Source organism: Diorhabda sublineata, chromosome 6, assembly GCF_026230105.1.
Source record: "Diorhabda sublineata isolate icDioSubl1.1 chromosome 6, icDioSubl1.1, whole genome shotgun sequence".
In the NCBI taxonomy this organism is placed as follows: Eukaryota; Metazoa; Arthropoda; class Insecta; order Coleoptera; family Chrysomelidae; genus Diorhabda; species Diorhabda sublineata.
The window spans coordinates 814,496-1,034,327 of NC_079479.1; the positions used below are offsets into that span (position 1 = coordinate 814,496).

Here is a 219,832-nt window from a genome sequence, read left to right on the forward strand (position 1 = left end):
GTTAAAATGAAGTGATAAATCGCAAATATTGGAAAATTTTCAATTATTTTTCATACTACAGCATCTTATATCATTTTAAAAGCAATCCCGCCCAATTTTCTCATAGACATTTATCGATTGAATTATTTTAACAGATCCTGTTGACTGCGCCAGTAAATTTTTAACTGTTTTTTTTTTAAATAATTCATATTTCTAGAAATGGGTTTAAAATATATTTCATATTAGTGAAATGTAGTGGAAAAAGTGAAAATTACGCGTGTTTTATTAAAATTTTGCGAAATTTGGGGACTTTCTTAATATCGTAGTATTATAATTTTATGATTTGAAATTTTGTTTACTGATAAAAATTGATTCTCAATTGGACTTATTCGTTTTTCGCCAATAAATATTTTTAAAGTGCTCATTTTAAGAAATGGGTTTAAAATATATATAAAATTTTTGGTATAAAGTGAAAAAACCCAAATTTTGTGCAATTTCGATGAATTTTTCAATTAATTTCCTGATAAAACATCATTTTTAACTTATCCTACTGACTGCGCCAATTAACTTTATACTACAAAAACGCTCATATTTGGAAAATTAGTTTTGAACAGATTTCAGATTGTTGCAACTAAATGAAAAAGCCCAAATTTTGCATATTTTATCCGAATTGTTCTCAATTAGAAGGTATTTTAATTCATTTTTCACGAAACCCGCGTCAGTCAGTGTAATTGTGAGTGTTGGTGTAGTGGTAGTGTAAACAGTGTGTTCATTACCACAAAATATTTTATTCTAAAAAATGGTTTCTAAATGGATCCCAGATCGTTGATATAATGTGAAAAAAACCCAAAATTTTTCATATTTCTTTAATTTTTTGCAAATTAGAGACATTTTTTCAAATTTCAAATTCTTGTCAGTACAATTTTAACAATCAGAAACTTTTTGTTTGTTTGAATTAAAAATCATTTTCAACCGATCCTACTGACTGCGCCAATTAATTTTTTAAAAATGTCGTATTTTGAAAATTCGATTTAAAACGGATTCTAGCCTGTTGGAATAAAATGAAACAGTTTATATTTTGCGAATTTTATTATTTTTCATTAAAATTTTTAGCATTTTAGAGACATTTTTTCAAATTTCAAATTCTTGACAGTACAATTTTACGAATCAGAAACTTTTTGTTTGAATTAAAAATCATTTTCAACCGATCCTACTGACTGCGCCAATTAATTTTTTACCTCAAATTTCTTTTAAAAATCTCGTATTTTGAAAATTCGATTTAAAACGGATTCTAGCCTGTTGGAATAAAATGAAACAGTTTATATTTTGCGAATTTTATTATTTTTCATTGAAATATTTAGCATTTTAAAGACATTTTTTCAAATTTCAAATTCTTGTCAGTACAATTTTACGAATCAGAAACTTTTTGTTTGAATTAAAAATCATTTTCAACCGATCCTACTGACTGCGCCAATTAATTTTTTACTACAAATTTCTTTTAAAAATCTCGTATTTTGAAAATTCGATTTAAAACGGATTCTAGCCTGTTGGAATAAAATGAAACAGTTTATATTTTGCGAATTTTATTATTTTTCATTAAAATTTTTAGCATTTTAGAGACATTTTTTCAAATTTCAAATTCTTGACAGTACAATTTTACGAATCAGAAACTTTTTGTTTGAATTAAAAATCATTTTCAACCGATCCTACTGACTGCGCCAATTAATTTTTTACCTCAAATTTCTTTTAAAAATCTCGTATTTTGAAAATTCGATTTAAAACGGATTCTAGCCTGTTGGAATAAAATGAAACAGTTTATATTTTGCGAATTTTATTATTTTTCATTGAAATATTTAGCATTTTAAAGACATTTTTTCAAATTTCAAATTCTTGTCAGTACAATTTTACGAATCAGAAACTTTTTGTTTGAATTAAAAATCATTTTCAACCGATCCTACTGACTGCGCCAATTAACTTTTCACGACAAAATAATGTCAAAAAGTATATTTTTTCGGAAAATAGACTCAAATGGAAGAATGCATAAATACGAGTTTCGTCAAAAGGAAAAAAATTTATTGTTTTTTCACAATTAAAATCAAAAGTATTTTTCACAAATTTTATCACAGTAATCCGCTTCTACCAGCAATACGCAAATATTAATAATCGATAACAAATACTCTCTACCCGCCAAATAAAAATATACCAAAACGTATTCAAACGACGTTACCCTTTTTCCCTCTCAAATTTTTCATTCGCGATTGTACATCTTCCAACGTTTTTCCTTTAGTTTCCGGCAGATAGACCGCGAGAAAAATAGTACCGATCAAACTAACAACGGCGAAAGTGTAAAACGGCACCTCCAAACCGAACCCCTTCGACCAACTAAAAAATTGAACGACGCCACTGGACACCACACTAAAACAAACATTTATCAAACAAAAGGCTTTACCTTTAATATGGGAGGGGAAAATTTCGCTACTAACTAAAATAGGAACGCAATTCAGTCCGATACTAAAAGCGGCGACGTAAATTAATATCGATATTATCTGTATATAGTCGAGGCCTCGAACGTCCACGTCCGTGGAACTTTTAATATACAAGAAAGTGGCGTCGGTCAAAAGGGTAACGCATATCATCGAAGTGGAAAATAAAACCAGAGGTTTCCTGCCGAAAATATCGATTACGAATAAAGCGATCGACGTTCCTACAAAATAAATGACGAAGTAAATCAAATTGCCGACGTTCGCCGATAGAATATCGTTGGTTTCGTTAAACAAAATGTCGCAGTAAGACTGTATAGCCAAGATGCCGGTCAGTTGCTGCAACGCCGTCATGGCTAAGGCCAAAATAAGACAATTTCGATTGTGCGGCGTAAAAATGAGTTCGTAGAACGTGCCTTTACCGAGTTTATTTTCTTCTTCTATTCCGTTAGATATGCGTTCTAGTTCTTCGGTTATTTCGCCTTTTCCTCGAAATTTTTGTAGGCTAGATGTCGCTAGCGACATTTCCTTTTTGATTACGTAAAAATAGGGACTTTCCGGTAGGAACGGTAGTATTATCAACATCAGTAGACTTACTGATGCGGATATGTACGCCGACGTCGGGATGGATATAAACATCAGCATGACGTTCGATAACATCATACCGAATACGAGGGTAACGAAATATGTTGTACCTGAAATTGAAAATTTCGTCAATAATATCGAAATGTAAATAAATGTCGATATTTGATATTTTTACGATCTAATTTTTTTTATAATTCATTTAAAAACAATTGAATTACTTAAAAAAATGATATATCACTCGATAAGATCAGTTTAAAGGGGGAAAAAATTTGAAAAAAAAAACTGAAAAATCAAATTTATTAAAAAAAATTAATATCTATGTCAATTTCAACTTTTTTTTCACTGGATTTCGATATTATTGTATTAAATTATTCATTAATAAATAAATAAATGTGGAAATCAAAAATTTGGTACGATCAAATTTTATTTTTTTTAAAATTCAATTAGGAAAAATCGTACTTTTTTTTATTTATAACAATAAAAAAAGTTTTGCCATATAGATGATATTTCGTTAGTATTTTGTAGGCAATTTAATTACCTATAAAATGATATATCACTCGATAGGATCAGATAGTTTCGAGGGGGAGAAAATTTTTAAAAAAACTGAAAAATCAATTTTATTAAAAAAAATTAATATCTATGCAAATTTCATTTTTTTTTTCACTGGATTTCGATATTATTGTATTAAATTATTCAATAATAAACAAATAAATATAGAAATCAAAAATTCGGTAAGATCTAATTTTATTTTCTTAAAATACAATTATAAAAAATCGTATTTTTTTTTTATTTATAACAATAAAAAAGATTTGCAATATAGATTATATTCGTTAGTATTTTGTAGACAATTTAATTACCTATAAAATGATATATCACTCGATAGGATCAGATTGTTTCGAGGGGGAGAAAATTTAAAAAAAAAACTGAAAAATCTATTTTATTAAAAAAATATTAATATCTATGTCAATTTTCATTTTTTTTTCGATATTATTTTATTACATTTTTTATTAATAAACAAATGAATGTTGAAATGAAAAATTTCGTAGGATCTAATTTTTTTTTACAATTAAATTATAATAAATCGTATTTTTTTTGTTTTTTATTTATAACAATAAAAAAGTTTTGCAATATAGATTATATTCGTTAGTATTTTGTAGACAATTTAATTACCTATAAAATGATATATCACTCGATAGGATCAGATTGTTTCGAGGGGGAGAAAATTTAAAAAAAAAACTGAAAAATCTATTTTATTAAAAAAAAATTAATATCTATGTCAATTTTCATTTTTATTCGATATTATTTTATTACATTTTTCATTAATAAACAAATGAATGTTGAAATGAAAAATTTCGTAGGATCTAATTTTTTTTACAATTAAATTATAATAAATCGTATTTTTTTTGTTTTTTATTTATAACAATAAAAAAGTTTTGCAATATAGATGATATTCGTTAGTATTTTGTAGACAATTTAATTACCTATAAAATGATATATTACTCGATAGGATCAGATTGTTTCGAGGGGGAGAAAATTTAAAAAAAAAACTGAAAAATCTATTTTATTAAAAAAAAATTAATATCTATGTCAATTTTCATTTTTATTCGATATTATTTTATTACATTTTTCATTAATAAACAAATGAATGTTGAAATGAAAAATTTCGTAGGATCTAATTTTTTTTTACAATTAAATTATAATAAATCGTATTTTTTTTGTTTTTTATTTATAACAATAAAAAAGTTTTGCAATATAGATTATATTCGTTAGTATTTTGTAGACAATTTAATTACCTATAAAATGATATATCACTCGATAGGATCAGATTGTTTCGAGGGGGAGAAAATTTAAAAAAAAAACTGAAAAATCTATTTTATTAAAAAAAAATTAATATCTATGTCAATTTTCATTTTTATTCGATATTATTTTATTACATTTTTCATTAATAAACAAATGAATGTTGAAATGAAAAATTTCGTAGGATCTAATTTTTTTTACAATTAAATTATAATAAATCGTATTTTTTTTGTTTTTTATTTATAACAATAAAAAAGTTTTGCAATATAGATGATATTCGTTAGTATTTTGTAGACAATTTAATTACCTATAAAATGATATATTACTCGATAGGATCAGATTGTTTCGAGGGGGAGAAAATTTAAAAAAAAAACTGAAAAATCTATTTTATTAAAAAAAAATTAATATCTATGTCAATTTTCATTTTTATTCGATATTATTTTATTACATTTTTCATTAATAAACAAATGAATGTTGAAATGAAAAATTTCGTAGGATCTAATTTTTTTTACAATTAAATTATAATAAATCGTATTTTTTTTGTTTTTTATTTATAACAATAAAAAAGTTTTGCAATATAGATGATATTCGTTAGTATTTTGTAGACAATTTAATTACCTATAAAATGATATATTACTCGATAGGATCAGATTGTTTCGAGGGGGAGAAAATTTAAAAAAAAAACTGAAAAATCTATTTTATTAAAAAAAAATTAATATCTATGTCAATTTTCATTTTTATTCGATATTATTTTATTACATTTTTCATTAATAAACAAATGAATGTTGAAATGAAAAATTTCGTAGGATCTAATTTTTTTTTACAATTAAATTATAATAAATCGTATTTTTTTTGTTTTTTATTTATAACAATAAAAAAGTTTTGCAATATAGATTATATTCGTTAGTATTTTGTAGACAATTTAATTACCTATAAAATGATATATCACTCGATAGGATCAGATTGTTTCGAGGGGGAGAAAATTTAAAAAAAAAACTGAAAAATCTATTTTATTAAAAAAAAATTAATATCTATGTCAATTTTCATTTTTATTCGATATTATTTTATTACATTTTTCATTAATAAACAAATGAATGTTGAAATGAAAAATTTCGTAGGATCTAATTTTTTTTACAATTAAATTATAATAAATCGTATTTTTTTTGTTTTTTATTTATAACAATAAAAAAGTTTTGCAATATAGATGATATTCGTTAGTATTTTGTAGACAATTTAATTACCTATAAAATGATATATTACTCGATAGGATCAGATTGTTTCGAGGGGGAGAAAATTTAAAAAAAAAACTGAAAAATCTATTTTATTAAAAAAAAATTAATATCTATGTCAATTTTCATTTTTATTCGATATTATTTTATTACATTTTTCATTAATAAACAAATGAATGTTGAAATGAAAAATTTCGTAGGATCTAATTTTTTTTTACAATTAAATTATAATAAATCGTATTTTTTTTGTTTTTTATTTATAACAATAAAAAAGTTTTGCAATATAGATTATATTCGTTAGTATTTTGTAGACAATTTAATTACCTATAAAATGATATATCACTCGATAGGATCAGATTGTTTCGAGGGGGAGAAAATTTAAAAAAAAAACTGAAAAATCTATTTTATTAAAAAAAAATTAATATCTATGTCAATTTTCATTTTTATTCGATATTATTTTATTACATTTTTCATTAATAAACAAATGAATGTTGAAATGAAAAATTTCGTAGGATCTAATTTTTTTTACAATTAAATTATAATAAATCGTATTTTTTTTGTTTTTTATTTATAACAATAAAAAAGTTTTGCAATATAGATGATATTCGTTAGTATTTTGTAGACAATTTAATTACCTATAAAATGATATATTACTCGATAGGATCAGATTGTTTCGAGGGGGAGAAAATTTAAAAAAAAAACTGAAAAATCTATTTTATTAAAAAAAAATTAATATCTATGTCAATTTTCATTTTTATTCGATATTATTTTATTACATTTTTCATTAATAAACAAATGAATGTTGAAATGAAAAATTTCGTAGGATCTAATTTTTTTTTACAATTAAATTATAATAAATCGTATTTTTTTTGTTTTTTATTTATAACAATAAAAAAGTTTTGCAATATAGATTATATTCGTTAGTATTTTGTAGACAATTTAATTACCTATAAAATGATATATCACTCGATAGGATCAGATTGTTTCGAGGGGGAGAAAATTTAAAAAAAAAACTGAAAAATCTATTTTATTAAAAAAAAATTAATATCTATGTCAATTTTCATTTTTATTCGATATTATTTTATTACATTTTTCATTAATAAACAAATGAATGTTGAAATGAAAAATTTCGTAGGATCTAATTTTTTTTACAATTAAATTATAATAAATCGTATTTTTTTTGTTTTTTATTTATAACAATAAAAAAGTTTTGCAATATAGATGATATTCGTTAGTATTTTGTAGACAATTTAATTACCTATAAAATGATATATTACTCGATAGGATCAGATTGTTTCGAGGGGGAGAAAATTTAAAAAAAAAACTGAAAAATCTATTTTATTAAAAAAAAATTAATATCTATGTCAATTTTCATTTTTATTCGATATTATTTTATTACATTTTTCATTAATAAACAAATGAATGTTGAAATGAAAAATTTCGTAGGATCTAATTTTTTTTTACAATTAAATTATAATAAATCGTATTTTTTTTGTTTTTTATTTATAACAATAAAAAAGTTTTGCAATATAGATTATATTCGTTAGTATTTTGTAGACAATTTAATTACCTATAAAATGATATATCACTCGATAGGATCAGATTGTTTCGAGGGGGAGAAAATTTAAAAAAAAAACTGAAAAATCTATTTTATTAAAAAAAAATTAATATCTATGTCAATTTTCATTTTTATTCGATATTATTTTATTACATTTTTCATTAATAAACAAATGAATGTTGAAATGAAAAATTTCGTAGGATCTAATTTTTTTTACAATTAAATTATAATAAATCGTATTTTTTTTGTTTTTTATTTATAACAATAAAAAAGTTTTGCAATATAGATGATATTCGTTAGTATTTTGTAGACAATTTAATTACCTATAAAATGATATATCACTCGATAGGATCAGATTGTTTCGAGGGGGAGAAAATTTAAAAAAAAAACTGAAAAATCTATTTTATTAAAAAAAAATTAATATCTATGTCAATTTTCATTTTTATTCGATATTATTTTATTACATTTTTCATTAATAAACAAATGAATGTTGAAATGAAAAATTTCGTAGGATCTAATTTTTTTTACAATTAAATTATAATAAATCGTATTTTTTTTGTTTTTTATTTATAACAATAAAAAAGTTTTGCAATATAGATGATATTCGTTAGTATTTTGTAGACAATTTAATTACCTATAAAATGATATATTACTCGATAGGATCAGATTGTTTCGAGGGGGAGAAAATTTAAAAAAAAAACTGAAAAATCTATTTTATTAAAAAAAAATTAATATCTATGTCAATTTTCATTTTTATTCGATATTATTTTATTACATTTTTCATTAATAAACAAATGAATGTTGAAATGAAAAATTTCGTAGGATCTAATTTTTTTTTACAATTAAATTATAATAAATCGTATTTTTTTTGTTTTTTATTTATAACAATAAAAAAGTTTTGCAATATAGATTATATTCGTTAGTATTTTGTAGACAATTTAATTACCTATAAAATGATATATTACTCGATAGAATCAGATTGTTTCGAGGGGGAGAAAATTTGAAAAAAAAAACTGAAAAATGTATTTTATTAAAAAAAAATTAATATTTATGTGAATTTCCATTTTTTAACTACTAGATTTTGCTTAGAAATAAATTTAATAAAAAATTTATGTTTCAAAATAATAATCGTTGGCGTGATTGCCGTTTTTATAACAATAATCCGAGTTTTTGTGATTCGATTCCAAAATCATTCACTTACCTAAAAATCCTCTTATTTCAGGATCTGATATTTCGGCCAAATATGGCGGAATCGCCGTGAATAAAAATCCATCTATGATACCGGCGAGTATCCTTGCCGCGAATAAATATACAGGGGCGGTTGCTACAGCTATTAATATCCAAGATACTGTTAACGGTATCGAAGAGAACCAAATCATTGTTTTTCTACCGAAAGTATTCAAAGTGAATCCTATAATACGAAAAAAAAAATGCCTAAATTAGTTCTTCATCATTTGCCAAATTTTTCCTAACGCGTGGCAACATCGCGATACGTTTATAATAAATCATCAAGTTTCTCCAATTCTCTGAAATAAAATACTTTTGACAACAGCGCTATTTGGATAATTATCGTAGAGAATACATTCGGCAACGCTGCAAGTTTGATGATTCCGTCAAAAATAGAAAAAACAGTTTGGCAACATTGGAATATATATAGTAATGATGAAAGAAAAATTTGGCAACACCGCAATCTAAATACTCCTGTATAAATTCAACAAATTTTCCATTTCCATGAAGGAAAGACATTAGGCAACACTGCAACCTGAATATTCTTATATAAAACCGTGAAATTTTTGGCAACGTTGCAATATAAACAATTCTGAACATGGCAACACAGAATTCCAGATGTTTCCGATTTGAGTCACTAAATTTGCCCTGTTCTGTGAACAATATACATTTGGCAACACTGTAATTCGAAAATACGTTCAACAACACCGCCATTTAAAAATAGTTATAATAGAAGATAGATTTGACAACGTTGCAATCAAGATTTTCTTATATAGTTCGTCAAATTACCCTAATTCTAAGAAAAAAGTATATTTGGCAACAATGTAATCTAGAAACGTTTCAATACCACCAAATATATTTAGCACCACTGGTATGTTTGTTTATATCATGAAATGTTATCATTATTAGGGAAAAAATATTACGCTTGGCAACACTCTATATTCGTTGTTAACGGTTTTTTCTTCTTCTAATTTTTAATATTCTGCTAGTTTTATATATGTAAAAAATCATCCATTATTTTAAAAACGAAAAAAACCGTCAATTCTTTGTCGGCGATTTTAACGCATGCCTTTAATTCTATGGCTGCTCTCCCTTTTAGTCCGTACAATCACATTATACGGTAATCAATTTATTTTATATTAGGTTATAATTGAATTGCGGCCGTTATTGGACTAGTTATCGATTGTTGTTAATGTTGAGGATAGATAGCAGCTAATTGACTTTAATTTCAGCAGATATACATAATTTCACCCTATATTGTCTCCATAGCAACTACACAAGGAAACATTAAAAAATCTAACGAATATAAACAAAAAAAATCGTCAACGAACATTGTTCGCGAAGTTCAACCCGCTTCGTGCAACTCCGTCGTCCGAACTAAACGTCGTCGTTCATAAACAAATAAAATCTTGACGTTTCGTGACCTACTTAGATCTTTATCAAAATATTATTTGACATTGACGTACGAAACGTCAAGATTTTATCCGCAGTCGAAATATATATAAAAAGGAAAATACTCTTAATGAATGAATAAAAAATACCTGCTGCTACGTCTCCAATTATGGATCCCAAAGGTGTGACAGCTACAATCCATGACGCTTCCGAATCCGTTAAATTAAATGAATATTTACCGCTAGTTAAATCTGGAATAGCTAATGAAGGCCATCCGTAATGTAGACCCATAGAAAACATACCCAAATTAGCTAAAATATTAAAGATGTATGGGACTTTGTTTAAGTAAGCTGTAGCTACTGGATAAAAAAAAGAAGAAGTATCAGTATAACGTTCTCCATCTCTGTTTAATATATTCTGATTGGATTGCAATGACGTGGAAGTTAAGAGAGATGGGAGTGACAAAGAATGAAAATAACTGGTTTTAGTTGTAATAAAATGTAAACAAATAATTGTTTTTGGTATCATGACTAGTGTACGTTGTCAATATATGACATCTGTCATCGATTCTATTATGTTCTATGTCAACCGACTGGGTGGATAACACGCAAAACTGCTACGCTTTAGATTAAAAGCGTTTTTTTCTCTATATTTAATATCAATTCTATGGAAAAATTTCAGTAGATGTATTAAAATTTTAGAATCGGAGGTATTCGGGATTGATCTCGTGCTCTCGAACTACTTTAAACGTTTTTTTTTTATTGAATTTTCATACTAAGTACCAATATAATACAATCAGTATATGTAAATCTGATAGGGAGATCTGATAATACAGATTATTCTTAAATGCGAATTTGCAAAATAAGCAATTTTGTTAGTTAAAATCATAAATTCTACGTATTTTTAATATCTATAATCTGAAAATGGTTTTTTATGATCATTTTGTATTTATTACCTACTTATTATTTTGTGGGTAGTAATTAAAATTGAACATAAATAATAATTACTAAAATCCTATTATTTTTCTACAAGTCGATAAAAATAATGCATTGAAACGAAAAGATTTGTACCTAAAATTTTATAACCTAACTATCACGGTAATGATAGTTACATTTTTGAGGCAAATTATGTAAATTCCAACCGACCTAAACCAGTTTAAACTAGTTGTAGCTGTTCGAACTGAAATATATTACAAAAAGTGTTACAAATATAAAAAGCATTTAGAGATCATAAGATACGGGGTTCGGTTATAAAATATATTAATCTTGTTTATATTTTCAAATAGTTTTCAAGGTCAAAGTCGAAAAAGTATGTTGATATTTGGTTTTTATGATTTCAATATATAAGTAGTGGAGTTATTTCAAAGAAATAACGTTATCAATTAAATAGTATACATATATTTGTTTTCGTTGATAAATCGTCGTGATTTTAGATCTCCTTCAATTGAAAATCGAGACGTTTTTATCCTTTTAGGTCTTTATCGATTTTCCAATTGAAGAAAATTCAAAATCGAGGCTATTTATCAACAAATACATTTGAAAAAGGTCCCTGATTGTTGTAGAATCAAATTTAATACTATAATCAAATCTATTGTACACTAATAATTATTTAAATAGCACGTACTTGAAAATAATGTTAGTTACTGGGTTATTAATTTCGCGTAAAAGCCACTTACCTGCAAGAGCAGCTAAATACTGAAAAATCCTAAACTGAAATTTGGAACAATCAAATAGTTTCATTGTCACGATGATTAAGTATAGTTACTGTTTCCGCGGTATCGTTCGAATAAAAACGATACATAAATTATGATACATATATAAATATGTAAAAGTAGGAGAAACGATTACGTTTGAAATATAACAAATAACATTATCAACAAGTTATTTCTCATCAAAAATATGTGAAAGTAATTAAACAATACCAGAGGTTGAGATAAAGATTTAAATACCATATTATTCCAATATCAAGTAACATAACCTCAAAAAGTGCGTTAATGTCACAAAGATCGAATATTTATTGTGATAATAAGTTTTTTATCGATTCTGCAGTTATTTATAAATACGCAAATTAAATTATACGAAGTAAGCTTATAAAATATACAAGATTTAGAATTATATAATTTTCATTCAACGAAATAATTATAAATTTGGAAACGTTATCTTATGTTCGAGACATATCGTTAAAGATCGTACCTTCAACAGTCGAGTTGGCAATTATGTGAACGACCCACAATTATAACCAATCATCGTTTGCTGTTTACCATAAAAATCGATACAATATCGAATTAGATCGACAGTTACCGAGCACGGGAGAGTACCAAGGTTGGTAGGAGGTTCTCCGATATAAAACAGTCGAGAGGAAGAATTCGTTACGTCACTTGTTAAAAACTACCCGAATAATAAGCGTTTTGTATACATTTTTTTTATTCCAAGGTGTGTTTCTTCATGAGGTTTTAATAAATATTTAATATCGAAAGTAGTTAAATCGATTAAAAGTTTATAATCATTTAATATAATCAATTTAGATAATTTTGGAATGGAGCACCCTGTATATTATTTGATATAAATATGTGCGGTTTTATATTTATCCTCAAAAACGACAAAAACTGAGCCATTCCTATGTTCTCGTCTGATTTGTACTCCAAAAAGTGACGTCACGCGTAGATCGGATAACCTATCCTGTACTAACCTTGATTTAGTACAATAGTGATCGGCCATTATGGATAATAGTGTAGATGACCTTGTATCTTAATTTCAACTAAATTTCTTTTGAATCAAGTATTATTACATGTAAATTATAATAGAAGGGGGAAAATGTATTGAAATTATATGAATTGTCAAGTTAGGATTTCGTTCTAATATATTTAAATCTAGTCGTGTACTAATTGACGTTGACAAGTATATAAAATGGCGTTCTCATCGATTTCAGTTAATCGAGTTTTATTGGTCAAGCAAAATCGATTAATTTTATTTATTCGATCAATAAAAATGGTTTAACTGAAATCGATTAGTGATGATGAAAGTAACGTAAGTAAATTTTGTATTATTCGAATTCGACATTTTCTATGTCTGCATAAATATTTTATTAATTAATTATTGAACAAGAATATTATCGTAAATCGAATTTGCTCAGACGGTTTATCAATTAAAGACAATAGTGTTCTAGAAAGATGATATTTTTAGGTTAAAGATCGTTCGATGACCGATGTTTAAGGAAAAAATAAATAAAATGTCATTTAGCAACAAATATTTATTAAAATAATTATCGAAGTATGCTAAAAAACGATCACAAACTGTTAAGGCATCTGATTAAGTTCTTGAATGGAAAAAAGTAGGGTTATATCACAGAATTACATCGTCAAAATGAATTATTAGGATAAAGTTTGATAAATATTTTCTTAAATTCAATTAAACCAATCACCGTGAATTAATTATATCAAAATATGCAAATTTATAGATTAAAGTTTACTTTTACTATTTTTCTCAGTGTAATCAACAACGTCCTTCCACCATGGTGGACGATTCATGTTATATTTATTTTTAGTCATAGATTCGTACAGATGTTTGTACACCTTAAACAAATAAAAAATAAAACAATAGAGGAGACATAAATACGAGGCAACATCGAATTTTAATACGATTCCAATCGATATTAAATTACCTGTCCATCTGAAGCGCCTAAAACTGATCTCAAGAAACAATCCGGTAACGCTATAGCGTCTACTAATCCAACTGCATCGTCTTTTAAATCTCGACACAATTGTAGTACGGCGTTTTGAATTAAAACAGAAGCTGAAGGTCCAGTAGCGAAACCACCTTTGTACAACGTTGCCATATGCCATTTGTCTATCGCCCATAAACCGTACAAAGAAAATAATCTCGTAAGTACTCGTTTAATGGCAAGATCTTCAGCTTCGTTTATTTTTTTCAACATTATTTGTAGACTGTAATGCTGGAATTAATATATAACTGAGAAATTTGGTTTTTTTGGGGAGATAGGGAGTTATTTATTGCATTTAAGTGTTGATACAACGTCGCAAAAAAATTGATGATAATTAAAAATAAAACTCGAAGTTAATAAGTCGAAAACTATCCATATTACAGGTACTTAATTAATGGTTAATATTATAAAACAGCAATTTTTGAATGTTTTCAGTTTTTTAATCAATTTTGAGACCCTTAAAGTACGAAACTTTCACTAAAAAAAGTTTAATTATGGTTATTAAAGTTCAATGAGTTTAGAGTGTAAAATAAAAATTTACTACTACGTGATTTTCGAGTAACTTCACAGTAGTTAATACAACTACTTCAGGACTAATTATAAATTTTTAAATTTGACTTTTTTGCTTAAATTAGGTCTCAAAATAGTATATTTTGTAGGTATACAGTACCTAAATCGAAAATTAGGTGCAGGAAATATAAATTTGGCACGAGACACGACAATAAAGAATTATGTAAAAAGGTTATCTAAAGGGATGGCTCTCCCTGAATTCGCCCCTGTCTTTAATAATACAACAATTATTAAATCAATTAAATATTTCAACGAAGTTTTTAATTACGTGAAAATGAAATTTTAAGCGTGAAAAATATTCAATAAAAGTAAAGAATATATAAAAACCAACCAATTATATCCAACGGCCATCTTGTAAAATCCTTCTTGATGTTTCGGGAAAGGAATATATACATTTTATAGGCACTCACACATTTTTTTAAATATATTCCACTGCACAAATTAAGAAAATAATTTGATTTTCAAAAAGGCACTAATAACACAAGTACATTACACTAATTATGAATCACAAATAATAACATTTACACACTGAAAAACCACATTCCCCAATGCCCTAACAACGTATAATTTTTTATTTTCGCGTTATTTTTACCAATTTCGCGACTATTTATACCGAAATCTCCATTAAAACGAAAAATAAAATAGGCAAACGACTACGTGAACCGTTTATAAAAGAGGCGATATGTGAACTAACCTTACAATCTCGATAAACGCGCGGCAAAATGACTATCGACGTAAAGCGCGGTAAAATGTCTATTTTATCGACCGCGGAACGCGGTAAAATTTAAATAAATTCTTCACATAAAAACAAAAGAAAAATAATTATTTGGAACATAAATGAAAAATACGATATTAAATATTGAAAAATAATATTAAAAAACTATATGGTGCGTAAAAATTTTGAGATTAATTTTCAAAAAATTACGACAAACACCCGATCAGCTGATTATACGACAGCCATTTTCTTACAAAGATGATGCAGCGTTTATCTCCTGGTAAATTATTATACTGAAAAATTAGTAGAATTTGGTGAAAATTCAACTAATTATATATTCGACTCGAAGCGCTGTTGCCACATTTTTCTCGACACGAATGAAAGTTTTAATTGTATGAAATTTTTACTAACCTGTATAAAGGCAATGGCTAAACTCTTGCCGAAATAAACTTGACTGTTATTTTTCGCAGTAAAAACATTCTCCCCAGATTTAATTTCTTCTTCTACTTTGTCGTGAGTAGATTTTAGTAAAAATAGAACCAACCATTGGAACGTTTTAATAACACCTAAATGTATATATTTTTTTTTTTCATATTACACACATAAATTTTATACAATGAGGAAAAAAAATAATTACTCTCGCGATTAATAGTGGAATACTCACTTTCTGGATGGCAAACTTCATCGAAACCTCTCGCTGTAAACCTAGAATTTTTCAGAATATCTAAACCGTTAGATAAGAAATCCAACGATTGTAAGGGACTGGAAATTTTGCTTCCTTGTAAAACTTGTGGTGCCATTTTTAAAAGCCAATTAATAGTTTGTTGAATAAGGACGTGGTTTTCTCCTTCGTAAGTCAAATTTGGATCCAGTTCGTTTCTGACATCGCCGAGACCGGCAGCTTGAAGGAAACGTTTATTTTGTCATTTTACCACAAATATAGAGGTAGGAAATACAGTTATTCGATGAAATTAAGGGCGAGAAGCAATGAGGATCAACTAAAAAAAGGAATTTCTGAAACTTAGGTTAGGTTTCCATTGGAAACGAACACAAAATTTTGAAAATATGTACAACAGACGATTGATTCATCTATCTACGCAATTTCTTTTCAATATTTACTAAAATTTATCATTATTTTTATATTATAATCAAACACCAGTATATTATCGTTAATAAACAAAACAATTAAGAAAATACAAACTTACTTTATTTAAAAAACACACTTATCTTCAATACCGGCATTAAATTATGTAAAAATTTATAAAAACCATAGCAAAAACCACACAGATAACCCAAAAAACAACCAACTGAAACTATGAAGCACAAAAAAGACTATTTAGTTGATTCTCATTGTTTACTCAGTAATTCAAATGAAAATGTTTCTTCTTTTATATCTACTAATTCTATCTCACTACAGCCACTACTAACTGTATTCTCATTTACTATATGTGAATCATAGAGTACTTCTATCACGTGACTGATACGTTAGCGGCGGCAATAATCGTATGAATAAAAACAAAATTTCTGCGAAATAATGGTTATGACTAAGATTCCATACGTCGGGTTTATACGAATTGGTAATTAAAAACGAAATGCAATTTTTTTAATTGTTTATATTTTATTTATACGATTAAAATCGACGTATTTTCGAAAAAAAATTTATATACTGGGTGAATAAGCTACAAAATCCAAAATTAAACTTTTGAACTAATTTATGTTAGAACGTTTTTTTTTCGTGGGATATGCTTAAGTCTCAAATAGGAGCTTGATAATCGACGTTTCGGCAAATATATTACCATCATCAGGATAACATACAAATATAATGATACTGTGTACCAAAAACCGAAACACAAAGATTTGAAAAAGTTATAGCTGTAACCCAATGCCCTTTATATTTCAAGTAGTACCTGGTACTTTACATTAAGAAACAAAAAAAATGATTTATTGATCGTGAAGTGGTAAAATTGTAATCTTCCCGTCTCGCGGCATTTTAGGTACTATAAAATGTCAAAAGTTAACAGTTAATGATTTATTATATTTTTACTTACCGATGTAAAATTGAATATAAAGTCAAATTAGTTCTTAAAAGAACTGATTTTAACATTAAATAAACGTTCGATAAAAAAATTTGCTATAAATAACACCGTAAACAAAACTAAAATAACGTCAAATTAAAATTTTAATACGGACAGTTATTCACGTTACGTTAATTATATCGTTATCTCTTTTTACCATTATTACTATCAATTTAAAGAAACTATTACGTATGTCTGTGATTGGTTTTGTGAAGAAAACCATCGATCTCATATCTTCACGTATGATTGGTATTGATGGAAGATAAATCGTAAATTGAATCACGTGATGGAAGATCTCCACCGTTTTAACTTTATTCAATAATCCAAATAAAATTGTTTCTTCTTTTATATCTATCATTTTAGTACATATCTGATAAATTGTTTATGTAACGCTTGGTAATACAGCCAAGTATAACTATATTGTTATGGTTATACGTCAATTATATATTTAGTAGTTCAAATGTAACATTATATTATATTTCAAGGTTAGAATAATTACGTGACAATTATGTGGAAAATATTTTCAACTAATATAATGCTGTGAACGTAAAATATTTATTAATTTCTGAAAGAATATGATAGAAAAATGTTATTTTATTAAAAATCATGATGAAACACCCGTTGAAAAGTGATAAAAATAATTATTGATTGTTTATAGGAATATTGAGTAACAAAAGTTTATAAACGAGACTTACCATGAAGATATCCATGTCCAGCACAAGCTTCTCTACTTTCTTGGATGGCTTCCTTCATTATCCATCCGGCTAACGGTTTGCTAGCCGAAGATAAACCGTGAATTTCGATTCCCATTTCAGGTGAGCCTTTACCGGTTATATTATTTATACTGAAATGTATAAATTGTTCGGAAAAGAACGTATTGAAATTTCTGATTACGTAAAGCGCCGCTAAATACGGGATAAGTCGAAATTGCTGAAAGATAAAACAAACCCTCCCAAAAACAAACATATAAGGTAAGAAACGTACAATACGAACCCGAAAATCCGTTTACCTCCAAATATATACGAGGTATATACACAAAAACATTCATATTCCCATGAGAAGACTTCAAGGTGCCCCCAAGAGGAATTGGCTTCACCAGTAAATAAGTTGTTGGTGTTTGTTTGCAATGTTTTTGGAGTATAGTAGTAGTTTCAATTACAAATAACCAAAAAACACGTGTATTAAAGTATAATTTGATAGTTTTATCTAATTTTAAAGGTCATGTATCAAATTTCACAGCTTTTGTGTGCATTTTAAAGACCGGACGTAACTCTTCGTAACTTTTATCTCTTTCCTAGTGGAAAAATGGTAATTTATGATGAAGAAATTGTGGAAACTGAAGGTTGTAACGAAATTGGGAGCTTTGAAAGGTCAAATACCATATTTCAAAGCTTATACAGCCACTGTAAAGTCCAGATGTAGCTTTTCGTAATTTTTATCTCTTTCCTAGTGGAAAAATGCTAGTGTATGATGAAGAAATTGTGGAAACTGAAGGTTGTAACGAAATGGGTGCTTTAAAAGATCACATACCATATTTCAAAGCTTCTACAGCCACTGTAAAGCCCAGATGTAGCTCTTTGTAACTTTAATCTCTTTCCTAGTGGAAAAATGCTACTGTTAGATGAAGAGATGGTGAAAACTGAAGGCTATAACGAAATTGGGTGCTTTGAAAGGTCAAATACCAAATTTCAAAACTTCTATAGCCACTGTAAAGTCCAGATGTAGCTCTTCGTAACTTTTATCTCTTTCCTAGTGGAAAAATGCTACTGTATGATGAAGAAATTGTGGAAACTGAAGGCTGTAACGAAATTGGGTGCTTTAAAGTATCAAATACCATATTTCAAAGCTTCTATAGCCACTGTAAAGTCCAGATGTAGCTCTTTGTAACTTTAATCTCTTTCCTAGTGGAAAAATGCTACTGTATGATGAAGAAATTGTGGAAACTGAAGGCTGTAACGAAATTGGGTGCTTTAAAGTATCAAATACCATATTTCAAAGCTTCTATAGCCACTGTAAAGTCCAGATGTAGTTCTTCGTAACTTTTATCTCTTTCCTAGTGGAAAAATGCTACTGTATGATGAAGAAATTGTGGAAACTGAAGGCTGTAACGAAATTGGGTGCTTTAAAGTATCAAATACCATATTTCAAAGCTTCTATAGCCACTGTAAAGTCCAGATGTAGCTCTTCGTAACTTTTATCTCTTTCCTAGTGGAAAAATGCTAGTGTATGATGAAGAAATTGTGGAAACTGAAGGTTGTAACGAAATGGGTGCTTTAAAAGATTACATACCATATTTCAAAGCTTCTACAGCCACTGTAAAGCCCAGATGTAGCTCTTTGTAACTTTAATCTCTTTCCTAGTGGAAAAATGCTACTGTATGATGAAGAAATTGTGGAAACTGAAGGCTGTAACGAAATTGGGTGCTTTAAAGTATCAAATACCATATTTCAAAGCTTCTATAGCCACTGTAAAGTCCAGATGTAGCTCTTCGTAACTTTTATCTCTTTCCTAGTGGAAAAATGCTAGTGTATGATGAAGAAATTGTGGAAACTGAAGGTTGTAACGAAATGGGTGCTTTAAAAGATTACATACCATATTTCAAAGCTTCTACAGCCACTGTAAAGCCCAGATGTAGCTCTTCGTAACTTTTATCTCTTTCCTAGTGGAAAAATGCTACTGTATGATGAAGAAATTGTGGAAACTGAAGGCTGTAACGAAATTGGGTGCTTTAAAGTATCAAATACCATATTTCAAAGCTTCTATAGCCACTGTAAAGTCCAGATGTAGCTCTTCGTAACTTTTATCTCTTTCCTAGTGGAAAAATGCTAGTGTATGATGAAGAAATTGTGGAAACTGAAGGTTGTAACGAAATGGGTGCTTTAAAAGATTACATACCATATTTCAAAGCTTCTACAGCCACTGTAAAGCCCAGATGTAGCTCTTTGTAACTTTAATCTCTTTCCTAGTGGAAAAATGCTACTGTTAGATGAAGAGATGGTGAAAACTGAAGGCTATAACGAAATTGGGTGCTTTGAAAGGTCAAATACCAAATTTCAAAGCTTATACAGCCACTGTAAAGTCCAGATGTAGCTTTTCGTAACTTTTATCTCTTTCCTAGTGGAAAAATGCTAGTGTATGATGAAGAAATTGTGGAAACTGAAGGTTGTAACGAAATGGGTGCTTTAAAAGATCACATACCATATTTCAAAGCTTCTACAGCCACTGTAAAGCCCAGATGTAGCTCTTTGTAACTTTAATCTCTTTCCTAGTGGAAAAATGCTACTGTTAGATGAAGAGATGGTGAAAACTGAAGGCTATAACGAAATTGGGTACTTTGAAAGGTCAAATACCAAATTTCAAAGCTTATACAGCCACTGTAAAGTCCAGATGTAGCTTTTCGTAACTTTTATCTCTTTCCTAGTGGAAAAATGCTAGTGTATGATGAAGAAATTGTGGAAACTGAAGGTTGTAACGAAATGGGTGCTTTAAAAGGACACATACTAAATTTCAAAGCTTCTATAGCCACTGTAAAGTCCAGATGTAGCTCCCAGTGACATTTATGTCTTCACCATTGATTGAGAGAAGGTGGAAAGGATTTCCAAGATTGCTTTAATGAATGGAAACACCTCTGGGAACGTACTATTTGATCAAATAGGGTCAATTTCACCCACTGGGTCAATAAAATTAACACCAACGGTGAAATATGGAAGTAGGTTAGTTATATTTAGAAAGAGCCCAAAGTTTTACTGTAAAACAAGACGTATCCGGATTTTCGGTTCCTTCTTCTACATCCACTTACATGGCTTTGATATTCCAAAATGGGAATTTCTTCTTTTTCCGGTCCGAATTGTTTACGCACGGCGGCGTATCTGATAGCAATTGTTAAAGCTTTTGCGCCGAGTGCGTCGCACATTCCAGCTATATTGACTCTACCAGCCGATAGAGACCCCAATGCGGCTCCGTGTCTCTTGTTGGGATCTTTAATCGGAGTAACGTAGCGACCGTCTTCGGTAACGTCGGCCACTTTGTTTAACAAATTTTCGCGAGGAATTTCGTAATTCATGAAACGAATAAAACTGTAAATACAATAAAAATTAATTCCGGTACGATTGGGGGAGTTATATGGTGAGGTAACATTAATAAACTCCCCCAAGTACCACCTTAAGAAAATATTTTATATTGTTTACCCGTTATCGATTCCGTTCAATCCTATTTTGGGTCCCATATCGCCCACCTCTATTCCGGGAAACGGAAGTAGAGTTTTGGGATCCCGAATCGGTACTACGAAAGCGTGTAAGCCGTAATGAGTGTTATCGATCACGAGTTGTGCGTAAACGGTTCCATACATTGCGGTTTGTCCCAAACCGCCGGCCCAACATTTAGCTGCTTCGAAATCTGGTGAGTTTATAACGAAAACTTTTTTATTTTTGTCGTATGTAGCGGTGGTACGCATGCCTCTTGCGTTACTACCGTGACCGATTTCAGTTAAACAATAACAACCTAGAATCTATACAAAAAAATAAACATTATAAAATATTGTCATTAATTGACAGTTACGAAGGTTAAGTTTGCCACTGTTAGTTTAAACTATACAGTTACACGAATTGCTATTATTCCGATTCGCCACAGCAAAATGTTAAATTAAGACATTTAGATTCGTTTTCTTAAAAATAGAAATTCAATTTTTCGAAAATATACTCTATCTTTTTCGTATTTCAATTATCAAGAGTTAATATAGACGTTACTTTCTGATTCTTCTTTTTTATGACGTCTTATTCATAGAAATATAGTTTTGACAAAATAGTGTAGGTCTGTGGTTTAAGAATGACAGTTATCACATTTTTAGGTTAAGATTTGTGATTGTAGCAATGGTAAATAAGATTACTTGGTAATCAAATTGAAATTATTTACTTTTTATTAATTTTGGTAAATGAAATGTGTGAAAATGTAACAAAACTGATAATAATTGTGGATTAACAATTAAAGAGAAATAATCTCGAGGTAATGAATATAAATTTAGTTCAATTTATAATAAATAATTAAATGGAAAGTAAATTGTATATTAGATTGTATACAATTGATTCATACAACTATTCAAAAATTTATTTTTTTAACACGTTGACTGACGATTAAATTCAAATTTTCCAAATAGTTTCAAATTTTAATTTTATATTCGTTATTTGTAATGTAATTTCAAAGAATCTTTTTGAAACAATAAAATTATGGTCTAGTTTTGGGACAGAGAAACTATAAAATACTTCAGATTAATTTTAAAGCTTCTTCTATGGTCGATAACATTAGAACTTTAAAGTGGCGAAAGAAAACAACTCTAATGCTAACTAAACATGATAGAAATAAATAAAATGACCACATATCTGTTGATTACTGTTCTTCGTATGACTTAAGAACTACTAGATTCGAAGAAAGTTCCGGTGAACTAAGATGGGAGCCAGTTCAGTCTGAATCAACTGCAAAACATAATTAAATGCAATTCTTTTAACGGCAATAGAAATTCTGCCTGATTTGTGAGAAAAATACATTAATGAGGTTCAATTTGTTCAAAAAATAGAGTAGAATTTATTCATTTAGGAATTAGCTGAAATAAATGATTAAAAAGTTGTGTATAGAAACTTACTTTTCCATTTTCTGCGTCATCCATGAACTTTTCATGTCTAGATGTTCCCATATTCATTATGGAACTAACAAATAGACTATTACCCACGGTGTTTTTGATATAAGAAGCATCAGTCACGACTGTCATTATTCTACATGTAGCTATAAATCGTTTTACATTGTCTAACATGTTTAACAATTTCATCTGAGGTATTGTGCTTTGGTGGCAAGCAGCCATAAATGCAATTTTTCTCTGTTCATCCAGAGATTTTGTTGTTAAATTCTCGACATTATAAATCGGGTTATTTTCGAGAATTTTTATCAATTCGTTCTAAAAAAAATTACGAGATATTGCTACATATTTTACATAAAATATGTCACAACAATAAAAACTTCAAGAGAGAATAATTTAATTAAATTCTGGACACAGAAATCTCGTTTTCTAGGGATACTTACCTGAAATTTTACGACATCTTCTGTTTCAACAAAAACTTTCAATTTCTTCCAGTCAAAGGAAGTTTTTTTTCTATAAACATCTAAAGGTCCTGATGGGAAATTGGGTAGTAGATGCGACATATTTTTTTAAGATTAGAGGTTAACTTATATATGTTACAAGTAAAATTGTGATCACTTAAATTATAGACGTGTCTTTTTAGTTTTAATCAATGGAAGATTTTTTTAATTATTAAACTTTGAACTACTTGAACTTTTATCAAAAGTTATCGCGACATTTGGAGATATAATCAAGTATTAATACATAAGAAGTTTCACTATAATCTCCAGTTATTTAGAAAGTTTCAATTAATAAACATGTTTACGTCAAATTATGTAAAAGCATCTAAAAAACACGTTTTAAATCAACTTAGTTAAATAATTAATATCTACAAATAATGTATACGTAATAAAAAATGAACATACGAATTTTATATAATTAAATTTTGAAATAATTGTTATAATTAACTTACCTCGTATTTGATGATATCTTCTGTATCTAAAAACACTTTTAATTTTTTCCAATTGAAAGAAGTCCTTTTTCTAAACAAGTCCAAAGGTCCTGGTGCAAAATCAGGTATTAATTTAAACATGATTTAACGACTAGCTTTAATAAAAATGTCCACCTTTCGTTTATAATAATCAAAAATTTCTTACGAACATTGAATTAATTCAATTTATTGATAAACTTATATGTAATTTAATTAACTAAGCGTAATCCTTTGAACTTGATCTTTGAACTACTTTGTTTGTTAAGATGAATTTTAAATTTATCTTCTTCTTCTAGTATTTTATCAAAAGACTATAGAAAGGGATCATTTACCCACGTTTGCATTGACGTATTTTATATTAACATAATAATTAAAATTTATAATTTTTAACGTAAACAGTTGAAAATACTTTATCATCTTATCTATGAAATAATTAAAATTCCTTAAAAGTTAGGTCATAGATAAAGTAAAATGTTATTGTCACTGGGTTAGATTGAAGTAAAGCTTTAAAATTATCTATGATACATCAAAATGAACAAAGCATTTATTTGATTTGTATTGGTAACTATGAACTTTTGATAGGTTTGTTCGTGGCTTTGGTTCCGAATTAGTTTCTTTCCTGTCATAATTGTCTTTTTTGTTCGTTTTCTATTTTTATAGTTATAAAATATAACTCACAAGTTAGCAGTTCAGAATTGGTTCGAGTTTAGTATATTTAAAGTCAATTGAAGATTTATACATGTACCAGGTGTCCTCAAAATACATTTTTTTAATAATAAAATTTGTTTCAAGGTTAGGTTGTAATAAAATAGAGTGAATAATCTTTGGATTAGGTTTCAAATATCGAATCACTATAGTTTCCAAATTATCTACGATATATCAAAACGAACGGAGCATGTATTTGATTTTTATTGGTAGTTGAAAGCTTTGTTCGTAGTTTCGATTCCGAATCAGTTCGATTACTGTCAATTCAGATTTTGAACAAATTGTTCCGATAATTAAATCATAGAATTAAAATTAGCTCTATGAATTGAATGCAAGTATAATTTTAAAATAAATTTTAGATTTACGTATACGAGGTGTCCTCGGAAGATTTTTATTTTAAGGATTATTGAAATAAATAAAACGAATAAACAGTAATAATTTATTTTATAACTGAATATATTAATTCTATAAATTTGATACTGGAATATAAATAATTTTTGTGGAATAAATAAAATTTAAATTTTCATTTTCGGTCCTTTCTCTATATATTTCAATTCTAAAGAATTTTCTTCGGGTACTAGAGCAACGTATTTACCGGCACACAAAACTGTAATAGAATATATTAAAATAAATTTATCTATTTTTTTTTATAAATTAACTTACCGAGTAAATCGTTAAAGGCTACAGCGATACTATTAACCCTAATCGGTTTTTCGGCAACGTCTTCAATAGTCGGCGAACTTTCGTCGTAATTCCATTTCGTAAGAATATTTATAATCTTTTGTTGTCTGATAAATAACAGTATATAACACTATACGGTATGTCCTAAATTCGGCGCACTTACCTCACGGTAGCATTATCAGATTCGGTGGTTTTACGAGAACGATGAGCTCGTCGTGCGGTTTTGTCACTTTCTTCGATTACCATCGGAACTTCGGTAGGTTCGTAAGGTAACGATGCTCGTTGTTGTTGTTGTTCGGTAATTATACGTTCGGGCACGTCCACTTCCATCGGAACGAAACTCGCTTTTTGAATATCCGTGGTTCGTATCAAAGATGAGGTGGTTTTTTCTGCTGGTACGTCGATGGTTCTATTGGAAATTTAATTAGGATTTGAGGATTATCGATCGGATATTTTTACCTTATTTCCGTTTCCTGCGACGATCTCGCTTCTCTGATTGCTTCAGTTCCAAATGTGGGGCGTAATTGACCTACCGATGGTAGCGACAAACTCCTTAAATAAATAAACAAATTAATTATTATTTTTTGCGTCGGTATTTAGTTTATAAACTTACTTCGATGCGGTAACTCGCGGTCGAACCTCTAACGAGGTACCGCCGACGCTCGCGGACATACCGAAATATTTGTAGAGATACGAGAAATTCGAATTTTCGTACGAACTTTCCGGAACTGGGGGTTTGCTAACGTATCTACCCCCGTTTTCCTGTAAAAAGGATCAAATATTTTATAATACAAGTCGTGGAATGTTTTGCTTAGTTGCCGAACGTTGCATCTAGTGACTCGTCAAACAAAAATTAATTAATACTCAAATTACACCGTTGCCGGATCTAGTTTATCCTTAGATCTCAAGCAAAAACATATGTGGATTACGATGTTGCCAAACGTAATTTCTTCTTTGGATCTGGGGATTTTCTAAACGAAAACATATTATGTGGATTACGGTGTTGCCGGACGTTTTATTTTTTCTTGAAATATGTAGAATCGAAGGAATTTTCGTACGGAGATGATTAAAATTTGATATTTTTGTACTTACGACGCATCTGTTTATTGTGATGTATCGCCTGACTTGTCTAACGAAAAACAGATCATCCTTCTAAAATGAAACACGAATTAGTCAAAGACGAAGGATTCGAGCACATTTTTGACGAAATTTTTCCGAATCGGCATATGGACTATGCGGTGTTGCCGAACGTATAAGGAAAATACAAACGCTCATAAGGATTACGATGTTGCCAAACCTAGTTATTGTACGTGTATACGCATATGAAAAATGCGTCGTTGCCGAATGTATTATTTATCGAAGCGAGAAAAAAAATTTGTCGTTTCGATGTTGCCACGTCTGTTACTTAAAACTTCGTTTTTTTGCGATAAATTGCGGTGTTCTTTCTCTCTTTATATACGAGTCGCGATTGAAATGTTGCAGAGTCTGACATTGCGGCGTTGCCGTATTTATACGGAGTATGTGAAATGATTGCGATGCTGCCGAACCTAATTTTTCTCTGAAAATATGGAGAAATTTTAAATCTTTCGAGGATTGCGATGTTGCCGAACGTATTGGGAAAATACAAACGTTTATAAGGATTGCGATGTTGCCGAATCAAATTTTTTTCGGAAAATATGGAGAAATTTGAAATTTTTCGAGGATTGCGATGTTGACGAATCAAATTTTTTTCGGAAAATATGGAGAAATTTGAAATTTTTCGAGGATTGCGATGTTGACGAATCAAATTTTTTTCGGAAAATATGGAGAAATTTGAAATTTTTCGAGGATTGCGATGTTGCCGAATCAAATTTTTTTCGGAAAATATGGAGAAATTTGAAATTTTTCGAGGATTGCGATGTTGCCGAATCTAATTTTTTCGGAAAATATGGAGAAATTTGAAATTTTTCGAGGATTGCGATGTTGCCGAATCAATTTTTTTTCGGAAAATATGGAGAAATTTGAAATTTTTCGAGGATTGAGATGTTGCCGAATCAAATTTTTTTCGGAAAATATGGAGAAATTTGAAATTTTTCGAGGATTGCGATGTTGCCGAATCAATTTTTTTTCGGAAAATATGGAGAAATTTGAAATTTTTCGAGGATTGAGATGTTGCCGAATCAAATTTTTTTCGGAAAATACGGAGAAATTTGAAATTTACTCGAATATTTCGTAAAAATGTGCTCGATCGCCCAATCGACTGTAAACGGTTTACTTTGTTTTTTTTCTCCGTTTTTTCGAGTTGTTCGCGTTGCGTAGTGACCGATGAAGATTTGCGAGCGGCGGCGGAAGAGGCGGCATCTTTTTCGACGACGCCGTCCGTAACCCGAACGGGTCTCTGTACTTCTCCGATATTATCTCGTTTTTGAGGTAACGGAATTTCCCGTAGGACTCGCGACACTTCGGCGACGGTGATTGGCTCGATTTCTTGCGGTTGTTTTCCTGTTCCGTCCTTCGAAGTCGCCCTTGTCGGACGTTCGATCGAATCGCCTGAGAAAATAAAAAAAAAAAAACAGAAAATTACGTACAAAAATACGAAAGTTGCGAGGTAAAAACGTTTTTTCACCTTTTTCGGCATGAACTTCGGCTTCGACTTGGACAGTTACAGGGCCGGCGCCGACTGTTGTCGAAGACGAAGACGTTCGTCTCTCTATGTTCCTGAAAATTTCGAAATATCGTACGTTGAAACGAAAATCGGACATTTCATTTCGATTTTCCTCGTATATTTATTCGACCGATGCGGATTCCTCATTAACCCCCTGTATAATAAGCCTCGATATCGAATATTTTTATATATCGTTTTTTTGTTCCATTTTTTCGAAAAAATTTTCACGTTTCCTATTTTTTCGAATTCCCTCGTATATTGTAAGCCGTTTATACGAACACTGAGATCATTTTTCTGATTAAAATTGATTCTAAGCGAAAAAAAATTATAATTGTCCAAAAATCTAAACGCGAAAATTACTTTTTAAACATCCCTCGTATATTTTTTCCGAAAAATATAAAATCTACTTGGAATAAATAATGTGAGTTAAAAATAATAAAATTCCATTTTGAAATTTTCGATTCTCCCCGGTATAAAAATATCGTCATGACAAATCGTATTATGAAATATTTTCAACTTCCCTCGTAGATTTATTCGGTAGAAACCGAAAATCTACTTGAAATTAGGGAATTGGTACGAAACTATAGAAAAATAAAATTGATGATGGCTCCGAAAACCGAAACATATCATTGTAAAATAAAAAATTGAATATCCCTTACTTTTTGAACTTTCCTCGTATATTTTTTGTTAAAAACAACACAATCCGTCTGAAACTAGGAAATTTCTCGGAATTTTTCGACTCCCCCTCGTATTCATATTTTTTTCGTATACGAAAAATTTTGTTTTATATTTTTCGAACTTCCCTCGTATACTTTTTACGTCAATCCAAAAAACCAATCCCCCTGATATTGGGAGTAGATTAAATCCCCCTTTCAACCCCTCAATATATACAAGTCAAAAAAAAAAATAAAATTTTTCTCCTCAACTTTTTGACATTCTCTCGTATAAACATTTTTTTGTCGCACCTCGTACTATTAAAAGTTCGAATAAATACTATTTAGTTTTTTAACTTCCCTCGTATATATTTTGTTAAAAATGTCAATTTTAATCGAATTCCCTTGAAATTAGGGGAAGATGAAGAAACCCCTAACACGCAAAAATTTTATTCAAAATAGGGGAGCAGAAATCCCTAACTCAATTCCCCAAAAAAATTTCCTCACGATTCTACGACTTTCCCTCGTATACATTTTTTTATCGCAACTTGTATCATCAAAGATTCGATTTGGAAAACAATGCTTTTTATTTTTTCAGCTTCCCTCGTATGTTTTTTACTGAAAAAATGTCAATTGCAAAAAAATTGTCCTGATATTAGGGGAAAAATAAAATCCCCCATACATTTCCCCACAATATTAGCTAAAAATTGAAAAAAATATCGACTTCACCTCGTATACATTTCTTTTATTGCAACTCGTATCATTGAATATTCGAACTCGAAAAAAGTTCAACTTCCCTTGTATAGTTTTTTGTAAAGTTCTTCCAATTTATCGACTTCGAATAGAAAAATTTTTTATCGCACCTCGTACTATTAAAAGTTCGAACAAATACTATTTATTTTTTCAACTTCCCTCGTATATATTTTATTAAAAATGTCAATTTTAAACGAATTCCCTTGGAATTAGGGAAAAATGAAAAAACCCCTAACACACAAAAATTGTCCCTCAATTTTACTAAAAAAAAATTTTATTCAAAAATAGGGGAGCACTAATCCCCCCTACATTTCTCCACAATATAAGCTGAAAATTGAAAAAAATATCGACTTCACCTCGTATACACTTTTTTTATCGCACCTCGTACTATTAAAAATTCGAATTCGAAAAAAAACCTTTCAATTGTTCCAATTTCCCTAGTATATTTTTCAAAATACTTCCATAACGAATATTCTTTTTTTCGAAAAAGTTTCTTTTCAAAATTTTGATTGGAAAAATTTAATTATAATAAAAAAACTCACCCTTTAATAATGTGTTCCCAATCTGCAGGTCCACCAAAACCCAGTTCGTCCACAGGTTCAGCCTAACAAATAATCCGCATAATTTCATCAATAAATACTTTCACGACCACCCCGGTAATATCATGTACCGAGTTTAACAAAAATTAAGTGAAAAAAATTCAATTTATTACGTCAATACTTACAATTATCGACACAGGAGGAGCTTCCTTCATCGTTATATCCCCTATAGGTTCTCGTATTAGAACCTCTTCAATTTGTAAATTTTTGAAGGGTTCTAATTCGTCCGAAACCACGGGTGGTGTTTCCACCACCACAGAATGTTTCTTGGCTTTCTTCCTTCGAACTTTTGCGATCGGAGCAGGGGCTGTGAATAATTAATTAATAATATTTAATTTTAATTATTTTATCAATATACTTACCGCTAAAATCGCTATCATATACGTCGCTAGAAAATATTTAATATTAGAAATGGCAAAATACGCGGCAACAATGATAAATTTGTAGGTACAACAAAAATTTCGAGAAATTAATTGTTTAATAAAATTAAAATAAAATATTTATTAAATAAGTATTACCTTGCACCATGAGGTATCTGGATGGTAAGGAATACTTTACAGATATCATCTAAAAATTAAATTCATACTTATTTCATGAATAAAATAGTAAATTACGTCAATATTTATCTCGTATATATCAAACATACCCCGTATATACACCTGTCAACTTATACATCTGCATTTACACAAATATGACAGTATTATTATAACTTTTCATATTTATTACGATTACATTAAAAAAAGAAACAATTATAATAAATTTCCGTTTAGTTTTTATAATAAATTAGATTTTATATACTTGCCATAGAGAATTATTGTTTTTTCTTTAAGAATTCTAGCTGCTCCATCTACCAATATAGAAGTTAGTCTTAGAGAAAATCGTTTTTGTGGACTTTTACTATTAGTTAATAAATATTTTACAATGTTTTCACTAAAAATTAATAAAAGAAATCAGTACAAACGATAATTCTATAAGAAAACTATTGAAACGTAAAAATATAAATGTCTGTTCCTGTGTATTCAACTACTAAGAAATGTACAGTACAACGTTATGATTAAGAATTCAAAACTAAGAAATGAAGTTTTATAAGTTCTACTTACCATAGTTTACACACATCCATTTCATTAAGATCATTTCTGCTAAGTTTCTTAATTCCTAAAGTTGCTGCTAACCAAGCTTTACCGAATTGACCACGATGTTGAGGATTTAACAAAATTAGATCAAAAAACATGTTTTCTTCCAAATATATCACACTATTTTATATAGACACGAGATTAAACTTCTCGGCTTGCTATTCAACAATATGGCGGGATGAACATTTGAAACCTACAATCACTTTGCACACGCGCCTTATTGTCAGTAACGCAGTATTTGCCAACAAAACAAAATATAGAGAACTTGGCAACTAGATGAACGATCAGTAGTTTGAGCTACTCGAAATAATGTAAAATGTCATGATAATAAGAAAAAAATTGAATATTTACTTTGATATCACTTATAATAAAGTCATAATAGTACATAATTTGATATATTTACGAAATTAAACTTAATATTTAACAATATGGCGAAATGAACATTTGAAAGCTAAACATCACCTGCACATGCGCTTTATGGGTGAGAAACATTCAAGAACGCGGTTTTTAACATCATAATTCAGTGTAGAGAACTTTTGCGGGCGACTTGATGAACGGTCAGTAGAGTGAGCTACTCGGTGAATTCAAAACGTGTGAAAGTTTTTAAAAACTTAAATGTTTAATTTTAATAAAGTGATTAAACAGTTTATGATTCTTCAGTATTGCATAAACTTAAGTTCATGTGGATAATTTTCTAGTTTGTGATGTGTTAATTTGTGCATAAATACATCGATTCTGTGAGGTAAGAAGACATATTTGTTTGAAACAAAACTCAAAAATGGCTAAATCTTGGATTGATATCTATTCGTATTAATATAATCGATCTTGAACTGATACTTTCTTAAAGTTAATGATTCTAATTAATTTTTTTGAGTTATTTAAATGTTTTATTCCAATGGTTATATAGAAGGACTTATTAGGATTGGTTGTTGTAGGAAAATAAAAATAATTGATAATTTTCACATTATATTCAATAAAATAAGTATATACAATGTTTATTTAAATATAAAAAAAACTTTATATAAATCACAATATAAGCATATAAAATATAGTACAAAATATTCAACTAGAGTATTGTAGGGGCTGTTACGTTCGTCTATTACAAAAAAATCTAGTAAAACCATAATTTGCAAGTAGTTTGCTTGGTTTTCAAATAACAGTAATGAAATCCATAATTTCTATTACTAATTTTACCTATGGTATGTTATGCTATGAGGGTAATAGTAGGCAAATTGGTTTGGAAAGTAGAAAAAAAATATTTCAAATCGTTTTTCAATGATATTGATCGATTTTTTGGTTTGTGTTGGGATCTATAGATCTTTATATGGAGTATACAGGGAGATAATTGAATATAAACCGATAGTTAGTACATATGATCAAAAATGAGAATAAATTCGCTTTATGTATAGTTTTCAAGTTAAATTAGGAAGAACTAGTAAATAAACATTGAACCAAACTATAAAAAAAGTATTTTCTTCATAGAGAGGTTTTCATAATGTCAGTAAATTTATTTGAAAGTGAAAAAAGGACGTTAAAACTATTTCTGAGTGATATAAATCGATTTTTTATTTCAATTTGTAAACTGTGGGTTAAAATCTGGATTATACAGAGGGAAAATCGATATTTAGTTTTATTATGATTCAAAAATGAAAAAACATCAACTTTTTGTACATTTTTTAAGTTAAATTGATGAATTATTCTCTGTAGCACGAACCAGTACATAAAAATTGAACTGTATAAAAATGGGGGTTTCATTATAGGGATGTTCTGACAAAATTAGATTGATTTGAAAATGAAAAAGGGGCATAAATGACGTATGTAAGTGATATAAATCAAAAATTGGAACGTACAGGGGGAAAATTGAATAGAAATCGATTTTTAGTACAAAAATGAGAATAGATTCACTTTTTAAGCATTTTCATTTATTAAGTTTATGACACATCTCCTGTAACAAAAACTAGTGAAGAAAAATGACATAAAAGTGAAATTTTTGAATCAGATTGTACTAGAAACATTTTTATGAGAGATTTTAGAGGGTTCATTAAATTTCCTTTTTAATTGTAAATGCATCTTCTCATGTAATAGAATTAGAAATTATATTGAATTATTTGAAAAAGCAAAATAAACAAGTTTTCATAATTTAATACAGTTCCCAGTGTTTTTGATCACTTTTTTTGTTTTGTTTTGTAATCTATGCATCAAAATATCGAAGATGCGTTAAAATTTGCTTTGATTTCAATTTTTCTATAATTTGAACAATTATTAATGTATTAGAAGGTCTTTTGTGTGCATCTAAGGGGATTCCTCCTGATAAATAAACATTCAAATCACCAAAATGAAATTTTTGGGAAGATAAGTGCTATTTACACTGAAAAGTGTACACTACCACTACACCAACATACCGAGCTACACTGTTTGACCCTTCAAAACTACCTTAGATCGTTATATGAGGCTCTAAGGACCAGACAATGTAATTGCGAGTGTTGGTGTAGTGGTATTGTATAAATAGCACTAATCTTCCCAGAAATTTCATCTTGGCGATCTTTAAGATAAAAAATATAGTTGAAGCAAACTTTTGCACCAAATTATTATTTATATATAAAATTCCCTCATAACTAACTTTGAGATAATATGGAACGTAACAGTTTCCCTCATTTTTTTTTCTCAAGCTAAATTTCGATTTTTTTTATCAAATACAGGGGAGAACAAAACTAAAGTTAAACCCACAAATTCGGTGACATTCTTGCAGTAAAATTCCTACGTGTAAACTACTGGAAATTGTTCAAGAATTTATTTTTAATAAATGCATTTTTTTATTCGAATCTACATAAAAATATTGATACACAGAGTAGTTGATATATTTTTCTATGTACTCTGTATATTTTCGCGATTTTTTGGTTAAATTTGTCATTTTTAGAGGCTAAAAATATCACTTGAACGTATTATTTGCTAGGAAATTATCTTTTCAGTCTGCAAATACTTAGGCATACATTTTTAAGGCACCGAAAAATTTTTTTTTTTTTTTAATTTTTTGTTTTATTCGCTTTTTAACACATTTTTCAATAATGGTCCAGTAAAATATGTAAATGTGTCCAAAAATTGCAATTAATTAAAAACAATATCGTAAATAAAGATCAATAACAAAAAAAATACGAAAATATATTTTCTATAAATGCATACATCGCGACAATGTATAAACTACTTAATAATAAAGAAAAAAATCTACACTTCCATCTCCTCCAACGTTTTCGATAACCTATTATTATCTATTCTTCTCCTCTGGCTTCTCCTTACGGCGTCTGCCCTTCTGTAGGGTTCGCTTTTCAATCCTAATAATATATCTTCGAGGGCACCGTTGTAAACTTCGTCTTGCTGAAGTAGTTTTTTCTCTTGTACCATCCTCGTTTTTGTTTTAAGTTCATTTATCACAGCCTCCTGTATCAATTCCAGTTTATGAGATATTTTATGGCGTAAAGTATAACTCAAATTTTTATGTTCGTCATTACAGAAACTGATTTTTTTATTTCACTAAATTTTTAAATAAAAAAAAAATGCTAATCAAATATTTTTTTTCCTCAGATATTATTTCCTATCGTCTCTGAAATAAAGTTAAACTTGGCAACATAGTTAATCATTTTATATAATAATGGAGGTTATAACATTTTATATAAAATAATGAGTTGATTAATTTATATTTATATAGTAATTATTCATTTTTAACATATATTTAATTACATCATTTAATGATCATATGAATCCAATAAAAAACTGTTGGTTATAATGTTGTCAAGTTTGAATTTTAATTAAGTAAAATTGTGCTAATTAAAACGTCAATTATGATCAATTAATGTTATTTTTTAATTAAATGAATTTATCAATGGTTTCTTTTGACTTACATAAATTAGAGTTGTACTTTTTTTATGCAATTTTACAAAGCATTTCAACTAAAAAATAATAATTTGTTTCATGATGTTATAAGCACGTAGTCCGACTCTGTTTTCTTATAAAGTAGATCGTTCCGTACAAAATTCTATTTAAAAAAAAAGAAGAAGAAAGTTGACAAGTAACTATTTTAATGTAAACAATGAAAATCAACTAACCCAGAAATGTTCACTATACAAGGTTATGGTTTTGTCTTATTTTTTTTCATAGTTTAAGTTTTATCAAATAATATGTATAAACACATTTTTATATTTCTAATAACGAAATATTAAAAAAAAAACTGTAACGAAAACCATTGGAATACGCATGACGTCACCAACATGACATAGAAATTATGTAGCATTGATTTTCCTTGGTTATTTAAACCTATGATCTTATAAAAAAGAAGAAGAATGACATAACCAAAAATATTGCTATGAACAATGAGAATTATGAATTTTCGTCGTTAAATGAAGAAATTATAATATATAAACAAGGTAACTTTTAAATATTCTTATAATTTATACAGGTCTGTTTAAAAAATGAATTGCAACAATTTTTTACGGGCAGATTCGAGTTGTGTGAAATGTTGAATATTTTATAGAAAAACAGAGTTTAACTAAAAGCATGAATAAACAATGAGTTAAATTCTAGTTATACTGTGATAAAAGATGGTATTTTATTTTCTTTCTAAATATTTTGCTTTTTAATCTTCAAGGATCTTTGCCAAAAAGTTTGGCAATTTTGGTGGCTGAAAATATGAAAATAACAAAAAATAGTGGATGAATCGAAATTTAAACAAAAAAAAACAATTTTCATGCCTAAATACGTATTTTATTAAACAATATATCATAATTAGGACACTGTTAGAAAAAAAATGCAGTTATATTTGATAACATGCAATTCCAAAACCTAATTTACGTAAATAGTTTTGATTAATTAGACAGACAAAAAGAAACAATTATCATTTTGAAAAATAGTACGAAAATTAAAATAAATATGGCAATATGGCACTGAGCTATAAATGGTAGACAATAAAATTCGAAAAACTAATGCCCAACTGTTATTTATAAAAAACAAAATTTCTATCAGAGATAAAACCATTTCATGATAAACAAAAAATGTAGAACAAAAACCTTGTTACAATTATAACCAACAAAAGTTATTTGATATTTTTATATAAAAAACAAATAAATATATTAATACGGGGGCGGGTGAATAAATTCGCGACTATTCTGCTTCCCTACTTCTAAAATCGAAGTGTTAAACTGATCCTGTGAAAATTTGAACGAAATTCGTCAATTAGATCAATTTATCTCTGTAACTATTGATGTGGAACGTTCTGGAATGAAAATTAAGGTTTCTTCAACCTAAATAAATGAAAAACCTCATTCGGCTCAATGATTTTGATTTTAAATGATTATTTGAGAATGGAAAAGCTTTCCACGTTTACTTATAACCTACCCTAAACATAGAAACGCAATAAAGAAGAATTTTAGGGCAGTTTCGCAAGCTTTGACAAAACGTAGAGCTACTGAAACACAGTAGACATTTGAATCGACTCAAAGGCTAATCAGTCACCTTCAAAGGTGCAAAACAAAGAATAGTGAATATTATTGGATAGATATAAAGATGACTTGATCAAGAAAAAAGTGTTTAGATGCAAAAATGCAGTTCCCTCTACAAAAATCCATGAATTGAACTATGTATAATTCCTGCGTCTTCTCTATGGCTCAATTAAGAATGATTTAACTTTTATTTTACATATTCAGATGAATTAAAAGGTTAAAATCATCAAAAAAACTTAAATTAAACATATAGATCCAAATCAGTTTTATTCAAAAGTATTTAGTGACATCCCCTCGTATATATCGTAAGTTTAATGTGACAAAACTACAATTTCATGCTTAAAACGAAGAAAAAATACTTTTTTTGTGAAATAATGATAAAAAAAGCTACAAATCAAGCACAGTATTGGATTTATAGTAAATGTACTGCGAGTTTATCGAGTTTATCGCTGTAACAGTGTCGTAAGTCAAAAAAATTTGAGAATCTCTTGTAACGTACCTCGAAAACTAGAAATTCTTATCTTAAATAATGTCATGTCATAACAGTTTTTGAGTTATCATTCGTAAAGTCGAAAATAAAGTTGGAATTAATTACTTGATTGTTTTTTTGACTTATGACACTATTCGAGCGAAGGTGCGATGTAATCAAAAGTTGATTTAAGTCATTTAAAAAATTGACAGACATCATTTTACGGAAACTTAAGGTAACATCATTTTATTTTCGATGAAATTTTCTTTCAAATTTATCTAAACAGAAGATATTGTTGAAATTGACGAAAAATTTATGATGAAATACGAAAATTCAGTATATTGAATGCTAATTGATTCAAAATTACATATAAGGCAGTAAATTTACTATAATTTTTCAAGATATAATTTTTAACACGTAAACAGCATACTAATACCCAATAAATAGACATACCTGCTGCTTTTTTTGATTCAGTTTATTCCTCTTTTGTACATCCTCGTTAGTTTTGTTAGTAGCATTCTGCGCAGCCAATTCTAATCTTCTCCTTTGTTCATTTTCTTGATCCGCTAACTGAAAAAATAACAAACTCAAACTGTAATTTTCACGCGTACTAAATTTTTGAAATTTGAATCGATTATTTCTCAATTTTTCTTAGTGTACATCTTTTTCCATCGTCAGCCAAGCCCCTCAACTTCTAAAAAAGGCTCCTCGAAATAAAACCTCATAAATCCAATCCAGAAAACCTAACCATAGATCAATCAATCCAGTTAAAAGTAAAATCGAAAATACTGATATCGTAGATCTCGATAAATGGATTCTAAGACGTCGAAAACGCTAAACTAACGTGTTTTATTGTGATCCTTGGATAGATACGTCGTTCAAAAAACCGAATCTTAATTTAATGGATCCAATTATTAACAACAGTGGAAGGACTGACATTTGGAACCTCGATAAATGGATTCTAAGACGTGGAAAACGCTAAACTAACGTGTTTTCTTACCTTGAAAGCTTTGACGAATCGAACTAATAACGAGAAGAAAGTATTGGCATCTGTCGTCCTGGGTGATTCGGCGAAAAATTCCACGCATTCCCTAAAAGCGTCTTGGGCCATTTTGGCGTCGCTTTTTAATCGTCTCAATTTGTCTTCGGCGTTCACTAAGAAATCTCTAACCACCAAACTGTGGTTACCTCTACCTCTTATTTCGGCTTCTTTGCGTACTGCCTCCATACCTTTGTCCAGTTCGTTCACATCCGTATTTATGTTTTCTAATGATACTGGAAAATATATCATATTTGAAGAAAAAAATTCTTGAAAAAAATTCAGTTTTGAATCAGAAATGAATTGAATAAACAAAAAAATGTTTAATATTTGAACGAAATGTTAGTTTAAAGTATCCCCCTGTATATAAGTCAACTTTTCAGAATTATTAGATATATATATATATATATATCCAAAAAAAAATTTTATTATTTGATTATTTTTAATCATTTACTTTTTAAAATAAAAATTCGTCATTATAATTAATATTTGTTTCAAAACAGATGAAGCGATATATTTAATTGTGACATTTGGCAACGCTGTAAGTTCTTCGTCGATATTATACAGATACTTTCCACATAACGCCTACTTCGATGTCATAGATGACGTAACGTCTACTAAATATCAATGAATCATGGCTCTCATTGAAAGGAAACAAATCATTTTTTATAACCACGAAATTGATGTTGCATTAAAAAATAATTCGCCGAAATTCACGTCGAGTTTAATTTTGATTCAGTCTATGCGAGGAATTTATTATACACGTGTAGTTATGTTTACTAGGCCGCCATGTTTTGAAAATTTTAACAATAACTTTCGTTTACGAGAATTTTTTATTGATATGTTGCGGATATTACGTACAAAATAAAAAATAAATTCAACATATTGAGGAATATTTTCAAAAAATTAAACATTTTTGAAAGAAATTCAAATAATTAACACGTAATATTTTTCGATTGAATATTCATTCCTTTATCAACATACTTATTAATGTCGCCATGATGGATGATGTTAAGACAGTTTACACGTTGCCAGATTCAACTTTTCTTTCGAAATAATAAGAATAAAGATTTTTTTGATAAATTTCCATTCGTAATTGAAAATATACGAAATGAACTGTTATATTTTCGAAATAAATATGAAAAATTAAAATTTATTGCAACATTTTCCAACTACGTATTCAATAGTTCATTTTTATATACATAATAAAGTTTTAACTTTATTATTATCGTCATGATGGATGTTCTAAATAGAGTTTACACGTTGCCAGATTTAAATTTACATCCGAGGTAATAGGATAAAAAAAATTTACTAGTTTATGAAAAATTTATACACAAAAAAGTTAAAACTCACTATAATTTGGAGTAAATATTCAGTTGATATGAAATTCCTTTAATATACAGGGGGTGTATGTTGTCACTACCGCTATAATGGTTGGATCTAAGTAGAATTGAAACGTTGCCAGATGTACTTTTACATCCGAGGTAATAGGATAAAAAAAATTTACTAGTTTATGAAAAATTTTTACACAAAAAAGTTAAAACTCACTATAATTTGGAGTAAATATTCAGTTGATATGAAATTCCTTTAATATACAGGGGGTGTATGTTATCACTATCGGTATAATGGTTGGATCTAAGTAGAATTTAAACGTTGCCAGATGTACTTTTACATCCGAGTTAATAGGATAAAAAAAATTTACTAGTTTATGAAAAATTTATACACAAAAAAGTTAAAACTCACTATAATTTGGAGTAAATATTCAGTTGATATGAAATTCCTTTAATATACAGGGGGTGTATGTTATCACTATCGGTATAATGGTTGGATTTAAGTAGAATTTAAACGTTGCCAGATGTACTTTTACATCCGAGGTAATAGGATAAAAAAAATTTACTAGTTTATGAAAAATTTTTACACAAAAAAGTTAAAACTCACTATAATTTGGAGTAAATATTCAGTTGATATGAAATTCCTTTAATATACAGGGGGTGTATGTTATCACTATCGGTATAATGGTTGGATCTAAGTAGAATTTAAACGTTGCCAGATGTACTTTTACATCCGAGTTAATAGGATAAAAAAAATTTACTAGTTTATGAAAAATTTATACACAAAAAAGTTAAAACTCACTATAATTTGGAGTAAATATTCAGTTGATATAAAATTCCTTTTAATATACAGGAGGTGTATGTTGTCACTACCGGTATAATGGTTGGATCTAAGTAGAATTTAAACGTTGCCAGATGTACTTTTACATCCGAGGTAATAGGATAAAAAAATTTACTAGTTTATGAAAAATTTATACACAAAAAAGTTAAAACTCACTATAATTTGGAGTAAATATTCAGTTGATATAAAATTCCTTTTAATATACAGGAGGTGTATGTTGTCACTACCGGTATAATGGTTGGATTTAAGTAGAATTTAAACGTTGCCAGATGTACTTTTACATCCGAGTTAATAGGATAAAAAAAATTTACTAGTTTATGAAAAATTTATTCACAAAAAAGTTAAAACTCACTATAATTTGGAGTAAATATTCAGTTGATATAAAATTACTTTAATATACAGGGGGTGTATGTTATCACTACCGGTATAATGGTTGGATCTAAGTAGAATTTAAACGTTGCCAGATGTACTTTTACATCCGAGTTAATAGGATAAAAAAATTTACTAGTTTATGAAAAATTTATACACAAAAAAGTTAAAACTCACTATAATTTGGAGTAAATATTCAGTTGATATAAAATTACTTTAATATACAGGGGGTGTATGTTATCACTACCGGTATAATGGTTGGATCTAAGTAGAATTTAAACGTTGCCAGATGTACTTTTACATCCGAGGTAATAGGATAAAAAAATTTACTAGTTTATGAAAAATTTATACACAAAAAAGTTAAAACTCACTATAATTTGGAGTAAATATTCAGTTGATATGAAATTCCTTTTAATATACAGGAGGTGTATGTTGTCACTACCGGTATAATGGTTGGATTTAAGTAGAATTGAAACGTTGCCAGATCTACTTTTACATCAGAGATAATAGGATAAAAAAGGTTTACACTCAAAAAAAACAAAAAGTTTATTTTTTCACAATTAATAAAACTTTGATTGAATATTGAGTTGATATATTTTTTTCAATTATACAGTGTGTCTATTTAAATAGGGGCTAATGAAATATTAGAATCGTATTGAAATAGTTATTTTAAAAGGCAAAAAAATCGTATAAATACGAGTGGCGATCGAAAAATTCCCAAATTTTCAAATAACTGTCATTTTAAGTCAAAAATACATACGAAAACCATGAAATTTTCTTGAAAAATTCACAAAAATTTCAAAAACTACTTACCTATAAATGAATTTGAAAAAAAAAATTGAAAAACTTACCTACAGCAGCTTTTTCTATATAATGGAGTTCGCCATCGAAATTCAAAAGTTCTGGGAATTTCTGTCTAATCGTGGCAACGATGTAATGTAAAAGACACAACCGTTTATCCGTCGATTTGGTATCCAACAAAGTGTCCAAAGATTGAAGTTTGAAACCGTAGGCGGGGCCTCGTTTACTGCTGTTCAAATAATTTCCAAACGCCAGGATGATTTCCAATACGGATCGAAGTTTTTTCGAATTTTTCACCGAATTCGAACTGGATATTATGGCGTGGATTTGCTGCAACGGAAAATCGTTTACATATACATAATTTGAATAAATCGATACAATTTATACATACGGGCGTGACTAAATGTATGTTATCGAAGAAATTTCCTATGTAGCTCATAATCGACAATTTCGCCGATATCCTTTCGACTTTGGTCAATTGCAATAAAAATTTATCTTCTTCCGTCAATAAATTGACGTTTTTCTTTTCGAATTGGTATTCTCTGTAGGCTTTAGTTTCTTGTTCGGTCGGTACCATTCTTTGCAGAAGTTCGACGTTTTCCAGTGACAATTGTTTCAAGTCTAATATATTTATGGCGTTTATCACCTTTTCCGGTGTCATTTCGAGTTTCCGTCTAGATATTGCTGTAATAAAACGCGCTCCCTTTGAATTTAGTCGATTTTAAGTTATACTGAATATTTTTTTGTTGAAACCCTCGTATCTTTCGATGTACTCACCACAATTTTTGTAAATCTATTCAATTATCTTAAAAATTACTTATTATTGGAGAGACCCTCGTAACATTTTTAACGAGCTTATCACAGTTCTATTGAAATATTTCATTTGGATATTTTAAAAACGACGATTTTTCTTAAGACCCTCGTAACTTTTTTATGAACTTTCGACAATTATACTGAATCTACCGATTTTGCTAAAAATTATTTCGTATTTTTAGTAGCACCCTCGTATAATTACACGAGGTAGGTTAGCACAGAAAAAAACGGAATATTCCAAAAATTATTTATTTTTATCAAAACCCTCGTATATTTTTTAGTATTTATTTTTAATGGAACCCCTGTATTATTAATGAAATTATCGAAAGTTCTACTGAATTCATTCGATTGACTATTTAAAAAATCATTTACTTTTGTTGAAACCCTCGTATCTTCCGATGTACTCACCACAATTTTTGTAAATCTATTCAATTATCTTAAAAATTACTTATTATTGGAGAGACCCTCGTAACATTTTTAACGAGCTTATCACAGTTCTGTTGAAATATTTCATTTAGATATTTTAAAAACGACGATTTTTCTTAAGACCCTCGTACCTTTTTATGAACTTTCGACAATTATACTGAATCTACCGATTTTGCTAAAAATTATTTCGTATTTTAAGTAACACCCTCGTATCATTACATGAGGTTAACAAATGGAATATTCCAAAAATTATTTATTTTTAACAAAACCCCCGTATTTTTAGTATTTATTTTTAATAGAACCCCTGTATTATTAATGAAATTATCGAAAGTTCTACTGAATTCATTCGATTGACTATTTAAAAAATCATTTACTTTTGTTGAAACCCTCGTATATTTCACCAAATCCTTAGTGAATCTATTCAAAGATATTCGAAATTACTCACTATTGATACAACCCTCGTAGCATTTGATAAGTTCACTATAGTCGGTTTGAAATTTTTCATTCGGATATTTTGAAAATGACATATTTTTGTGAAAACCCTCGTATCTATTTATAAGCTTGCCACAATTCCACTGAATCTATCAAATTTGATGAAAAATGCTCATTTTTGGTATGAACCTCGTAGCTAAGAATTAAGCATTTTTTTTAAAAACCCTCGTATAAGTTCACGAGGTTACTAAAGAGCGAATGAATCTGTTGAATGTCATCTTTTGAAAATTACTTATTTTTGTTAAGACCCTTGTAACCATTCATGAGTTTGCTACTATTCCTTTGAGTCTATTCAAATATGCTAAAAATTTAGTTAATTTTGATACTACCCCTGTATCATTAACTAGGGTTACCACAACTGTTTATTCAAATATTTTAAAAATGAGTTTTGTTAAGCCCCTCGTATCTTTTCATGAAGTTCCAATTCCACTGAATCTATTCAAATAACCTAAAAATCACTAATTTTTTGTAGAACCCTCGTATTATTTAATGAAGTTACTATATATCGATTGAAATTATTAATATTTTTGTTGTGAGGTTTAAAAAAACATTTTTTTTATATGATGACTATTAAAAATGTATGAAAAGTTTTAAATTTATGAAGAAGAAAATAGGCAACGCTGTAATTAATAAAGTCCACTGTTCTTCGAAGGTAAAGATTTGGGGGGAATTAGTAATCACAATGAAAAATATTTAAAAAAATAAAGAAATTAAGGAACGTATGTTAGATTTTGAAAAAAAAATATTTGAAAAATAAACTTTCAAACAATTATTATTTGTAGCTATATAACCACCGCTGTAAAAGACAAATTTAATATAATTTACATGTTGCCAAATATAATTCTATATCCGCGATGATTAGAAATAATACCCGTTGGAATTAAATCATAATTTTTGAGGGTATAAAATATTTTTATTAAAAAAGATATTTTATCGTTATTTCGCTAGTTTTTACACTAAAAAAAATTATTCAATATATTTAAGTATGAATTTTAATATAAATTTGACTTACCAATATTTCGTAATCTAGTATGTTCTAACAAAGTGACTTGTTCTGGTTTTTTGCCTCTCTTGCTTGGGAACGTTTGTAAACCGTCAGTTTCACTTTTACCGTTTGACATAATATTGGCATTTCCAATTTTGAATCTTAAATATAAAATAAAATGGATGAAATCCATTTTTACGACATAATCATACTAATTTCTAGTTGTATAATGCTTCATCTATGTTTTGAAGCGCCGATTTACATCAAAGCATAAATATTTCGAAAAAATATGCGATAAACTACAATTTGCATCGAAGCTTTCTGCACATAACCTCAAAATTTTTACGAAAAACGCAAAAATATGAGTTTTTGAGATTTATTTGAAAATTAATGCGATAATATGGTGTCTATCAGCAGGTATATCCGGTGAAAGTTGTAGAAAATCGAATTATCTTCAATTTGCATCGAAGGTTTCTACACATAACCTCAAAATTTTCGATAAAAGTTCAAAAATCTTGATTTTTGTGATTCATTTCCAAGTTAGAGCGATACTATAGTGTCTATCGTCAGGTATATTAGGTGAAAGTTGTAGAGAATCGAATGGTCTCCAATTTGTATCGAAGGTTTCTGCACATAACCTCAAAATTTTCGAGAAAAAAGCAAAAATCTCGGGTTTTGTGATTTATTTGCATATTATTGCGATATTATAGGTTCTATCTGTAGGTATATCCGGTAAAAGTTGTAGAAAATCGAATTATCTTCAATTTGCATCGTAGGTTTCTGCACATAACCTCAAAATTTTCGAGAAAAAAGCAAAAATCTCGGGTTTTGTGATTTATTTGCATATTATTGCGATATTATAGTTTCTATCTGTAGGTATATCCGGTAAAAGTTGTAGAAAATCGAATTATCTTCAATTTGCATCGAAGGTTTCTGCACATAACCTCAAAATTTTCGAGAAAAAAGCAAAAATCTCGGGTTTTGTGATTCATTTCCAAGTTATAGCGATACTAATAGTGTCTATCGGCACGTATATCCGGTGAAACTAGTAGAGACACGAATGATCTTTAATTTACATCGAAGGTTTCTGTAATTAACCTCAAAATTTTCGAGAAAAAAGCAAAAATCTTGATTTTTCTGATTCATTTGCAAGTTATGGCGATACTATAGTGTCTATTAGCTTGTATATCCGGTGAAAGTTGTAGAGAATCGAATGATTTTCAATTTGCATCGAAGGTTTCTGCGCATAACCTCAAAATTTTCGATAAAAGTTCAAAAATCTTGATTTTTGTGATTCATTTCCAAGTTAGAGCGATACTATAGTGTCTATCGTCAGGTATATTAGGTGAAAGTTGTAGAGAATCGAATGGTCTCCAATTTGTATCGAAGGTTTCTGTACTTAACCTCAAAATTTTCGAGAAATATTTAAAAATATGGGATTTATTTGCAAGTTATAGTGATTCTGTAGTCCCTACGTGAAAATAGTTGAAGTAAAAGTTACAGAGAATTTAAAAACCTTCAATTTACATCGGACAATTTTTTAGTTAACCTCAAAATTTTCGAATAAAAAGCAAAAATTTCGGTTTTTATGATTGAATTTCGAATTTTGATGATAATACCGACATATATATCAGCTAAAAGTTGTGGAAAATTAAAAAAACTTTCAAACCACACAAAAATTTTTGTCTTTAACTGCAGAATTTGCGAATAAAATGCGACAATTTCGATTTTTATCATTTTTCCCGCATAAAAATACAAAAATTATTTGTTATTTTTTTTATTTTTAAAGATATGGATCATTTTCTTTCGTTCCATAATTAAAAAAAAGTTCATAGAAACTACGGACAAAAAATTGAGAAAAAAAAAATTCGACCTAATTTTTTTCCCACTCACCTTTCCTCGAAATCATTAAAATCGATGCACCCGTGCAACTTATCATCGTCGAGCTCATTAAAAATCGTCCCCCTGACTTGATTCGGTTTCAAAGCAATCCAATTAACAGTCGGTAATTTATATTTGGTTTGAACTTTCCTCTTGATGGTCATAGCCCCGTCTGGCGCTTGCATAAAACCAGCTGGAGGCGGGGGAATTATGCAACCGCCAGTCGGTTTCAACGGCGGCGGTGGAGGACAAGGAGGCGGCGGCGGAGCAGCAGGAGCAACAACACTCGGACACGGAGGCGGAACAGGAATATTCGGACAATCTTGCACCGATCGTTTAGGCGATTCCGATTCGGGTTTACTCGAAGCCGGTGCGCTGGGTTCCGATTCCGCCGTTTTGGATTCGAACATCGATTGTCTATTTTTCGATTCTTGTTCGTGGTGTTGCACCACCCTCCTCAATGTCGAAACTTCTTCGTCCGCTTTCTTCTTCACTTCCACCAGTTCGTCTCGTTCTTGTCTCACTTGTATCAATTCCGTTTCGAGACTGGCGATGTTTTCTAAAGCCCTATGTTCGACGTCTTGCAGCCTTTCGTGTAACTGAAAACCAAAAATTTAAAATCGAAATTTAATCCGCGGATGAAAATTCCAATTTACTTGAGCCACTTCGTCTTCTAATTCGGTAACTTTTTCCAAAGCGGCCGTTTTGGTTTCGCTGTCCTCCATGAGGGCGGCCACATCGAATACGTTATCCAGATAAGCGGAAATTTGAACGTGCAAATCTTCGCTTTCGGTAAATCTCAATTTTTCCAAATAACTATCCAGTCCTAACGCGGTGAATTCGTATTGGAGGTGTACCCTGAAATTCATATCTTCAACTGAATGTACTATAATATTTACAAATTGCATACACGCCACCTAAAAAGCGAGATGACAATAAATGTGAAAACAATACAATGGAAAACGAAAACAAAACAAATTAGATCGTGGGGAGAGTACGATTTCTTTGAACAAGTTAAAATAAAACGGAAACGAAGAATAAAATTTTTCGATATCTCGATTCTTTTTCGAGATATCGATACTTGAAATCGTAACCGCGCGTTTGTGTACATAACCTCAAAATTTTTCGAGTCATTTCCAAATTATGGCGATGCTATGGTGTCTATTAGCTTGTATATCCGATAAAAATTGTAGAAAATCGAATGATCTTCAATTTATATCGAAGGTTTGGACACATAACCTCAAAATTTTCGATAAAAGTTCAAAATTCTTAATTTTTGTAATTTATTTGCATATTATGATGATACCATAGTATCTATCGGCAGGTATATTCGGTAAAAGTTGTAGAAAATCGAATAATCTTCAATGTTCATCGAAGGTTTGGACACATAACCTCAAAATTTTCGATAAAAGTTCAAAAATCTTGTTTTTTGTAATTCATTTGCATATTATGATGATACCATAGTATCTATCGGCAGGTATATTCGGTAAAAGTTGTAGAAAATCGAATAATCTTCAATGTTCATCGAAGGTTTGGACACATAACCTCAAAATTTTCGATAAAAGTTCAAAATTCTTAATTTTTGTAATTTATTTGCATATTATGATGATACCATAGTATCTATCGGCAGGTATATTCGGTAAAAGTTGTAGAAAATCGAATAATCTTCAATGTTCATCGAAGGTTTGGACACATAACCTCAAAATTTTCGATAAAAGTTCAAAATTCTTAATTTTTGTAATTTATTTGCATATTATGATGATACCATAGTATCTATCGGCAGGTATATTCGGTAAAAGTTGTAGAAAATCGAATAATCTTCAATGTTCATCGAAGGTTTGGACACATAACCTCAAAATTTTCGATAAAAGTTCAAAATTCTTAATTTTTGTAATTTATTTGCATCTTATGATGATACCATAGTATCTATCGGCAGGTATATTCGGTAAAAGTTGTAGAAAATCGAATAATCTTCAATGTTCATCGAAGGTTTGGACACATAACCTCAAAATTTTCGATAAAAGTTCAAAAATCTTGTTTTTTGTAATTCATTTGCATATTATGATGATACCATAGTATCTATCGGCAGGTATATTCGGTAAAAGTTGTAGAAAATCGAATAATCTTCAATGTTCATCGAAGGTTTGGACACATAACCTCAAAATTTTCGATAAAAGTTCAAAAATCTTGTTTTTTGTAATTCATTTGCATATTATGATGATACCATAGTATCTATCGGCAGGTATATTCGGTAAAAGTTGTAGAAAATCGAATAATCTTCAATGTTCATCGAAGGTTTGGACACATAACCTCAAAATTTTCGATAAAAGTTCAAAATTCTTAATTTTTGTAATTTATTTGCATATTATGATATTACCATAGTATCTATCGGCAGGTATATTCGGTAAAAGTTGTAGAAAATCGAATAATCTTCAATGTTCATCGAAGGTTTAGACACATAACCTCAAAATTTTCGATAAAAGTTCAAAAATCTTGTTTTTTGTAATTCATTTGCATATTATGATGATACCATAGTATCTATCGGCAGGTATATTCGGTAAAAGTTGTAGAAAATCGAATAATCTTCAATGTTCATCGAAGGTTTGGACACATAACCTCAAAATTTTCGATAAAAGTTCAAAAATCTTGTTTTTTGTAATTCATTTGCATATTATGATGATACCATAGTATCTATCGGCAGGTATATTCGGTAAAAGTTGTAGAAAATCGAATAATCTTCAATGTTCATCGAAGGTTTGGACAAATAACCTCAAAATTTTCGATAAAAGTTCAAAAATCTTGTTTTTTGTAATTCATTTGCATATTATGATGATACCATAGTATCTATCGGCAGGTATATTCGGTAAAAGTTGTAGAAAATCGAATAATCTTCAATGTTCATCGAAGGTTTGGACACAACCTCAAAATTTTCGATAAAAGTTCAAAATTCTTAATTTTTGTAATTTATTTGAATATTATGATGATACCATAGTATCTATCGGCAGGTATATTCGGTAAAAGTTGTAGAAAATCGAATAATCTTCAATGTTCATCGAAGGTTTGGACACATAACCTCAGAATTTTCGATAAAAGTTCAAAAATCTTGATTTTTGTGATTCATTTCCAAGTTATAGCGATACTTTAGTGTCTATTAGCTTGTATATCCGATAAAAATTGTAGAGAACCGAATGATCTTCAATTTATATCGAAGGTTTCTGTACTTAACCTCAAAATTTTCGAGAAAAATGCTAAAATCTTGATTTTTCTGATTCATTTGCAAGTTATGGCGATACTATAGTATTTATTAGCTTATATATCCGGTGAAAGTTGTAGAGAATCGAATGATCTTCAATTTATATCGAAGGTTTGTGTACATAACCTCAAAATTTTCGATAAAAGTTCAAAAATCTTTATTTTTGTGATTCATTTCCAAGTTATAGCGATACTTTAGTGTCTATTAGCTTGTATATCCGATAAAAATTGTAGAGAACCGAATGATCTTCAATTTATATCGAAGGTTTCTGTACTTAACCTCAAAATTTTCGAGAAAAATGCTAAAATCTTGATTTTTCTGATTCATTTGCAAGTTATGGCGATACTATAGTGTCTATTAGCTTGTATATCCGATAAAAATTGTAGAGAACCGAATGATCTTCAATTTATATCGAAGGTTTGTGTACATAACCTCAAAATTTTCAATAAAAATTCAAAAATCTTGATTTTTGTAATTCATTTGCATATTATGATGATACCATAGTATTTATCGGCAGGTATATTCGGTGAAAGTTGTAGAGAATCGAATAATTTTCAATTTGCATCGAAGGTTTCTGTACTTAACCTCAAAATTTTCGAGAAAAATGCTAAAATCTTGATTTTTCTGATTCATTTGCAAGTTATGGCGATACTATAGTATCTATTAGCTTGTATATCCGATAAAAATTGTAGAGAACCGAATGATCTTCAATTTATATCGAAGGTTTGTGCACATAACCTCAAAATTTTCGATAGAAATGCAAAAATCTCGGGTTTTCTGATTAATTTGCAAATAAGTCCAACAAAAGTTATAGAATCGAATAATTTTCAACGTACATTGGATGTTTTTGCACTTAATCTTCAAATTAACTAAGTATCGATATCTCGAAAACGAAGCGAGATATTGAAAAATTTCATTCTTAAATTGCATACCCAAATCTCGACGCCATCAAAATCGTACTCATACCCAGATAAATAAACTGTTCATACAATATAAAAATACAAAAAAAAAAACGAAAGTTGAATGTGATCATTAATGAAAATTTCAATTTTATCGCCTTCTATCATCACATTTTTTTCAATTTATATGTGTCCATTGTTGCCTTTCATCGATTCAATTTTGATTTTTTTGTCATTTTTTCATGGTTTTTGGTTTATAAACACTTTCCAATGAACCCCCTCGTCCTGGAAACTTTTCTAATTGATTTTTATACTCAATTTTCTCAACTGAATTCTCCATTGTCGCTTTTTATCGATTAATTCTTGATATTCTTGTTTTTTTTCCGTGATTTTTGGTTTCTAAACACTTTTAGATCAATCTCAACGCCCCGGATGCTTTTTTATAGATTATTTTCGCTTTTTATATACATTTCGATCGTTGACTTACTCGAAATTTCAATTATTTCGAGCAGTATAAAAATTTCTCGCGATAAAATTGAAATTTAATACAAAATACAGACGAAAACGATCGAAATTCCAAAAACTCACCATAAATTCGATGTGAAACGCCTCGAAATTCAAAAAATAATCCATCAACGTCTGAAACCTGAGCCTTTCGTGGCAAACTTCCTTAAAATTATCGAAGGCGGACAAAATAATTTCGTGCCCACCTTTAACTAAACAAATTGCCGCTAAAAGTTCCAATACTAAAGCTTTAGTACGTAAACTTTTATGTATAAGACTCAGCGATATGCAATTAATCGCTTCCCGGTGTTGGATCACCATATTGAAACCGTACTGGAAAGAAAAATTTTGTTTTTCCTCGCCACGAGCGTTTCAATCACAAAATACCGACCTTATTGTTCATTATAGCTCTCATACACATTATACAAACGTGTATATCGTCCTTGGAATCCCCCATGTTTAATTTGGCGACGTGTTTCGACCTCCTTTTCAAACTCGGGCTGTCCTGCATCTCCAGAGGAGCCCTGATGTACCCGTTGCTCTTATCCACTACGGTTTGATTGTGATTCAACGAATTCTGGCCGGTTAATTTTTCTTCGGACGTCGTTCGAGATTCGTTTATCCTTTGCTCGTGCCTCATCATACCCAATCGGAAACTCAGGTAATCAATTAAAACGTCTAAACCGAGATTTTCTTCGTTTAAAAATTCCCGCACCCATCTGAAACGCAAGATAGATAATGAGCGTTTACGTTGTGGGATTGTGGCAAAATCAAACACCCAAATTAGAGTTAGTACATTTCGGTGTTTAATTAGACTACGAAAATATTTTAATGAATCAATGGGACTCACTCTATGTGATTTGTGCGTAAAGATATTTCTAAATCTCGAAGAACTTGCGTCGAAGTCGAGTCCACAACCATTTTTCTTTTCTAAAACAAAAATTGACGCCATAAAAATCGATTTCCTATACAAAAAACATAAAACTGTACAATATAGTTCAATTCAACCACACCAATCACCCGATTTGGTTCCCAAAGACTTTTATTGTGAGATAATTTTTGTTTATTTAACCATTGTATCGGAACGAACTTTGGAAATATTTTTAATTTATTTTAATATAAAAAAAATTTTTTATTGACTTACCCTGTGACTTCGAGATGCCTTAGGATCGAGATAAGTGCGTAATTTGTTTAAATAATAAGAAGGAGGGTCCTTTGCGTGTACCATTTCCTTAAAAAAAAAACGAAAATAATAAAATTACTAGTTTATAAGGAAAAATATTGAAACTGGCAACAACGCTATGTTTAAATAATTGGAATGGAACGCGCCAATTGCTTGCTTACGTCATCGGCGCCGATCGATTGACGTTTATTTTGTATGTACATCGAAGCCTTGATCTATAAAAGTTCTTTATAACTATTGTATGATATAAAAATGTACCAACGCCACAATTTTCAATCAACTTTTTGTCAAACGTCAATTTTCTCCTACACAATCGGCGCAGATGACGTAATACCTATTTAGAATCCTAACAACATTATTCTAGTTCAAAAACAATATATTTTTCATAAATTATTCAAACCCATTTATATAAAGAAAGTTACAATATAAATCTGACAACAATGTAAATATTAATTGTGTTGTATACTTAAAACTCACTCTGTATACTATTTTTTTTCAATTACTATTGAATATGAATAATAATCGATTCTGTATTATTTATTATAAAATTTTTATTGGGTTTAACTGGTATTTTAGAAAACCGACAACACCGCTTCGTACAGAATATTTACGATGATTTTTTTTTTAAATCATTTTCCTATCGCTTCTATGCTTCCGTAATTATTTAATTGATTCTGTACGTGAACGATTTTTTACGTAATTTAAAAATTGAGAGTGAAACGAAAGTCGAGTCTCGGTCAACGAGTCACTCAAAACAGCGGATGACTCATTCAGCAACGACGTAACCGTGCGTTTAACACAGATTTTTATTAGTGAAATGACCGAAAATTGATGGTTTATATCGTTTAATTCGAAATGAGTTTGGATTCTTTTCGATCCGTTTTAAAAACAATCTTATTCCTGACCTGGAATAACATCAATGTCATGGGATTACTACTACAATGACGTACTGATTCGAAATAATATGATAATATACGAGTTATCTTTCATTAATACAAATATCGTATTACTCACAGTAAATAAACAATTTTGAAATAAAGTAAATCATTTGTTTCATTAATTTATACAGCGATATATGGTATTTAGTAAATAACCTCAAAACGTCGGCCATCTTGTTTGATATCGTATTGTAACCAATAAGCGATTCGAAGTTTTGATTATAGCATCAAATAATAAATGCACGCCATTGAAAATAATTCAAAGAAAATAAAATTGAAAAGAAAGTATTCGTTTCCTAAATACTTTTTATTTTATCAGCCTGTCGAGTTTCCAAACATATGTTTAACATTTGTGCCATTACAGACGATGTTAAGACAATAATATTTTTGTGATATGTCTCTAATAACGATTTTCATTGAATATTATGTATAAAAAATGTTTTTGATTGATTAAATATATAATAAAATATATATTTAATGAAATGCGTCATATTGGCAATTATCGGCCAAGTTGTGGATCATTTTTATCGACAAAAAAACTGGCAACTTGAATTTTTCGATTCGTAAACATCTGAATTATTATTTATGAACAATTGACCCTCGTAGAGTTCCCGAGATCAGCTGATTGCGCGCTCACGGTCAAACGGTGGCGGCCATCTTTTATATCAGAGGTTCCCAAACAGTTTATTCTCGTAAATAATATCGACCAGACAATTAAGTGTAGAGAAAATTAGGAAAGATCGTAAAATAAGAATTTTTTTTTTCGAAATCTAATAGCTACGTCATTTTTTTAACTGTAATACTGAAATTTAGAAAAAAGTGGGATTCAAAATGTTTATTATTTATTCGAAAAAACGGTTATCAGTTTATTAAAATTTTTCAATACTTATTTTTTTAAACATTCGTAAAAATTGTGTCAAACGGTGGCGGCCATCCGTTATATCAGAGGTTCCCAAACAGTTTATTCTCGTAAATAATATCGACCAGACAATTAAGTGTAGAGAAAATTAGGAAAGATCGTAAAATAAGAATTTTTTTTTTCGAAATCTAATAGCTACGTCATTTTTTTAACTGTAATACTGAAATTTAGAAAAAAGTGGGATTCAAAATGTTTATTATTTATTCGAAAAAACGGTTATCAGTTTATTAAAATTTTTCAATACTTATTTTTTTAAACATTCGTAAAAATTGTGTCAAACGGTGGCGGCCATCCGTTATATCAGAGGTTCCCAAACAGTTTATTCTCGTAAATAATATCGATCAGACAATTAAGTGTAGAGAAAATTAGGAAAGATCGTAAAATAAGAATTTTTTTTTCGAAATCTAATAGCTACGTCATTTTTTGAACAGCAATACTGAAATTTAGAAAAAAAGTGGTTTTCAAAATGTTTATTATTTATTCGAAAAAACGGTTATCAGTTTATTAAAATTTTTCAATACTTATTTTTTTAAACATTCGTAAAAATTGTGTCAAACGGTGGCGGCCATCCGTTATATCAGAGGTTCCCAAACAGTTTATTCTCGTAAATAATATCGACCAGACAATTAAGTGTAGAGAAAATTAGGAAAGATCGTAAAATAAGAATTTTTTTTTTCGAAATCTAATAGCTACGTCATTTTTTTAACTGTAATACTGAAATTTAGAAAAAAGTGGGATTCAAAATGTTTATTATTTATTCGAAAAAACGGTTATCGGTTTATTAAAATTTTCCAATACTTATTTTTTTAAACATTCAGAAACCCTCGTAAAAATTGCGTCAAACGGTGGCGGCCATTTTTTATGTCAGAGGTTCCCAAACTGTTTATTCTCGTAAATAATATCGATCAGACAATTAAGTGTAGAGAAAATTAGGAAAGATCGTAAAATAAGAATTTTTTTTTCGAAATCTAATAGCTACGTAATTTTTTGCACAGCAATACTGAAATTTAGAAAAAAAGTGGTTTTCAAAATGTTTATTATTTATTCGAAAAAACGGTTATCAGTTTATTAAAATTTTCCAATACTTATTATTTTTAAACATGCAGAAACCCTCGTAGAAATTGCTTCACACGGTGGCGGCCATCTTTTATATCAGAGGTTCCCAAACTTTTTTTATTCTCGTAAATAATATCGATTAGACAATTAAGTGTAGAGAAAATTAGGAAAGATCGTAAAATAAGAATTTTTTTTTTCGAAATCTAATAGCTACGTCATTTTTTTAACTGTAATACTGAAATTTAGAAAAAAGTGGGATTCAAAATGTTTATTATTTATTCGAAAAAACGGTTATCGGTTTATTAAAATTTTCCAATACTCATTTTTTTAAACATTCGTAAAAATTGCGTCAAACGGTTGCTGCCATCCGTTATATCAGAGGTTCCCAAACAGTTTATTCTCATAAATAATATCGACCAGACAATTAAGTGTAGAGAAAATTAGGAAAGATTGTAAAATAAGAATTTTTTTTTCGAAATCTAATAGCTACGTCATTTTTTAAACAGCAATACTGAAATTTAGAATAAAGTGGTTTTCAAAATGTTTATTATTTATCGAAAAAACGGTTATCAGTTTATTAAAATTTTCCAATACTTATTATTTTTAAACATGCAGAAACCCTCGTAGAAATTGCTTCACACGGTGGCGGCCATCTTTTATATCAGAGGTTCCCAAACTTTTTTTATTCTCGTAAATAATATCGATCAGACAATTAAATGTTGAGAAAATTAGAAAAGATCGTAAAATAAGAATTTGTCACAATAACGCAGTTTCGAATTCCTACAGATCGGCCTATTTATAAATATAATAATCTGGAAGTATAAGACAGAATCTATAAATAGACGTAGTTGGATATAAAATAAGAGGCAGATATTTTCGTCCAATAGTAGTAGTGACACAAAAAAAATTGACTTTATTAGTAAGCTAATTCAAGACAAAAAGGTCAATGTTTTCGTACAAAAGATTTTAATTGAACTTTCTAAGAAAAAACTGAGTTACATTGAAGTTTATTATTATAATTTTCCAATCTACAAAGCGTTTCAAGAATGAATTAATATTCAGTTTAATTTTGGATTTATAAGATATAATTAAAGATAGTATCGAAAATTTTTGAAGACCTGGCAACATTGCTAAAACATAAATCGTCATTGTTATGAAATCGTTCACAATTTTAACTTAATTTTAACTATTTTTCCTCGTAATTCTACTAATTGCCCTAGTTTTTTTTTTTCATTTACATCATTTCGAAAAGTTTACCTGATCACAGATAATATCCCATTTTTTATCGTAGTCATAACTTTTCAGTAGTTTTGCCTTGTCTGGAGGTAGGTCCATAGAAGCCTGAAAAAAAAACAAAATTAAATGAAATACACCATATTTTACAATATAAATATCTAAAATATAATCTAAAAACAGTTTTGAACGTGGTATGTTACGACTAATGTCGCACCCTGTATGCAATATGGACCAATAATGCTCTTAATTTACACGAATATGTCATTTAAATACACTAACGCCACTCCCTGTATATAGTAAGGACTAGCTCTTACACTAGGCGATTGAGTCATTTTTTGACTTACCCTGTATGTAATATGGACTAATAATACTCTCAACCTATACGATTATGTCATTGGTTAAACTTTTTCTACTAACGCCCCACCCTGTATGTAGTATGGACTAATAATACCCTTGAAACACTTTAATTCATTTACATTGAAAATAGTTTATTTTTTCGCATCGATGTTAATAGGTCGTTTCAATTAAACAATTTATACAAAACGAGTTGATTTTTTATAGTATAATAAAAATTAAACACATCAAATAGTTTTTCTCCAACGATTTATCTTATTTTATAAATTTAAGTCGTAAAAATAACTTTTTTTTGACAATATTTATATTTAAATATAAATAAACACATTCCGAATAACTTCTGCATGATTTATGAACGTCTGGTTTGACATTTGTAAATTCTGTGACCTACCTAACGGTTTCTTTTATTATAATTGCATAGAAAAACGTATAGCTTAGAGGTTAATTCGTGATAAACATCACAAAAATAGCAAGTAAAATGAATACTCCGCGTGTACTCCGCGAACACAGAACTCATTTTATTACTGTAATGTCAAACTGCGAGAATATTTCGATTGAAAGCTTTATTACAAATAGCGGTGTTGCCGGTTGTTGAGAACTTATTACGTGAATCACCTTAAAAAAAAACATCAATAATAATAATTAATAATGACAGTTGATTGAACCACAATAATAGATGTTACTGTATAAGGTATTAGAAGTGGGTTGAAATTGAATATTTGTTCGTATCTTTCCCGTTAAAAAAAACTGCGAAACCCTACAAAAACCGTTGGAAACAAGATTCGTCGAATGACATGCGTGCTACGACTACACGATGCGTCCAATAATCGTTGGTTCGTGTTGTATCGGTTTTAGACGATGAACTAAATCCGAATTATCATTTTTTTTGACGTGTTAGGCAAAAAAATCTTTTTTTTTACGAATACGATGTCAAATACCTTTGTAGGGCCGCACCTCGTCTAGTCAGCCCCTCGAGACCGGGAACGCCCACTCGTTAAAGTTCCTCTAATGACACTTTACACGCGTATATTTAAGGACATAAAACAACTTTGTAATAAATGGAAAAAAGGTGTGTTTATACGTGTGTGGTATACGTTTTATGTTTGCTTACGATAATTATCAACTAAAAACGAGTGTAGTTATTGAAATGTTGCGTAAAGTGACAAGGTCAAAGTACTTTTTATTAGAAGAAAGGTTATCGTTACTAAATCATTGTTACAAACCGCTTTTTTTCGATAATAGTATTAGTATATCGTGTAAATGTATGAATTTGTGCAAGTCCGAAAACATATTCACGCTTTTTGATTTTAAAACGGAAGCGACGCGACTCCGAACAGGATATAAGGTCGATATAGAATATAAAAAACCTCTGTCTTCTTAAAAAACCACTATGCGTGCCGAATTAGTAAATTATTATTTACATTCGGTGATTCATAGGCAGTGGTAGGTCGTTCGTGAGTAATAGTTTAAAATATTTCACACTAAAAAAAAATGTATTTCTCATATTCAGATCGATTCCGAATAATAATAATAGTATATTATTGAAAGTATAAATAAAAAATAATGTATTTTCCAAAATAAAATTAAATCCGGCAACACAGCATATTTATTATATATATGGGAACGACAGAGAACGATAGTTCGCAGATATATATCTGTCTCACTTATTAAACGTCGTGTCTTATGCGCATGTGATTTTAATTAAATTAGGCTGATCACACACGTTCGTTTTCAATTGATACTTCTGTTAATTATTAGCTTTAGATGTATGGGTATTTCACTTACATAACTAAACTGAAACGAATAAAATTCAAATTTTTTTATTAATTAGTTGTACTTCGTCCAATTTGTAATAATGCAATTAATTGTTTTATACAATAAATATTAATGCGTGTAAATTAGATTTGTTTTTGGAAACACTTTTTTTTAATTTTTTTCTAGTGAAATTATATAAAATAAATCAAACTATCTACTATATAAACTATTATACTTCATACTGGACTATATCGAATAAAACGTGTGTGGTCAGCCTCACGAGTGGGAGGTACCTTAATTTGCCTTACCACTGTCGTAGCGCTTGCGCGTAACGATTCGAATATTATATTACTATCACTAAGGAAGCATTAAATATATCAATTATAATTTATGACTAAGTATGTATATTTAATAATAAGTGACTAAGAATTTTGAAATTTTCGTAAATACTATGAGAAAGTGTCGCGTTTATTATCGATTGAGTTACGGTGTTGCCAAGTTTTGCTAATTTAACGACTATTATTTTTTTCTCGATACATTCTCGTTATTTCAACTCGAAATTTGTTTTCTTTCTTGTTACGTGTACTAAAAACATTGTCGTACGTCTCGTATAGCAGGAAAATACTTGACTTTAGTAAAATAACCCTCAAAGTAAATGTTATTTCTGTAACAAATAGAGTTTCTATATTTGTCACTTAAACGGCGGAAAAACGGGGTTGAAATAAGACACCAGAACTTATTATACGTCTATTTTAATACCAGCCAAGTTAAGAAACTAAACTATAAAGTAAATCTCGACGAAATTTATTTTTCGAACCCTTCAGTTCGACATAACTATCCATATACCAAGCTCATTTATTATTTTTTTTATATATATACAGGGACGAACGGAAAAATTGATTCAATGAAATAAATCTTTTCACAAAATCTTTTTACAACATTTTATGTCGAGAATTGGTTCTAACGTTTTAAATACCCTGTATAACATAGAACATTTAGGTTTATTCACCATCAGGTTCTTTTAGATCAGTAATAATAAACTTTCCAGATAATTCCCGAAATTTCTAGAACATTCTGAATCGATTAAAATAGTTTGCATTCATTTTGAAACTTTCCAGATCGATCCAGAAGTTTCTAGAACATTCTGAATCGATTAAAGTAGTTTGCATTAATTTTGAAACTTTCCAGATCGATCCAGAAGTTTCTAGAACATTCTGAATCGATTAAAATAGTTTAAATTCATTTTGAAACGTTCCAGATCGATCCAGAAGTTTCTAGAACATTCTGAATCGATTAAAATAGTTTAAATTCATTTTGAAACTTTCCAGATCGATCCATAAGTTTCTAGAACATTCTGAATCGATTAAAATAGTTTGCATTCATTTTGAAACGTTCCAGATCGATCCAGAAGTTTCTAGAACATTCTGAATCGATTAAAATAGTTTGCATTCATTTTGAAACTTTCCAGATCAATCCAGAAGTTTCTTGAACATTCTGAATCGATTAAAATAGTTTAAATTCATTTTGAAACTTTCCAGATCGATCCAGAAGTTTCTAGAACATTCTGAATCGATTAAAATAGTTTGCATTCATTTTGAAACGTTCCAGATCGATCCAGAAGTTTCTAGAACATTCTGAATCGATTAAAATAGTTTGCATTCATTTTGAAACTTTCCAGATCAATCCAGAAGTTTCTTGAACATTCTGAATCGATTAAAATAGTTTAAATTCATTTTGAAACTTTCCAGATCGATCCATAAGTTTCTAGAACATTCTGAATCGATTAAAATAGTTTAAATTCATTTTGAAACGTTCCAGATCGATCCAGAAGTTTCTAGAACATTCTGAATCGATTAAAATAGTTTAAATTCATTTTGAAACTTTCCAGATCGATCCATAAGTTTCTAGAACATTCTGAATCGATTAAAATAGTTTGCATTCATTTTGAAACGTTCCAGATCGATCCAGAAGTTTCTAGAACATTCTGAATCGATTAAAATAGTTTGCATTCATTTTGAAACTTTCCAGATCAATCCAGAAGTTTCTTGAACATTCTGAATCGATTAAAATAGTTTAAATTCATTTTGAAACTTTCCAGATCGATCCATAAGTTTCTAGAACATTCTGAATCGATTAAAATAGTTTAAATTCATTTTGAAACGTTCCAGATCGATCCAGAAGTTTCTAGAACATTCTGAATCGATTAAAATAGTTTAAATTCATTTTGAAACTTTCCAGATCAATCCAGAAGTTTCTAGAACATTCTGAATCGATTAAAATAGTTTGCATTCATTTTGAAACGTTCCAGATCGATCCAGAAGTTTCTAGAACATTCTGAATCGATTAAAATAGTTTACACTTATTTTGGAACCTCTCGGACCATTCTAGAAACTTTTAGAACTTTATGGACCATGTGAGATGAAAAACCCTGTATAGACATTTAAATATGTACTCAAATATAATTATCAATACAATTAAAAAAATAATATTCATTACAAACGTATTTAAATTTTAGTAATAAATTTTAACCAGTGCCTTGCTCCGGCCCTGGATCATCCGCGTTTGACTGATTTCTGTGACCGCTAGTTTCAACTTTTATTTTTTAGAAAAATAACTGCATAGTTTAACGAAAAAAAGTCGTTTTATTTCCACTAATTCGAGTAATTATTAGTAATTTTAATAATAAGAAGAAATAATAGTCTATTCTCAACTAATTACGCACTAACAAAAACGAGGAAGTAAATAATTTTCCCACTGTACCTATTTAATAATAATTAGCCCGTGATTTGATCATTTAATATAGAAATAAATTGAAACACTGGTTTTTACGTTTTCTGCGCATCGATTTCACGCATGTATATATATATATATATATAAACAAATAATCGAAACGTTCTTACAAAACTCGCTTTTGTATGAATGAGCAATTCTAGGGAGAAATCTAGTTACTTTTGTTTTAATAACCAAACAAATGTCAATAAAATCAGCTGTGAAACCATTTAGTCTTCCATTGTTAGTTACTTCTAATTTTAAATTGGAAAAGTTGGTAGTCATGATCAATGACAAGGCTTATTATATATCGTCTTCCCATATATCAAGTTACATTGAGAATTTAATTCAAGTTCAATAAATTTATTTAACTTCCATCTTTTTATTAGATTATCTGAGAACTAATATTTACAAAATAATGTAATTGCTGAAGGAATGACAAATATGACGAGAAACTTGAGTGTAATCTGTCATAGTTTTTACAATATAGGTGTGTTATACGGCCAAAGGTAAACGTCCTCTAAATAATAATAAAAATAAAACAAATCGAATTTTTAATAATTCAAACACTTTTCTTGGAATATAAATAACGCATTCAGAATTAGATATACAAAAACAGAATAATGAGTCATTTATTAGTTTGTTAATGAAACTTCTATGACATCATTTTTGTGGTAAATAAATCCGGTATTTTATAAATTTCTACATTAAATCATAACAGAATAATTTATATTAATAAAAAGTGAAATAACTCGAATAGATACACGTTTTTATCGAAATTATAATATAATAAATAATTAAAAAACATACCAAAACTTTCGTAAATCTTTTTTCTAGTTCTGCAGGGTCTGGCATCGGTTGTTTAGCCTTGGCTTTGATAGTACTTTGCCTAATACTAGCCTGTCTACCGTGTAACTTCGACGATATGATACTGTCAGCCTCAGGGGCCGAAGTCTCTTGTTTTGACATCGTTAATCCCATGATTAAAAGATTTTATTACATAATTTAACACTAAACTCAATATAACACATATCGTACTTATAATACAGTTTACATTTCGGATATTTTCAAATGTTTATAATAACAGCAACAGGTTATTGTGGTAAAAAACTTCTTCGACATCTTTTACACCCAACACGACACGACCAACTCGCAAAACTGCTGCACAATTGAAAACTTTTAGGGGACTTTGTTAGTGAGAATGCGCGCATGCGTCAACAAACCAAGTTGTGTTCAAGCCGTTCCTCCCATCTCATTCTATTATAACACAAAAGATTTGGGAATTAATAGTGTATTGTATGTTCACCGATAGATGGTGGTATTTTCGATTTACACAATTAATTACAGGAATCTGTAAATACGGTACGAGAAAATGGAGTAATAATTCATTAAAGCGACAAAATTATTTCTTTTTTCGTATATAACTGCGAGAACAAAAAAAATAAGCGATTTTGAATTAATTTTGATAATATCAGACAAACTAAAATCGTTTGGTTTTATTTATTACGGCAGTGGATACAGGTCCGGATTTCGGTGAGGGGAACATTTAGATATTTTAGAAAATAAAGTAACTCTCATTTGTTTTTATATATATTAAACCGATTCTACTGCATGCACGGATTATTGCATGATTAATATACAGTGTGTCGTAAAATTGTCTTCTAATTTCAAGATATTCCAAGAAATTGATCGATTACGTTCTATTCAATTTGTGGAATCGTTGGTAACACTAGTCAGTGTAATTGTTGGAATAGGTAGATTAAACAGCGTGTTCCATATGTATTGAATGTTTTCAAGGGAAAATAAAAAACTTATTTATAGTTATAGCATTTATTACTCAACCCATATTTACAATAAAACGTTTAATATAAAGTATTCACTAAATAATAGGAATATTTTTCGATAAAATTGGAATTTTTGTTACTAAAAAATCAATTATTATTTCCAATAATGATCACAGTCACAATATTCTTTTTAAATCATCCTATATACATAAAGACTCTGAACATCCGTGATGAAAAATCTCCTAACAGATATTTTCGGAATTCTGGAAACTGAACCAAATTAAAAGTGAAGTTTGGAAACACATATATCGTGGAATTAGTTTTAAATTCAATGTATTTGAAGTAACAAGTCTACCAGAAGACAAAACCAGTCCTCTGAAAAGAAAAAAAAAGCCAAAATGTCTAGAACTTGGGCTCCATGATATACCAGATGATTAGGGAAGTTTAAACCATTCGAATCAATTTACTGTGATGTATGGCAGTAACTATTTGTTGCATCTGGATTAAAAAAACTCACCAGAACCAGAAGATCATTTATATATCTAAACACGTCCAAAAATGAACCCAGTGGTACTCCAAAGAAATTCAAACTTTAAAAAGAATGCACCAAAGTGTCTCTTAACTAGAATCGCATGATACTCTAGATCATTGGGAAAATTGAAACCACTTGGATCAATCTACTGCAATTTACGGCTTGTATATTCAGTTTTATAATCATTGTGGTTACCGGAAGACGAAACTATTCTTTCAGAGAACCGGGAAGGAAACAAGTGTACTAAAATGTCTCTTAATCAGAGTCCCATGATACCTTAGATCAATGGGATTGGTTGTATAAACTGGAATTTAACGCCTCTTGAATTATCTTTTGATCTTACTAATTCTCTTAGGATTCCAAACGTGTTGTTCCCTCTAGCTAATCACAGTCACTTCCAACTATTTGAACTAATGGACTTTATCGAATCCATACTCCCAGTTTTGCACTATTGTCACTTTTATTTGGTCGAAGTTTTTCAAATTCCTTCCCATCTCCATATATTTGTTCATTTATGTTTAGTTCATGCTCTTTTACTTTCTTTTTAAAGGGTACAAACCTTTTTTCTAGTTTCTTTTTAGTACCCAAACATAATTAAACCACAAATAGCTACACGATTGGGATAAATAGAGAGAATAACAGAAAATAGATGGACAAAAGGTGAAGAAGGTAGAAATAAATAAGAAGAAAACCAAAAAAAAATAACTATAGGAAATTAGAAGAAATTTGATAATAGCAAAAGTGGAAAATTAGTAGAATAAGGCCGAAAAGTACCGAAATAACAAAAGATCCTGAAACCAAGGGCCAGACAGCCCCATAGGGCTGATTTATATGCAATGTTGACAAATAATATATTAATTATTATTACTATTGGTCTTTCTAATGCATATTAACTATATAAATATTCCATTTAAATTAAATAATTTATTAATATTGCCTTCCCGTTTTAATTTTAAAACAATAAAGTTAAACACTAAAATATAAAACATCAAAATGATCATTAAAAATCTAATAAAATTGAGCTCGATCAACTTTTATCAGTGTAACTAGTGAATAATTTGTACATTTATTTCTAATAAAATTGCATTCGTTATAAAAATAATATTTTCACTAATTTGTACTTTGGTGATTGATATTTTTTCATCATTTTAATGTTTTATGTAACTTACAATTTTATAACGCTATTACGTTGTTTCATTTTGTTCGCTTGCACTTGATTCTTCGCTCGAATCATTTTCTTCGTCACTAGAACTCGACGAGTCTTTTTTACTGCTATCACTACTACTTATTGTAGTTTTTTCATCATTATTAATCTCCGGTGTTTTATTTTCTTCATTTTTCTTCCCGAAAAATTGTTTTTCCAATTCCTCCCAAGGATTCAAAACACAAGTAGGGTCGTAATATAGAGTCATGTCTCTTTGTCCATCGGCACTCATCATTTTTGGATTAGGTATAGTCTTAAATATGTAGAAACATTAACGATGTAATAACAATATATATATTTACTTACGTGCTTTTTTTCGTACTGGTTTTTCTCCTTCCAAGAAGTATTTGTTTGTTTCTGTTTGTGCCATGAAATATTTTTACAATTAGGGCTATAAAAAGGTTTTTTATGTCCACCGGAATACCTGAAATTATTTCTGTCGTTGAAATTTCTGGGGCTATTGTGAAATTTCGGTGAATATGTGTTGCTTTGTTTGGGGCTATCTTGAAATGCTATAAAATCTGTAGCTTCTTTCTGAGAATTTTGATTGAAATAAACAAATCCTGCAGGGGAATTGGAATTTTTATTCCAAGAACGATTCATTTTATTGATATCTACTAAAGTTTTGTCAAAGTTTTCGATGGTTTAATACCCCTATTTAGAATACGTACAATAAACACACACTACAAGGTATTAAACATGACGTACGCGCATGACAATGACAAGTGACAGTTTAATGACATAGAACATATTTAGATATTAATAAAATAAATTCTATATGATCCCGAATTAAAACAGTTGTTTTTAACAATGGAAGTTTTTTATATATAGTGGTCAATTAAAAAAAAAGGGTATTTATAATGCACGCAATCAACATCACATTGTGTATATAAAAAGTCGTTGTCGATGTGTTAAATACAAGTGGCGCCACATTATTATCAGGATAATAACTATAATATTGACTTTTTTAAATCGGTATATTTAAATTCATATACGATTAGGCAATCTAAGAAAACAGGTGATCTACGTCAAAATGATGGTCGTGGGGTAACCAATCTGGTATGTACATCGTGATTTTTTTTAGAAGTTCGATTTTTTCGTATTGTTTTTTTGTTATATGGTGTTGAAAGGACTTGATAAATACTTTTGAGATCTGATTCAGTGGAATTGATACTTTGGAAACTCGAGTTTTTTTTTTTAAATTAGTAAGCAGCTTTCAAACAAATAAAACCAACTTCACAAACCACACACAAACTTATAGTAAATGATACAAGATGGCGGCTGGTTGTGACGTAATTCCGAAATGATCTACATAGAAACATTAGATCTGTCAAACGTCAACGTTATTGACAGAATCTAAATAATGAAAAATTTTTGATTGAAGGTTCGGAATAAAACACAAAGAATCTATTTTAATGTTTACTGCACAAAATATATAATCGAACATGTCATTGCATACATCACTCGATTTATAGTACAGGTCATGTTGCAGGTCAATTGTGATAAGGCCCAGTGACGTTCAGCAGCCATAATAAATAAAATGTAAATAACACTGTACAATAGTAAACTATAGGTTTTTGTACATACAAGAAATATTCCTTTTTAAATAATATAGTTACTAGTTTTTATGTGAGATTTTGAAGTATGTAAAATATTTCTTGTACATTTCAATTTGACATTTAAACTATTTAAAAATATATTTGATATTAGAACATAAAAAATGAGTTATTTTGACTGATACGATGTCTGATACCTAATAAAACATACAATATATGGCTGTTAAACGTATCCTAACCATCTACGATGGCGTCTTTGTCAAAGGATCACCAACTTTTTTTTTAATTCATAATACTGCCACTCAGTATTCATCTGTATAAAATTAACACATATATTTAATAAATCTTGATATACAGACCTAATAATTAATATATTTATATATATAAAAAAGTAAATTAGTAAAATTTGTACATATTGCACTTTATCAATTATTCTAAAATATAGGTATTCACTCTTCGTAGGAATGAAACTCTATTGTGAAAGCAGGGTTACGTAACGTAAATTTTAATTAAAAGAAAAAACCCAAAATACTTCACGATAATTTTGTAACAAACACAACGTGTCCATTCAATAACATAAAATACGATAAATCTGGCAACGTTGTAAACATCGCTAATAAAAATACGGTAGACAAACGAAAATCCTTTTTTGTCGTTGATATTTGTAAGTGAGTAGAATGATATGGAATTTATTCATTGTAACTTGTAAAAGTAGCAAAATTATCGTAAATAATATTAAATTCCCTGCTTGGACATAAGAGATATTAAATAACAGAACTGAATTATAAATCTGTATGTTATAACAAAGTGACTAAAATCAGTATTACCACGATATATACATTAATATACAAGGACTTTTTAAGAGATCGTTACACTAATATAATTTAAAAACTAATATACAAATTTGGGAAGAATCGTTCTAAAATATAAAATTATCTAAAATCATTTTAATATGCGTATTTTAAAATATACACCAATATACTAGAAAATGATAATAAATCCTCAAATTTATCTCGTTTACCGCCATATTGTAGTGCTGACGTCACACACCGCCATTGTTAAAGTAGGTCAGGGATCACTTTCCAAACAAAATTATAACTGCGTTTGTGCTAAGTAAAAAAATACCTTCTAGCACAAAAAACGTTATCATCTTATACAATAGTAAACACTTTTTTAATAACTTTAAAAAAAAAACACTCTATCTCACAAACTTTGTTTGGAAATGGTAAGTATATGACGGCCGTGACGTTGTCTATTTATATAATTCGTAATGGCGTCGATTTATTACCACTGACCTATATAATAACGTATATTTTATTTATAATACAGGCACGTTTTAAATTAAATTTAAACATCGTTCAAATTTGTAATTATATCAAACAATTACCTAATTTTCTATCACATCAAATTTCACGATATTTAATAGAAAACAAACGATAAAAAAATAAGAACCTTCACTTCCTTACTATCGAAATCGAAGAGAATATTAATACCAATTGATAAAATAAAATTTTTATTTATATCGGTTTAGTGCGAAAAAAGAAATTAGAATATCTGATACGTAATTAATTTGAATACATTTGACAACACTGGAAAGTTGTGTACAATGCACGGAACACAAAAACAAAGACACGGGCCATTCCCATTTTAATATTAGGTGAGGACGCTAACCGAGAATAGGTTATTTCACTAGATAAACAGACTTTGTTATTAGCAGTTTTAACTAGTTTATGGGGGAAAAAATCGGATTTAAATAAAGGTAAGTAAATTTTTTATAATTAAAAGTGGATAATAGAAGTAACCAAACAAAATTGTTACTATAAAATTTCAATATTTTTCTTTATTTTTATTTCAAATAATAATTTCACTGAGAAAATAACTGGTAGATATGAAATGATAGCGTTGGGAAATTTCTAATTTAAATTTGTAACAAATTATATATTACAATAAATGGAATAGTTTGATACCGTATGTAACGATTTCTTAGCATTCGGAGGTTTTAAATGAAATTAACAAAACTAGTATAACCAAACATAATACATAACCTCATTGTCGTTGAATTGGAGTTTATAAATAGAATGTTTCTGTTTTCTAATCTATTTTTAGCTTAGTTCCTGTTGCTAATCTATTTTTGACATCTTCAATTATTTGTTTTATGTGTTGATCAGTTTTTTTTTATTTAATTTTGACAATGAGGTTATCGAATTTTCCATAGCAAGAATCTGATGTTAACTGCAATCTTAATCATTTACAAAACATGATGCAATAGCACGACATTATATTTCACTTTAATAATTTATTTAGCTTACCAAGAAAAAATTTGGTTAACAGTACAGTCGTTTAAAAATTATTTTTTTTTTGTTATTAAATTTAACGATCCATGCAGTCTTTAGCTTATCCTTACATCTATATGACAGACAAACATTTACGAAAAAATCTACAGTTAGCACGATGGCAGTCCAAAAAATTTGGCAGTGTCAAATATACAGGGTGAGATACAAAATCTAAAAGTTTTTAGTATTTCGTTTCATGAAAAGTGTTTTAACGTGAAATTGAGGAAATAGCATAGAAGGAAGGTTTCAAATTAGTCACAAATTTAAAAATTCGTTGTAACTACGAGGGTATGAGGAAAAGATACGAATTCGTCTACGTGACTTTTGAATTTCGTAACAAAGAGCTACTAGAAATAAATTTTAGTAAGGCGGTATACGTAAGGCACAATCTACGCAGTCTATAAGAAAGTGATTTTCGAAAATTAAAAATTACTACAACGAAAATAGTCGATTAACATGAAAGTAATTTGGATTTTTACGATTTTAAACTACTAATATACGATTGGGAAACAATAGAATAGAATCAAAACGTAGAAATTTTCAGTTACGGTGACCATACACTAGTTATAAAGGCGGCCATACTTACTGCGAAGAAATTCATTATGAAAAAATTTTTTTTTCTTATCGAAATTTCACGATATCAGGTATATTATAAACAAATTGAATTATTTTTGAAAAGTTTCCGAATTTTTGGACTACAGTGTATATTAAGCACCATCGTTTCCATAAAGTTTCAAGTCATAATTTTTAAATTAAACAAAAAAGAAAATTCGATAGTTTGGAGTACTGAAAATTGTATTTTGATGCGGATTAAAAATTTTGTATGCTCGATAGTTTTTCAAATAACTCAAAATGTTATAAATAAATAAATCTCTTATCTTAATTACGATCAAATTTAATTGTCCAGAAACTCATTTTGAACCCTTTTGGAGCAAGACACGATTCATTGCCAATTTTGGCATTAAGAAAATACAAAAAAGTTCCCATATAAGATTTTTAACCAACCCTGTATGTTTTTGAATGTAATTTATCAAAGTAAATCGTTACAAAAATGTAATTTTTATGACCCTCTTGTTATCCTCGATTTATTTCAAATTTTCGTTTATTTTTAGAATTTAGTACAAGTTTTTTGGGACATCCTTTATATGTGTATGTGATTTAAACAAATTTATCAACGAAAATCACTCAAAAACTTCGTTTTTATCACCTTTTAATCGTTTTTAAGTTTCCAAAATTTTGTTATTTAATTATAAAATTTTATACAAGTTTTTTTGAACACCCTGTATATGTGTATGTGATTTACTTGGATTTTCCAAAAACTCAAATTTTATAGCCTTTTAATAATCCTCGAGTTTTCTCAATTTTTTATTTAATCAAAAAATTTGATACAAGTTTTTTTTTGGGAAACCCTGTATATGTGTAATTTATTTAGATGGATTAATGAAAATAGTCAGAAAACGTAATTTTTATGACCCTCTTGTTATCCTCGATTTATTTCAAATTTTCGTTTATTTTTAGAATTTAGTACAAGTTTTTTGGGACATCCTTTATATGTGTATGTGATTTAAACAAATTTATCAACGAAAATCACTCAAAAACTTCGTTTTTATCACCTTTTAATCGTTTTTAAGTTTCCAAAATTTTGTTATTTAATTATAAAATTTTATACAAGTTTTTTTGAACACCCTGTATATGTGTATGTGATTTACTTGGATTTTCCAAAAACTCAAATTTTATAGCCTTTTAATAATCCTCGAGTTTTCTCAATTTTTTATTTAATCAAAAAATTTGATACAAGTTTTTTTTTTGGGAAACCCTGTATATGTGTAATTTATTTAGATGGATTAATGAAAATAGTCAGAAAACGTAATTTTTATGACCCTCTTGTTATCCTCGATTTATTTCAAATTTTCGTTTATTTTTAGAATTTAGTACAAGTTTTTTGGGACATCCTTTATATGTGTATGTGATTTAAACAAATTTATCAACGAAAATCACTCAAAAACTTCGTTTTTATCACCTTTTAATCGTTTTTAAGTTTCCAAAATTTTGTTATTTAATTATAAAATTTTATACAAGTTTTTTTGAACACCCTGTATATGTGTATGTGATTTACTTGGATTTTCCAAAAACTCAAATTTTATAGCCTTTTAATAATCCTCGAGTTTTCTCAATTTTTTATTTAATCAAAAAATTTGATACAAGTTTTTTTTTTGGGAAACCCTGTATATGTGTAATTTATTTAGATGGATTAATGAAAATAGTCAGAAAACGTAATTTTTATGACCCTCTTGTTATCCTCGATTTATTTCAAATTTTCGTTTATTTTTAGAATTTAGTACAAGTTTTTTGGGACATCCTTTATATGTGTATGTGATTTAAACAAATTTATCAACTAAAATCACTCAAAAACTTCGTTTTTATCACCTTTTAATCGTTTTTAAGTTTCCAAAATTTTGTTATTTAATTATAACATTTGATACAAGTTTTTTTGAACACCCTGTATATGTGTATGTGATTTACTTGGATTTTCCAAAAACTCAAATTTTATAGCCTTTTAATAATCCTCGAGTTTTCTCAATTTTTTATTTAATCAAAAAATTTGATACAAGTTTTTTTTTTTGGGAAACCCTGTATATGTGTAATTTATTTAGATGGATTAATGAAAATAGTCAGAAAACGTAATTTTTATGACCCTCTTGTTATCCTCGATTTATTTCAAATTTTCGTTTATTTTTAGAATTTAGTACAAGTTTTTTGGGACATCCTTTATATGTGTATGTGATTTAAACAAATTTATCAACGAAAATCACTCAAAAACTTCGTTTTTATCACCTTTTAATCGTTTTTAAGTTTCCAAAATTTTGTTATTTAATTATAAAATTTTATACAAGTTTTTTTGAACACCCTGTATATGTGTATGTGATTTACTTGGATTTTCCAAAAACTCAAATTTTATAGCCTTTTAATAATCCTCGAGTTTTCTCAATTTTTTATTTAATCAAAAAATTTGATACAAGTTTTTTTTTGGGAAACCCTGTATATGTGTAATTTATTTAGATGGATTAATGAAAATAGTCAGAAAACGTAATTTTTATGACCCTCTTGTTATCCTCGATTTATTTCAAATTTTCGTTTATTTTTAGAATTTAGTACAAGTTTTTTTGGGACATCCTTTATATGTGTATGTGATTTAAACAAATTTATCAACTAAAATCACTCAAAAACTTCGTTTTTATCACCTTTTAATCGTTTTTAAGTTTCCAAAATTTTGTTATTTAATTATAACATTTGATACAAGTTTTTTTGAACACCCTGTATATGTGTATGTGATTTACTTGGATTTTCCAAAAACTCAAATTTTATAGCCTTTTAATAATCCTCGAGTTTTCTCAATTTTTTATTTAATCAAAAAATTTGATACAAGTTTTTTTTTTGGGAAACCCTGTATATGTGTAATTTATTTAGATGGATTAATGAAAATAGTCAGAAAACGTAATTTTTATGACCCTCTTGTTATCCTCGATTTATTTCAAATTTTCGTTTATTTTTAGAATTTAGTACAAGTTTTTTGGGACATCCTTTATATGTGTATGTGATTTAAACAAATTTATCAACGAAAATCACTCAAAAACTTCGTTTTTATCACCTTTTAATCGTTTTTAAGTTTCCAAAATTTTGTTATTTAATTATAAAATTTTATACAAGTTTTTTTGAACACCCTGTATATGTGTATGTGATTTACTTGGATTTTCCAAAAACTCAAATTTTATAGCCTTTTAATAATCCTCGAGTTTTCTCAATTTTTTATTTAATCAAAAAATTTGATACAAGTTTTTTTTTGGGAAACCCTGTATATGTGTAATTTATTTAGATGGATTAATGAAAATAGTCAGAAAACGTAATTTTTATGACCCTCTTGTTATCCTCGATTTATTTCAAATTTTCGTTTATTTTTAGAATTTAGTACAAGTTTTTTTGGGACATCCTTTATATGTGTATGTGATTTAAACAAATTTATCAACTAAAATCACTCAAAAACTTTGTTTTTATCATCTTTTAATCGTTTTTAAGTTTCCAAAATTTTGTTATTTAATTATAACATTTGATACAAGTTTTTTTGGGAACACCCTGTATATGTGTAATTATTTATTTAAACGAATTAATGAAAATCGCCCAAATACATAATTTTTATGATACTCTGATCGTTCCCAAATTTTCTAAAAATTTCTTATTCGCTTAATAAACTGGATACAGGATTTTTGGGAAATCAATTTTTTTCCCGTTACTCGGTTGAGGTAAAAACACTTTTTATGAAATAATTTACATCACTCGAATCACAACATTTCGTTTTTTTTTTTTTTATATACGCTAACAATAATGGAATAAATACATTAAAAAAAAAATCGATTTTGTATTCTCCAACTTGTTATTGATATTAAAAAATTTGTGCCGAGCTTAGACTTTTTTTTTTATATATTCACTTAATTTAAATTACAAGTTTTATTATTTATAAAAAGTCACTGATTCAACTTTTTATTACGCAGACTGCATGGATTTTTGGTAGGGACCTTTGACAATAAATTCCAACATTAAACTAATTTCAAAATCTCAATTTTTATTTTGTCCAATGTATAAAATTGTTATTTGTATCGATACGCAAACTCGTTTCTGATGGAAAATTTGAAAATTCTCATACACGACTCGAATGTCGATTTATTATCAAAGGAAACCTACGAACGTACGTACATCAAGTGAAACATGATGATGAAACATGAGTGGTGTGAGACAGAGTCACTGCTGGCAGTGAATACAAATCAATTTGAGTTTATCATCTTCCAAATATGTCGTTCAATAACAAACAATTTTACCATTAAATATACGTTGCTGATTATGTACAGTTTTCTTTAAAAGTATGACTTTAATGTGCGCGGATTACAGATTTACGCAGACCTCAGGAAACGCCCGGTTGATCGCGTGACAAACGCGCGATATCAATATGATCGCGCGACGTACTTGAATCTGACGTCTTCTATTAACTTGTGTCCGTAACCTGTACGCTAACATTTTTTTTCTGATCGCCCGGTATTCGATTATCCCTTTTCTGATCGCTTGTTGTACAATTCTTGTGATTACAAGGCATTGACTGACCTTTTTAGTGATCGCGCGATATATGATGATTTCTTTTTTGATCGCGTCTCGTACACTGCATTTTTTGCCGATCGCGCGCGATATCCTATGACCTCTTTTAAGACCTAGCGATGTATGCTGACCTTTTCAGTGATCGCGCGTTGTCTACCGACCTTTTTTGCGGTCGCGCGATTTCGATTTTTTTATTTCTATTCACGCTTTGTACGATGATACTTTTTTTTCCGATCGCGCGATATCATATGACCATTTTTATGATCTAGCGACAGTCTATGACCTTTTTTATGATCTAGTGATATCCTATAACCTCTTTTATGATCTAACGTTATCCTATGACCTTTTTTTATGAAACGGCGATATCCTATGACCTTTTTTATGATCTAGCGATATCCATGACCTTTTTTTTTATGAAATAGCGATATCCTAGGACATCTTTTATGATCTAACGTTATCCTTTGACCTTTTTTTATGATCTAGCGATATCCTTTGACCTTTTTTTATGATCTAGCGATATCCTATGACCTTTTTTATGATCTAGCGATATCCATGACCTTTTTTATGATCTAGCGATATCCATGACCTTTTTTTTTATGAAATAGCGATATCCTAGGACATCTTTTATGATCTAACGTTATCCTTTGACCTTTTTTTATGATCTAGCGATATCCTTTGACCTTTTTTTATGATCTAGCGATATCCTATGACCTTTTTTATGATCTAGCGATATCCATGACCTTTTTTATGATCTAGCGATATCCATGACCTTTTTTTTTATGAAATAGCGATATCCTAGGACATCTTTTATGATCTAACGTTATCCTTTGACCTTTTTTTATGATCTAGCGATATCCTTGGACATCTTTTATGATCTAACGTTATCCTTTGACCTTTTTTTATGATCTAGCGATATCCTTTGACCTCTTTTATAATCTAGTGATATCCTATGACCTTTTTTATGATCTAGTGTTATCCGATGACCTTTTTTATGATCTAGCGACAGTCTATGACCTTTTTTATGATCTAGTGATATCCTATAACCTCTTTTATGATCTAACGTTATCCTTTGACCTTTTTTTTATGAAATAGCGATATCCTAGGACATCTTTTATGATCTAACGTTATCCTTTGACCTTTTTTTATGATCTAGCGATATCCTATGACCTTTTTTATGATCTAGTGTTATCCTTTGACCTTTTTTTATGATCGAACGTTATCTTATGACCTTTTTTTATGAAACAGCGATATCCTATGACCTTTTTTATGATCTAGTGTTATCCTTTGACCTTTTTTTATGATCGAACGTTATCTTATGACCTTTTTTATGATCTAACGTTATCTTATGACCTTTTTTTATGAAACAGCGATATCCTATGACTTTTTTTATGATCTAACGTTATCCTTTGACCTTTTTTTATGATCTAACGTTATCTTATGACCTTTTTTATGATCTAGCGATATCCTATGACCTCTTTTATGATCTAACGTTATCCTTTGACCTTTTTCTATGATCTAGCGATATCCTGTGATCTCTTTTATAATCTAGTGATATCCTTTGACCTTTTTTTATGATCGAACGTTATCTTATGACCTTTTTTATGATCTAACGTTATCCTACAACCTTTTTTATGATCTAGCGATGTGATTTGGCGTTTTTTTGATCGCGCGTCGTCCGCTGACGATTTTCGAGGTTGCGCGATGATTAAAATGAGAAATTTTTTGGGGTGGAAAGCGTGAAAAAATACATTTTTGAAAGATGACTTGACTCAAAACTATAGACTGAAGGAGTCAACCGACTGCTGAGTGACTAATCGAAAATTTCCATTTTTATGTTCCTGAAATGTTTGTACCATTTTATTATTTTGTACGCTTGCTTTGAATACAGGGCGAGTGTCTTACTAATAGAAAATAGATATTAAATATTTCTCGAACAATTTTTTTTTGTCAGCCAACAACTTTCTTTATATTATGTAAAATTACAGGCAATTTCTTTTTATACAGTATATAAATATTTCCCATAGCATTTTATTTATTTATTTATTTTTTCTAACCTGTTCGAATTATGTATGGGGTTGACTCCTGAGTAAATAAATATGTATTTTTTGCAAGTCCAATTTTTAAAATTACGCTATTCTATAAAAAATTTTGTTTCCAAATTCCGAACAAAAAAAAATTTAATAGTGCATTTCATGCAATAGATTTTTTTTTCTAATTGAATAATAATTTTTTTTTATTTTCGAATCCACACTGAAAAATCGAAATTTTATTATAAAAATATCATTTTTATTATTATTTATTATAGAATAGCTTAATTAAACTTTAAAAGTTTTAAAATTATTTAAATTTAACGTTATATTTTTGCAAAAGGGCGTAAAATTCAATTTCCAAGTGCCGTAATGCCCTTTTGGCAACAATATATTTATAAAATTAATTTTGAAAATGAATAACAATAAATAATTTACAAATAAAACAAAATTATATAAAATTAATAAATATATGTATATATATATATATAAGTATTCTATATATAAAAAAAATTATTTGGACTTTTAAGGCAATAGATGGCGCTGAAATTATGTGTTTCAACAAAATACGTCTGTCTCGTTTTTTTTTATGAAAATATGTTTATCTACAATCGATGAAAAATATGTTTATATGCATTTATTAAATGTTCAAAAAAAAATCAAACCAAACTTTAATATCTCCATCATTTCATTAAATACTTTTGAATACAATTAATTAGTACCCAGGTACCATAAGATACAATTAAAGTAATATTTTATTATATAAATATATAGTTGCAACAATTTTGACAAAAAAAACATAAATGTTATGCTGATTAGATCAAAAAAGATCCAAACCGGTCTGTAATTTAAATAATTCACATTTAGTTTTAAAGCCAAAAGTAAAAATGCAAAATAATAATTTATAAGTCACGAATGAAAATATTTTCGCCATTTGAGTATGAAAAAGCGTTTTTGTCAAACGGGTGTCGCGCTTAAACAAAAATTAATAGTCCCAAACGTTATTTAAAAGACATTAGAAAACATTAATAATAATTTCACTCATTCTTGATAAAAAATAAATATGTTATGCTGACGAGATCAAAAAAGATCAAAACCGGTCCGTAATATGAATAATTCATATTAAATTTTACAAGTGCAAATAAAAATGGCGTGTTTAACAGTTTCCAATTTTTAAAAGAAAGAAAATGAACTGATTTTAATGCGTTTTATATTTCGCTTGGATATTTTAAATAGAAAAATTTTTTTGTTATACTGTCGAGGACCAAAACCGTCCTATAACTCACGCAAATCATTCGTAGCCTAGTATAATCTGATCAAAAACATATAATTCAATATTAGTAGTGGAAATAGCCATTAAAATAGTTGTTTCTCTTATATCAAACCAAGAAATAATGTTTCCAAAATCTTTTCAAATCGACAATAATCCGAAGAAAAAAAATTCTAGTCCATCACGCTGACGAGATCTAAGAAGAACAAAATCGGTCACAACTCTTTTACGTTACGATAGTTTGAATCGACTATTATTTGAAATAAAATATTTAATTCAGTTCATTATTACACTGATGAGACCTAGTAAGTTTAAAAACCGATCTATAACTCATATTAATTTCACTTGAAGATTATTAGAAAATAAATAGCCGAGTTTTTATCGAACTTATTATTATACTGACGAGTCTTCGAAAGCTCGAAACTGGTCTGTAACCCTACGATAATTGATTTAATATTAGAATTAGCAATTTTAACAATTTTTTGTTTCTATTAGTACGGAAAGAAGAAGCCAGTTGTCTATAATCAAATTAAAGGTTTTATATAAAAAAAAAATGTTATACTGATGAGATCTAGAAAAGCTGAAACCGTTAACTCACTAATCGAGGAAAACTTAATATTCGTTCAAGCATATAGCAACGAGTTTAATTAATTTTTTTTTTAAATTTTATACTGACGAGATCTAACAAAACGAAAATCGGTCAAAACTAACGAAAATCGTTTTTAAGATAAACATTTCGTTTTCTATTTAAATCAAAAGTTCAAAATAGATATTTGTTATACTGAAGCGACCTAAAAGGAACACAAATCGGTCCATAATTCATGTAAATTTCCGTAATGGCATATAACTGGGTAATCGAAATGAAGTTACGATAGTTTGATTCGCTTTTTTTTTTGTTCTAATTCAGCTGCGGAAACGTCTAAAATGACAGAAACTATATCGTATAAAAAATGAGTAGACTATTCAACTACACATTCAATTTAAACATCAAATAGTGTTCTTCAAGGCAGGATATAGTCTATCGAAAAGAAGTTATGTCGTTTTTGTTTTAATGCGCACTCTTATTAATTATAAAGACGGCGGTGCCGTGAATATCCGATCGAAAGGTAAAGGAAAAAAAATTATGCGACGGCACGCGTCGAAAATAGCACGCTGTATATATGTCTCTCTCCCTATCAATCTTAATCGGACGGCTGCTGCTAAATTTCGGTTTATAATATCTCTCGAAGCAATTCCGCCCCCATTGCCAGAATACGGTGCTAACAAATTGCACGTTTTCGTTTAATCTTCTTGTTATTTTTTCGTTTTGCACCAGTCCTCAGACTTTTTGTATCCGTGTTAAAGCGGAAAGGCACCTCAAATGGTATTTTTATTTCAGTCCTGTCCAGTCTTACCAATTTAAGTAAGCATTTCGCCAAGAAAGGTTCTTATATAAAAGTTTTTTTTTTCTATTTGGTTTCGTTAAAAAAATCTACGGTATAATTTGATTCTTACGTCTGGTTCTAACGTTTCTCTCTCTCTCTCTCTCTATATATATATATATATATATATATAGGTGCCGTTGTGTTAGTTAATAAAAAAAAAACAAAGAGTAATATAATATTGTTCACAGCCAGCTTGATGGTGCCAACTTCTTACTAATTTCCTGTCCGTTTCTTGTCCTATATACAACGATAATAATAATAATAATAAGGGGACAGTTGAAACTTTGTAGCACCACCCTTTCCGGGTTATCCGGGGAGGTCATGTAGACTATGTTTTCAAATCGACGTCCCATATTTCCGCCAAGAACGGGGGTAACTTTTTGTTTTTCAATTTGAGGCTAAAGCACATTTTCGAATTTTGATTACCCAACGTCCTCAGTTCGGTCAATACGGAAAGTAGTTTCGCGAATACGGTTCCGGGTCTCGGTTTTCTTCTATTGTCCACGTAAGCCCGTAAAGCTTCTAAATAGATCTCTTGGATTTTTTCCACTTTCCAACCCTCGATCAGATCCGGACGTTCTGAAAATTAATTTCGTTTCATAATTCGAACAAAAAAAAAAACTACTTTAAGAAGAAAAAAAAAATAATAATAATAATTACCGGAAAAAATAACGATCGCCGTTAATAATGCGTATTCGGCGTTATCGACTTGCATCGAATACATCGTTCTACAAAAATGCAACAGATCTTCGATAGTTTCTCCCATGCCCGCTAGGTTGTAGCTATCTCTCGAATACGGTTGATTATTGACGAACAATATGGAATCTGTATTGTAATCGTATCGCCTAGCCATCCTGAACATCATTACTTCACTGGAACACGCCTAAAAAATTGATAATTTTTATTTCTTTCGATACGGAATGACGTTCGGATCTTTTTAGAACAAACAAAACTATCAAACAATCTGTTATACTGAAAATATACTGTTGCAAAACATTTATTTATTCACCAAGTTGTCCAGAATTGTTTAAAGGTCAGCAGAGACAATTCGACATTAGTAAAAACATCCAGATAAGGTCAATAGTAACATCCAAAGATGGTTTACGACAAATGGTAAGGTCCAGAGACAGTTTAAGACAAATAGTAACGTTCAAGAGATGGTTTAAGACAAATAGTAACGTCCAGAGATGGTTTAGGTTAATAATACTAACGTCCAGAGTTAGTTTAAGACAAATAGTAACGTCCAGATATGGTTTATGTTAATAATAATAACGTCCAGAGTTAGTTTAAGACAAATAGGAACGTCCAGAGTTAGTTTAAGACTAATAGAAACGTCCAGAGATGATTCATGTTAATAATAATAACGTCCAGAGTTAGTTTAAGACAAATAGGAACGTCCAGAGTTAGTTTAAGACTAATAGAAACGTCCAGAGATGATTCATTATAATAATAATAACGTCCAGAGTTAGTTTAAGACTAATAAAAACGTCCAGAGATGGTTTATGTTAATAATAATAACGTCCAGAGTTAGTTTAAGACAAATAGTAACGTCCAGAGATAGTTTAAGACAAATACTAACGTCCAGAGTTAGTTTAAGACAAATACTAACGTCCAGAGTTAGTTTAAGACTAATAAAAACGTCCAGAGATGGTTTATGTTAATAATAATAACGTCCAGAGTTAGTTTAAGACAAATAGGAACGTCCAGAGTTAGTTTAAGACTAATAGAAACGTTCAGAGATGATTCATGTTAATAATAATAACGTCCAGAGTTAGTTTAAGAAAAATACTAACGTCCAGAGTTAGTTTAAGACTAATAGAAACGTCCAGAGATGATTCATGTTAATAATAATAACGTCCAGAGTTAGTTTAAGACAAATAGTAACGTCCAGAGACAGTTTAAGACAAATAGTAACGTCCAGAGACAGTTTAAGACAAATAGTAACGTCCAGTGATAGTTTAAGACAAATAGTAACGTCCAGAGACAGTTTAAGACAAATAGTAAGGTCCAGAGTTAATTTAAGACTAATAGAAACGTCCAGAGATGATTTATGTTAATAATAATAACGTCCAGAGTTAGTTTAAGAAAAATACTAACGTCCAGAGTTAGTTTAAGACTAATAGAAACGTCCAGAGATGATTCATGTTAATAATAATAACGTCCAGAGTTAGTTTAAGACAAATAGTAACGTCCAGAGACAGTTTAAGACAAATAGTAACGTCCAGAGACAGTTTAAGACAAATAGTAACGTCCAGAGACAGTTTAAGACAAATAGTAACGTCCAGTGATAGTTTAAGACAAATAGTAACGTCCAGAGATAGTTTAAGACAAATAGTAACGTCCAGAGACAGTTTAAGACAAATAGTAACGTCCAGTGATAGTTTAAGACAAATAGTAACGTCCAGAGACAGTTTAAGACAAATAGTAACGTCCAGTGATAGTTTAAGACAAATAGGAACGTCCAGAGTTAGTTTAAGACTAATAGAAACGTCCAGAGATGATTCATGTTAATAATAATAACGTCCAGAGTTAGTTTAAGACAAATAGGAACGTCCAGAGTTAGTTTAAGACTAATAGAAACGTCCAGAGATGATTCATGTTAATAATAATAACGTCCAGAGTTAGTTTAAGACTAATAAAAACGTCCAGAGATGGTTTATGTTAATAATAATAACGTCCAGAGTTAGTTTAAGACAAATAGTAACGTCCAGAGATAGTTTAAGACAAATACTAACGTCCAGAGTTAGTTTAAGACAAATACTAACGTCCAGAGTTAGTTTAAGACTAATAAAAACGTCCAGAGATGGTTTATGTTAATAATAATAACGTCCAGAGTTAGTTTAAGACAAATAGGAACGTCCAGAGTTAGTTTAAGACTAATAGAAACGTTCAGAGATGATTCATGTTAATAATAATAACGTCCAGAGTTAGTTTAAGAAAAATACTAACGTCCAGAGTTAGTTTAAGACTAATAGAAACGTCCAGAGATGATTCATGTTAATAATAATAACGTCCAGAGTTAGTTTAAGACAAATAGTAACGTCCAGAGACAGTTTAAGACAAATAGTAACGTCCAGAGACAGTTTAAGACAAATAGTAACGTCCAGTGATAGTTTAAGACAAATAGTAACGTCCAGAGACAGTTTAAGACAAATAGTAAGGTCCAGAGTTAATTTAAGACTAATAGAAACGTCCAGAGATGATTTATGTTAATAATAATAACGTCCAGAGTTAGTTTAAGAAAAATACTAACGTCCAGAGTTAGTTTAAGACTAATAGAAACGTCCAGAGATGATTCATGTTAATAATAATAACGTCCAGAGTTAGTTTAAGACAAATAGTAACGTCCAGAGACAGTTTAAGACAAATAGTAACGTCCAGAGACAGTTTAAGACAAATAGTAACGTCCAGAGACAGTTTAAGACAAATAGTAACGTCCAGTGATAGTTTAAGACAAATAGTAACGTCCAGAGATAGTTTAAGACAAATAGTAACGTCCAGAGACAGTTTAAGACAAATAGTAACGTCCAGTGATAGTTTAAGACAAATAGTAACGTCCAGAGACAGTTTAAGACAAATAGTAACGTCCAGTGATAGTTTAAGACAAATAGGAACGTCCAGAGTTAGTTTAAGACTAATAGAAACGTCCAGAGATGATTCATGTTAATAATAATAACGTCCAGAGTTAGTTTAAGACAAATAGGAACGTCCAGAGTTAGTTTAAGACTAATAGAAACGTCCAGAGATGATTCATGTTAATAATAATAACGTCCAGAGTTAGTTTAAGACTAATAAAAACGTCCAGAGATGGTTTATGTTAATAATAATAACGTCCAGAGTTAGTTTAAGACAAATAGTAACGTCCAGAGATAGTTTAAGACAAATACTAACGTCCAGAGTTAGTTTAAGACAAATACTAACGTCCAGAGTTAGTTTAAGACTAATAAAAACGTCCAGAGATGGTTTATGTTAATAATAATAACGTCCAGAGTTAGTTTAAGACAAATAGGAACGTCCAGAGTTAGTTTAAGACTAATAGAAACGTTCAGAGATGATTCATGTTAATAATAATAACGTCCAGAGTTAGTTTAAGAAAAATACTAACGTCCAGAGTTAGTTTAAGACTAATAGAAACGTCCAGAGATGATTCATGTTAATAATAATAACGTCCAGAGTTAGTTTAAGACAAATAGTAACGTCCAGAGACAGTTTAAGACAAATAGTAACGTCCAGAGACAGTTTAAGACAAATAGTAACGTCCAGTGATAGTTTAAGACAAATAGTAACGTCCAGAGACAGTTTAAGACAAATAGTAAGGTCCAGAGTTAATTTAAGACTAATAGAAACGTCCAGAGATGATTTATGTTAATAATAATAACGTCCAGAGTTAGTTTAAGAAAAATACTAACGTCCAGAGTTAGTTTAAGACTAATAGAAACGTCCAGAGATGATTCATGTTAATAATAATAACGTCCAGAGTTAGTTTAAGACAAATAGTAACGTCCAGAGACAGTTTAAGACAAATAGTAACGTCCAGAGACAGTTTAAGACAAATAGTAACGTCCAGAGACAGTTTAAGACAAATAGTAACGTCCAGTGATAGTTTAAGACAAATAGTAACGTCCAGAGATAGTTTAAGACAAATAGTAACGTCCAGAGACAGTTTAAGACAAATAGTAACGTCCAGTGATAGTTTAAGACAAATAGTAACGTCCAGAGACAGTTTAAGACAAATAGTAACGTCCAGTGATAGTTTAAGACAAATAGGAACGTCCAGAGTTAGTTTAAGACAAATAGGAACGTCCAGAGTTAGTTTAAGACTAATAGAAACGTCCAGAGATAGTTTAAGACAAATAGTAACGTCCAGAGATAGTTTAAGACAAATAGTAACGTTCAGAGTTAGTTTAAGACTAATAGAAACGTCCAGAGATAGTTTAAGACAAATAGGAACGTCCAGAGTTAGTTTAAGACTAATAGAAACGTCCAGAGATAGTTTAAGACAAATAGGAACGTCCAGAGTTAGTTTAAGACTAATAGAAACGTCCAGAGATAGTTTAAGACAAATAGGAACGTCCAGAGATAGTTTAAGACAAATAGAAACGTCCAGAGATAGTTTAAGACAAATAGTAACGTCCAGAGATAGTTTAAGACAAATAGTAACGTTCAGAGTTAGTTTAAGACTAATAGAAACGTCCAGAGACAGTTTAAGACAAATAGTAACGTCCAGAGACAGTTTAAGACAAATAGTAACGTTCAGAGTTAGTTTAAGACTAATAGAAACGTCCAGAGATAGTTTAAGACAAATAGGAACGTCCAGAGTTAGTTTAAGACTAATAGAAACGTCCAGAGATAGTTTAAGACAAATAGAAACGTCCAGAGATAGTTTAAGACAAATAGTAACGTCCAGAGATAGTTTAAGACAAATAGTAACGTTCAGAGTTAGTTTAAGACTAATAGAAACGTCCAGAGACAGTTTAAGACAAATAGTAACGTCCAGAGACAGTTTAAGACAAATAGTAACGTTCAGAGTTAGTTTAAGACTAATAGAAACGTCCAGAGATAGTTTAAGACAAATAGGAACGTCCAGAGTTAGTTTAAGACTAATAGAAACGTCCAGAGATAGTTTAAGACAAATAGGAACGTCCAGAGTTAGTTTAAGACTAATAGAAACGTCCAGAGATAGTTTAAGACAAATAGGAACGTCCAGAGTTAGTTTAAGACTAATAGAAACGTCCAGAGATAGTTTAAGACAAATAGGAACGTCCAGAGTTAGTTTAAGACTAATAGAAACGTCCAGAGATAGTTTAAGACAAATAGTAACGTCCAGAGACAGTTTAAGACAAATAGTAACGTCCAGTGATAGTTTAAGACAAATAGTAACGTCCAGAGATAGTTTAAGACAAATAGTAACGTTCAGAGTTAGTTTAAGACTAATAGAAACGTCCAGAGACAGTTTAAGACAAATAGTAACGTCCAGAGACAGTTTAAGACAAATAGTAACGTTCAGAGTTAGTTTAAGACTAATAGAAACGTCCAGAGATAGTTTAAGACAAATAGGAACGTCCAGAGTTAGTTTAAGACTAATAGAAACGTCCAGAGATAGTTTAAGACAAATAGGAACGTCCAGAGTTAGTTTAAGACTAATAGAAACGTCCAGAGATAGTTTAAGACAAATAGGAACGTCCAGAGTTAGTTTAAGACTAATAGAAACGTCCAGAGATAGTTTAAGACAAATAGGAACGTCCAGAGTTAGTTTAAGACTAATAGAAACGTCCAGAGATAGTTTAAGACAAATAGTAACGTCCAGAGACAGTTTAAGACAAATAGTAACGTCCAGTGATAGTTTAAGACAAATAGTAACGTCCAGAGACAGTTTAAGACAAATAGTAACGTCCAGTGATAGTTTAAGACAAATAGGAACGTCCAGAGTTAGTTTAAGACTAATAGAAACGTCCAGAGATAGTTTAAGACAAATAGTAACGTCCAGAGATAGTTTAAGACAAATAGTAACGTTCAGAGTTAGTTTAAGACTAATAGAAACGTCCAGAGATAGTTTAAGACAAATAGGAACGTCCAGAGTTAGTTTAAGACTAATAGAAACGTCCAGAGATAGTTTAAGACAAATAGTAACGTCCAGAGACAGTTTAAGACAAATAGTAACGTCCAGTGATAGTTTAAGACAAATAGTAACGTCCAGAGACAGTTTAAGACAAATAGTAACGTCCAGTGATAGTTTAAGACAAATAGGAACGTCCAGAGTTAGTTTAAGACAAATAGGAACGTCCAGAGTTAGTTTAAGACTAATAGAAACGTCCAGAGATAGTTTAAGACAAATAGTAACGTCCAGAGATAGTTTAAGACAAATAGTAACGTTCAGAGTTAGTTTAAGACTAATAGAAACGTCCAGAGATAGTTTAAGACAAATAGGAACGTCCAGAGTTAGTTTAAGACTAATAGAAACGTCCAGAGATAGTTTAAGACAAATAGGAACGTCCAGAGTTAGTTTAAGACTAATAGAAACGTCCAGTGATAGTTTAAGACAAATAGTAACGTCCAGAGACAGTTTAAGACAAATAGTAACGTCCAGTGATAGTTTAAGACAAATAGTAACGTCCAGAGACAGTTTAAGACAAATAGTAACGTCCAGAGTTAGTTTAAGACAAATAGGAACGTCCAGAGATAGTTTAAGACAAATAGTAACGTCCAGAGACAGTTTAAGACAAATAGTAACGTCCAGAGTTAGTTTAAGACAAATAGGAACGTCCAGAGTTAGTTTAAGACAAATAGTAACGTTCAGAGTTAGTTTAAGACTAATAGAAACGTCCAGAGATAGTTTAAGACAAATAGGAACGTCCAGAGTTAGTTTAAGACTAATAGAAACGTCCAGAGATAGTTTAAGACAAATAGTAACGTCCAGAGACAGTTTAAGACAAATAGTAACGTCCAGTGATAGTTTAAGACAAATAGTAACGTCCAGAGACAGTTTAAGACAAATAGTAACGTCCAGTGATAGTTTAAGACAAATAGGAACGTCCAGAGTTAGTTTAAGACAAATAGGAACGTCCAGAGTTAGTTTAAGACTAATAGAAACGTCCAGAGATAGTTTAAGACAAATAGTAACGTCCAGAGATAGTTTAAGACAAATAGTAACGTTCAGAGTTAGTTTAAGACTAATAGAAACGTCCAGAGATAGTTTAAGACAAATAGGAACGTCCAGAGTTAGTTTAAGACTAATAGAAACGTCCAGAGATAGTTTAAGACAAATAGGAACGTCCAGAGTTAGTTTAAGACTAATAGAAACGTCCAGTGATAGTTTAAGACAAATAGTAACGTCCAGAGACAGTTTAAGACAAATAGTAACGTCCAGTGATAGTTTAAGACAAATAGTAACGTCCAGAGACAGTTTAAGACAAATAGTAACGTCCAGAGTTAGTTTAAGACAAATAGGAACGTCCAGAGATAGTTTAAGACAAATAGTAACGTCCAGAGACAGTTTAAGACAAATAGTAACGTCCAGAGTTAGTTTAAGACAAATAGTAACGTCCAGAGTTAGTTTAAGACAAATAGGAACGTCCAGAGATAGTTTAAGACAAATAGTAACGTCCAGAGACAGTTTAAGACAAATAGTAACGTCCAGAGTTAGTTTAAGACAAATAGGAACGTCCAGAGTTAGTTTAAGACTAATAGAAACGTCCAGAGATAGTTTAAGACAAATAGGAACGTCCAGAGTTAGTTTAAGACTAATAGAAACGTCCAGTGATAGTTTAAGACAAATAGTAACGTCCAGAGACAGTTTAAGACAAATAGTAACGTCCAGTGATAGTTTAAGACAAATAGTAACGTCCAGAGACAGTTTAAGACAAATAGTAACGTCCAGAGTTAGTTTAAGACAAATAGGAACGTCCAGAGATAGTTTAAGACAAATAGTAACGTCCAGAGACAGTTTAAGACAAATAGTAACGTCCAGAGTTAGTTTAAGACAAATAGGAACGTCCAGAGTTAGTTTAAGACAAATAGTAACGTTCAGAGTTAGTTTAAGACTAATAGAAACGTCCAGAGATAGTTTAAGACAAATAGGAACGTCCAGAGTTAGTTTAAGACTAATAGAAACGTCCAGAGATAGTTTAAGACAAATAGTAACGTCCAGAGACAGTTTAAGACAAATAGTAACGTCCAGTGATAGTTTAAGACAAATAGTAACGTCCAGAGACAGTTTAAGACAAATAGTAACGTCCAGTGATAGTTTAAGACAAATAGGAACGTCCAGAGTTAGTTTAAGACAAATAGGAACGTCCAGAGTTAGTTTAAGACTAATAGAAACGTCCAGAGATAGTTTAAGACAAATAGTAACGTCCAGAGATAGTTTAAGACAAATAGTAACGTTCAGAGTTAGTTTAAGACTAATAGAAACGTCCAGAGATAGTTTAAGACAAATAGGAACGTCCAGAGTTAGTTTAAGACTAATAGAAACGTCCAGAGATAGTTTAAGACAAATAGGAACGTCCAGAGTTAGTTTAAGACTAATAGAAACGTCCAGTGATAGTTTAAGACAAATAGTAACGTCCAGAGACAGTTTAAGACAAATAGTAACGTCCAGTGATAGTTTAAGACAAATAGTAACGTCCAGAGACAGTTTAAGACAAATAGTAACGTCCAGAGTTAGTTTAAGACAAATAGGAACGTCCAGAGATAGTTTAAGACAAATAGTAACGTCCAGAGACAGTTTAAGACAAATAGTAACGTCCAGAGTTAGTTTAAGACAAATAGGAACGTCCAGAGTTAGTTTAAGACTAATAGAAACGTCCAGAGATAGTTTAAGACAAATAGGAACGTCCAGAGTTAGTTTAAGACTAATAGAAACGTCCAGAGATAGTTTAAGACAAATAGGAACGTCCAGAGTTAGTTTAAGACTAATAGAAACGTCCAGAGATAGTTTAAGACAAATAGGAACGTCCAGAGTTAGTTTAAGACTAATAGAAACGTCCAGTGATAGTTTAAGACAAATAGTAACGTCCAGAGACAGTTTAAGACAAATAGTAACGTCCAGTGATAGTTTAAGACAAATAGTAACGTCCAGAGACAGTTTAAGACAAATAGTAACTTCCAGAGTTAGTTTAAGACAAATAGGAACGTCCAGAGATAGTTTAAGACAAATAGTAACGTCCAGAGACAGTTTAAGACAAATAGTAACGTCCAGAGATAGTTTAAGACAAATAGTAACGTTCAGAGATGGTTTAAGACGAATAGTAACGTCCAGAGAAGATTTATTATTAATAATAATTTCTGGAGATGGTATAAGTTTAATACTAACGCCCGGAGATGGTTTAAGATTAACAGAGATGTCCGAGGATGGTTCTTGGTTGATAGAAACGTTTAGAGATGTTTCAAGGTTAGCAGAGACGTTGCCAAATAGTCTTATGTTAGTAGAGACATTCAGGAATGGTTCAAGGTTACTGGAGAAGTCTAGGGATGGCTAAAGGTTAATAAAAACGTTAAAAGATTATTTGATCTTTGAAAATTTAAATTGTCCGTTGCAAATACGACAAAAACGATTTTTCGTTTTTGAGATATTTTGAAAAAATTATTTTCTAACCTCCAAATGAAATTGAAAATTTTCTCACTTCTAAATCCGATTGTAACTTACCTTTAAAAGCGATATTTGATCTTCTCTTAAAAGTTTGTCGAACCCTGGTAACCGTTTTGCGAATTCCACGATCAGCTGTACAGTTAATATCGTTATTTCGGTTATATGTCTAAATCGAACGTCACACTGGTCCTCCCCTTCCATTGGAGCGTTCTAATCATCAAAATTAAAAAAAAAATAATTTCAATCACTTGGTTCAGATACTAATTTTGTACTATTTGAAGGGACCGCAAAAACAAAAAAAATTCATTTTCGTATTAAATTTATTCCGAGATGAAACCCTAAAATGACCGGACTAATAGTTAATAGTACGTAGGAATCGATGGCGGCGTTGCCAAATTTCTTATCCGGCTGTAAAAATGGAGAAAAGTTGACGTTCGACTTACCACAATTCGTTTAACATCTTCTTCCGAAGGATGTTCGTATTCGTTTTGGAAATAGACGAGTCGATGTATGAGTTCTTCTTGTTCGGGCGATATAGCTTTGACGAGTCCGTTTGTCGTGCCCTTTTCAGTATCCGAAAGCTGAAACAAACCCAGATACGACTGCTGAAAATAAATAAATCTCTCACATCAATTCGATTTTTACGAATATATACATTTTTGTTTTTTTTTTTTTATTATTTTTTCGAAAATTTAAAGTTCGTATTTATATTTAATCTACGACTTTAAACGATACGATAAAATAAAAGAAAAAATATTTACTTCCGGTTCCATTTTGATAAGATCCGGCGATCCGTTCGTCGTGCTGTTCGGTTTATCCTTTTCCTTTTGGGCTTTCTTTTCTTTTCGTTTTACGGCACATTGCACTTCCGGCACCACACATTCCGGCCTCATTCCGACGCTCAGACATTTCTTCAATCGACATTCCTGACATTTTCGCCTCATGTACATATCAATTTCACAATGGTTTCCATATTTACACTGATATACCGCGTTTTTCGTTATACTTCTCCTAAAGAAACCTGTCGGTAACAAAGAAAAATAGAGTTGAAAACAAAAAAAAAAAAAAAACCAAAATTTCCGATCTGATTTCGTTTACCTTTACAACCTTCACACGTGAGCGCGTTATAGTGGTACCCGGAAGCTCGATCTCCGCAAACGAGACACAATTCTTCTTGTTGCCGTGGCGTAGGCCCTTTCTTCTTTTTGGAATCGCAACTGTCAGCGCTGTATCCGTTTAAACTACTCGGTGGGGATAAATCTTCTCGACCTGAAAGCCAATTATAATACATTTACTAGATTTGAAAAAAAAAACATAATATATTGTAAAATTTGAAAAATAAACACGAAAAAAGTATAATGTTGTGGGAATGTGGCAATTAAATACCCATCATCAAAAAATTGAATTTGTGGAATTTCGTATACTTCATTTAATCTTTTCTATCCCGTTTTTTTTTCTTTGGGCGTCATCTTTTTCTTCTTTCTCCATTTCTTTCCGTTTTTTTTTTATTTTCTGTATATTATCTGTTCTCCCATTTCTTTTATTTCTCATATTTCTAGTTTATTTCCATCTCATCATGTTTCTATTTCTTACAATTGTTTCAAAGGCACTAATTTTGACTATCCCTGTTGTTTTTTTTTTTAATAAATATCGAAAATTTTGAGTCATATGATTATTTCTTTTTCGATTAATTGTAAAATTTGAAAAATAAACACGGTTCTTGTCCACGAAGTATAATGTTGTGGGATTGTGGCAATTAAATACCCATCATCAAAAAATTGAATTTGTGGAATTTCGTATACTTCATTTAATCTTTTCTATCCCGTTTTTTCTTTCTTTGGGCGTCATCTTTTTCTTCTTTCTCCATTTCTTTCCGTTTTTTTTTTTATTTTCTGTATATTATCTGTTCTCCCATTTCTTTTATTTCTCATATTTCTAGTTTATTTCCATTTCCCCGTGTTTCTATTTGACTAGGCCTGTTGTTTTTTTTTTTTTCATAATTATTTTTTCTGTTTCAATGAATGATTTTTATTTATTATCTAACATAATGTAACTTGAAATTATTTTTTGTCGCGCTTCAGCCTTGACTAGACTTATTAACTGTCATTGCAAAATTGTTTGTACAATATTATGACATTGTACAATCTACCTACATTTTTTGCACGTGCTTAATTTCGAACTACGACAACCTTGTATATATCTAAAAGTTATTATAGAACGTCTTATTCGAAATCTCGAAACTAATGATAAACGCGTTTAAAAAATTAATTTTTACGACACGAATATGTTGACCTAAAATCCCCTTTCTTGAAAAAAAAAAAAAAAAAAAAAAATTTGCTTTCTCCGATTACCATTAATATAAATCAACTTTCTTTTCGACGAAATGATGTATTATAAATTTGGCAACGCCGTAAAAACTGTTATTACCAACATTATTCTACGTTTCGTATTTCTTTTTTTTTTTTTTTATTTTGTTTGAAATGTAAATTCGAAACAATTTTAAATTTTCCTCCTACGAAAACAAATCCGCAATCACCTACTGTCTATTTACAATTTCCATGGAGATCAACGCGCTGAAAACTATTCATCTGAGTGACTGAAATCTATGTATGGATCGTCCTTGACTTCGCCATCGTCGTGTCTAAGCGCATTTTTCTAGTTGGTTTTGTTTTCTTTCTACTGTGGCGAACGTAATGGGGGTTTTTGTGAGAAGATGGAGTTAGACCGGTTTACACGTAAACCAGTTAAAAAAAAACGTTATATTACATTTTTATATTCGGACTGTACATGCCACAAATAAGAAATACAATACGAAAATATTCTACTTTCACACTTTTTTGTTAATAAAAAAAAAAGTACATAATTCCATACGATAATAATTAACTATTTTGTAATAGTTACATGTGATTTATACACCGTCAAACAGCTGTTTTGTCAAGGTCGCTAATTAAAAATAAATTTATTTTATTCCTTCGTATTACGTACGTCATGCGAATCGAGCCTTTGTTGAATATCACTGACGTATGCGGAAACCGGAAATGAATAGTAAATTGTATAATTAAACGAAGAATTACATTTTTCGAGAAATTTATGCAACCAGTATTACAAAATGAAATATTCGAACGTGGCGTCATCTGTTTTTTAACAATATCAAACTTCAACGTAACATTGGTTGCCTACAATCACGTTACAAAATAACAAATTCGCAAAAGTAAGGTTATGTTATTATTATCGGTATTATCGAACAAAGTATTAGCATTTTACTTTTCTCACGATTGTTCAGTGGACCGTGAGGACAAAACCCGTTTCATGGCAATGTCGCTATTGTACTAATTACGATTCTTTTCCTCTCGTTGAATAACGAATTTTAATTGTCAAAGATCTGGCTAGTGATATCGATTATTATATTACGAAAACGAATGATAATAATAATTGGCAATAACGGTAATTTCTTTTTGAAATACGTTGCGGTGTTGCCGGCGATGAGAAAAAATTCTTTCCTCTCCCGATTTTTTTTTTTAGTTATACGCCAATGTTTTTATTTAATTACAATAACGGCCTTCAACCTGAACTTTACACACGAGTCATTGTTCATAATATCCGCAATTATAAACTACAAAATCAAGATGGATCGTTCAGTTTTTTTTTCACTTATAAATACTACAGGGGGTATGCATAATGTAAATGCCTGCATTGTTTTCCTTAACAATCAAGTCGGATGAATTTTTTTTAGTATTCTACTCTATTTAAGGTGAGAGAATTATATATATATACAGAGTGAATTATAAACATAGAATATTTAAATTATCGAAACAGATTTAAGGAACAAGGTCGATATTATAGTTACATTGCTGTCAGATTTTTTATTTTTATGAAAATTTATGTAATTGATACTTGATATAAAGTAAGTCATATTAAATACTTCCAGGGAGGGTTTAAGGTTAATAATTAGAATAAATGACAGATTATACTATTTAATATACAGGGTCTTGAGATATTTCGTAAGAATAATATTCCCAGGGAGGATTTAAGGTTAATAATAACGTCCAGGGATGGTTTAAGGTTAATAGTAACGTCCATGGATGGTTTAAGGTTAATAATAACGTCCAGGGATGGTTTAAGGTTAATAGTAACATCCAGAGATGGTTTAAGGTTAATAATTAAAATAAATGACGGATTATACTATTTAATATACGGGGTCTTGAGATATTTAGTAAGAATAATACTTCCAGGGAGGGTTTAAGGTTAATAGTAACGTCCAGGGATGGTTTAAGGTTAATAATTAAAATAAATGACGGATTATACTATTTAATATACGGGGTCTTGAGATATTTAGTAAGAATAATACTTCCAGGGAGGATTTAAGGTTAATAGTAACGTCCAGGGATGGTTTAAGGTTAATAGTAACATCCAGAGATGGTTTAAGGTTAATAATTAAAATAAATGACGGATTATACTATTTAATATACGGGGTCTTGAGATATTTAGTAAGAATAATACTTCCAGGGAGGGTTTAAGGTTAATAGTAACGTCCAGAGATGGTTTAAGGTTAATAATTAAAATAAATGACGGATTATACTATTTAATATACGGGGTCTTGAGATATTTAGTAAGAATAATACTTCCAGGGAGGATTTAAGGTTAATAGTAACGTCCAGGGATGGTTTAAGGTTAATAGTAACATCCAGAGATGGTTTAAGGTTAATAATTAGAATAAATGACGGATTATACTATTTAATATACGGGGTCTTGAGATATTTAGTAAGAATAATACTTCCAGGGAGGGTTTAAGGTTGATAATAATGTTCACAGATGGTTTGAGGTTAATAATTGGGTTCAGAGATGGTTTAAGGTAATATTAGAAACGTCCAGAGATAATTCAAGACAAATAGTAACGTCCAGAGATGGTTTAAAAAAAAAATAGAGACTTTAAAGTAATTTCAAAATAGACAGGAAAAGTTTTAACGTCGGTAGAGATAAATAACGATGGTTCAAGGTTGTTGTCAGATGTTTTATTTTTCTGAAAATTTAGGATTTAGTTAATCGATACTCGAAACTTAATTTTTATACAAGGTTGGCACGAAAACAACTCATTTAACGGTTTGAGAGGCTTATTAATCGGATTTTATACGAAAAAATATATTCTTCAAGGTGTTTAATCGCTTTTTTTTCATAATTTTTAAATCAATTCGATCTTATTAAATCCCCTCTCGTGCGAGATTATAAATATTAAGAGACATTCCGAAGGTGTGACTAATTAGAATAAATGACGGATTATACTATTTGATATACGGGGTCTTAAGATATTAATACGTTTAATTAAGCTAAAGGTTAGACATTTAATCAGGATTTCGTTGGATTTAACATCGAAAAAAATAATAATTCTACAATGTATTATACGAGAAACTCGAAATAATTCGTTGTTAGAAATTAATCACAATAGAAAAGTCAGATTTCCGGAAAGTGTCCAGATGTTTAAAATGTCTAAAATGCCATCGGATTTTCGACGTAATTTCGTAACCTTGAACGTCTATACGTGTATTAACTGACATATTTACGACAGATGGTTGGCATAACTGCACAAAGAAAAGATTACCGAATTTGCATAAACTGACTACAATTATTATGGCAAAACTCTTTTTTTTTTTTTATTTTGTTTACTTTCAACGTTGCCAAATCACCTGTATGTTCAATTCGAAATCAAATTAGACGTTGTCTAATATAATACGAGGAAAATCGGTAAATTATCGGATTTTTTGGATTGTTTCGAATCGGTAGCACAAACAATACCGAACAAATCGGAAAAATTCGCGCCAAAGCCAAAATTTCAAAAACTTCTTCCGAATCAAAACGTCTCTGGTTCGTGTAAGTATGTAACGATGAGAAAATAGTAGGATTTGATATATTGGTTTTACCTAAAACGTGTACCACAACTATATTGTATTTATCATGATACAGCGACAAAAACTTTCGATATATCACTTAATTAGTTATTATTTAATTACGTGTAGTGAGGTAGGTAATTATTTTTATATATTGCGAAATATTAATTACATTCGATTATCGCTTACCGATCCATAATTTTATTTATATAATTTATGTTTTATAAACAAAACTGACTAATATATATCACGTACGAATATTATTTTGTAATAAATATCGACAGAAATAATAAATAAAACAAATTTTACTTCATTTTCTAGTTCATATTTTTTTTTTTTGCCCTAGAAAATCGAAAAATGGATGGATTTTGATGATCTTGATCTCAAAATGTTCCATTTTACGGCGGATTTATAAAAAAAATTAGTAGAAATAGCCGGAATGAAAATTTCTCATAGTTTTACTGTTTTAAATCGTAAAAAAAACGGTTTTGTAAAATAATCATTTACAAAAAATTATCTCATTATCAGATAAAGTTCTTATATTTTTTTTTTGTATTCTACGTAAATTAATAAACAATTTAAAAATAAAAAAATCCAAAAAGAATGATTTTTTCGGTTTTTATAGCTTAAAATGAAATCGATGGAAAACAATCAATTTTCGTGAATTGTTTCGTACTATATTCTTCGATGTTAATAGTTTTTGGACCATTAAAAATCGAAAAATAGATAAATTTTATAATTTTGGTCTCAAAATGTTCCATTTTACGACGAATTTATGAAAAACACGGGGGTATAGCGGCTGAATTTGCGGTTTTTAATAGTTTCAAACCTCAAATAGTAGAAAAACTTTTTTTTCAAAATATTCATTTTTTTATGTAAATTGCGAAAAAACTCGATTCCACGACGTCAGAAACAGTTACGAAGGATTATATGTAGATAGTCATGAAACTGTAAAAAATATTTATTTTTTTTTTTAATTTTCGTATTTATTTTTTATAAATAGAGCCAAAAAACCAGGTGATTATTACCTTTTTTTTTTTTTTTTTGATTGAATCTAGTGGAAAAATTGTATCGAGTCTAATCCGATTCGTATAACGAGTGTATTTGTGTACAATTTTTTTCCATTCGCCGCAATTTTCTAACAAAATTAAATAAACACTATAATACACCTGCTCTCTCTCTCTCTCTCTCTCTCTCTCTCTCTCTCTCTCTCTCTCTCTCTCTCTCTTTCTCATCATGCAATGTAGCAGAGGTCGCACAATGTCATGGTCACGGCCAACCAGATCGGCATTTGCAAAATGCAACTGCACCGCCTGCCACGATTCCTCTCTTGCTCTTTCTATCACATTAACACACACAGAAAATATTCCTTTTTACGTATATCGATTGAAAATTAACTACGAAATATTATTTTCGACATAAAAACAAATTTTTTTTATAAAAAAAAAAACCGACAATCCCTCACAGATTTATCACCGTGCTGAAAACTTCGCAGTCTCACACATAGATGACGGTACTAGTATTAATTCGACAGCTGTCATACAATAAGTTATGGTAAACTGTATAAAAATCGTTTTTTTGATGAATTTTCCACAAATTTCTGTATTGCGGTCCGACAAAGTACTTCACGTCGATCCAAAAATGTTTTAGTTTTACGAACCGTCTCTTTCGATGCGTCGTTTCATTAATGGCGTAGTTTCTACTTGTCAAATGTCAAAAAAAAAAAAAAAGTGACATTTACCGAAATGGCGGGCCGTTCAAAATCACACCCCTTATTGGAAAACCCAAAAAACTAAAAGAAATCTGGTGGTGGATTAGGATTAAAAAAATTTTACAAGAGGAAGTCTCGATCTGGAAACTAACCCCATCGTATCCAACCTGATCAAAACAGACTCTCAAATATTTTGTTGCCATATTCGGCGACTTCTAATTTGCGTTGTTGTTTGTTATGTCTTATAAAAATTGTTATCGTGAAAAATAGTTTTTACGCGTTTGGATTCGATTCGGAGTCGATTGAAGCGAAAAAAATAAAAGACGGTTATATCCGAAACATTCCCTCGGAACTTGCGGCCTTGATTTTATAAAAAAAAAAAAAGGATTGAAAATTAGGTTATGTTGATAGTGGGATACACGGAAAACAAAAGCATTCGACTATTATAATAAAAGATGTAAAATGTACGAGGTAGATATCAAACTACGGACGCATTTACATTTTAATATCAAAATTATAATTATCGCTAATATTTACATAAATTACCCATTAAAAATTCAATAATTGTTTATGTTTACAGTAGGGAACAAAGAACTCAGAATTATACTTTCTTATTAACACTTCTATAATTATTATTAGATTGTTGAATTATATACGAGGTCTGGCTATTGAATAACGAGACCGCGCGCCTAGAGGGCGCCCTACACGGGCGCGGTATCTAAATTATCTTGTCTATGCACGTCCCGAAACACGTAATTTCTCGTTGAATTGAAAAAAATTCCAACTAAATGATATAAATTGTAGCAAAAGTCCTACGGGGATAATTCTCTGTGTCGTGAGCGTGTTTTTTTGTGGTTTAAACGCTTTAGTGAGGCCCTGAAGATGACCAGCGGCCGGATCGTCCGGAAACAGTGACCAAAATCAACCAAATTGATTTTGTGCGAAGTTGGTGCCAAAAAATCTGATTCGAGACCAACAGATCTGATTCCAAACCGACCCGACCTAATTCTGTGTACGAATTTGGAATAATTTTTATATTAAAACCTTTTTTCCGTAACCGGTTTCGTTATTTAATAGCCAGACCTCGTACATTAAATTAACGCCGAACTAATAGTTTTTTTAATTCCTCATTATCCGTTTCAATTTGGATTTCCTTGTAAAGTTAAACACACTGACGGTTCGGGGCATGGGGGAGGATGAAACTACATCTTTGAGTACGGTTCAAACAATGACAAAGGACATCGGTCTCGGTAACGTCAATTGGGACACGACGGGGTGTTATTCAGTTAGATCCTAACGCGTCCCAAATTTGACATCTCTTATTTTAAAGGCGATATCATATATGGGACTCGATAATACACATATTTTTTTTTGTTTGATCTAATTGATAGCATGAAAAGTATGGTAATTCCGACTCTGTAGGATGTCCTAGTTTCCGGCACGTATCGGTGTCGCTTTCGAGTCAAGATCGTCACCAGCCAGATTTACAAATTGCAATAGAGATGTTACACTCGCTTTTAATGATTAATTCCGAAATATTTTCCCAAAATACGTCAATCTATGTTGTATTCGGTACTAATGCGGCGATTTTCATGAGTCGGGAGAGAAAAATCAGTCAAATACATCGAAAGAAACGATCGAGTACTGACGATGACCCACAACTAAGAAGCCCGTATCAAAATGGTACGTGAATTGGAGCTCGACATCGGATTTTTCAATTGTAGCGACTTTCCATAAGTTTTACGCATTTTTTTTTTTGGAAATCGCTTTACCAGAGAAACTTCCTATGGACGGAAATTTTCGATATTATACTAAAATTTAACGTTAACGAAAATATTTATTCGTTATAACGCGATAATTACATGAAAATCGAATCGGTATTTGGTAACGGAACCACCTCTAGAGTTACACAACTTTCGATTGGTTTTTACGAGACCAGAAATATCCATAGTACTTTCTCGAAATCGAAATAATTGCCACACCACACGAAATTACTACAGTGGACTAATATCCTTTCGCCAAGGACATTCTTAGGTATCAATATTTATACAAAAATTGCCAATATTGTCTTTTAAAAAAATTAATCTTTACGAGGAAATCACATCCACTGATATTCTTCTCAATTACCAAAGACCGATTGAAAATCAGTTAATTTGTTTGGCTCCTGTAACAGATGAAGACTCCGGTTACTGTATCAATTAAATCCCTTACTGGGGAGTTAAATTTGAAACCATTTCGTTGTTTCACGGGCGTAAAACGAAGGATTATGGCTTGGAAAGGAGGTCGATACAACCTCAGCATCCTAGGATGTCTTGGACGGTTTCCCAGATCCCTATTTGTTCAGAACCATCAGGATAAAGAGGTTTTTTCGCTAAACCCCATACAAACCCATCAAATTGAGTCATCTTGTGCACTGGCCTTTATCCTCAAACCCCAGAGGTACAACAATTCGAAATCCAGCAGCTGTTTTCCGCATTGGACAGTCCCGCTAGCTTCAGAGCATCGAGCCTTACTGGGGAGTTAAATTTGAAACCATTTCGTTGTTCCATGGACGTAAAACCAACGATTATTGACCTCTTGGAAAGATTAATCTAAAACTCTTGGCTTGGAGAGGAGGTCGATACAACCTCAGCATCCTAGGATGTCTTGGACGGTTTCCCAGATCCCTATTTGTTCAGAACCATCTGGATAAAGAGGTTTTTTCGCTAAACCCCATACAAACCCATCAAATTGAGTCATCTTGTGCACTGGCCTTTATCCTCAAACCCCAGAGGTACAACAATTCGAAATCCAGCAGCTGTTTTCCGCATTGGACAGTCCCGCTAGCTTCAGAGCATCGAGCCTTACTGGGGAGTTAAATTTGAAACCATTTCGTTGTTCCATGGACGTAAAACCAACGATTATTGACCTCTTGGAAAGATTAATCTAAAACTCTTGGCTTGGAGAGGAGGTCGATACAACCTCAGCATCCTAGGATGTCTTGGACGGTTTCCCAGATCCCTATTTGTTCAGAACCATCAGGATAAAGAGGTTTTTTCGCTAAACCCCATACAAACCCATCAAATTGAGTCATCTTGTGCACTGGCCTTTATCCTCAAACCCCAGAGGTACAACAATTCGAAATCCAGCAGCTGTTTTCCGCATTGGACAGTCCCGCTAGCTTCAGAGCATCGAGCCTTACTGGAGAGTTAAATTTGAAACCATTTCGTTGTTCCATGGACGTAAAACCAACGATTATTGACCTCTTGGAAAGATTAATCTAAAACTCTTGGCTTGGAGAGGAGGTCGATACAACCTCAGCATCCTAGGATGTCTTGGACGGTTTCCCAGGTCTCTATTTGTTCAGAACCATGAGGATAAAGAGGAGGATTCGTCATGGTACTTGCGTTTGCAATTTTCTTGAAATTTTACTAGAATTCCCCGCTAAATCCCACACAAACCTATCAAAATGAGCCATCTTCTGAACTGACCTTTATCCTCAAGCCCCAGAGGTACAACAAATCGAAATCCAGCAGCTGTTTTCCGCATTGGATAGTCCCGCTAGCTTCAGAGCATCGACGCTTACTGGAGAGTTAAATTTGAAACCATTTCGTTGTTCCACGGGCGTAAAACGAAGGATTATGGCTTGGAGAGGAGGTCGATACAACCTCAGCATCCTAGGATGTCTTGGACGGTTTCCCAGATCTCTATTTGTTCAGAACCATCAGGATATAGAGGTTTTTTCGCTAAATCCCATACAAACCCATCAAAATGAGCCATCTTGTGCACTGGCCTTTATCCTCAAACCCCAGAGGTACGACGATTCCTTGAGGGAGACACCAGACAACTTTTTGAACAAATACCTTAAAGTTATTCAACAACCAAAGGTATTGAAGACATTCAGATAAATTGGAAACCAATTGGAAACTTTCCACTATGGTATCAACGCCCCAAATAAACAATGACGTGAAAAGATAAGAAATCGTGCGTGTGTCACTTACCCGACATCGAACTCGTATCACTTTTCATCAAAGTATGTCCCGCAATGGCGATTCCGTATCCGTTCGGTAAAATCAAATTCCTGTGTCCTTGATGATTCAAATCGAGATCGAAAAATTCCAAATCAACATCTCCGATATCGGTGGAAGCCAACGAATTAGCCGGCGACATAATCAAAGTCGAAGATGTTACTTCGGAATTACTGTCTTCCGATGACGGTATTCGTACGGTTTGCGAACCGGACCATCTCCTTTTCATATTCGATTGGTCGACGATAGATGGCGATACGATAGAGGGATGTTCCTTTTTGATACCGAACACCACTACGGAATCGTTTTTCGGCGCGGCCGGTAAATTATTTGAATAGACGGTTATTGACATTTGTATTATTGGAATGTCTGTTCGCGACGATTCATTATTCGAAACTGAGGAAAATATTGGGGTTAATAAACCGCTTCGCCAAAAGAATATCGCGTTTCGACAAGAAGTAGCTGGGAAAAACGTTTCAAAAAATGTTAGATTAGAGCTAGAGTAAACGTCATTGACTGATCAAGATTTGGGGTATTTTCCATACGAAATAACAAATTTTGGAGGAGATTCCACAGATGGAGGATTGTAATTTTAAACTGTCCCGCACATAGCCCGGATTTGAACCCTTTTGAAAAAGTATGGAACAATTTTTACAGAATGGTGAACGTATTTATCTTTATAATGATCAGTGATGCGATAGTTTTTAGGCGAAGTAGGTATATTAACCATTACTTATCGGTCTATGTACAACGACGGGGTTTGCATTAAAAAAAATTTGGTATTTTCGAAATTGTCGATTTATTTTCGACACGAATCGATTGATTAAATATGCGTCCAAGTAACTTTCCACATTGGATTATTTCAGTTTCTTATTTGTGACAAATATACAGGGTGAAGTCGTAATAGTTTACAAGCCAATTTTATACTTTCGCGGTTCCCTCGTTTTTGCGGCTCTAGAAAATCGTTAAATCCTCCGATTTTGATGATTTTTTTTTAAAAATTTTGCGGATTTATGAAAAAAAAAGTATGAGAACAAGAAAAAAATGATTGTATTGTTTTTAGTGCTTTAAATTTTCATGAAAATACACTCGATCACGTATAATTCTTGACAACTTTTTTCCAAATAGTCAAATGAATTTTTTTTTCAAAATCTACACAAAAAAAACAAACAAAATCACTTATCTTACTAAAGTTGACTGTTAGATATAGAAAATGAATAAACAAACATTTTTCAAATTTTTTCGTTCCAAAATGTTCGATTTTCGGTGTAGATTAACAAAAAAAATAAACGAACTGCGTTTTGTAAAAAAACTATTTGATATTTCTAGGTGACATATTTCCCATATTTTTTTTCATAAATCCACCGTAAAAACGACGATTTTAAATTTTCGATTTTCTAGAAGCGAAAAACGAGGGGAGCGCGAAAAATATAAAAGTTATTAAAATTTTACAAGGATCTCATTTAAAATATCGATTTTTTTCTTGACACGAATCGATTGATTAAATATGCGTCCAAGTAACTTTCCACATTGGATTATTTCAGTTTTTTATTTGTGACAAATATACAGGGTGAAGTCGTAATAGTTTACAAGCCAATTTTATACTTTCGCGGTTCCCTCGTTTTTGCGGCTCTAGAAAATCGAAAAATCCTCCGATTTCGATGATTTTTTTTTAAAAATTTTGCGGATTTATGAAAAAAAAGTATGAGAACAAGAAAAAAATGAATGTATTGTTTTTAGTGCTTTAAATTTTCATGAAAATACACTCGATCACGTATAATTCTTGACAACTTTTTTCCAAATAATCAAATAAAGTTTTTATAATATTTTTTTTTTCAAATTTTTTCGTTCCAAAATGTTCGGTTTTCGGTGTAGATTAACAAAAAAAATAAACGAACTGCGTTTTGTAAAAAAAACTATTTGATATCTCCAGGTGACATATTTCCCATATTTTTTTTTCATAAATCCACCGTAAAAACGATTTAAAAAAAAATAATCAAAATCGGATGATTTTTCGATTTTCTAGAAGCGAAAAACGAGGGGAGCGCGAAAAATATAAAGGTTGTCATTTGAAATATCGATTTTTTCTTGACACGAAAATAATATTTATAGAAAAAAAGGAATAAACGCGTGGAAAATTCGTAAACGATATTTCAATAATAAAAAGAATGATTATGGAACTAAAAATATTTTTTTTTTTCTATTCCAAGTTATTTCGAAATACTATCAGATGTTTTAGAAATGTTTAGTATCTGACGCAATTACATTCCGTAGTGGTATTGTTTAGAATATATTTCTAAAATTATCTAGAGAGGTCATTGTTATCTTTATTATTATGTAAATCCACGTTATTGGATAAGGACTGAATTTTTAATTTCAAAATGAACAAAAATCTTTTAGGAAAAAATCAAATGATAAAAATGAAACGCAGAAAAACCACGAAAAATGCCCATTTTTCCATTCCAACTCGTTAGGATACAATATTTTTTATTGAGATACGAGGGAGGTTTCAAAAACAAACGTAAAACGTTTTTTTTTGTGACACCCATACAACATTACGGAAACTTTTCGTAATTAGTATTAAAATAAAGTCACACGGTGCCAGTTAAGGCGAACTTTTCGTTAAAACTACACCTTCAACACTGGATTTTATTTGAATTGTTTTAAATATTAATAAACATTTTCGCAAAACGCTTAAACTCGGCGCGTTACAAACTGAAATATCAACAAAGTGGATAAGAAAAATTAACCCTAAAGGACTAGGACAAACCAACGAGTTAACGCGTTTATTATTGGGTCCTCGTAATATCAATAAAGAAAAATCACCCTGTACGGGTAGCGAGGCTCACCGATAACTAAAAAATTCCTCGAAACCGCATAAATAAATAGAAACAGAAAAAATCCGGGTTTCGATACGAACCGATCGTCGATATCTCCTTACAAAAATTATTATTAAGGGTACCGCACGATACGCGCGACTCTTAATCGGCGCGTTAAAAAGGGTAACGTAGCGAAGAAATAAAAAGTGAACCACCACGTGCACATAAAACTAGGTCTCAAACTTCACTCTCCATACACAACACTAGCACTAATGTCGGTGTATCGGTTCGAAAATAACGGTGGTGGGGGGAAACTTCACTGGCCGTGACGTCATAACAGGTTGTTACCTTGTTCCCCTCCCGCCGTTCCGATCTCTCCTTTACAACCCTCCCCCCCCCCCATCCCGCCCCACGAATACCGAGAGGTATGTGTGTGTACGTATATACCTGGCCGTCAGCTAGATCTCGATTCTCGACGTTTTGTTCCACTGTCACGGCCATCTTAGCGTTTTCTCCGTTTTTCGATTACGCTCTCTGATTTCGTTGTCGTTACAATGGCGTACATTCGATCGGGGCCGATATAAAAAAATTTTTTTTCTTCTTTCCATTCGATAATTTAATTGTACGAATATTCAAGAGATGCCCCACAGGAACAGGGCCGGATTAAGATCATTTGGAAATCATTCTGTATTTTTTGATGTGTTGATGCCACAAATCTAACTAACGTATTGATATTATTTTGGGTTTTCGAATTCCTTACAGGAAACAATCATTTCAAACTTTTTTCGTTGATTTCTGATTCACCGATTACCGAGCTTGGTTGGTGGTATTATTTGACGGTTTCTCGATTGTCTGACATGGATATCCATCAATTTCTACCTTCACCTCTACCTCCAATAACCTAAAAAAGTTTACAAACGACAGGCTTCACTTGCACGCGCCTATAAACTCGCTAGAAGGCGGCCAAGGCCTTCAAATAGATCCCAATTGTGATTACCGAAGCCCGAGGGCGTTTTGACTAATTTTAAAAACTATTTTTAATAATTTTTTTTTACTAGTCGTAGAGTTAATTTATCGAATCTGCTATTTTTAACTGTTTCTTTAGTTAATTTTGAAAAAAAAAAAAATTACGGACGCTTATGATACAGTCACTTCTTCATGACGATCACGATCATGACTATCACTTGTTAGAATGGTTTTATTTTTAACCTGTTTCTGAATACCTACTACTTCACATCGTTGGATTTAATGCCGGTTTTTTTCTTTCGGATATTCTTTTATACTTTTTCCATATAATTAGAAATTCAAGATAATTTTGTAACTCTACGTTATACAAATCGATTTGAAATTGTTATATCGGAGCCCTAACATCAGATTTGCGCACAAAATATCGATTAAAATGTTGAGTTCCTCATAATAAATAAGAAGAAATCGTCGGTCTACCATTCTACGTTGCTATACATGTCGAATTATTCCGAAAAAACCATTGGATTTTGCTTAAAACGAGTTGATTCAATCCACCTCGAAAAATTACGAGTATTACAATTCAAATACCCCTCGTATGACGACAAGTTTTGGGTACGTTCACAATTAGAAACGTCAAACTTCAATCGGCATTGACAGATTGTCATATGTCAAAATTTCGATCCTTAATTTAAATAACTGTTAAATTCAAAAATTACGAGTATTACGATTGAAATACCCCTCGTACGACGACAAGTTTTGGGTACGTTCACAATTAGAAACGTCAAACTTCAATCGGCATTGACAGATTGTCATATGTCAAAATTTCGATCCTTAATTTAGATTAATTAAAATAACTGTTAAATTCAAAAATTACGAGTATTACGATTGAAATACCCCTCGTATGACGACAAGTTTTGGGTACGTTCACAATTAGAAACGTCAAACTTCAATCGGCATTGACAGATTGTCATATGTCAAAATTTCGATCCTTAATTTAAATAACTGTTAAATTCAAAAATTACGAGTATTACGATTGAAATACCCCTCGTATGACGACAAGTTTTGGGTACGTTCACAATTAGAAACGTCAAACTTCAATCGGCATTGACAGATTGTCATATGTCAAAATTTCGATCCTTAATTTAGATTAATTTAAATAACTGTTAAATTCAAAAATTACGAGTATTACGATTGAAATACCCCTCGTATGACGACAAGTTTTGGGTACGTTCACAATTAGAAACGTCAAACTTCAATAGGCATTGACAGATTGTCATATGTCAAAATTTCGATCCTTAATTTAAATAACTGTTAAATTCGTCGTATTATATTTACATCAATGATAAAAAAAAAAATTTCTGGGACATAAGTAAAGAGATAAGTTTCGAGATGTGCCCTTGACTCACCCTACGAAGGTTGTAAACCGGAAATATCTACTTATCTCGCCCGACCCGATAAAAATAAGTCACACAATGCCAACGTTACTTGAGGTAAACAAATTTTTTATTCAAATAAACACGAATTTCATCGAAATATATACGCGAGTAGACGAAAATCCATCATTTTTTTTCTGTAATTTAATAATTACGAAATCCACAACTATCGACGAAATAAATCTGAATGATCGGAATCAGAAACATAACCTCTAAAGGTTAATGAATGCTCTACAGACCTTGAAATCAACTTTATTCAACGTTATTAGATACCAGGTTAAACAATTATATAACAAATAATTTATTTAAAAAAACAAAAAAAAAAAAAGAAAGTATCCAGGAATTTAACAGAAGACAATTTAAATAATTGAAAGTGATTCCGCCAGTATTCTGAATTAGAAACATACACAAAACGAAAACGATAAATAATAAAACCAAAAACGAAAAATGAGAAATTGAGCACGTCAAAAGTTATCAATATCAAAGTCCGATCAGGCTTGAACTTTTTGATGACATTAGGCAGGGGTTTGTCCAGGTGTTTGCCCACAGATAACGTGGACTGTAGTTTCACCCTCTTCCGTGCACCAACGCTACTCCATAACCCGCGGAGCGGTTGTTTGGTGAAAGACGAATGTGGTCGCCGAACCCGCAGGTTGTTAAAAGACGCTTTTGGACACACCGAGAATTGGTTCCGGGTCCATTTGGTGAATTAGTCGATCCCAGTCCGCATCAGAATAAAAAATAAAGAAGTTCGAAGATTATTGAACGCGAAAAGCAAAAAATGAACGTAGAACGGTGACGACGCTAGTTCTGAACAGTCGAAACGTCGCAGATACCCCGAAGAAGTACCACCATACCTTGGTATCGAGTTTCGAATTAGTTATTACGTCACAATAAATTCTTATACAATTATTTCAGAAACGCTGCGATATAGAGTGTGTGCGTGCCTCATCAGCACAAAACATTTATAACAATACAGAATGTAACAAGATAACAATCTCGTATTACCCGTACAAAATGAAGGTTATCGTTATATTTTCCGAGACTGTAATATTCCGATTGATATAAAAACGCTTCATTCGAAAAAAAAAAAAAAAAAAAAAGAAATATCGGTTTCAAGCTTAATTTTTCGATTTGTAAGGAAAACTTGTCATTGCTTCACCTCTACACGCGGTAACGTTTCTCTTTAATATTTTTTTATAATAATGGAAGCTGCTATTCGATTACGAGGGCGATTTAAATAGTAGTACACCACCAAAGTCGTCGTAACGTAGACTGTTGTATACGAGAGTTGTACGAAAACTTTCCCGCATCACGTCGACAAAATAAAATCGATACATAATCGAAATCATGTATAAAAACGCTTTTTAAAATAATTATACTATAAATATTTATTCTTTATTTACGTACGAGGTTTGTTTAAATAGTTTTTACCCTCAATTACTTTAATTAACGACTAGTATACGTCAAAAAAGTACAGCAAATGGTATTGGACGACCGAGTTAGAGGCTATCGGTATATCAAAGAAACCTTTTCCTTATTTTGGACTAGAAATTTGGATCCACCGATACAGGGATCGTCGAAATATTTTTTCGTGTACAAATTCTGTTCCAGAGATCAGATTAGACACAAAACTTTTTTTCGAGCTTGTTTGGAACGATCCTCGTAAAATTTTTCGTGTCACCGCGTAAATAATAATCAAATTAGTATTTTTGGTAGGTAATTAAACGTTTTCCACTCGGTATAAACACATTTCAAGATCAAATACATCATCGAAAATTAAAATAAAATAAAAAAAAAAAAACGTAATAACTAAACGCGCAGAATGTTTTCGAATCAGAAATAATATTGTAACCTCTAAAGGTTAATGAATGCTCCACAGACCTTGAAACGAAACAACTTTTCATTATCGGGAGGCCCAATTATGAATGCGCGAATTCGAATTATATTAAAAGAACGTTCACACCTGGGGCTCGGCGGCATTAACTCGAAATCAAAATTCCCAATCGATAATTTTTTTATTGTTATTATTAGTTTTATTAGAGTATAAGCAAATCGATTTTGAAAACAATTTACACCGACGAAAAATTTACGATTTGTACGTTTATTCAATATCGATACACCTGGTATTATACAAACCTTGATATTATTATTCAAAATGTACGATAGACGCGCTTACTTTGGAGAAGTAATCAACTTTTTTTTCGTCGTGGCGTCGTTTTCCTACAAATCCATCCTATTCGACAGATTTAACGCAACGCGACTTTTTAGAACCGTCCGACTACTGGATCTTTCCAACACGTGTCTTAGTAGCTGGTTTCCTCTAAACCAGTGGTCTCCAAACTACCAGATCCGGCCCGCGAGCCGTAGTTGCAAGGTAAAACTTTGACGACGTAGAAAACTTAACCGAAATATCTAAACTTAAATTTACGGAATTGCGATTTTTCACCGACTATTGTTTCGGCCCTTGGGAGGTAACGAAAAAAATTATTCTGGCCCGAAGGCTTCAAAGTTTGAAGACCCCTGCTCTAAACTAATGTTTCGACCAAAACATATCGATCCCAATCTCAACCCCTACCCCAACCAAATTCGTTTTCGCAACGTTACGAAAATATACTCAAAATCGCAAAATTATAAATCTTGTTACAACATAACGAAGATATTAGATCGGATCCTTGGGGAACTAGTCTAGTGCGTGAAAGATTCTAATAATGTGTTTTCAAAGTCCACCCAATTTACCCGATCCGATACAGTGTGATTTCCACCCTACTATTAATCCATCGTTCGGTATTTGTAGATTTCGATTTCCCCCCGTATAATATAATCACGTCTCACACCGGACGCTGCAGCTATTCGTATTTTACAGGAAGCTTGTGTCGAGGACGTGTCCGATTCCGAATCCTACTCCCATCTAGCGATTAATATTTTTTATATTTATAATTTCGTTTTCAACATATTTGATTCCTCTCGGAGAATATACAAATAATTTCGAAAAACAAATTTCCGGTACCGTCGACCCATAACCGACTCTGCGGTATTGTTATTGTTTCTAACCTTGAACGGTGCGCGACGTTGTCGATTCTATTGTTGACTTAAATAATAAGACGATTTTTTTTTTATTTTTTTTTTTTTTAATTCGAATAAATTAGTTGGCAACGTCGCGTTTTATAAAGAATCAACGACTGTTTCATTTCCTGTTTCTGGGAATTATGTACTTACGTACGCTACACAATTTATTTCTCATGGATTCAATTTGATTAATTTTTACGGTTCGTTTGAGTGGTACTACTGAAAATTGACGACCTCGAGTCGCGTTTCTTTTTGTTTCTTTTTTTTGTTTTCGTGTTCGGAAACATCGCGATTCGATGGAGAAATAAAATGGTGGCAACGGTACGGTTCGATAACTTTTGTCTAATAACTTTATAAACTACTACACAATCGTTGACTATTTTATCTATGGAATATCAAAACGTGCGTATGGAAAAGAAAAATAAAAATAAACAAGGGGAAGAAATTGATAAATAACCGACCTACATAATCGACTTGACCTAACCCAATATGCGTCATATCCGGATTCGCCCTAAAATTGTTATTTTGAAGAGGAAATTGGATAATCACGTTTTTTTCTCAACTTTCCTTAGTTGTTTGTTTATTTATTCTCGTAACATTGAATTTTCTCGACGCTGGTCAAAAACTTGCTCTCAATAACGCATGAATCGTGTTATCACAAAAAAATCATCCGCATTATTCGTAGTATACATTAAATGTATAATATTTCCTCAATATAACCTAAAATTTGTACCAAATATAGTTTTTTAAAAAATTCCGAGTAACAGTAACATTTGGTGTTAAACAGTTGGTAACATTGTAGAAATAACTTTGTATTAAAATAATTACGGCGTTGCCAAATTTTATTTTCTTATAGTTAGATCCTAATCGATTACTTTTATTGAAAACAAAATGGCGGGTTGTTTATGAATGTTAAACTTATTGATATTTTCGTCAAAACTACAAATATCAATTTGAAATATAATAAAATAAAAAAATTTGTTCATATATATTATACGTATATATATCGAAAATCAACGGAGCGTGTTTATTGTTCTTTTTTTTTATAATGTATCGTGAGAAAATAGAATTTTCCCATAAAATCAACCAAATTACCATAATTATGTATTAAAAATCTTACACAGACGTTTTATCTTTTCTAAATACCTTTTTATTTTACAAATTCATTTTTAACTTAAATACGATCATTATCTAAAACGTTTCCAACCTAATTTTTCTCAAAACACTCAATATAAAACTAGTTTGAGCCCCCAACGACTTTTTCCCGTTTCTTAACCTCGAAATTTAATATTTCAAAATAGATTTTCGCAAACTGTGTAAACTAGATTATATTGAAAAATAATTGTAGTATAAAACTTTTCGCACGACCCCGGTATATCATTAAAAACCGCCAAGACATCACCGCCTTTAATTATCGCCCTGTATAATAACCCGCTTTCAACCTAAAATCGCGAAATAAAAAAATTACCAACAGGAAGTTAGGTTAGGTCAAGATTATTTTTTTTTTTTAATAAATTTCCACGCAATAAAATAATGTGATAATTTTAAATTCGACTGAACGTGATAGAAAAAAAAAATTAGACGACGATTATAATGCATGACAACCGGGTGATTTAGATCACAGGAGAAACAAAAAACGATGTTCGAAATTGGTAAAATATAAGATGTAAATGATACGAGGGTAGGACCATAAATTATCGTTTAAATCTCTACAATGATTTACCATTATTAATATTAAGATTAAAAAAACTATTAATACTTATAAACGATTTTGAAATTTAGAACAATCTACTATTAATAGCAGTCTCCATTTTTAAACATGGAGTGCTGTCAAAAGTATCGACTGGCCGCCATTTTGTTTAAAACTATCGATTTTATAATAACCGACACGTGTTTTCATTCGATATTTAACGTCGAAATGAGAAAAAATTTTAAAGGTCAGTAAAAAATTATGAGGTTTAATGACGATGACCTTAGTTATTACATAGTTTTATTAAGAATAAAATTATATAGTTGATAAATTTAATTCAATGGATTTAGATAAATTAGAATGATTTAACAAACGAAAAACAAACTCAAGGTAGTTGCTTTTCTCAAATATTTGTTCATTATTTATTAAACTCTTTGGAAAACAAAAAATTTTACCTACAAATTTCGTAATATTTAATCTAGTTCCAACCGCAAGGAAACAAAAATAATAAAAACTAACTGTAAAAACAGGTTTCGAATTCCTACCTAAAAATAACCCTCGAAATAGAAATATTTGTGACCTATATTGTATATATATATATATATATATATAAACCGTTATTCTTTACAAAAAGATCAATAACCGTGAAAGGTGGTGGCCCAACTCCGTCTAACAACGGCCTTGGCCTAGTGCAGGTGTAGAGGGTAACAACCCACAAAAGAAGGGTGAAACCATCTGTGTCTTTCATTCAAGGGGTAGTTTATTCGAGTTTAAACCAGGAAATATTTCAATAAAATAAAAAAACTTACTATGTATTATATAAATATTTAATTAGATTTAATATTCAGCGCATAAGTTCTCAAATTTTTTTGCCTCGTAAATCATTTTCAAACAAATTTCTTACTAATTGTAGTAAACGACGACGAAAATAGTTGACCTAACCTTGTATATGTGAATTTCCAACTTGCTATATATTTTTGTTCACACCTCGTACAATATTCGTTAAATAAATAACATGGAAAATATAGGCAACCAGTTTATCAAAGCGATGACGTCACGACTAAGTACCTAAATGGCACCGGCGCCTTGCTCCAACAGAGCGAGACTCGAAACTAACCGAACAGGTTGAAACTAAAAGTAGATTCGAGTCGTACCAGTTTAAATAATTCAATATATACATTTATTTATAAGGAAGAGTTTCAATTTTAACGAAAATTTATACAATAGTGTTTTAGTTTTATAACATGATCGATCTTATACGCTATTGCCAGATTTTAAGTTTGCAGGGAGTATAACGGATTTCATTTTTTTTTTCCCCGAACGAATCGTGTTGAGTTGCATTATAACCTTGACTTGAGAGTGCAACTTCACTTGGTTAACCGAGCCTGCAATCGAAAGGCATCAGAGCGAAAATTCAATTGTTTATTATGGGACTTTATATAATTTGAGAAATATATACCGGAGAAATCGAGAATTAATACGAAATATTGACAACAGTCAAAAAATTGTTAATCGTGAGTTTTTGTCTCTTGCAATAAGATATTGAAATCAAATTTTGTAATAAAATGTTATAAGAATTGGATAACGATAAATTATTTATATTTCTTGCGAAATCTGTACCGTCAATTAAACAATTTACAAATTACATCTTGCTAAAGATTTCGATATATATTTATACGCCCCGTATATAAAGATACACTAGCACGAGTACCCCGGCGATAAAAAAAATCCATTCAAGGTAAACTCGAATGGAAACATTACGCAAAAATATGGATTTTAATTATTTTATTGACAATAATAATCACGAGGTCGACGACCGCAGCCGGTCTTCAATACGAGCGTGGCCTTGTGATAACTTTGGCCAATTCTGATAACAACAAATTTTAATTTTTACTATTATACACGATAACACTCGTTGTGTCGTCATTATTTAATTTTACTTACAAATACTTACATTAAATCCTTCGGTGATAATTAGATAAACATTTCTGTTATTCTATGTGTTAATTTAATTATATCAATATTACCACGAATCGAGTTCAAATATCACCAATACTCATTTGAATCCTTTCACAAATATTCAAGTCACTTTATTCACAATAAATAATGAAGATTATAGTTAATTATTACATATAAAATAATTAATTGTATTCGTAACACGCTTTTCTTTATAGATTAGTATTTTCTTCTTCTTTTTTTAATGAACAACCGCGTTTTAGTTCGCCATAGAAAAATAAAAAGCGTAGAAGGATCTTTGAAAAGTGATATTGGGTATTTATTCATTACGTATTTTATCAATTTATTAAAATAACACGTATTATCAATACTTTCATACCTTATTTTATATAAATTAAATAATTATTGTAAAAACATGGTCATCGACGACAGAAAACTAGTTTATCGAATCAGAACCATTTCAGTGCGCATAATTTTTTCCCTCGATGTCCATGTCCCGCTGGTCTTGTTCTTATTTATATCTTCGCGGTGTTGCCACATTTCGAAGAATCACTTACTACCAGTTTTAGACTTTAATATGTCGTATTCTAGACGATTATAGTATATATATTTTAATAAAAAAAAAAAAAATGTTGTATTGGTAGCAAGAGTGAAAAGATAATATGAGAAAAAAGAAATTAGATAAAACGAGATTGGAAATACGGGCAACTAGTTTTGTAGAACGATAAATGACGGTGGCGCAAATAACATCGTCAGAGTGTAGTTGCTTAGCGAAAGTAGAATTACCGACGTTGCCACGTGTTGATAAATTTCAAGTAATATGAAGAATTACTCACATCATCAATTTTTGTTATTATAATATGGAGTTTTGTACAATTATACAGAGTATTTTGAAAGTTATAAGAATTTTAATGTTAATTTTGAAGTTTTCGATGCAATTTTCATATCAAGGAGTGTAAAAATGGCTGAGAAATTAATATAAAACAAATTTAATTATTTTGTAAATATACAGGACGTCCTATTTGAATTAGTTTAATTTAATTTAAAATAATTATAAATAACAATTGATTATTGGAATTTAGAACGTGTCTGTGTGTCTAAAATATGTCAGTACATAAGTTTATGGAAATATTTCGATTTCGATAACATTGAAGGAGAGATCGACGTAAATTTAGTACGTCAGCGAGTTACATAACAATAAGTTTACCTAGTTGGGATGGTTTAGCATGAATTTAAAATGAAATGTTTAGGCATTGTGATTTAATCGACACTGACAATCTCTTTGTAAAAAAAAACTAGTAGACGTTACGTTAATCGTTGGAAATAGGCGCGGTATTAAATTTTTTTTGAAAAAACTTTTGCTCGGGCTTTAAATTCAATAGATTCAGGTCCCAAAACACTTTTACAGCGTTTAGAAGCAATCGATTGTACTTTTATTTACATATCAAATAGATTCGTAGTAGTAGTAGTCGAAGTATTTTCGATTCGACAACAAATTTTGAACAAATTCGTTATCTCGAGTAGGAAAACCGGTGAAAGTTTCGTAATATAAATAAATTTTTAGAAACGGACACGTCATAGATAACCTAGACTATAATGAAATTAGTGAACATCAGATTGGCGAATGAATCGAGGAAACTACGTCGCCGAAAATTTATAATAAAAGTTCGAGATATATACTTGACAAGTTCAAGGCCGTTTACGTGGTATTCATACGAGATTTTTGCCAAAATTTCGTGTTACCTTGAATTTATAAATAACCGCATGTACGAGGCTACGTTAATAATTATTCGTACGAAATATACGGGATGATAATTCGATTCATTAATAAACGACAAAATTTTTGACGTGCCGATTTGAAATTTAAAGGATAAAAAATTGTTGTTTACGCTACGTTCGAGGTCGAGAGATATTTCACGTCGTTTTCAAGGCAACAGAATGAATAAAAATATTTTGTATTTTCGACTACTTATTTTTTCGAACGTATACCATACTTTTAATATACGGGGCGCGACCGAAACGCGAAAAAATAAGTACTTAGTTACGTTGCGGGCGGTCGAGGAGCTTCGCGAGTGTTCGGGGCACTCACGGACCACGTGATCTGCACCAAATGGACGCCCGCCGCGTCCGGTTAAATTAGCAATTTTTAGGTTAGAAAATGTCAAAAAACGATATTTACTAAAGAATTCGTTCGATAGGTTTTGGTGGAAATAATTCGATTCGAAGTTTTAGTGTTTTTTTTTTTTTTTTTTCGCACGTTACATCCAGACCTTGATGCGACGACCTGGTTTTCCGATTCCCGGATACCTAGACGACCCGAATTTAGACGCTCGAGCTAAAACTGACTCTGCGGAAAAGAATAAAATAAAAGATTTCGATGATGAACGTCGATAAATATACAATAAACGTGCATTTATTAAAAATTCTTATCGCGTATTCAAAATGGTCGTCGAGATGGGAGACAATAGAAGAAATTCGACACGTGTCCTGTATTTAAATGTGTTATTTCGCGACTCGCATTTTTATGCGACATCAAACGAAATCTTTCAAACTCATTTGCAATACAAAAAAAAAAAAAAATATAGTTATACTATTGTTATTTACTTAAAAAATTGTTTCCACCTACCTACGAGGGTTGTCGAAATTTTAGCGAAAATCTTCGATAAATCGATTCGAATCGGAAACTTATCGTACGACCCTCGTATCGTACTAGAGCGACGTTATATCTTTAAGAGGCGTTTTTTTTTTTTTTTAACGACGCAAAGATTATAAAAAATGTCAAAAAAGTCAGAAATCGCATGATAAACGTCGCACGGACACGGTAAATAAGCGACGCCGAAGCTTTTTAAAAAAAAAAAAAAAAATTCTAAAAAAAGATCAAACATATTTTTGGCAAAAAGTTTAAAGGACAAAATACAAAAATAAATTACATTAATTACGAAAATACGAAGTTCGTTTTTCAAACGTCCGAACCGCGTATTTTTAACGACGAAAAATTTTTATGGGGGTTTCTCGAACCCGGTTTCCGTAATTGAACAGTTTTTGACAAATACGCAAGGATAAGGATCTTCCGTTTACCGCATAACGCAAATCCTGATAAAATCACATATACAGGGCGTGCGAGTTATATAAGCGACGCTCCGATTTGTTTTCGACAAAAAACCACACGCCGAAAAACAAATACAAGTCAATCGTGCAAATACCGAGTGATACATCGACGACAGATGTAAAAAAACACGACGGACCCCTCGTATTTACATTTTTTCTCGCCCCCATAGAAGTTTTACCCGAGATAAAACCTCCCGAAGCTCTCGTGGAAGTTAGAAGAGAGGCTAAGCGCGAAATAGGAACCGTCGAAATGACAGGGAGAGTTTCCATCGATCCAATCGATGTATTTCGACGTACAAACTAAATAAAACAATATCGATATTAAATAATTTGAATCTCACCTATTTTTCCATTGGGACTATACGGATCGTAACTGCCCGAAGACATCGGTGACGGATATCCGTTGCTGATGACGGTGTAAGCTTGGGCGGGCGGACCTGGCGAAGGGGTTAACGGAGGCGCGTTATTACCGCTCATCGTACCCGGACTCGGCGAACCCAGAAAGTCCGATCTTTTATTCATAGATTGCGCACCTTGGGTCATACCGACGGCGGAATTACCGAAAGCGGTAAAAGCACCGGCTCCGTTACTAGTTACGATCAATCCGTTACCGGATGTACCGCCCATTAGACCGTTATTGCCGCCCGTTAAAAGATTACCACCAACTGCTATGGAAGCCCCGTTGACCGCGGTGGGCGAATAGAGCTGGGGCTCGGATTTAACGTGCAACACGTCATCGTCTCGGTAGATCATCTCGTGTTTGATGTCCATGTTGCACAAGTAACTTGAGGGGTAGCCGGCGCGGAAGACGGTGGTCATAGAAGATAAAAATAATTTAGGTTAGGGACGCAGTATAGATGGCGGTCGCCGCGACATTATCCTATCTCGAGATCTGAAACAATATAAGAAAAAAAAATAAATAAATAAATAAATAAACAAATATTAATAATAATTCAATGGTCAATTTTAATGAATCGATTTGGTGGATATTAACAGTTCGCGGATCCCCTTTGGGGCGCTGTGGGACATTATCGTGTCAGTCTAGACGAAACCGGGGGCGGTGCACTCTCTTTCACAGAATACATCGCGGCTGCGGCACCACCGGGACAAGGACGAAGGTCGTGGAACTGGGAAAGTGAAAAACCCCCGACGCATAAAAACCCCGTCTCCTCTTTATCCGCAGTCGTCGCCGTCTCTCTCCCTTTTAGTATACCCACCTCCAGTCGAACGCTTTTAAAACACTCGACTACGTACTCGTAGGTATTCCAGTAACGGAACGGCCCAAAAATTACAAAAACAATTCTTGACAAATCGTATTTTGATACAAAATTCGTTTCTAAACCAAATAATATATTCATGATCCTTTAATCTATTTTCCAACTACTGAGATGTCTGTCCTACACCGTCACTTTTTTTCAAAATACTCGTCATATTTCGACTCATTTTTTTAACGGTTTTTTCCTTTTCGAATCCAGGTTTCGATATAATTTCGATACGTCGAGTCCGTTCCCGCGAACCCATCGCACATTCCCCGATTGTATCGGGCGGTAAAAGAGATACGGAGGCGGTTTCTTTTTTTTTTTTGGCAGTCGGCGGGATCAATACAGCCAGACACAACATAGACTCGAAGAATTTCGACGTTAGTTTTTATTTTCGTTGAAATATCTCGCATCGTATCGGCGACGAAATTATTTGATTTTGTCAAATGTTTCCCGAATTCACGCATTCCAATCGTAAATTTTTCTCAGTTTCTCAGTATTTCGGTTGGTTTATCGATCTGTCGTTCGTTCGGCTTTTCCACCCCTCCGTCTTACGATTCGTTCCCTCGTCGAGACCGACGAAAAATTAGTCGGACGGTCGGGGTAGAAAATACCCTCCGAAGGCTATGACCTACTTATCGTCCGAATCGATTCAATATTCAAAACAATAATAATTTGAAATACGACCTCAATATGCATAAATATCCGTCATTTTCATCCAAGTCACAAATTCCACCGTATTTAACAGATCTAACACCTATTACCTAACCTTAAACTTTCATTTATTCGTATTAAAGCTTCAGCATCGATGAGAAAACTGTATTAACTTTTCATATAACCCTTGTATTATTTATTTTACGAATAATATACAGAGCGTCGCATTAAAAACGAATTTAACTTGATTTCTAGATAGATACAATGAAATATCGTAAATCGATACTTGACTACATAACCTATAAAACGCGTACGTAATAAACAGAAAACTGTCTATATAATTCGCCTCAATTGTTTGTATTACCTCGTATAATTTGGTATGTCGATTGAAAAAAGACCGAATCGATATCGGTTAAATTGAAATAAATCGATTTTTATGACAGCCATCTCACTAAAATTATCTGTCTGAACTGTCAATAGCGAAAAGCGTATGACACCTTAGGTTTATAGAATTTAAACACAAGCTGGCAACGTCGTAATTCCTACTACTAATAATTAAAGTTAATTATTATTAATTTCATGAATTAATTAATACGAAAGGAAAAAATTCGACGATATAGGGATAAGAAGAAAATATCGAAATTGAAATAAATGTTTATTGTCGTACATCAACCATCCCGTTGCAGTCTGTGACCTCGATAGTTTGCTATGACGTGATGCGCTGCGCCGTCCTCACGGCGCCGATACCATCCCCACGTCCTCTCCCACTCCACTCGATATCGACTGCGCACCCGCCGGCTTTTTATTCGTATTGAGCAGTAGCCAGTCGAATTTGAAGCGGCGTCGTTGATTCGCGTCGAGGTAAACCCGAACGAAAAACGTACAATAAACGACAGGTGTAATAGTATTTTTTATTTTTGCAGATATGGCGTCTATTAAATTACAAGACGACATACCGTTAGCCGACGACGACCCCCAAGTCATTATCAACGACGAACCGGAGCAACATTCGATGTCGGAAGGTAACACCACGTCGAGCATGTTGCACGGCAGAAGTATGGATTCGATTCAATCGAATTTCACGAACGGCAGTTCTAGTCCGCAACATAATAGTTTGGAGGCCGATTCCAGTCCGGACGAACAAGAGGAAAAAGCTCGATTGATTTCGCAAGTACTCGAATTGCAAAACACTCTCGACGATCTTTCTACTAGAGTCGATTCGGTTAAAGAGGAAAATTTGAAATTGAGATCCGAGAATCAGGTTCTGGGTCAGTACATCGAGAATTTGATGTCGGCGTCGAGCGTTTTTCAATCCACTTCGCCAAAAATTAAAAAGAAGTAAATTTTTTCACGTTCCATAAAACGAATTCTATAAAATTTAATTGTTTTTTCGTATTGATGCTTGAAATCTAATAAAAATTTCGCTTCGAAAAATTGTTTTTCTCTACAAAATATCCTTTATCCCGTCGACGTACAAGAGAAATAAAGTAGGTGACAAAATGGAACCCCGTGGAACACCTCAAATCTTTACTCGTCGTGTTTCGCACGTAGCCTCCTTCTCCTCATCCTAATTCTAAAGGATATTCCTCCTTGTCTTGTTAAAATTTAGTCTACGACAATAAACTTTTGTACGATTGAATCCGTAACGTAACTTCGACAGTTTGATTGACATTTACGTCGATTCATAACTGAATCTCTATCCTGAAACGAAAAAATAGCGAAAACAATCGATTATATCGAAAAATATTGCTCCGGAAAAATCGGTAATCTTTTCGGACGATCCTCGTATATTAATTTCCTTTGCGTATAACAACCTGACACGAAAATAATTGATTCGTTATTACGGTCGTAATTTACACGTATCCTTTTATAGAATTCAATTTACATATGATTTAATGAAACATCTTTCGGCGGAACATATTGTTGCTAAGAAAAACAATAAAATAGATTTTTTTTTTTTTTTTTCGTAAAACAGTAAGAGTTAATCGGTTTTCTGAAATTTAATTTCACGGCCAGATGGGACTAAATCAATTGAGATCTATTACTACTAGAAATCGTTGAATAAAGAATTTATTATAGAGTTGGTGATACGTTCATTTGAAAATTTAGTTAATGTAGCGTGTATGTATTTTGAAATATAACAAACAAAACATCAAATTAGCGAGCTACATTATCGGTATAAACAAAACATTCCAATTTAATCGCTAGAAGGATGATAGCTATAAAAATATGTTGTATTTAGTCGGGTTAATGAATACAAATTTTCGAAAAATGTTTTTAAAGGTTCATTTTATAACGAGAAAAATCGGGACCATGCTGTGGATCACGATATTAGAAATACGGGGCGTGAAAGATGTTTAAATATTGAAGAAAAACATATGCTGATTTTAAAAATTCATTGAGGCTAAGATAATTGGAATATTGGGGTCAAATTTTTTGGAAATTGTTCTTAAAGGTTCATTTTATAACGAGAAAAATCGGGACCATGCTGTGGGTCACGATATTAGAAATACGGGGTGTGAAAGTTGTTTCAATATTGAAGAAAAACATATGCTGATTGAAAAATTCATTGAGGCTAAGATAATTGGAATATTGGGGCAAATTTTTTGGAAAATGTTCTTAAAGATTCATTTTATAACGAGAAAAATCGGGACCATGTTGTGGGTCACGATATTAGAAATACGGGGTGTGAAAGATGTTTAAATATTGAAGAAAAACATATGCTGATTGAAAAATTAATTGAGGCTAAGATGATTGGAATATTGGGGTCAAATTTTTTGGAAATTGTTCTTAAAGGTTCATTTTATAACGAGAAAAATCGGGACCATGCTGTGGGTCACGATATTAAAAATACGGGGTGTGAAAGTTGTTTCAATATTGAAGAAAAACATATGCTGATTGAAAAATTCATTGAGGCTAAGATAATTGGAATATTGGGGTCAAATTTTTTGGAAAATGTTCTTAAAGGTTCATTTTATAACGAGAAAAATCGGGACCATGCTGTGGGTCACGATATTAAAAATACGGGGCGTGAAAGTTGTTTCAATATTGAAGAAAAACATATGCTGATTGAAAAATTCATTGAGGCTAAGATAATTGGAATATTGGGGTCAAATTTTTTGGAAATTGTTCTTAAAGGTTCATTTTATAACGAGAAAAATCGGGACCATGCTGTGGGTCACGATATTAAAAATACGGGGTGTGAAAGTTGTTTCAATATTGAAGAAAAACATATGCTGATTGAAAAATTCATTGAGGCTAAGATAATTGGAATATTGGGGTCAAATTTTTTGGAAAATGTTCTTAAAGGTTCATTTTATAACGAGAAAAATCGGGACCATGCTGAGGATCACGATATTAAAAATACGGGGTGTGAAAGTTGTTTAAATATTGAAGAAAAACATACGATTGTTTAAAAAAATTATTGAAATGAAAACTGAGATATTTCAGAATAGTTTATCCTCGGAAATTGTTGGGCAATGTATGTACAAATTTCAATTGACACAAAAACTTTCCGATATTATCAAAACAAACAAAAATAAATTTATCCACTGATACTTGTTTATATAACAAATCTAGAAAATAATATTTGTATTCTGATGACAATAAAACAATAATATTTTTGGATAAATGACGACATTTAAAAAAAATTTTATACACAAATTGTTTATTGTTTCAACTACGAAATAGGTGTTACAATTTTAATTGTTTCAAATAGTTTTTTGAAACAAGATTAAATTAAATAATCACGTAATGGAAACTTGAAATTAAACAATTTTTTTAAAAATAAACGTGACACATGATAGATCAATTATTTCTTAATAATAATCGAGTACCAAAAAGATTCCAAAATAAATAGTTCGGGAGATATGACTAAAAAAATGAAATAATGTCATTATTGATGTGATTTAAAAAAGATTCCACTTTGAAGCCCTATATTTCAGAAAATGATTGTACTGTCAATCTGAAAACATGGTACATGATAGATCAGTTCTTTCTTAATAATAATCGAGTACCAAAAAGATTCCAAAATAAATAGTTCGGGAGATATGACTAAAAAAATGAAATAATGTCATTATTGATGTGATTTAAAAAAGATTCCACTTTGAAGCCCTATATTTCAGAAAATGATTGTACTGTCAATCTGAAAACATGGTACATGATAGATCAATTATTTCTTAATAATAATCGAGTACCAAAAAGATTCCAAAACAAATAGTACGGGAGATATGACTAAAAAAATGAAATAATGTCATTATCAATCTGAATTTAACGATTCTAATTTGAAGCCCCATATTTCAGAAAAAGGTTGTACTATCAATCTAAAAACATGATACATGATAGATCAATTATTTCTTAATAATAATCGAGTACCAAAAAGATTCCAAAACAAATAGTTCGGGAGATATGACTAAAAAAATGAAATAATGTCATTATCAATCTGAATTTAACGATTCTAATTTGAAGCCCCATATTTCAGAAAAAGGTTGTACTATCAATCTGAAAACATGATACATGATAGATCAATTATTTCTTAATAATAATCGAGTACCAAAAAGATTCCAAAATAAATAGTTCGGGAGATATGACTAAAAAAATGAAATATTGTCATTATCGATGCGAATTTAACGATTCCACTTTGAAGGCCCATATTTCAGAAAACGGTTGTACTATCAATCTAAAAACATGATACATGATAGATCAATTATTTCTTAATAATAATCGAGTACCAAAAAGATTCCAAAATAAATAGTTCGGGAGATATGACTAAAAAAATGAAATATTGTCATTATCGATGCGAATTTAACGATTCCACTTTGAAGGCCCATATTTCAGAAAACGGTTGTACTATCAATCTAAAAACATGATACATGATAGATCAATTATTTCTTAATAATAATCGAGTACCAAAAAGATTCCAAAATAAATAGTTCGGGAGATATGACTAAAAAAATGAAATAATGTCATTATCAATCTGAATTTAACGATTCTAATTTGAAGCCCCATATTTCAGAAAAAGGTTGTACTATCAATCTAAAAACATGATACATGATAGATCAATTATTTCTTAATAATAATCGAGTACCAAAAAGATTCCAAAATAAATAGTTCGGGAGATATGACTAAAAAAATGAAATAATGTCATTATCAATCTGAATTTAACGATTCTAATTTGAAGCCCCATATTTCAGAAAAAGGTTGTACTATCAATCTGAAAACATGATACATGATAGATCAATTATTTCTTAATAATAATCGAGTACCAAAAAGATTCCAAAATAAATAGTTCGGGAGATATGACTAAAAAAATGAAATAATGTCATTATCAATCTGAATTTAACGATTCTAATTTGAAGCCCCATATTTCAGAAAAAGGTTGTACTATCAATCTGAAAACATGATACATGATAGATCAATTATTTCTTAATAATAATCGAGTACCAAAAAGATTCCAAAATAAATAGTTCGGGAGATATGACTAAAAAAATGAAATAATGTCATTATCAATCTGAATTTAACGATTCTAATTTGAAGCCCCATATTTCAGAAAAAGGTTGTACTATCAATCTAAAAACATGATACATGATAGATCAATTATTTCTTAATAATAATCGAGTACCAAAAAGATTCCAAAACAAATAGTACGGGAGATATGACTAAAAAAATGAAATAATGTCATTATCAATCTGAATTTAACGATTCTAATTTGAAGCCCCATATTTCAGAAAAAGGTTGTACTATCAATCTGAAAACATGATACATGATAGATCAATTATTTCTTAATAATAATCGAGTACCAAAAAGATTCCAAAACAAATAGTACGGGAGATATGACTAAAAAAATGAAATAATGTCATTATCAATCTGAATTTAACGATTCTAATTTGAAGCCCCATATTTCAGAAAAAGGTTGTACTATCAATCTGAAAACATGATACATGATAGATCAATTATTTCTTAATAATAATCGAGTACCAAAAAGATTCCAAAACAAATAGTACGGGAGATATGACTAAAAAAATGAAATAATGTCATTATCAATCTGAATTTAACGATTCTAATTTGAAGCCCCATATTTCAGAAAAAGGTTGTACTATCAATCTGAAAACATGATACATGATAGATCAATTATTTCTTAATAATAATCGAGTACCAAAAAGATTCCAAAACAAATAGTACGGGAGATATGACTAAAAAAATGAAATAATGTCATTATCAATCTGAATTTAACGATTCTAATTTGAAGCCCCATATTTCAGAAAAAGGTTGTACTATCAATCTAAAAACATGATACATGATAGATCAATTATTTCTTAATAATAATCGAGTACCAAAAAGATTCCAAAATAAATAGTTCGGGAGATATGACTAAAAAAATGAAATAATGTCATTATCAATCTGAATTTAACGATTCTAATTTGAAGCCCCATATTTCAGAAAAAGGTTGTACTATCAATCTGAAAACATGATACATGATAGATCAATTATTTCTTAATAATAATCGAGTACCAAAAAGATTCCAAAACAAATAGTTCGGGAGATATGACTAAAAAAATGAAATAATGTCATTATCAATCTGAATTTAACGATTCTAATTTGAGGCCCCATATTTCAGAAAAAGGTTGTACTATCAATCTGAAAACATGATACATGATAGATCAATTATTTCTTAATAATAATCGAGTACCAAAAAGATTCCAAAACAAATAGTACGGGAGATATGACTAAAAAAATGAAATAATGTCATTATCAATCTGAATTTAACGATTCTAATTTGAAGCCCCATATTTCAGAAAAAGGTTGTACTATCAATCTAAAAACATGATACATGATAGATCAATTATTTCTTAATAATAATCGAGTACCAAAAAGATTCCAAAACAAATAGTTCGGGAGATATGACTAAAAAAATGAAATAATGTCATTATCAATCTGAATTTAACGATTCTAATTTGAAGCCCCATATTTCAGAAAAAGGTTGTACTATCAATCTGAAAACATGATACATGATAGATCAATTATTTCTTAATAATAATCGAGTACCAAAAAGATTCCAAAATAAATAGTTCGGGAGATATGACTAAAAAAATGAAATATTGTCATTATCGATGCGAATTTAACGATTCCACTTTGAAGGCCCATATTTCAGAAAACGGTTGTACTATCAATCTAAAAACATGATACATGATAGATCAATTATTTCTTAATAATAATCGAGTACCAAAAAGATTCCAAAATAAATAGTTCGGGAGATATGACTAAAAAAATGAAATATTGTCATTATCGATGCGAATTTAACGATTCCACTTTGAAGGCCCATATTTCAGAAAACGGTTGTACTATCAATCTAAAAACATGATACATGATAGATCAATTATTTCTTAATAATAATCGAGTACCAAAAAGATTCCAAAATAAATAGTTCGGGAGATATGACTAAAAAAATGAAATAATGTCATTATCAATCTGAATTTAACGATTCTAATTTGAAGCCCCATATTTCAGAAAAAGGTTGTACTATCAATCTAAAAACATGATACATGATAGATCAATTATTTCTTAATAATAATCGAGTACCAAAAAGATTCCAAAATAAATAGTTCGGGAGATATGACTAAAAAAATGAAATAATGTCATTATCAATCTGAATTTAACGATTCTAATTTGAAGCCCCATATTTCAGAAAAAGGTTGTACTATCAATCTGAAAACATGATACATGATAGATCAATTATTTCTTAATAATAATCGAGTACCAAAAAGATTCCAAAATAAATAGTTCGGGAGATATGACTAAAAAAATGAAATAATGTCATTATCAATCTGAATTTAACGATTCTAATTTGAAGCCCCATATTTCAGAAAAAGGTTGTACTATCAATCTAAAAACATGATACATGATAGATCAATTATTTCTTAATAATAATCGAGTACCAAAAAGATTCCAAAATAAATAGTTCGGGAGATATGACTAAAAAAATGAAATAATGTCATTATCAATCTGAATTTAACGATTCTAATTTGAAGCCCCATATTTCAGAAAAAGGTTGTACTATCAATCTGAAAACATGATACATGATAGATCAATTATTTCTTAATAATAATCGAGTACCAAAAAGATTCCAAAACAAATAGTACGGGAGATATGACTAAAAAAATGAAATAATGTCATTATCAATCTGAATTTAACGATTCTAATTTGAAGCCCCATATTTCAGAAAAAGGTTGTACTATCAATCTGAAAACATGATACATGATAGATCAATTATTTCTTAATAATAATCGAGTACCAAAAAGATTCCAAAACAAATAGTACGGGAGATATGACTAAAAAAATGAAATAATGTCATTATCAATCTGAATTTAACGATTCTAATTTGAAGCCCCATATTTCAGAAAAAGGTTGTACTATCAATCTAAAAACATGATACATGATAGATCAATTATTTCTTAATAATAATCGAGTACCAAAAAGATTCCAAAATAAATAGTTCGGGAGATATGACTAAAAAAATGAAATAATGTCATTATCAATCTGAATTTAACGATTCTAATTTGAAGCCCCATATTTCAGAAAAAGGTTGTACTATCAATCTGAAAACATGATACATGATAGATCAATTATTTCTTAATAATAATCGAGTACCAAAAAGATTCCAAAACAAATAGTACGGGAGATATGACTAAAAAAATGAAATAATGTCATTATCAATCTGAATTTAACGATTCTAATTTGAAGCCCCATATTTCAGAAAAAGGTTGTACTATCAATCTAAAAACATGATACATGATAGATCAATCATTTCTTAATAATAATCGAGTACCAAAAAGATTCCAAAACAAATAGTTCGGGAGATATAACTAAAAATATGTGAAAATAGTGAGACTTACATACCAGTACCCCCGGTACGTTTCGTAGTTCAAATCCACCGATGCATATCGGTCGGTGACGATTAAATTCACGATAAACATGTTTTGAATCCAACAAAAATTATTAATATCAAGTCTGTTAACATTTGCTATGTTGGTAAAGGTCAACAACAGAATTGTCAGTTTTCCGTGCTACGCAAATAAATTTGTTCATTCAAATAAATAATATTGTGTCCGCCCAAAGAAAAATAATTTAAAATATACGCTACAAACATGATTAAATTAGATTTTTATAGTCCGTTCACACGATCCTCAGTATATTAATTCCCCTATGATAATAGAAAATTCTGAATACACGCATTTGATTTGCCACGATCCCACAACGAAAACGAAATTACTTGGGTAACAGGGACATTTCGAAAATAAAGTTCTCTGGATAATATATTTTAAATATGATAAAAACAAGGTCCAAATATCGACGAAGTTTAGCGGAAAACGTCCTCGATCTCAACCCGTTTCCAACCCCCTTCTATTCTAAAAATAAAATCCATCTCAATGCTGGATAAACAACACTGTTGAGAAAAACAACAGGGGGCCGATTGAGAGAACGGATCGGATCGTTTACGTTGTTGCCAGATTGTTTCAAATAAAAATATTATCTCTATACTAGAGTTTTCAATTATATTTGGCAACATCGCCTTTGTCCCGGTTTGCAATGTCGTTGTCGCCCGGTGACCTATTTTCAGATACGTTGTGGTATGGCCTTCGCCATAAAGTAGGCAACTAGGGTCGTTGGGGGCTGAAAAGAGGGGGATGTGCATTGAGTGCATCCTGCAAATCCCAGAAATGACCTCGAACCGGTTGTTTTTGTTTATTTCCTTGTATTCAATGTTTAAAAGGACGGACGCGGTACAGAAGGGGTTGAAAATTAATTATATTATACGAAGGGGTGGTACTGAAAAAGTTTTTGGCGATTTAAATAAAAAAAAAAACTGTCTTCTATTCTTCTATCTTCAATAACGTCCTTCAAACATCTTTAAACGATCATCTGTCAAGTTGAATCCACCCGCACATTTCTTCTTCTTCTTTTTTTTTTCATATCGCAAAACTCTTCTTCTTCGATCAGTGATCGAAACTGGGGATATTCTTCGCAGAGGTTATTTCCAAGACTTTGAACATTCCTTAGCAGTTATTTTAAACGGACACACTTGGTTTTATCTCCCATATTTACTTAATCGATGATAACAATGCCCCAAATCATTATTTGAACGCCGAAACTAAATATTATTATTAACAACGAGAAATTTTCTTATCTATCAACGAAGCGTTTTCAAAATATACGCTCGAAACTTTCCTTTACACTAAAATCTATGAATTGCATAAAATGATCAGTCCACGATCAACACGTGAACGGGAGCGAAATTTTCCTTTAAACTCGATGTGTGTATTCCATTTGGTTCTGTGAGTTTTTAAAGTCGGAATATCTCTAAAATTGAAAAAAAAAAACCTAAAGTAGTCCTCGTATAATAAAAAACGCGTTAGATGATATTTTCGAGCCGTGATCCGAATTTAAAAGACACGTGTGGTTAGAATTGATAACGTCTCTCACTTTCACGAGTCATAATCTAAAAAGTAGGTCAAAAATAAAAAAAGAATAATAACGTCGATTACCTTACATAGTAACAACGTTTTTATACAGGGTGTCCCGACGGCAATTCACCTCTATGTCAAAATGCATTTCTGGGGAAATTAATTTTTTTTTTTTTTTGAAAGCCTGTTTAAACTTTTAAGGGTAAATTATCCCCTGTACGGGCGCGGTATGTCATTTTTGATGATATCAATTGTGAATTGTTTTATTTATAAATAGGTTCAGTTGCTTTTTAACCTTGGATCCGTTTTTGTCGACATATGTTCGATTAATTGCAGTTAGCGAACGATTCAACAACAAACTTTTTTTTTTTCGAGGTTATGAGGTCCTAAACTGATAATTGCCTATAAAAAATTTATGCTTCGGTATATTCCAATATAGACATAATGATAATAAAAATTTTATTATTCAAAAGTATCAAGAAATAAATATTAAATTTAATAAATCGAGCAATAGGGAAATTATCCAGATTTGTACTAAATTTGTAAATCAAAATTTTTCTAATAAATTAGTTTTGGTGGAAAAGTATAAATCTCCATGTATATAATGTTGTGAAAATTATTTTTTTCAACATTTTTATTTAATAAATTTGAAAAAAATGAGTTTTGGTGGAAAAATACAGATTTTTATGTATATAAAACCGATACAATTCCACCAAAAGATTATAGTTCGAAATAAAAGTTATATAGGGACTAATGGGAGAATATAGTGTGAGTCAAAATAATGTTAGTGCTTCATATATATTGTTCTAATAATTTATTCATATCGAAAAATTGTTTTTTCAACATTTTTATTTAATAAATTTGAAAAAAATGAGTTTTGGTGGAAAAGCACAGATTTTTATGTATATAAAACCGATACAATTCCACCAAAAGATTATAGTACGAAATAAAAGTTATATACGGACTAATGGGAGAATATAGTGTGAGTCAAAATAATGTTAGTGCTTCATATATATTGTTCTAATAATTTATTCATATCGAAAAATTGTTTTTTCAACATTTTTATTTAATAAATTTGAAAAAAATGAGTTTTGGTGGAAAAGCACAGATTTTTATGCATATAAAACCGATACAATTCCACCAAAAGATTATAGTACGAAATAAAAGTTATATACGGACTAATGGGAGAATATAGTGTCAGTCAAAATAATGTTAGTGCTTCATATAAATTGTTCTAATAAATTATTCATATTGAAAAATTGTTTTTTCAACATTTTTATTCGAAAAATTTGAAAAAAATGAGTTTTGGTGGAAAAATACAGATTTTTATCTATATAAAACCGATACAATTCCACCAAAAAATTATAGTTCGAAATAAAAGTTATATAAGGACTAATGGGAGAATATAGTGTGAGTCAAAATAATGTTAGTGCTTCATATAAATTGTTCTAATAAATTATTCATATCGAAAAATTGTTTTTTCAACATTTTTATTCGAAAAATTTGAAAAAAATGAGTTTTGGTGGAAAAATACAGATTTTTATCTATATAAAACCGATACAATTCCACCAAAAAATTATAGTTCGAAATAAAAGTTATATAAGGACTAATGGGAGAATATAGTGTGAGTCAAAATAATGTTAGTGCTTCATATAAATTGTTCTAATAAATTATTCATATCGAAAAATTGTTTTTTCAACATTTTTATTCGAAAAATTTGAAAAAAAAATGAGTTTTGGTGGAAAAGCACAGATTTTTATGTATATAAAAGCGATACAATTCCACCAAAAGATTATAGTTCGAAATAAAAGTTATATACGGACTAATGGGAGAATATAGTGTGAGTCAAAATAATGTTAGTGCTTCATATATATTGTTCTAATAAATTATTCATATCGAAAAATTGTTTTTTCAACATTTTTATTTAATAAATTTGAAAAAAATGAGTTTTGGTGGAAAAGTATAGATTTTTATCTATATAAAACCGATACAATTCCACCAAAAGATTATAGTTCGAAATAAAAGTTATATAGGGACTAATGGGAGAATATAGTGTGAGTCAAAATAATGTTAGTGCTTCATATATATTGTTCTAATAAATTATTCATATCGAAAAATTGTTTTTTTAACATTTTTATTCGAAAAATTTGAAAAAAAATGAGTTTTGGTGGAAAAGCACAGATTTTTATGTGTATAAAACCGATACAATTCTACCAAAAGATTATAGTTCGAAATAAAAGTTATATAGGGACTAATGGGAGAATATAGTGTGAGTCAAAATAATGTTAGTGCTTCATATATATTGTTCTAATAATTTATTCATATCGAAAAATTGTTTTTTCAACATTTTTATTTAATAAATTTGAAAAAAATGAGTTTTGGTGGAAAAGCACAGATTTTTATGCATATAAAACCGATACAATTCCACCAAAAGATTATAGTACGAAATAAAAGTTATATACGGACTAATGGGAGAATATAGTGTCAGTCAAAATAATGTTAGTGCTTCATATAAATTGTTCTAATAAATTATTCATATTGAAAAATTGTTTTTTTCAACATTTTTATTCGAAAAATTTGAAAAAAATGAGTTTTGGTGGAAAAATACAGATTTTTATCTATATAAAACCGATACAATTCCACCAAAAAATTATAGTTCGAAATAAAAGTTATATAAGGACTAATGGGAGAATATAGTGTGAGTCAAAATAATGTTAGTGCTTCATATATATTGTTCTAATAAATTATTCATATCGAAAAATTGTTTTTTCAACATTTTTATTCGAAAAATTTGAAAAAAAAATGAGTTTTGGTGGAAAAGCACAGATTTTTATGTATATAAAACCGATACAATTCCACCAAAAAAAATGCAATACGAAATAAAAACATTTCGACGTAAAACTATTTGAATATATACAGGATGTCCGTTTATTAATAAACTAATTGACGTAAAACGAGTTCTAGTACGAAAACAACAACAAGAACCACTAATAAAGAAAATATTCTAAATCTGAACCACCGAGATTCAACATTTATGACAAGTCTAAGAAAAATGTATTTTTCAAGTACGAGGATGATCTCAAAAGTACCTAGCCGGACCTAGAGATCAAATTTGAGTATTTGTTTCTTGACAGGCCTTATCCCAACCAATATCAAAGCCGAATTCTTCCTTAATGGAGACTACTCCTTCGTTATCAACAGTAAAACATCGAGTAAAAGAGTTTAAACGAGCACCAGCATCGTAGTGATCGACCAAACGATGTAACTACTCCAGAAATGGAAAAAAAACCCACAAAGAGGTACAGGCAATTCAAAAAGTGCTGCATGTAGTCCAAGATGGGTCCAAGCCTAAGAAGATTCATAACGGGGAGTCTGAAAACTCGTCGAAATGATCAGAAAAGAAACTGGTGGTCTGTTTTCTGACGGATCAAAATCATCTCAAGACAAAGGGCATGGTAGAGAAGGAAAACTGTAGATTCTGCTAACAAGCCATGTAAACAGCAGTGATAAAAAGGGTTCAGTACTACTAGGGATACAAGAACCTGAAAAAACAGCCTCCTTTGGCAGAGTCGGATATAGAAATAGATAAAACGCCATTCGAAATTGAAAAATTACAGTCCAAAACCGACATCAAACGCATTCTTGGAAACGAATGAACGAAGATGAATCATTCCGCCGACGAAATGTCAGATGATTTGGCTTTCAATTAAACAACGGCTCTTTAATATCTATTTATAAGATCTAACGACTCGAACAATCCCCATTTATTTATTCAATAAACAAATAAAACGTCAATAATCGAAATCTAACATATAAACAGTTAATATTTTCGCGAAATCGACTTTTCATCTTTTCCGTATTCCGTATATAAAAATTCAAAGACGTTTCCAACCTTTCGACATCAAAAACATCGTCAAAAGAATCATTCTAGTGGGTAATGTGAATAAAATCAAAGAAGCCGGTCCTGTACGTTAACGCGTGTTCGTTTACTAGTAATTATCACTTTAACCCCGTGTTTAAAGTAAATTTGAAGGTAGTAAAAATAATTTTCTTAAAATATTCGTGACCTAGAAAAAAATTCCGTCATATAATTCGACAATGTAAAAAAATTTATGGAAAAATAAAAAAATACGTGTTAGTTTTTCGATATTTTGTTTTTACGTAACGTCAAAAGCTTGTTTGAAATCAATATACGAATTTTTTTTATAAATAAAACCGAATGCCGTTATTAGTTACTCATCCGGTATATTTTCATGATTATTTTGAATCAGATTTACACTCATATCCACTTTGTAGTCGATTACATTTACTAAACAAGCGTTTCGACAACGAAATAATCATCTTCGGGGATCGAAAATACGTTTTGTGTATATTGGAAAAATTTCACTGGTCTATATTATGAATACGTCGGAATTCCTTTCCGTATACATGAAGTTGGATTGAATGTGGAGTAGGATGACCTCAGCCTGGTCTCGAATTGACGTAGGTCAAGTTAGAAACTGTCGGGAAAAGCTTGTGGATGAAGTGCCGCGCCTGTTTGTTCGAAATTTAGGCTACTGTTTAATTTAATTTCGTATATAAATAATTTTTACTTTACTATATAAATATTTCGAAAAAAAAAAAACTTTGTAATTCAAAAATTGTGTCTAAATCTTATATTTACATCGAAATATTCAAATTCTAAAACGAGTTCGAGCTTTTTTTATTATTAGGTTATACAGTGTGTCCACGTAAATTGACGGCAAATGGGACATAACTTTTTTATTATTAATTTTACGAAAAAAAGTTATTCTTTATAAAATGTTCTAAATGGTACAAAACTTAGAATTCAATCATCGGATGTTAATTTTTTTCGTTCGTATACGAGGTATGTCAAAAAATGTAATTTTTGCTTTAAAGTACTTTTCTTTTTGACAATATCGAAAATTGTTATAAAGAAAAGATGTTTAGAATTAGAAATAGCTTTCGGTGCATCCCAGATTAATTATGCATTAATGTGCAAACTTAAATTTCCAACGTAATCGCAGAGAAAATGTAAAAAAAAATATATTTTTTTAATACAAATAAACAATATTGAATATTTAAAAGCTATTTTTAATTCTAAACATCTTTTCTTTATAACAATTTTCGATATTGTCAAAAAAAACTAGAGAAAAAATCACATTTTTTGACATACCTCGTATACGACTAAAAAAATTTATCATCCGATGATTGAATTTTCGGTTTTGGACCACGCAGAACTTTTTATAAAGAATAACTTTTTTTCGTAAAATTAATAATAACAAAGTTATGATCCATATGCCGCCAATTTACGTGTACAAATTGTATACAGCATGTCTTATTCGAAATGTGTATCATAATTTTGAATTTAAACAAAATCCACGCCGTTAATCATCAATCTATACAAAAAAGACGAAAAAATGCATCCACCTTCGAACAAAAACCGTCTCCTGTCATTTTTTTCCCGCGTAGTCTTCTTCTTTTCCCCCTAGTTCTATGGGAGATTCATAGAGGGCTTTGTTTACGGTAAAAAAGTGAATTTTGATGGCTGCTTCGGATAAACGATAATTTCCAACCTTCGCCATTTCGATAGCTGTCACTTATGTAAAGACAAGATGGCTGAAATGGTTTAGACAGATAGATAGACTTTTAGAAGCCCCCCATACCTCGAAGGAACATTTTTTAATAGTCGAATTACAGAGAATCAATTCGCTCATAATTAAATCCAGCTACTTTATTTTTTTTATCACTAAATTTGTTATAAAACTTAATTCAAGGACGACGACGTCTATAAAACCATCTAACGTGTTGAACATGTGTGTTTTATGGATTGCAAATGTTGCATTTCCACTATCCAAGCAACAAAGATGCCGTTTGTGTCTCAATGATCATTAAAATGCTCAAACTAGATCGAATTCATTTGATCTCGACCGCCCAATTACATTTTAACGAGTGTAGTAACACACACCACGTATCTAATTCAGTAATTTTGTATTCAAAATTTTTTATAGTCGATTCGTTTAGTTATCGACTAAAAAAATATTTGGAAACAATAAAACTAACAAAAATAAATAAATAATTTCGTATATGGTGAAAAAAAAAAACTTGACTACAAATTCTTAAACACATTCTTATGAAATTCCAATGATTTACGAACTTCTTCATTGATTCGCGTGGGTTCGTTTCATAGACACATGTCTAAAAGTTGTTCTTCGACATCGATGAGACTATTGTGAGCTTCTGACGTCACCTACTTGACCGATTCGCGCTCGCTCAAGGTTACTTCGGCCTCGGTCACAGCCCACTGCTCCCGAACAATTATTCATTATTATTATTACGTTGTGTGTTCTGTTAAACGAAGACGATGCTTGGAAATTCAAACTTCTCTACTTATATATCTCATATTTCATACTGACAAAAAAACAATAGAACAAGTGAAAATTTGAGGTTAAGAAACGGGAAAAAGTCGATGGGGAATGAATCTGATTAATGCGGTGGGAGTGGTTAACAATTTAATTTTTTAACATTTTTATTTAATAAATTTGAAAAAAATGAGTTTTGGTGGAAAAGTACAGATTTTTATGTGTATAAAACCGATACAATTCCACCAAAAGATTATAGTTCGAAATAAAAGTTATATAGGGACTAATGGGAGAATATAGTGTGAGTCAAAATAATGTTAGTGCTTCATATAAATTGTTCTAATAATTTATTCACATCGAAAAATTGTTTTTTCAACATTTTTATTTAATAAATTTGAAAAAAACGAGTTTTGGTGGAAAAGTATAGATTTTTATCTATATAAAACCGATACAATTCCACCAAAAGATTATAGTTCGAAATAAAAGTTATATAGGGACTAATGGGAGAATATAGTGTGAGTCAAAATATTGTTAGTGCTTCATATAAATTGTTCTAACAACTTATTCATATCGAAAAATTGTTTTTTTAACATTTTTATTTAATAAATTTGAAAAAAATGAGTTTTGGTGGAAAAGTACAGATTTTTATGTGTATAAAACCGATACAATTCCACCAAAAGATTATAGTTCGAAATAAAAGTTATATAGGGACTAATGGGAGAATATAGTGTGAGTCAAAATAATGTTAGTGCTTCATATAAATTGTTCTAATAATTTATTCACATCGAAAAATTGTTTTTTCAACATTTTTATTTAATAAATTTAAAAAAAAAAGAGTTTTGGTGGAAAATTACAGATTTTTATGTATATAAAACCGATACAATTCCACCAAAAGATTATAGTTCGAAATAAAAGTTATATAGGGACTAATGGGAGAATATAATGTGAGTCAAAATATTGTTAGTGCTTCATATAAATTGTTCTAACAACTTATTCATATCGAAAAATTGTTTTTTTAACATTTTTATTTAATAAATTTGAAAAAAATGAGTTTTGGTGGAAAAGTACAGATTTTTATCTATATAAAACCGACACAATTCCACCAAAAGATTATAGTTCGAAATAAAAGTTATATAGGGACTAATGGGAGAATATAGTGTGAGTCAAAATATTGTTAGTGCTTCATATAAATTGTTCTAACAACTTATTCATATCGAAAAATTGTTTTTTTAACATTTTTATTTAATAAATTTGAAAAAAATGAGTTTTGGTGGAAAAGTACAGATTTTTATGTGTATAAAACCGATACAATTCCACCAAAAGATTATAGTTCGAAATAAAAGTTATATAGGGACTAATGGGAGAATATAGTGTGAGTCAAAATAATGTTAGTGCTTCATATAAATTGTTCTAACAACTTATTCATATCGAAAAATTGTTTTTTTAACATTTTTATTTAATAAATTTGAAAAAAATGAGTTTTGGTGGAAAAGTACAGATTTTTATGTGTATAAAACCGATACAATTCCACCAAAAGATTATAGTTCGAAATAAAAGTTATATAGGGACTAATGGGAGAATATAGTGTGAGTCAAAATATTGTTAGTGCTTCATATAAATTGTTCTAACAACTTATTCATATCGAAAAATTGTTTTTTTAACATTTTTATTTAATAAATTTGAAAAAAATGAGTTTTGGTGGAAAAGTACAGATTTTTATCTATATAAAACCGACACAATTCCACCAAAAGATTATAGTTCGAAATAAAAGTTATATAGGGACTAATGGGAGAATATAGTGTGAGTCAAAATATTGTTAGTGCTTCATATAAATTGTTCTAACAACTTATTCATATCGAAAAATTGTTTTTTTAACATTTTTATTTAATAAATTTGAAAAAAATGAGTTTTGGTGGAAAAGTACAGATTTTTATGTATATAAAACCGATACAATTCCACCAAAAGATTATAGTTCGAAATAAAAGTTATATAGGGACTAATGGGAGAATATAGTGTGAGTCAAAATAATGTTAGTGCTTCATATAAACTGTTATAACAACTTATTCATATCGAAAAATTGTTTTTTCAACATTTTTATTTAATAAATTTGAAAAAAACGAGTTTTGGTGGAAAAGTATAGATTTTTATCTATATAAAACCGATACAATTCCACCAAAAGATTATAGTTCGAAATAAAAGTTATATAGGGACTAATGGGAGAATATAGTGTGAGTCAAAATAATGTTAGTGCTTCATATAAACTGTTATAACAACTTATTCATATCGAAAAATTATTTTTTTAACATTTTTATTTTAAATTTGAAAAAAAATGAGTTTTGGTGGAAAAGCACAGATTTTTATGTATATAAAACCGATACAATTCCACCAAAAAATTACAATACGAAATAAAACATTTCGACATGAAAATATTTAAATATATACAGGATGTCCGTTTATTAATCAAACAGGTTTGTCCATAAAATTTGAGAACTAACAAAAAAAACAATACAACAACAACAAGTGAAAATTTGACGTTAAAAATTTCAAAGTGCGTTTCAGAGATTATCCATTTCCAGAAAAATATTCGTCAAAGACAAACTAAATCTCCAAAAAATTTTAATAAAAATCATTCAATTTATACGCAAATATATGCAGTTGTTATAAGTGAAGAGGGACGTTTTCAGACAACCCTCGTAAGTTATTTATTATTCATTTAAACACAATCAGAATTCATTTTTTTTCTGGCGTTTTTTTTATGTAAACAAAACGTATCAACTTATTGAAATTAACGATTTTTTCTCGACTTTAACCTGATTTTTATTGACGGTAATTTTATATACTTTGGTACATCCGGAATTGGGTCACTGGATTGCCGGCATTGAAACGGCATCGAATCAGCAACCGGCGACCTGGCTAAACTCTCGCCCCGACGAAGATGAAAATCAGGTCGTCCGGAACCAATAAACAACGCAGTAAGATTACTACAAAAATAACAAGAAAAAAAAATACGAAATTTCGAAAAAAACACTTGTTTTTAAAATATATCATTATGCAAAATTAAGCATACAAAAATTTCAAATTTCAGATTTTTTCAAATCTGCAAATCGTAAAAATCGTACACGCGACTTGAAATTTATAAAAATTACTTAAGAAACAATTTGAAGCAGATCAGACTGTCAAAAATACAATGAAATAAAACGATTTTCAAGCTTCCAACATGTTAGAACACATCTGGAGTTCGTTTCTAATCAAACGACTTGTTAGAACACGTCCAGATACTGTTTTCAAGCTTTAAACTCGTTGAAACTTATCTGGAATTCGTTTCAAATCAATCCAAAAACAGTTTTCAAGCTTCCAACTCGTTAGAACACATCTGGAGTTCGTTTCTAATCAAACGACATGTTAGAACACGTCCAGATACTGTTTTCAAGCTTTAAACTCGTTGAAACTTATCTGGAATTCGTTTCAAATCAATCCAAAAACAGTTTTCAAGCTTCCAACTCGTTAGAACACATCTGGAATTCGTTTCTAATCAAACGACATGTTAGAACACGTCCAGATACTGTTTTCAAGCTTTAAACTCGTTGAAACTTATCTGGAATTCGTTTCAAATCAATCCAAAAACAGTTTTCAAGCTTCCAACTCGTTAGAACACATCTGGAATTCGTTTCTAATCAAACGACATGTTAGAACACGTCCAGATACTGTTTTCAAGCTTTAAACTCGTTGAAACTCATCTGGAATTCGTTTCTAATCAATCCAAAAACAGTTTTCAAGCTTCCAACTCGTTAGAACACATCTGGAATTCGTTTATAATCAAACGACTTGTTAGAACACGTCCAGATACTGTTTTCAAGCTTTAAACTCGTTGAAACTCATCTGGAATTCGTTTCTAATCAATCCAAAAACTGTTTTCAAGCTTCCAACTCGTTAGAACACATCTGGAATTCGTTTATAATCAAACGACTTGTTAGAACACGTCCAGATACTGTTTTCAAGCTTTAAACTCGTTGAAACTCATCTGGAATTCGTTTCTAATCAATCCAAAAACAGTTTTCAAGCTTCCAACTCGTTAGAACACATCTGGAATTCGTTTATAATCAAACGACTTGTTAGAACACGTCCAGATACTGTTTTCAAGCTTTAAACTCGTTGAAACTCATCTGGAATTCGTTTCTAATCAATCCAAAAACAGTTTTCAAGCTTCCAACTCGTTAGAACACATCTGGAATTCGTTTATAATCAAACGACTTGTTAGAACACGTCCAGATACTGTTTTCAAGCTTTAAACTCGTTGAAACTCATCTGGAATTCGTTTCTAATCAATCCAAAAACTGTTTTCAAGCTTCCAACTCGTTAGAACACATCTGGAATTCGTTTATAATCAAACGACTTGTTAGAACACGTCCAGATACTGTTTTCAAGCTTTAAACTCGTTGAAACTCATCTGGAATTCGTTTCTAATCAATCCAAAAACTGTTTTCAAGCTTCCAACTCGTTAGAACACATCTGGAATTCGTTTATAATCAAACGACTTGTTAGAACACGTCCAGATACTGTTTTCAAGCTTTAAACTCGTTGAAACTCATCTGGAATTCGTTTCTAATCAATCCAAAAACTGTTTTCAAGCTTCCAACTCGTTAGAACACATCTGGAATTCGTTTATAATCAAACGACATGTTAGAACACGTCCAGATACTGTTTTCAAGCTTTAAACTCGTTGAAACTCATCTGGAATTCGTTTCTAATCAATCCAAAAACAGTTTTCAAGCTTCCAACTCGTTAGAACACATCTGGAATTCGTTTATAATCAAACGACTTGTTAGAACACGTCCAGATACTGTTTTCAAGCTTTAAACTCGTTGAAACTCATCTGGAATTCGTTTCTAATCAATCCAAAAACAGTTTTCAAGCTTCCAACTCGTTAGAACACATCTGGAATTCGTTTATAATCAAACGACTTGTTAGAACACGTCCAGATACTGTTTTCAAGCTTTAAACTCGTTGAAACTCATCTGGAATTCGTTTCTAATCAATCCAAAAACTGTTTTCAAGCTTCCAACTCGTTAGAACACATCTGGAATTCGTTTATAATCAAACGACTTGTTAGAACACGTCCAGATACTGTTTTCAAGCTTTAAACTCGTTGAAACTCATCTGGAATTCGTTTCTAATCAATCCAAAAACTGTTTTCAAGCTTCCAACTCGTTAGAACACATCTGGAATTCGTTTATAATCAAACGACATGTTAGAACACGTCCAGATACTGTTTTCAAGCTTTAAACTCGTTGAAACTTATCTGGAATTCGTTTCAAATCAATCCAAAAACAGTTTTCAAGCTTCCAACTCGTTAGAACACATCTGGAGTTCGTTTCTAATCAAACGACATGTTAGAACACGTCCAGATACTGTTTTCAAGCTTTAAACTCGTTGAAACTTATCTGGAATTCGTTTCAAATCAATCCAAAAACAGTTTTCAAGCTTCCAACTCGTTAGAACACATCTGGAATTCGTTTCTAATCAAACGACATGTTAGAACACGTCCAGATACTGTTTTCAAGCTTTAAACTCGTTGAAACTTATCTGGAATTCGTTTCTAATCAATCCAAAAACAGTTTTCAAGCTTCCAACTCGTTAGAACACATCTGGAATTCGTTTCTAATCAAACGACTTGTTAGAACACGTCCAGATACTGTTTTCAAGCTTTAAACTCGTTGAAACTTATCTGGAATTCGTTTCAAATCAATCCAAAAACAGTTTTCAAGCTTCCAACTCGTTAGAACACATCTGGAATTCGTTTCTAATCAAACGACATGTTAGAACACGTCCAGATACTGTTTTCAAGCTTTAAACTCGTTGAAACTTATCTGGAATTCGTTTCTAATCAATCCAAAAACAGTTTTCAAGCTTCCAACTCGTTAGAACACATCTGGAATTCGTTTCTAATCAAACGACTTGTTAGAACACGTCCAGATACTGTTTTCAAGCTTTAAACTCGTTGAAACTCATCTGGAATTCGTTTCTAATCAATCCAAAAACAGTTTTCAAGCTTCCAACTCGTTAGAACACATCTGGAATTCGTTTATAATCAAACGACTTGTTAGAACACGTCCAGATACTGTTTTCAAGCTTTAAACTCGTTGAAACTTATCTGGAATTCGTTTCTAATCAATCCAAAAACAGTTTTCAAGCTTCCAACTCGTTAGAACACATCTGGAATTCGTTTATAATCAAACGACTTGTTAGAACACGTCCAGATACTGTTTTCAAGCTTTAAACTCGTTGAAACTCATCTGGAATTCGTTTCTAATCAATCCAAAAACAGTTTTCAAGCTTCCAACTCGTTAGAACACATCTGGAATTCGTTTATAATCAAACGACTTGTTAGAACACGTCCAGATACTGTTTTCAAGCTTTAAACTCGTTGAAACTCATCTGGAATTCGTTTCTAATCAATCCAAAAACAGTTTTCAAGCTTCCAACTCGTTAGAACACATCTGGAATTCGTTTATAATCAAACGACTTGTTAGAACACGTCCAGATACTGTTTTCAAGCTTTAAACTCGTTGAAACACATCTGGAATTCGTTTCTAATCAATCCAAAAACAGTTTTCAAGCTTCCAACTCGTTAGAACACATCTGGAATTCGTTTATAATCAAACGACTTGTTAGAACACGTCCAGATACTGTTTTCAAGCTTTAAACTCGTTGAAACACATCTGGAATTCGTTTCTAATCAATCCAAAAACAGTTTTCAAGCTTCCAACTCGTTAGAACACATCTGGAATTCGTTTATAATCAAACGACTTGTTAGAACACGTCCAGATACTGTTTTCAAGCTTTAAACTCGTTGAAACTTATCTGGAATTCGTTTCTAATCAATCCAAAAACAGTTTTCAAGCTTCCAACTCGTTAGAACACATCTGGAATTCGTTTATAATCAAACGACTTGTTAGAACACGTCCAGATACTGTTTTCAAGCTTTAAACTCGTTGAAACACATCTGGAATTCGTTTCTAATCAATCCAAAAACAGTTTTCAAGCTTCCAACTCGTTAGAACACATCTGGAATTCGTTTATAATCAAACGACTTGTTAGAACACGTCCAGATACTGTTTTCAAGCTTTAAACTCGTTGAAACACATCTGGAATTCGTTTCTAATCAATCCAAAAACAGTTTTCAAGCTTCCAACTCGTTAGAACACATCTGGAATTCGTTTATAATCAAACGACTTGTTAGAACACGTCCAGATACTGTTTTCAAGCTTTAAACTCGTTGAAACACATCTGGAATTCGTTTCTAATCAATCCAAAAACAGTTTTCAAGCTTCCAACTCGTTAGAACACATCTGGAATTCGTTTATAATCAAACGACTTGTTAGAACACGTCCAGATACTGTTTTCAAGCTTTAAACTCGTTGAAACTTATCTGGAATTCGTTTCTAATCAATCCAAAAACAGTTTTCAAGCTTCCAACTCGTTAGAACACATCTGGAATTCGTTTCTAATCAAACGACTTGTTAGAACACGTCCAGATACTGTTTTCAAGCTTTAAACTCGTTGAAACTCATCTGGAATTCGTTTCTAATCAATCCAAAAACAGTTTTCAAGCTTCCAACTCGTTAGAACACATCTGGAATTCGTTTATAATCAAACGACTTGTTAGAACACGTCCAGATACTGTTTTCAAGCTTTAAACTCGTTGAAACTCATCTGGAATTCGTTTCTAATCAATCCAAAAACAGTTTTCAAGCTTCCAACTCGTTAGAACACATCTGGAATTCGTTTATAATCAAACGACTTGTTAGAACACGTCCAGATACTGTTTTCAAGCTTTAAACTCGTTGAAACACATCTGGAATTCGTTTCTAATCAATCCAAAAACAGTTTTCAAGCTTCCAACTCGTTAGAACACATCTGGAATTCGTTTCTAATCAAACGACATGTTAGAACACGTCCAGATACTGTTTTCAAGCTTTAAACTCGTTGAAACTTATCTGGAATTCGTTTCAAATCAATCCAAAAACAGTTTTCAAGCTTCCAACTCGTTAGAACACATCTGGAATTCGTTTATAATCAAACGACTTGTTAGAACACGTCCAGATACTGTTTTCAAGCTTTAAACTCGTTGAAACACATCATTTGGTTAAGCTCCGAAATGAATCGCTCGGAGGGAGCTTACCGAGTTCAATCGAAGGACTTTCGTACAGATAGTTACGTTGGTTGATTTCGAGTCGACTCGTATAGTACTTACGTTTGTTTTTATAAACTGCATTGACTGGTATTGAGCCAAGGACATCTTGATTTAGTCGTCGGCGACGATGCGGCGATTCGATGTTGTTTAAATTGCATAGTGCAACTCCACAAGAGGTTCTCGGTTATTTTTTTAACTTTCGGACCGGTCAGGCCTGTCTTAATGCACAATTTCTCTTTCTTGTTCGTCAACGGTGGTTCGATGGATTCGTTTTTATAGTTTTTTTCAATAATCTACGAGATTCGCAAAAAAATTTCTCGTATCTCATACGACTCGTTCGAACGTGTCCTGTTTGTAGTTAAAACAAGATTTTACCAGCATCGGTTCGGTTTTCTAATCGAAATAAAATTTTACGTTCACATTTTTTGGGTAAAAAACGTACGGGGTTTCGAAAACTAACATTCGACTTGGCTATTTATTTAAAACTATTTTTGACTAGTAAATAGTGTCACTATGTTGCAACTCGACACGTACAAATTGTTTTTTTTTTTTTAATAATATGATGAAATTGTTTGTTATTTTATTCCACCTGTCGCCAACAAATAATTTTTAACATGTTTCATAATAAAAATGATTTAAAAGCGCGAGGAAAACTTTTTTATCGTTAATATTAGGAAAAAATTTATTTTTCATAATAATCATTCGAACTAACAAAAATTTTCACTCGTATACGAGGTACCTACGTTAATAACTATGAATGCATTAGTTGGTTGGTTAATTTCCGTTTATATTTATTATATTCTTTTAGTATCCCTCGTATATTTTTCACATAAATCTTGTTGTAATGAAAAACTTTGTGACGGCTATAAATAAAAGGGTAGAAAGATTTATATTAACCCAGTACAAGTCTTCTTCTAGTAAAGTGAGGTTAAATTAGAAAAAGGCACTTTTTTTCGAACAAAAATTGATAAAATCCTCAAAGAAATTTATTTCCAAACAACCACTTCATTGTATAATACGAGGATTGTCCCAGAAGTACCTGGCTTTACCCATAGATGGCGATAGTTGCTTGAAAACCATTTTTTTTTTCGAAAAAACGATTTTTTAGATACTAAAAAACCAATAATCACTATACATGACTCCATCAAGCTTATATTGTATCTCTTGATCTGTTGAAAACAATTTTTAAAACTACGAGATTCTGTTTTACAAATATAACGATTATTTCCATATATTATATTCTATTTCGAGATATTTCCAATTGAATTAAGTATACTAACGATAATAATACAATTTCACGTGAAAATTTACAATTTAAAAACCGATTGAAAGTATATTTGTAAAAATATATATTTTCCGATAAAAAATGTAAAAGCGGCAACGTCGCTTTATCGTTTTAACGCACATATGCTTCATTAGGTAAAAATAAATGTGTATATGCGGGTTCCGGCGGGTTTCGATGGTGCGACTATAAAAAAAAAACTACTAAAAGTTCGAAGTTACTCATAATAGTTATTAAAATTGATGACCCACATGCTGGTAGTAACCAATCGTCAAGGTTGCATCGTTTTTAGATAAATTAGTTTAGTTATTATAACTATACATCTTGTGGTCATTTGCGATTGGAAATTATTTAGAAAACTCCCATTAAAACTAATTGTTTCAATGATATTATGATTCATATAGTTGCCAGAGACAGCTCGACGGCATTAACAATAATATGAACAATAATTTACGATGATATAATTTTTAATTACCAATTTAACTCTTTCAATTAAAATTTACATTTGTTTCAAAATAAATTGACTTTTTCGTTATTTTCATATTGATCTAACAAGTTTTTTTTTTCAAAATAATTATCGACCGTGACCTTTATAGACGTTTTTTTCTTATTAATAAATTTTTTTCCAATTCTTTCAAGGATTTTTTCATAATAACCTTGTCGCTTTCATTTAAAAAAAAAAATTGGCATGCAAAATCATCGAATTTTTGCCAAGGTTTTTTTGTTTAGTAATTATATATATTTTTTTAAACTTCCTGTAATTTTTACTTACTGTAATCATTAAAAAAAAACGTATTTATAAAATCAGTTATAAAATAACGTTATAGATAACTCTCAACCACCTCTATCCTAATTGTTAGGTTAAAAAACTAAATTTGAAATAGTATAAATACGAAATAAAGCGGCTTACCTTATAATTAAATTTCCATAAAATTCATAACGATATTATACAATCAACAATATCTTTCATTCACAGATTATAAACAAACCAACAAACACACATTCATAAAATGTAATCAAAGAAGGCGCAACGAATACGATAACACAGTTCTTCGTATGTGCACACTTCACTTGTTTCACTATTTTGAAATCTACCGCCAATGCCAACTAGAAACGATGTTCAGTACCGCGAACGAGAGTCTGACTAGCAGCTCGACTGTGCGTACAGACAGAAAAACAGAATAGGTTTACGACGCGCTGCGTTGCCAAGCTTCATCACGTAATATCTCACTTATACCACATTCGACGTGTTCTAATGAAAAAATTAAACAGTAAATTCTATAGTGGAACAACTTTATTTACTACACGCAACTTTAAATAATTATTTTTCGAAAACCACATCTTTTTCAGTTAAAGTAAATATGATAAATGATAATACTAACAAGACAAACATTTCTCGGCGCCTTACAACAAATATACGTGTTCGATATTGGAATTATTTAAAAAAAAATTTGGTGATTTTATATATATATATATATATATATATATATATATATATATAGGATCGTATTTGGATTATTTTAAAATAAAAAAAAAAAAAATAGAAAGTATAAAACGTTGTAAATTTTTCGTTTCGCCGGCAACACCGCCCGCGTCTCATTGAGATTGGCTTCTACAGCGCACTGTTGTCAAGCGTTGATTTTATAAATATTTGGAAAACAGATAATCAACTGATAACTTGAGAACGAATTATAAAAACAAATCAAATAACAATTGTAGGTCCTCAAAAAAATTTATAAGCGATAAAAAAATGTGTATTTTGAATTTTACCCGCATGATTATACAAGTATAATCTATGCTAAACAATTACTTGTATAAACCAATTAATTTATCGTATATATTTTAGAATATGTGAAATTATCGTGTTGTCGGCAACGTTGTTTCTTGCATCCCGTGCACTCACGTTTAGATAGATTTGCCCTCGATGCATGTATACATATGGTTTCAAGGACAACTACATTATATAGGCTGTGGAGCTCTTCTTTTTTTTCTCTCTCTCTTTCTCTCTCGTTGTTGCTTGGATATTTCTTACTTTTTCTTTTTTGATAATAGCATGCAGGCGCGGTGTTTGGTGAAGAGGAACAGATCATCTGTACGTGTTTATTTTTAACCTAAAAACACTTTTGCTCACTAGATTTATAGAAGAATTCTTTCGTATTCATATAAATCGTTATAAATTGAAATATATAAAAATTTGAGTACTTTCACAAATTACCATAAGAAAATTTTTAATTAATTAATATTTTTATCCATTCGCATTTTTGTTGGTGATGTTAATTTTTTACCACAATTGTGATCGTAATTAATGTGAAATTAATTCAATAATTAAAATGATTTTTTGAAAAAAAATAATGTTTAAAAAATATAAAAATAACAGATTATTTTTGACATCTCTAGTACAATTCATTCGTCATCTCTAATTTAGTTTGACTACAAAATACACATAGAGTAACATTAATGATCTTGCCCGGCCCTTTTTTTTTGTTTGTCTGACTCTTCAAAAGGATGTTAGTAACAAACAGGAAACACGAATTTAAGAGTCTGCTCTAAAAAACATGTCTGATAAGTTTCATGTCTAACTAATCGATTGTAGTTCATTCGATTCTTTAGTATATATATATATAATTCGAACATTTTCAAAGATGGAGGCTACAGCTGCGTACACTATTTCGAAAAGTATTTATTTTGTAATTTCAGTATATGTTTATTTGTTTATTATTAATGATAAATAAAAATGCAATGTATTGAACAAAGGACGAAGGATATTATCGAAATCAATCTAGTAATATCCGTAACAACAACTCAGACTTAACTTAATCATGTTGTTGCGGTTTGTTTACAAGTTTAAAAATTAATTAGATAAAAAAATATGTATCCAGACGTTAAAAAAAATGCAATTTACAATACAGTGGCTCGAAATATTAATTAATACAATCATTTTCTTTTCCCCGTATTTCAAACCCCCAAAAATTCACTATAATATCGATTTGATCACGTAATGGCGACCGGATCCAAAATGGCCACCACGTCAAACTATTTTAATGAAAAAAAATACAGTTTTATATGAAACTAACCTAGGAATTCGAAAAAGAAGTATGAATTTTAAAAATATTGATTAATTATAGGTAAACGATGATGAGTACGCCCCTGATTTCATTTCGTCTTATGTTTTTCGTCAAACTGAAATGCATATATAGATTATCGAAATTCTGGAGAAAAACGACAACGTATTTATTTGTAGAGTCGTTATCCGTGTATATATTAAATGTATTTTGCAGCCAGACTGAAGTAAACACCATATACACATACAACCAACATACATATTCAGGGCAATGCATCAAACCAAGGTTACTTGGGAAGGCGCGCGCGCGCCCTCTCTCTACAACTATCTAACTCCATTCGATACCAACAAACACACGTATAACTACATACAGTGTTGTCAAATCATTCCCAAAATACCGGTATTTGATAATTTATTCAAATGGAATTTATTTTTTTCTCGGTATGCTATAGACATCAATCAAGTTTATTTTGTTTCAAAATAATATAAATGCAAATTATACAATTAGCGAATGTATAGTGGGTGTATTTAATCAAAATTCTTGTGGAAACGTTTTATGGTTGCCGTAAACAAAAGCTGTTTCTCTATTAGATTTATATATATATATAGGAAAACTAAATTTTAAATTCCGCATATAAATACGAGTGGTAGAAAGAAAATTTTCTCTACAGCGAAAGATTTAAAACCAATAAATTACTTTCATCTATCAAGTGTACTAGTCATTTTATATTTTCAACGTTGCCAAACTGAAACAAAAAATCATTATTTCACATTAACGGCAATAAAAAAACAACTTTCCCCCACTATTTATTCCCAAATCTAGTAAAATAACCGATAGGGGTGAGCGGGAAAACTGAGTGAATAAAATAATTATAATTCTGTTGGAATTTTCATAGAATTAGTATCGTTTGCAGGTAGTATATCAAGTCGAAATAACAATTTAAGTAATAAACTCGATCTTGACTTTGCAATTGCAATCGGCGTGGTAAGTATGAATATGAATTTATGAGCTGTTTTCATTGATTCAACCTTCAACTGCATTTTATTAGTTCAACGAAGTGAACTCCGATGCGGCGTTGCCGTATCGATAAAAATATATTATTTCGCACCCCACTAATTATTTGGAAGAAATTATGTAATATTAACGATAAATTCGGCAACGCTGTATGGAATCGTCAGTCACTTTTCTGAGCGAAACTATGCACGCGAGTCACATGAATAGTTTACTGCTTGGGAGGAATTTCTTTTATTTTATTCTTTTAACAATTCGACACGTAGGTACCTTATATTCGCGTTCTCGGAAATAACTGTTACTTTTGTCACTATTATTTATCGAGAATAGATTTTATTCACAATTTCGAATATAGTGTATATAGGGTGAGTTATTAGTATTTACGTTATCGAAATAACAGTGGGATGATATTTAGAACGTTTTTTTTTTCATTTAAATGTCATTCCAATGTCACGAAACTCCAGTTTTTTCGGTTCGATGACCTCGAAACACGCCTACCGTACACTAAACACTCCCCGGGTGATTAATGTGTTTTTTTCTTTTTCATTTATTTATTTTTTACCGTACATATGTTTGAAGATGCTAAAAAATCAAACCGCGGCGGATACTTAAAATATAAGTAAATCGGACGATGTGTGCCAAGTCGTTTGTAATAAACAATTTACGGTATTTCAAAATATAGAAATTATAATTTGACGTGAAGATAAATAATTATATTCAATTTACTATCATCAAAACCCGGTACATAATTTTCAACGTTCAAACACATACAAAAATCGAAGTTTATAATGACCTCAACCTTTAAGAAAACGTACTCCTACCATTGTGCGTTATTTAATAACGGTTACTTGGTAAACGATGCACATGCATACGCACAAATACAATGCAGTTACCAGAACAACTGACCTAGGTCAATTGCTTCGGTACTGAGGTGCTAATACGGGCGGTTTGTCATTTACGCGCAATTCTCCATGTCATATTAAAAATAGCGACCACACATACCCGTTTCCAACGTCTATTTACATAATATGTTTATAGATACAAGTTATTTAGGAACAGATATTTAATATGTAGCAATTTTAAAATCATATATTAAATCAAGAATCTCTATTTCATTATGTCATTTGTCAAAATTAAACCCACACAGAACCGCCATTGATGTTCGGTTAATTTGTTTCTAATATCAAACAGCTGATGTACGTCAACATGGCGGTCGTAGTATAGACAATCGACGAAGTTTCTATGCGCGCAAACAGTGCGCATGATTGAACAAATAACTATCATCATTATTAAAAATATAAAAGCAAATGTAGTAGTATTTTCACGAATATTTTCGTAATAGAGATAATTGAAAACAAATTTCTTTTTGTAGAACTAATATGTAATGAATTAAACACATCCTAATATATGAGATAATTACTGGCAACAAACCGCCAACCTGAACTATGAGTAAACTTTTTTTCTAACTGACGAGATGAATTTTATTTTGATCTAGCTTTGTTTTTTTCTGGGAATGAAAAGTTAATGAACTAATAGTGGCTGTCTTACGTAACGATCTACAAAAAGCTACCGAAGGTCAAATAGAATGACGCCATCGAATATTTACTCTTGACGCAAATTGAGGTACACTTATTTCCAAAATGGCTGCTACTATTAGTCATATTACATACGAGGTGTATCCACAAAGTAAATTAAGCAGCAGTGATTTGAAAAATTTCTTCGTCTTGAATGATAGTACTTACCGCGTATGATCCGAACTGCAGACAAGAATACGAGTTAACGTCAATTTATATACGAGGTGCGATTAAAACAAACTATTTCATGCAATAAATTTTCGAAAATGGGAATCACATGGTGCTGAATCGGGTGAATAAAACAAAGAAGTAAATAAATTTGATGTTGAGCCATATTAAATTATAAATATTTGTTTTTGTTCGTGTAATGTAAATTTTTTGAATATACATTTTGTATACGGACAATTTGTTAACGTAAATAGTTTGTTACGACATTGTATGTATTATAAAAAGTTGTATAGTAATTAAATCTTAACCTCGGTTAAATTTAGATACGTAATTCTCAAAACAAATTTACTTTGATGCCATAAATTAAATTAGCGATTTTAATTGGGTATGACACCTCACCTGAATATTAAAAATAACTGCTTAGTCAATAAGAAAATTCATTTCTATAAATACGAGGGTTGCTACATAAGATAAATATTTATAATCGGCGATTTGATTATAATTTTTGACGTGGAATGGTGAAACTATATGTCAATGTCAAATTCGACTATTCACATCGGTGTTGCCACATCTCAAAACTAACATACAAACTTCCGTAGGAGAATTCGAGTTGAATATTTGGAAATTTTTAGTACGACACTCGTATAAGTCGGCCTTATGTTATTGTCGTTTAATAAAAATTTTAATTAACTCCGCGATGTTTATTGATTAATTAAATATTAAAAATAATGTGGTGGTACGTTAACGAACCTGTCATTTCACGATATAGAAAAAAATTTCAATCAAGGGGATCAAATATTGATCGTTGTGGAACAATTTTTTATTAAATTAGATTGACAAGCCGGAGCGAATACCCGAATTCATATTTTATTTCGAAACTTTCACGAAAATACTCAACCAAATTCGATGTATCGATCATTACATTTTTTTTTTTTTGAATATAAACCCTTCGGAGACTGATTCGAACCCCTAGCCAACGAAAAATCATTTTTTTGACATGCATCGGTTTAAAAAACGTTTGTCTAAGCAATTTTCCATGGTTGAAAAGCTGATTCGGACCCGAAACGGTCGATTTTCATCCATTTCGGAAACCTTAAGCGCGGCACACGCGATCCGGCATAACCGTCTGTCTAAAAACTTGTCCACGGACCCGTTCCGTTGATTTATACACGTGTACAGGTCTACAAAATGATAAAAATAAACATTCGAAGTATTATTTACAAGATAGTATATACAAAAAAAAGTAATACGAGAAGATCTCGTAATATAAATATTTATTTCCAAAGACGTATCATTATCATGTTTTGAATTTCTAATGGACTTTAATGATCTTGTATAATTCGAGTAAACATATAAACAAACCGACTGGATGTGTATGTTTCGTTAAAAACATTTTAAATACTTTTATACGTGCCATAAAAATGCGAAATTTTATATTATAAACAATATAAAGTAGCAATTTTTTTTGGTATCAATGGAATTTATATCGCGAATTTTTCAACCAAACCCCGTATATCCGTCTTAAAACGACTTTTCATCGATTTTTTAAAGTAGCATTTTTTTTTGTATCAATGGAATTTATATCGCGAATTTTTCAAACAAACCCCGTATATCCGTCTTAAAACGACTTTTCGTCGATTTTTTAAAGTAGCATTTTTTTTGGTATCAATGGAATTTATATAGCGAATTTTTCAAACAAACCCCGTATATCCGTCTTAAAACGACTTTTCGTCGATTTTTTAAAGTAGCATTTTTTTTTGTATCAATGGAATTTATATCGCGAATTTTTCAACCAAACCCCGTATATCCGTCTTAAAACGACTTTTCGTCGATTTTTTAAAGTAGCATTTTTTTTGGTATCAATGGAATTTATATAGCGAATTTTTCAAACAAACCCCGTATATCCGTCTTAAAACGACTTTTCGTCGATTTTTTAAAGTAGCATTTTTTTTGGTATCAATGGAATTTATATAGCGAATTTTTCAAACAAACCCCGTATATCCGTCTTAAAACGACTTTTCGTCGATTTTTTAAAGTAGCATTTTTTTTGGTATCAATGGAATTTATATAGCGAATTTTTCAAACAAACCCCGTATATCCGTCTTAAAACGACTTTTCGTCGATTTTTTAAAGTAGCATTTTTTTTGGTATCAATGGAATTTATATAGCGAATTTTTCAAACAAACCCCGTATATCCGTCTTAAAACGACTTTTCGTCGATTTTTTAAAGTAGCATTTTTTTTTGTATCAATGGAATTTATATCGCGAATTTTTCAACCAAACCCCGTATATCCGTCTTAAAACGACTTTTCGTCGATTTTTTAAAGTAGCATTTTTTTTGGTATCAATGGAATTTATATAGCGAATTTTTCAAACAAACCCCGTATATCCGTCTTAAAACGACTTTTCATCGATTTTTTAAAGTAGCATTTTTTTTTGTATCAATGGAATTTATATCGCGAATTTTTCAACCAAACCCCGTATATCCGTCTTAAAACGACTTTTCATCGATTTTTTAAAGTAGCATTTTTTTTTGTATCAATGGAATTTATATCGCGAATTTTTCAACCAAACCCCGTATATCCGACTTAAAACGACTTTTCATCGATTTTTTAAAGTAGCATTTTTTTTTGTATCAATGGAATTTATATCGCGAATTTTTCAACCAAACCCCGTATATCCGTCTTAAAACGACTTTTCATCGATTTTTTAAAGTAGCATTTTTTTTTGTATCAATGGAATTTATATCGCGAATTTTTCAACCAAACCCCGTATATCCGTCTTAAAACGACTTTTCGTCGATTTTTTAAAGTAGCATTTTTTTTGGTATCAATGGAATTTATATAGCGAATTTTTCAAACAAACCCCGTATATCCGTCTTAAAACGACTTTTCATCGATTTTTTAAAGTAGCATTTTTTTTTGTATCAATGGAATTTATATCGCGAATTTTTCAACCAAACCCCGTATATCCGTCTTAAAACGACTTTTCATCGATTTTTTAAAGTAGCATTTTTTTTTGTATCAATGGAATTTATATCGCGAATTTTTCAACCAAACCCCGTATATCCGACTTAAAACGACTTTTCATCGATTTTTTAAAGTAGCATTTTTTTTTGTATCAATGGAATTTATATCGCGAATTTTTCAACCAAACCCCGTATATCCGTCTTAAAACGACTTTTCATCGATTTTTTAAAGTAGCATTTTTTTTTGTATCAATGGAATTTATATCGCGAATTTTTCAACCAAACCCCGTATATCCGTCTTAAAACGACTTTTCGTCGATTTTTTAAAGTAGCATTTTTTTTTGTATCAATGGAATTTATATCGCGAATTTTTCAACCAAACCCCGTATATCCGTCTTAAAACGACTTTTCGTCGATTTTTTAAAGTAGCATTTTTTTTTGTATCAATGGAATTTATATCGCGAATTTTTCAACCAAACCCCGTATATCCGTCTTAAAACGACTTTTCGTCGATTTTTTAAAGTAGCATTTTTTTTGGTATCAATGGAATTTATATAGCGAATTTTTCAAACAAACCCCGTATATCCGTCTTAAAACGACTTTTCATCGATTTTTTAAAGTAGCATTTTTTTTTGTATCAATGGAATTTATATCGCGAATTTTTCAACCAAACCCCGTATATCCGTCTTAAAACGACTTTTCATCGATTTTTTAAAGTAGCATTTTTTTTTGTATCAATGGAATTTATATCGCGAATTTTTCAACCAAACCCCGTATATCCGTCTTAAAATGACTTTTCATCGATTTTTTAAAGTAGCATTTTTTTTTGTATCAATGGAATTTATATCGAGAATTTTTCAACCAAACCCCGTATATCCGTCTTAAAACGACTTTTCATCGATTTTTTAAAGTAGCATTTTTTTTTGTATCAATGGAATTTATATCGCGAATTTTTCAACCAAACCCCGTATATCCGTCTTAAAACGACTTTTCATCGATTTTTTAAAGTAGCATTTTTTTTTGTATCAATGGAATTTATATCGCGAATTTTTCAACCAAACCCCGTATATCCGACTTAAAACGACTTTTCATCGATTTTTTAAAGTAGCATTTTTTTTTGTATCAATGGAATTTATATCGCGAATTTTTCAACCAAACCCCGTATATCCGTCTTAAAACGACTTTTCATCGATTTTTTAAAGTAGCATTTTTTTTTGTATCAATGGAATTTATATCGCGAATTTTTCAACCAAACCCCGTATATCCGTCTTAAAACGACTTTTCGTCGATTTTTTAAAGTAGCATTTTTTTTTGTATCAATGGAATTTATATCGCGAATTTTTCAACCAAACCCCGTATATCCGTCTTAAAACGACTTTTCGTCGATTTTTTAAAGTAGCATTTTTTTTTGTATCAATGGAATTTATATCGCGAATTTTTCAACCAAACCCCGTATATCCGTCTTAAAACGACTTTTCGTCGATTTTTTAAAGTAGCATTTTTTTTTGTATCAATGGAATTTATATCGCGAATTTTTCAAACAAACCCCGTATATCCGTCTTAAAACGACTTTTCATCGATTTTTTAAAGTAGCATTTTTTTTTGTATCAATGGAATTTATATCGCGAATTTTTCAACCAAACCCCGTATATCCGTCTTAAAACGACTTTTCATCGATTTTTTAAAGTAGCATTTTTTTTTGTATCAATGGAATTTATATCGCGAATTTTTCAACCAAACCCCGTATATCCGTCTTAAAACGACTTTTCATCGATTTTTTAAAGTAGCATTTTTTTTTGTATCAATGGAATTTATATCGCGAATTTTTCAACCAAACCCCGTATATCCGTCTTAAAACGACTTTTCATCGATTTTTTAAAGTAGCATTTTTTTTTGTATCAATGGAATTTATATCGCGAATTTTTCAACCAAACCCCGTATATCCGTCTTAAAACGACTTTTCATCGATTTTTTAAAGTAGCATTTTTTTTTGGTATCAACAGAATTTATATCGCGAATTTTTCAAACAAACCCCGTATATCCATATATTCATCGGTTTTTATGTTGCTCCATAGAAACCTAATTAAACGATACCGAATATAAACACCATAAGGGATGTTAATTGACGAAAATACGAAAAATATGTTTACGTTACGACCTTGTCTTGACCTTGACTTCCAGAATTCTAATGGATGTATCACCGCGCTCGTTAACACCAGAACTTTCTAAATGTTCTATGGCAACCATTTTGTGTGTAACGATTTGGTTGTAAACTTCGTTGGAGTCGTTTTTTCGTATATTTTTTCCGAATTTCCGAGAAATCGTGAATATATATGAAGGAATATTTATGCTGAAATCATCATCTTTAGGTTTCTTATAGACACAATTTCGTAAACGTGTTATTTGTACTAATACACGCGTCGATCACGCGGATACAGCGTGTTCACAGTATTTAATCCCAATTTGAAGGATTGTCATGATTTGTCGATGTCAAAACGACGTTATTTTACTTTAAATAATATATTTATACAACGATTTTATAGAAATTATACATATAATGGATTATTTACGTAAAAAAATTAAATATACGGCTGGTATTAGTACTAAAAATCCTGTTATCGAATCGAGAGCGATGCGTTTCCCATATACTTTTACAGCTAAATTAGTACAATTTCCTTATTTACATTATTATAAAAATAATTGGATATGTAGATACTACGTTTTTGGTGTTTTTTTATCAATACCCGTATTTATGTATATTAGCAAATTGTGTAAGTATATTTCTTTTTATTAGATAGAAAAAAATAAGTAATACGTAAAATTAAATTCCAATTTCATCGATGTCTAGTGATTGATTCGCTACTTATATTAGAATCCCTACTAGGAGTGCAGAATAGACAGGTCCGGCGTTACCCCAAATGATATATTTCCGTATTAACATAAATGAATTATTTTATTTATTTTTTTAGCTAATTCTCCAAGTAATATCGCGAAATGGGAGGAAATTCGACGAAAAGAAAGAGAAGAATTACTTCATAAATTCGATTGACTCAACTTTATTATTATCATTATTATTATTATAAATCGTATATTTTTTATATAAATGGATATTTTTATGTGTAGGAATTTGATTAATTCAATTTAAACGATCAACAATTTGTTTTTCACATAAATATTCGAAGAAAAAAAAATACAACGACAGCCGGCGTCGACTAAATTATATATTACGTTATAATTTAAAAAAACCGGCGCCAACTAGCAAATTGCCAAATCTTCTTGATTTATTTTATTTGAGGAAGGTCAGTATACGTAATATCACATTCAAAATGGCCAGAAAACTACACCACACGCGAAGGCTGAAACAAACTAAACCGTTCGAGCTAGTAAAAACAATAAAAAGGTGGTTAAAGATTTAATAACGATTTAAATCCGACCCTGGCAAGATATATCCTGTGTATATGTCTACATTGCATTAATTGGTCTTTGTTTATAACGAAATCCATTCGCCAATTGTTTTATCGAATAAATATTTATTTCTAACTTCGTTTGTGTAATTGGAAATCTGCCAAATTATATTTTTTTTTTTTGAATACTAATTGAAATAAGAAAAATTCTAATACATCGTAAATGAGAATTACTTTAATGTTGTTATAGCACAAACACTTGAATATTGAATATATAGAATACTCTGATGAGGTCTAATAAAGACAAAATTGGTCTATGTGATATGTATTTCCACTTTTTATAGCAAAAAATTTTTTTTTAAAAATTTTCTATAAAAAAAAACAATACAATTCGTAAAAAAATAATAATAATATATATAATATTAGTCGCAAAATATTTGGTATTAAATTTCCGGAAAAACGAAAGATCTGACAACAATGTACATACTGTTTTAATATCAGGCATAATAAAAATATTTGTGTGATAAAATACAGTGTTTAATTTGAAAAGATAAAAAGTTTAAATTTCTATCCACCCTGTATAGTATATTTTTTTTCATCAAGGATAATTTCAATATAAAGACCTTGAAGATATTCACAATTTTTTTTAATAACTTTTTTCGATACGTCTTGAAATAAAAGTCGTAGGATTAATTTACTTGTTCCCCCCGTATATTATATAAAAACACGAGATGAAATGTTTTGTTTATTCCAATTAAAATTTTCCTCGTTATTTTGAATTTAATTATAAAATTTATACTTTACCATGTTGCGTTGATTTATGTTATCTAAGGTCCGGACTCGAAATTCGTCGAATTGTTTATTTCCAATCACAAAAAAGATGATGTATATCAAAGTGATTGCCTCGTTATTTTTATATTTATATGAAAGATAAACAATTTTTTATTTGTGAAGGCCAAGCTACTACTGAATAAAACTTTACAGTGTTGCCGGTTTCGGCGGACGTTCGCTATTGTCTTTTTAAGTCCCTAAAAGTGGCCTCAGACAATTATAAATATACTTCGTAAATTTTCATTCAGTAGCCAAATTGAATATATAGAATTTGGCAATCGAACCGTTCCTTATTAAGATTATTCGAATCAATAATAAAATTTTACAATATTTCTTAGTAAATATGACAACGTCTGTTGTTAGGCTTTAAGTACTTTAGACTGTGACTTACGTTATGAGTTTTATATATATTTTTTGACGTCCCTAGATGTGTTATTAATATTTATATATACCGAGTGTACGTATCCTGTTAACATTTATTTATATTAAAGGTTTATTACCTTTGATTAATATTTTTAGAAAGATTATTTCAAGTTCAATGTCGTTCGGGTTACGAGGTTAAAAATAAAGTAACCCGTGTAGATTACGCGTAGAAATAATCCAGGTGAGAAAATTCGATTTTAAAATAAAAATGCATCGTTGCCAAAAAGGAATAGATTCGATTTTATCGAATTTTCCGTACTATGTCAAACAATAACTTCGAGTTCCTATAACATATTATATTTATAAATATACCGAGATTAAGAATATGAACGTTAGAGGACGCTAGTTAATTTTTTTTCAATTTGTCATTATTTACTTAATTTATTCATATGGAAAAATTATTTTTTCAACATTTTTATTCAATAATTTTGAAAAAAATGAGTTTTGGTGGAAAAGTACAGATTTTTATGTATATAAAACCGATACAATTCCACCAAAAGATTATAGTACGAAATAAAAGTTATATAGGGACTAATGGGAGAATATAGTGTGAGTCAAAATAATGTTGGTGCTTCATATAAATTGTTCTAATGAATTATTCATATCGAAAAATTGTTTTTTCAACATTTTTATTTAATAAATTTGAAAAAAATGAGTTTTGGTGGAAAAATACAGATTTTTATGTATATAAAACCGATACAATTCCACCAAAAGATTATAGTACGAAATAAAAGTTATATACGGACTAATGGGAGAATATAGAGTGAGTCAAAATAATGTTGGTGCTTCATATAAATTGTTCTAATGAATTATTCATATCGAAAAATTGTTTTTTCAACATTTTTATTTAATAAATTTGAAAAAAATGAGTTTTGGTGGAAAAATACAGATTTTTATGTACATAAAACCGATACAATTCCACCAAAAGATTATAGTACGAAATAAAAGTTATATACGGACTAATGGGAGAATATAGTGTGAGTAAAAATAATGTTAGTGCTTCATATAAATTGTTCTAACAAATTATTCATATCGAAAAATTATTTTTTCAACATTTTTATTTAATAAATTTGAAAAAAATGAGTTTTGGTGGAAAAGCACAGATTTTTATGTATATAAAACCGATACAATTCCACCAAAAGATTATAGTACGAAATAAAAGTTATATACGGACTAATGGGAGAATATAGTGTGAGTCAAAATAATGTTGGTGCTTCATATAAATTGTTCTAATAAATTATTCATATTGAAAAATTGTTTTTTCTACATTTTTATTTAATAAATTTGAAAAAAATGAGTTTTGGTGGAAAAATACAGATTTTTATGTATATAAAACCGATACAATTCCACCAAAAGATTATAGTACGAAATAAAAGTTATATAGGGACTAATGGGAGAATATAGTATGAGTCAAAATAATGTTGGTGCTTCATATAAATTGTTCTAATAAATTATTCATATTGAAAAATTGTTTTTTCAACATTTTTATTTAATAAATTTGAAAAAAATGAGTTTTGGTGGAAAAATACAGATTTTTATGTATATAAAACCGATACAATTCCACCAAAAGATTATAGTACGAAATAAAAGTTATATAGGGACTAATGGGAGAATATAGTGTGAGTAAAAATAATGTTAGTGCTTCATATAAATTGTTCTAACAAATTATTCATATCGAAAAATTATTTTTTCAACATTTTTATTTAATAAATTTGAAAAAAATGAGTTTTGGTGGAAAAGCACAGATTTTTATGTATATAAAACCGATACAATTCCACCAAAAGATTATAGTACGAAATAAAAGTTATATAGGGACTAATGGGAGAATATAGTGTGAGTCAAAATAATGTTGGTGCTTCATATAAATTGTTCTAATAAATTATTCATATTGAAAAATTGTTTTTTCTACATTTTTATTTAATAAATTTGAAAAAAATGAGTTTTGGTGGAAAAATACAGATTTTTATGTATATAAAACCGATACAATTCCACCAAAAGATTATAGTACGAAATAAAAGTTATATAGGGACTAATGGGGGAATATAGTGTGAGTAAAAATAATGTTAGTGCTTCATATAAATTGTTCTAATAAATTATTCATATTGAAAAATTGTTTTTTCAACATTTTTATTTAATAAATTTGAAAAAAATGAGTTTTGGTGGAAAAATACAGATTTTTATGTATATAAAACCGATACAATTCAACCAAAAGATTATAGTACGAAATAAAAGTTATATACGGACTAATGGGAGAATATAGTGTGAGTCAAAATAATGTTGGTGCTTCATATAAATTGTTCTAATAAATTATTCATATCGAAAAATTTTTTTTTCAACATTTTTATTTAATAAATTTGAAAAAATGAGTTTTGGTGGAAAAATACAGATTTTTATGTGTATAAAACCGATACAATTCCACCAAAAGATTATAGTTCGAAATAAAAGTTATATAGGGACTAATGGGAGAATATAGTGTGAGTCAAAATAATGTTGGTGCTTCATATAAATTGTTCTAACAAATTATTCATATCGAAAAATTATTTTTTCAACATTTTTATTTAATAAATTGGAAAAAAATGAGTTTTGGGTGGAAAAATACAGATTTTTATGTATATAAAACCGATACAATTCCACCAAAAGATTATAGTACGAAATAAAAGTTATATAGGGACTAATGGGGGAATATAGTGTGAGTAAAAATAATGTTAGTGCTTCATATAAATTGTTCTAATAAATTATTCATATTGAAAAATTGTTTTTTCAACATTTTTATTTAATAAATTTGAAAAAAATGAGTTTTGGTGGAAAAATACAGATTTTTATGTATATAAAACCGATACAATTCCACCAAAAGATTATAGTACGAAATAAAAGTTATATACGGACTAATGGGAGAATATAGTGTGAGTCAAAATAATGTTAGTGCTTCATATAAACTGTTCTAATGAATTATTCATATCGAAAAATTGTTTTTTTAACATTTTTATTTAATAAATTTGAAAAAAATGAGTTTTGGTGGAAAAATACAGATTTTTATGTATATAAAACCGATACAATTCCACCAAAAGATTATAGTACGAAATAAAAGTTATATACGGACTAATGGGAGAATATAGTGTGAGTCAAAATAATGTTAGTGCTTCATATAAACTGTTCTAATGAATTATTCATATCGAAAAATTATTTTTTCAATATTTTTATTTAATAAATTTGTAAAAAATGAGTTTTGGTGGAAAAGCACAGATTTTTATGTATATAAAACCGATACAATTCCACCAAAAGATTATAGTACGAAATAAAAGTTATATACGGACTAATGGGAGAATATAGTGTGAGTCAAAATAATGTTAGTGCTTCATATAAATTGTTCTAATAAATTATTCATATTGAAAAATTGTTTTTTCAACATTTTTATTTAATAAAATTGAAAAAAATGAGTTTTGGTGGAAAAATACAGATTTTTCTGTGTATAAAACCGATACAATTCCACCAAAAGATTAGTTTGGTATGGTGAACAGATTCACAGTATTACACTGAAGACAGGGACGGACTACTACAAATGGCTATCGAATCAAAATTTTCGCAAGGACTAAAATTTATCAAACAACTTTAATTAAATAAAAAAATCTTACCTCAAGTTTTAAATATGATCCAATAGGCTGCTAAATGGTAACGGTGATATTACGAGAAGAAAATGACTAATGATGGATTTTTTTTAAATACTTTAAATAAAATTATTATTAGAATTGACTATTTAATTCAATGTGAAATACACAATTTCAGTAACTAAAGGTTATATGTATAAGTAGACATATAAATTGTGAAAAACTATTACTATTCGGGAAATTTTTTTTACGAGGGGTAATGAGAAATATGTCCATTTTAGTCACCTTCTCATTTTTATTGAAAAGTCTTGTCTGCCGCGTTATCTGCAACAATAAGAAAAATTATAGAGCTTCGTAGAGATTAGACACCCACCATACACCCCTGATCTGGTCCCGTCCGACTATTTTCTATTTGGGAAGCTGAAGGTCGAACCAAACTGAAAATCGACAGTTTTTTTTTCGTAATTTACGACCTTAATAGACCGCGCTAGGTATTTCGTCAAATATACCCAAATTCCTATAATTATAATAAAATTATCGATGCTACTAGAAACACGGAACACGAAAATCGAGTGGTATAATTATTTTTGAGGTTATGTAGTTACGTTCGGTATTCTAATAACTGTAATAACATGAAATAACCAGTCTCGAGGTATCATTTTATGCTATATAAAACGTGGCAACGTCGAAAACTAATAAAAAAAAATATTAATTATTAATACAGGGGAGACTAAAAAATAAAAAACTTTTAAACTGTGGAATTCCGTTAAAAAACGTCGATTTGTTAGATTCAAACTGTACTTACCCCCATATTCAAAATCTACCCCGTGCCGAAGGGTGTTTTTTTATGTATTAACGGTGAAAACCACCCCTAATTTAAAAATCTTCGATTCTAGCGTGTTTTTGAGTAAAATATAGTTCAAATTAATTATTCGTAGATTTGTTTTTATATTCAAACAAATTTATGATTAATCGGACTCACGCAACCCCTCCAAAGACCATTTTCTGAGGGTAGTAATATCGGAAACTTTTTTTTTTAAACACAGTTATCATAATTACCACGAAAATTTTATTGTACGAAACCTTCCTCGTGTCGAACCGAGATTTTTATATTTTTGGAGGGTGTAAACTACCCTTTATTGCAAAAAAATTAAGTAAAATTCAGTTTTTTGCTAGTTTCGGGTAAAATGAAGTTTTAATTTACTATTCGTGATAAAAATTGACGATTTTAAACACGTTTATGATCAATCAGATTCATGCAACCCCTCTAAATCATCCCCTAATCGTATGAAAAGTTAAAAAAATAATCTCAACGATTATTTCATTATTAAAAATTATTCCAAAATTAATTTTTATTAGATTGTGAATATTTCGTTAGTATTTTTAAAAAGTGTTGATTTTTAAATATTTCAACCCTTATAAAACCCCCCTTAAATTACAACAAAATTAAATTTTATTCAGAAACTAATAAAAAAAAAACAATTTTGAATAACTGCTCAATGTACTGTCCTAGTTTTTCTCAATTAAAACTTTTTTCAACCCCCGATTTCGAAAATGGGGTTGCATAAGTCAAATTTGGTATTTTTTTTTCAAGACTACGAAACCGAAATGTTCGTTTCTTTTATAGTAGAGGTATATTCTTCATTCGTTTATTTTTCTCGTTCTATTTGAATCACGAAATATAAAATTCATTATTACGAGGGTTATCCGAAAAGTTTCACATCAACCCGGAGATGTCGGAAGGCACTTGTCGTAATTTGGTGATATCCAAGGCATCCGAATCCACTATATTCACTAGATCTAACCCCAAACGTATTTTTTTTCCTTTATCCCTAAACATCATCCACCGTACAGTCCTTATTTGGCACCCAATGATATTTTCTGATCTCGTCAGTTTAAAAATAAATATAATTACGACGTTTTAAATTCGTTATAAATCGTCCACCAACGCGAATCCGATAAAAAACACGGTCCGTTACATCCGGCGAAAAAAACGGACGTGTATAAGGGCTCTTAGTTAATAATTAAACAAATAATCGGGGATTGTTTGTATTAACAAAAAATTTCTCGATGCGATACGGAAAAATTTATGCGGGTAATAAAACATTTCATGCAGGTACGTAATATACGAGGGTTATTTGAAATAAACAGCCGATTTACAATGAAATTCATTTATTTTCCATTATAGCGGCACTAGATTTTGAAATAATGATAATTAGTTCAATTTTGTTTATAAATGATGAATCGTAAATGATTTTTTCACAAAAAACTACGATACTTTCGTAAATTACAATTATTCAATACGCCTACAACATAAACTTCAATAATCTGGTGATAATTTTTTCTTGAAAAAACGTCCCAATAACGAAAAATGTTACAAAAACGCCTTGGTCAATTTTTTTGAATGGAAAACGTCGTACTTGGGCTTTTTTTATTGGACCGGGTACTTCTAGTACCACCCTCGTAAAATTTGAATCGAAAACGTCGTACTTGGGCTTTTTTATTGGACCAGGTACTTCTAGTACCGCCCTCGTAAAATAAAAACGATGTAACAAGTTGAAACTTTGTATAAACCTTGTTTTTAAACTTGTCGTATACCAAAAATTGTTATTAAAAAATATTCAATTAAATCGCGGACTAATTTTGAAAATGTGTGTCACGTTTCAACGTGTAAAAAAATACTTTCACATTAAATATATATAAGATTCGAACGAACAGAAGCGAAAGCGTTTTGCTGGTTTATAATTATTAATTAGTTTATTAATTACAAGAGAAAATCTTTATCATAATTACAAAAATTAATTTTAGTGAAATTCTAGTGAGTATTTTTCGAAGCACCCGGGTATTTTGAGAAAAAAAAATTAAACAAAGAAAACTGTAAAAAAAAAGATAATTTTCATCAAAAACTAGTTTTATTGATCGAAAAATTTTCATTATTATATAGCCTGTTAGTTACTAGTTACTCCCTGTACGCCTATCTCCCTTTCCCTTTTTGAATACATTTTCTGCTGACAAAGGAACGGAATTGACTACGATCGTGACAAGGGAATTTTCACTTTATTACGAAGAAAAGCTCTTTACGACATACTCGACTAGATATACGAACCCAAAGATGAATAGAATGTATCACAAAAATCAATTCGCAGAAATACTGAAACCTTTATTTAATTTAATTTTAAATCTACGAATCATCAATATACTTAATACGGACAGTTTCTATAAGTAGAAGTAAGATGCAAATAAGATGAAAAAAGACAGAATGATAAAGGTTTTTCTATCGTCCGATGTTCTGCGCTTTCTCGAGCGTGCGCGGTATATATACAAGTGTCTGGAAACAGAGAGAGAGAGAGAGAGAGAGAGAGAGAGAGTGAATTAATATTGTTAAATTGTAATTCATATTTTAATAAATCGATAAATTCCAATAAGAAAACGATCAAAATATGAAATTTTTTTTATCAAATTATTTATACAAGTGGGTTATCTAGTTATACTGATGCAGGCGACTGAAGTACGTAGAAAAAATTGAGGTCAACGACAAAAAAAAACGAGTGAAGGAAAGTGATTTGTTAATGAAACGTATTGGCAGACGTAAATCCGTATTTGGTAAATCGAGTGTCTACAGTAAAAAGCTTTTGCAACGTAAATACAATCGATCAAATTGATTACAATCATGACGTCAACAAACAAACTGATTTCAGCAACATTTTAAGTATATTCGTTTACAAAAAAATACTTTATAATATTGAAATATATAAAACTGATCCACTCTTAGATACATTTAGTCTTAAGTTACGGTGAAATCTTGAGACGTCAGACAGTGTTGCCAACTCAAAGTTGTAAATGTCTTGAAAACAACTTTTAGGATTTCGATTGTCGAATAAATTAGATTTGGAGACGTCAATCAAAATTTTGGCAAGTAACTTCCTAGATTTTTTATTTTTTTGGGTTATCGACACGAATCGTTTGAACTTTTTTCGGTTTTACTCCGCCTGCTGTCACATATTATAATAAATATACCGAGTGTTATTAATCAAATGATTTAAAAGCGAAAATTTCTAATTATTTTTTGTTTTTAAGCCTATATTTAGAATTTATCACGTTATGTACTCAAAATATGTCAATACGACAGAAATTAAAGAAATTACTAGTTAAAATCTACCGGAAACGTCAAAAACAACTGTCAAATACTATGACAGACGAAACAGTAAAGCCAACTTAAATATTTAAACGTATATGGAAATATTTGGACGCGAATTTATATTCAAACAGCAGACAGCTGATAAAAAAAAATATGTTGTACAAGGTTATCGTCACTATAAATAAAATGAGGTTAACAAAACGTTACAAATACGCAGGAAATGATAAAGTAATTCCGATTAAATTTCATTATTCCTAAATCCATGTACAAGGTTGACAAATATTTTAAACACCCCCCCAACGCACATTAAGACGTTCAAAACAAGAATCCAAAAGTGTCAGAATCTCCCGTTGAGCTCGGGGATGAAAACCGGGGGTGGATACACTTATGTGGACATTTTATTAGACAAATTACCCCACGAATAAGTTCCTAGATTTAAATTTTTGCGTTTTATAACTTATGGACAAAACCGCCCCTTTAAATTGCCGCCACTCCGCAGTTTTTTCATCCCTAGCCCTAATTTAATACGTTTTGGGTCCAATTTTCCATAATATTAACACTAGAATGTATGAATGCATTGTTTATGTTGACCTGTATAAAATTATCTTTTTTTTTTGGACGAGAATCTATTTATACATATTTCTAAAATGAAATAAAGCTATTTTCTAATAAATTCCTAAATATTCGAGTCACAGTTCAACTTCGGTTATTTTCGTTAAACCGACTAACATCTGCCAAAAATAACTATCACTCCCATTGCCAAATGTCTGTCAGCGAAGCGAACTTTTGAAAAATCTAACGAGACATAATTCCAACTTTATTGCCATATAGACCAGGAAATAGTTTCTAACGACGAAAATTATTATTATTAACCCCATATAATTTTTTTTCAATTATTTAAACGATTTAAAAATAAACAACAACATCGAGTACGACCCTGTATTATGACGTGAACGTCTTCGAAGCTGTCATCTGTCATTGTAACAACAGCAGTTTCGAATTAATTAAACTTGCATCGACCAGATATTTATTTTAATTTAATCTTTTGTTTCCTGGACTATATAAAGTATGTGTAACTTTATCGTGGGATCCTTTGTCGGCTAGGACCAGATGTTTTTCAAAAATTGGTTGTTTAGGTTAGTAGAATGTTATAAATTCGATGATGATTTGAATAATAAAAAAAAAATTGGAGACAATGGACTGTGATGTAACACGACAACAACCTTCAAACATATTCAAATAAAATATTCCTTCACAACGATATTTTATTAATATTCCCACATAGTTTCTCTTTGAAAACTTATTTAGCAACCCTCGTAGTATTGCTTGTTATAATACTATTTAGTTATTACAATGGGATCTTGCTTAAAACGGCAGAATCCTTTGTTATTTTTCCGTTTTACCTCGAATAGTCGAATAAAACACTAGTATATGTAAAATAACATTTAAAATTTATATTTTTGAAGATAAAATGATTGTTTCCGTCTGATTAATTTTAAACGTAAGCCTACGATGTCCTTGATTATAAACTGATTTGTCGTCTCGTGTATAGATAAATAATTTTGAAGAAAATTAAAGTTTCCAGTGGATAAATTTAGGTCAAAATTAGTACTAATCAATTCTATAACTATTCAATATTGTTCTGATTCGTTTATAATTAACTAATCACCCCAATTTATGACTATTATTTCACAACGTTGACAGAGGTTCAGTAATATCCCATATAAAATTAAAAAAAAAGCTGATTATGTAATAAATTTATATATTCATACATGAAGCATTTTTTTTATATCATATTATTGCACAGTCCAGTTTTTAAGTAACTAGGTCAGTGAAATAATTAGTTGATTTATCGATTTTAATAAAAAAAAATATAATTGCATAACTTCATTTCGCATAAACTAATACATAATATATAATAATACATCCCTTCTCAAAAACACGATGTAAATTTGTTCTATTTAATAGTTGAAACTAAAATAAATATACCAAATAGAAATTAGATGCTAACATAACCTAACATTAATCTTATATATTTAAATCGTACGTTGTACGGTTTAATCATATTATTAACCTCAAAAACTTTTTATATCGTAACATTTTCATACCAACGAATAATATATTTATGTAAGAAACAAGGTAAATATAAATTAAAAAAGAAATGTATGGAACCTCCTCACGAATCCACTACTAGTGGCATGCAACCCAAAACACATGATATTCAACATTTGATAACATCGACCTACTAAAGCTTAACCTAAAACTAATGATAGTAACCGACCTTTATCGTAAGTATTGGAACACTTTAATCCATATAGAATGTGTGTCACTAATCGAAAAACTACCGAAATCGAGTTTTGATTCAATGCACTTTACTGCATTTATTTACACGGTGAAAATTCGCTACCACGCAAGTTATTACGGCGATGTAACACGATAGACTGGTGACTGGTGCGCAAGATCAACACGTCGCAACGATGGAAGTGGTCATGCGCAACCTACGCTCTAACCAGCGTGCTAACAACCGAAATGTTTTGTTTTAGTGAGGGTATATTAGTCAAGTGGATTACTACAAAAAATTTGTTGACACGAATGTATTTTTCTAAAAGAAATTATCCTCTGTACTAATACGAGTTTCATAAAAATATATATAATGATATATATTTTATGTACGATCAATGTAGACGTTAGAATAGAGTCAGACATTGAATAATTATATGAGAATACAATAAGTTTCTTACCTATTGTATTATTATTCAAAATTTATTACAGTCAGTCAAACATGATATATAAATAATAGTTAATAATTGCTATCTTAACCTCTTCGATCGCTATCGATACTAATTTAATTAGAGTATTGACTTTTCCGCTTTATACAAAAAAAAAGTTTTAGAATAAAAAGTATTTGAACAGAGCCGGCTTCGATTTGAAAATTCGAATCAATTATGGGTAGGTTCGTATATACCGGAAGGTTTGGTTTAATCAAACAATTCTGGAATAATTCAGTTGTAAGGATATAATGATGTTTGTTTTAATGAAAGTCGACTAATTGATGGAATTACGTTAATTACAAAGAACGTACACTCGGAGTGTTCGGAATTTTGATAAAATTTTTTATTTACATGAACAATAAATGGAACTGGAATTGATTAATGAGTTTTTATTATCTTTTTGAAGTAGACACCTTTTATTGTTGATAAAATGTAACGGTTCGATACAATATCGTACTAATTGCCCCCTTATTACACCCCGTTAAGTCTGTAATTGATAGAGATAAGAAAAAAAGTGTTTATACAACATTTCCATTAAATCAAGCTTGATTTTATTCTATATTTGGACAATATTTTATCATTGAGTACTACAGCTCGAAATATTCGTCGTAATTCGTCAAGTCAAGTCAAGATGGCGCTAGAAAACGTCTATTAATTGCTACTTGTATGATCTGAAGAAATCCATTAAATTTTTTTCTGTGTGTATAAATATATTTTCATTACTAAAGTCAATCTAATGATTCTCCTAAAAATAAAATCTATTTTCCATATTACAACAACTAAATTTCATACAACTTCCCACCCACGTATACACACCACAACAATATTGATTCCTATTACAATAAACGACCGGGTCAATCGACCTTTCAAGGTTACTCTCCTCGTCCCTTAATTTAGGCCAGTTAAAGTATCTAAATGGAATTAATAATGTCAAAAACGCGATAAATCTGTAGAAAAAAGCACATTACTCTTAATTGGAACGTCAATTTTTCTATAATACATTTGTACAACATTCAAATATTGTTTATATGAAAACCGTTATAAGTTCCGTCCGCCATATTGTCGAGCTGCGTGTGAGTTATTTGTCAAATGTCAAAAATTTGTTTATTTTGTTCCTACATTCAATAATATTCGAAGAATGGTCTACATAACCTCAATTCTACATTCTACAATATTAAATTTAACCTATTAAATAACATAATAAAGTATTTGAGCTTTTTTAAGATTAAAAGATTCGAGTTTCCTTTCAATCTCATATAAACCGGCTTAAATTTTGAAACAGCGGCTTCAATCAATGATACACTGCAATATCAACGTGTGTCGGGATTGAGGGGGTGGTATGGTTGGGGGTGGTTCCCTTTCTCCAAACCGACGAGACGGGTCAATGTCATTGTAGTTGCTGTCGGTTTTAGATGTCTGTGCTATACTGACGAAATGATTTTCTTTTATACCAAAGATTCGCAATTGAAAATTAACAATCCAAATTCGTTTTTTGTTTATATTTCTATTATAACCATAGAAGTTATTGGGAACGCGTAGCTAATATAGTAAACCAATAACTTTATAAATTATTTTTATAAATATAACCATAGCGTCGAGGCAATTCAATCCCAATGGCGTCGGAAGAGTTGGAGGAGTCTCGACGCCAGACGTCATTCACCTGAATATATAATAATCCGCAATGCGCTGTTGTCAGCTCAAAATACCTTCTATTAGCTTTCATATAAATTCTTAATAAACGTCTATATTCATCAATAAAATGTATTTACATTGAGAACAAAACCCAAATAACGACTTATTTTGCTTATATCTTTTATATTCATAGTATGTACAATAAACATTTACATTTTTAATCAATTAATCAAGATTTGAAAACCGGCAACACCGCGATCGTCCCACCTTCACTACGCTTCTTATTTAGTTTCATTCCTATACGTTCTGCGCATCTAGTGATTGTTCACGTGGACCTTTTCTGTTTTGTTATCATTTATATGAATCATGACACCGTGTTTGGGGTAGGTCTGAAATTCGAAACGTGCTAATAAAAAACAATTACATACTTTTTATTCTTTATTTATATCTAAACGAGTTCGACAAAAATAAACCACAGAAGAGTTGAATTGATTATTGGTATGCAATTATAAAAATCGATTAAATTATAGAATAAAAATAGAAATAATTCATTATAATTAAAAACTATAGTTTTTTTTTTTAAAATGTGTGTCATTAATTCTAATTTTTTTTAATTAGATTCTTAGTATAAATAATTAGTAATAGGTGTATAAATAATCCCAATTCAATCAGGTATACTATTCTAAAAACAGATTTGTATTGAGTATTGCCTATCTATAATTAGGAAAAGATAAGTTCAATGCACTACGCGTTTATTGTTAATATGAGACGATAAAAAAACATTATTTTATTGATCAATAATGAGGCATATCAGTTTTTATAATTATTAAATAAGGTTCACTGTAAAAAACTATATCTAGAAGACATTATAGTTTTCATTCTTAGCTACATACTACCGTAAATAATTAGAAATTTTTATCCTTTAATTGTTTCCATGTGTAATTATTGATAAAATATCATTTTTTATTAATTCTTGAAAGGTAATATATACTGTTAGCCGTATATTATTTTAGTTTAATAAATATATAGACTTAAATATAAAAGTTCCATTTAGATATTAGTTCTTCTATTAATTTGGAGATGGCGCTACAATAGTAATTGAAATGGACATTTTCTATCCCCTATTAAATAAATTCTGTATTTAGTTCATCTATTAATACTTAGATGGTGGTGTGATCAGAATAATATATGGGATACATTTTGTATTAATTCAAGTACGTTTTTTTGTATAACCGAATTAAAACTTGCATTGTCTCCAAATTAGGTAAAGACATTGTGGTTTTTGTTTTTATCTTTCGTACATTTATAAATAAGTTTCAAACAATCAACAATCGAAACCACATAAATTTATTGATATATTAATGTATTTAAATAATTACAAGGTTTACTAGTCAAATTAGGATATTTGTTGTGTACAATTTGTCCTTAATACACTTCCATGTATTTTGATGATTATGTTTCACAATACAAACATGGCGATTAGTATATAATAGTATTCAAATTGATCTATTTTGATAAGTTAAATGACCATATTTTTTTGATATTAATCTTAGTCAAAAAAAAATTATTGTAAACAGGAAATACATTACAGGAAATAATATAATTTTTATTAGGGAACAGGCTTTTCTATAATACTAGAATCGTAGTTAATAAAAAAGAGTTCTTGGTATTAGATTTAATCTGCAGGTGTTCCTAAGTCGTACAAATCTGGTTTTTGTATTGAAAGAAAGTTGAATATAAAACGTATCGTAAATTAACATCCGAGAGTCACTATTCTTTGTAAAATGCTTACCTGTGTCTTTTTACCTGCGCATCCCTTACTTATAAAATTGAATTGGTATTTCCAATAAGAGGGTTTTTATAGTACTGCATTCCTAGATATTTAAATGTCCCACTAGTAGATTTCATTTATTGTAAAGTTGATTTAGAAATTGAAATTTCATATACGAGGGTTTTAAAAAAGTTTTTCCGACTTAAATTTAAAAAATAATTACAATTTGATTATACAGGGTGAGTCGTACGAGCTCTAGTAAGTAAAAAGTGACATTTTTCAAATCTCGTAGCTATTTAAAATATCTAAAATTACTTTAATAAAATTTTAGAGTTTTTAATACGAAAAAAAAAATTAACGGTAACAAATTCATTCTAAAATTCTAGTTTTTCCGTATGATCTAGTTGACGTTTATCAATATATGATGCATCCTGTATATTCCACTCGAATTTTTATAATTCTCGCTGTCTACAGTGAAATCAAAAGTGCTCTTCACATCAGCACTGTCGTAATCATCGAAGAAGAGAGAGAGAGAGAGATAGATAGAGCAGTGTTGCCAGAGCTACTACAATTGTGTATTTTATACGCTAGTACATTTTTCCTTTTTTATAATACATTTTCTCTGCGTTCGCAAATATAAAGTTATTTTATATTTTCGTTTAATAAAATAAACTAGAAATTGTACTAGATATTTAGATCATGAGATTTTTGTACTGCATTGCTAATTTTATCGGTAAACTTTATATAAATTTTCCATACTTAAAATAATAATTGACACAGTCTATACCATTTTTGGAAAAAGAAATTTAATTTGAACTTATGTTTATACATCTTTCTATAATTTTATTAAATTTGTTTGAAGTTGGTACAATCTAGTACATTCAATTTTTACATTCAGCTTTTAAACTATGGCAACACTGGGGATAAGTGAGACTCCAAACAAGTGGGACTCTGAGTAGTATCTAGTATGAAGAAGTTGCAGTTGGTTAGTAGTACGAACACGATCTACCGGGTGAGAGAAATATACGGCATATATAACAGGTGAAACGTGGGTGATTTTTTCGGTTTTTTTTTCATTTATCGAGTCAAATAAGTGCGTTTTGTATACCGTGGGTTTCAATACTTACTTAGGATTAATAATTTTTGTTTAAAGGTATGTAATTTTTAATTAATTTAATTGAATTAGGGCACGGGAGAAATAAGGATGAAATGATGAAAGGGTATTAAAAAAAATACGATTTTATTTATAAATAAATTTTATTTGTAATTAACTTGATTATAATTTTGAAAATCGTTTATTAAAAACGAGATTTTTCAAAATATTTCTTAGTTTATAACAATTTATTAAATATAACTCAAAATTTAAGTGAAAATTGTAGCTTTGTGGCGGTTTTTGTAACTAAAAACAATCAGTAATCACTGAGGACCAGATCTGGATAATTTGGATCGGATTTGAAACCAAATTAACCACATTTTTCTATTCAAAAATTGTTTCTTATTGTATTAAACATCCCTTAATTAAACATTACGCAATTTTGGTCTAGTGAAAGTTATACATACGTCATACTGTGCGAAAAAAATTATATATTAAACGTAATTCAAACCTTAAACGAGTTGGCCAAGAATTAATGAAGATAATAAGATGGTGACTGGATATTGTACTGTACAAATTCTACGAATGGTGTAAAAAAGAAGAAGAGACGCTCGAGAATCTGTCCTGCAGGTGCCGAACGTTGGGGGACATGTTTAAAAATGAAATATAAAAGATAATAGTGGTTATCTAGTTATCCACGACCAATTTAAATCGAGGTTACTTAACCTAACCTCAAAATCTTCTAATTTCCTTAAATAAATACCTGGTATCTAACTACCAATGACTACCACGTGACGTATGAAACTGAATAGGTGTAAAAAGTTGAATTTATATCATTAAAACGAATATTGACAGTGTGATTAATTGAATAATGTATCGTGTTTATATAATAAACGTTTCACTAGTGAATAATGACCATTTTAGTTGGATGAATTTCCTGCTAGACCATCAAGTTTATTCAACTCAATTATGAACCCTTCTCGTGTATTATTTTTAATATATTACGTTGTTACAGGGTGAAATAATTGATTTGGTTCGAAACACGTTTTTCTTAAATTATTTTATTATCATTTCAATCGGATTTTTTATTGGGGACATACTGTATATACATCGGAGCAGTAGATCTAGACTGTAACTGACCACATTAAATAACGATTTCGTTGTTTTTTTGTTTCTAATCTAATTATTGTTTTAATCACATATACCGTTTTGAAAAAAAAAAAAACAAATTGCAACACCGAGCAAATATTATTTTCTCCGAGATAATTAGTGAATGTAGTTATTCCGAAATCGATTTTAACAATAGATCGTAAACATTCTCTTTCGAGATTAAAAATATTCGTTCCTTAAATCTCATTTTTTCTTGTGTAGATTCGGTTTCGAAGAAATTTTGAACTTTCTCTGTAATTTGTACAACAAACTTCAAAAATTATGATTCACGATTATCCACATTCTTTTTAAGAAAAGTATGTCGAAATTAGCATATTTTCAGTCTCAAATTAACTATAATATTACTAATTAAATGATGTCAATTATTGATTTGTTACATTAAATAAAGTCCCCATTTTGTGGGCAATAATATTAATATGCTTGATATGTGCTATCTATAATAACCTTGGTTAACAATTATTGATTCAGTTCGTCAAACTTCACAAGTTTTAGGAAAGGATTTCGTAAAACATAACCAATAAAACGAAAGTGAATTAAACCGTGTCGCGTTCTGTCGACGAGTTTATTATTTTCACTCGATTACTTAAATTATATGGCCTATTATTGTCGTAGTGTCATAAAAAGTGATAAAATACTTTCTAAATCCTCCCTGTATTATTCGTATTCGAAGAAAGTAATATCCTGTTATTACCAAACGTTTCCATCTCTAGTTATTATATTTTTATTATTTAGACCCTAGCAACACTGCAGACGATGTTTTGTCTACCGGCCAGCGTTGCCCAATTTATTATTTGAATCTGCGTGATATAATTTGAGATTATACGCTTCCTGTTAATCAAAATGTCATACTTTTCTTATTATTATATATAAAAGGATAATAACTGTACGTTAAGTATTTACAGCAATTGATTGTTGCGAAAAAAATTTAATTGGGCAACCAACATGTCATGCTTGTAAAGACTTCGAAATAATTAAGGGGTGTAACGGTTTTAAGGTTATTTATGGAAATATAGATTAGGTGAAATTTTATTACGAAAATAGAATGTGTGATTTTTGTTATTTATCGAGTTTTATTACGATTTTTGTAAAAGTAGATAATATATTACTAATTTAATATATTTTCATAATCGCGGCCATGTTTTATAGATTTTTTTTTATATTAGCTGTCAGTTTGTACACGCCCACATGTTGCCAACTCAAAATGGCTGACGCAGATATAGGGTGAAACGATTTACTATATGCACGTAAATCGTTAATTTATAGCAGGCAGTTATCATTATAATAGATTTATTGAAATAACTTATACAAATTGAGATATTTATTACAGTAAAGTTTGTTTATTATACAGTCCTAGACTACGAGGAAAGTTGTTGGTTGAAATGTACTTTCAAGGTAATTTTAAATTAGTTTTATCGTGAACTATATAATTAGATATTATTTTATATTAAAAAAAAAGAAATGAATGTACTTTTAGATACTTCCAAATCATTTTTTCGTAACTATCACATTTATATAATACAGAATGTCTCTTATCATTATGGTCGGACATATTTGATTGGATTCATTGTTGGAACGGTCTCGACGTGATAATTATAGAAAAAAATTAACTGAAATGTAGACAAAAATGTCGTTTAAACAAAACTATGATAATGAGAACCTTCGCGTCCTAGATTTCAATGAAAGTAACTATCAGCATTCAAATACGTTTTACCCGAAGGATATTTGTGATACGAATTAATTAGGTACGTGTATACAGATGAGAATGTTACAAAAAAAATAATATTTTTTCATAAATCCAAGGCAATTTACCCAATAACTAGTTTTTAATTGTAGATTTCCTAAATTTGAGGTTAAACTAAATACGTATTCGATTCAAATATAAATGTTTCCGTATGACGTTTTTTTTTGGCCTCTGTATACACGCCTAACCGATTATATTCTGTAACTGTGTTCATGATTGTAGTTTAGATTCTTTTTGTGATGATTTTAGTTTTAACATGGATAAAAACAAAAAACTAAGGGTTGAAACATCTAAATATAAGGGGAAGTTTAAAAACTCCCTTTAATCAGTGTCACACACGACACTGGTTGGTTGAAATGGGTATAATTTCAATAGAAACGGCCCAAGCAGGAAAACAATGACACTTATATTTATTTTATTACTTTATGGTTACCAAATCGTTTAAAAACGTGTTCTGATTAATAATTTTCAATTACTAATATTGAAATAATCGATGTATTCGTTTGGAATAATAAGATAATGACGATTAAAAAAAAATAGAGATGGATACGTTACAACGATATAAGGACGCACCAACTCTAGTCCTCAGGTTACCTAACCTAAATTTATTTCTCTACCTGTATAATAAACTTAGCAATACGGTTCACGCTGGTATTACGGATAAATTTTCTTGCTTTTACTTTTATTTTACATAAATATGTCTTACTGTATTCACTTCCGAGATATTAGTAGGTCTTATAACTAGGTTAGTGGAAACCGTCAACTCAGTGATATAATTGCAGTTACATATAACGTGGATTCCGTCATACTTTATTTAAATAAAGAAATAATTTATAAAAATATATAATCATTTTTAATACTCTTTTAAGGATCACCCTGTATGTTTTATTTAGACAACAAACTGAATTAAAACTGCATAAAAAGTTTAACACATTCGTACAACGTTGCCAGTTCGATTTAATTTAAGATTTAATCGGACAACAATAGACGTGTCAAATTCTATCGAATTTTTTTTTTTTTTAGATGGTCGGAATACGTGTAGTGGACAAAAATTTAAATAGAGTTTTCTATAAATTGGGGTATTTAGTTGGAAAACATCCTGGTTATTTTCTCATCATTCCAATTTTTCTAACTCTACTCGGTATGACTGGATACCAAAGATTACACAATAATATCGATCCTGAATACCTTTTCAGTCCATTAAACGGACCAGGAAAATACGAACGAGCTGTTGTCGAAAGTTTTTTTAAAGTAAACTATAGTAGTCGATTCAGCGTGTCGAGAATAACTAGAGCAGGTAACTTATTAAATTTAATACGATTTTAAAGTTTAAATTTTCAAATCACCCTCGTATATTAACTGTATTTATTGTAATTAAACACTCATTAATTTTCATAAAGTAATTACATTGTAACTTATTAAATTTAATACGATTTTAAAGTTTAAATTTTCAAATCACCCTCGTATATTAACTGTATTTATTGTAATTAAACACTCATTAATTTTCATAAAGTAATTACACTGTAACTTATTAAATTTAATACGATTTTAAAGTTTAAATTTTCAAATCACCCTCGTATATTAACTGTATTTATTGTAATTAAACACTCATTAATTTTCATAAAGTAATTACATTGTAACTTATTAAATTTAATACGATTTTAAAGTTTAAATTTTCAAATCACCCTCGTATATTAACTGTATTTATTGTAATTAAACACTCATTAATTTTCATAAAGTAATTACACTGTAACTTATTAAATTTAATACGATTTTAAAGTTTAAATTTTCAAATCACCCTCGTATATTAACTGTATTTATTGTAATTAAACACTCATTAATTTTCATAAAGTAATTACATTGTAACTTATTAAATTTAATACGATTTTAAAGTTTAAATTTTCAAATCACCCTCGTATATTAACTGTATTTATTGTAATTAAACACTCATTAATTTTCATAAAGTAATTACATTGTAACTTATTAAATTTAATACGATTTTAAAGTTTAAATTTTCAAATCACCCTCGTATATTAACTGTATTTATTGTAATTAAACACTCATTAATTTTCATAAAGTAATTACATTGTAACTTATTAAATTTAATACGATTTTAAAGTTTAAATTTTCAAATCACCCTCGTATATTAACTGTATTTATTGTAATTAAACACTCATTAATTTTCATAAAGTAATTACACTGTAACTTATTAAATTTAATACGATTTTAAAGTTTAAATTTTCAAATCACCCTCGTATATTAACTGTATTTATTGTAATTAAACACTCATTAATTTTCATAAAGTAATTACATTGTAACTTATTAAATTTAATACGATTTTAAAGTTTAAATTTTCAAATCACCCTCGTATATTAACTGTATTTATTGTAATTAAACACTCATTAATTTTCATAAAGTAATTACACTGTAACTTATTAAATTTAATACGATTTTAAAGTTTAAATTTTCAAATCACCCTCGTATATTAACTGTATTTATTGTAATTAAACACTCATTAATTTTCATAAAGTAATTACATTGTAACTTATTAAATTTAATACGATTTTAAAGTTTAAATTTTCAAATCACCCTCGTATATTAACTGTATTTATTGTAATTAAACACTCATTAATTTTCATAAAGTAATTACATTGTAACTTATTAAATTTAATACGATTTTAAAGTTTAAATTTTCAAATCACCCTCGTATATTAACTGTATTTATTGTAATTAAACACTCATTAATTTTCATAAAGTAATTACATTGTAACTTATTAAATTTAATACGATTTTAAAGTTTAAATTTTCAAATCACCCTCGTATATTAACTGTATTTATTGTAATTAAACACTCATTAATTTTCATAAAGTAATTACACTGTAACTTATTAAATTTAATACGATTTTAAAGTTTAAATTTTCAAATCACCCTCGTATATTAACTGTATTTATTGTAATTAAACACTCATTAATTTTCATAAAGTAATTACATTGTAACTTATTAAATTTAATACGATTTTAAAGTTTAAATTTTCAAATCACCCTCGTATATTAACTGTATTTATTGTAATTAAACACTCATTAATTTTCATAAAGTAATTACATTGTAACTTATTAAATTTAATACGATTTTAAAGTTTAAATTTTCAAATCACCCTCGTATATTAACTGTATTTATTGTAATTAAACACTCATTAATTTTCATAAAGTAATTACATTGTAACTTATTAAATTTAATACGATTTTAAAGTTTAAATTTTCAAATCACCCTCGTATATTAACTGTATTTATTGTAATTAAACACTCATTAATTTTCATAAAGTAATTACACTGTAACTTATTAAATTTAATACGATTTTAAAGTTTAAATTTTCAAATCACCCTCGTATATTAACTGTATTTATTATAATTAAACACTCATTAATTTTCATAAAGTAATTACACTGTAACTTATTAAATTTAATACGATTTTAAAGTTTAAATTTTCAAATCACCCTCGTATATTAACTGTATTTATTGTAATTAAACACTCATTAATTTTCATAAAGTAATTACACTGTAACTTATTAAATTTAATACGATTTTAAAGTTTAAATTTTCAAATCACCCTCGTATATTAACTGTATTTATTGTAATTAAACACTCATTAATTTTCATAAAGTAATTACACTGTAACTTATTAAATTTAATACGATTTTAAAGTTTAAATTTTCAAATCACCCTCGTATATTAACTGTATTTATTATAATTAAACACTCATTAATTTTCATAAAGTAATTACACTGTAACTTATTAAATTTAATACGATTTTAAAGTTTAAATTTTCAAATCACCCTCGTATATTAACTGTATTTATTATAATTAAACACTCATTAATTTTCATAAAGTAATTACACTGTAACTTATTAAATTTAATACGATTTTAAAGTTTAAATTTTCAAATCACCCTCGTATATTAACTGTATTTATTATAATTAAACACTCATTAATTTTCATAAAGTAATTACACTGTAACTTATTAAATTTAATACGATTTTAAAGTTTAAATTTTCAAATCACCCTCGTATATTAACTGTATTTATTGTAATTAAACACTCATTAATTTTCATAAAGTAATTACATTGTAACTTATTAAATTTAATACGATTTTAAAGTTTAAATTTTCAAATCACCCTCGTATATTAACTGTATTTATTGTAATTAAACACTCATTAATTTTCATAAAGTAATTACACTGTAACTTATTAAATTTAATACGATTTTAAAGTTTAAATTTTCAAATCACCCTCGTATATTAACTGTATTTATTGTAATTAAACACTCATTAATTTTCATAAAGTAATTACACTGTAACTTATTAAATTTAATACGATTTTAAAGTTTAAATTTTCAAATCACCCTCGTATATTAACTGTATTTATTGTAATTAAACACTCATTAATTTTCATAAAGTAATTACACTGTAACTTATTAAATTTAATACGATTTTAAAGTTTAAATTTTCAAATCACCCTCGTATATTAACTGTATTTATTGTAATTAAACACTCATTAATTTTCATAAAGTAATTACACTGTAACTTATTAAATTTAATACGATTTTAAAGTTTAAATTTTCAAATCACCCTCGTATATTAACTGTATTTATTGTAATTAAACACTCATTAATTTTCATAAAGTAATTACACTGTAACTTATTAAATTTAATACGATTTTAAAGTTTAAATTTTCAAATCACCCTCGTATATTAACTGTATTTATTGTAATTAAACACTCATTAATTTTCATAAAGTAATTACACTGTAACTTATTAAATTTAATACGATTTTAAAGTTTAAATTTTCAAATCACCCTCGTATATTAACTGTATTTATTGTAATTAAACACTCATTAATTTTCATAAAGTAATTACACTGTAACTTATTAAATTTAATACGATTTTAAAGTTTAAATTTTCAAATCACCCTCGTATATTAACTGTATTTATTGTAATTAAACACTCATTAATTTTCATAAAGTAATTACACTGTAACTTATTAAATTTAATACGATTTTAAAGTTTAAATTTTCAAATCACCCTCGTATATTAACTGTATTTATTGTAATTAAACACTCATTAATTTTCATAAAGTAATTACACTGTAACTTATTAAATTTAATACGATTTTAAAGTTTAAATTTTCAAATCACCCTCGTATATTAACTGTATCTAGTATAATTAAACACTCATTAATTTTCATAAAGTAATTACACTGTAACTTATTAAATTTAATACGATTTTAAAGTTTAAATTTTCAAATCACCCTCGTATATTAACTGTATTTATTGTAATTAAACACTCATTAATTTTCATAAAGTAATTACACTGTAACTTATTAAATTTAATACGATTTTAAAGTTTAAATTTTCAAATCACCCTCGTATATTAACTGTATTTATTGTAATTAAACACTCATTAATTTTCATAAAGTAATTACACTGTAACTTATTAAATTTAATACGATTTTAAAGTTTAAATTTTCAAATCACCCTCGTATATTAACTGTATTTATTATAATTAAACACTCATTAATTTTCATAAAGTAATTACACTGTAACTTATTAAATTTAATACGATTTTAAAGTTTAAATTTTCAAATCACCCTCGTATATTAACTGTATTTATTGTAATTAAACACTCATTAATTTTCATAAAGTAATTACACTGTAACTTATTAAATTTAATACGATTTTAAAGTTTAAATTTTCAAATCACCCTCGTATATTAACTGTATTTATTATAATTAAACACTCATTAATTTTCATAAAGTAATTACACTGTAACTTATTAAATTTAATACGATTTTAAAGTTTAAATTTTCAAATCACCCTCGTATATTAACTGTATTTATTATAATTAAACACTCATTAATTTTCATAAAGTAATTACACTGTAACTTATTAAATTTAATACGATTTTAAAGTTTAAATTTTCAAATCACCCTCGTATATTAACTGTATTTATTATAATTAAACACTCATTAATTTTCATAAAGTAATTACACTGTAACTTATTAAATTTAATACGATTTTAAAGTTTAAATTTTCAAATCACCCTCGTATATTAACTGTATTTATTATAATTAAACACTCATTAATTTTCATAAAGTAATTACACTGTAACTTATTAAATTTAATACGATTTTAAAGTTTAAATTTTCAAATCACCCTCGTATATTAACTGTATTTATTATAATTAAACACTCATTAATTTTCATAAAGTAATTACACTGTAACTTATTAAATTTAATACGATTTTAAAGTTTAAATTTTCAAATCACCCTCGTATATTAACTGTATTTATTATAATTAAACACTCATTAATTTTCATAAAGTAATTACACTGTAACTTATTAAATTTAATACGATTTTAAAGTTTAAATTTTCAAATCACCCTCGTATATTAACTGTATTTATTGTAATTAAACACTCATTAATTTTCATAAAGTAATTACACTGTAACTTATTAAATTTAATACGATTTTAAAGTTTAAATTTTCAAATCACCCTCGTATATTAACTGTATTTATTGTAATTAAACACTCATTAATTTTCATAAAGTAATTACACTGTAACTTATTAAATTTAATACGATTTTAAAGTTTAAATTTTCAAATCACCCTCGTATATTAACTGTATTTATTATAATTAAACACTCATTAATTTTCATAAAGTAATTACACTGTAACTTATTAAATTTAATACGATTTTAAAGTTTAAATTTTCAAATCACCCTCGTATATTAACTGTATTTATTGTAATTAAACACTCATTAATTTTCATAAAGTAATTACACTGTAACTTATTAAATTTAATACGATTTTAAAGTTTAAATTTTCAAATCACCCTCGTATATTAACTGTATTTATTGTAATTAAACACTCATTAATTTTCATAAAGTAATTACACTGTAACTTATTAAATTTAATACGATTTTAAAGTTTAAATTTTCAAATCACCCTCGTATATTAACTGTATTTATTGTAATTAAACACTCATTAATTTTCATAAAGTAATTACACTGTAACTTATTAAATTTAATACGATTTTAAAGTTTAAATTTTCAAATCACCCTCGTATATTAACTGTATTTATTGTAATTAAACACTCATTAATTTTCATAAAGTAATTACACTGTAACTTATTAAATTTAATACGATTTTAAAGTTTAAATTTTCAAATCACCCTCGTATATTAACTGTATTTATTATAATTAAACACTCATTAATTTTCATAAAGTAATTACACTGTAACTTATTAAATTTAATACGATTTTAAAGTTTAAATTTTCAAATCACCCTCGTATATTAACTGTATTTATTATAATTAAACACTCATTAATTTTCATAAAGTAATTACACTGTAACTTATTAAATTTAATACGATTTTAAAGTTTTAATTTTCAAATCACCCTCGTATATTAACTGTATTTATTATAATTAAACACTCATTAATTTTCATAAAGTAATTACACTGTAACTTATTAAATTTAATACGATTTTAAAGTTTAAATTTTCAAATCACCCTCGTATATTAACTGTATTTATTGTAATTAAACACTCATTAATTTTCATAAAGTAATTACACTGTAACTTATTAAATTTAATACGATTTTAAAGTTTAAATTTTCAAATCACCCTCGTATATTAACTGTATTTATTGTAATTAAACACTCATTAATTTTCATAAAGTAATTACACTGTAACTTATTAAATTTAATACGATTTTAAAGTTTAAATTTTCAAATCACCCTCGTATATTAACTGTATTTATTGTAATTAAACACTCATTAATTTTCATAAAGTAATTACACTGTAACTTATTAAATTTAATACGATTTTAAAGTTTAAATTTTCAAATCACCCTCGTATATTAACTGTATTTATTGTAATTAAACACTCATTAATTTTCATAAAGTAATTACACTGTAACTTATTAAATTTAATACGATTTTAAAGTTTAAATTTTCAAATCACCCTCGTATATTAACTGTATTTATTATAATTAAACACTCATTAATTTTCATAAAGTAATTACACTGTAACTTATTAAATTTAATACGATTTTAAAGTTTAAATTTTCAAATCACCCTCGTATATTAACTGTATTTATTGTAATTAAACACTCATTAATTTTCATAAAGTAATTACACTGTAACTTATTAAATTTAATACGATTTTAAAGTTTAAATTTTCAAATCACCCTCGTATATTAACTGTATTTATTGTAATTAAACACTCATTAATTTTCATAAAGTAATTACACTGTAACTTATTAAATTTAATACGATTTTAAAGTTTAAATTTTCAAATCACCCTCGTATATTAACTGTATTTATTGTAATTAAACACTCATTAATTTTCATAAAGTAATTACACTGTAACTTATTAAATTTAATACGATTTTAAAGTTTAAATTTTCAAATCACCCTCGTATATTAACTGTATTTATTGTAATTAAACACTCATTAATTTTCATAAAGTAATTACACTGTAACTTATTAAATTTAATACGATTTTAAAGTTTAAATTTTCAAATCACCCTCGTATATTAACTGTATTTATTGTAATTAAACACTCATTAATTTTCATAAAGTAATTACACTGTAACTTATTAAATTTAATACGATTTTAAAGTTTAAATTTTCAAATCACCCTCGTATATTAACTGTATTTATTGTAATTAAACACTCATTAATTTTCATAAAGTAATTACATTGTAACTTATTAAATTTAATACGATTTTAAAGTTTAAATTTTCAAATCACCCTCGTATATTAACTGTATTTATTGTAATTAAACACTCATTAATTTTCATAAAGTAATTACACTGTAACTTATTAAATTTAATACGATTTTAAAGTTTAAATTTTCAAATCACCCTCGTATATTAACTGTATTTATTGTAATTAAACACTCATTAATTTTCATAAAGTAATTACACTGTAACTTATTAAATTTAATACGATTTTAAAGTTTAAATTTTCAAATCACCCTCGTATATTAACTGTATTTATTGTAATTAAACACTCATTAATTTTCATAAAGTAATTACACTGTAACTTATTAAATTTAATACGATTTTAAAGTTTAAATTTTCAAATCACCCTCGTATATTAACTGTATTTATTGTAATTAAACACTCATTAATTTTCATAAAGTAATTACACTGTAACTTATTAAATTTAATACGATTTTAAAGTTTAAATTTTCAAATCACCCTCGTATATTAACTGTATTTATTGTAATTAAACACTCATTAATTTTCATAAAGTAATTACACTGTAACTTATTAAATTTAATACGATTTTAAAGTTTAAATTTTCAAATCACCCTCGTATATTAACTGTATTTATTGTAATTAAACACTCATTAATTTTCATAAAGTAATTACACTGTAACTTATTAAATTTAATACGATTTTAAAGTTCAAATTTTCAAATCACCCTCGTATATTAACTGTATTTATTGTAATTAAACACTCATTAATTTTCATAAAGTAATTACACTGTAACTTATTAAATTTAATACGATTTTAAAGTTTAAATTTTCAAATCACCCTCGTATATTAACTGTATCTAGTATAATTAAACACTCATTAATTTTCATAAAGTAATTACACTGTAACTTATTAAATTTAATACGATTTTAAAGTTTAAATTTTCAAATCACCCTCGTATATTAACTGTATTTATTGTAATTAAACACTCATTAATTTTCATAAAGTAATTACACTGTAACTTATTAAATTTAATACGATTTTAAAGTTTAAATTTTCAAATCACCCTCGTATATTAACTGTATTTATTGTAATTAAACACTCATTAATTTTCATAAAGTAATTACACTGTAACTTATTAAATTTAATACGATTTTAAAGTTTAAATTTTCAAATCACCCTCGTATATTAACTGTATTTATTATAATTAAACACTCATTAATTTTCATAAAGTAATTACACTGTAACTTATTAAATTTAATACGATTTTAAAGTTTAAATTTTCAAATCACCCTCGTATATTAACTGTATTTATTGTAATTAAACACTCATTAATTTTCATAAAGTAATTACACTGTAACTTATTAAATTTAATACGATTTTAAAGTTTAAATTTTCAAATCACCCTCGTATATTAACTGTATTTATTGTAATTAAACACTCATTAATTTTCATAAAGTAATTACACTGTAACTTATTAAATTTAATACGATTTTAAAGTTTAAATTTTCAAATCACCCTCGTATATTAACTGTATTTATTATAATTAAACACTCATTAATTTTCATAAAGTAATTACACTGTAACTTATTAAATTTAATACGATTTTAAAGTTTAAATTTTCAAATCACCCTCGTATATTAACTGTATTTATTGTAATTAAACACTCATTAATTTTCATAAAGTAATTACACTGTAACTTATTAAATTTAATACGATTTTAAAGTTTAAATTTTCAAATCACCCTCGTATATTAACTGTATTTATTGTAATTAAACACTCATTAATTTTCATAAAGTAATTACACTGTAACTTATTAAATTTAATACGATTTTAAAGTTTAAATTTTCAAATCACCCTCGTATATTAACTGTATTTATTATAATTAAACACTCATTAATTTTCATAAAGTAATTACACTGTAACTTATTAAATTTAATACGATTTTAAAGTTTAAATTTTCAAATCACCCTCGTATATTAACTGTATTTATTGTAATTAAACACTCATTAATTTTCATAAAGTAATTACATTGTAACTTATTAAATTTAATACGATTTTAAAGTTTAAATTTTCAAATCACCCTCGTATATTAACTGTATTTATTGTAATTAAACACTCATTAATTTTCATAAAGTAATTACACTGTAACTTATTAAATTTAATACGATTTTAAAGTTTAAATTTTCAAATCACCCTCGTATATTAACTGTATTTATTGTAATTAAACACTCATTAATTTTCATAAAGTAATTACACTGTAACTTATTAAATTTAATACGATTTTAAAGTTTAAATTTTCAAATCACCCTCGTATATTAACTGTATTTATTGTAATTAAACACTCATTAATTTTCATAAAGTAATTACACTGTAACTTATTAAATTTAATACGATTTTAAAGTTTAAATTTTCAAATCACCCTCGTATATTAACTGTATCTAGTATAATTAAACACTCATTAATTTTCATAAAGTAATTACACTGTAACTTATTAAATTTAATACGATTTTAAAGTTTAAATTTTCAAATCACCCTCGTATATTAACTGTATTTATTATAATTAAACAATTATTAATTTTCATAAAGTAATTACACTGCAACTTATTAAATTTAATACGATTTTAAAGTTTAAATTTTCAAATCACCCTCGTATATTAACTGTATTTATTGTAATTAAACACTCATTAATTTTCATAAAGTAATTACACTGCTTATTAAATTTAATACGATTTTAAAGTTTAAATTTTCAAATCACCCTCGTATATTAACTGTATTTATTGTAATTAAACACTCATTAATTTTCATAAAGTAATTACACTGTAACTTATTAAATTTAATACGATTTTAAAGTTTAAATTTTCAAATCACCCTCGTATATTAACTGTATTTATTGTAATTAAACACTCATTAATTTTCATAAAGTAATTACACTGTAACTTATTAAATTTAATACGATTTTAAAGTTTAAATTTTCAAATCACCCTCGTATATTAACTGTATCTAGTATAATTAAACACTCATTAATTTTCATAAAGTAATTACACTGTAACTTATTAAATTTAATACGATTTTAAAGTTTAAATTTTCAAATCACCCTCGTATATTAACTGTATTTATTGTAATTAAACACTCATTAATTTTCATAAAGTAATTACACTGTAACTTATTAAATTTAATACGATTTTAAAGTTTAAATTTTCAAATCACCCTCGTATATTAACTGTATTTATTGTAATTAAACACTCATTAATTTTCATAAAGTAATTACACTGTAACTTATTAAATTTAATACGATTTTAAAGTTTAAATTTTCAAATCACCCTCGTATATTAACTGTATTTATTATAATTAAACACTCATTAATTTTCATAAAGTAATTACACTGTAACTTATTAAATTTAATACGATTTTAAAGTTTAAATTTTCAAATCACCCTCGTATATTAACTGTATTTATTGTAATTAAACACTCATTAATTTTCATAAAGTAATTACACTGTAACTTATTAAATTTAATACGATTTTAAAGTTTAAATTTTCAAATCACCCTCGTATATTAACTGTATCTAGTATAATTAAACACTCATTAATTTTCATAAAGTAATTACACTGTAACTTATTAAATTTAATACGATTTTAAAGTTTAAATTTTCAAATCACCCTCGTATATTAACTGTATCTAGTATAATTAAACACTCATTAATTTTCATAAAGTAATTACACTGTAACTTATTAAATTTAATACGATTTTAAAGTTTAAATTTTCAAATCACCCTCGTATATTAACTGTATTTATTATAATTAAACAATTATTAATTTTCATAAAGTAATTACACTGCAACTTATTAAATTTAATACGATTTTAAAGTTTAAATTTTCAAATCACCCTCGTATATTAACTGTATTTATTGTAATTAAACACTCATTAATTTTCATAAAGTAATTACACTGTAACTTATTAAATTTAATACGATTTTAAAGTTTAAATTTTCAAATCACCCTCGTATATTAACTGTATTTATTGTAATTAAACACTCATTAATTTTCATAAAGTAATTACACTGTAACTTATTAAATTTAATACGATTTTAAAGTTTAAATTTTCAAATCACCCTCGTATATTAACTGTATTTATTGTAATTAAACACTCATTAATTTTCATAAAGTAATTACACTGTAACTTATTAAATTTAATACGATTTTAAAGTTTAAATTTTCAAATCACCCTCGTATATTAACTGTATCTAGTATAATTAAACACTCATTAATTTTCATAAAGTAATTACACTGTAACTTATTAAATTTAATACGATTTTAAAGTTTAAATTTTCAAATCACCCTCGTATATTAACTGTATTTATTATAATTAAACAATTATTAATTTTCATAAAGTAATTACACTGCAACTTATTAAATTTAATACGATTTTAAAGTTTAAATTTTCAAATCACCCTCGTATATTAACTGTATCTAGTATAATTAAACAATTATTAATTTTTATAAAGTAATTACACATTATTATTGAACTAATTGTATAAAAGTAGTACAGCATCTGGTAGACGTTCCTATAGAATTTTTCTTTTCGTAAAATCTAACATTTTGAACTAAATTATGTCGACTAATATACTTTATTTGTAATTAATAGAATATAAATAACAATTTTTATTTAGAAATAATCAATTTAAAAATAACACTTATAAAAAAACTTGCGGGATAATAATTAAAATGTGAATTTTTTCATTTCGTTTTTAGGTCGTTTTGGAAGAGTGATTCTAACCTCAAAAGATGGCGAAAAAAATATGCTACGAGTAGACGTTTGGAAGGAATTGAGATTATTAGATGGTTATATACAAAATATGACAATTTCATACGAAGACGAATACTTTACATATCAAGATATATGCGCTAAATGGTTAACAGATTGTTTCAATAATGATATTCTCAATCTAGATTATATAATGGAGGATGTAAGTACATTTTTCTCAATACCACGATATGAATAATTTTGTTTTCAACTTGGAATTAGGTTATGTTGTGAAAAACGTGTTTATTTACGCAATTAATTCAATATTAGATTCTAACCTTCAAAAAGTATTTAAATTTTTAGATATTGCTATCAATCTATCAAAAAACTGTGTTAGAATTATTAAGTTTAATTAATTATCAACTTATTATGAAAGCCAATTTAGGTCATTATCAAAATTGTTTCTAAATCAAAGATTTTACTTACTTGTACAAATACCTATTATTTAGTTATAATAATTACCACTTGAAGGAAAAATAAATAAAATTCAGTTTAAATTTTAACTAATTATGTCTTTGGGACACTTAGAAATCCAACTTTTCAGTATTAAAACAGTTAATACACATTTCGAACCACATAACCTCAACTATTTTTGCAATCTACTCTGCTAAGATTCTTGTGAATTAAAATATATACATCACATTATATCACAATTAAAATAATCACAAACTGAACTTGAAAAACATAAAATATATTAATATCTTATTCCCATTTAAATTATTATGCTGGACTCGTTGATTAAAGTTAATTCTGGGGTGTGTTCGCATATTTCCCGCGTGTTTAAATTGCGACGTTGACTAATTGTGTCGAAAAATAATAATTAAAATTCTGATTGAAATCAGAATTTTATGTTGACGATATTTCACAATACGAGGATGTTCCAAATAATGTATTTTATTAGTTTCATTTGTGATTATAAATCGATTCAAGTTCTAGTACAAAAAAATAATAAAAGCGTTAAATTACTTGAATTACACAGGGTGTAAAAACATTTCAATCAAAACGATTTCTCTTGTTAACTAATTTTTTTAATGACAAATATGTCATTTACTATTTTCTTTTCTGTAAAAGTGAGAAAGTTATTGTAATAAAACGGATAGAGTACGGAATTAATAAACATTTCTATAGTTGACCTTCTTTACTGAATTACTATTAAACAATACGATTCATAATAAATCGGTAGCGTTTCTTTTATTTCAACAAAGTTGACTGAAATCCTTTCTAAATTTTCATGAATTTAATAGAAATATGATTATTTCAAATAGGTTTGGCAACACTGCACGAGTGATATTTCACGCATTGAATTGACATAAGTTTCAATGTAACTGAGATGTTGGTTGCCTAGTAATCAGGCTATTTTATATAAACATTTAGGAAATTCCCATATTCTAGTCAATGTTTGACCTTTCGTAATATATTCATTCACGATATGAACCTTGAACCTCAAAGTATGTTATTTTCTCTTAAAATTTCAAATTAGAAGATGTGTGAGAATAATAAATAATCGTGAGAAAACGTCGTGTTAATGACATTGTTTATGAATGGAAGAAAGTGTAAGCTTTGTTTTTAAAGATAACGCTTATTACATATTTTTCCTTTCTACTATTAAACGTGAAGTTTGCCTTAATCACATGTTCAACGAGATCTTCTTCTTTTATTTTATATATTTTGATTCTCACGTTTCACGTTAAATGTTAAAAATTCATGTTACTCTTCTTCTCTTTTTTTGGGAATCATGGCGTTTATTCGATGTATACAAGGGGCGTTTTGAAAGTATATAAAAAATTTACATAATAAATCAAATGAGGAGAGTATGTTTAGATGGGGGAGAGTAGTTAATTAAATAGTTGCAGTATATATTGAATTGGAATATGTTACAGGTTGAAAAAAAAGCGATTAATTTGACTTTTCCGCTAATGTTTAATCCTGTTACTTGGGACGCCCATGCGTTTCCGGTTTTTTTCGGCGGTACGGAAGTTAGCGAAGACGGACTAATAATAAGTGTACCTTCTGTACAACTCGTTTATTTCGGAAACGCAGACACAAAAAAATTAGATAAAATGTATGTATAAAAATGCGGTTTGAGAAATTTTTTTTTTTTTTTAATTTTTTTGGTTTTGTTAGTGGTGCAGTATGGGAAGATGAATTTCTGAATTTGATTGAAAAAATCCAAGATAAAGAGAATGTATTTAAACATATCAGGATAGCCAGATTCGCATCGAGAACTTTGGATCACGAACTCGAAAAAAATGCTAAATCTGTGATGCCTTATTTCACTTCAACTTTTGCTATTATGGCCATATTTTCAGTCGGTGAGTGGAATTATTCAAATTTTCTAAATTTCCCGTATTTCCGTACTATTAGGAAAGTTTGGCAACGTCGTCTAACTATATTTATTAAAATTGAAATTATTTCTGTTACAGTCACGTGTATGATGTGTGATTGGGTGAGATCTAAACCTTATTTAGGACTTTTAGGGAACTTGAGTGCCGCTATGGCAACACTGTGCGCATTCGGAGTATGTATGTACGCCGGAGTCGATTTCATAGGCTTGAATTTAGCGGCGCCTTTTTTAATGATTGGTAAGTAGCTCGATTAGAGGAATTATCGTGCGCAGAGAAGCGGTGTTGCCAAGAATATAAAATTTACGGAATTTCTTTAGGAATTGGTATAGACGATACGTTCGTGATGTTGGCGGCGTGGAGGCGAACTTCTATCAAATCACCTGTGCCGGTACGAATGGCGGAAATGTTGAGTGAAGCGGCCGTATCCATCACGATCACATCAGTTACAGATTTCTTCAGTTTTTGGATCGGTATATTCAGTCCTTTCCCTTCGGTTACAATTTTTTGTATTTATTCAGGTAAACAAAACTGAATAATATTTTTTTTTTATTGAAATTAAAATATTTTTATTTCCAGGCGCCGCTACCGTGCTTCTTTTTATTTGGCACTTGACGTTTTTCGCGGCGTGCGTCGCCATTTCCGGATACTGCGAGCAGAAAAATTTGCATTCCATATTTTGTTTTCGAGTGTTACCGAAATCAAAATCTCGTAAGTAAAATTGCATATTTTTAATTATACCCATTTTTTTGTATATAAAAAAAACTTGACAACACTGTAATTTGTTGTAACTACAACAGTTTATGTTTTAACGGCGCCATTTAGTTTACATGTTGCCAAATTCGAAGAATAATTAAATTTGATCATACTGCTGTTATAAGTTTATTACGTCATATATTTTACTATTTGAAAAATTTTCTATTTTTATATCGTCGAACATTTGAAAATTCGATAATTTTTTTTTAGCTTGGCAACGCTGTAAATGTTTCTGTCTATCATAAACACGTCACTTTATATTGTAACCACGTTGCCAAATTTATTTATAATAATTCGAATTCATCAAACTGCAATATGCAATATTATTTTAATTTTATTTTTTTTTTCAAATATTCTACTACTTTTTATGTCGTTCTATTCCTCACAGATAAATTCCCGATGTTCAATTTTTATATCATCGAACTAAACTGTATATTTCAAACTTCAATAAATTTTATTGGCTTGGCAACGCTGCGACCACTTTATGTTGTAACTGCGCCATCGGATATCAAATGTTGCCAAATTTATTTCTAATAATTCGAATTCATGAAACTGCAATATTATTTTAATTACATATTTTTTTCAAATATTCTACTACTTTTTATGTCGTTCTATTCCTCACAGATAAATTCCCGATGTTCAATTTTTATATCATCGAACTAAACTGTATATTTCAAACTTCAATAAATTTTATTGGCTTGGCAACGCTGCGACCACTTTATGTTGTAACTGCGCCATCGGATATCAAATGTTGCCAAATTTATTTCTAATAATTCGAATTCATGAAACTGCAATATTATTTTAATTACATATTTTTTTCAAATATTCTACTACTTTTTATGTCGTTCTATTCCTGACAGATAAATTCCCGATGTTCTATTTTTATATCATCGAACTAAACTGTATATTTCATACTTCAATAAATTTTATTGGCTTGGCAACGCTGTAACCATTTTATGTTGTAACTGCGCCATCGGATATTAAATGTTGCCAAATTTATTTCTAATAATTCGAATTCATCAAACTGCAATATTATTTTAATTACATATTTTTTTCAAATATTCTACTACTTTTTATGTCGTTCTATTCCTGACAGATAAATTCCCGATGTTCTATTTTTATATCATCGAACTAAACTGTATATTTCATACTTCAATAAATTTTATTGGCTTGGCAACGCTGTAACCATTTTATGTTGTAATTGCGCCGTCGGATATTAAATGTTGCCAAATTTATTTCTAATAATTCGAATTCATCAAACTGCAATATTATTTTAATTACATATTTTTTTCAAATATTCTACTACTTTTTATGCCATTCTATTCCTGACAGATAAATTCCCGATACTCTATTTCTATATAATCGAACTAAACTGTATATTTCAAAATTTATTATATTTTATTGGCTTGGCAACGCTGTAATTGATGAACTCACGAATTTAGGTTTTAACTGCGCCGTCGGAGTTTACACGTTGCCAAACTTGATAATTCGAATGGTATCACGTTTATAGTTATGCAATTCCTCTTAGATAAATTGGCGACGTTCTACTTTTAATTCATCGTTAGTAAAATACGTTTATATAATTTCCTATACATAAAAAAATGCACTGAAAGTTTGTAATAGTAACGAATACATTAACCTAAAAATAACCAGTAGAAATGTATGTTGAAGAAACAGGATAGTACTTAAGTTGATTACAGATTTCATAATGCACAGAATATGATTTTTTTTCAGTATATACAGTTATTAGTAACTTGAAAACAAAAAAAAAGTTAAAATCAGAAGGATTTTAAATAATTTTGATAAAAATAACGTATGTTTATAATTTATGTAGGAATTTTAAAACCGATGCCACGTCCGTTAAGAATAGAAAGTAATAATAATAATAAAAATTAACATTCCCAACATATATTTATTATTCTATTAAGTAATATTATTCACGATAAATTAATTAATATTGTCCTAGTCCCCAGAATATCTCTAACAGTTGGCAACAACGCAATAAAGTAGATAGTTATGATGACGTGTACCAAACAAAGATAGAAAATAAAATTTGTTTATACAGTGCGTCCTATTAGAATTGAAAAAAAAATATGACTAATAGTTTTTTTTTTGCTTTCGTACAGACAAAAAGAATTTCCTGTATCGTTGGTTCTGTAGCGGAGGAGTCGATCCGGACGACATCGACAACCCGGAAGATAATAAAGAACACGGCTTCATGGTATTCTTCAGAGATTATTTCGGAGCAATGTTGAACAACGGATGCGTAAAATTTTTAATAATCGTTGTTTTCGCAGTGTACTTACTAGGAGCGTGTTACGGTATAACTAAAATTCAAGAAGGTCTCGAAAGAAGAAAAGTGGCTAAAAACGATTCGTACGCTATTGAATTTTTCGATAGAGAAGATGATTACTACAGGGAGTTTCCTTACAGGTGATTAATATAAAAAAAAAAATAAAAAATATAGTAGTGGAGGCGCCCGGTATCGATCCCGTTACCTCTTGCATGCTAAGCAAGCGCTCTACCATCTGTGCTACGTTCCCCGTTTAACGTATCAATATAGAATTAATCGATTAAATCGATTCAATCGAATGTAAGGAATGTTTAATTTTTTAGGGTACAAGTTGTGATTTCCGGTCAGTACGATTATTCCGATCCTAAAATACAAGGGCAAGTCGAAGAGTTGACGCAAACATTCGAAAATACTTCTTACGTGTCAAATACTTTATATACGGAATCGTGGTTGCGCAGTTTCCTTCAATACATCGAACGAAATCAGGATTATCTCAATTTAACGATTAATACGAAAAAAGGGTTTACAGATGCTTTGAAAGAAGTGAGTTATTGTTTAAATTTAATTTTGTATATTATTGTCGTGTTATTTTTTTAAAAAAAATTTTCAACATTGATTTTTTCTAATTATAACTGAAAAGAATTTAATATACGAGGTGTGTTTGTAAAGTAATGACATGGTTTAATAATTTTTCGAACAATAATACGAAAAAAAAAGTGAATTAAATTGAAATTTCGTATTTTTTCGTAAAGTTTGAAGATTTAAAATAATATTATACAGGGTTATTCGATATTTTCATTAATTTAAGAACCTCGTACCGGAAGATCCGGAATAATATTTTTTAAATTTATTTAAAATCTACTACAAGGAGCGAAAAAAATTTATATATATACAGGGTGTATTAAATTTACGATAAAATTCAGTAAATACGTTATTTCGGGAAATATCAAGATTAATCGTGATTTTTTTAATTATATGAAATCAAATATGTTTTGTTACGTTATACAGAGCGAGCGTTTTAGAAAGTTTCTTTAAAAAATTGAAGGAAAATTAACTCGGGGTGGACCAAAACTAGAAAATTTCATTTTGTTTCTCATTTCGGATGGAACGCCCTGTATTTTATAACATAAATAGATTAGAATCAACTATTACAACATTTTTTTGAGATGTAAACACTTTTAAATATCAAAAAATGTATTTTCGTTCATATTTCGTTCAAACCGACGTGATTTCTAGAATATTCGATTTCTCGGAAATCTCCACATTCGCAGTATCGATTATAACAGGACCGGCTCGGGGGTTAAAATTTGATTTTCTTTTCAGTTGTGGTTAGCTCCCAGTAGTTCTTTCTCTCTAGACGTCAAATTCGACGAAAGCGGCGACAATATAATAGCGATGAGATTTCTAATACAAGCCGTCAATATATCCGGTACCGAACACGAAAAAGAAATGGTCAGAGCGTTACGAAAAATATGCGACGAGAGTCCTTTGAACGCAACAGTTTTCAATCCTTATTTCGTCTATTTCGATCAGGTACTAATACAATACCCGTCGAGTTGTATAGACGGACGTGAAATTGTTTTTATTTCATTTTTTTTGTCTATGTTCCAGTTCGAGTTGGTGCGACCTCTATCGATCCAAAATATGATACTGGGAGCTATAATAATGATGTTGGTGACTTTTATTTTCATTCCGAACGTCCTGTGCTCGTTTTGGGTGGCTTTTTCCATTATATCTATAGAAACTGGGGTCGTGGGTTATATGGCTCTTTGGGGCGTCAATTTGGATTCCATATCGATGATTAATTTGATAATGTGTATTGGTGAGTAGGTATTTTCGATCGATTTAACCGTATTTTGTATTGTTTTTTTTTTTCTCCTTTTTAGGTTTCAGCGTCGACTTCACCGCCCACATCTGCTACGCTTACATGTCTTCCAAAGGTCGAACGTCGGAAGACAAAGTTAAGGATTCTCTGTACGCGTTGGGTCTGCCCATATTCCAAGGTTCCATAAGTACCATATTGGGGATGATTGCCCTGTTATTGGCGAATAATTATATTTTTTCCGTATTTTTCAAAATGGTGTTTTTGGTGGTGTTCTGCGGCGCCATGCACGGTTTATTTTTGCTACCTGTTTTGTTGTCCTTATTTGGACCAGGTGAGGACATCGTTCATTTCCAATATCCCATTTTTTTCCACTCCGCTACATTCCATATTCAATCTTATTTTAACTATTTCAATTTAATTCCATTTTATATCATTTTTTTGTTCGATTTAGATTCTTTCAAGTACATTTCAACCCATTTGGTGTAATTTCAACCCGTAAAGTTCCTTTTCACTCCATTTCAATCGTTGATTTCATTTAAATGGTTTCGTTCAACTGAATTCCGTTTCAATTTAATTAGTTTATGGAAATTTCACGCCCATTTTATTCATTTTTATCCAAATTTTCCTTCACTTTATCCAGTTTATTTCCATTTTATTCCAATTTTTCTAAATTTTATTGAATTTAGCCCCATTTTACCCCCTTTTCAGTTTTATTCCACTTTATTCTTTGTTTGACTTAATTCAGCTCCATTTTATTTTAGTTTTACTGCATTTTATTGTATTTTACCCATTTTTCTTCAGTTACTGCAGCTCTACTACACTTCAATTAGTTTATTCTTTGTTTGATTCCAGTTTTACTCCATTTCGTTAAATTTTAAACAGTTTATTACAATATTATTCGATTTCATTCAATTTTAAGTGCATTTGGGCCAATTTTATCCAATTTCGGTTCAATAATTTCTATTTTTCTTCCTTTAAACCCATTTTATCTTGTTCCAATCTGAATTCTTTTAATTACTTTCCAATATTTCACGTTTCTTATCATTTCCTTTTCAATTATTGTTATTCCACCTTTGTTTTCAAACCGAAACAGCATATATTATAATAGCGTTTGAAATTGTATTATTTTTTCAGGTTCCTGTACAAAATACAGACCGGAAGACGATATTAAATTGTCCAAAATAGAACAATCTCTTCCGCATCCGTATTGCATTCCCCATCCGCAATTTACCTTGAACGGAAACAATTTGGGAAGCCCTTTAAAAGGAAATACGCCGATTTTGGAAAAGTAAGTCATATCTACATGAATATATCACATTCGTAACTATCCATTTTTCCAGATACTCAAACAAAAATTCAAAACTCTACCCGGACACGGATAAAGATCTCGGTTTAGGCACCTCCGAAGAAAATTCCAGTGAATCTTCGATACATTCGCAGAAAAAATCGGACGACGCAGCTTTGGAACGTCGTTACAGAGACGCCTGGAGAAGGAACTCAGAAGCAGCCATCTCGGGATTCAGAAATTCCCAAGTATTGGACATATTCGGTACAGATTCCGAAGCCGAATATTTCAGGTAAAAACGCATAAAAACACAGTAAATAAAATTGATTTTATCTATTTTATATATTGTTTAGACGTAAAACTAAAGTCGCGGAAGCAACTAATCGAACCCTAGTTGATAAACTCACCAGATATGAGCCGAATAGAAGATATTCACCTCCCCAAGAAAGATATCAACCTAGACCAAATAATGACCTAGTCAGATCTAGTTCTTATCATAATATTATCCATCCTAGGTTTTTAAAAGAATCAAATACTAGATTTGTTAGAGAATCTAGGTTTTCATAGGTTTAAAATACCTAACTAGATGTGTTTTAGTGATTCCAAAACATTCACTTATTACAAATATTCGTATACTGTTATTGTAGTTCCAGTTAATTCATTGTTATTTATTCAATAAATGTACATATTTTTTAATTAACAATAGTTTAAATTGTGTTTTTTCTTCACAATTTACGTTAAATTGATATTATTACTCTAAAAACTTTAACTTTAATAATTTTGTTTCGTTTTTTATCTAGTTGAAATAATCGTGAAATAACTTTTTAGTACAAACATTCCTGCACCTTGTTACTTTATTTCATAAAAACATCTCCCAAAAATTTGTTCTAATATCATTATTTCGTGTATATTACTTGACATGATCAAATCATATAGAAAACTGAACAAACACTATAAATTTCTCTATGTAAACAAATTTCTTATAAAGTACTTACCGAAAACATATAAAATATTAATAATTAAAGCGCAAATGAACCATATAATACTAAATTATATTTAATATAAACATAAATTAACCAATTTGATAAGCATCTAAGGTTATACTAACGTTAAATACAGAACTTTCCGGAATCTGTCATCATATAACAATTAAATCACCTATCAACTGATTACTGATCTTAACCCAAAACGAACGTCACCAGTTAAATTTTAAATTTATAACTCGTTATATTTTTGTCATTTTTCATATTTCATTTGATTTTTTCATATTAATGAATCATAAATAGGCATGTACGGGGTATAAATAACTTTAATAATTAAAAATTAAAAAAAAACAAAAAAAACGCCTTTTACTGATTATAGTTATCACCTAATCACTTCGTTGACGTTTCGAACGACATTGAGCATCAGATCGATCTGATCTAATAAGATCAATAACAATAATAGCGATAATAATTAATCTAACAATGAAAATGAACTTCAATTTAAAAACAGTTTTAATGATATATAAGTATATAAAAACTGATTATAATTGAAAAATAAACAGGGTTATGGAATGTATTTTACAAAAAAATTTCACAATACTAGTTTTATCTTCTACTGACAATAACTTACACTGAAAAAAATATTTTCTAATGTTAAGTTTCCTCTATTATATGAAGCATTGCTCAAATAATGTTTATAATGTACCTGTAGCTAGTAAGTTTGTACAGTTTTGTAAGATATTTTTGAAATTATATAAATAAATATTAAAAAATAAATTGATTTGTTTTTATTCCTTCACTGACATTCTATGATTATAACAGGGTTGGTTTCTAAACAATAGGAAAGTTAGTTTCGAATCTTTTAAATATCAAATACAAGGTTCCTGTGTTATTGTAACTTTTTTATCATGAACTACACCCCGTATATAAAGGGTATTAGATTTATTTACTGTTTCAGCTAAAAGTATGATATCAAATAGATTTTAAACAGTTTTATAAGCAATAAATTTATCAGATTCTCTGGTATTTCGAGATTTATTTTGTTTATAAATATTTTTCAATATATTGTGGACGTGGCAACGAATCACCCTATATACAGAACTAATAATTAATGGCGGTTCAAGTCATTATTATTTTTAACTATTCTGTAATACGATATATGCGTCAATACTCAGAATAATCGTTTAAAAATTGATTGGAGTGTATTCAAGAGGCCTGAGTATTTTTTAAATGACTTACAATCCTACTCAATATTAAATTATACATTCAGAAACGTTTATTTGACGTTAAAAAAAGTTATATAATACTATTTAGGTTATGATTGCTGATATAAACAATAAAGTTTACGGAGCTAATGCTATGCTGCCAAGTTTAATTGCATTTCAGAGACATAAATAATTATTGATAAACTATTACCAAGTGAGAACTTTCGAGTACACCCACTACTTATTTTGTTCCGAGGAGTTCGATGGCGTTTGGAAACAAAATCAAAATCATAGAACTATAGTGTGTATTTTATTGTATAAGTTCGTGCACGAGAAAATAATCATAGACCAACACGTTTAAAAAGTGACGATTCCGAAAGAATTCTATACTGTATTTAGTAGACGTCAAGTGGGATTTTCCATTTCCCACGTTTCAATAACAGATGTTCTAATATCATCGGCGATGATCTCAATAGACTAATCGTCCGTGAGACGTTATTCAATGTCCAACATTGTTAGTCACCATGATTGATGGGTTTGTTTCGAGAAAATTAAATATTCAATAGTTATTTTAATAAAAAAATAATTATCTGTGTTGGTGGGACGAATTTATAACAATACAGTATTTATTTCGATTGTTACCTTGGTTGCTGATAATTTGTTCGAGAGCTGGCAACACTGACGTTATCAAGTGCGATTCGAAATGTCATTGAGTGTAAACAGTGTAAAAAATCGGTTGCAGAATATTAGATATTTCACGAATCTGTTATGAGATTTCATAGCTTATTTTCATTTTATTTTTCATTAATCAAGAGACAACTAGAAGAAATACTACCTTTTCTTTTATTAAATTGAATATTTCGTATGATTTATAGCTGTAACAAATCTAATTAAACTTAATTTACCTCTACAGACGCCCCCTACTGGTCGATACAGCGCCAGAAAAAAAGTATAAAATTTAAATAAAAAGTAGCCGGACCGATGGCGAGTGTTATTTGAACAGGACCGGACTCAGATATAAAGATATGAATTAATTCAAAATTAAATGAAATAATTTTCACACGTTTAATCTATCGTAGTGAATTATTAATATTGGATTACTACGTGAAATTTACGAGGGGTGATTAAAAAATATCAACGTGATATCAAGATATTAATTTTATTGTTTTTGAAAAACTATATGCTTACGCAAATTGAAGAAAAGTTGGACGTTCTTTCTGGACATTGAGAAGAGGCTTTTGATATGTTCAAAGAACGTAACAACACTTCTGAAACGAAAAAAAAAACAGTCAAGACAACGGAATGCAAAGGAAAAACTTGACCTTCTTTGGGTTAATCATACCTTGTTTCTCAATTAGATAGGAAACTTCTCGAATAACCCTCGTATATACGTACTTGCATAGAAATTACGATTAAACTTAAAAATTGAAATTGAAACTTTCAAAATTTTTATTATTTCACAGAAAATCCGGCTCTGATTTCGTGGGGTATGGGTTCGATAAAAAAAATTACGATTAATCATCATTTAATTAAATACTACAAAGATAAGTGTGATGAAGACGGGCCATAAACACATAAATCTACGAGAAACTTGAATGAAATTATTGTTTTCTAACACCCACAAAGGTACATAGGCGTCTGCTTTTTAATTTCATTGCCACTAAATTTTGACTTGTTAAAATATGAATTTCATTTAATAATTAATTAAAATTAATATAATAGATCCAATAAATTTATGTTCAGCAGTGTATTCATCATCTAAAACCCATTTTCCACTCGCTCATCGTTGACAATAGAAATTGACGTTAACCTCTACTGTATTAATTTTTCTATGAATGGATTTGACCTTGAAATGAAAATCGATTCTTTAATTCGAGTTATCCTTTTGTGAAAACAAACTCGTTACTCGAATTGGCGTTGAACGAAGAAAATTTTAAGTAATTTTCTTTGGAAAATACTGAAGTTTATTGATTTCTGATTAAATTTCTTATCGATTATATAAAAATAGTTTACGGAAGTCATTGAAAATTACTAGATGAAATATATATATAGTAAAAGGCCGGAAAATAAACAAAAAAGAAGAATAGGTTAATTTTTAAATTGTTATAAGATAAAACTAAAAAAAAATTAATAAGAATTCGGATATTTTTTATGTATCGATAAAATATTCTGATCCTTTTATTAACAACGTCGAAAAAAATTTGTCCTTGAATATATCGTTTTAACATATACATTCTCGATGACCAATATTCATAACTCTTCATCAGAAACGTACATAATCCTTCTGATATTACCACAAAAAAAAATAACGTCGCTACGGGACAGTGTTGAATGGGACGTTCTCGGAAGATAACAAAGATGACCGTAGACACCTCGTGGACCTCCTGTGGATGTCCGTCGGGACCCGCCTACCGCGATTTTCATATAAATCTATCCTTCATTTGCTTATTTTTATCGGACGCTAATACGCCTACGATTGCTAGCGAATAGGGTGATCCTTTAACGTTAATGATTATTTTTAAATCACTTTCCAAACAATTCAAACATAATTAAATATACACAAAGAATTTTTCTATTGCACAGTGTGTACCGGCCCTTATATATTCTATTTTCGATATAATTGTGTCATTTACGTTGTTGTCAGATGTCTTTTTTCATAAATATAATCAACTTTAATTAACGTATTTACAACATCATAATATCTCCTCCGAATTTATTCGGATTACAATCATCCATACGTCAATTATTCCAACCAATCACGTCTTGCCCCTGTTATAACTTTCCAGATTCCTACGCCTCACTTGCATCGTTAATATTATATATATAGTAATAAAATCTTTTCCTAATTGATTTATTTAATTTTTTGTAAATAAATTAGTGGTAAAAATAATAATTTCCGGCACTGATTTCACGTACCTTATGGTATGGCGCTGCTCTTTACAATTCACGAAGCGAGACAAATAGAGAAAAAGAGAAAGAAAGAAAAGAAATGCCGTCGCGTTATAGCAACGAAAACAGGCATAACCTGTCATTTTATTCGAGATAAAATCTTAAACGAATCCTTTTTTGCTCACTTTTATTTATGTAACACCATGAAATAAATTCCTGGGCTATAGAAACCAGCCGGAACGCGCGTATACCGAGATGGACAGACACACATTCGAGATTATAAAATATCAGAAGCGCTGCTGAAACATTTAAATACGGGAATATACGTAAAAAAATATTGTGGTACGAAGATTCCTCATGAGCGTACAAATCAATAGTTTCAAAATATTATTAATAGCTTGGTATTTTGTTTATTTGAAAAATATAATGATTTTTACTGTACGTATTTCTACGTAGTTAACTTTTATTAAAATATCAACACATTTGTAATGTTTATGATATTCTAACTATTTACTTTTTTTTTTTTATTAGTTTGTTAATTATTAAATAATAGACGGCGCCATTTCTAACAACGGCAGGCGGCAGTATACCTGTGATGAGAGGCTTTACGTCATTTAAGTTATCTATGATTTAATGACGCACCGTTCTGGAGATTTCCGGTATACGACGACTATCATACAGCAGAACACACATTTCTTCTTTTTCTAATTTATTCGAACTGTGGTTATTCTTCTTTTTCTGGTGATAATCCAAGAAGTGTCCACAAAATTGTTAATAATTATCGTTTAGTACGGGAGCTTCGCTTATAAAATAAACAAAAATTACGAAGAAAATTGATTTTATCACAGATAGTTTCAACATCAGAAATATACAAGGTATGGTGAAAAAATTGTTAATAGTTATTGTTTAGTACGGGTGCTTCGGTATAAAATAATTAAAAATTACGAAAAAAAATTATTTTTTTCACAGAAAATAGTTTTAACATTAGAAATATACAAGGTATGGTGAAAAAATTGCTAATAATTATTGTTTAGTACGGGAGCTTCGTTAAAAATAGTTAAAAGTTACGAAAAAAAAATTATTTTTTCACAGGAAATAGTTTTAACATCAGAAATATACAAGGTATGATGAAAAAATTGTTAATTATTATCGTTTAGTACGGGAGCTCCGTTAAAAATAGTTAAAAGTTACGAAAAAAAAATTATTTTTTCACAGGAAATAGTTTCAACATCACAAATATACAAGGTATGATGAAAAAATTGTTAATAATTATCGTTTAGTACGGGAGCTTCGGTATAAAATAATTAAAAATTAAGAAAAAAAATTATTTTGTCACAGAAAATAGTTTTAACATTAGAAATATACAAGGTATGGTGAAAAAATTGCTAATAATTATTGTTTAGTACGGGAGCTTCGGTATAAAATAATTAAAAATTAAGAAAAAAAATTATTTTGTCACAGAAAATAGTTTTAACATTAGAAATATACAAGGTATGGTGAAAAAATTGCTAATAATTATTGTTTAGTACGGGAGCTTCGGTATAAAATAATTAAAAATACGAAAAAAAAAATTATTTTTTTCACAGGAAATAGTTTTAGCCTCAGAAATATACAAGGTATGATGAAAAAATTGTTAATAATTATCGTTTAGTACGGGAGCTTCGGTATAAAATAATTAAAAATACGAAAAAAAAAATTATTTTTTTCACAGGAAATAGTTTTAGCCTCAGAAATATACAAGGTATGATGAAAAAATTGTTAATGATTATCGTTTAGTACGGGAGCTTCGGTATAAAATAATTAAAAATACGAAAAAAAAAATTATTTTTTTCACAGGAAATAGTTTTAGCCTCAGAAATATACAAGGTATGATGAAAAAATTGTTAATAATTATCGTTTAGTACGGGAGCTTCGGTATAAAATAATTAAAAATACGAAAAAAAAAATTATTTTTTTCACAGGAAATAGTTTTAGCCTCAGAAATATACAAGGTATGATGAAAAAATTGTTAATAATTATCGTTTAGTACGGGAGCTTCGGTATAAAATAATTAAAAATACGAAAAAAAAAATTATTTTTTTCACAGGAAATAGTTTTAGCCTCAGAAATATACAAGGTATGATGAAAAAATTGTTAATAATTATCGTTTAGTACGGGAGCTTCGGTATAAAATAATTAAAAATACGAAAAAAAAAATTATTTTTTTCACAGGAAATAGTTTTAGCCTTAGAAATATACAAGGTATGATGAAAAAATTGTTAATAATTATCGTTTAGTACGGGAGCTTCGGTATAAAATAATTAAAAATACGAAAAAAAAAATTATTTTTTTCACAGGAAATAGTTTTAGCCTCAGAAATATACAAGGTATGATGAAAAAATTGTTAATAATTATCGTTTAGTACGGGAGCTTCGGTATAAAATAATTAAAAATACGAAAAAAAAAATTATTTTTTTCACAGGAAATAGTTTTAGCCTCAGAAATATACAAGGTATGATGAAAAAATTGTTAATAATTATCGTTTAGTACGGGAGCTTCGGTATAAAATAATTAAAAATACGAAAAAAAAAATTATTTTTTTCACAGGAAATAGTTTTAGCTGTGGTTATTCTTCTTTTTCTGGTGATAATCCAAGAAGTTTCCACAAAATTGTTAATAATTATCGTTTAGTACGGGAGCTTCGCTTATAAAATAAACAAAAATTACGAAAAAAAATTATTTTTTTCACAGAAAATAGTTTTAACATCAGAAATATACAAGGTATGATGAAAAAATTGTTAATAATTATCGTTTAGTACGGGAGCTTCGTTATAAAATAATGTAATGCGAGGTATGATAAAATATATGTGAGTTTTGATGAATAAATACGAGTATCAATATTTTTGTTGGTAAATAAATTGTCAAATACATAATTCTCTAATATAAGAAAGAAAATTTATAATATTTCGTCGCCTTGTAAAATAATCTAGTAAAATCGACTCATTTTATCATTATTATTAATTAGAGATATATTAGCTCGTTCAGCGCGCTCTTTCTATAGCTCAAGTTATAGTACAGGTGATCAAAAACATTGTTATATATATAATTTGAGAAATTTAATACGTTCAGTTCGGTAAAACGCGTTGTATTGTGGTTAGATGCCGAGTAATATATTATAATTCGACTGCATCAGTTCCAATCGTCGGCCGACAGAAGTGGTTTACCTCGTGCGGGTAAAACAGTCCCGTACTGGCCCCAATAACTCATTATTACAATTTTTTTATCATTGCTAGTATCGAAATTGTTTCGATTAATCTCCCGTTCTATAAGTACTGGTAGTTGTAGATAAATACTAATTTATTTATCGTAGCGAATAAAATTAATCGGTTCGTGGCGTCTTGCAACACCGCACAGAAACATTGTAAACAAAAATCGGTCTCCTCTTTTATCATTACCAATTCAAATTCGTATAAAACTTATATACTATTTTAATTTTCCCAGGAAATGCGTCTGTTGTATTTAATTGACGGTGTTTTTATTTAATATCGAGCGAGATCAGATGGCGACTGGTCTCGTCGAAACTACAGGAAGTAATATTCGATTCCGATCCCCATTTTTTTTTTGTTTTTAAGAATTACGTATCAGCATTTCACAAGATTTGTATAAACAACATAAATTCGGCGCCGAGATTTCCATAATTTTTTTTATTTACAACAATTAAATATAGAATAAACTTGAACATAAAAAACGTACTAAATATCATTTTAATATCGTTTCTATTTGCAAAATTCACCTAACGTAAATAATTAATCTCAAAAACCAAAAAAAAAAACATTCAGAAGATCTCGGATGGTGTGATTCAGCCCCCCCCATGCACCCGCTACTGATTTTCTATTGTAGACAATCCTTATTTCCGTTTCTTGTAATGGTACAAATAGTTATTACCAGTTGTATTTAAAGCACCGCATTCCGTCGAATTTCATTCATTCATAAAAAAAGTCAAATACCTGCTGTGAAAGGTGTGATATTCTACAAGAAATCGGCACCTAAGTTGATGGAAAAAAATCTGTTACAACACTGTTGATGCCTAAATTACCAAAATTTCGTTTTACAGTCACCGTACCTAACCTAACTTATGAATAAACATAGACGTACTGCTAGAATCGATTTAGGGTATAAATATGTAAAATTTAATTAATTATTAATGGAATTCAATTATTTTGAAACAAAAAAACAAAAAATGTGAATCAAAAAATCTATCTAACGTATTTCTATTTGTAATTATTTATTAGGAAAGGATCAACCCTCGTTTTTTTTTAAATAAATGATTATTTTCGAAAATGATGGTTTTAGAGAAAAAAGTTTCAAACAAAAAATGAAGCTCATAAAAAGCTCTACAAAAAAGGTTATTTACATTTTTTACGTAAAATTATTATTTTGGCTGGTATGAGCCGAAATATCTCGGCAAAAGTCATATTGATTAATCTAACCTAACTTTATCTCTTTAATGTGTGTGAGCAGGTTTTTTTATGATCAACTGATATCTTTTTCGAACTCCTCGTATCAAAAAACCCCTTTATACAGAAATTCAACAAAATCTGAAATGACTTTTTCTTCTATTTTGAAATCTGAAATATTTTTTCATAACTTCTAACTTTATGCCATATAACTTGCTTTGTATAATCACGATTGAGTTGTAGTATTTTTTCTATGATAGTATCGACGTTCCTCTTTCGATATTTTTGTATTACAACGTTGCCAGTTCACAACTGTAGGTACTACAAATTTTAATAGTGTTATTTTTCGAAAAAACATTTATTTCAACTTTCACCCTGTATATTTTTGAAAAGTATAGATTTTAAGTAATATAATATAGATAGTGACTTAGATGGACATTTTCTCAATTGATTTATGTCAAAAATAAATCGATATTCCGAATGGTTTCGAAAATATCTATTTTTTTATACAAGCATGTTAATTTTTTTTTGATATAATAGTTGAAAATACGTTTTAATAGTGAAAGTATGGTAAAAATCATGGGATATCATGTATTTTTTTCCGAAAAATCCAAAAATCGTGTTTTCGGATTAAATGAATAGTTTTCGGGAAAATTCAATTTTCATCAGTTTCCCTCAATTTTCCGACTATAATAATTTTTTTTTTCGAGTAACTGATATCTTTTTCGAACTCCTCGTATCAAAAAACCCGTTTATACGAAAATTCAACAAAATTTGAAACAAATTTTTTTTCTATTTTCAGATCAAATTTTATTTCATAACTTTATGCCATATAACTTGCTTTGTACAATCACGATTGAGTTGTAGTATTTTTTCTATGATAATATCGACGTTCCTCTTTCGATTTTTTTATATTACAACGTTGCCAGTTCGCAACTGTAAGTACTACAAATTTTAATAGTGTTATTTTTCGATAAAACATTTACTTCAGCTTTAGCCCTGTATATTTTTGAAAAATATGGATTTTAAGAAATATAATATAGATATTCACTTAGATGGACCTTTTCTCAATTGATTTATATCAAAAATAAATCGATATCCCAAATAGTTTCGGATATACAGAATTTTTTATACAAGTATGTCGAACTTTTTGGTAAAACACGTTAATAGCGAAAATATGCAAAAGCTATTATATTTTTTCCATAGTATCAACGATCCTTTTCCGATTTTTTGTATTACAACGTTGCCATTTCATAACTATAGGTACTATAAATGAATATAGTGTAATTTTTGTTTCCCCCCCTGTATACTTTTTGTTTCATATAAATACATATATATACATAAACCTTCGAAATTTATGTGATAATTAAATTACAAATTATTTAGTACGCTACTGAGTACTAGGTATCGAAATAACAATGAAATGTGGTTACTAATGATTCATCTAATTTCTAATTCCTAGTAGACCGCTTGGCGTCAAGTTCTTTTACGAGAGAAACAAATTCCGATTACGATTAGGACCAGTTTTTGGAACGAATGTCATTCTTAAAATTTCTACGCCACTTTTAACCAACGCCGAACCTTTTTGTTTACAAAAAGTGACGGTGTGAGGTTCGAAATTGAAATGTAAAAATCTATTTTAAACACCTTCAACAAAAACTAAATATAATTGAATAATTGTGAACGAATATATAATAACTTTATTATCTCTTAAGTTGATTTTAAGTTGGCAACAAGTAAAATCTCTTTGGTGTACGTACAGTGTTGCCTATGTGACTTTTACGTTGCTAGTTGAATCCATGTATTTGTAATATTTTAACTGACAAATTTTTTTAATATCCTTTATTAATTATAGAATAATGGCGAGGATTTAGTATTTATATTTATTTCTATATATTTCACACTATTTTCTTATTATAAACTCAAGTGTAAATTGTAATATTTTTCCTACGTATTTTTTTTTTAAAACGCATTGTTTCTAGTAGAACGTCTACTGTCAAACAAATTATACTTCACCTATCAACAACAGTGTTGCCAGATCTTGTTATATGAATAATGACCTTGTAAGAAAGCTGACTGTAATAAAAAAACAAGCAGTCTTCAGCAGAAATATAAATGCGCGTTGCCAACGAATTTATCTGATGTATCTCTACACCCAAATGGATTTTAGAGATGAAATAAAAATTTTAAAATAATTTATGTACAGAATACACAGTATAATCTTTATATACATATGACTTGGAGTATATTTTTTCGTATAATAATATACAGAGTGAAATTTCTATAACTGGAAATTTTTAGATGAAGTTTTATTTATAACCTAGAAATGTCTCGATAGGAATTTCATTAACCTAACTTAGCTACCAGAATTCTTCTTTCTTATGTAAGCAATGATTTGAAGATGTAATGATTTAGATATATTTAATTTACTTTCAAAGAAGAAACAATGAATAGGAGCATTAAAAATCATTTAACCTCACAATATCCTTCAATTAATGCTCTGTTTGAATATAGTTACAATTTTTGAGCTTAATTGGCGCAGTCATTAGGATAGATGGGCAGTAAGAAGTTTTTTCAACCGAATGATGAAGTACAGCTTTGAAAAACGATCTAAAAAGGAAAACTAAAAACCAAAACTCGAGTTAGAGTCACTTAAGACCCCAAGGATGATTCTACAGAAGCATGGAAGACAATAAATACTCCATATCTCAGTAAATTGATGCTCTGTTTGAATAAATTTGAAATTTCATTGTCATATTTGTATATGTACATCCATATTCATAGTTTTTGAGTTTAATTGGCGCAGTCATTAGGATAGATGCACAGTAAGAAGTTTTTCCAATCGAATCATGAAGAAAATCTTCGAAAAACGATCTAAAAAGGAAAACTAAAGACTATTTACCGTGTTAGAGTTACTTAATGACTCTACAGAAGCATGGAAGATAATATAAACCTCATTTTTCCATCAATCCATGCCCTGTTTTAAATAAATTGAAATTTCATTGTTATATTTGTATATGTACATCCATATTCATGGTTTTTGAGTTTAATTGGCGCAGTCAATAGGATAGATGTGCAGTAAGAAGTTTTTCCAATCAAATTATGAAGAAAAGCTTCGAAAAACAATCTAAAAAGGAAAAATAAAAACCAAACTTTGAGTTAAAGTTATTTAAGGCCCCAAGTATGACTCTACAGAAGCATGGAAGACAATAAATACTCCATATCTCAGTAAATTGATGGTCTGTTTGAATAAATTTGAAATTTCATTGTTATATTTGTATATGTACATCTATATTCACAGTTTTTGAGTTTAATTGGCGCAGTCAATAGGATAGATGTGCAGTAAGAAGTTTTTCCAATCAAATGATGAAGTACAGTTTCAAAAAACGATCTAAAAAGGAAAACTAAAAACCAAAACTCGAGTTAGAGTTACTTAAGGCCCCAAGGAAGATTCTACAGAACCATGGAAGACAATAAAGACTTCATATTTCAGTCAATTGATGCTCTGTTTGAATAAACTTGAAATTTCATTGTTATATTTGTATATGTACATCCATATTCACAGTTTTTGAGTTTAATTGGCGCAGTCAATAGGATAGATGTGCAGTAAGAAGTTTTTCCAATCAAATGATGAAGTACAGTTTCAAAAAACGATCTAAAAAGGAAAACTAAAAACCAAAACTCGAGTCAGAGTTACTTAAGGCCCCAAGGAAGATTCTACAGAACCATGGAAGACAATAAAGACTTCATATTTCAGTCAATTGATGCTCTGTTTGAATAAACTTGAAATTTCATTGTTATATTTGTATATGTACATCCATATTCATGGTTTTTGAGTTTAATTGGCGCAGTCAATAGGATAGATGTGCAGTAAGAAGTTTTTCCAATCAAACGATGAAGTACAGCTTTGAAAAACGATCTAAAAAGGAAAACTAAAAACCAAAACTCGAGTTAGAGTCACTTAAGGCCCCAAGGAAGATTCTACAGAACCATGGAAGACAATAAATACTCCATATCTCAGTAAATTGATGGTCTGTTTGAATAAACTTGAAATTTCATTGTTATATTTGTATATGTACATCCATATTCGTAGTTTTTGAGTTTAATTGGCGCAGTCATTAGGATAGATGTACAACAAGAAATTTTTCCAACGGAATGATGAAGAAAAGCTTCATAAAAGCACGAAATACGACGAAAGCCTTACATTGAACATAAACATACATACTTTTATCTTAATCAGTTATCTGTACTACGTATATAGCAATACATAACCTCACTTTTAACCTGAATAATTACGTGAACGTGTACGCCTATGTATTTAAAATGTGTGTCTATCCCACGACATCCGGTCAATCTATGAAGGCGGCAAAAAATTCTTAATAGCTCCCACCTCCGTTTATTGTACATTTCCAAAAATGCAAATGTCTCTTCGAGAGAGGATGAAAATAATTTACCGATTTTATTTGATAGAAAGTCTTAAATATGGCGTCGTCTGACCATTTGCGAGAAACTAATATGTACACGGCTGTTTGTATCTTTATATTTTTCTTTTCCTTTTTTTTCATATTTCATCTGTGACATACTCTTAAAGAAAATACGTAGGCAGACCTGTACACGTACTACGTGCTTTAGAAAATATTTTATTAATAATATTTGAATAAATTCACGGATGATTTAAATTTCGGTTGAACGACAATGGAAAAATCAAAATAAAATCCTCAAAATCGACCATAAAAACATAATTTAATTTTGATAGTAGCAAAGATTCGGTATCTTGGGACGAAAGTTTTATATATATCACATAAGTTTAACCTTAAATATTCATAGGCGTACTTGAAAGTTTCAAAAAGGGAATCGTGAAACATCTAGAATAACCCAGTGAGGTTTAGAACGCCATAATAATACAGTGATGTCAAAAAGGACTCGAATTTTGAATATTTTTTTAGTATATAAGGTTATTTTTTTATAAATAAATAAAATAAATCAAAAACGTGCAATTCTAGTCGATTAACAAATACGTAAGAACGTTCGATTGAATAAGATGAAATTTATTATATATAGAATGATTCTAATATCAATTGGTATACAAAAACTGATCTACATCGACCAAGAAGTGCTATCGAAGAATCTATAATCAATTTTACGAAATTTTTTATTTCTTTTGTAACGTGGAGGTCTCACTACAACCCCCTAACTGATTTGTTACACCAGAACGTCATTTAAAAAAAAATGATGAATCAAAAACGTGCAATTCTAATCGATTAACAAACACGTAAGAACGTTCGATTGAATATGATGAAACTTATTATAGAATGACTGTAATGATATCAATTTTGGATGATTTAATATTGGTTAGATAAGTTCGATTTGTGGCGATGCAAATAGGTACACAAAAACGAAACTACATCGACCAAAGAGTGCTATCGAAGAATCTATAATCATTTTTACGAAATTTTTCATTTCTTTTGTAACGTAGAGGTCTCACTACCACCCCCTACCTAGGTTGTTACACCAGAACGTCATTTTAAAAAAAATGATGAATCAAAAACGTGCAATTCTAGTCGATTAACAAATACGTAAGAACGTTCGATTGAATAAGATGAAATTTATTATATATAGAATGATTCTAATATCAATTGGTATACAAAAACTGATCTACATCGACCAAGAAGTGCTATCGAAGAATCTATAATCATTTTTACGAAATTTTTCATTTCTTTTGTAACGTAGAGGTCTCACTACCACCCCCTAACTAGGTTGTTACACCAGAACGTCATTTAAAAAAAAATGATGAATCAAAAACGTGCAATTCTAATCGATTAACAAACACGTTCGTTCGATTAAATATGATGAAACTTATTATAAAATGACTGTAATGGTATCAATTTTGGATTATTTAATATTGATTAGATAAATTCGCAAATAGGTATACAAAAACTGATCTACATCGACCAAGAAATGCTATCGAAGAATCTGTAATCAATTTTACGAAATTTTTTATTTCTTTTATAACGTGGAGGTCTCACTATCACCCCCTAACTAGGTTGTTACACCAGAACGTCGTTTAAAAAAAATGATGAATCAAAAACGTGCAATTCTAGTCGATTAACAAACACGTAAGAACGTTTGATTAAATAAGATGAAACTTATTATAGAATGACTGTAATGATATCAATTTTGGATGATTCAAATTGCATATTAGAATTATAAGAAACTACACCCTGAACAGAAGTTGGGGTATTTAGGTGAATTATTTTTTTTAACGCGTCTCTTCTTGTTAATCGTAAATACCTAGCCTCACGGTTCTATTCATATATTGAATGGTGATTCACTTTTATATATTGATTATAGAGGATACAACAAACCGAAAAATTCTATAGAAAAGCCCATAACCGAAAATAAATAACGTCGGTTCTCACCCTCGACAACAGGTACCTAACATACGCCACAATGAATCTTTTAATACGGAATTATGTGTGTAGAGTATTTATTGTAGTATACTTTTACTATTTTTCAACATAATCGTGCAGAATACAAAGAAATTTCGACAATATCCCATAAAGTTGGCGCCTGCAAGGCTGAACTTGTCTGGTTATTTGTCAAAGGAAAGGTGTCAGTTATTGGAACCGACTATTTACCTTCCTTCAATACAACTGTGATTCAATATACGTGACACGACAGAAATTATACAACTAAGTACCACCCAAACGGAAAAAAATTATCTCCAATTCGTTTGGAAGACTTCCGACTTTAATTTATTGAAATCTACAGTGACCCACAGTACAAAAACCAAAAGATAAAACAAAAGAATCAAGGTCATGCAATTCGTCACATGATTTGCACGTCTGGATAAACGTTGCGGACGGGATAGCGGCCGGCGCGGCTATGACAAGTCTCGACGCCTGTAGGAAGCGCACAAAGAGACTTAATTGGCGCAGTCATTAGGATGGATGTACAACAAAAAGTCTTTCCGATAAATTGGTAAAGAAGATCTTCGAAAATAAGAAGAAAAAAATATAGAAGAAGGAGAACTAAAGACTATTTACAACGTTAGAGTTACTTAATGAGTCTACAAAAGCATGAAAGACAATAAAAACGTCATATTTCCGTCAATTTATCCCCTCTTTTGAATAAATTGAAATCTCATTGTCATATTTGTATATTTACATCCATATTCAAAGTTTTTGAGTTTAATTGGCGCAGTCGTTAGGATAGATGTGCAGCAAGAAGTTTTTCCAATCAAACAGTTTCAAAAAACGATCTAAAAAGGAAAACTAAAAACCAAAACTCGAGCTAGAGTTACTTAAAGCCCCAAGGATGATTCTACAGAAGCATGGAAGACAATTAAGACTTCATATTTCAGTCAATTGATGCTCTGTTTGAATAAACTCGAAATTTCATTGTTATATTTGTATATTTACATCCATATTCATAGTTTTTGAGTTTAATTGGCGCAGTCATTAGGATAGATGTGCAGTAAGAAGTTTTTCCAATCGAATGATGAAGTACGGCTTCGAAAAACGATCTAAAAAGGAAAACTAAAAACCAAAACTCGAGTTAGAGTTACTTAAGGCCCCAAGGATGATTCTACAGAACCACGGAAGACAATAAAGACTTCATATTTCAGTCAATTCATGCTCTGTTTGAATAAATTTGAAATTTTATTCTTATATTAGTATATGTACATCCATATTCACATTTTTTGAGTTTAATTGGCGCAGTCATTAGGATAGATGTGCAGCAAGAAGTTTTTCCAATCGAATGATGAAGTACAGCTTCGAAAAACGATCTAAAAAGGAAAACTAAAAACCAAAACTCGAGCTAGAGTTACTTAAAGCCCCAAGGATGATTCTACAGAACCACGGAAGACAATAAAGACTTCATATTTCAGTCAATTGATGCTCTATTTGAATAAATTTGAAATTTTATTCTTATATTAGTATATGTACATCCATATTCACATTTTTTGAGTTTAATTGGCGCAGTCATTAGGATAGATGTGCAGCAAGAAGTTTTTCCAATCGAATGATGAAGTACAGCTTCGAAAAACGATCTAAAAAGGAAAACTAAAAACCAAAACTCGAGCTAGAGTTACTTAAAGCCCCAAGGATGATTCTACAGAAGCATGGAAGACAATTAAGACTTCATATTTCAGTCAATTCATGCTCTGTTTGAATAAACTCGAAATTTCATTGTTATATTTGTATATTTACATCCATATTCATAGTTTTTGAGTTTAATTGGCGCAGTCATTAGGATAGATGTGCAGTAAGAAGTTTTTCCAATCGAATGATGAAGTACGGCTTCGAAAAACGATCTAAAAAGGAAAACTAAAAACCAAAACTCGAGCTAGTGTTACTTAAGGACCCAAGGATAGAATAAAAGAAGACGAGAAAGACCCTCAAGGGATTGAGTAGACCAGATGTTCAAAAGTTTCTGTATATTGGAAATACTAGTTAGGATACTAGTTAGGTTAGGTTCCTAGAGCTTCTATAGCACTTTTTAATGGATATAAATCAGTTTTTTACAGTTATTAGATCCGCCATAAATCAAATTTAACTTCTACATAGTTCTAACTAAACTAATTGATTAAATCAACCCAAAGTAGTCGTTCCAAAAACGAATTTTACGATTTTAATGTAGTGTACGATTCCCAGATATGATTTTTAACCGAATTAATATCTACAGGGTCCACCGCAAAACATCAACAGTGGATAAAACGGTATTTCGTTTTAAAACCCCTGAAAATTTCCATCGGTTTCACTTAAATGAAAATTAATTGTTTTAGTTGACTCAATACATATTTTTAACTCGTACTAGTGGCGATTGACTATAATTATTCACGATAAATTGACTTATAATTTCAACATGACATCATATCTTTTATTAAAACAATTTTAGAATAATTGAAAGTGCAACAATTGATTTCGATACGAAAATATAACAATAACTATTCAAATAATAACAATATAATCAACCTTGATTATACAGTGTGTTCAAAAACTGATTACTAACAAATCGATTGGTGGATTGAAAATGGATTGAAAAAATTAAAGGGACCTTCGAGAACACCACTGAGCCCCCACCGACACAGCACCGGCCGGCTGTAGGACCACGGGATTAACGCGTCACGCTGTCAATCCGATGTTGTAGTCGGTTTGCGGCGGTAGACGGCCGAACAAAGGACGAAACTTCGGAATGCGATTTAACAAATGACAAATGCATTTCTCGCTTCACAATCGATTCTCTTTTTCTCTATTTCATCTGACGCACACAAAAGAGCTCGCATCACACTTTTAGGTTAGGTATATGACAATGGCGAGCGGGCGCCATCTTTCATTCACGTTTTTCTTTTTTTTTTTTTTATATCGTGTCGGTCGCGTTACTGAATATCATTGTGTTTCTTTGTAATGGAAATAAATGGGATTTTTACGGAAATATAATTCGTATTTACACGAACACGGATTTTTCAATATAAAATTGATATTTTCTACCAAACCCCGTATAAAACTGATAATAGAAGAATTTTTATTAATAATAATTAAATTTTTTGTGAAACTAACATTTTAGATTGTAGAATGCGACACCCTGTATTGTTAGAAGTGATACAAAGGACTTTCCGGATATAAATTAGAATGTATATACATTTCGAGATGAAAAGGTTCGTAGAGGGCGAGTTTTGTTGTACGAGAACGTGAATCATAGACACAAAATGTGGCAAACATAAATTTTAAAGGGATTTAAATTTGTACTCGAAATTTGTAGGTGTACTGTTTGTTGTGTAAATTTAATACCCCGAATATTGCGATGTTTCATCCACGTTAATATCCGCCCTACTCAATTTAATGATGTTTCAATCTATTTCCTCAATATTGCGATCTTTGTCCCACGTAAATATCGATATTATTCAATTTAATGCTGTTTCAATCTTTTTTTCCTAATATTATGATGTTTGTCCTATGTAAAAATCGATATTACTCAAAATGTAATGCTATTTCATCTATTTTCCAAATATTGCGATGTTTGTCCCACGTAAATAACAATAATACTCAATTTAATGCTGTTTCAATCTTTCTTCCCAATATTGCGATGTTTGTCCCAAGTAAATAACTGTGTTATTCAATTTAATGCTATTTCGATCTATTTTCCAAATATTGCGATGTTTGTCCCAAGTAAATAACTGTGTTATTCATTTTGATGCTATTTCGAACTATTTTCACAATATTACGACGTTTGTCCCACGTAAATAACTATATTACTCAAAATTTAATGCTATTTTGATCTATTTTCCAAATATTGCGATGTTTGTCCCAAGTAAATAACTGTGTTATTCAGTTTAATGCTATTTCGAACTATTTTCACAATATTACGACGTTTGTCCCACGTAAATAACTATATTACTCAAAATTTAATGCTATTTTGATTTATTTTCCAAATATTACGACGTTTGTCCCACGTAAATAACTATATTACTCAAAATTTAATGCTATTTTGATTTATTTTCCAAATATTACGACGTTTGTCCCACGTAAATAACTATATTACTCAAAATTTAATGCTATTTTGATTTATTTTCCAAATATTACGACGTTTGTCCCACGTAAATAACTATATTACTCAAAATTTAATGCTATTTTGATCTATTTTCCAAATATTACGACGTTTGTTCCACGTAAATAACTATATTACTCAAAATTTAATGCTATTTTGATTTATTTTCCAAATATTACGACGTTTGTCCCACGTAAATAACTATATTACTCAAAATTTAATGCTATTTTGATCTATTTTCCAAATATTACGACGTTTGTTCCACGTAAATAACTATATTACTCAAAATTTAATGCTATTTTGATCTATTTTCCAAATATTACGACGTTTGTTCCACGTAAATAACTATATTACTCAAAATTTAATGCTATTTTGATCTATTTTCCAAATATTACGACGTTTGTTCCACGTAAATAACTATATTACTCAAAATTTAATGCTATTTTGATCTATTTTCCAAATATTACGACGTTTGTTCCACGTAAATAACTATATTACTCAAAATTTAATGCTATTTTGATCTATTTTCCAAATATTACGACGTTTGTTCCACGTAAATAACTATATTACTCAAAATTTAATGCTATTTTGATCTATTTTCCAAATATTACGACGTTTGTTCCACGTAAATAACTATATTACTCAAAATTTAATGCTATTTTGATCTATTTTCCAAATATTGCGATGTTTGTCCCAAGTAAATAACTGTGTTATTCAGTTTAATGCTAATTCGAACTATTTTCACAATATTACGACGTTTGTCCCACGTAAATAACTATATTACTCAAAATTTAATGCTATTTTGATCTATTTTCCCAATATTGCGATGTTTGTCCCACGTAAATATCCGTATTATTCAATTTAATGATGTTTCAATCTATTTTCTAAATATTGTGATGTTTGTCCCACGTTACGAAGAACTCAACGTTTTACAACAATTTTCGTGTTCACGCTGTATATTTAATATAAATACTGACATACCAATTAGCTGCAACGGCAAGTACCAAAGTACTGAATCATGTACCAACAAGATTACAGATAGAATAAGGTAGAAAAAAAGTGGGGATTTAATGATGATTGATGGCGTAAACGAACTGCGTCTCGGAATTGAAAAAAAAATCGTTTAATGACTAAATATAACATTAAATATCACCCCAAAGAATCCAGATTTATTTAACCTTGTCTGACCATTTGCGGTTTATTTATAATAATTAAGAGTCTAGACCTGGAGACGAGTTCGATTTAATGACGAGAATTGTGCTACTGGGGTATTTTACATAAAATAAACGTAACATCAGTTTTATTATTTTTATTTTTTTTTTTTAAAGTGGGGTTAAACACTGATTTACCTCGCTCAGAAAAACCGGAAAGAAGAAACGCGAATGTCTATTCACATAACACTTAAATTGCTGTCACTTTTTTATGACTAATCGAAATGTCATAAAATTTTACGCGTAGTATTTCCAATGTTGGTACTTCTTAAACGTCATACGCATTTGACAATGACAGCGTCATCTGTAAGTCAGTCACACGAATCATTATTGAGTGATGCGCGGTTTCATTTTTAAATTACGAGGTGTGTTCGATAATATAGTGATTAGATTATTATTATTTTTGCTTTTCTGACTGGACTAAATTCGTAAAAAAAAATTAACGACTCTTTCGCTTATTAAAGAAAGTTTAAATAAATAAATTTACGTCAAATAGGATCAAATAAACCGAATTATTGACATTCGACATCCTGTATAGCCCGTATCTATGGTATACGCCCAATAAATAAACAGGGTGAGTCCAATTTACATAAAAGAAAATTATTAATGTAATTTTAAGGCTAGCCTTGTTCATAGCTCACGATAAAGTGATTCCGACGAAGGACATTCGACATATTTCAATGGAATGTTACTTTTACAAGGTGGTACTATTAAAATAAAAATAGATTGTAGTATTTACAGGGTTAAATCGAAAGTAATACCTTCTAAAATGAATATTATTTCGACGGGACGTCTGTATTAGTCTGGTTGGGAGCCAGGGATAATTAAATGGTATTATTAATTTGAGAAAAAAAACTATTTGATGAATTTTGGCGAGCTTCATTGGCGCCAGGGCGCGTATCAAAAGTATTAAATATTTTAGTTTGATGTGTTTTTTTTTAAATACAACATGTTTCGATAAAAAAAATCAAATAGGATCAAAATTTAATGGAAAAAGAACACAGAGGCGTGTACTTATATTGGGGAGGAGAAGAAGAGGTTTTTTTTTGATACGAGGAGTTCGAAAAAGATATCAGTTACTCGAAAAAAAAAATTATTATAGTCGGAAAATTGAGGAAAATTGATGAAAATTGAATTTTCCGGAAAACTATACGTTTAATCCGAAAACTAACATGATTTTTGGATTTTTTGGGAAGAAATACATAATATCCCGTGATTTTTAACATAATTTCACTATTAAAACGTATTTTCAACTGTTATGTCAAAAAATCTAGAAATTTCTAAAAAAATTTGACTTGCTTGTATAAAAAAATAAATATTTCCGAAACTATTTGGGATATCGATTTATTTTTGATATAAATCAATTGAGAAAATGTCCATCTAAGTCACTATCTATATTATATTTCTTAAAATCCATATTTTTCAGAAATATACAGGGTTAAAGTTGAAGCAAATGTTTTTTCGAAAAATTACACTATATAAATTTGTAGTCCCTACAGTTGCGAACTGGCAACGTTGTAATATAAAAAAATCGAAAGAGGAACATCGATACTATCATAAAAAAAATACTACGGCTCAGTCGTGATTATACAAAGCAAGTTATATGGCATAAAGTTAGAAGTTTTGAAAAAAAAATTTCAGATTTCAAAGGGGGGCCCTTTGCTCTAAAAATAGACGAAAAATTTTGTTAAATTTTTGTATAAACGGGTTTTTTGATAGGAGGAGTTCGAAAAAGATATCAGATACTCGAAAAAAAAATTATTATAGTCGGAAAATTGAGGAGAACTGATGAAAATTGAATTTTCCGGAAAACTATACGTTTAATCCGAAAACTAACATGATTTTTGGATTTTTTGGGAAGAAATACATAATATCCCGTGATTTTTAACATAATTTCACTATTAAAACGTATTTTCAACTGTTATGTCAAAAAATCTAGAAATTTCTAAAAAAATTTGACTTGCTTGTATAAAAAAATAAATATTTCCGAAACTATTTGGGATATCGATTTATTTTTGATATAAATCAA

General features: G+C 29.5%; 7 protein-coding genes across 10 annotated transcripts; 2 read left to right on the forward strand and 5 right to left on the reverse strand.

Annotated features, from left to right (window-relative positions):
• Positions 1-973: 973 nt before the first annotated feature.
• Positions 974-12,181, reverse strand: LOC130445570 (facilitated trehalose transporter Tret1-like). 2 transcript variants are annotated; one of them, XM_056781275.1, is made up of 4 exons: positions 11,923-12,181; positions 10,397-10,558; positions 8,830-9,039; positions 974-3,154 (listed from the first exon to the last, which is right to left on the reverse strand). In XM_056781275.1, the coding sequence occupies exons 1-4, from the start codon at positions 11,984-11,986 to the stop codon at positions 2,193-2,195; spliced, it is 1,398 nt and encodes a 465-aa protein (XP_056637253.1). In that variant the 5' UTR covers positions 11,987-12,181; the 3' UTR covers positions 974-2,192. The 2 variants fall into 2 exon arrangements, with proteins under 2 accessions (XP_056637253.1, XP_056637252.1); XM_056781274.1 differs by having other exon boundaries at positions 10,397-10,606.
• A 1,300-nt stretch (positions 12,182-13,481) lies between these two features.
• LOC130445571 (peroxisomal acyl-coenzyme A oxidase 3-like) lies at positions 13,482-24,314 on the reverse strand. Of its 2 annotated transcripts, none has more exons than XM_056781277.1 (9): positions 23,906-24,314; positions 22,963-23,271; positions 21,515-21,834; positions 21,127-21,403; positions 18,023-18,257; positions 15,917-16,153; positions 15,664-15,818; positions 13,908-14,198; positions 13,482-13,818 (listed from the first exon to the last, which is right to left on the reverse strand). In XM_056781277.1, the coding sequence occupies exons 1-9, from the start codon at positions 24,023-24,025 to the stop codon at positions 13,705-13,707; spliced, it is 2,058 nt and encodes a 685-aa protein (XP_056637255.1). In that variant the 5' UTR covers positions 24,026-24,314; the 3' UTR covers positions 13,482-13,704. The 2 variants fall into 2 exon arrangements, with proteins under 2 accessions (XP_056637255.1, XP_056637254.1); XM_056781276.1 differs by having other exon boundaries at positions 23,397-24,181.
• A 7,739-nt stretch (positions 24,315-32,053) lies between these two features.
• On the reverse strand, positions 32,054-62,068 carry LOC130445572 (formin-like protein). Its single transcript, XM_056781278.1, has 14 exons — positions 61,704-62,068; positions 56,037-56,120; positions 51,828-51,914; positions 51,534-51,613; positions 51,075-51,402; positions 50,768-51,016; positions 46,684-46,944; positions 46,040-46,626; positions 44,174-44,307; positions 41,822-42,114; positions 41,481-41,760; positions 38,050-38,324; positions 37,503-37,619; positions 32,054-34,526 (listed from the first exon to the last, which is right to left on the reverse strand). The coding sequence occupies exons 1-14, from the start codon at positions 61,872-61,874 to the stop codon at positions 34,314-34,316; spliced, it is 3,159 nt and encodes a 1,052-aa protein (XP_056637256.1). The 5' UTR covers positions 61,875-62,068; the 3' UTR covers positions 32,054-34,313.
• Positions 62,069-62,703: 635 nt separating this feature from the next.
• LOC130445573 (suppressor of Mek1-like) lies at positions 62,704-65,136 on the reverse strand. The gene is made up of 2 exons (XM_056781280.1): positions 64,720-65,136; positions 62,704-64,666 (listed from the first exon to the last, which is right to left on the reverse strand). Exons 1-2 carry the CDS (start codon positions 65,014-65,016, stop codon positions 64,394-64,396), a joined length of 570 nt encoding a protein of 189 aa, XP_056637258.1. The 5' UTR covers positions 65,017-65,136; the 3' UTR covers positions 62,704-64,393.
• A 2,485-nt stretch (positions 65,137-67,621) lies between these two features.
• On the forward strand, positions 67,622-118,240 carry LOC130445575 (short coiled-coil protein A). 2 transcript variants are annotated; one of them, XM_056781283.1, is made up of 2 exons: positions 67,622-67,728; positions 117,730-118,240. In XM_056781283.1, the coding sequence occupies exon 2, from the start codon at positions 117,732-117,734 to the stop codon at positions 118,146-118,148; it is 417 nt and encodes a 138-aa protein (XP_056637261.1). In that variant the 5' UTR covers positions 67,622-67,728; positions 117,730-117,731; the 3' UTR covers positions 118,149-118,240. The 2 variants fall into 2 exon arrangements, with proteins under 2 accessions (XP_056637261.1, XP_056637260.1); XM_056781282.1 differs by lacking the exon at positions 67,622-67,728 and adding an exon at positions 117,524-117,667.
• LOC130445574 (ecdysone receptor) lies at positions 67,725-166,795 on the reverse strand. Its single transcript, XM_056781281.1, has 10 exons — positions 166,570-166,795; positions 160,178-160,474; positions 115,235-115,785; positions 89,351-89,521; positions 89,014-89,273; positions 88,696-88,833; positions 88,310-88,462; positions 78,826-79,048; positions 74,185-78,744; positions 67,725-73,818 (listed from the first exon to the last, which is right to left on the reverse strand). Exons 3-9 carry the CDS (start codon positions 115,710-115,712, stop codon positions 78,494-78,496), a joined length of 1,674 nt encoding a protein of 557 aa, XP_056637259.1. The 5' UTR covers positions 115,713-115,785; positions 160,178-160,474; positions 166,570-166,795; the 3' UTR covers positions 67,725-73,818; positions 74,185-78,493.
• A 4,631-nt stretch (positions 166,796-171,426) lies between these two features.
• Positions 171,427-197,871, forward strand: LOC130445055 (patched domain-containing protein 3). The gene is made up of 16 exons (XM_056780542.1): positions 171,427-171,615; positions 175,490-175,763; positions 187,976-188,190; positions 189,908-190,089; positions 190,152-190,339; positions 190,451-190,609; positions 190,690-190,890; positions 190,949-191,080; positions 193,252-193,558; positions 193,742-193,961; positions 194,742-194,951; positions 195,030-195,240; positions 195,305-195,574; positions 196,378-196,531; positions 196,584-196,820; positions 196,882-197,871. Exons 2-16 carry the CDS (start codon positions 175,490-175,492, stop codon positions 197,093-197,095), a joined length of 3,174 nt encoding a protein of 1,057 aa, XP_056636520.1. The 5' UTR covers positions 171,427-171,615; the 3' UTR covers positions 197,096-197,871.
• The last annotated feature ends 21,961 nt before the right edge of the window (positions 197,872-219,832 follow it).

What these genes read in the sequence shown, in the direction of transcription:
- LOC130445570 (XM_056781274.1), bottom strand. Translation starts at nt 11,986, where the DNA reads ATGAAACTATTTGATTGTTCCAAATTTCAGTTTAGGATTTTTCAGTAT. An exon ending in AATTGGAGACGTAGCAGCAG is followed by an intron (nt 9,040 to 10,396) that starts GTATTTTTTATT and finishes TTCGTATTATAG; the next exon opens with GATTCACTTTGAATACTTTC. An exon ending in TGAAATAAGAGGATTTTTAG is followed by an intron (nt 3,155 to 8,829) that starts GTAAGTGAATGA and finishes TTTCAATTTCAG; the next exon opens with GTACAACATATTTCGTTACC.
- LOC130445571 (XM_056781277.1), bottom strand. Translation starts at nt 24,025, where the DNA reads ATGTTTAAATTAATACCTGATTTTGCACCAGGACCTTTGGACTTGTTT. An exon ending in AAGATATCATCAAATACGAG is followed by an intron (nt 23,272 to 23,905) that starts GTAAGTTAATTA and finishes AATTTTTTTTAG; the next exon opens with AACGAATTGATAAAAATTCT. An exon ending in TGAAGTTTGCCATCCAGAAA is followed by an intron (nt 15,819 to 15,916) that starts GTGAGTATTCCA and finishes ATATACATTTAG; the next exon opens with GTGTTATTAAAACGTTCCAA.
- LOC130445572 (XM_056781278.1), bottom strand. Translation starts at nt 61,874, where the DNA reads ATGGGATTAACGATGTCAAAACAAGAGACTTCGGCCCCTGAGGCTGAC. An exon ending in GAGCTATAATGAACAATAAG is followed by an intron (nt 51,017 to 51,074) that starts GTCGGTATTTTG and finishes TTTTCTTTCCAG; the next exon opens with TACGGTTTCAATATGGTGAT. An exon ending in TATAGAAAAAGCTGCTGTAG is followed by an intron (nt 38,325 to 41,480) that starts GTAAGTTTTTCA and finishes TATATTTTCCAG; the next exon opens with TATCATTAGAAAACATAAAT.
- LOC130445573 (XM_056781280.1), bottom strand. Translation starts at nt 65,016, where the DNA reads ATGAATCGTTCTTGGAATAAAAATTCCAATTCCCCTGCAGGATTTGTT. An exon ending in ACCAGTACGAAAAAAAGCAC is followed by an intron (nt 64,667 to 64,719) that starts GTAAGTAAATAT and finishes TACATATTTAAG; the next exon opens with ACTATACCTAATCCAAAAAT.
- LOC130445574 (XM_056781281.1), bottom strand. Translation starts at nt 115,712, where the DNA reads ATGACCACCGTCTTCCGCGCCGGCTACCCCTCAAGTTACTTGTGCAAC. An exon ending in CACGTGTGAAGGTTGTAAAG is followed by an intron (nt 89,274 to 89,350) that starts GTAAACGAAATC and finishes TGTTACCGACAG; the next exon opens with GTTTCTTTAGGAGAAGTATA. An exon ending in GGCGATCGTTATTTTTTCCG is followed by an intron (nt 78,745 to 78,825) that starts GTAATTATTATT and finishes ATTAATTTTCAG; the next exon opens with AACGTCCGGATCTGATCGAG.
- LOC130445575 (XM_056781283.1), top strand. Translation starts at nt 117,732, where the DNA reads ATGGCGTCTATTAAATTACAAGACGACATACCGTTAGCCGACGACGAC.
- LOC130445055 (XM_056780542.1), top strand. Translation starts at nt 175,490, where the DNA reads ATGGTCGGAATACGTGTAGTGGACAAAAATTTAAATAGAGTTTTCTAT. An exon ending in TATGGCCATATTTTCAGTCG is followed by an intron (nt 190,340 to 190,450) that starts GTGAGTGGAATT and finishes TTTCTGTTACAG; the next exon opens with TCACGTGTATGATGTGTGAT. An exon ending in TCCGAAGCCGAATATTTCAG is followed by an intron (nt 196,821 to 196,881) that starts GTAAAAACGCAT and finishes TATATTGTTTAG; the next exon opens with ACGTAAAACTAAAGTCGCGG.